This window comes from Prionailurus bengalensis, chromosome A1 (assembly GCF_016509475.1).
Source record: "Prionailurus bengalensis isolate Pbe53 chromosome A1, Fcat_Pben_1.1_paternal_pri, whole genome shotgun sequence".
Lineage (NCBI taxonomy): Eukaryota > Metazoa > Chordata > Mammalia > Carnivora > Felidae > Prionailurus > Prionailurus bengalensis.
The window spans coordinates 159,211,169-159,499,526 of record NC_057343.1 but is presented as its reverse complement, the minus strand read 5'-3'; the positions used below and the strand labels follow the sequence as shown (position 1 = coordinate 159,499,526).

At 38.8% G+C, this 288,358-nt stretch overlaps 2 protein-coding genes, 1 long non-coding RNA gene and 1 other non-coding gene across 28 annotated transcripts; 2 read left to right on the top strand and 2 right to left on the bottom strand.

The window, feature by feature from the left end:
- The first annotated feature begins 38,878 nt into the window (after positions 1 to 38,878).
- Positions 38,879 to 42,095, top strand: LOC122491497. Its single transcript, XR_006299368.1, has 2 exons — positions 38,879 to 38,961; positions 41,771 to 42,095. It is a non-coding gene; the product is annotated as an uncharacterized LOC122491497 (long non-coding RNA).
- Positions 42,096 to 90,622: 48,527 nt separating this feature from the next.
- ERAP1 (endoplasmic reticulum aminopeptidase 1) lies at positions 90,623 to 139,930 on the top strand. 4 transcript variants are annotated; one of them, XM_043594090.1, is made up of 19 exons: positions 90,623 to 90,892; positions 97,367 to 97,906; positions 99,662 to 99,800; positions 102,449 to 102,583; positions 109,663 to 109,783; positions 110,528 to 110,682; positions 111,030 to 111,143; positions 112,461 to 112,592; positions 118,807 to 118,938; positions 119,091 to 119,162; positions 120,945 to 121,099; positions 127,809 to 127,888; positions 128,485 to 128,668; positions 130,439 to 130,595; positions 131,245 to 131,429; positions 132,385 to 132,546; positions 133,025 to 133,168; positions 133,728 to 133,809; positions 138,279 to 139,930. In XM_043594090.1, exons 2-19 carry the CDS (start codon positions 97,380 to 97,382, stop codon positions 138,432 to 138,434), a joined length of 2,832 nt encoding a protein of 943 aa, XP_043450025.1. In that variant the 5' UTR covers positions 90,623 to 90,892; positions 97,367 to 97,379; the 3' UTR covers positions 138,435 to 139,930. The 4 variants fall into 4 exon arrangements, with proteins under 4 accessions (XP_043450025.1, XP_043450007.1, XP_043450016.1 ...); XM_043594072.1 differs by having other exon boundaries at positions 97,363 to 97,906; XM_043594081.1 differs by having other exon boundaries at positions 90,623 to 90,920.
- Positions 139,931 to 141,186: 1,256 nt separating this feature from the next.
- Positions 141,187 to 250,810, bottom strand: CAST (calpastatin). Of its 22 annotated transcripts, none has more exons than XM_043594098.1 (32): positions 250,370 to 250,777; positions 237,095 to 237,157; positions 217,414 to 217,485; positions 191,523 to 191,582; positions 187,410 to 187,475; positions 186,756 to 186,797; positions 185,095 to 185,151; positions 184,518 to 184,631; positions 183,413 to 183,493; positions 179,804 to 179,872; positions 178,310 to 178,408; positions 176,606 to 176,686; positions 175,496 to 175,534; positions 174,849 to 174,941; positions 174,624 to 174,713; positions 173,214 to 173,318; positions 169,268 to 169,351; positions 168,350 to 168,397; positions 167,225 to 167,320; positions 165,488 to 165,583; positions 161,647 to 161,748; positions 161,054 to 161,137; positions 159,367 to 159,417; positions 159,122 to 159,193; positions 153,306 to 153,401; positions 151,509 to 151,616; positions 150,117 to 150,209; positions 148,594 to 148,638; positions 148,077 to 148,172; positions 146,810 to 146,881; positions 142,710 to 142,775; positions 141,187 to 141,768 (listed from the first exon to the last, which is right to left on the bottom strand). In XM_043594098.1, the coding sequence occupies exons 1-31, from the start codon at positions 250,442 to 250,444 to the stop codon at positions 142,725 to 142,727; spliced, it is 2,400 nt and encodes a 799-aa protein (XP_043450033.1). In that variant the 5' UTR covers positions 250,445 to 250,777; the 3' UTR covers positions 141,187 to 141,768; positions 142,710 to 142,724. The 22 variants fall into 22 exon arrangements, with proteins under 22 accessions (XP_043450033.1, XP_043450054.1, XP_043450043.1 ...); XM_043594119.1 differs by having other exon boundaries at positions 151,509 to 151,613; positions 250,370 to 250,754; XM_043594108.1 differs by having other exon boundaries at positions 173,214 to 173,315; positions 250,370 to 250,554.
- Positions 177,258 to 177,362, bottom strand: LOC122496488. The gene has a single exon (XR_006300828.1). It is a non-coding gene; the product is annotated as a U6 spliceosomal RNA (small nuclear RNA).
- Positions 250,811 to 288,358: the final 37,548 nt, after the last annotated feature.

The window sequence follows — 288,358 nt, the reverse complement described above, 5'->3', positions numbered from 1 at the left end:
GTAAGTTAGTTAGGAAATGACTCATTTCCTGAGTCTTGCAAGGGGTCTTCAGGTATGTTGCAAGTAATGTGTACTCTAGGCAGATCAAGCAGCAAAAGAAAAAGCATAAAGGATCAACACAACCTAGCATGTTTAGGAAATGGCAGGTGGTCTGGGATGGCTAACACTTAGGGTATTGACAAGAGATGAGGCTGGAAAGGTAGAGAAGGGCTTCATCTTGGGGGCTTTATATGCCATGCTATGGACCCCTGACTCACTCAGTTGGCATTGGGAGTCTTTGTCAGAGTAAATGATCATATGGAGATCAACTGGGATACAAAATAGTCAAGACAAAAATTCCAATGCTGTCTGCTGCTTCAGCCCTAGACTCTGTGTCTCCGTGAAACAGAAGTTATTAAAGGAAGGCCTAGGGGAGCCTCAGAGATAGAGTTCTCCAACCACTCCTCTATGAACATTCAGTAGAAAAATTAGAAATCCCCAGATTCAGTCAAGTGCTTTAGAGCTACCAGTGATTACTGATCAAAACCCCTAAGATGGGCCAGTGGGGAAATTCTAAACCAGAATAAGCCACACATATGTTCTTAAAGTACAATGCTGAGCACGGCTCCTATGTAATTGGATTTTTAGTTTGCTGTTTAAATAAAATCCAACTTATCATTATAATAATGATAAAGGATAAAGTTAAAAATTAATAAGATATTACTAGCTTCTATAATAAAATGATATTTGTCTACTAGGTGAGAGAGAATTTGGGGGCCCTTAATAATTCACTGTGCTACTAGGGACTTTCAGAAATGAATAGAGTGGAAATAGTCTCTGATATCTATATAGCTAGTTTTATAGTTTCATATTTGTATCTAATACAGTGTTGATAGATGGGCCTTGGAAAGCTTAGCCTGCAAGAAATTGTAGCAGTAGCAGAGATCACTGTTGTCATCATTAATAACTAACACTGACTGATGGTCTGCTATATGGCAGGTACAGACACTTACCTGTAATTCTTAACAACAGTTCCAAGAAGGAGGAACTACTATTAATTTAATTTTATAGATGAAGACACTGAAATTTAGAGAGTTGAGTAATGTCTAGGGTAGTGTCTAGGGTCAGCACCCTATGAGTACTTGGATGTGAAGTACTTCTTTGTGGCCATACAATGACATGTTCAAACTGAGGGGGTTTGATTTTGCCCTAGATTGGAATGCCATGGTACTAAGGAGAAATATTTTTAATAGAAATTTCTATTTGTAGAGTTTCTAATTCTGTGCCCCATATATCGGCTTAGTCCCTACCTTCTTTAGTAAAAGATATTTGAAGGCTTTGTCATGAAGAGTTTTAGAGGACACAGTGGCCACTTCTCTTGTGACAACACTCCTTTGTTAGTCTCGTAGTCTAGAGATTGAGAACTCTGCTATTTGACATATATGTTTGGTTTGAGAGTCTTCAAAGTCCCCTCTAAAGGTAAAATGATATAATTTTATGTTGTTTCAGGAAGACAGCTGGTGTCTGAAACAATGCTTTTTTTGGCCTGATAGTAAAAGAATGTCATGAGTGTTAGGTACTGGTGTGCTAGTTCATGGGCTATGACTTTGGTGACCCACAGTCTATCAGAAACAGAAGAGGTCTTGGGATCAAAGAGCAGTGATGTTTTTTGATATGTGATGAGGCCCCAATTTTCCATGGCTCCAGATTCAAAGTCAGGAATGGCAACTAGATCTAAGAATAAGAACAACCATATTTGATCATTATGGCTTCTGCATCAGAAATGGAATTTGCTTCCTCCTCAAATACATTGTGATCCTTTAATGTATAAGCAGACTTTCTGAAAACTTTAAGACCATCGTAACATTGACATGGTATCTTGTACTTGCACGGAAAATAATCAGTACCCATTATTAAGCAGCATTAATTCTATCAATATGGTTTTGGTTGTAGCTGAAGTAACCTATTGACATGTACTAAATTCTGAAAATACCTTGGGTGCATTACTGCTAAGAAAATGATTTATTTAAAAACACTCGTATTTTATATTAAGACTAGTTAAAAACTTTGAAAGGTATCAAATAATTTCCAATATGTTTGAGATTCATCAAGACATATAATGAACTCATTTCTATAAAAGAGACATAGGATTGTAATTTCAGGAAAATGTGTTTTAAACGCAATCTCTATGGCCAGTATTTTAATTGGTATTTCAAGAACATATAGCCTCTATTAAGAGCAAATGTCCTTCCAAGGCAGTAGAGGAAGAAAGCTGTGGTTATCAATTATTTCTGACCTCAATTTCCTTTTCAACATTGATATTTCCTCTACTTTTTTTTTAAGTTTATTTTTTATTTATTTTAAGAGAGAGAGAGCATGCGTGCCAGCGGGGAAGGGGCAGAGAGCGAGGGAGAGACATAAGTGTAGAGCTTGAACTAACGAATTGTGAGATCATGATCTGAGCCAAAATCAAGAGTTGAACACTTAACCAACTGAGCCACCCAGGTACCCTGATGTTTCCTGTACTTCTTAACGAAGTCTTCAGGAAATAAAGTCAAATTTAATCATCTTTAAGCAACTCAGGTATAATGTATATTAATTTATATTATATCTGTGTATGTGTACATGTATATCATTTGGCATCAGTTTCATGTAGGTCAGAAAAAGTACCTTTCTGGGGCGCCTGGGTGGCGCAGTCGGTTAAGCGTCCGACTTCAGCCAGGTCACGATCTCGCGGTCCGTGAGTTCGAGCCCCGCGTCAGGCTCTGGGCTGATGGCTCAGAGCCTGGAGCCTGTTTCCGATTCTGTGTCTCCCTCTCTCTCTGCCCCTCCCCTGTTCATGCTCTGTCTCTCTCTGTCCCAAAAATAAATAAACGTTGAAAAAAAAATTAAAAAAAAAAGAAAAAGTACTGTTTGATTAAAAAGAAAGGTACTTTAAAAAAAATTTTTTTTTCAACGTTTATTTATTTTTGGGACAGAGAGAGACAGAGCATGAACAGGGGAGGGGCAGAGAGAGAGGGAGACACAGAATCGGAAACAGGCTCCAGGCTCTGAGCCATCAGCCCAGAGCCTGACGCGGGGCTCGAACTCACGGACCGCGAGATCGTGACCTGGCTGAAGTCGGACGCTTAACCGACTGCGCCACCCAGGCGCCCCAGAAAGGTACTTTTTTTAAAGTTTGAAATAAACCAAGTCACTTGGCTTGTAATTATATTGTCTGGAATTAATACAGGTTAATACTAGTGGATGGAAACAAATATTTCTAAGACAATCAAAAACAAATCAGCACCAGTAAAGATTAGTATTCATTAGCACTTCAAATGTGAAATAATTCCTTTTGTAAATTGCACTGATGATTTTATATTGGATTACTTCCCATAGTCATTAGAGATACTTATATCTAGTTTGATTTTTCCTAAACTACATGCTTCTTTTCAGTTATTTTTTAAATGCATTTCATATAATTTTCAAGGCTACATTTTTCAAGAACAGTGTAAGATTGTTGATGGTTGTTATCATATCTTTCCTTGACTTTTGATATAAGGACAGTAATAGATTACAGGTAAATTTAGTATATCTGTATATAGCACCTGCACTGTAATAATGCAGTGAGACTCAGGAACTAGAGGAATAAACTCTTGGAGGTGGCTTTTTATGGTCCTTTTACCTCCTCTAAGAAAAAACTGCACAGGGGCGCCTGGGTGGCTCAGTCAATTAAGCATCTGACTTCGGCTCAGGTCATGATCTCACAGTTCTTGAGTTCAAGCCCTGCATCAGGATCTGTGCTGACAGCTCAGAGCCTGGAGCCTGCTTTGGATTCTGTGTCTCCCTGTCTCTCTCTGCTCCTCCCCCACTCATGCTCTGTCTGTCTTCCTCTCTCTCAAAAATAAATAAACTTTAAAAAAAAAAGAAAAAAGAAAAAACTGCACAGAGTTTGGAGTAAAAGGGAGCAAAGACATAGTAAGGAGTATGCTTTAATGTCCCCAAGGGAAAAAGAAAAAGTTTTGTCACTGTCAGAAATTCTAAAAACTGATCTACATATGTTATAAAACTTAAGTCATGGTTTGATATGTTCTGCAACATTATTAAAATCATAACTTCTATTTTTTCAAGATAGAAAATTAATCCAAGATAGACTATGTGTATCTTCCTATATAAAGATCTACTACTAGCACATTCAAATTATCTATTTCCTCCAAGTGTTTTTTTTTTTTAACCTGTGTCACATTCTTATCTTCCAAACGCAAATGCACTATAAACAGCTGGAGAGACAATTTTCAGCAGTTTACATAAATCTTTGGCAACTCTGAAGAAGGTTACTGGTGGGGACGCCTGAGTGGCTCAGTCAGTTGAGCATCTGACTTCGGCTCAGGTCACGATCTCATACTCATGAGTTCGAGCTCTGCGTCGGGCTCTGTGCTGGCAGCTCAGAGTCTGAAGCCTGCTTTGGATTCTGTCTCTCTTTCTCTCTGCCCCTCTCCTACTTGTGCTCTCTCTCTCTCTCTCTCTCAAAATAAATAAACATAATAAAAAATGTTTAAAAAGGTTACTGGTGTTATACAAATATGGTACAGAAAAAAGTTTTGTGCTCTGAAAAATTCATCCAGTTATTATTTATGTTTATTTATTTGTTTGTTTGTTTACTTATTTATTTATGTATGTATGTATTTTTGAGAAAGAGAGAGAGTAAGCTGGGAGGGGCAGTGAGAGAGGGAGAGAGAAATCCCAAGCAGGCACCGTGCTGTCAGCACAGTGCCCGCCATGGGGCTCCATCTCACCAATGAACCATGAGATCATGACCTGAGACAAAACCAAGGTAGTCTGCTTAACCAGCTGAGCCACCTAGGTGCCCCTGGAAAATTCATCCAGTTAAATCTAATATGCTATGCAGCTATTTTAATTTTTTTTAATGTTTATTTATTTTTGAGAGCGAGCACAAGCAGGAGAGGGCCAGAGAGAGAGGGAGATACAGAATCCAAAGCAGGCTCCAGGCTCTGAGCTGTCACCACAGAGCCTGATGTGGGGCTCAAACTATGAACAGTGAGATCATGACTTGAGCCTAAGTTGGATGCCTAACCGAGTGAGCCCCTCAGACACCCCCAATGCAGCTATTTTAACAGGAACCTGATAAAAGAATAAAAAATGATTCACACTAGTTGAACTCATAAATACTTTATTTTCTACAGTCAAGAACCATCTTTGAGGTACAAATTATTGTTTCCTGGGCTAACCGAACCCCTTCAGTAACTCATTTAAATCATATATACAGAAAGAAATCAAAGCAAGGTCTATAAGCAAAAGTAAAGACAATGACATGGAATTTTAACCTACCCAGTTTGGGGAGTGGATAGTTGATACCAAAGTAATGTTCATAAAAATCAAGGAGCTTTAATGATGCTTCCAAGGCAAAATGTTTTTTACTCCATTTGCCTGCAGATGTGTAGACAGACACCTGGAAATGTTGATCAGAAGTAGTTTTTGAATGTCACAAATCCTTAGCACGATTCCATTCCTAACAGCCCTCACTCAAAGAAAGGTTGGCTGCATTTTTTGTTTGTTTTTATTATTCCAGTGCCTGAATATTTTTTTTTCTTTTTCTTTTTCTTTATTTAATTTATTTTTTAAATTTACATCCAAGTTAGTTAGCATATAGTGCAACAATGATTTCAGGAGTAGATTCCTTAATTCCCCTTACCCATTTAGTCCATCCTTCTTCCCTCAACCCCTCCAGCAACCCTCTGTTTGTTCTCCATATTTAAGAGTCTCTTATGTTTTGTCCCCCTCCCTGTTTTTATATTATTTTTGTTTCCCTTCCCTTATGTTCATCTGTTTTGTATCTTAAAGTCCTCATATGAGTGAAGTCATATATTTGTCTTTCTCTGACTGACTTACCGTCTAGTTCCAACCACATAGTTGCAAATGGCAAGATTTCATTCTTTTTGGTTGCCAAGTAATACTCCATTGTATAGATATACCACATCTTCTTTATTCATTCATCCATTGATTGACATTTGGGCTCTTTCCACACTTAGGCTATTGTGGATAATGCTACTATAAACATTGGGGTGCATGTGCCCCTTCGAAACAGCGTGTGTATCCCTTGGATAAATACCTAGGAGAGCAATTGCTGGGTCATAGGGTAGTTCTATTTTTAATTTTTTGAGGAACCTCCATACTGTCTTCCAGAGTGACTGCACAAGTTTGCATTCTCACCAGCATTGCAATAGAGACCCTCTTTTTCTGCATCCTGGCCAACATCTGTTGTTGCCTGAGTTGTTAATGTTAGCCATTCTGACAGGTGTGAGGTGGTATTTCATGGTGGTTTTGATTTGTATTCCCCTAATGATGAGTGACATTGAGCATTTTTTCATGTGTCGGTTGGCCATCTGGATGGTAGACTGCATTTTAAAGAAATTATTGTGATACAATTAAGCATGCTATTAATAGGCGATAAGATGTTCCAAAAAGTGTTACAGCAAAAGTCGGTCTTAAAAATAATAAAAAACCTTGTGTCTCCTGTTATAATCCATTCCCTATGTACTTATCTTTAAATTTCAAGCTTTATTAACAAATCATATCATGAGATCCCACTTTAGCTCATCACTATCACGCATTCTAGTACTTCAGTGCTAGCCTTCCAGAGTTATGACTACCAGCACAAGTCAAATAAAATATAGGTCTATAAGGTGGAAAGCCTTCAAGAAGTTACTGGATCCACCTCCCCATCTAGTTTACTTTAAACTCAAAAGTGCCCAAATATGTTCATTGACTCCCCCAAAGTAAATAGTTATTAAGTGGAAAAATTAAAATTATATTCCACTTTTATTGGGTTTCAAGTATGGCGCCACTTTCATTTCATGATCTGCTTTCACGCTCTGAATTACCTAAAGTCCGTTGGAACTTTTATAGGAAGGATGTATTTATAGTTACCATTTTTTGGTGCCTTATCAGACACAGTGCTAAATGTGTACATGTGAAATCTAATTTAATCCTCTCAGCAACCTTATGAAAAGATGGAAACACATGGAAATTAAGTAACTTGCTCCAAGTTACCCATGTAGAAAATTGTAGAGCTGGGATGTGAAACCTAGGAAGCTGAATGGAACTTGCCCTCTTGAAGTAAACTGCCATCTGAACTCTCATATATCTATATCTATGCACACCTGTATCTGTGTGCAGAGACGCTGTGTTATGTATGGAGATGCATTGCTCATAATATACATCTACACATCTGTAGTTATAATATGTGTATAAATTGAAATAGCCATTTTATAGATGTTTTTCATAGGCATATTTCATGGTTCTTTGAATGTTTTTATGTCTACATTTGGTGCCTCAAGGTAAGGAGATGATGATGATGATGATGGCAATGATGATGATGATGGTGATCATGATGGCTCTACCGATGTTTGCAAAACTCTTTTAAGATAATCGTTGGATATTATAAATTTGTGAAAATAATGAAGACTGTAAAAAGTATGAATTCTTCCTCTCATTAAGGAAAAAAGTTATAGAAAACAATTTAAAACAATGTGAATGTCTTAAAATAAGATGCTGATTAAAATTTTTTTGGTACTTCCATGCAGTATAATACTAAGTAATTATTAATGTAGTCTTATAGAAAAATATTTAATAGCTTTCAATTGTTATGGCATACTAAGGTGAAAATGGAGTTAAATAATCTTAAACATTATTTTGTAAATCATAGGTATATTCAACTACTGTATACACTCTTGTATACTGACATACATACAGAAAATATTTGGAAGGCTTACACTAATATTAACAGTAATTATATCTTGATCATGGGATTATGAGTAACTTATTTATTTTTTTCCTATCTCTATTTTGTGAAACAAGCATAATATTTTGATAATAAGGGAGAAAGCTTAAGAAAGTAAAGAAAAACTCATTGCTGTCAGGACAGTGTATAAAATTAGAACTCAGTCTTACCTTGACCCCTGACGAGGTTGTGCCACTCACAGAGTTGAAATCACAAACTATGTAGGCTATAAGATATGTCCTCATTTTTACCTTAGTTTCAAAATGATCTTTTAAGAGGCCTCCTTTAGTTCAATCATCTTAACTTACATGAACGGGGAAAAAATAGTATTTGTAAACCAGAGTATTTTACAATGTCTATGACTTAAGCCAGGTAACTTAGAGGAAGGTCCTGATGCTTTGAAGGATACTTGATGCCATTATAGGAGATCAGTGGGCCATCATACTATTCTCTGACCACTCTTCCCTTTATTTCTTTTATCGTTGGACTTCCTTGAAGACACAATGTACTACTTTTGGGATCCGAAAATAATGCCAAATCTTACTTTGTTGCTTGAAAAAATAAAAACATTTTTGATGTTTCTACTTCCTTGAAAGGCAGTAATCTCCAACACCAGCATAAATTCAAGTTCTGCACTGCTAAGCAAAAATATCAAAGAATGTCTCCTTGCCCTTTGTTTGTTGTATGATAAATAAATCACTGTTGCAGAAGGAAATGGGAAACAAAACTGAGTGACATACTTTTCATTATCTTTTAATCCTCTTATTATTTATGTGTGAGGTAGGTGTTATTTCACAGGTGAGGAAACAGAGTCTCCAAAATGTTAACCGAATTGCCCAAGATCACAACGGCTAGTTCCACAGCAAGACCAAGATGTGGATGTGACCGTGTGACTCCGAAGACATTGCTCATTCTTTCACTCGCTGTGTGACAGCTTGAGTCATAGTCTTATTTTATCTTTGCTTCATTGATTCAGCAATGAAAGCAGGCAGGCCAAGGAGGTCATTAGTAATTTAAGCTTCTGCCTATCTACAGAGGAAGTAAGAAGTTTTAAGCCTACAGACTGGTCAGCCACATCTATCAAATTCACTGAGTAATTACCAAATTCTATCTTTATTTTCTCCGGATGGCTTGTCCCAGAGATGGTCTCCACCATGGTACAATGACCCAAAATATGGAATGGATACAGGTCCAGTAATCTGAAAATTCTACTTTCTTTAAATTGGTAACAACTCTTAGACCAGCTTTCCCCTCCTAACACCCCTTTCAAGGCATCTGGCTTTTGACAGCACTAACCAGGGCTTGTTAAGCATGTTTTATCTGTTTGGATAAGATTGCAGTTTGCTTTGGTGAGACAAAATAGCTTGAAGTATTACCAGAAACTGCCTAGCCTACTTAAAAGAAAAATGTTTGTGCTATTTAATTCTACAGAATTCTATTTTAAAAAATGAGTCCTTCAGTTTTAATAAAGCATATGACATTGGCCAAGCACTCTAAAGAAGGTAGCAGTATATACAGGACTGTAATTTTTGCTTCTACCCTACAAGTTAATTTTGCAGAACAACGATCTCTTTTTTAAGGAGTCTGATTCAACCAGAATTCTATGAGCACATACTTCTAACAGAGGTTAGGATCATGGTAGGGGCCAGGGAGAGGGCATTATGACTGTAGTCTTATGACCAAACTCAGTAAAAAAAAATCATTCAGTGAAGTGTGCTAGAGCCAGGAGAGGAGAGGGAGGCAAGGCTGTAGGACTATGAGGGAGTGAAAGTCTGTGACACTAGACACTGGTGGTGCAAATGGCTAAGAGACAGATGGGCATTCCCTCTGATTTCTCCCCCCAGATGAAAATGTGGCCCATGAAGGCTGTTTTGTTCACAAACCTGGAAGAACCCATGTAGATTAACATTGCCTTAAATGGAAGTGTATGGGGTATGAGTGTAAATTCTTCCAGGACTGGTGATGTAAGTTCCAAGTACAGAACACTTGTTGCTAGACAAGAATTTAGCTGCTTTCTCAATTTTGGCAGAACTTTTCCTGCATAGCAAGTGTCACCAGCAAGTGTGTGCTCCTTTAAGGAATGAAGGGGACAAAGAAATGCCCAAAAGATATGCTGCCTCTACTAGTGCTTGGCCAGCTACGTCATTTCCCTTGAATCTTGTATTCTTAACTAAACAGATTGAGAATTTAGCATGTATTGCTTCTTCCTAGAACCCACTTAATTGCTGCAGTTATTATGCAGATAGTAAGATTGTAGCATTAATTCGGTTGTCCTTTTTTGGTCAACCATTAAAGTCTGGGTTGGACATGTAAGAGAGAAGCCGAAAGTTAAGCCAGTATTTTCTGGGAAAGTCATGATCCAGACAACTGCACAAGTCACTTGAGGCAATGCAGATATTCAAGGATTGCATAAAATATTTTCAAAACATTGACTTATGTGTCTTAAAAATGAGAAGTTGGTGGAGGTTTCTAAGGATAAAAAAAAATAATTCTAATAGAATGAAATGGCAATTATACTTGCATCGCATGTTAATTAAAAGGCTTTAATAACTATATTTTTACTTTACCCTCCATGATTATTCATATGAAAAATGACCTTAACCAAAAAGATGCCAGGAAAGAGACTGACCTGGCCTTAAATGAACATTCAGTTAGAAAACACACTTGAAGTTCAAGCAGAGGATCATTTTTAAGTGGAAATGAGTAGGCTAATTAAATTGCTGTCTGTGTGATCAGGGAAAAACTAGGATATGTGTCACGCGGAGTGTAGTCACTTGTCCTCCTCGATCTGCTCTGCCAGTATTTCAAAGCAAATACTTTTACCAGCATTAAGCAGAAATCTAGAGAATTTCAGTGTCTAGTGTTACGGAACCATTTCTCCTCTTCAGCCATGGAGGCCGGTCACTGTGGAGGACAGAGAGAAAAACAGAGTAGGGCTCCTTGCTGGCCTATGATGGCCTGGCTCCTTCTGGGCTGCTCATTTTGCTGAGCTGCTTTAGGTGATTCTGAATGTCATCATTGGCCAAGTAACACAGATTTAAAAAGAACGCTGTTTTCATATGAATACAAATAAAATATAAATCACTTTGTTTTTTTTGTTTGTTTTTCTTTTTTTAAAAAAGCTTCTGGTATAACAACATCCTAAAGAGAATGATGTTAAATTCTAGACGGATTGGGGTTATTATATAATATGTCAACGGATAAAACAAATTGATGGCTTACATCTTGAAACAAGAAATATTAAAAAAAAAAAAGGCAACAAAGACCAAGGTTCAGTTTAAGAATGATTCTCCCAAAGTTTCCGAAAGTGGCAATACCTTTGGCATATGTGTCCTCTTTCTCTTCTTGTCGTGATTGAAAAGTTGGCTTTATTTTTTTAATTTAATTTTTTAATGTAATTTATTGTCAAGTTGACTAACATACAGTATATACAGTGTGCTGTTAGTTTTGGGGGTAGATTCCTATGACTTATCACTTACATACAACACCTAGTGCTCATCCCAACATGTACCCTCCTCAGTGTCTGTCACCCATTTCCCCCTCTTCCCGCCCCTCCACTAAGAACCCTCAGTTTGTTCTCCGTATTTAAGAGTCTGTTATGGTTTGCCTCCCATCTTCTCTGTTACTATTTTTTCCCCTTCCCTTCCCGCATGGTCTTCCGTTAAATTTCTCAAGTTCCACATATGAGTGAAAACACATGATATCTGTCTTTCCCTGAACTGACTTATTTCACTTAGCTTAGTACCCTCCAGTCCCATCCATGTTCCTGCAAATGGCATGGTTTCATTCTTTCTCATTGCCAAGTGGTATTCAATTGTATGTATAAACCTTATCTTTTTTATCCATTCATCACTTGATGTACACTTAGGCTCTTTCCATAGTTTGGCTATTGTTGAAAGTGCTGCTATAAACATTGGGGTACAAGTGCCCCTATGCATCAGCCCTCCTGTATATTTTGGATAAATTCCTAACAGTGCTATTGCTGGGTCGTAGGGTAGTTCTATTTTTAATTTTTTGAGGAACCTCCACTCTATTTTCCAGAATGGCTGCCCCAGTTTGCATTCCCACCAACAGTGCAAGAGGCTTCCCATTTCTCCACATATTCACCAGCATCTGTTGTTTCCGGAGTTGTTAATTTTAGCTGACTGATGTGAGGTGGTATCTCAGTGTGGTTTTGATTTGTATTTCCCTGATGAGGAGTGATGTTGAGCATCTTTACATGTATCTGTTGGCCATCTGGATGTCTTCTTTGGAAAAGTATCTATTCATGTCTTCTGCCCATTTCTTCACTGGACTATTTGAGAAAAGTTGGCTTTAAACAGTGGTTCATCCACATAGACCAATGGAATACAATAGAGACTTCAGAATTGGACCCACAAAAGTATGGCCAACTAATCTTTGACAAAGCAGGAAAGAATATCCAATGGAAAAAAGACAGTCTCTTTAACAAATGGTGCTGGGGGAACTGGACAGCAACATGTAGAAGAATTAAACTAGACCACTTTCTTACACCATTCACAAAAATAAACTCAAAATAGATGAAGAACCTGAATGTGAGACAGGAAACCATCAAAACCCTAGAGGAGAAAGCAGGGAAAAACCTCTCTGACCTCAGCCGCAGCAATTTCTTACTTGACACATCTCCAAAGACAAGGGAATTAAAAGCAAAAATGAACTATTGGGACCTCATCAAGATAAAAAGCTTCTGCACTGAAAAGGAAATAGTCAACAAAACTGAAAGGCAACAGAGAGACTAGGAAAAGATATTTGCAAGTTACATATCGGATAAAAGGCTAGTATCCAAAATCTATAAAGAACTCACCAAACTCCACACCCAAAAAACAAATTATCCAGTGAAGAAATGAAGAAGGGAAGAGTACATGAATAGACACTTTTCTAAAGAAGATATCCAGATGGCCAACAGGCACATGAAAAGATGCTCAATGTCACTCCTCATAAGGGAAATACAAATCAAAACCACACTGAGATACCACCTCATGCCAGTTAGAGTGGCTAAAATGAACAGATCAGGAGACTATAGATGCCGGAGAAGATGTGGAGAAATGGGAACCCTCTTGCACTGTTAGTGGGAATGCAAACTGGTGCAGCCACTCTGGAAAACAGAGTGGAGGTTCCTCAAAAAATTAAATATAGATCTACCCAATGACCCAGAAATAGCACTGCTAGGAATTTACCCAAGGGATACAGGAGTGCTGATCCATAGGGGCACTTGTACCCCAATGTTTATAGCAGCACTCTCAACAATAGCCAAATTATGGAAGGAGCCTAAATGTCCATCAACTGACAAATGAATAAAGACAATGTGGTTTATATATACAATGGAATACTACTTGGCAATGAGAAATATTGAAATCTGGCTATTTGTAGCAATGTGGATGGAACTGGAGAGTATTATGCTAAGTGAAATAAGTCAGGCAGAGAAAAGACAGATACCATATGTTTTCACTCATATGTGGCTCCTGAGAAACTTAACGGAAGACCAGCGAGGGAGGGAAGGAGGAAAAAAGAGTTACAGAGAGGGAAGGAGGCACACCATAAGAGACTCTTAAATACTGAGAACAAACTGAGGGTTGACGGGCAGTGGGGGACAGGGGAAAGTGGGTGATGAGCATTGAGGAGGGCACCTGTTGGGATGAGCACTGGGTGTTGTATGGAAGCCAATTTGACAATAAATTATATATATATATATATATATATGTGTGTGTGTGTGTGTGTGTGTGTGTGTGTATATATATATGTATATGTATATGTATATATGTATGTATATATGTACATACATACAGTGGTTCATGAAAGCAAGGAAAAACCAATCCGTGAATGGGTTGGCTCAAAATCCATTACTGCAATTATTCTGTGAAATGAAGAAGCCACCAGCCAGATTATACAAGTGAAACCAAGAAAATAATAAACTATACCTTCAGAACACAGCTTATCAAACCTGGAGGTGATATATTTGACTTATAAAACTTCCCAAACTATAATCTTAGTGAATCTAGGCTGTCTTTTTAAATAAAACAGGGGTAAAATTTTGTTTAGTAGCTGCCAATCATGAATAATGAACAGTTCTGGGCATTCTACTTACATGGTCTCCTTCATACTCATAGTAGACAAGGATATTGAGGCTCAGAGAATTTGAATGACCCTACCAGGATCCTTAGTCACTAAACAATTGACATGGGCATGCCCAATCAATTTGACACCAAAACTAAGATATTAGTAGTTCAGCACTGTCTTTAAACCTAAGGGGCCCTTAATCAGAGATTTGGATCCTTGTGAATATGAGTGATGTCTTAGGTTGTGTTCTCAGAAAGCAGACCCTGATTTATTAAAAACATGCTTCCAGAAAACCAGTAAGGAGTGAAGGAAGCAGGACAGGGTAGGGGAAAAAGCCAGGTTGGGTCCAGCTTCAGCCTGATCTCTGGAGAAGCTCTGGAATGGAAACTATACCTTTTAAGTTTTCCCCTACTGAAGGCAAGGAGCTGAGTTTTCATACTTTGTACCATTTGTACCCCATGGGGGACCTAACTCCCAGAAATGTCTACCTCTCTCTGCTTGCCGGCAAAGTAGTTCCAGTTCTCAGACTATAATAGGTACATAGATATTCTGACAAATCTCTATACCTCATCACCTTGATAATACTTGAAATTGAATTATAGATTTATTCTTTGAACTTTAAACTTCCATTAAGAAACAAACTGGCAGAGCAGATTTTTATTGGAGAAGGAGGGAAGAATTAAAAAATCTCTAGGGTTAGATAAAGAGTAAGAAGGACTCGGAGGGAAAAAAGAGGGGCTGTCAGGATAATTGTGAGTCAATTTATTTTGTATCTACAATACAGATTGGAAAGATGAGGCTGGCGATCTAAACGATTTGCTTGGAACTTGGGGCCTTATTTGGATTTGGTAGCAGCTACCACGTGTAAAGGAATTCCACACGCCTAGAATAATTTTCACTATTGTGAAATTTTGTTTATAGTAAGCCTACATGGGGAAAGCAAAAAATCTAATATTTTTTCTGCTATTTGCACCATTAGTTTTAGCTCTGCATATGAAGTAGTGATTTATTGCTTCTCAAAGAATGATTGTTGACTAGATTATTTTTATATTTTAGGTTAAGTTGTACTTGTGTGTGTGAGACAGACAGTGAGAGAGAGAGGGAGAAAGGTATCCATAAGAGTCTGTTGACATTGTCCTGCAAAATCATCCTACATGTTAGACCTACCAGGGGACTGAGTATGAAGAGAACCAATTAATCATAAGAGTCAGAAATAGCCTAAAGTTAGTTATGTGAGACATGTTGAAAAGTCCTCCACCTTTACTCAAAAAAATCTCCCCTCCAGTTTCCCACATCTCCCAAAATGATATTCTTAAAAACTATTTCCTTTGGGTGGACTCTTTGTCACTAGAAAAAATGAAAAACAAAAAACAAAAAACAAAAAACAAAAAACAAAAAAACAACATTACTGGTCACATGTTACCTCAGGGAGAAGAAATTGATGATAAAGTTCCTACCCAATACTATGTTGGCCTGAGAACAGACCCATGAGAGTTGAGGCTGCAATGAAGAATCCCCAGGGGGAGGGGCAAAGACCTGGGCCTGGGGGAGGACTGTCCGAAGTGTACTGCGGGCGGGTTTGAAGTGGGGGGGGGGGGGAGGGTGGTCACAGGAGTCCTCAGAGGGTAGTGAGCACCTAAGGTGGGAAAGAAGTGATATGTAGCAGACATTGCTAAAGTCACCTACTCACTTTCCTTTTTCACTTCCAATGGAATTCTGATTTTACTCAGGAAGATAGTGAGTCCAGATAAAGGAACCACCTCTTCACATTCCCTTGCAGCTTGGTGGGGCAGTATGACTCATTCTGGCTTGGTCAGTATTTGGGTGAGAAAACTTTGTAAAAGGAATTACACTCAGTTGGAATGTTTCTTTTTGCCTTTTTCTCCCCCTTTCTTTCCCCCTTCTTCCCACCTACAATGTGGACTTGATGCCTAGAGGTGCAGAAATAATTCTGTATTAGGAGGAAGGCCACGTGCCAAGGGTGCTGAGCAGAGAGGTAGAAGAAGCTTGGGTCCTGGACAACACTGAACACTGCTGTAACATACCTGAGCTGTCCTGTTTCTGGACTTCTTGTTGCAAGAGGAAAATGATCCTCTGTGTGGTTAAGCCATTGTATCTAGGTTTTTCTAACTGGCAATTGGATGTCCCTGATAAAATGTGGGAAAGCACTGAAACTAGACTCCTCTTCCTTCCCAGATGGACCCTGGCCCTGGACAACCAAATCATCCACTATGAAGCACCACTGATTCCTTTTTTCTAATCTCACATAACTAATATATCACCAAATTCTGTCTGTTTCACCCTCTAAAACAAATGCCAAGTTCCATCACTTCACTCCAGAAGCATGGTCACTAGCCTGGCTTAAGCTACCCGTATTTCTTGGTTCTACCACTGCAATGACCTCCTAAATGATTATTGTTCTCTACGTCCCCCTCTCTATAATGTATTCTTAACATATACTTGAGCTTTATGGAGCATACATCAGATCAGAACCTCCTGATGAATCCCCATGGCACTGGAGTAAAAGTTTAAACTCCTTGCAAGAGGCCCAAAGTCTTTTATGATCTGACCCCTCTCTACTCTACTTCTATCCATTGTCACTGTCCTCAAGCCATGCTGGTCAATCAGTCAAACCTCAGACCCTTTGTACTTCTTGCTCCCTTTTCTGGGAATACTCTACCCAAAGATGTCCTCATGATTTTTTCGTTTTTTAAAAAAACACTATTCTCAGTTTAAATGCAACTCTTTGGCGGGGACTTTCCTGACCACTTAGATAAATTAGTTCCAATCCCCAGCTACCCTTTCTTTCTATTTCAGCACCTTATTTTATTTCCTTCATAGCATTTATCATTTACCTTGTCCGTTTAATTTATTTTCTTGTCCTGGTTGTCCCTTCCCACATATCTCACCACTACACATTCCATGCCTAGAACAGTGCCTGGCATATAGCATGTAGTGATCAATAACCATGAACTGATCAAATTGACTATATTTGTCAATTCTCCAGACTTGTTCCTGCCTCCTGGATTTGAGTCATGCCATTTCTTGGGCAATGTACACACACTCTCCTTCTTCTCTCTCAAGCTAAATCTCATTTGCATTTCTGTCTAGTCCCATATCAAGACTCACCTCCTTTGAGAAGCCTGCCTTATTTCACCTTTCTGTGCCATCCATCACCATCCTCCCCCCAGCACATAAACATGTTTACCTTATTACAGACACATACTGGTGTGTCCTTCTAGTGATTCTCCCTCTAGCTGTTTATGCTTCTGCACTCTGTGTTCCCATCTTTACCGAGATTTCCTTAAGAAATGATGGAGCTGCTTCTTCTTCCAAGTTTTTCACAGTTTACTGAGCTTTCCATAAATGACTGCTGAAATGTGTTTCTGGCAAAAAGATGTAACCCATTAGGAAAGTAATCACAAGAGACTAAACAGCTAGAGCAATGTCCTACCTTGTTTTACCACCACAAGATCTGTATGTGCTTTTATAAAACCCTTCAAAACCACCGGCTGACTTGGCCTAGAGGTCAATGGCCACAGGTTAACTCAAATCAGCCATGAGTTTCTCTAGAGCCAGAAGTGCAATTTGTTGATGAGCAGCAAAACTCAAAACATTCAGCTTTTTTCCTGGTTTCCTGTATCTCAAATCTTCCTCTGATCGAAGGATGATATTCATGATTTCAAGATCTTTGCTGTGCAAGATGATATATAGTGCAGCATCTCTGACCAATCTTCTCAGATGTGATAAAGCCCAGGGAGGTAATATTTGGATGGACCAATCATAGTGAAGGGTAATGACCATGCTGGGGAACCTTAGCTCATTCCAAAGAAATGGTTCCCCGTTGGTGGATACTAAACCCCAGGGCCCTTATTGAACTGATCAATAGATGGCATTGAAAATTGAGAACAAATGCATATTTTGGGTATGATGGTTGGACAGTAAAATCCCATATAAATATTAAATATTAGTTTTCTGCATGATTTGGCTGTTTCAGAAATCTATTTTCCAGAAGACAGATTAATATCCAGGCTAAATCTCACAATATTCTCCAGCACTGCACTAGCTCTAGTTACGTCACACTGATCAATGTGTGGATTTGATCTAGAAGGAAAAAAACAAAAAACAAAAACATTTATAGCATGTGAAAAAAGAATCCAATTAATAAACAAAACTTAAAAAAAAATAAAAGTGAATATGTGAATGGAGAAAACCTGCACTCTGTCAGAATCAAGCCAATAACCACACAATAAAGTAGAAATTGAGCTATCATTTGGTTATTACAAATAAAAATCATTTAGAGTTCATATGAAGGGACTCTGCCTCAAAATTGCATGTATAGAATTCACTCTATATTCCTATGCAAAGAGCATAAGGCAGGTATGCAAATTCATTGCATGTTAAATGCTTTTAACATTTGTCTACATCATTCTAAGAGTATTCTGGACACCTGAGAATAAGCTGCACAGTTGGTCTCTATTTTGTCTTAATGAGTCACAAAGAAACTCTATATTTTTTGGATGCCAGATATTATTATTAATAGCATTGAACTTTATCTCTTTCAATAAATAACATCTTCTGAACGGCCTTATTCTATAGCCATGGGTGGAAAAGTTGCTGGTCAAGTTAGGTTTTTAACTTTGGCATAATTCCAATATATCAAAAACTATAGAATAAAATTTTGAGTTCATAATATTCTTAGTGAAAATATTTAAAAAGTTGTTTTGGTGCTTGTCATCTTAGGCTACCTTTGAAAACGAAATTATATCAAACTGAATTCACTGCCTCTAAATAGAATTAAGATTATTTCTTCTTATCCAAAGGGTAAAAATATAAAATATAAAATTAGGACAAACAATACGGTTAGTTTACATGATTCAGCTCCAACTCCCATCCTGCCAGCTGCCTCTACTTACTTCCAACTCCAACTCAATCCATGAATGGTTTCCTTTCCTTTTCTTTTTTATCATTAACAAGTTCTTTAGAATTAATTATCCAGTTATTTTAATTTTCTAATTTGTAATATTAATGTAGACAAACAGATATTGTTAAAGGAACCAGAACAACAAAAACAAAAAGAAGAATAGACTAATGGTCAAATGATGACACTTCTTATTCACTAAAGCCAAGATATGGAAGCAACCTAGTGTCCATCAATGGATCAACAAGTAAAGGTGATGTGGTATGTATTTCTGCAATGGGATGTTATTCAGCCATGAGAAAGAAGGAAATACTGCCATCTGCAATAAAATGGATGGAACTTGAGGACATTGTGGTAAGTGAAATAAATCAAACAGAGAAAGGCAAATAAGTACTATACACTAAGTATGTTTGGAATCTTAAAAAGCTGAACTCAGAGAAATAGAGAGTAGCATGGTGGTTACCAGGAGTTGTGCAGTGGGGGAAATGGGTACAAACTTATAGTTAAAAGATTTAACAACTTCTAGGGATCTATTGTACAGCATGATGATTATAGGTAATAATACTGTATCTTATACTTGAATGTTGAATAGATTCTCAATGTACCTTCAAAAGAGTAGATCCGTAATGTTCTCACCACAAAAAAGAAATGGTAATTATGTAATGGGATGGAGGTGTTAGCTAATGCTATGGTGGTAATCATTTTGCAATACATTATTGTATCAAATCAACACTCTGTACACTTTAAACTTACATAATGTTATATGTTCATTATGTCTCAATAAAGCTGAGGAATTTTTTTTTATTAAAAAAAAAGACACTTTTCTCTTTTTTAGATAAGCATTGAATCATGGCTACCAAACATTAGTGTTCCAAGAACCTCTGATACACAAAACCATCATTGGTTTATTAGCTTAAATTTATGATTGCTTAAAAAATGAAACTGCTTATTTGATAGGTCATGAGCTTGGGAATCAGAGTGTTTAGACTCCAATACTAGTTCCAGCACACTTACCTGTATGATTTTTGGGCAAATTTTCTTATTTTTTTGAGCGTAAGTTTCCTCACCTTAAAAAAACAGTGTAATAATCATACCATCCTTACTTTAGGAGAATTAAATGAAATAATTCATGTGAAGAATTTGGCATAGCACTGAAATTAGCATATACAAACCACATAATGAAGGTAAAATATTAAATTATTATAACTTGGAATCTCTGGCCTAAATTTAAGATTAGTTTTTTTCCCCTACTTCTAATGGACATACTCCTGGAAAGCTGTATTTTATTGGTGAGACTGAAGAGAAAGGCATTTCTATTTACTCATATGGCCTTTAATGTTAGATCTGATAGGGACTTAGGCCAGTGAGTGTAAGTCTTTGGCATCCAGATAAAGAAGCTGAGAAGTGACTTTCCCAAAATCACATGGGGAATTTGAAGCAAAATTAGGACTAAAATACAGTCCTTTGATCTTTAGTCTAGGGAAATTTCCTTTATATTATTGACCACCTTCAGTAGCATTGCAGTGAACAAAACATCGAAGACACAGGAATTGCAGCCAGTGTTTGGGAAAGGCTAAATTTAGATCTCCAAAAAAGAGTTGAGTCGTTACAACAGAAGGATTCTTGAATCAATTCCCAACCTTAAGTTCACGTATTTTTCAAGGCAGTAATGCCAGATTCATCCCCTTTCTCCAGAGCCTCAGATTAGATTACAAGATCTCAATACAGCAGGTCATTATCGTCACTGAAAAATTCTGAGTTTTAAGAAAAATTAGAGAAATGTTGATGTGTTACTTTAATCCACACTGTTGGAGATTTGAATGAAGCAGAATTTACTTTTAATTTCACTTTCTGTTTAGACTCAGAACTTGGCGTACTTCCTAGGCCACCTAGGTGGCTCAGTTGGCTCAGGTCATGATCTTTCAGTTCGTGGGTTTGACTCCACATGGACTCTGGCTGACAGCTCAAAGCCAGGAGCTGTTTCAGATTCTTTTTCTCCCTTTCTCTCTGCCTCTCTCTCTCTCTCTCCCTCTCAAAAATAAATAAACGTTACAAAAAATTAAAAAAAAAAAGAACTTTGCATACTTCCTGATTACAGCACCAGCTGGTTCATTTTTGTATATTCGAATGGGGCTTAGGACAAGAACTTTAGTTCAGAAAGCACCAGATTTCCTCCTTGCTTCAAACCCTCCTCCATTATCAGTGATTAGACCATATAATTATTTTGATTCTGCCCCTCTCCACTATGTTACCAAGTCATTTTGATTCCTCATTTTCAATCTCTTTTTAGTCAACTTTTAAAATATTCCCACAGTCATTAAAGCAATCTAGGTCCTCAATACTCCTCACAAACAGGTTTCCCTAGTTCCTCAAGCCCTGGTCCGGAAGTTTACTAGTATGATGCCAGCTAGCAGATTCATCCTGTACACTATTGCTTGATCATGCCACCCCCTGCTTAAAACCTTTCCATGGTTTCCTCCCGTTTACACACAGATGCAGCTCTCCATATTGAGACCATGGGAGGCCAACTGACAGCCTATGTGCCACATGGATTCTTTCATGTTCTGCCTGGTTGTTTTGTTTAGATCCTAGGGCATTGAAGGGTGATAGAGCCATACAAGTGTTATTTTCAAGTGAAATATAACAAGCTTGGCTCTCATTGTCTCACAGACCTTCTACATATACTGGTATTCATGCCTTGTCCTGGTGTGCATTTGAGTTTGCAGCCTGTGCTTTGGCTCAACATTCAACCACTGCTATGAGTAGATCCTAGTTAACTCTCAAGTCTTATTTCTTTTTCTCCTACTATATTTTATCATTTCATTCTGGATAAGCAATTTGATAAAGCAGAATAAGCAAAAGTCAAGGAGGTGGCCTATACCTAGGGTTGAATGGGGTCTTTCAGAGTGAAATTTAGTGTAGTTAGGGGGGCACCATGGGGAGGCAAGGTTGGCTGGAAACAGGTGAGTGGGGGAAAGGGCACATAGAACAAGAGGCACCACTGGTCATCTCTTGGATACCTATTTATACAGCAGGGAGGGAAAGGTTGAAGGATATATAGGAAGCTGAGGGTAATTTGATGACACTCCTTGCCACAGGGTTGAGCTCAGTTGTGTGTGTTTTCTCAGAACTCTGCCCTGCCCATGAGAACAGAAGTGATGAGGGAGAATGACAAAACAAGGTTCTGGGATTAATCTGCAAAATCTTGTAAGACAAAGTTCATTAAGGTCCAGGTGACCTCAGAGCTAATTACTTAGAACTATTTCTCACCAAAAAGGGTTTCTATTTTTTTTTTTTCTGGGAAGAGAATAAGCTTGGGGATGTTTGTGACCTAGGGAATTTACATATCTCACTCTTTCACTTTGTTCTGGTCTCCTGAACTCTCTGTCACTCAGACTCTTCTTAGTGGCTCTCTCTAAAACAGGACTCCTACCTGAATGCACCCCTGTTTGCTACCACCCAGGGTCTATCACCTCAGCCTGCTTTATTTTTTCTTTCTTACCATTTATCAATTCCTGATACTTCATGATGTATTGATTTGTTTGCTTTATCTACCTCTCTGCTAGAACATAAGCTTCTTGAAGGCGGGAAGTTCGTCTACTTTGCGCACTGATGAATGCCCAGAGTGTAGAGCAGAGCCTGGCTTCTCAGTTCATATCTGCTGAATGAGTGAATGCGTTTTCAATATTTTTAGTTTTTTTCTCCTTTTTTCTTTTCAGATTGCCCTGTATTCACTCCATGCTTCAGGCAGACAAGGGAACTTTGCATTTATGGATGTGCCCAGCATTTCCTCCTCTTATTAAAGATGCACTCTATGTGCAATACATCTCTCTCAGTGTCCTCTGTGTAAGCCTACTTATCACAAGTCAAATGCCACCTTGGAAGTGACACATGCTCCCTTCCAGTCCCTAGCTAACTATAAGGACTTGTTTAGTTAGTGCTAGTCCACCTTACCTTCTGCTAACAGGTTTGTGCTTCATATTATTCCTTAAATGATCATTTCCTGAATGGTAGGGACCAAACACCACACCTCTACCTTTTTCTGGCACAGGGTGTTATTACCTCATAGGCCCTCACCAAAGTGAGAATGAATGAGTTAAAAGTAATTTTCCCAAGAGTTGAAGCATACATGTCAAAATGTTCAAAGATTTTTGCTAATTTTTAATGGAAAATTTATCAAGCATATTATCGATGTTTCCATCCCCTTCGAGTGTTCTCGACAGATTTAAACTTTAGTTACTCAAGTTTTTTTTGCTATAAACTGGACCTAGAATCAAGAGAATTGAACATGTCACCTTCTTAAACTAAGTCACTTCCTTATTTCCAAGTTAGAGACAATAATGCTTTCCATGATTGTTACAGAGGATTATTGTCATTGTCAGAATCAGTTTGAGATAACATGTGAAAAAGCTTCTAAATGTTTTATAAACTTTAAAATTGTTTACATGCATGTCATGTTTAAAGTAATAATCAGTGATTATGCTGTGTTGTGATAAAATGCTGTCCTCAAGGGGCGCCTGGGTGGTTCAGTCGGTTAAACATCCTAATTTGGCTCAGTCATGATCTCACAGTTTGTGAGTTTGAGCCCTGCTCCAGGTTCTCTGCTGTCAGCACAGAATCTGCTTCAGATTCTCTGTCCCCCTCTAGCTCTCTGCCTCTCCCCTACCCCCTGTCCAAGCATTTTCTCTCTCAAAAATAAACATTAAAAAAATGCTGCCCTCAAGGCAAAAGAGATGTAATAAATAACCCCGTGTTGCCATATCTTTTTCAATTCCTGTGAGTACTCTACAAAGTTTATTTCAGTTCCTCCATTATTATCAAATTTGTATTTACTTCCTATGGCTACCTTCAGCTATCCCCAACCTCCACCACCCCAGACCTGTGTTAAGGTTGTTCTTTGTAACATGATGCAAGCTGAAAAATGAGCAAATAAAGCCAGTTGGACATTCTTTCAGGCACTCAGATGCCTTAAAAATTATTTCCAAATGCTGCCTGTGTTGCAGGTGGTGAGATTTCAGGATAAAGAGACTGACATATAGCCTCCTGACAGAGGACATGTTACTGAAACTCCTCCCATTTGGCTAGTGTGGCTGTTGAATCTCCTCCCCTTGACATAGATAGGTACCTTTGTCTCTGCTTGATGCTATCACTCTGAACACCCAGCCAACTTACAGTTTTGAAAAGTACTTCCTCTTTTCTGCCTCGCATCTCTTTTCCAAAGGATCTCTAAAAACCCGCTGAAAGCTCTTCACAGAATTATTGTTATGTCCCTGTTTATTTTCTAATAAAGAGAAGAGTCTGTAATATGCTCTTGAGTTTTAATTAAAAAAAAAAAAAGAAAGAAAGTTTCTGATACTACAGAGACCCAGGGCCTATGCACAATATGGAAGGGGTGGGGAGAGGTGAGGGTGGGGAGATGACGTTCAGCCAATAAACACATTCTGTGGCTTCTTTAAGCTCATTCAGTTTCAGCAGAGAAGGAGAACAGCTAATGTCATAATTTTGAATCCATAACTGACAGGAAGATGGTTTTTCAAAAGCTGGTATCTTTACTATGCCTTCCACAACATTTATTAAACACAAAAACAGAAGAATGCAACACTAAAAATCTTACATTGTTAAAGCAGAACAGAATATGAAGCAAAGCTGGCAGACAACTGAAATTGTACCACATTAAAAATTTTTTATTTAATTGCCAATTGAAAAATGGTGGTGTTTCTGTTGTTTTCTAAATAAATATTGTCTAAAAAACCGATGACACATTTTCAAACAGGAAAATGGTTGCAAATAACCAGAGTGGTTCTGATATTCTTAAATACTTTATTTTAAAGGAAATTGTAATGCTTCCAAATGATAAAACCAACTGATTGAAACAAAACATATCTCTTGGCTTCCTATTATTTAAAAATTTAGCTTAAATGTCTACAAGAACTTCCACTCTGGCCAAGATAGAGTAAGGACTGGGATTTATCCTCTCACTTAAACACAGTTTGCAAGGCAAAGAGTATCCGGTAACTGGAGGCAGTGGTCAATCCCAGAAGAGAAGGAAACACATGAGGTCAGCCCTGCGATCGTCCCAGTTTACTGACCTGTGGGATTCCACACAGCAGTGCATGGAGAGAGAAACAACCCCCGCCCCAGGGCAAAGCCCAGCCAATGTTTTATCTTGAGGATATGCAGCTGAGAATATGGGAAAGCAAGGAAACTCCAGTTCATAGGAAAAATACTGAGAGGACAGAGCTACACACACATGCGAAGAGAGAGAGAGAGAAGGTGCTTCAGAGATCTGCTGAAGGTTCTCCTTGAATATTCAGCTGATCACCAATCAGCACATGCGCATGCAGAAAATACATAAGTCAGAGATGGAACCACTGGAAAGGATTAGACGTAATGGTACCCGACTCCCACACAAAGGCAGAAAACAGTGCCTGCATCCGTCAGTCTGATTGGAAAACCTCAAGATCAGCAAGCCAACAAATAGAACACCCAGAGGGGCCTTGCCTCAGTAGGAAGGAGCAATAAGCCATACATAAAGCATGGCTTCAGGCCTGTCTCACGAATCTTCAAAGATCCAAAAGGATCAAATTGTTTTCAAGTAAGTTAACTGGGTCCTAGCATAAAGCTCAAGAATATTACAGTGATAAAAATAGCCACTGCCCAACTAGGTAAAAAGGTGAGTAGTGATTTTTTAAATAAGCTGAGTTTTTACTCATTGCAGCAAGGGGGAACACCCCCATGGAGAAACATGGGCGTCTCAGAAGGAAAATGTTGGAAAGGACCTATTAAAGGATGTATCAGGTGATAGAGGAAGGCTTAATGAAGCCGGGCTCTGTTTGGCTTAGATGATCTCAAGGGTGGTGGTAATTCTGTAACTGGGTATCTTAACAAGGAGGGGAGATTAAATCAAGGATAAGGCTGTAATTTGTAAAGAAACAGCAGTCACTCCTATTGGTCAGGGTATGGAGGTGTTTGGTAATTTTTGTGGTGACAATGTTTATGTTTTGCCTGTGTTCAAACGTGATTATGAAGTTAGCCTTTTTTGGTCTTCAACCATCATAGCCATGCAGTGGGTATGTCTGATGATGGTCTGTGAAATTGTTTGTGTTTAACAGGTCAACACCCAGTCCTGGCTTTGAGTACCAGGATAGCAGGGACTGCTTTTCTCTTTCTCATTATGCTCAGCAGATCTTGGACTCAGATTTTGCCTCCCTTGGTCCTGTGAGGCTGTCAAAATCTTAACTCAGCCTCTCAGTTTCTTTTTTTCCAAACCTGTAAATGCCTCTGGTGAAAAAGAATCCTTAAATGCCTCTTGGATTTCCATACCCTCTAGAATCTTGGTTCGGTAACTCTTAGTCTTTGAGGCTTTAAAGAGGATGTTTTTGTATTTTGTCAGTGTTTACAGTTGTCTTCACTGTGAGCACTGGTCCAGTTACATTGTGTACCATTATTGCAATTAGAGGACCCTCTCATCTACCCTAGTTTCCCCCCCCACCCCCTCCCCCATTGACTTCCTTAAGCTTCAGAAAGGGTCTTACTAGAGCTTTTGCCTGGACACCTTCCTCATTTACCAGAACTGTTTCAATCCAGCTAAGATATCTGATCCCCTTACAGTAGCTGCACAAAGTTGATGGTCAGAAGTTATAACTCTGCTCATGGTTAGTCTTCTCTAACCCAATACTCACCACCCCCTTCTCCTTGAACAATCCAAAGAATCACCTGGTCATGTTCTTTATATAAAAATGTAGCTACTAACAAGCCCCACCCCCACCTCCTTCCTCCTGCTAGATTGTTGTTCCTGTGACTCTCATCTGTGGAAATCCTGGATCTACCTGTTACCCACTAATAAATCTATAAACTATGTAAAAATGGGGGGATTCATGGTTATACTTGTAAAAATGTGTTTAGTAAGCTACTTCCCAATTTTTAGAAGAAACAGAGGCTTTTCTTTCCATGGATGTCCTATGTTTGTACCTCCCTCAAGCCAACAATTGGTACAAAAGTCAGTGCGCAGCAGGCGATGATAGGTATGTTTTAAAAATAAACAGTTACCAACTAAAGAAGTCATGGATTATAGTTTTAAGGGCATTTATGAGTACTTTAACACTTAGCTCTCTGAATTTTATTGAAATTATCAAAATAGATGGGTCACCTTTTCCCCAAAGCAAGGAAACTTAGAGTAACCCTAGGATTTAAAATTCCACCTCATTGTCATCTAGTAGCCAATGATTTCTCTCAAGACAAGAGAGCAAAAGCAGTGGTAGCCTCATCTAGTGGTGACACATGTAACTGCAGAAAGTCATTTGTCCTAGCACTGACCCTTTATGCAGACATACTTCTTGTGGTAAATTAACACAAGCCAAAAAGCAATTAGACTAATGCACTAACCAGACTTAAGATAATCAGATTTATATATATATATTTGGATTTCTGATATGTTAAGTTGAGGACTAGGGGTCAACACTCATACGATTCCAATAAATCAAATTTGGATACTTGGATAACTATGCTTTGGAGGTATTTAGCCTTCATTGTATCAGTGGGAATATTAGAAATTGACTAGTTAGACTCCCGTCTAAACCCGTACTGGTTGGTGCTTTAAAGTTAATCACATTTTTATTTTTTTAATTTATTTTATTTTATTTTTTACTTTTTTTAACATTTATTCATTTTTTAAGAGATAGAGTGTCAGTGGGGGAAGGGCAGAGAGAGAGGGAGACACAGCATCTAAAGCAGGCTCCAGGCACTGAGCTGTCAGCACAGAGCCCTATGCGGAGCTTGAACCCAGGGACCTGGAGATCATGACCTGAGCCAAAGTCGGATGCTTAACTCACTGAGCCACCCAGGTGTCCCTAATCACATTTTTTAAATAGAAAGTTTTCAACGAGATGCAGACCTTGAGTGCTTTTCCTCTGTTTATAAGAATATTCAGAGGGGCACCTGGGTGGCTCAGTCAGTTAAATGTCCGACTTTGGCTCAGGACATGATCTCTCAGTTCTTCAGTTCGAGCCCCGCATCGTGCTCCATGCTGACAGTTTGGAGCCTGCCTCAGATTCTGTGTCTGTCTGTCTTTCTCTCTCTCTCTCTCTCAAAAATAAATAAACATTGAAAGAATTTTTTTTTTAAATATTCAGAAGCCTTTCCCATTATTTGGATAAGCATTCCACTCATATAGAAGATACAAGGAGGATCAAAGAGGTCACATATCAATTGAAGGGGAAAGAAGTCAGTGTCCTGTCAGGGACCAGATCCTCATAGAACCGGTAGTATTATTCACACCTGCTAATTATTGACTAAAAAACCTTAGAAATGTCTAGAAAGAGAGCACAGAAGGTAAACTAAAATAAAATACTAGCTTTAATCCAGGATTTGTTCTTTTTCTTCCCCAGAGGGATATTTTTTATTTTTAGCCCCAAAGTATTTTTTTGTCACTAAAAAAATTAGCCAAAGAAAAGATATTTCAGTTTTCTCCCCTCTTTCTTCCTTTTTTTCTTTATTGTGCAACCAGGTTTATCAAATGGACACTAGTCAATGAGGGTTGAGATACGGAACAGCTCCGTGCACCTCCCCCTCCCTCCTTCATTTTCAACCTCCTTTATTTTTTCTGGATCTTTTCTAGGATCAGTGCCGGAGGTAGGCATCTGGGAGGAATGGGGCAAAATCCTTTTGGTTCTCTGATACTGCCTATCTACCTCTGTCTTGGTCCTTGGCACTGTGTGACATGCTTATATGTTTGTCTCTTGCACATTTGTTCTTAATGTTTTTAGCTCTCTGCTCAATTCCCAAGTGTCTTTCAGATTACAAGCTTAGATTTGCATATATCTATCAAGAAGTTTCCTACTGAATACATGCAATTCTACAAATTTCTAAGAAGATAATTTTATAGTTTTAACCTATATCTAAGTCACTTAAAAAAACCTCATATTGTTCCCTTGTTCAACCTGTCAAATCTTTCCAATATTCTAAGGGAATTATGTTTGAATTTGCATCTTCAAGAAATCCAAATCCAAACTATTGGGCATAGTAGAGTTGACTGAGAGGGAGAATTCCTTTTCAAAGCATTGTATGCCTCCAAGGGTTTACACAAGTCTCATTTATAATTGATTTATCTCTAAAATTTGGTTTAAAATTTTATTTTGTGAAAAGTATTTTATGTTGTGAAAAATAACCTTAGAATCTTCTACCACAGCTGAAATATGATTTCTGTTTATTATATGATAGAATATTTCTGTGCAATTTATACCAACCTGGTGGATACAAAGAGAAGGAAAGTAAATATGAGCCTTTCCCACTATCGTTTCTTCTGTACTGAGAAAAACATCATTTTCAATGGACATTCACTTCCCTTGAAGTGGTTCATTGGAGTGGCTTTCTTGAGTGTTATGTTTAGTGAAGAAGGAAGCACCTGTTTCCTAATCTAAAGGAAAATTAGAAATAAAGACACATGGGTTTGATATATTTAGTGTAAGTTCAATAACTTTCAGCTCAGCTACTCTGCTAACAGTAAGGCAGTCTTGTTTTGGAAGGTAGCAGTGAGTGAGGCAGCATTGTTTGTTTAACAGATGTTTATCATGTATACATTTTGGCAAAGTGCCATGTTAGATGCTACCAGGGAGTGAAACAATTCTTGCCCTTGTTTGAAGCATCTTGTGTCCATGTAAATGCAAATACGCATATGGGTATGCATGTTTTATAAAACATGTCTTATAAAAGACATGTCTTTTATGCATATCTTATAAAAATCACAATAATATATGGCCAGAAAAAAATCAAATACTAGAAAAATTACAGTGAAAAGCAACAGAACCTCTTTCTACTCCTTCCTACTTCTAGTCACACTTCCCAGAAGCAATCATTTGTAAGCTTTTCTCTTTTAATTACTGATGGTTATTTCCCTAATTCCAAATAATATTTGGGGCCACTATATCTTAAAATAAGGTCTTTTGACTCCCTGGTTTGAAATTTGAAGATTTGGTTCATTTCTACTTTCCCCATTTTCCCCTCCTCCTCCAAGTTTTACTATTTTTAGTTCCTCTGTTATCTTTATATTTTTATGCAATACACATAAACCTTGGTTTCTGATTCTATCAACTTCAGACATTGTCTCTTTATGCTCAAATTTGTGAGAGCAATGACCAAAATCTACTGGATATTCACTCTGTGCCAGACACTGTTCTAAGTGTATTGCATGAATTATCTTATTTAAACCTTATAGCAGCCCTATGAGGTATCATTACTAATTTACAAATAAGAAAAGTAAAACAGAGGGGGTAGGGGATGCCTTGCTTAATGTCACAAGGCCAGTAAAGTAGCAGAGGGACTAGGCAGTCTAAATCCAAACCCATGAAGACCCATTGCCTTCCACATGAGAGTATTGCATCCCAAGTGTCCCCCCTTCTCTGCTCCCTACTTCCACTGTTTATCAACTAGATCTTCACTTTTACAGCATTAAGACATATAACATTGACAGTTTATCATATACTTATATTTAAATCTTCTGCTTTTTCCTTATAGGTCAGTTCCAAAGGGTTGAAAATCAATCAGTACACTTACATATTGTGACTCTGCAAATATTTTCAGCAGAAGTAAGAAGTATGCCAAGATTACATTTTCTTCTCTATCTGTGCAAATATTTGAAGTCCTTCCTTCCTTCATTTCAAAAAACATTGTTGAAAGTTTAGTAAGTGTTGGAATTTGGGGAGAGGAGGTGGAGATGAATACAATGAGAAATGCTGTGTTATCGAAACAATGGCCTCTGCCCTTAGGGATTTATAGTATAGAATTTACAGTATACCTGTGGTCAAGGTAGTCTTTAGGAGGAGATAGAATATAAACTGGGTCTTAAAGAATTATGAAAATTTGGAAAGGAGGTAGAGGGTACATGAAGAAGTGATATTAAATGTGCAAAGCAATAGAGAGGATTTTTTTTAAGAGGTGAGATTTCTAAGTTGCCTGCTTAGAATCAGGGGTTTGCACTAGAGAGGCATGGCAGGTGTGATGGAAGCTTAGTTATATGTGGCTTTAAGACTGGTAAGGATTTCCACATAGAAATCAGTGGGTGTTAGAAGTGTGAACAGGAATACATGAAAAATTCAGAGTTGGAAGTCATAAAAAGTGACCAAGTCAGGGCTCCTGGGCGGCTCAGTGGGTTAAGCGTCTGATTCTGATTTCAGCTCAGGTCTTGATCTCAACCTGAATTCAAGTTCTATACTGGGCTCTGAGCTGGGTGTGGAAGCTACTTAAAAAAAATGTTAAAGTCATTACAGTGGATGTGTCTGCTAAGAGAAAAATACAGATCAGGAAGAGGAAGGGACATTTGGAGGACAAGGAAAGTAAAAGAGAACTGGAGAGGTCAGGGACAAAGGAAGATCCCAAGAACATGACACAGAAGTCAAAAAAGGAGAGACACATTGGATTGCTTAGGTGACTTAGATTACACTGTTAAGAGATGGCTTGGCTTCAGGAGAAGAAGGTAAAGGCTGAAACTGTGCTACAAAGAGCAAAGAGAGTATCTATGTGGTTAATGGGGGGAAAACAGCTACTGGAGTATGTAGACCGTCCTTTAAGAGGAAAAAGAGAGACAGGGACGGGAAAGAAGTTAAAGAAGAGCTTTTGTTATAGTAGAAGACACTTGAAATGCTGTTGAACAAGGGAAAAATGAGGAAATGACAGAGGAGTGAGATGCTGAAGGAGGCATAAGGAACCTGTGGAAGTTTGGCTTTGGGGAGGAGTCCACAAAATATTCCTTATAGGGTTTTTTCTTAAGTACGTTGGAAAACCACTAGAGGGAGGGTACTGAGCAAGGACATGATATCATCCAATTCACGGTTTGAGAATATGATTCTGACTGCCATGTGGATGGATGGGAGCAGGACAAGATTTGATGCTTATCTTTAATATACACAGACAACACTGGTGTTGGAAATGTGGTGAATGAACTTTTCAGTGCATTCCACAGTGGTGAGCAGGTTGGGAGAATCGTAATTTGAATACTGAAGTTCAAGAATTCTATTCCACATTTCCTAAATTCTACAGTACTGTATGGAATTGGCTTATATAGGTGCTAAGGTAGAGTGGCACCTAATAGAGTGAACTTTGGCATCAAACAGCTTTAGAGACAAATTTTAGTCCTATCATTTATGATCTATGTGATGTGAATTACCTCTCTTGGCCTCAAATTCCTTCTCTGGAAACTGTAGATAACAACTGTCCACACCTTAAAAACAAAAAACAAACAAACAAGCAAAGAAACAAACAAACAAAAAAAACACACCAAAAAACCCTGTCCACCTTATTATATTTTTATGAGCACTAATGAAATAGGCTTAGTATCTCAACAATAATCATGCAAGGACCCTCTTTATTGTTTTTCCACATTTTTTGACTGCCTGAACTATTATTTACTTAGTATTTTTTTCATCATGCCTCACTTTTTAAAACTGAAATAGATGCATTTAAGAAAGAGACAAATTAAAAAAAAAAAAAGATAAGTGCAAAAAGTAGAGAATTCCATGACTCCAAAGAGAAAGACTCACAGAAAAAAAAGACCTTAGAAATGCAAGATCAAGACAGAGATAAGGATGTGGGGCTGGTGGGCAGGTCCCAGGAAGATGAGGACAACAGCAGAAGGACAGCACCAGAGGTGAGGCCAGAGGGGCCCTGGGTGTCTGGTGGCACAGGGCAATGAACTGTGAAGAGGCTGGTAGTGGTTGAAGGGAAAAGAGCGGGTCCTTTGAATGGGCAGTGTCTGTAGTATAGAGGATCTGGGGCTGACAAAGCATGACTGGGTGAGGATGTGTGGAGGGTGAGATCTGCCTGGGGAAACCCTGGCGACTCAGGAGAGGAGCCTGAGGAAGGCATGTAGTGAATAAGAAGGTAGAAGCAAAATTAAGGCAAAATGGTGTACTTAGAGAACAGAGACTTGTGGTCATAGTGCAGGTGGGTCTTGAAAAAAGAAATATTTATGTAAAAAAATTAAGTGAATCCCAAGGTTGCAAGGAGTGTGAGTTAATGTGGCATTTGAGCTTGACTGGATACAGGGGAGGGTAAGAGAGGCAGCTCTGAAATGTCCAAGGCAGTTTGGGACAGGAGGCAGGGAGATAGGAAGGGTCAAAATGAAACTCTTTCTTGCGCATGGGCCTAGAGAGTCGCTCAGGGACAGTCTCGTGAGGAGAATTCTTATTTAATATCTCGTTTGCTTCAGGTCCTTCTTAGAATGAGGTTGGACATGAAGTTAATATGTGGTGGCTTCAGAGAAGGTGGCCCTGTTGCCATCAGGAAAAGACTAGCTTAAAATGAAACAAAAGAATTCCTTAGAATTCATTAGCTGCTAAAAAGTCAACCATTCACCAGATTATGATGGAGTCTGTTGATGTCCCTTGTTCATATCAAGTTAAATTTCAGGAGATTTCTGTTAACAGTTCCAAATCCTATGGTTGCATGTCATACACTAAGATACTTGCTAATAGCTGCCTTTTGATTGTCTGTGTGCTTGGTTTAGCCTGATTCCCAGGGCACCTTGACTCTGACCAGCAGCCTCAATTACCTTAATTAGAAGGCAAGTTTATTTGTTTACTTATTTTAAGTGTTTACTTTTTATTGAGACACAGCATTTGTATGACAATGTCTTGTTAACTATAGAACTTCCTAGTACTGAGTACCTTTTATAAAGATTGATATAGTTCCATATTTATGGGAATAATTTTTTTGTTCAAGCCAAGAATTACACTGTATGTAAGTCTACAGATCATACAAGTTACTTTAGAACAAAAAAGATATTGGGAGGCTTTAAACTGAAAGTGTATCTTGATCACAGGAAGTACTGAGCAAAATGACTGCTGGGTACATGCGAAAGAATTTCCAAAAGGACATTTCCTCTCCACTACTATCTTAGTAGAGTGCTGAACACTTGGGCTTTGGAGTCATACAGCCTGCGTTCATATGCTGGGTCATGCACTTACTTCAGTCCATTGCTCAGTTTCTGTTGCCTCAGTTTGTAAGATGGGGATAATTAAAGTACCTCCCCTGAAGGGTTGTAGCTAGGATCAAGTGTGATGGGGCCTGGCATATAATAAGTGTTCAACATGTATGAGTCATTTCTATTAATGATAGTGACCATGTTAGTAGCAGGGTAAGAGGGAACATTGCCAAACCTGATTAAGGCTTTTGGAAACATTTTCCAGTATCTTTGGAGCTGCTTATGGACTTTAAGGATATCACCATGAATTTTTTAAATGAGAATCAGCAAGCATTAGTCAAAAGCCACTTAGATTTTTGCCTAATGTGCATTCAGATCCATTGGGGATACTACTCTCCAGAAATTCTTCCTATGAGAGTTCTTTGTTTTGCCTGAGTGTTACTTGCAGATTGCCTTGCTGAAGTGTTCATGTGTTTGTTATCTTGTGACATCAAGATGTCAGCAAAGAAAACTCACACTGATGCCACCCACTTTTGGATGCTGCAGGAGATAATTAAGACTGGTAGGTCTCATGGTCCTGGGCTCTTTCTCATACCTGTTTTGCTGTGAAATGATTAGATGCATTATTTATAGAATTTGTTAAATGATTTTTGACAGTTCAAATAATTTTTAGGAGAGCTGTAGAAATAGATTTATAAACTTTGGGGAGGACGACACCTACAATTTAACCACAGTATCACATCAGCTTCATGACCTTACAATGATTGCTCTGTTTCATAAATAGGCAGCTATCTCTGTCTACACTATTAAAAAAAAAAAAGTCTACATGAAGTCTGGTTACCTGTCCTGCTCACTTCTGAATCAAAGTCCTATATTAGTGTATTACATTAGCACAGCAACCTAGCTGTAAGGGAGGCTGGGAATTTGAGTCTGTCTTCTTTGGGGCAGTGAGGCTGAAAATGTGAGATAATTATTACAAAGACAATAAATAGCCACCAAATGACACAGGTCCCATAGACTCTTCCACCTGCCCCTATTATTCCACCTCTCCCCTTTAGTCTACCTCTCTGGATTCCATACATGGAAGCCTTCCATGAACTGACTTTTACTGGAGGAATCTCCCTTGATGCCCTAGACTAGAGTGGCTTGCCATATAGTAATGTCATCAGGGTGGGGACTGTGTCTGTTTTGCTCAGTGCTGTAGTCTCAGTATCTAACGTAATGTGCGTGGCACTCAGTAGTTACTCAATAAGTTGGTTGAGTGACTATATATCTGTTTCTTCTCTTCTGTAGATCCACCCTAATACCACTGCAACTACCAATTCAGTGTTACATTATAATTAGGACATATGAAATGTTGTCATATTTATAGATAATATATATATTTTGGAGCTGTTATATATGTCAATATGATGGCAAATCACACACATGGAATGCCATTCTTTGTCAAGGTACTGAACTGCTCAGGGAAGGCAATATGTTGGTCACACTTTTACACCATTTGGACTGTATTTCAAGGTTCACGTGTGAAAACCCTCTCAAACAATAACACAGCCCTCTTAACCTCACTGACTTTATGAGGCTGAGATCATTAGGTCAGAGTCAAAGAAACCAGCAAAAAGAAAATTGAAAATATCAAAAATACCACCAATAATACCACTTACATTTATTAGGTTTGCTTTATAGTTGAGAAATCACTTTTATATATTTTATGCCATTGATCCTCAGAACAATTCCGTGCATAAATCAGGGCATGTGTTATTTCATTTTGCAGACGGGAAGATTAAAGCTCAATGAGGTTAAGTGACTTAATGGTGACTACTGGAAAGATCATGGTGGGGATCTAGCCTTCCAGCTCTGTGTTGGGCATTTGCCATGTTGCCATGCAGCCAGAGTGACATTGAGACATAGGATGTGTCCATTCTCGAAAGATATGAGTAGGGAACACTGTACCCACAGAGGAGAAGATCCCTTTTGATTCAGCCAATTTAGTATCCCAGAACAAACAGTATGGAAGCTTGAGGCAGCAGTCTATCCAACTGAACTGTTCCCTGGACTCAACATGCACTTGCAGAAGAGCATCTTGTTGGAATGTGAAGCTGGAGCGTGGCCCACTGGTGTGCTCATGCTCTGTGTCTCTGAGGAGCTTTTAGCCCATGTGGAACAGAGTCTGAGTACAGCCTACAAGGGACAGGAAGAATGCTCCTGTGTGGCCCACAGATCCGATTCAGCAAACATCTGATGTCTAATAAGCCAGGTCCTGTGTTAATCACTGCAGGGGAAAGAGATGACTAAAACATGTCTGCTGCCCATGGTGCACATTTGTGTGGATGAGGGCAGCAGGTATGGCACTGGTCTAACATGGGTTTCACCTTTATCACTGGTTTTATTTTTTTAACGTTTATGTATTTATTTTGAGAGAGAGAGAGTGAGCAGGGGAGGGGCAGAGAAAGAGGGAGAGACTATCTGAGCAGGCTCCATACTCCAGCCTTACTGGAACCACGAGATCATGACCTGAGCCGAAATCAAGAGTTGGACGCTTAACAGAATGAGTCACCTAGGTGCCCTCACCTTTTTCATTTGTAAGTGTAGCAGCTAGTAATGTATTTTGAAGGAGCAACCTTCAGAGAGGCTTCTTAGAATTCTTTTATGATGGATTCTGTTTGATTTCTGTGTGCCTATGAACCAAGGACAAAGGGAAGTTTTAAGATGATGAGAGTATCGCTTCTCAGCCTTTTGGCTAAGATCAAGTGTAAGATGATGTGGGCATATTGCTGGCATTCCAAGTTGGCATTCTTTGTTTTCTCACTTTGATTTCCTTGCTTATCTTCTTTCTGTTCTGGGCATGAAATATTAGCTATATCGAGCATTTACTTATATACCATGACTAAATTAGGAGATTCTCCGGGCTTTTTTAAGGCAGCACATCTAATAGGTAAAATGCTGGCATGGGGGAAAATTTTCATGCAGTATGAACCTAGTTAACTCTGTCACTGAAGGCAAATACTGTCACCCAAATTTAAGCTTCAGAGATATCTGAGAAACACTCAATATTCTTTGGCATAAATCTACAAGTCAAATGACTGTCATTGATCATCAAGTTATTAGTTCAAGTTTATTAGGTGCAATTAAGCAAAGAAAAGATTTACAATTGCACAAGTGGCTCAATGTTTGTTGTAAAAAAATGATTAGATACCACTTATCTCCCAATGTGGCATAACAGCAAAAACGTGTTAGTAGAATCTAGACTTCAGTCTCTTTTCCCTTCCAACCTGCTGTTCCTTGCTCTTGCTCTCTCAGATTCCTACCCCCATCCTTGCCATCAGACCCATATTTAATACATTGTGGGGTACCTAATCTTGACTCAATGCTTTGGACATGAATTTTGTTTTTTCCCTCTGGCCCCACTTATTTTCTTTCATCCTCCCTATTCTGCTCCCTAGGGACCGGCCATCTAGGCCGGGACATGAATTACGTGTATTCAGTCAGCATTAAAATAAAGTGAGTATAAAACATATTTTCTCAATCATATGTGGCTTTTAAATTTACGGTTATTTTGTAATGATGGCAAATGATACTGTATTATTGCTGTGATTCTACCTCTCATTCAAAAGCAAGGGCATAGAGTATGCAGTCGCAATTATATAATCCCTAGAGCCAGCCTACCTTGATTTTCAAATCACATCTAATTCCTTGACTATGTAACTTTGGGAAAGTCACTTGATTTCTCTGTGCTGTTTTCTCATCTGTAAAATAGGAATGATGGGGATAAAACTGCTTTTCAGGGTTGCATTAGAAGTATTTCCCATTGGGGCACCTGAGTGGCTCAGTCAATTGAGTGTCTGACTTCAGCTCAGGTCATGATCTCATGGCTCATGGGTTCGAGCCCCACATCAGGCTCCACGCTGGCAATGTGGAGGCTGCTTGGGATTCTCTTTCTCTCTCCCTCTCTCTCTCAAAAATAAATTAATTAATTAAGTAAATAAATACAATAATAAAAAATAAACATTTTAAATCAGTATTACCTATTTTTTATTGACATATAATTAACACTCAATCTTACATTAGTTTCAGGTGTACCGCGTGGTGATTCCACATGTCTGTATATTATGCTGTGCTCACCACAAGTGTAGCTAGCATCAATCACCATATGACATTATTACAGGAAGTATTACCTATTTTTATTACGCTTGTTGTTGCAACTCATTACACTAAAATTTACTGAGAGTTTTTTATGTGCCAGGCACTGTGCTAGATGTCGAGGATAAAATGATCACAAGATGCAGTTTCTTCTCTCAAAGTACTCACTTCCAGCCAGGGAAACGGTCAAACAAAACAATGACAATACACAAAGTGATAAATTTACCAGGAGTAAGACAGGATGCTTTGAGACCACATGGGAGGCTACCCTCCTGGAATTTGCATGGGAGAAACTCGGGAGACCAGGATGGTGGTCTAGAGACTTGTGGACCCAGGGAGATTATATGGAAGTATTTCAACATTTTAATGACTGGAACAACTATAATGTGTATAGCTGTTAACTATCAGGCCTATGACCTAGAAAACTACTGAGTTCTCCCATTCTTGAACCCAGCTCTGCACTTCATGGTGGTAACAGATGTGCAGGGACAGAAAGGCAGATAGATAGTCCACATGTGATATGTTGGGTTTATACTTGAGAAGGAAAACACATATCCATCAACACATGTGTGCACATATGTGCATAGGTGTGTTTGCACTAATTATCAGAGAACTGAAAATTACCTTCTTCTGCATCTTTTTATTCCTTTCTATTCCTATAAGGACAAGAAGGGAATGTCTTGGGCCTCAAATTCACTGGACTGTAAAAACAGATCTAAGTGTGGCTCATGCAGTTGAGTAAGTGATAGAGAGGTAGAAATGATCCAAGGGCAGCCAAAGTTTGGTTGCAATATTCTTAGACTGGAGGTGAACCAAGGTTTAAAAAATGTCATCATACCTTTTTTTTTTTTGAACAGAGTGTGTGGTTGCTGTGAATTATGTCCTTACTCTGAAATCAGAAGTTACTGTGCAATTCACTAGGGAAGCCCCACCAGGGGCATTGATCTGGTCATACCCATTTGGGTTGACTTTTCCTCCAAAGCCTTCTTGATACACTATTGTTTCAAGAGTGAGAGATGCAAGGTATGCTGTGAAAGTATTTTGACATAATTACTGTTTATATTCTTGCAGTTCCACTTCATTGGATATTTATTCAACTTCCCTCATCATTGACTGAAAGTATTTTTCTACAGGCAAGAAGGAATAATGGTGAGTACCATCATTATTACATTTGTTATCATAATCATGATGATGCAAACATATAGTCTCTTCTCCTCCAGTGTGTTTTTCTTTAATACTAATTTACACGTATGTGTTAAAAGATAAACCAAGGCATATTAAATATTTTAAGCATTTATTTGAGCAACACTCAATCTGAATCAGGCAGCATCAAACTGCAAGTAGTCAGGAATGTTCCATTGACAGAATCTAGAGGAAACACTTTTAGAGAGAAGAGGTGGAAGCAAAGCAAGAAAATTATTTGGCTATATAGCTTATGCACTTACATTATTTGGGAAAGTGTAATTGGCTTGTGGTTGGCTTGTGATTGATTTGTCCTTACGTTTGTGATCGGCTTGTCATTGGTCATTAGGATTGTCCTTAGGTTTCCATTTCTTAACCTTGAGGCATTTACAGGTTTAGGTTTGGAATTGCCTACATAGGCTGCTAAGGTATTAGAATCACCTCAGTCTAATGGCCTCCTGGTTTAATTAATTTCACATACATGATATACGAATTGGAGAATGAGGTCAGTGTATTGGGGAAGTTGTGTGTAAGTTGTGTGAACTCTACTCTTGGATTGTATTTTAAATTTTGGTCAAACTGATTTCTGTGGAAGTGCCTGTCTTCAGGGACATGTATTTCAAAAGAGGAAGTAAGCATGACTCCAGGGTAAAAGGTCACAAAGGTTGGAACGACTGAGATTCTTTGGCAAATGCCCATGGAAATTTACCCATTCTAGTATAACTTCTTATTAGGATTTTATTTATTTTTTTTTTAATTTTTTTTTCAATGTTTATTTATTTTTGGGACAGAGAGAGACAGAGCATGAACGGGGGAGGGGCAGAGAGGGAGGGAGACACAGAATCGGAAACAGGCTCCAGGCTCTGAGCCATCAGCCCAGAGCCCGACGCGGGGCTCGAACTCCCGGACCGCGAGATCGTGACCTGGCTGAAGTCGGACGCTTAACCGACTGTGCCACCCAGGCGCCCCTCTTATTAGGATTTTAATTAGTTCTGTTTAGGGCATTGGTTTCAAACTTTCATTGGTTTTGAGTATTCTGCTGTTAATGCTGTTTTTCCCTACAGACCCTGTTATTTTTAGTGTACAGTTTTTGCAAAATGCAAAGTTGTTCAGGAACACATAATGGTGTTATTGTAAATGCCTCTATTTGTCGCTTGAACATAAAAGATGAAAATAAAAACCAAGAGTTCACAGTTTTGGTTTTTTTTTACAACATTGGTCATTGATTTGAGTGCATAAATCTGCTTAATCCAATTTGTTTATAGATCCAAGTAAAATTATGGGCCATAGACCACTTTATCAACATCTGTTTACATCTTTCAGTGTCAATTGAATTAAAAACATAGCACTAATATGTATCAATGACTACAATCTTTTATTGATATTTGCTACCTTCTAGATGGTCACTATGCTAAGTGTGTTGCATGATCATCTCATTTGTTCTCACAACAGATTTAGGAGGTTGATACTATTACTCCCGTTTTATAGATGGGAAAAGAAACTTTTAAGAAAATTAAGTAAGTAGGGGCAGCTGGGTGGCTCAGTTGGTTGTGTCCCACTTCTGCTCAGGTCATGATCTCGTGGTTTGTGAGTTTGAGCCCTGCACCAGGCTCTGTGCTGACAGCTCATAGCCTGGAACCTGCTTTGGATTCTGTGTCTCCCTCTCTCTCTGCCCCTCCCCTGCTCATGCTTTGTCTGTCTCTCAATAATAAATAAATGTTAATTTTTTTTTTACCGAAAAGTAAGTAGCTCAGGTAACACAGCTGTATGTGTGTGTATTCAAGACTGCTCAGGAACAAGAGAGCAGGATTATTGAACTCAAGATAGGGTAAAAATGGCAGTGACTACAGATTTTCTCCAATGAGGTAATGTCCTTCAAAAACCCATCCTTTACTGTTCTGTTTGTTTGGTTTTTGTTTTGTTTTCTGAGAGAGTGTGCAAGTGAGGAGAGGGGCACAGGAAAAGAGACTCTGAACCCCATCGGGAGGTGTGGGGCTCAATCCCACGACTCTGGGATCATGACCTGAACTGAAATCAAGAGTCAGACACTCAACTCCTCAACCAACTGAGCCATCCAGTTGCCCCTATTGTTCTTTTTTAAGTGAATACTTCCTCTCTTTGGGCACAAATGCAATTCCTACCACTATTAAGAGTCTGCACCACTTTGCTTACCTTTCTAAGGTACAGGAAAATTATCTTTTCTTAGTCCTTTTAAGTACTTTGAGGTTGATTGGACTACAAATTTGAAACACTATTTCCTGTTACCTTAGGCACTCTGCTCACAAAACAAATGTTGAAACCCTGCATGGGGAAAACAATCTTCCCAAAGCCACATTTCACTGTGAGTTCCAAATTTACATCTGTCACTGGCCTGTGTGGGAAAGGAAATTTGCCTTAACAGGTTTGTTCCCTAGTTTACAGTGTGAATGAATACAACTCAGATTATCCAATCCCTTGATGGAAGAAAATGGGTCCACTGGGCTAAACTGAGTTGATAACAGTTGCCATTCTTACCTAACGGGTGCCTTTATATCTTCCAGCTCTTGACATTTGCCTATCTGTACACACTTCTAACTAGAGATAAGAATACAAAGCATTGGTACTGACTTTTGGAATACTTTTTCTGAACTTAATAGTGTACATATTCTCAATATGTGTGAGGCTAAAGCAATTGTAGCCTTTCTGTGTTAGACTACATCGTCAAGATTTACCTGCAGCCTTCCAATCTATTTCTGCCTCAATCTAGATTCTTTTCTCCCCTACCTTCTGTCCACAGGTTGTTTCAAACCAGAGAGAGAGCAAACAATATCTCCCCTGGAATCATTGGCACCAGTCCTGTCTTTAGAGAATACAGCTTGGCCCTTCCTTCCTCAGTATCTTCTAGACTTGAAGACTGATTTTCTCTTCTTTGTTTTAGCAGCTTTCTGGCCTCAATCCTTTATCTGCTTAACTCTGTATTTGTTGAATGAATGAACAAGTGCACATACTACCAGCTCAGTCCAGTCTCCCAACTCTGCCCATAAAGTGAATCAAGGGGCATTATTTTTAGCCACGTAAGAGAAATGTTTTAATAAAATATTTCTAGACAATCAAATTTAAAGTAATCTAACATCTACTACATATTATTCTGTCTTATTGTGAGTACAGTGCATTCATATTTCAAGGTAGATGAATCATAAGATAATTTAAAGCAGTTTAGCCATGAAAATCCCTGCAGCATGTGAAGAACTAAGATTAAATTTAAGGCAATAATAATTCCTTGTCAGAAGAAAATGAATATATTCATCAAGGTACTTATTTGAAAAGTAATTGAGTTACCGTTTCTATTCACATTACCATCTGAACATTGTAAAACTAAATTTAAAACTATGGGATTGTAATATGGTTTTTTGAAAAATCTATTTTAATTGTGACTTGAATATAAGACTCTGCATCTAAAATAAGTTATTTTTTCAAAAGTAGGAGAGCACTAAATTATATTTATGGGAACATAATATCATTTTTTGGTTGTTAAATAGAGTTCCTATAACTTGTCATAAAATTTTAACTAGAAAATTCTAAGAATGAGGTTTTTTTCAATATTTACTTCAAAACAAACTTGAAAACATAAGTTTCTTGAGCCACAAATCTAGATATGCAAAAATTGTATTTTTTGTCTATATGCGATTTGAACTGACTGAACTATCTTGAGACCCAAATCCACCCAATTTAGAAATTCAGGAGTCAAATCATGGTTTTCTTAGTGAATTCTGGGATTGTGTCTTTCTCGTTCAGGGTTTTTATTTTCTACTTGGAGGTCAGGGATGGGCCTTATGGTACACACAGATTGGGGAGGTTAGAGATAGCAATCTTGTCTTCAGTCAGGATTCATCCTTACTGTCACTCCCTTTTCATAAAAATAATGTTGTTCATCTACGTTATCTGTGTCAGACATGATGCTCCTGAGTATATAAGGCCAGAAAAAGGTACTGACCCTCTCTTTGTTGTAGTAAATCAGGGAATCTAAGAGCCTTGATCCATGGTAATAGAAGTGGGAATCTGGAAAAAAGTCAAGTGAAGGATTCCCACAGAGAGAACTCACTGTTGGATGCATGAAATGAAAAAAATGAATGAATAATGAATGAACAAATAAATGCGTAAATAAGTGAATATTTTCATTGAGGCCTAGGAGGCTGTTTGCTCCTCTTTTCACATGATACAACCACTCTAAGTTGATTGCTTTTTCTCTTCTCTGCTGTCAGAGGACTTGCTGCTTGCCTTCTGTACCACGATTATTATCTGTGCTGTCCTTGCGATTGGTCTCCTTTACACTTCCTGTTTTTTTCTTCTTTGGTATTTCCTCTGGCTCTTGTCCTCTTTCCTGTGTCTCAGCTTTCCTGAGAAAAGGTTAATGCTTCATTGCCATTTTCAGCGAGAGCAATCAGGCACTGCTGGCCCCAGCATACGGTGCACTGTTGTGTTCTTTGGCTCCTCTGCTGCTTCCGTGCTAGAGAGGCCTGTCATTGTAACTGCTCCCATTCCAGGGCTCGAGAGGAGGCTTGCCAGAAAACAGATATTGTACTTATTGTCCTAGATTGAAAACATAAAGTGAAATCAGAATCTGGGTGTAGGTCTGCTTCATCATGCCTGTAGATTGCATGGACAAAAACCCACAGGACCTAGGCTGAAAAAAGAAAGAAACCAAAGAAAAGCAGCATCAAAAAAATGTTTGACATTATCGATCAATAGAGCAGTCCAGTTTAACTATGGTGGTAGCCCGTGCCAACACTGCTCTGTGTCCCGAGTATACAGAGGGCTCTAGACTTTTGTTTTTCCTTGGTGTTTTGTTTATAATCTAATTCACTTGTAGATTCTGGTATCCCTGCTCATTCTTTATCAGTAAAAGGAGACACACCATGTAAGTCACCATGCAGTCTGATGAAGTTCACCCACTTCTCAAATTCGTGCTTCAACAGAGACAGAATTATTGCTTAGAAAATTACTTTCAGATAATCAAATCTCAAAGTCATGCCTTCAGTTAGAGAAAAGTTTAATTACTATAAAGCGTTAATTAAATATAGACCATAACTTAATTATCACAGGCTTTTAATTACCTGAAAGCCTTTCTTATCAGAAATAATTTTCATGGATGCTGTTTATATATTAAAATAGATATTTTTGAGGGAGTAGAAAGCGAAAGAAACTGAACATGCCAAAATGTTTTCTGACACCCTCAGCTGTATTATCAGGTCTGTGATTCTAAAGCAGCGTTCTACAAAGTGGGCACTATAGGACACTAATGTGTGGTGCTGGGGTGGGAGCAGGTGGACCATGGGGAGGTTTCTATGGACTAATAGGTTAGGAAAGCAGTGGGAGAGTTGAGGAGTTTAATTTATTATTTTTATTTCGTACAACAAGCTTTAGTAACAGACCCTTTAGTAGCATGCCAATAATGCAGTATAAATCTCCAAGAGAAAGAAATACATGCAGCATTTCCTGGTTTTATTTCAACAGAATGGTAGAAGATCTATGTCCTGGTGTTCTATGGAGCACGTTTTGGTATATCTACACTATAAATTAATAAAAGTAATTACCAGGATACATATAAATATGGTGTTTACATATAAAGGACATATCAAAGTTAAAACTTGATAACAGAAGCATGGCATAAACAGCTATGACTGGAGCAAGTGTGCTTGGTACAATTTCACAGAATTCATTTTTACATGTATCAGTCTTGCCAGTGTTAGTAGGTTGCTAAATAAATACATGACATTGAAGTATACATTCCGCAGAAAAATCAGATGAGTTATTTTGAAAATCAGCAAGACTTAATGGAAATCAATCTTATTTAGTTGCTTATTATTGTTCAATCAAGTGAAGGTTTATTTCAATAGATTGAGGGAACTTCTATTTCAGTGTTACAATATATAGTAATCACAAAATTAAGCTTAAAGCATTCATAGGAGCCTTTGCTCCAAATTCAAGTTCTTTATTACAATATGAAGGTATCATCAGGAAAAGTTTTTCATAAGCAATATTTTAGCATCCATTTATTTCTCTCAACTCTTGTTACTTACAAATATTGGCTTTCAGATTATCTTTGTCTAGCATATTTTAAAAAAGATTTATTTCATGTCGACTTAACTTTTTTAAAAAAAAATTTAGTGTTTTTATTTATTTTTGAGAGACAGAGAGACAGAGCATGAGTGGGGAGGGGCAGAGAGAGAGGGAGACACAGCATCCGAAGGAGGCTCCAGGCTCTGAGCTGTCAGCACAGAGCCTAATGCAAGACTAGAACTCATGAACCGCAAGATCATGACCTGAGCTGAAGTCGGACGCTTAACTGACTGAGTCACCCAGGCACCCCTTGACTTAACTTTTACATGGCATTTTCCTGGACAGTCACCATGCCATTTCAATGACCATCTGATTATGGCATGCAAATAGGACCTTAAATTCATCATTTGTTCCATTTTTAAACTTATTTACATCAGCAGAAGCAGTCTCCAAGTCAACTAATTCTTTTACCATTGCTTCTCTATTTCTGAATTCTGAATTTTGATTCATTTTCTGATTGTCTGGATAGGGGAGAAGATGCAGGGGGTTGGGAAAAAGAACAAAATATAAAACTGTCATCCATGACTTTACTACTCACTGTGTGATCCCGGACTAGCAGCAGCAGCAACAGCATCTCTTGGGAGTTTGTTAGAAATGAAGAAATTCATGCCCATCCCAGACCTACTGCATCAGAATCTGCATCTTAACAAGATGCCTAGGAAATTCATATGCATATTAAAGTTTAAGAACTGGTAGAGGACATCAGTTCTCAAATTGGGCAGTATATTGCAATCACCTTGGGAGTTTAAAAAGGTACTGATGTCTAGCTTCCTGTGGAAATTCTGATTCAGTTGGTATAGAGTCTGGCCTCAGTATCAATTTTTTAAAAATTTTTAATTCCAGTATAATTAACATATAGTGTTTTGTTGGTTTCGGGTGTACAATACAGTGATTCAGCAATTCTATACATTACTTAGTGCTCATCAAGATAAGTGTACTCTTAATTCCCTTCATCTCTTTCACCTTGCCCATCTCCCCTCTGGCAACCATCAGTTCATTCTCTATAATTAAAAGTCTGTTTTTTGGTTTGTCTCTTTTTTCCTTGGTCCTTTGTTTTTTAAACTCCACATATGAGTGAAAGCACATTTGGCTTTTCCTGACTGGCTTATTGCTCTTAGCATTATACCCTCTAGTTGTTACAAATGGCAAGATTTTATTCTTTTTATGATTGAGTAATAGGTGTGTGTGTGTGTGTGTGTGTGTGTGTGTGTGTGTGTGTGTTTACCACATCTTTACCATTTTTCTGTTGATGGACCTTGGGTTGCTTCCACAATTTGGCAATTGTAAATAATGCTGCCACAAACACAGGGGTGAATACATCTTTTCAAATTAGTGTTTTTGTATTCTTGGGTAAATACCCGATAGTGGGATTAACAGATCATATGGTAATTCCATTTCTAATTTTTTGAGAAATTTCTGGACTCGTTTCCAAGGTGGCTACACCAGTTTGCATTCCTACCAACAGTGCAAGAGGGTTCCTTTTTCTCCATATCCTTGCCAACACTTGTTTCTTGTGTTTTTTATTTTAGCCATTCTGTCAGGTGTGAGGTGATCTCTTATTGTAGTTTTTGTTTGTGTTTCCCTAATAACAAGTGATCTTGAGCACCTTTTCATATGTCTCTTGACCATCTGGATGTCTTCAGAGAAATGTCTGCTAATGTCTTCTATTTTTTTTAAGTTTATTTATTTATTTTGAGAGAGACAGAGACTGTGCAAGTGGGGAGGGGCAGTGTGTGTGTGTGTGTGTGTGTGAGAGAGAGAGAGAGAGAGAGAGAGAGAGAGAGAGAGAGAGAGAGAATCCCAAGCAGGTTCCGTGCTGCCAGCACAGAGCCTCATGCAGTGCTCAAACCCATAAAACTATGAGAGCATGACCTGAGCCAAAACTAAGAGTAAGATGCTCAACTGACTGAGGTACCCAGGCGTCCATGTCTTCTGTCCATTTTTAAATTGGATCATTTGTTTTTGGGGATGGAGTTGTATAAGTTCTTTATATATTTTAAAAACTAACCCTTTATCAGATATGTCATTTGCAAATATCTACTCCCATTTCATAGGTTGCCTTTTAGTTTTCTTAAGTGTTTCCTTCCCTGTGCAGAAGTTTTTTATTTTGATGAAGTCCCAAAGTTTATTTTTGCTTTTGTTTCCCTTGCCTTAGATGACGTATCTAGTATCTAGTAAGAAGTTGCTGCAGCCAGTGTCAAAGAGGTTACTGTCTGTTTTCTGCTTTAGGATTTTAATGGTTCCAGGTCTCACAATTAGGGTCTTAATCCATTTTGAGTTTATTTCTGTGTATGGTATAACAAAGTGGTCCAGTTTCATTCTTTTGTATGTAGCTGTCCGGTTTTCCCAAAACCATTTGCTGAAGAGACTATCTTTTCCCCATTGCATATTTTTTTCCTCCTTTGTCAAAGATTAATTGACCATATAATCATGGGTTTATTTTTGGGCTTTCTATTCTTTTCTAAAGATCTATATGTCTATTTTTGTACAGTTACCATATTATTTTGATTACTATAGAGTTGTAGTATATCTTGTAATCTGGGATTGTAAGACCGTCAGTTTTTATCTTTTCAAGATTTCTTTGGCTATTCAGAGTCTTTTGTGTTTCCATACAAATTTTAGAATTATTTGGTCTAGTTCTGTGAAAAAGTGTTGTTGGCATTTTGATAGGGATTGCGTTCAATTTGTAGAGTACTTGGGAGTAGTATGGACATTTTAACAATATTTGTTCCTCTAATCCATGAGCGTGGAATTTCTTTCCATTTGTTTGTGTCATCTTCAATTTCTTTCACCAGTGTTTTTATAACTTTCAGAGTACAGGTCTTTCACCTCCTTGGTTAAATTTATTCCTGGGTATTTTATTATTTTTGGTGCAATTGTAAATGGGACTGTTTTCTTAATTTCTCTTTTTCCTACTTCATTCTTAGTGTATAGGAATGCAATGATTTCTGCACATTGATTTTGTATCCTACAACCTTCCTAAATTCATTTATCAGTTCTAGTAATTTTTGGTAGAGTTTTTGGGTTTTATATATATAGTATTATGTCATCTGCAAATAGTGAAAATTTTACTTCTTCCTCACTAATTTGGATGCCTTTATTTTTTTGTGTGTGTTGTCTGTTGTTGTGGCTAGGACTTCTAGTACTCTGTTGAATAAAACTGATGAGAGTGTGAATCTTTGTCTTTTTCCTGATCCTAGAGGGAAAGCTTTCAGTTTTTCACCATTGAGTATGTTGAGTATGTTGAGTATTATGTTAACTGTGGGTTTTTCATATCTGATTTTTTTTAAGTAGGCTTCATACCCAGTATGGAGCCCAATGTGGGGCCCAAACTCACAACCCTGAGACTAAAACCCAAGCCAAGATCAAGAGTTGGATACTCAAATGACTGAGCTACCCATGTACCCCCATATATGACCTTTGTTGAAGTATGTTCCCTCTAAACCTACTTTGTTGAGCATTTTTATCATAAATAGTTATTGTACTTTGTCAACTTATTTTTCTGCATCTATTGATACGACCATACTGTTTTTATCCTTTCTTTTGTTGATGTGATGTATCACATTGATTGATTTGCAAACATTCAATTTTGCATGCAAGCAATAAACCCCACTTGTTTGTAGTGAATCATTTTTTTAATGTATTGTTATATTCAGTTGGCTAATATTTTGTTGAAGATTTTTACACCTATGTTCATCTAAGATATTGGCCTGTAGTTCTCTTTTTTGGTAGTGTCTTTATCTGGTTTTGCTTTGGGGTAATGTTGGCGTCATAGAATAAATTTGGAAGCTTTCCTTCCTCTTCTATTTTTGGAATAGTTTGAGAAGAATAGGCATGACCTCTTCCTTAAATTTTTTTTTAATGTTTATTTATTTTTTGAGAGAGAGACAGACAGACAGACTGTGAGCAGGGAAGGGACAGAGAGAGAGGGAGACACAGAATCCGAAGCAAACTCCAGGATCTGAGCTGTCAGCATGAGAGTGATGTGGGGCTTGACCTCACGTACTATGAGATCATGACCTGAGCTGAAATTGGAAGCTTAACTGACTGAACCACCCAGGCACCCATGAACTCTTCTTTAAATGTTTGGTCGAATTCACCTGTGAAGCCATCTGGTTCTGGACTTTTGTGTGTTGGGAGTTTTTTGATTACTGATTTAATTTTGTTAGGGGTAATCAGTCTGTTAAAATTTTCTATTTCTTCCTGATTCAGTTTTGGTAGGTTATATGTTTCTAGGTTGTCCAATTTATTGGCGTATATTTTTCATAATATTCTCTTATAATTGTTTGTTTTTCTGTGGTATTTGTTGTTATTTCTCCTCTTTCATTTGTGATTTTGTTTAAATCCTCTTTTTTTTTTTTTTTAATGAATGTGGCTAAAGGTTTATCAGTTTTGTTGATCTTTTCAAAGAACTAGCTCCTGGCTTCATTGATCTGTTCTGCTGTTTTGTTTGTTGGGTCGGTTGGTTTTGTTTTTAGTTTCTATATCATTTATTTCTGTTCTAACCTTAATTATATCCTTGTTTTTGCTTTTATGGGTTTTGTTTGTTATTTTTCTGGCTCTTTTAGGTGTAAGGTTAGGTTGGTTTATTTGAGATTTTTCTTGCTTCTTGAAGTAGGCCTGTATTGCCATTAACTCCCTCTTAGAATAGCTTTTGCTGCATCCCAAAGATTAAAAAGAAATTAATATTTATTTATTTTTGAGAGAGAGAGAGAGAGACAAAGTGTGAGTGGGGGAGGGGCAGACACACACACACACACACACACACACACACACACACACAGAATCTGAATCAGGCTCCAGGCTCTGAGCTGTCAGCACAGAGCCCGATGCAAGGCTCACATGAGGTATGAGATCATGACCTGAGCCGAAGTCAGATAGATGCTTAGCTGACTGAGCCACCCAGGTGGTCCTACATCCCCCAAATTTTAAACCATTATATTTTCATTTGTCTCCATGGAGTTTTTTATTTCTTTTTTATTTCTTTATTGATCATTCATTTTTTTAGTAGCACGTTATTTAACTTCTATATATTTGTGTTCTTTCCAAATTTTTTCTTGTGGTTGATTTCTAGTTCCATGGCATTATGGTCAGAAAACAGGCATGGTATGACTTCTATCTTTCTGAATTGGTTGAGACTTATTTTGTGGTCTAATATGTGATCTACTCTGGAGAATTTTCCATGTCCTCCTGAAAATAATGTGTATTTCATTGTTTTAGGATGGAATATTCTGAATACATCTATTATATCTATCTGGTCCAATGTGTCATTCAAAGCCTCTGTTTCCTTGTTGAATTTCTGTTTGGATTATCTATCCATTGATTTAAGTGAGGTGTTAAAGTCCTCTACAATTATTTATTACTGTTACTTCCTTTATGTTTGTTATTAGCTGCTTTATGTATTTGGTTTCTCTCATGTTGAGTGCATAAATATTTATAATTGTTATATCTTCTTGTCGGATTATTCCCTTTATGATTATTATATAGTGTCCTTCTTTGGCTCCTGTTACAGTATGTTTTAAAGTCTATTTTATCCAATATAAGTATTGCTACCTCAGCTTTCATTTCACTTCCATTGGCATGAAAATGCTTTTCCATCCCCTCACTTCCATCTGTGTGTGTCTTTAGGTCTAAAATGTGTCTTTTGTAGACAGCATACAGATGAGTCTTCCTTTTTTTTCATTCTGTCACCCTATGTCTTTGATTAGAACATTTAGTCTATTTATGTTCAAAGTAATTTTTGATAGTTATGTATTTACTGCCATTTTGTTACTTGTTTTATGGTTGTTTTTGTAGTTCCTCTCTGTTACTTTCTTCTCTTGCTCTCTTCTTTCACAGTTGGCTGGTTTTCTTTAATGATTATTTGGATTCTTTCTCTTGATTTTTTGCCTATCTATTACTGGTTTTGATTTTCAGTTATTATCAGGTTTATATATATCATCTTATTCATATAGCAGTCTATGTTAAGTTGATGATCACTTAAGTTTGAACCCCTTCTAAAAGCACTAAATTTTTATCTCTCTCCCCTCCAAGTTTTAGGTATATGGTGTCATATTTTACATTTTTTTATTCAGTGAGTACTTTAACTGATTTCTTTAGGATACACTTAATTTTATTGCTTTTGTGCTTCCTACTTTTCTTACTCCTGCATATGGTCTTTCTTTTCTACTCAAGGAGTCCCCTTTAACATTTCTTTCCTTATTATTTTTTAATTTTTTCAGTGTTTGCTTATTATTGAGAGGAGAGACAGAATGAGTGGGGGAGGGGTAGAAAGAGAACGAGACACAGAATCTGAAGCAGGCTGCAGGCTTTAAGCTGTCAGCACAGAGCCTGCTCCAGGACTTGAACCCACAAACTATGAGATCATGACCTGAGCCAAAGTCGGAGGCTTAACTGACTGAGCCACCCAGGGGCCCCTCTTTTATTATTATTTTTTTAACATTTCTTATAAGGCTGGTTTAGTGGTGATGAATTCCTTTAACTTTTGTTTGGGAAAATTTTTATCTCTCCTATTCTGAATGCTAGTCTTACTGGATAGAGTACTCTTGGTTGCAGGTTTTTCCTCTTTCGGCACTTTGAATATATCATGCCACTCTCTTCTGGCCTGCAAAGTTTCTGCTGTGAAATTAGCTAGTAGCCTTATGGGGTTTCCCTTTTATGTAACTGTCTTCTTTTGCTGCTTTTAATATTCTCTCTTTATCACTAGTTTTTGTCAGTTTAATTATTATGTGTCTTGGTATGGACCTCCTTGGGTTGATTTTATTGGAGGCTCTCTATGTCTTCTGGATCTGGATTTCTATTTCTTTCTCCTGATTTGGATAGTTTTCAGCTATTATTTCTTCAAATAATTTTTCGCCTTTTCTCCCCTCCTTTTGGCATTCCTATAATGTGAATGTTATTACAGTTTGTATTGTCACTTAGTTTCCTTAATCTATTTTCATTTTTTATTTTTCTTTTCTCGCTCTCCTATTCAGCTCAATTGCTTTCCATTACTTTGTCCTCCAGGTTGCTAATTCATTCTTCTGTTTCCTCTAGTCTACTATTTATTCACCGTAATGGGTTTTTAATTTCAGTTATGGAGTTCTTCATCCTTGATTGGTTGTTTTTATGTTTTCTAACTCTTTGTTAAAGGTTTCACTGAGGTCCACCACTCTTCTCAAGTCCAGTGAGTGTCTTTATGGTCATTATTTTATTTATTTTTTTTTTAATTTTTAAATGTTTATTTATTTTTGATAAAAAGAGAGAGAGAGAGAGAGAGAGAGAGAGAGAGAGAGAAAATGAGCGGGGAAGGGGCAGAGAGAAAGGGAGACACAGAATCCAAAGCAGGTTCCAGGCTCTGTGCTGTCACACAGAACCTAATGTGGGGCTTGAACCTATGAACCATGAGATCATGACCTGAGCTGAAGTTGGATGCTCAACCTACTGAGCCACCCAGGTGTGCCCCTATAGTCATTAGTTTAAATTCTCTATCAAACATATTACTTATCTCTGTTTCATTTAGCTCTATTGCTGTAATTTTGTCCTGTTATTTCATTTGGGATATATTCCTCTGTCTTCTCATTTTGTCTAAGTCTCTGTGTCTGTTTCTATGTGTTAAGAAAGTCAGCTATGTTTCCTGGTCTTAAAACTAATGGTCTTGTGAAGAAGAGGTCTTGTAGTGCCCTACAGTGCAATATCCCCTGTTTATCAGAAACTAATGTCTCCAATGTGTATTGTGTGTGCCCTACTGTTGTGACTGAAGTGTATTTACCTTTAGTCTAGTCATCTTCATTGGCTCTCTTTGCCTGTTGTGAGCAGTGTTTGGTCCCTGTGTTATTGTTAGATGGCCAGTTCGAGGCTGCCTGGGGCTGCCTGGGGCTGCCTAGGACTTGAGTTTAGTCAAAACTTGAGTTTTAATGCCAAAACTGTAGTAGAACCAAACAGAACACTATTTCTATGTTGTCCCCTGAGAAGCTTTGTTGTTGGGTGGGTCCTGCAGTCTGACCAGATGTCAGCCCGCAGCCCACTGCTGGTGCCACTGTCTGACTGGTGTGTGTAGTTATCTTCACTTTGTGGTAGTGCTGGCCCTTGTTGGGGCTGCTTGCACACTGCTAGGCTTATGGTACTCCTTTCTATGCATTCCTGCCACAGGCTTGTTAGAGGGGGTGGGTCCATAGGAGAACGTGGTGGCAGGCTGGGTACCTGATGCATCAAGGTCTGCACAGGTTCACTGTGGGAGGGGACTTACAGCTACACAGGAGAACATCTGCTGAAATTAGGATGGAGAGGGCATTTCCACAGGAGAATGCAGGGGAAGGACATTGCTGTTAGCAGGGGAGGTAGAGAGTGTTCAGCTGCACTCATTTTTGTATATGTAGTCTGGGGGTGGGGGGACAGATGAGAAAAATGGCACCTACAGCTCTTTTGTTTTTGGAGAAGTATCTCAAAGATCCATGCCTCTGCGGCATACACTCTGAGATTAGTAAATAAATCTTCCCCAGATGTTTTCCAAACTGTTGCTTCTATGCTATATCTCAGCAGGGATGTTTGTTATGCTATCTCTTTAAGGACAGTTTCCTACTGCCCCTCTAGCTCTCCTGGAGTTGAGCCTACTGGCTTTCAAAGTTGCATGTATTAAGCTCACTGATTGTAAGAACTCGCAAAGTTAGGCCCCTCTGTTTTACAAAGCCACATGTTATGGGGATTGGTCTCCCTAGTGGGGCTCCTCTGTGCCTTGGGCGCCTCTCCCTTCTTTAAGCCTGTGGTGTCTCTCACTCCTGTGGACAGTCCTGTGGGTCACTTTGACTCCTGACTGTGTCTCTGCCCTTCCTACCCTCTTTGATATGGCCTCTTCTCTACAGTTAGCTTTGAAGAGCCTTTTCTGCCAGTTTTTGGGTCATTTTCTGGGTTGTGTACACTGATGTGAGTGTTATCTAGGTGTAGCTGTGTGATGAGGTGAGGCTAGGATCCTCCTACTTCACCACCTCCCCCAGAAGTCTAGGTGTCAGGATATTTAAAAGTGGCCCAGGTCATTTCAATGTGCAGGAAACTTTAAGAACCACTGGTCAAGGACAGTGGAAGGCCAAATAGGTCCGAGCAGTGGATCTCAACCTTTGGTGTATATCACTACCAAATCAAGTAATACAAAGGGTCAGGCTGCTAATGTAGGGCAGATCCTGAGCCTTTGTATATGCCTCTTTTCCCAGTTAACAAACACCAATATCTAAGAACCACTGCACCAGGAAAGTATAATGTAATTACAGGGCAGCTTTAAGGACCTCTTTGAAGTTCCTGGAGATCTTCCTTTGGTTCTGTTTTTTATGACCAAATTAGAACATTGATAAAAGCTTCTCTGTAAGCATCTCTGTGACCATTCTACTACCTTTCTGTTTTACATTCTAATATGTATCAAGAATGGATTCTTCCAGGGGTTAATTTATACCCTGATTGTTTGTGAGACTATTATTACCAAGAGCATTTTAAGATATGAGAACTTCGGGGCGCCTGGGTGGCGCAGTCGGTTAAGCGTCCGACTTCAGCCAGGTCACGATCTCGCGGTCCGGGAGTTCGAGCCCCGCGTCGGGCTCTGGGCTGATGGCTCAGAGCCTGGAGCCTGTTTCTGATTCTGTGTCTCCCTCTCTCTCTGCCCCTCCCCCGTTCATGCTCTGTCTCTCTCTGTCCCAAAAATAAATAAACGTTGAAAAAAAAAATTTAAATATGAGAACTTCAAGGAAAAAAATCAGAAGGTTTTCTTTTTTTTTCTTTTTCTTTTTTTTTCTTTTTCTTTTCCTTTTCTTTTCTTTTCTTTTCTTTTCTTTTCTTTTCTTTTCTTTTCTTTTCTGGTAGAATATCTCCATTGGGAGACTCCTCTCATTTCATTCTAAATATTCAGAAAATTAGAATCATTGTCTTCCCTCCTGAATGAGGAAATCAGAAGATTTTAAACGATGTAGTAACATAATTTCTTTCTCTCTGAACAATATATGAAAATTTTCATGTCCAAATATATTTAGATTCATGGACTCTTACAGCTACAGTGGGTCTTAGGCATGATCTAATGTAATTGTTATTTTCAGTTGAGGAAAAGGAAGACTGGAAGGAGTCAGTGAATACCCAAGGTCACACAGAGAATGTCAGAATATGAGCAACAGTTCTGATCATTTTTATTCTTTTATTTTTTTTGTTTTATTTTGTATTTGAGAGAGACAGAGACAGAGACAGAGACAAAGAGCAAGCAGGGGAGGGGCAGAGAGATGGAGACAGAATCTGAAGCAGGCTCCAGGCTCTGAACTGTTAGCTCAGAGCCCAACGCGGGGCTAGAACTCACGAGCAGTGAGATCATGACCTGAGCCAAAGTTGGATGCTGAACTAACTGAACCACCCAGGTGCCCCAGTTCTGATATTTTTTTTTTAAAGTTTGAGTACACAAAACTGCCACATCAGCCTGAAGTATGTGGACTAAGTATTATGAGGATAAATTAGTCAAATAAAAGAACCAAGTTTATAGGTAATATACTTACTGATGTGCATATAATTAATGCTTTGCAACATAATGAAGCCTGAATGGTAAGGAGTTTGAATAAATGACTATACTTAGTGTTACTTCACACTGACATCCTTATTTTTCTATTCCCAGTTTAATTCTCTATTCTACATTAGCAGCATTAGAGCTTTATTTTCTCCCTACTAACATGGATTGTCATAGTCAATATATATGCCATTCTGTAGACAAGTTTATAAACTTTGAGGAATAGAATGCCTTAACACCCCAGCGTATTTGGGATGAGATTCAGACATAATTGTCTTTACCCTATTTGTTATTTCTGATTTCCCTGCCTCTCTTCCCTACTCCTCAAAGCTATAAAATCTCAGCTTCTTTCGTGAGACTGAAGGTGAATACTTGTAAATAAACAACCCTAGCTTCCATAGTGCTTGAGTCAATAGCCCTTTTAAAATGTTTGATAAATTCTCTCTAAAGGAGGTAGAGAGTGCCAGAAGCCATGCTGGGCAGAATTCTGAAAATAAGCTCTGTTTTTAGCGCTCTCCCGTCTTCCACTCCACCTGTGACTCTCTCTTTTAAAAAAAAAAAAGTTTAATGTTTATTAATTTTTGAGAGAGAGGGACAGAGACAGAGTGTGAGCTGGGGAGGGTGACCCTCTTAGTGTCTCCCGACAAGCACACAGATTCTGCCTGCTACCAGCTGCTTGCTCAGCCTTCCTTCCCTGGAATCCTTCTACCATGCCTGGCCTGTTTCCGACTTCTCTCAGGAACCAGGGCATCTGATAAACCTACTCAAACTAAAGTGTTAATATCCTAAAGAGTGACCCTCATTATTTTAGGGTCTTTTTACTGCACGTAGGAAAGGCTGGTTGTAAATAGCTTAAGCCAAAAAAAAAGTGTTTACTGGAAGGAAGATGAATGGGAGGAATGTCTCCGAGAATTTCAGAGTTGCATCACTTATCTCTGGAAAATTCAGGGAACAGGGTAGGAAGTATATTTGAATCTTATCTGAGGGGCAGACATTAAAATGACAGCTCCATCGATGTGTTGGGGCTGGCTCATCACAACTGGGGAGAACCACTTGTTATATTTTCAGAAGTTTTGCAAACCAAATAGTATTACATTAATAGCTTGAAATTGACCACGATGTTTTAACACCAAGGAAATCATCAAAAGCTGCAAAAAGCATTTCTAGCATATTGTTATTCAGCTCTAACTTTGTTCCAAGATTCAAATTTGAAAGAGAGATTGTTGGAATAACACGGTTGAAGTGTCCATTTCTCACGTTTGGCCAGGGATACAGGGTTATAATATACAAACATAGCAAACATGGTGTATCAATGGTGTCCTCAGAGAAGGGAATTTTTATGAATTGGGCACTCACCCAAGACCTTTCTGCACAGTTACTATCTCTTTCTCAGATAATATATTTGCATCCCAACCAGGGTTAAGCAATTAGGAAATTAGGAAATGTGACATGGGTTCTTGATGGGAGCAAATTTATGTACCTACCCATGACCATGATGAACACTGTAGCTACTCCTGTGGGTCACAACTGACTGCACATTACAATAACCTGGGACTTTAAAAATAGACCCACGCCTGGGCTGCATCAGAGATTCTGCTTTAACTGAGTATCAGTTGGTTTAAAAGCACCCCAATGAGGTGAGTAGTTAACAATACTGTTTTTGTATGTTTGAAAGTGGCTAAGAGAGTAGATCTTAAAAATTGCTCATCACAAGAAAAAAATTGTAATTATATGTGGTGATGGAGGTTAACTAATCTTATGGTGGTAATCATTTTGCAATATGTACATGTATCAAATCATTATGTTATATAACTAATCTAATCCAATGTTATAGGTCAATTATATCTCAACTTTTAAAAAGGCACCCTATATAATTCCAGTATGCAACCAGGATTGAGAAAAACTAAGATTATGGGTTAACATCATGAAGGGTCTTACATGAATTCTTAAGTGAAATCTTTACATATTTGTCCCTTGTTGCTAAGTCAGAACTATTATCTATAGACTTTTATACTATAATATATGACAGACTTAAAATTTATATTATGTTACGGACTGTAAAGTGGACTCTGATTCATCATGGAAAAGGAAGAAAGAGTGGTAATAAAGCAGTTGATGTGTCCAGGGTCAGGGACAGCCTTGCTCTCTGGAGAATGAGAATGTAATTTGGGGCTGATAACTGAACCGAGATGGCTCCAATAACTTGGCAGTGATGTGTCAGGCACCCTGTTGGGGTTAATAAGTCAAAGTGAAAAGTTTTGAGACAGATGGTGCAGATTAGGGGGTTTTCATTACTGGAAAGAGAGGAGTTCTTAAGAATGCTTACAAGCAGCATTTACTCATTTATTGATTCCATTCTTTCTTTTGGGCAGCAATTATCTATTGAGCAAGTATTATATGTAAGGTACTGTGCTAAGTCCTGGCAACATAGTACACGGTCTTACTGAATTTTCATTTTAGCAGAGGAGACAAGAAATAAACAAATCATTACAGATTTAAGCATTTACAAGATTTAAGTTTATAAATGTAAATAGTGCTATGAAAGAGAGGCTCAGAGTTTCTGAAGCCAAACAATAGGAAGACTTGAGACCTATTCTGGGAAGTCAGGTGAGGTCGGGGGAGACTTCTGGAAGTATATTAGAATATTTGTGGGACTTATTAAAGAACGTTGAAGATAGAGATTGTTTCAGGAAGCTGAAATATCATGTGGCAAGGGCTGTTTTGCTGGAAGGTGGCAAATGTATTTGAGAAACTGAAAGAAACCCAGGGTATCTGTTGGGCAGGGAATGATGGAGAATACAAGACTGATAAAGAAGGCTGAAAAATGACCATGCAGGGCCCTCTAGACTATTGTGACATATATCCTAAAGGTAATGAAAACAATGAAAGCATTTTAAGAATAATATTGTATAATAAAGAATTTGGCCAGTCTTTGTCCCTAGTTCCTGAGAGATAACCTCTAAATCCTTGGAATTTCTTGGGGCCCCTGGGTGGCTCAGTCAGTTAAGCATCCAACTCTAAGTTTCAGCTCAGGTCATGATCTCACGGTTTTGTGAGTTCAAGCCCCACATTGGGCTCTGTGCTGACAGTGCAGAGCCTGCTTGGGATTCTCTCTCTCTCCCTCTCTCTCTCCTTCTCCCCCAGTCACTCTGTTTCTCTCAAAATAAATAAATAAACTTTGGAAAAAAAAAACAAAAAAAAATAAAATCCTCTAAATTCTTGGAATTTCTTGAGCAATAGAACTGTTTGCTTTTCATAGTGACCCCCTTGACCACACCTGAGTTAAGGCTGATGAGATGACTCAGGATAGGGGCTGCTTGCAACATAAAAAACAACCATGTCCTTAGAGACTTGGGGTGTAAAGCCATGTGGTATCAGCCTGACCTCTGAGGAGAAGAGTGAGCCTGGAGATTGACTTCTGTCACTTAGCCGGTGATTTACTGATGCCTCAGTAATAAAACTCCAGTAAAAACTCTAGATGTAGAGGAGATGGTGAACTTTCTGGTCAATGATACACATCCATGTGCCATGATAGTGAAATGTCCTGAGGACACAGATGTTTCATGTTGGGACCCTCTCAAACCTTGTCCATATGTTTCTTCATTTTGGTTGCTCCTGATTTTCATCCTTTATAGTAAAGCTATAATTTTAAGTATAAGATATGCCTGAGTTCCATGAGTTATTTTTAGCAAATTATCAAACTTAAGAATGGTGTGGGAACCCCTGAATGTATAGCCAATTGGTTAGAAGTGTGGGTGATGGGGAATCAATCCCCAAACTTGCGACTGATGTGTAAAGTGAGGGCAGTTCTGTGGGAAGCTATGCCCTTAACCTGTGAATTCTGTACAAATTCCAGATAGTTGATGTAAGAATTGCAATGCAAATAGGTGTGTGTGTGCATACATGCATGTGCATGTATGTGCCTGCACATGTGCATGCATGTGCATGAGTGTGTGTGCATGTGTGTGTGTGTCATAGCAAGTGATTTGCTCTCATGTTACAGTTTTAGGCTCAAACTTAGATCTCTCACTTCCTCTTAGAAACCTTTCTAACTCTTCAAGGCAGAGTTTGTAGCTTATTTCTTGGGTTCCCAAAGGCTTTCATTCTTTTCTCTGTTCTGATGTCTACCCAATGTATTAAAATTATTTGTTCACGTGGCTGAATCACTCACTTATATGATCACTCCTTGAGGACAAAGAGCTTGTCTGATTCTTCTTCAGATCCTCAGGCCCCCCCTAGGCCCTGAAAGAATGAATGAATGTTCAGGTGGAGGGCAAGAGAAGTGAAGCCCTGCTCACTGAACCTCAGCGGTTTTTATGGCTTCTTACATAGCTTCAAGTTGTTGTCATGGATGGCCTTTGGGAGGAAATAAATGGACAGCAGTAAGGAAGTAATACAGTAGGGCAAATCTGTCCCACAAATTCAAGAATTCAAATAGCAAGGTAGTAACTATTATATGCAAATAGAAAATCTATGTATCTAAGTCACCATGTTTCTCAAAACTGGGAAGAAAGGAAGCCTAGATCAAAGTGTCTCTTCAATGGTAATCTTTGGACTACTGGTATGAGAATATTCCCAAGGGCTCCCTAATCCATCTCAGGAATTGATCCACCTCAGACCTCCCAGCCTAAGCCTATGGCTGGGCTGGGACCTAACTTCTGCAGTTGTGGCAACCCATTTAACAATCTAGACATTTGCAGATTTGCAGATCCAAATACCTGCAGATATCTGCAGACTACTACTGGCCTACCAGTGGTCTCTGTTTTGCTGCCATGTCCTAAAAAATAATTTTTAAACACTATATATCTTCCTAACATTTAAAACATTTAAATCTAGGGGTGCCTGGGTGGTTCAGTCGGTTAAATATCTGACTCCGGCTCAGGTCATGATCTCATGGTTTGAGTTTGAGCCTGGCAGCGGGCTCTTTGCTGTCTGGGAAAAGCCTGCTTCAGATCCTCTGTTCCCCCATCTCACTCTCCCCTACTCATGCTCTTTCTCTCAAAAATAAACATTAAAAAATGTTTAACAAACATAATTCTTTGAAAAAAAATTTTAATTAAAAAATAAAAAAATTTATATCTACGTCTAAATTTTAAACATCTAAAACACTTGGATACTATTAATAGTTATAAATGATGTAAATTTTGGCATGTTGTAAGTATTGACACTTAAAACTCTTCTATTACATTTTAAAATATGTTCAGTGGAGTATGAATGCCATAAAAATTTGATATCTATCATATTTATACTAAAAAGATAAACATGTTATTTTTCAAACAGTTGTAAATTTCTCCTTCCTCAACATTTCACTTCCTCCCCAGAATTTTAACCTAATATAATATATTTTGTGATTGAAAGTCTTTATCCGATTGTGATTTCCTGAAACAAAAATATGCATATAAATGGAAATATAAATGAAAATTTAATTTCCAGTGACCATACGGCTTAAGTATTTTAAGCATCTTCTGGTTTGCACTATCATTATAATCATAATCAGTACACCATTGATCAAAACAATGTAAATATATTACAAATTCTGATGATTAAATTATTTAACATCATACATCTATTAAGGAAATGAATGAGTCTTATGTTTCAGTCAATGCATCTGTGCACAACTATTGCTAGAATGAGTCAGGATTCGGCATCAATTTTATTCCTATTTTGAATTATTTTTTATGTAAGTGCTGAGGAACTTGGTTCACATAAGTAATATTAGTTGAGAATGTAATGAGCTTTGTTCTGGTAATGTCACACAATTCTTTGAGCTCCTTGCCATTTAGATGCCAAAAAAATCACACAGCAATGTATCATTAAGAAATCTTTTTAGGGACACCTGGGTGGCTCAGTAGGTTGAGCGTCCGACTTTGGCTCAGGTCATGATCTCACAGCTCGTGAGTTTGAGCCCCACGTTGGGCTCTGTGCTGACAGCTCAGAGCCTGGACCCTGCTTTGGATTCTGTGTCACCCTCTCACTCTGCCCCTAACCCACTCACATTCTATCTCTGTCTCTCCCGAAAATAAATAAACATTAAAAATTTTTTTTAAAAAAGAAGTATTTTTAATTATCTAGCAATGAGATTTTGCTTTAATTTTATTGAGAGGAAGGATTTGAAATCATTTTGAATAAAAAAGGATTTATTGCTCAATCATTAGAGGCATTCACTTTCTCAATATCAACAAAATATTTCACCTTTCTCTTTATTTGCATCATGGAGGTTTTTCAATCTCCAGGAATTGATTTATAGTAAGATTAGCCATGGAGAAGTTGTTGGCCTTTTTTTTTTTTTTTTTTTTTGTAAAGTGAAAGCAAAGGTGGAAAGGAGATCCTGTATCCCCTCTAACCCACAGGAGTGTTTTCAGACCATGTTTAGATAGGGTGCATACGTAGTTGAAGCTCTGGAAACTGATCATTTGGGAGCCACCTGTTTTTCTGGGTGTCCATTACGTAGTCCTTGTGTGTTCCCAGAGGCCTGATTACTCCTTTTGGAGACCCTGACCTACCTAATGATGTTTGTGGTAACTAACAATTAGGATGGGCCTTCCTTACCTGTAAGCCTTGCTACTGCTGGCTTTTGAAGGGTTTGTTCATGTTACTACAACTGAATTTAACTCTCAGTGCAATTTAAAACATGGTTATATGGAAAAAACACACTTTAAAATCTTAAACTTAGACTTTAAAATCATGCATAGAGATACCAAATAACAAAATAACCACTAATCTTTAAAACATCTTGTATTCCTTTACATGATTTCATACAAATAGATTTTCTATTTCTACTAGGGATATTCTATTTTATTGTTGTTGTTAAATGATATATGATGAGAAATCCGGACCACAGGACTGGTATTTGAGACCGCCATTTCAGCTTCTATCTGGCTTTCATTTACGTTTTTCAAGATCATGATTCATGCACTTAATAGGACAGTGTCCTGTCCTCCATGTCCTCAGGGCACTTGACAGGTCCCTGAAGACTCCATCATGTGATAAGAATCACTCAGTAAGTCTCAAAGCACCTCCAAATTGGCTTTTGTTATAAGCTACTTGGCAGCTCTAATTATCCTTGAACCTTCTGGGTCAGTCAACAGAAGGGTTTTGCCTTTCTCAAGAGGCAATGTCTTAATTTTACTTCAAGCCACAGACAATGTCATAGTGATATCTTTTCCACTGATACCAAAACAAACTTCTCAACCACCATTATATTCCTAGAAGCTCTGTAGTACTCCTTATGATCTGAAAGGGTTCAACATATAGTAATTACTAAAATAAAAAGCCCTAGGGGCGTCTGGGTGACTTGGTCAGTTAAGCCTCTGACTCTTGGTTTGGACTCAGTTGTTTATCTCATAGTTTGTGAGTTCAAGCCCCACGTTGAACTCTGCATTAACAACGAGGAATCTGCTTGGAATTCTCCCTCTCTCTCTCTCTCTCTCTGCCCCTTCCCTGCTCGTACACACGCAGGCAGACACACACACACACACACACACACACACACACACACACACACTCTCTCTCTATCTCAAAATGAATAAATAAACTAAAAATAATAACAAAACAATAAACAGCCCTATATCTGGTGGTTCTAAACTGGTTTTGTGCATAAGAATTATATGGGGTGCTTCTTTAAAATGTACATTTGGGGGCGCCTAGGTGGCTCAGTCGGTTGAGCGTCAGACTTCGGCTTAGGTCACGATCTCATGGTTTGTGGGTTTGAGCCCCAAGTCGGGCTCTGTGCTGGCAGCTCAGAGCCTGGAGCCTGCTTTGGATTCTGTGTCTCCCTCTCTGTCTGCCCCTCCCCTGCTCACTCTCTATCTCTGTCTCTCAAAAATAAATAAAAATGTTAAAAAAAATTTTTAAATGTACATTTGTAGCCCCTGAATCAGATCTTGATTTAGTAGGTCTGAAATACTACCTATAACTAAGTAATTATTATCTTATATTTCTTGGGGTTGTCAACGTTTGTATCTCATAGCAAAAATTCAGATAGAAATGAATTTTCATAAGATGTTGTATACAGTATGGGTTAAGCACAACATAGCAATGTTTTAGTAATAAGAGTGAAATGAAAAAACTACTCCTTCACAACATTGAACACTTCCAGCGATCACTTCCCCAAGTCTTTTTCCATGTTCTTCATTAAAGAGTGTCAGCAAATTGTAGCTACCACTGATGTGGATTAATTTTATTTTGATTATGTTCCCAAATCTTTCTTTATTCTTCTTCTTAAGGTAATTCCTTTTACTGTTAACCAGGACAAATGTGAAAGTTCTGGCTTAGTGGAAATGTCTGTTCATCAAACCCAGGACCCCATTTACCATGCCACAATTTAGCAACTAATTGAAAGTCCCTCATACTGGATATGGTCTGATAGCCGTGTTGAAATGAAATAATGAATCAACATTAGTAACACCTTCACTATGCACAGAACTCTTTTTGGTTGGCATGATTATTTCCATTTCACAGATTAGAAAATCCAGGCTAGAAAGCTGAATGAATTCTTAAAGATACAAAATGACAGAGCTGGAAAAAGAACCCAGCCTGTTAACTGCAAATCCATGCATTAAACATGTTGACAAACTACACATATTCTAGCAAAAAGAAAATTAACTTACTAATACGTTTCTTGTGACAGTGAGGTTATTAAAAACAATTTTCTTTAATCAAATCTCACTTTAATTGTAGATGTAGTTGAATTACGGAGGAGCCAAAACTCCACTGATAGTAACAATTTAGCACAACTCTTTATTCATTCTGTGAAGCTATATCTAAGATTTCAAGTTTTAGTTTTTCATATATAATTTTTACTTGGGGCTATCTCGTTAATAACTTTACTCCAAATGACATGACTTTTTGCTACAATCAGCAAGGAATTATTATTACTACATTAATGCTGGGAGTGTCCTACTATATTTACAAATACAGAGACAAAGATGTATGGATAGGAAACACAGAAGACATATAAAAGGTTGAAAGTGGAAAAAAGAAAATCCTGTAAATGAAGTTGTATGATGTTTTCTTTTTTTTTCACTTTTTTTTCAATATATGAAATTTATTGTCAAATTGGTTTCCATACAACACCCAGTGCTCATCCCAAAAGGTGCCCTCCTCAATACCCATCACCCACCCTCCCCTCCCTCCCACCCCCATCAACCCTTAGTTTGTTCTCAGTTTTTAAGAGTCTCTTATGCTTTGGCTCTCTCCCACTCTAACCTCTTTTTTTTTTTTTTCCTTCCCCTTCTCCATGGGTTTCTGTTAAGTTTCTCAGGATCCACATAAGAGTGAAACCATATGGTATCTGTCTTTCTCTGTATGGCTTATTTCACTTAGCATCCCACTCTCCAGTTCCATCCACGTTGCTACAAAGGGCCATATTTCGTTCTTTCTCATTGCCCTGTAGTACTCCATTGTGTATATAAACCACAATTTCTTTATCCATTCATGTATGATGTTTTCTTATGCAAAGTGAGGTCGGGAGCCATGTGACTAAATTCTTTTTATTTTGATGTCTTCTCAGTCCCTGAAGTAGTGATATATGAATAGTAGTACATCAGTGAACCAACATTTTGAATTGACTTTATAATGGAGAACACATTTTTTAAAATATTTATGTATTTTACAAAATGGATGGTTTAGGGAAAGGAAAGCTCACAGTCCTTGAGAGAAAATGAGAGAATTGTAGAAGGTTAGAAATGGAAGGGCCTTAGGTATTATCTAGAAGAGTAGTTTCATGCTTTTTTTTTTTTAATCTGGGAAACTCCCTTTCCAAAATCCACCATTCTGATCTCAGTAAACAAATCTACACTTCCAAAAAAACTTATTAAGGAATATTTATGTGATCAAAACACACAGGAATGAAAACATTGTACTTTTGAAGCCTAGGGCCCCATTTTTTGGAGACGTATCATGGATCATAAAGAGAAAATCAATAGGACAAAAGCAATCGTAAAAATGTCATCATTCACAGATTGAATAATGCAATCAATACTTTTAGCTTCTGTCAAAATATTTACTGATCCAGAAGCTTATTAGCCTAAAGGGATCATGAATTCAATTCAAGCAGTATTTCAAGAGCATTTATATGGAGAAACCTAAAACCTAAGATATTTGTAGCAACATTCTTCCCTTGTATGTAGAAAGTTATCTGTTACATAGACCACATTTTTGGAGACTAAATGTATGTTATAAATCTTGTTTATTTTTGTAAAGATGACATAAATATTTTCATGTGTAAAAATCATAAAATGACACAGCTGGAAATGACCTGGAAATAATTTCCTCAGATTCTTTGATTTTTATACATTGCTCAGTTAAGAGGAAGACTGAAGAGATATTTGTGAAACAATCTAAACACAGCACCCCTGTATATTTTTACATTTCTCTCAGTCTTTTGCAGTTGTTGTATGCACACCCAATTCCATTCAACTTTATCAAGACTTTCGAAAATAATCAGCATGGACTTCACAGATGCAAAAACAACTGCTTTTTACCACCCATTTGTTCCATAACATTTCATTAACCTAAGTAACTATATTGACACAATTGGTGTCAACAGGTTGGGGACAAATACAAGTGACTCCTGGCCAGCATTTTCCTCAGGTGAGGGGACACAGTTCTCTGGCACACCAGGAGCTAAGTGTGCTGTGCTATCTATCAGTCAGCATGTTTTCCAGGGGGAATAGAGAGCTTGGGTTAATCTACTGGATCAGTTTGTGTACCCAATTACTGTGAAATTGTTATGTTAGGTTGGACTCTTGTTTAAGCAAATTTACTCTTCATCCCCTTCCCCCCATATCTGAATGCTTGGACTCTGTAGAGCTAGCTCTTCCCTATCTCTTGGATAAAATCACAGACAGTCTCCATAGTTTCCTCTGGTTATTCACAGACAAGAAAAAGTTCTAATTCCATCTCAAAATATTCTCATTGCAGTCATCATACAGGAAAGTTTACTGTAATAATAATTTTAAAAAACCTCAAACCTCATTTGAAGTGACAGCTCTCCTCAACCTCAGCTTGATCCCACTCTAGAAGACAAATCTGCAGTGGGAACAGAGGTGGGTATAGGCTAGCTTCTTCTCTTCCTCCTCTAGTCCAATTTGCCTATTCTTTCATTAACAGAAGTAGAAATTCCACACTTTCAACTGTACCAGCTAATGCCAATCCAATTTGCTGTTCAAAATGGTTTACATACTCACTAACAGGGAATAGCATTTCCACTGATGAGGGATATTGACTTTTCCCTGCATACCATTTTGTAGTCTTGGCCTTTTGTGCTCTGAGTATATATTACTTATTCAAAAAATACATATAAAATTATTAAAAATAATAATAATGAATCATCATTAATTTGGAAGGCAGATGCCCTCAAGGAAACTAAGCCACATGTTGTAATTTCTTAACCCTACTTCCTAGTGTTTTCTTTAATTCAATAGTGAGCTGATTATTATGTCAGCCAGAAAATTTTCTTATAGATGACTATGTCTATATTCACAGAATCTAAAATGATTAGTGTCACTGGATTAGAATGGATCAAAAGATCACAGTGATGAGAAGAATTCAATCAGGAAGTCTTAATGTATATCAGAGAAATGACTAGTTCATTTGTTGCTATGGGGAAAGTGATGTTTTCAATTCCTTTCCCATTAAGGGCATTCTTGGGTTTAGTAAAATCCAAAACAGGCCAGCATTCCAGGAGTACTACTAGTGCTGTAGCATGCAATGTTGTAAATAAACTCAGGTGAATTTTGGAAATCCACTGTATTTTATTTAGTGTATGAAAAAAACAAAGAATCATTTATTAGGGTAATAATAATAAGTTATTTGGGATTGGACCCAAGGGGACTTCAGAGTTTGTTTAACTTCATGGATGTGCAAAATTACAATGTCATGAAGAAGAAACTGTTAATTGTGATTGCCAGTGACTGAATGATTTCTTAAGATCTAGATTATTTTGAAACATATTGGCCTTCTCTCCCTCCCCAAGTGTCTAGAATTGCTGAACTCTAAAATATTAAAAACTAGGACAGATTCCCACTCATCTAGGATGATGTCAGGATGAGCTCTCTTCTCACACAGAAGGGTGGTTCTGAAAGTCTCTCACTCTCTCTTTACCCTGAGGATTCTGTAATCATCCAAATGCCTCCCCCAAAATGATAGGTGCATCACTAGTGGGTTGAAAGACAAAATTGCTCAATTAGAGGATCTGTCTGTAATAAACTTAAAAAAAAAAGCTACTAATGTCGTCAATTCTCATTTATTTAATTTTTTTCTCTTAATACATATTTACCTAAGTAATATTTATAACTGAGAATTTAATATTGGAAGACTGACCTAATAAGTGCTCAATATGTGTTTGCATTATTATTATTATTACTAACATATTTTTATAATGAATCTACAGCCTTTTATATTCTTAGTAATATATTTACATTCAATAATTGGATTTTTAAAATGTATTAATCTTTACTTTGTGGTCATAATTTACATGTAATGATCTATAAAAGATTTATAAATCAGGTAACCTAAGTAGATGCAGAAAAAGCATTTGACAAAATACCACATCCTTTCTTTTTTTTGAATATGAAATTTATTGTCAAATTGGTTTCCATAACAACACCCAGTTCTCATCCCAACAGGTGCCTTCCTCAATGCCCATCACCCACTTTCCCCCCCACCCCCCGCCATCAAACCTCAGTTTATTCTCAGTTTTTAAGAGTCTCTTATGGTTTGCCTCCTTCCCTGTTTGTAACTTTTTTTTTTCCCTTCCCCTCCCCCATGGGTTTCTGTTAAGTTTCTCAGGATCCACATAAGAGTGAAAACATATGGTATCTGTCTTTCTCTGTATGACTTATTTCACTTAGCATAACATTCTCCAGTTCCATCCACGTTGCTACAAAGGGCCATATTTCATTCTTTCTCATTGTCAAGTAATATTCCATTGTATATATAAACCACAACTTCTTTATCATTCATCAGTTGATGGACATTTAGGCTCTTTCCATAATTTGGCTATTGTTGACAGTGCTGCTATAAACATTGGGATACATGTGCCCCTATGCATTAGTACTCTGTATCTCTTGGGTAAATTCCTAGCCGTGCTATTGCTGGGTCATTGGGTAGATCTATTTTTAATTTTTTGAGGAATCTCCACACTGTTTTCCAGAGTGGCTACACCAGTTTGCATTCCCACAAACAGTGCAAGAGGGTTCCCGTTTCTCCACATCCTCTCCAGCATCTATAGTCTCCTGATTTGTTCATTTTAGCCACTCTGACTGGCATGAGGTGATATCTGAGTGTGGTTTTGATTTGTATTTCCCTGATGAGGAGTGACATTGAGCATCTTTTCACGTGCCTATTGGCCATCTGGATGTCTTTTTTAGAGAAGTGCCTATTCATGCTTCTGCCCATTTCTTCACTGGATTATTTGCTTTTCAGGTGTGGAGTTTGGTGATTTCTTTATAGATTTTGGATACTAGCCCTTTGTCCAATATGTCATTTGGAAATATCTTTTCCCATTCTGTTGGTTGCCTTGTAGTTTTGTTGATTGTTTTCTTTTCAGTGCAGAAGCTTTTTATCTTGATGAGGTCCCAATAGTTCATTTTTGCTTTTAATTCCCTTGTCTTTGGAGATGTGTCAAGTAAGAAATTGCTGCGGCTGAGGTCAAAGAGGTTTTTCCCGGCTTTCTCCTCTAGGGTTTTGATGGTTTCCTGTCTCACATTCAGGTTCTTCATCCATTTTGAGTTTATTTTTGTGAATGGTGTAATAAAGTGGTTTAGTTTCATTCTTCTGCATGTTGCTGTCCAGTTCTCCCAGCACCATTTTTTAAAGAGACTGTCTTTTTCCATTGGATATTCTTTCCTGCTTTGTTAAAGATTAGTTGGCCATACTTTTGAGGTTCCAATTCTGGAGCCTTTATTCTATTCCATTGGACTATGTGTCTGTTTTTGTGCCAATACCATGCTGTCTTGATGATTACAGCTTTGTAGTAGAGGCTGAAGTCTGGGATTGTGATGACTGCTGCTTTGGTCTTCTTCAATCTTACTTTGCCTATTCAGGGTCTTTTGTGGTTCCATACAAATTTTAAGATTGCTTGTTCTAGTTTCGAGAAGAATGCTGGTACAATTTTGATTGGGATTACATTGAATGTGTAGATAGCTTTGGGTAGTATTGACATTTTAACAACATTTATTCTTCCAATCCATGAGCATGGAATGTTTTTCCATTTCTTTGTATCTTCTTCAATTTCCTTCATAAGCTTTCTATAGTTTTCAGCATACAGATCTTTTACATCCTTGGTTAGGTTTATTCCTAGGTATTTTATGCTTCTTGGTACAATTGTGAATGGGATCAGTTTCTTTATTTATCTTTCTGTTGCTTCATTATTAGTGTAGAAGAATGCAACTCACTTCTGCACATTAATTTTGTATCCTGTGACTTTGCTGAATTCATGTATCAGTTCTAGCAGACTTTTGGTGGAGTCTATCAAGTATTCCATGTATAATATCATGTCATCTGCAAAAAGTGAAAGCTTAACTTCATCTTTGCCAATTTTGGTGCCTTTGATTTCCTTTTGTTGTCTGATTGCTGATGCTATAACTTCCAACTCTATGTTAAACAACAGCGGTGAGAGTGGACATCCCTGTCATGTTCCTGATCTCAGGGGGAAAGCTTTCAGTTTTTCCCCATTGAGGATGATATTAGCTGTGGGCTTTTCATAAATGGCTTTTATGACGTTTAAGTATGTTCCTTCTACCCTGACTTTCTTGAGGGTTTTTATTAATAGAGGATGCTGAATTTTGTCAAATGCTTTTTCTGCATCGATTGACAGGATCATATGGTTCTTATCTTTTCTTTTGTTAATGTGATGTATCACGTTGATTAATTTGTGAATATTGAACCAGCCCTGCAGCCCAGGAATGAATCCCACTTGATCATGGTGAACAATTCTTTTTATATGCTGTTGAATTCGATTTGCTAGTATCTTGCTGAGAATTTTTGCATCCCTATTCATCAGGGATATTGGCCTGTAGTTCTCTTTTTTTGCTGGGTCTCTGTCTGGTTTTGGAATCAAAGTCATGCTGGCTTCATAGAATGAGTCTGGAAGTGTTCCTTCCCTTTCTATTTTTTGGAATAGCTTGAGAAGGATAGGTATTATCTCTGCTTTAAATGTCTGGTAGAATTCCCCAGGGAAGCCATCTGGTCCTGGACTCTTATTTGTTGGGAGATTTTCCATAACTGATTCAATTTCTTTGCTGGTTATGGGTCTGTTGAAATTGTCTATTTCTTCCTGTTTGAGTTTTGGAAGTGTGTGGGTGCTTAGGAATTTGCCCATTTCTTCCAAGTTGTCCAGTTTGTTGGCATATAATTTTTCATAGTGTTCCCTGATAATTGCTTGTATTTCTGAGGGATTGGTTGTAATAATTCCATGTTCATTCATGATTTTATCTATTTGGGTCCTCTGCCATTTGTTTTTGAGAAGCCTGGCTAGAGGTTTATCAATTTTGTTTATTTTTTCAAAAAAACAACTCTTGGTTTCATTCATCTGCTCTACTGTGTTGTTTATATTCTATATTGTTTATTCTGCTCTGATCTTTATTATTTCTCTTCTTCTGCTGGGTTTGGGGTGTCTTGGCTGTTTTGCTTCTATTCCCTTTAGGTGTGTTGTTAGATTTCATATTTGGGATTTTTCATATTTCTTGAGATAGGCCTGGATTACAATGTATTTTCCTCTCAGGACTGCCTTTGCTGCATCCCAAAGTTTTTGGATTGTTGTGTTTTCATTTTCATTTGTTTCCATATATTTTTAAATTTCTTCTCTAATTGCCTGGTTGACCCATTCACTCCTTAGTAGGGTGTTCTTTAACCTCCATGCTTTTGGAGGTTTTCCAGACTTTTTCCTGTGGTTGATTTCAAGTTTTATAGCATTGTAGTCTGAAAGTGTGCATAGTATGATCTCAATTCTTTTATACTTATGAAGGGTTGTTTTGTGACTCAGTATGTGATCTATCTTGGAGAATGTTCCATGTGCACTAGAGAAGAGAGTATATTCTGTTGCTTTGGGATGCAGAGTTCTAAATATGTCTGTCAAGTCCATCTGATACAATGTATCACTCAGGGCCCTTGTCTTTATTGATTCTGTGTCTAGATGATCTATCCATTTTTGTAAGTGGAGTATTAAAGTCCCTTGCAATTACCACATTCTTATCAATAAGGTTACTTACTTTTGTGATTAATTGCTTTATATATTTGGGGGCTCTGGTATTCGGCACATAGACATTTATAACTTTTAGCTCTTCCTGATGGATAGATCCTGTAATTATTACATAATGCCCTTCTTCATCTCTTGTTACAGCCTTTAATTTAAAGTCTAGTTTGTCTGATATAAGTATGCCTACTCCAGCTTTCTTTTGACTTCCAGTAGCATGATAGATAGTTCTCCATCCCCTCACTTTCAATCTGAAGGTGTCCTTAGGCCTAAAATGAGTCTTTTGTAGACAGAAAATAGATGGGTCTTGTTTTTTTATCCATTCTGATACCCTATGTCTTTTGGTTGGAACATTTGGTCCATTTAAATTCAGTGTTATTATTGAAAGATACGGGTTTAGAGTCATTGTGATGTCTGTAGGTTTCGTGCTTGTGGTGATGTCTTTGGTACTTTGTGGTCCTTGCAACATTTCACTCACAGAGTTCCCCTTAGGATCTCTTGTAAGGCTGGTTTAGTGGTGATGAATTCCTTCAGTTTTTGTTTGTTTGGGAAAACCTTTATCTCTCCTTCTATTCTCAATGACAGACTTGCTGGATAAAGGATTCTTGGCTACATATTTTTTCTGTTCATCACATTCAAGATTTCCTGCCACTCCTTTCTGGCCTGCCAAGTTTCAGTAGATAGGTCTGTCACTAGTCTTATTGGTCTCCCTTTATATGTTAGAGCATGTTTATCTCTAGCTGCTTTCTGAATTCTCTCTTTATCCTTGTGTTTTGCCAGTTTCACTATGATATGTCATGCAGAAGATCAATTCAAGTTACACCTGAAGGAAGTTCTCTGTGCCTCCTGGATTTCAATGCCTATTTCCTTCCCCAGATCAGGGAAGTTCTCAGCTATGATTTGTTCAAGTACACCTTCAGCTGCTTTCTCTTTCTCTTCTTCTTCTGGAATTCCTATGATATGGATATTATTCCATCTGATTGCATCACTTAGTTCTATTAATTTTCCCCTCATACTCCTGTATTTTTTTTATCTTTTCCTCAGCTTCCTCTTTTTCCATTTTTTATCTTCTAATTCACCTATTCTCTCCTCTGCCTCTTCAATCCGTGCTATGGCTGCCTCCATTTTATTTTACACCTCATTTATAGCATTTTTTTAGTGACTCATGACTATTTTTAGTCTCTAGATCTCTGTAGCAATAGATTCTCTGCTGTCCTCTATGCTTTTTTCAAGCCCAGAAATTAATTTTATGACTATTATTCTAAATTCTTGTTCAGTTATATTGCTTAAATTGTTTTTGATCATTAGGTGTCGCTACTTCCTGGAGTTTCTTTTGAGGAGAATTCTTCCATTTCATCATTTTGGCTAGTTTTCTGTCCCTTATGTGTTTTAAAAGCTTGTGTGCTCTGTACCTGCAAACACTGCCATATTAAAGGAGGGTCATACACTTTCCAGGGCCTGGCCCTTCAGGAGCTCTTTTTCGGGGATTGTTACTTGCTCTCTGTTGTTGTGACTTTGGTTATTTTATTACCCTACTCGTAGTAATATTTTGTACCCTCCACCAGGTGTGCTTTGATTTGTTCCTTGGAGTAGCCCACGGGGGCTCAGTCACAGGTCTGAGCTTGTACAACAAGTTGCAAACCTCAGGACAGATCAACACACATCATGTTAGCAAACAGCAAGAAGTTGGTGGACTTGTCAGGTTGTCCCGCCAGCTCTGAGTGGTCCTGCCACCTCCCATCTCCTTTCATTATGAAAAACCCTCAACAAACTGGATATATAAGGATATACTTCAACATAATAAAGGGCATATATAACACACTCACATTATACTCAACAATGAAAGGTTAAAAGCTTTTCCTTTAAGATCAGAAACAATACAAAGGTGTCCTCTCTCACCACTCTTATTCAATACAGTACTGCATGTCCTAGTTAGAGCACTCAGGGAAGCTAAATATCTGAAAAAGAAATTTTTAAAAAATTCCATTTGTAATAGTATCAAAAGAAATAAAATGCTTAGGAAAAAATTTAACCAAAGTGAAAGATTTGTAAACTGAAAACTTTAAAATTTTGATGAAAGTACAAACAAACTGAAGCAGACACAAACAAATGGAAAGATACCCATTATTTTAATATTATTAGAATGTCCATACCATGCAAAACCATCTATAGTTTCAACACAATCCTTATCAAAATTTTGATATCATTTTCCCAGAAATAGAAAAAAATTTCCTAAAATTTGTATGGAACCACAAAAGATCCCAAGTAGCTGAAGCAATCCTAAAAAAGGAGAACAAAAAGAGAGCAAAAAAGGAGAATTACACTTCCTGATTTCAAACTATATTATAAAGCTATAGTAATTCAAACAGTATAGTGCTGGCACAAAAATAGACACATCAATGAAACAGAATCAAGAGCCGAGAAATAAACCTCTGCATAATCAGTCAGCTAATAATTGACAAGGAAGCCAAGAATGCTCAATGGGGAAAGGATAGTCTCTTTAATAAATCATTCTGGGAAAACTGGATGATCACATGCAGAAAAATGAATTTGGGCCCCCATCTTACACCACTCACAAAAATTAAAGAAATACATTAAATAGATTAAAGACTTAAGCATAAGCATAAGACTGGAAACCATAAAACCCCCAGAAGAAAACATAGGGAAAAAGCTCATTGATTGGGTCTTGTCAATGATTTTTTGCATATGACACCAAAAGCACAACAACAAAAGCAAAAATCGATAAGCAGGGCTACATCAAAATAAAAAGCTCCTGCAGAACAAAAGATATTACTAAAATGAAAAGGCAAGGTACAGAATGGGGAAAATATTTGCAATACATGTATATGATAAGCAGTTAATATCCAAAATATATAAAGAACTCATTCAACTCAACAACAAAAACAGCAACAACAAAACTTGATTCAAAAATGAGCAGAGGGACTGAAAGAAGGCATACAGATGGCCAACAGGTACATGAAAAGATGCTCACATCACTAATCATCAGGGAAGTGCAGATCAAAATCATGAGATATCACCTCATAGCTGTTAGAATGGCTGACATCTTAAAGCCAAGTGTTGATGAGGATATGAAAAAAAGGAACCCTTGTGCACTGTTGGTGGGAATATAAATTGGTACAGCCACTAGAGAAAACAGTATAAAATTTCCTTAAAATATTAAATATAGAACTACTATACAATCCAGCATTCCCACCTCTGGGTATATATCCAAAGAAAATGAAAACAGGATATTGGAAAGATATCTGCACTCTATGTGTATTTCAGCATTATTAACAATAGCCAAGATATGGAAACAATCTAAGTATCTGTCAATGGACGAATGGCTAAAAAAGTTGTGGCATATACACATAATGGAATATTCAGCCACGAGGAAGAAGGAAAGGCCATTTGTGATCATATGGATGGACTTCAAGGGCAGTATGTTAAATGAGATAAGTCAGAGAGAAAGACAAATACTGTATGATATCACTTATATGTGGAATCTAAAAAAAAAAAAAAAAGAACCTATAGATACAGAGAGTAGAATGGTGGTTACCAGGGGCTGGGGATGTAGAAACTGGGTACATGCTGGCCAACATACACAAATTTGTAGCTCCAAGATGAATAAGTTCTGGGGATCTGTACACAGCATAATGATTATAGTTGGCATTACCATATTAGATACTTGAAAGTTGCTAAGAGACTACTAATCTTAAATGTTCTTACCACAAAAAAAAAAAAAGAAATGATAATTACATGACATGATGGAGGTGTTAGCTAGTGGTACCATGGCAATATGCAATCTGTAAGTGTATCAAATCATCATGTTGTACATCCTAAACCTATACAAATTTATATGTTAATTATATCTCCACAGTGAAGAAGACCTATCAATTAAAGCCTTGACTCTGTAATAGAAAATAAGAAGTAACTGGGGTTAGATACTACAAAACACAGCAGAGATGGTGTCTACATTTTCAGTGGTTCTGTTCTTTTTGCGCTTAGTAGAAAATGTTTACTTTTTTTTTTGAAAATGTTTACTTTTGTATAAATGCCAGGAGAATAGCAGGTTTAAAATTTTAAATAATTTATAAGATGAGTGTGGTTCATTTCTAATAGGCCTAACCTATCACTCTAGCTTTTTTTTTAATTTTTGAAAAATGTTTATTTATTTTAGAGAGAGAGAGAGAGAGAGAGAGAGAGATCACAAGTGGGGAGAAGGACAGAGTAAAAGGAGAGAGAGCATCCCAAGCAGACTCCATGCTGTCAGCTCAGAGCCCTCTGCAGGGCTAGAACTCATGAACCATGAGGTTATGACCTGAGCTGAAATCAAGAAGCTTAACTGAGTGAGTCATTCAGGTGCCCCTAATAGCTTTAAATAGGTTAGTCTGTGAATTAAAAAGTCTTACTTGGAAAATAATTATGAAACCTAATAAATTTGACTTTAAATTGGCCCAGTAGGAAAAATAATGGTCACTGTCTCAGGACTCACTACTCTTCTATTATACTCATGGGGTTTCAGCCCATACAGGGGTCTCTGTGTTCTTCAAATCAGCATTTGGGAACTTTTTTTTTTTTTTCAGGGAGGTGAGTGGCATGCCATGGGTAGAAGTCAGGGGAAAGGTGAAGTGGAGGGGAAAAGTAAAATGGGAGCTACTATTACTACTTTAAGATTAAAAGCACCCAATTCCAGAAAACGTTTTTGTGTTTTTACTTCATAAACAGAGGGAAATATTTCAGTGTTATTTTTAACTTCTTACTCAAGTGTCTTCCACCTCCAACTGACTTAAAAAGGGAGATAGAAGGGAGATAAAAGACCATGTGTCCCTTGTGGTCATGAATTAAAGGGCTCACTGGAACTTCTCCAAGGGTCTGCACTTTTATCCGCCTCTACCCTTCTCTGCCTGTGCTGGACTAAACCCACGCCAGAACACAGGGAATATGTGTTTGGAAAGATGTGAACTGGAGCTGGGGTTACAAGGTGGGTCTCAGATCCCAGAATTGTTAATATAATACTAAATGTTAACGTTGTAGCACTATTTGTTAATTCCATCCATCCCCTCCCTTCTCAATACTGCCTCATAAATACCATGGGTATTTGAGTGTGGTAAAAAAAAAAAAGCAGGGATTATTTTTATAGCTACACTCTGCACCAATAAATATATCTAATAAACATTTCTATAACCAGTTTCTTTCATCGTCAGGGAATAGTTTTCCTTACAGTTAGAGAATCTGACCCATCTCTAATGTCCAATTAATCTTAAAATGAGGGTAAAAAATGAAGGGGACATGGTGAGGTGGGAGGTCCTTCTGGAGAAGAAAAACCCCACCTTCAAGGCAGGGGTCAAAAATTCAGATACTTTGAAGGGTCCAGTGGGTAATAGGAATACAGTATATGAATGTACCGCAGTAAAATGGTTAGGAAATGATGTGCTGGCCAACTAGAGAATGCATAGCCAATTCACACATGTTTAAAACAAACAAACAAACAAACAAAACAAAACACCAGTGTGGCTGAACCAAGAGGCTACTTTCATGCCACCAATATACCCATTGGGGTTCATTCTGTTTAAAAAGTTTTAGGGGCACCTGGGTGGCTCAGTCGATTAAGTATCCTACTCTTGATTTTGGCTCAGGTCATGATGTCATAGTTTGTGAGTTCAAGCCCTGTGTCAGGCCCTGCATGGACAGTGCAGGAGCCTGCTTGGGATTCTCTCTCCCTCTCTCTCTGTTTCCCCTCGGCTTGTCCCCTTTCTCTCAAAATAAATAAATAAGCTTAAAAAAAAAAAAGTCCTATGTAAAAGGGATTTAAAAAATAGGGTTTATTTGACTAGGTTGAAGATCCCTGAGTTTCACTTATTTCTTTTTGTTTTTCCTAACTAGATATTAAAAACAGATAAAGCTGGGGCCCCTGGGTGGCTTGGTCGGTTAAGCATCCGACTTCGGCTCAGGTCATGATCTCACGGTCCGTGAGTTCGAGCCCCGCGTGGGGCTCTGTGCTGACAGCTCAGAGCCTGGAGCCTGTTTCAGATTCTGTGTCTCCCTCTCTCTCTGCCCCTCCCCTGTTCATGCTCTGTCTGTCTCTGTCTCAAAAATAAAACATTAAAAAAAAAAATTAAAAAAAAAAAGAAAAAAATAGATAAAGCTGAGAGAAAGGCCATTCCTGTGAATAAACAGGAATAATTAACAACTTATCTGAAGCTTCCCAAAGTTCTCCCCGCCCAAATTTTCTTTTCCACTGGTTTGCCACAGAGCCTACAACTTCACTGGCAACTGTCATCAGGCTGGAAGCAAAGGCCTGGAGGGAGTGGGCAGAGCAAGGGAGGAGGTCACTTTCCCACAGTAGCTTCCAGAAGACACCTGTGAGTTCCGTAGATACTTAGCTGTCATGTAGCCAACAGCCTCCAGCAAAGTCATGAGAAAAGTGAAAAAGTGTCAGGTTTTTATGTAGACAATGCATTTCAAAAGAAATTAAAATCTCTGGTCAGCCAGGAACACTGGCAGCTTTGGAGCACAAAAGGCAGGAGGCCAGGGAATGAAGGAGAGCCAGGCGCCTGGTGACAGGGAATGAGGGACACATCAAATATCTGAACTAATGTTATTGAGTGTCTATTCGATGCCATTTACTTTGGTGCTGGGGACACAAAGAGAAACAAGCTATGGATGTCCCATCCATCAGGTAGGACAGAAATGTAGCTAGTTACAAGATTTTTATCAACTCCATGACTCAAGTTTTTTCCTATTTAAACATCTCCAAAATTAATGGCATCTCACAATTTTTTTGGCAGTAGTTTGTTTTTTGTTTTGTTTTGTTTTTTTTACCCCTTCTACAGTGGTACTTAAAATAATTGTGTTTGTTACAACAGAAGAAAGAGAGCAAACAGATTAGGACATGTTACTATTGAACGGGAAGAACACTAGAGTTAAAATGTATTGTATAGATTATAGTGAACTACTGAAAGCTTTGGATCAGGGGATTAACATGTGAAATCTCTGTATCCATTCTTCCTCTTGCTTGATCCTTCTCCTCTTATTCAGTAACCTTTTGGAGCACATTCTATGGGTCATGTTCTCTGTTACATCCCAAGGATTCAATGGTGAAAAAGGGACATAGCCATTAATCAACTGGGTCTAATTGACATTTATAGAATACTTCATCTAATGGTAGCAGGATACATATTCTCCAGCTCACATGGAACATTTGCCAAGACAGACCACAGTCTGGACCATAAAACATGGTTTACCAAATTTAAAAGAATAAATATCATATAAAGTATGCTTTCAGACTACAATGGGATTGAACTAAAAGTTGATAATAGAAAGATAGCCAGAAATCCTAAAGTATCTGAAGACCAAATAACACACTTCTAAATAACACATAGGTCAAAGAAGATACCTCAAAAGAAATTAAAATGGAGGGGAGCCTGGGTGGCTCAGTCAGTTAAGCATCTGATTTCGGCTCAGGTCATGATCTCATGGTTTGTGAGTTTGAGCCCTGTGTAGGGCTCTGTGCTGACAGCTCAGAGCCTGGAGCCTGCTTTGGATTCCGTGTCTCTGTCTCACTCTCTGCCCCTTCCCCATTCACACTCTGTCCCTCTTGGTCTCTTAAAAATGAATAAATGTTTAAAAAAAATTTTTTTTAAGAAATTAAGAAGGAGCTGCCTGGGGTGCTCAATTGGGTAAGTGTCCAACTCTTGATTTCCGCTCAAGTCGTGACCTCACGGTTCGTAAGTTTGAGTCCCACATTGGGCTCCGTGCTGGCAGTGTGGAGCCTGCTTGGGATTCTCTATCTCTCTTTCTCTCTCTGCCCCTCCCCTGCTTGCTCTTGCTCTTTTTCTAAAATAAATAAATCAACTTATAAAAAAAAAATCTTAAAAATAAAAAAAAAAATTAAAAGGTATTTTGAACTGAATGAAAATGAAAATATAACCTATCAAAATTTGTGGGATCCAGTGAAAGCTATGCTTAGGTAAAAAGGAGACATAGGTTCTGGCCTTATGGAACTTATTAGCTAGCTGAGGAGACTGACCAAAGACCAAGAAAGCAAAAAAATTTTAAAAGGAGTAGAGGCACCTGGGTGGCTCAATTGGTTAAGTGTCCGACTTCAGCTCAGGTCATGATCTCACAGCTCATGGGTTCAGGTCCAGCGTCAGGCTCTGTGTGGACAGCTTGGAGCCTGGAGCCTGCTTCAGATTCTCTGTTTCCCTCTCATCTGCCCCTCCCCTGCTCATGCTCTGTCTCTCTCTCAAAAATAAGTAAACATTAAAAAGGAGTAAAAAATTGTGATTATAGCTGTGTTAAATAATAAAGGATGTGCGACTACCTTTTGTTAAGGGAGTCAGAAAAGGTAGTGTTTAATTTGAAATCTCATGGTTGCCAGGAGGGAAAAGTTTTCCAGGGTAAGAGAATAGCATGTGTGAAGCAGAAAACTGCTCAGCATGTTTGTAGAAAGAAGATTAGCATGGTAGAAACCTAGCAAAGAGAAGAGATATAGAAGAAAATAAAAGATATTAGAGAAGAGGTATAATGATTTGGAAAGTTGGGATTTGATCACTGAGACTCTTAGACCTTCGGATGTGTCAAGAGAAGCCATTAAGGTGTTTTAAGCAGGAAAATTAGGAATCAATTTACATATGGGGACAAAACTTCTAGGTGAGTAGAAGAGATATTTGGGTCCTGGTTCAGGCCTGACCAAGAACTACAGCAGAGGCAGACACCTGGGCACCAAAACAGCCTGCCATTAGAATGTCTGAGGAATATAACTTCTGAGGTAATTTGTGTTGTCAAGTGAGTTTGACTAAATATTTGAACATCAGGCTTTGGGTATGAATGCAGCATATTAATTCTTAAATTCACTCTAGCAGGATGACAAGATTGTATCTGCAATTACATAGCCATGATGGGCAGTAGTACAGAAGATTCTGGCCCATTGATCTTTCCTATTTAGAACTTAAAACAGGTTTGGGCAGGAGAAAAATTTGGTACCACATTCTGCTTTAAGCTCAGCTTGACTGCACTCAACACCCCTCTGAATCTCCACTTCAACTGTTCAGGCAAGGGAAACCAGCCCAGATGTGTCCATTTTAGTAACTCCAGCCATGGTCCTATTTCTTCAGAAAGAAAGAGACTTAATAGGGGAACACTGATTATTTCTGAGCCATATTTTGGACTCCAGAATTGGAGAACCCTTCCATATATTCCCAAAGAGCTGGCTGTGAAGTAAAGAGTTGCTCAGCACCCACTGAATCAGTCTATTAATATACTGTAGGAGCACATGGTAAGAAACTAACTTGGATAGGATACCAAAGCCACAGGAAGACTAGATATGGTACTGCTCAGAGTTAGAAGCAAAACAAATCCAAGACAGCCAGTAACAGAAGTGCTAGGGACTTGTGGGAAAGCCAAGACAGTCAATAATAGAAGTGCCAAAGACTTGTGAGAAAAATGGAAATTTTATTGTAGATGACACTCAGAAAGAACCCTCAGTGATTGAACTATATTCACAGTGTTTGATTGCTTTAGTTGGGTGCTGGGTTAAAGATGTGTCATATATCTCTTAAATATTTCATAGCATTTTTTTTTTCTTTAAAAAGTGGGAACTCACTCCTAGCAATGACAGAGCTAAGTAATTAATTACTTGATAGGGTACAGGGTGATCTTGGGAAATCAGAGACAGACCAGACAGTGTAACTCCTCTGGTTTCTCAAAGGGTTAGATATGGTTGGCACCTATGCCCTCTTGCCCTCTCAGAGAGATAAAGCAGAGACACCTGAGAATTGGATGAATAAGAGTAGGTTAGGAGAAGCAGGGGCTAGGGAGATTCAGGTGGCTAGAATAGCATGTAGTAAGGTCGTGAGGCTGGAAGAAGAACAGTGCACTAGAAAAACTAGAAGGCTAGTGTAGCTGAAGTGCAGAGGGGAAGGTGGGAAATGAGGCTCTTGAGGTATGGGTGGAGGAAAGGACAACAGACTTTAGGGAGTCTCATCTAACAGGGGTAAAAAGAAACAGGGAAAGGCCCTAGCCACTCACAGAGCAGCCATTCTCTGGCTTTCTTCCTTAATGTGGGCTATGTCCTAGTTTGACTGGGTGAGTTAATGTGGGGTGGTTCATGAGAGAAGGGCCCCGAGAATAGGTGACATTACTGGAGATTCAAATTGGAAGGCAGACCTCTATTTGTAGTCTCACCTGGTGCAGGTAAATTTCCTCTGAGGCTTACTACCCTCAGAAAATAATGGGTCTGGGCCTAATGGCCTACATGAGATGGAGCCAATGCCAAGAAGGACTATTTCCAAGGGAATTGTCTCTAGGAAATGGGTCTGCTAGAGTGAGAAATTCACCTGTGCCTACATTCACCTGCCTGCCTTGGGAGTTCAGGACTCTTGTCCTCCACAAGCAGGTGTCAATTTTTTTTAAAGAGTGCCTGTCCAGGGCAAGATGCTTCAGAATAGAAACTTGAGTTCCATCCTCTTGGAGGAAGTTAGAAGGGGTGGGATTTTTCTCTCTGAATATGCAGATTTACTGATGGAAGATAGTAAAAGAAAAGTAATTAAAGTATTAATTTGTGTGTTTTTCTCCCCATATTGTTTAGTCCTCTATCTCAAGTAGATAACTGAGATAGTTTAATTTCCCTGTTGCAGGGTCATTTGTATACCCTAAGGCAGAACTTGCTTGAAAGCAACATCTAAGTTGATAAAATCTGAACATTTTGGTGAATCAGCTGGGGGCAGAGGGAAGGGAAAATAGCAAGAGAGATTTTTAAATTCCCAGCCTAGGTTAAGTTGAAGGTATGTACATTCCAAAGATAGAAGGAACACATGTACCACTAGCTGACAGTGTTCCTGCAGAGATCTCAAGATCTCAGAGATCTCAAGATCTCAAGATCTCAGATCCTTTAGGAAGGATAGACCCTAGGGCCGAAGCTCTCTCTGAACTGCCTGGAGGCAGCAGATCCCCTGGACTGGAAGCTGAGGGAGCATCTCCATGATAACCAGTAAGAACCTAAGACTGGGCTGCTTACGACCCTGGGATATTTTGACAGTGCTTAAGACCTTGGGACAATGGTTGTGCTCTGGGGAAGTGTGGAATGAAGGCAGTAATAATTGAGATCAGATATCCCAACAATCTGCTGGGACGGAATCTTAGAATTTGTTACCTTAAATAAAATTTTAAAATGTGTTGCTTTTTGCACACCTGAGTGAGAGGCTAAGATTCTAATCCATTTTGTCCATTTCGCCTGCTTTGTGGAATGCCTTATAAGGAGGCAAGCATGGAAATGAGGGGAATTTGGAGGCTGTTGTAGTATCTAGGCAAGAAATAGTGTGGCCCTGGATTAGGGTAATGGGATTGGACATTAGGAAAAGTGGAAAGGTAACAAGTGGTGTCAAGTTTTTTTGGTACCTGTGATGGATAGACTCCTAAGGTGGCCCCCAGACCCCTGCCTCCTGGTAGCCATGTCCCTGTGTGACCCCCGACCTGAGAGTATGAGCAAGACCTGCCACTTGCTTCTAACTAAAAGTTGATGGGATGTAAATGGTTATGTGATTGTGTTATTTAAGAGTGTAAAGCTCACTTTGACTCAGTTGCTCCCTCCTTAGCTGGCTTTGAGAAGGCAGACAGACATGCTGGGGGACCCCACACGGTAAAGAACTGCAGGTAGTCTCTGGGAGATGAGGGCAGACTTCAGTCAACAGCTCCAAGAAACTGATGTGCTCAGTCCTATAAACTAATGGAACTGAATTCTACCAACAATGAAGTGAGCTTGGAAGGGGATCCTTCCTTAGTCAAGCCTTGGATGAGACCACAGTCTTGGATATCGTCTTAATCGCTGCCTGTGAGACCCCCAGCAAAGGACTCAGATAGGTTGCACCTGTACTCCAGACCCACAGAAACAGTGAGGCAATAAATGTGTGTTGTTTCCGGGGGCTAAAGTTGTTACATAGCATAGTAGAGCATAATAGCATGTTCTTAAGGGCACCCATCTCTTCCCACTCACAGACATAATAAAGTCCTATATAAGAAATCATTATGTCTATTGGCACACTTTCTCAACTTGTTTTTCTGGCTGAATCTAGTTATAGCCTCTCTGCTTGAGAGCCAGTGTTTGGATTTCTGCTGGTTCTAGTTGAAATGGTACCTTCTTTTCACTTTATTTAGGTTTCTGACCCCAACTTTTCACTGGACAATCTTTCTGATTCTGCTTCCCTCCTCATCCACTCCCTGTACCTGTCCTCCTCCCCCCTCCCCCATCATAGTAGTTGTTCTCGTAATCCCTTCCTTGAAAACTCTGGCTTCCTGGTTTAGATTTCTGGGCCCCATGCTTGTCTAGGATAGTGGTTTATACAGATGACAGTATAGGAACCAGATTGAAGAAGAGGAAGTTAGAAGTTAAAGCACTAGTTAAGAGGATATTTACAAAAGCACAGGTGAGAGGACTGGAGGCAACAGGAATGAAGAGGAAGAGAAATATTCAAGACACCTTTTAGAAGTAATATTGACAGGCCCTGGTAAGGTTGAGGGGTAAATGGACAAAGGCCCTAGATGATAATGTATGAATGGCTCATAGGTTGGGTGACTAGACTGAGGGTAAGATCATAACCACACTTGGAAGCATCCACCCCTCACTGATCCCTTTTAAACTAAGATGTTACATAAGTAACCCTACACTAGGAGAGATTTGAAAAGCACAGAATCTGAAATAGGCTCCAGGCTCTGAGCTGTCAGCACAGAACCCGATGCAGGGCTCGAACCCATGAACGGCGAGATCATGACCTGAGCCAAAGTCGGACGCTTAACCGACTGAGCCACCCAGGTGCCCCTCACTGATCCCTTTTAAACTAAGATGTTACATAAGTAAACCTACACTAGGAGAGATGTGAAAAGCAGAAGCACGTAATCTCTAGAATTCATCCTGGGCCCACCACTAACCTGGCTCCTCTCACTTCCTAGCCATATATCCCACAAGTTACTTACCTTACAGAGCCTCAGTTTTATTGATGGGAATGAAAATGGAACATACCCTAGAGTGTTGTTGTTAGAATTAAATGACACACTTCATAGCGCTTAACACACAGGAAATGTTCAAAATATGCCAGTTTTTATTACTGAGATGTGCTCCTTTTAAACACTCATGCTTTTACCAAGTTCAGATTTCCTACTGCTTTGAGATCTCCTTTCCAAACGATGTTTCATCTCCTAGTTTTCACAGAGCTCCTAGTTTTGACTTTTTCTTGCTCTGACTTTGGTACTCATCTAGGTATAGGACATGACTGCCAGTACCTGGTGATAGATAAGGAACCCCTCTGCCCCTTTCTTCACCTTGTGTTTCAGCTGGGTCCATGGGACTAAAGGGCCAGGCCTGCTTTTCTTCTCGATCTGCCCACAGAGAAGTCTGTACAGGACTGTTGCAAGGTTTTTGCATGACTCCCAATTTTAAATACATTTGAGTACATACTTTCTCCTGGAAAATGGAGTAAAATGAATTTTAAAAATTTGTGACCCTTCAAGATCCTTAATGAAGTTTTAGAAGTGCAGCTTATTTTTTTAAATGTTTATTTATTTATTTTGAGAGTAAGAGAGGGGCAGAGAAAGAGAGACAGTGAGAGAATCCCAAGCAGGTGCTGCACTGCCAGCACAGAGCCCGACATGGGGCTCGATCCCACGAACTGTAAGATCATGACCTGAGCTGAAATCAAGAGTCAGACACTTAACTGAGTTACCCAGGTGCCCTGTTTGTTGTTTTGAGATTTTTATCACTTCAGAAATTGACTGCATCTGTGATGATGGATGGAGAACAACAGGATTGGATGGGGTATGGATTCTGCATGGTTGGATAGGTCCACTCAAGGGTCAAGTGGCTCCTTCTCTGGCATTAGTTCATTATAATTCTAATTCACACCTCAGTGAAATTACCAACTATTCAAGTTCTAGACATTCAAGTCACCCCCAAATAGTCAAAACTTTTAATATTAAATCCATAGCTAATGAAAGTCTATATGCTCAGTTTTTTGGTGATGTCATGGAAGGCAACGATATCATCACAAAATATTAGAATATTGTGCTGAATGCACACAGTGTTTATGAAAAGGTGGATGTCAATACTCAGAACTCATCCCTTATTTATTTATAATTTTTTTAAGTTTATTTATTCTTAAGAGACAGAGACAGAGAGAACAAGCAGGGGAGGGGCAGAGACAGAGGGAGAGAGAGAATCCCAAGCAGGCTCCTCACTGTCAGCACAGAGCCCAATGCTCCGTGAGACAGTGAGATAGTGACCTGAGGTGAAACCAAGAGTTGGACTCTTAACTGACTGAATCACCCAGGTGCCCCCATCCCTAATTTAAACCATTTTTGAGAGTGATTATTTCATATGCTGTATTTCTTTTTTATGTTTATTTATTTATTTTTGAGAGAGAGAGAGTACTAGCAGGGGAGGGGCAGAGAGAGAGGGAGACTCAGAATCTGAAGCAGGCTCCATGCTGTCAGCGCAGAGCCCGACATGGGGCTCGAACTCACAAACTGTGAGATCATGACCTGAGCTGAAATCAGATGCTTAACTGATTGGGCCACCCAGGTGCCCCTCATATGCCATATTTCTAAATGCTGATCTGATCTGGTCTTCTAGTATCTGAAAAGACAGATTCTGGGGCAGGTTTTCAGTCATTCAAACTTACAGTATAACCGAGCTTTGAGGAAGCTTAAAGGCAAGTAATACGTGTTAATGGTAAGAAAAGTTTTGATTCCCTTTTTTTCCCTCTCTCTGTCACATATACACACTCCAAAACTTACAAAGCCTGTGCCATGGAGCCATAGGCTCTCCTCCCTTCCTGGGGTCACAGTACTTTTCCTTTGGCTGCTTCCCATTGCCAGGGAAATTTCCGGGGCTCTCCAGAGTACACAGCAAGCAATTGTAAAGACTGGGTGATTGTGCTGTCCCAGCTTTATCAATGAGTCTTTGAAAAAATGGAGTTGTTCTTAGAGGATGCTTATCTGAAATTGAGTGACATTATCAAAATTACTTACATCAAGTTGGTTGATTAGAAATGTAGTTCAGGTTTAGGCTTCATTGGAATTTGGATTAATCAACTTCAAACAATGTATGGGAAGCAAAGAAAAAAAAAAAAAATCTCATGTTTCCCACGGGACACAAAAGACACTACGCTACCTTCCTTCAAGTGAGTAGTGGAGTTAGTGGGTTATAAAATTGAGACTATGATTTGTTTGCTGTCTTAAAATTGCATGCAGCTGATACCCAATTCAACCAACCTTAATCCAAAACGGCTGCTTTATTGGAAAGATGCGGGATGGCCCACAAAACTGAAGAACTAGCCTCAGGAAGGAGGTAGTTTCATGCCAAGAGGGTGAAAATCTGCACAACAAAGGAATCTCTCAAACTCTGCCTCTAATTTCTTCTTTCCCTCTTTTGTGTGGGTTTCATATTCATAGGCAATGCCCCACAGTGGGAATTTGGCCAGGAACTCTAAGGCCATATTCTTACAGCATTGGGCTCACAAAGAAAAAGGGAAAAAAAGAGGCTTCTCGGCTAGCATCAGCCAGAATAATGCTGGGCAAAGCCTCTGAATGCCCTGGCTTTTGTCATGTGCCAATCCTTGTGAGACAGGGAAACTGTAGGGACTCCATGAAGAACTGCTGTTTTTGCTCCTTTTCCTGCTTCTTTTCTTCCTGCGCCCCCACCTTACACATGCCTTATAGTAAGTACAGTGTATCTCCTCCTTGTAAGGGTCAAGGAGTTAATGATTTTTTTTTTTTTGGAGTCTTCCAGCACAATAGATAGCATCTAAGGAGTGACTAGGTGAGGTCATCATTTATGTTTTCCAGACACCTTGACGCCAAGACCCTTGGCTCCAGGGGGTAAATGATTCGTGTAGGACACTTGAGCACTTGCCACCTTGTTTTGACCAGTTCCTAGGTGCCTGAGAGGACACCTACACCAGACCACAATTCTCAATAAAAACCCTAGACCTCAAGCAAAGATGAGACTCACTCTTCTTTCCTTTCTGAGTCTTCAAAATGCTCTGTCTGTATCGATACCCTCTCCATATCCTCAGTAAACTCTGCTCTCACTTCCTCCTGGCTTGCATTTGATTTCTATTCTGCATGAAGACAAGGACTCTGTTGGCTCGTCCTGTGGGATGCCCTCTGGGTTCTCAGACCCAGCCAGCCTCGGTCACTTGGACCAGTCACTGTGGCCAGAGAATGGGGTTGCTATGTTCATCCTAGACTAAGACTGAGTCATGTGACTATGAATTTACCAGGAGGAGGAAAAGAATGGGTGCTGAACAGACAAAAATGGGAAAGAAAAGCCCCTAGAGACATTTCAAAGGTAGCAAAGTGTAATACTTGATGCTTGGCAAAGTGTTTGTCACAGAGACAAACATACATCACACTTCCAAGTGCTCCATGCCTCTTATAAGTTAGATTTACAATCAATTTTACAATTATTATTTTTTGTCCATAAAATATTCAAAATTACTTGAGGCTTCCTCATAATTATTTTTTTATTTGCTCAGCTTCAATACAGTTTAATATTCGTGGTGAATATTGTGATTGGCTTACTCAGTACATCTTCCAACCTTGTTTCAGAATTCCTCACTCCATTGCAGTCTGGAAAGCAAATACTTCTTTGTCCAGATCTTGCTCCAGAGCTCTGGGTGTACATTAGGCTCCGCCAAACAGAAGCACTGGCAGGAGAGTAGAATTTGAAACTGAGTTTTAATTGGAAAGAGAGGCCAGGCTTGAGAGGTTGATTTTGCTGGGCAGACTGTAACATCATGACATGATTCTGAAGCCGGCGGCTGGGCTAACAACTGCCCAGTTTAGCAGATGGCTTCTGAGTTGTGACAAGAGAACCAGTTTCAATGGTGGCCAGGTTCTACATTGTGGTTTTGGAATTTGTTCTTGGAAGCTCCTCCTAGTGTGTGTTCTTTAAGTCTTCCCACTGATTAGGTGCCTCATGTAAAAGCCTGCAACAAATCCTTTTTAAATTAAATACCTTGAATAGATTCTCTTCTCTGTGATTGAACCCTGACTGATACAACATACAAATTAGTCTTTAAAATGTCACTGGTCATTTTAGTTATTTTTCCTTTCTGCCTTTTTAATTACGTGCAGACAAAACACAAAATGAGGTTGGCATTATTTGTTGCTTTCAATGAACAGGTGAATTGGGAAGTGATCACAGTCCCTAATGAGACAAGGTTTCCTAGATTCCTAGGGAACACCTGCTATTATTCAAAATGCCTGGTGGGAGATCTTCCATTTGCCTCTCCTGATCCACAAAGCATGCATGAGTTTACTGGACAGAAGTTCTCATGTGAGCAAACTGGATCACTCACTGACATCTGGAGGCCTTGGAGGCTATAGCTATCCGCTCACATTGCCACCACAGCTGCAGATGAAAAACATCACCTGATCCCAAAGCCCATTTCTGGTTGAATTGTAATGAAAAAACTTCCCTTGATCTCACCTTGTTTGGGGCTTGGGACAGGATGTTAATTTTGTATCACAAAATACCCTTGACTGGAGACACTATGCAGAACAAAATGTATTTTGTTCTTTTTCTAAAGGAAGAAAAATTGAGAAACAAAGGTTGAGAAATTCTGTTTGAGTGTGGTACCCCAAATTCTCAAAGGGAAAGAGACTAAACCAAGAGGAGAAAGCCTGAGTATAGCAAAAAAAAAAAAAACAAACAAACAAACAAACAAAAAACAAGGTCTCAGAGGGATTGGTCCACTCACCAACTTGTAGCATTTGGTGAGCATGAAAGCTTGCGTTTTCCTGTCTTATTATTTCATTTACCCTCGATTGTTTAAAGAGGGCTTCTTTCTTTTCTTTCTTTCTTTCTTTCTTTCTTTCTTTCTTTCTTTCTTTCTTTCTTTCTTTCTTTCTTTCTTTCTTTCTTTCTTTCTTTCTTTCTTTCTTTCTTTCTTTCTTTCTTTCTTTCTTTCTTTCTTTCTTTCTTTCTTTCTTTCTTTCTTTCTTTCTTTCTTTCTTTCTTTCTTTCTTTCTTTCTTTCTTTCTTTCTTTCTTTCTTTCTTTCTTTCTTTCTTTCTTTCTTTCTTTCTTTCTTTCTTTCTTTCTTTCTTTCTTTCTTTCTTTCTTTCTTTCTTTCTTTCTTTCTTTCTTTCTTTCTTTCTTTCTTTCTTTCTTTCTTTCTTTCTTTCTTTCTTTCTTTCTTTCTTTCTTTCTTTCTTTCTTTCTTTCTTTCTTTCTTTCTTTCTTTCTTTCTTTCTTTCTTTCTTTCTTTCTTTCTTTCTTTCTTTCTTTCTTTCTTTCTTTCTTTCTTTCTTTCTTTTCTTTCTTTCGACATTTCATCCAGTCTTAATATTCTAAGGGGAGCGTAGAAAATGGTCATTTGATTGAAAACGCAGAGGAAGCGTTTTAATATGGGGAGCAGCAAATGGGGGGGGTCCGAGTAGCCCCCTTGGTAGTGGTGGGGAAGTTCCAGGGAGGTATCTAACCCCTTCTTCCTCTGAGGCATCTCCTAGCATAACTCCTGTCCATTAAAAGCCCAGAAGTTTCAGCATTTCACACAACAAAGAATTGTTCTGGGTTCATTTTTCTTTCGGAGGCGGGCCAAGAGCTCCCAGTCCATTTGCAGAGACGAGATGATGGACACCAGTTGAGTCCAACCGGCGTCGAGCCCGGCCAGGCTCCGTAGAGAAGCAAGCTCGAGGCCCGCCCGGGTCACCTACGGCCGCACCAACCCTTTTTTAATGCGCTCAACCCTGGGAGCGCCAAAGGCTAACCACTGTTGGGGGACGGGTGGGGGAGGTTTCAAAGACACACTCAGAAAAAATGATCTTCATTCATAAAGGGGTGCTCCTTCCCGCCCGATCTGCCCTGCGTTGCACCTCCTCTGTTTCCCTTACGTGCAGCACTCTTGCGAATTCCCTGCGGGGTTACGGCGGTCCCTCCGCACAGGTTTTCCTCGTCGCAACTCCCGCCTCAGCTAAGGGCTCTCCCGCGCCTGCCGGAGAGCGCAGGCAGCTGCGCACCTCGCGCCCGCCTGCCTCTGCCCCGGCCCCGCTTTCACTTTCTGTTCCGGGGTAGGCGAGGCAGGCGGCAGCGACGCCAGGGTGAGTCGGCTCGGTTGCGGACCACCAGGTACAGCGCGCCCGTCCCCAGGACACCCCTCGGGAGCGGGCTGCGGGGCTACAGAAGAGCAACCTCCGCGCGCCCGCCGGGGAGGCCCGAGGGCGCGGGGCGGAGGGCAGCGAGGCGCGTGGGAACGCGGGGCCGGGGGTTGTTGCGGGGCCCGGGCCCGAGTCCGCGGGGAGGGCGGCGGGCTCCGCGGCCTGCGGGTCCCGCTCGGGTCCTTCTGGGCCAGGAGAAGGCAGGGGGCGCAGGGCCGGTACTCCTACTCCGCGCGCTCTCGGCCCCCCTCTTCCTGGAAGGCGGGAGCCTCGTCGGGCTCCGCCTCGCGGCTGGGTTCCTGCCAAACTCCAAGTCCACCCGGCTCCCAAGTAGGGCCAAGTGGAGGGGAGGGGCAGGGTGGATGCGGGTTTGGCCGAGAGGGGTCCCCTGGGGATAGTTACCGGAGAAAAGAACGTGGCTTTGGGTTAACTGCTGGGTTGGGTGTGTTGAAGGATCAGAGTGCATAAATGTCAAGAACAGTTTTTTCCCTGCTTGTCTTGTACTGGCTCCCAGCCACTGTCTTCCCTTCACTCTGGCTCTAGCCGAGTTGTATTCAGATAAAGCTGTCCTGTTTGAGCAAATTAAAGTTGCCTGTTTGGGTGCCTCACTCGCCAGGTGGGCCTGCACGTTAATTTCACGGAAGGAGAAGAAAAGACACTTCCTTAGCGTTTTCTGGAAGGTTCTTTGTGTAGGCCAGGTTCAGAAGGAAATGCTCAGTTTTCTGGTGAATGCCCAGAGAATTTGCTCTCAACTCAGGATGTGGTCAACAATCAAAAACAAGAACAAAAACGTTAAAAAAAAAAAAAAAAGGCCAGTGTTGTTTCTTTTCCCAAAGATTTGGAATTGTACGGATACACAGCACATTTTCAGGTGGGCCTAAACAGAAAAATTTTAATTGGTTAAAAAAAAAAATCAAGTTAATTCAGCATTTTTATTGTTACCAGCAGTGACCAACTGTTATCAATGCTTGTTAATTTAATTGTTCAGGACATTTTGGAAGAAAGTCCCATTGCCTCTTGATGATAGATTTCACATTGAGTGGTGTTCAATAAAGGGAAGGGTGTAGTCACCCAGGATCAGTTGTCCCTGACTTCTTTGTGAGTGGGAAAGGTCCTGATCAGCAAAGGGAACCTAAATAAGGTTTCTTTCTTTTTTCTTTTCTTTTCTTTTCTTCCCTCTAAATAAGGTTTCTTTTTTTTTTTTTTAATTTTTTTTCAACGTTTATTTATTTTGGGGACAGAGAGAGACAGAGCATGAACGGAGGAGGGGCAGAGACAGAGGGAGACACAGAATCGGAAACAGGCTCCAGGCTCTGAGCCATCAGCCCAGAGCCTGACGCGGGGCTCGAACTCACGGACCGCGAGATCGTGACCTGGCTGAAGTCGGACGCTTAACCGACTGCACCACCCAGGCGCCCCTAAATAAGGTTTCTAAAGTAACTTCCTGGCAGTGAAGTAATGTTAGGTACTCTGTTACTGTTGCACTTTCATCTACAGCATTGGCTGTTGAAACATGCTTTATTTAGTAAGATCAGATGCCAAAGGAAGATACTTTTTAAAACTTTAAAGAAATGCAGTAAAGTACAGGAAAGTCCTTGAAAACTTTTATCTCTGGGCTCTAAACCTGTGTGTTCATCTACCTGCTTGATATTTTCCCTTGGATGTCTCAGAGACATCACAAATTAAACATTAAAAAGCGAACCCTTCATTCCCTCTCCTCCTTTGAAAACTGTTGCACCTCTGGTCTTCTCCATCTCAGTAAATGGCATGTATGACTAACCAGATGTTCATTATAGAAACCTGGCACCATTCTGATGTGTTCTTTATGTCACCCCCCCACTTCTGGTTCACCCCAAGTGTAGATGTTGAGTACATCCATCTCTCTGTCTCTCCCCTCCCTTCTGTCACTCCTTCCCCTTTTTCTGGTGACACCACTAGAGTACAAGCCACTAGCTTATTTTATTGAGACTACTTTCTTTTCTTTTTTTTAAAGTTGATTTATTTTGAGAGAGGGAGCACAAGCCAGGGGAGGAACAAAGAGAGAGAGAGAGAGAGAGAGAGAGAGAGATGGAGAGAGAGAGAGAATCCCAAGCAGGTTCTGCACTGTCAGTGCAGAGCCCCATGTGGGACTTGAACTCACAAACCTTGGGATCATGACCTGAGCTGAAATCAAGAGCTGGAACCTTAACTGACTGAGCCACCCAGCCACCCCTGTTGAGACTACTATCTAACTGGTTCCTTGGCCTTTACTCATGCTCCTTTCTTGTTCCACGCAGCTTTTAAAAATGTGAACTGGATCCTAAGACCTTCTAGCTCAAAACCCAGTGGCTTCTTAACGTACTTAGGATAGGATCCCAAATCTTTAACATGTCTACAGTCCACATGGTGGTCTGGTCCCATGTGGCCCTTTTCAGGTTCACTAGCCTTTATAACCAGCACTCTCTACTGTCTGAGAGCCTGCAAATATGCTTGCTGTTTCCTCTCTGGAAAACTCTCCTTCTCCCTCTTTTCTTAGCTAGTTTGAATTTGTCTTTGAAATCTCAGCTAAAATATCCTCAGAGAGCCCCAATATAAATCAGTCTGCCCTGCTATTCTGTTTTTCATATGTGTGGGTTTTTCCTACATAGCCCTAATCATGGGGAAAAATTCCTCCCATCCCAGTTCCATAAGCTCTTTGAGGAAGAGGATGCGTGCTATCTTACATTGCCAGTGTCCAGCAAAATCCTTGGCATATAATAAGCCCTCAATAAATATTTGTCAAATGAACGATTGAAAATATCTTAACACAGTCTAGGGGAGCCAGGGTGATTCAGTGGGTTAAGTGTCCGACTTCAGCTCAGGTCATGATCTTACAGTTGGTGAGTTCAAGCCCCACATCGGGTTCTGTGCTGATAGCTCAGAGCCTGGAGACTGTTTTGGAGTCTGTCTGTCTGTCTCTCTCTGCCCCTCCCCTGCTTGTGCTCTCTCTCTCTCTCAAAAATAAATAAACATTAAAAAAAAAGATATTTTAACTCAGTCTTTACAATGCTAATACCAATGCTATGAGCGAGGTATTATCTCAACTTACACACAAACAAAACAAAACTGGGATTAAATAACCTGTCCAAGGTCATACAGTAAGTATGTGGCAGAGGAGGAACTCAAAGTCAGGCTTTCTTTTTCTTTACTGTAAGTGTAATATATATCATTATCTTACTGTAAGTGTAATATATATTATCTGACAGTAAGCATTATATATTATTGATATAGCAATAGAGATATGTCCATCTGTATTCTCACATTTATGCTGTCTACATTACATGTTCCATTTTGGTTTCCTGGCATTACATCCCCCTTTGAGACACAGCCATATTCTCTTTGACCCCCTCCCCTCATCGACTCAACCTTGCAAAGCCTGTGATAGGAAGTCTCCCTGCCAATTCCTTCAGCAGCCTGTAGACCTTGCTGTCAGCTCAGAACCAGTTGGAAATTTTAGATTTCCTCCTCGACTTTTAGAGACCACTTGGGGACTTTTGGAGTCCTCCCGTGCCCAAACCTGACACCTTCAATGCACTCTCTACCATCTTGGGGTACAGGTAACATCCACAAAGCTACTGCCATCAGAAATTCAAAATGGAAGCATCACACAAATTCCCTTTATTTCTGCTCTCCCAACTTCAAAAGGAATCCATCATTTTGCCCCTGCGCTGGAATTCTGCCTGAGGAAGTAGAAGTGGGCACTCTTTACCGCTTTGGTGTTAAACTTTACTCTTCTCGGGGCGCCTGGGTGGCGCAGTCGGTTAAGCGTCCGACTTCAGCCAGGTCACGATCTCGCAGTCCGGGAGTTCGAGCCCCGCGTCGGGCTCTGGGCTGATGGCTCAGAGCCTGGAGCCTGTTTCAGATTCTGTGTCTCCCTCTCTGTCTGCTCCTCCCCCGTTCATGCTCTGTCTCTCTCTCTCCCAAAAATAAATAAACGTTGAAAAAAAAAACCAAAACTTTTCTCCTTCAAATTGCTTCACTTCTCAATGGCTGGAAGCATCCTGTAGCTGGCTCCTACATGCACACACACACACACACACACACACACACACACACACAACAAGAAACACGTGAACAAACAAACAAAAAAACCTGTTCTTAGAATGGGCGTGAACCTTTGATTCTGTCTTCTCTTGTGCCTCTGTGAGTGATTGTCTCTGCTGTGTTGGTACACTTTCTGTGGGGAAGGCAGATTTAGGCACCTTTAAGTGTGTGTTTGGGAGGGGAGCAGGATGGACAATGAGGGCCTGGGGACAGTGCATCAGTTATTACCTTGAAGTTATATCCCTCTGTGTGGGGTTCAAGGGGTGAGACCAGGGTTTGCCAAGGATTATCTAGGAGGTTCTCAACTTGGCTCTCCAGGAGAATCTCTAGATGAAGGTTTTTAAAAATTCTGATGCCCTGACCTCATCACCATAGATTTCAGTTTAATTATTCTAGACAGGGATCCAGGCACCCGTCATTTTAAAAGCCTCCTAGGTGATGTTAATATGCAGCCGGAGTTGAGAACCGCTGATACAGAGGTAGAATCCCATGTACCACATTGTAGCATTACTACTTTTCTTATGTGATCTGTATATTCAGGAGCCAGAGGAGTTTGGGGGAATCAGGATCACTTACCTGGACTCATCTGGCAGGGATCCTTTCCTGGCAAACACCCATTAGAGAGGCGTCTCTGTCTAAGAGAAATATGCTCAGTTCTCAGGCATGCTTGCCTACTCTATTAAAATTCACATTCCTTTTGTGTCCTATGACCTTTGAAATAAAGTACAAAATACAGTCTGCAGAATGACTCCCAGCGTGCTTTGAGCGTCATTTGAAGTCACTTCCCTCCTTGCCTTGTGAATAATCATTGTGCATGTAGTTCTCCTAGGGTTTCTTCTGTCCACATTGATTGCCCAGCCAGCCCTCCACTTTCTCCCTTTGTGCTTTAACTCCCGCCCTGGTTTCCTCTTCCTTCAGTGCCTTTAATGCCCTCCCTTCATTTTCAAATCCAACCCTTCCTTCCAAACCATGCTCCAATGCTGGTCTTGCAGGAAGGAATCCCAGAGTCACTGTGCAGCCAAAGTCACTCTCTCCCTTCTCCCCCAGCACTGTTTTTTATTATTATTCCTAAAATGCTCCACACTTTCTCTGTTGCATTTCATTGTGTATGAATGTTTCCTGCCTTTCCAGATTTTGAAGTCCTTGATTGTGGGATTTGTGTTGTGTATTATTTTATCCCACACAGTACTCAGCACATGGCCTTGTATGTAGCAGGCATTCAACATATATTTGTTAAATAATTGCAAGAGAGAATCCTGGGGATTGCTATGTTTATCACAGACTATTGGTGTGAACTCTTTAAGTCATTCCTGGCTAAATTTATATTAGATTAACTTTTGGTGGGACAATTTGACAAAGATGCCGGCTGCTGTTATTGAAGGTTACTGTTAGGGATACTTGCCTCCCCACAGTCCTGGCCACTCAGCATCTGTGTCTCCTTCCTTTGCTTCCTCTATGTTAGTAATTCTCTACTTTGTAAGCTTGGTGGGGAGCCAGACCTGTCCCTTCCTGCAGAAGCTGTGAAATCCAGATTTTTGCTCTTTCCGCCTCCCTGACGGGCGGGCGGTGTGGATACCTGACCTCAGCTGAAAGAAGTATTGCCAAATTGCAGGGGCAGCAGAGACCTCACATTGGCAGTGGCTGCAGCAGTGGCCAGCGTCTGATCCCTAGGCAGAAGGGTGGCTTCCTCCAGTGTGGGTCCAGTGTGGGTGGGAGTGGTCACCTGGCCAGTTTCTCTGATACGGTTCTGGTGTCCATCTTTGCCTGTTGTATATATTTTTTTAAACATTGTTTCATTTTTGAGAGAGAGACAGTGTGAGTGGGGAAGCGGCAGAGAGGAGACAGAATCTGAAGCAGGCTCCAGACTTCGAGCTGTCAGCACAGAGCCTGATGCAGGGCTTGAACCCACTGACCACGAGATCATGACCTGAGATGAAGTCAGATGTTCACCCGACTGAGCCACCCAGGCGCCCCAATCTTTGCTGTTTTATGGGGCTGGTTTCCCAAATGTCCTGACAATTCTGTGACACATTTGATGAACTACTTAGTGAGCTTGTTCTTCAACCAAGAACCCTGAATGATAGAGTTCATTTAAATTTGTAAAGCTAAATGATACTTTTTAAATAGATATTAAGATTGGTGCTAACCATAAACTTCTTTCTTCTATGAATCAGTAACATAGGGAAGGTAATTTTACTTTCGGGAAAAGACCTAAACCTTTTGAAAGTTTGTATCTGTATCTGTTAATCCTGGGTAGATACAATGTGAAATTATGCAATCTTGATAATATTTTAGTGACTCAATTTTTTTTTCCTTGGGGTGGGGGGCCTTTTATACATTTGTGCCACTAGGTAGTGTGAGCAAGAAGATGATATCTCTGTCCGTCAAATGGCCACTTGGAACCATGCCGCTTCTACTGTCCTCACTGTTGATTCTCTTAACTGTGTCAACTCCTTCCTGGTGTCAGAGCAGTGACACCTCGTCTCCAAAAGCTAGTAATGGGTCACCATTCCCTTGGGATAAAATTCGACTTCCTGAGCACATCAGCCCGGTTCATTATGATCTCATGATCCATGCAAATCTCACCACTCTGACTTTCGAGGGAACCACTCAAATAGAAATCACAGCCAGCCAGCCTACCACTACCATCATCCTGCATAGTCACCACCTGCAAATATCTAAGGCCACCCTCAGGAAGAGAGTTGGAGAGAGACTGACTGCAGAACCGTTGAGAGTCCTGGAATACCCGCTTCATGAGCAAATCGCACTTCTGGCTCCCGAGCCTCTGGTTGTTGGGCTCCTGTACACAGTTGTCATTGACTATGCTGGCACCCTTTCTGAGCATTTAAATGGATTTTATAAAAGCACCTACAGAACCAAGGAAGGGGAAGTAAGGTACTTTTTTTCTATTTTTTTTAAAAACTTCAAGTGCTGCCCCCATACTAAATTTATGATTTCATATGGATTATCTCTTAAAACTCCCTTGATCATTGAATGCTTTTCCTTGTTTTGATTTTGCGTTTCATTTATACAGCTAAACATGGCCAGTAGATTCTCTTTTGTGTTTTTGGATGTCACGTTTCATTCTGTTTTAACCAGTTTTCTTTCCTTCAGCTCTGTCAAAGTACCTGTTTGTTTAGTTAGATTTCTGGCATATAATAAATGTTTTTAATTCTCTCAGTCTATGTATTAGTTTTCTACAGCTGCTGTAACAATGTATCATAAACTGAGTGCCTTAACACAACAAAAATTTATTCTCTCACAGTTCTGGAGGCCAGAAATTCAAAATCCAGGGCTACACTCTCTACATCTCTGAGAAGAATCCTTCCCTCCCTCTCTCTAGTCTGTGGTGGCCCTCCTTTGTTGGCATTTCTTGGCTTGCAGCTACATCAGTCTGGACTTGGCCTCTGCTGTCACATAGCCATTCCCCCAGCTTCCCTCTTCTTGTAAGGACACTGGTCTTATTAGGGCCCAATCTGATGGCCTCATCTTAATTTGGTTACATCTGCAAAGACCCTATTTCCAAATGAAATCACATTCACAGATACTAGGGATTAAGACTTCAACATATTTTTGGAGGACGTAATTCATCCCATACAGCCTATAAGAAAAGTTTTTTTTTTCTCAGTTAAAACTCTTTTTAGAGATCCTCACCTGCCTTTCTATTGTTCTGTTTTTAAGAAGGTATAATCTATTTTGGGAGATCTTATGCTGAATTTTAAAATCAAATTTTATTTGCTAGTAGATTATAGTCACTTATTCCTCTGATTCCATATTATTCTTTTGAGGTTAAAAAAAGGTCAGATGCTACCAAAAAGAATGTTTTGAAAAGTCAATTTTATCCCTATTATGGCCCCTAGTGATAACCACTACTTTTATTTTGGGGATCATCCTTCTAGACTTCTTTTTGGATATGGTTATACATTATGTAAGTGGAGCTATGTTATATTTTCTGTTGTATAAGGAATTTTATTTTAATATGTTGAGGAGATGTTTCATATGAATGACTATTCCTATACATCATTTTAATGACTTTATTAAAATGTATGTTTTGCATTGATTTAACTAATCCACCATGATGGATGTTTCCACCTTTTCAGCAATAGCAGTATCTTTGAAAATCATTTCCTTGGAATAAATGCCTATAAACAAAATTGCTAAGTTAAAGGGTCTACAATCTTTTGATATTCCTTGCCACAATCCTCATCCCTAACCAATAATGTATCTGGGCAATCCTTTTAGAACCAAAAAGCCAACAGGTATGTCTCTTTAATTTACATTTCATTGGTTATTGAGGAAGCTGGGCAGTTTTTGATATGTTTATTGACTATTTATAGGGCCTTTCTCAGTGAATTGCCTGTTTGTGACCTGCCTGCTATTCCACATGGTTGTTGCGTATACTCTTACTCATTTTTAAGTGTTCATTGTCTGTCAAGGCTATTAACCCTTTGTCAGATAACTTGCAGTTAATTTTCCCAGATTTTTACTTGTCTTTTTACTTAGTTCATGATAACTTTTGTTGAAACATTTGTTTTAGTAGTGAAATCAATAATTGTGTGGTATCTTTAGGAATTAAAAACCAAACATACATCTATTTTGGAGTCCCTGGTGCTTTATATTATATTTTTATTTCACTTGCCATAATTTTAGAGTACTTGCATCAACGCATTTTGAACCTACTGCAGCCAGAATGGCCTTTCCCTGCTTTGATGAACCTTCCTTCAAAGCAAATTTTTCAGTCAAGATCAGAAGGGAGCCAAGGCACCTGTCCATCTCCAATATGCCACTGGTGAGTCTGAACTCCTGTATATCTACTCACAGGAAACGTCTATTGATAGGCTGTGCCTTGCATTTCCCCAGTGACAGTTATTAACATTCAGGTCACCTGTGTTATTTGGTTTATTGCATGACTTTTCTTATTTCATTCCCAAGCTATCCTTTTGTTTCAAGCAACAATTTATTTGTAGCCAAAGAAGAAACTGTCCCTAAAACTAGGAAGATTTCAACACAAGTCTCATTCCAGGTCATTGATATTGACAGGAGGGAAACTGTGTAAGGAATCAGGGCAGGTTTAAACGAGAGTGCCCTTCCCAAAGTGCTTTTGCCTTCATTTTGTCTTACGACCTTTTGAAAGGATTTTAAAGGGAACACTTTGTCAAATAAGGCCATATTTCTAGTATATAGTTATTTTCTATAATTTCTCTATATGATAAACTAATACTAGCTATATAATTTGTAACTATATGCATAAAATTGGGCTGACAGAAAAAAAAAGTAATCTTTTTGGAATATCATGGTATAAAAGGTAAGTAGTGATAGATAGCTCAGTTCCCTTTAAGGAAACCATTATCCTTCAATACCAAAGCAAATATGGAGAGTGTTCCATCTGATTTTCAAAAGTGGTGAGAAAATGCCATGCCAAATGAATAAAGCTACTCAGTAAGTGCCCCTAACTCTACGCTGATTCTGGCAGCTCAGAAAAACTCATCTGCAGGGCTATCATTCTGCAACTGGTGCACATCAGCTCCTAAAGCACACGCAGGCTTTGTTCAGAGAGCTCACTGTGGATGACACTCAGGTGGAACTGACTTGGCCCAGAGTCTTCAAGGGTATACCAGCTCCTTCCTGTGCTGACCAAGGAGGCAAAATCTTAGCACATAGGGACTCTGAGAGCCACAGCCAGCATCTAGGACAGTACCTTGCAACTCTAAAAACTCTGTAGAGCCCCTCCCCCACTGAATACCATAAAAATCCCTTCCTCAAACAAGATTCTGACAGCCCCCCTCAGAGGGCTGTGCTCTGTTCTGTGAAGAGGACTCTTCTGCAAATTTCTGCCAGCTAAGAACTTCTGTCTACTCCACCCACATTTGTATATGAAAACACAGGAAACAATTGTGCTGTTTTTCTGATATAAATTTGAGATAGAGAACATGGTGGTTCCAATTAACATTCCATCCCTGGGATGGAAATGTGTTCTCTAATTACAGAATCACAGCTTTAAGAGAATAAAGCACAGAGATAAGATGGAATCAGGGGGAATACTGATGACCAAAAAAGATTGGTGGAAAAACTTGTAGGTTTTCAGGAGGTAGGCTAGGAGCTCCAGAGGCTTCACAAGGATGGTGGAGCTAAATCCATAGGTATCTAAGACCTCTAGGAGAGGAAAATCTCTAATGTAATCTTGCCTCTTGGACAGGAAAGCCCTCCCATTGGCAGAAATCTTATAGGATCAGCCTGAACTCAGGCTGCGGACCTGGAGTTTGGGGGAAGGACAATGGGGTCTCAAAGGATCATTTCAGTGGCTGGAAAAGCAAATAGACCATTGGAATATTGAATTGTTTGGGCAGTGGGCAAGATTTAATCACACTTAAAGGTTAATTAATTACCTTTAATTAATTAATTATTAAAATTTCCTCTGCAATTTCCTAGTAAATAGCACAACTTCAGGAATGAGAATTTTGACTAGGGCAGAAGGCATTTAAAAAGAAGAGGTAATTTGGAGTTTTTTCCAGAGTAAACCTGGGTCGACTATCAGAGTCAGGACTTAAGTGAGCAAAGAGTGGCCATCACACACACATAACTGGTGGTTGGTTGGTATTAAAAAGAAGCACAAGGGCACTGAAATAGAGGTAGAAATAAGATTTCAGGAAAAATGCATGTGCTAACATGGAATTTCCCAGGCTGGTTCTCCTCTTGTTCTTGTTCTCCAAGCTCACACCCCAGTGCTGTATGTTGCCTGAGGTATTACACTTCCCTTTTTGGAAGCAGACCTCTTAGACTATACCGCCATCACCCCCACCCCACTGCAAGGCTTCTCCCTGATTGCACTTAAAGCTGATTCCAATGAAGCAAATCAGAGTTTGGAGGAAGCTTTGCCATGTCAGGCCCAAGCATGGGTTACTTTCAGTTTTTTAGGAAAATAGAGGCTCTATTTAAGCTGTACATGGTTACATGTTTTCCCACAGGAAAAAAAAAAAAATTAGACATTGTATTTCTAGATAATTCTCAAACCTGTATTTATGGTCAGGTGGACTACCTCTTAGTGAAACCACCAATCTCAGGTTTGCTTTGTCCCATTCATATTATTAATCCTCATGTACCAGATATGAGTTAGTTTGCAACCATCTGGGGTATTGAAAAGAAATTTAGTGATGATAGTTGCACAACTGTAAATATAATAAAAAAAAAAACACTGAACTATATACTTCAAAATGGTAAATTTTATGATATATGAATTATATCCCATTTAAAAAAATTGAGTAGAATGGTCTTAATATCTAAATTATAGTCAGGTATTAGAGAAATTTTAAAATAATTATATAAATATTGTCCTATGTACTTTCAATATTATATCTGGTGGTAGGGAGATTTCTGTTTATAAACTGTTTTCAATGCATTGGATAATTGGAGTATTTGCTGATTTTATTCTGATTTTAGGTTAAATCTGTGACTATTGCTGAAGGACTCATAGAAGACCATTTTGATGTCACTGTGAAGATGAGCACCTACCTGGTGGCTTTCATTATTTCAGATTTTAAGTCTGTTAGCAAGATGACCAAGAGTGGAATCAAGGTGAACCTGTGATTGTCACATAGGGTGGCCAGCTTGTCCTGATCTGACACTGTCCTGGTTTTAAAACTAGAAGCCCCACACTTTGGGCACATTCCTGAGTCTTGGCCCAACCAGGAAGGTTGGCATCCTATTGTTACAGATGCTCGTATTTATAATGAAGTTCTAACACAAAAACATGCAGAGAGGCTTGGCCTGGCCTAGATCATAGTCCTGGCTCCACCTTTAGCAGGCATTCTGACCTTGACTCTGCTCCCTTTGGAACTTAGTTTATATTTCTTTGAAATGTGTAAGTTGGACCAGATCCTGCAGTGTTTTCTGAGGTTGCCTCTGGCTGTCACTTACTGCAGTTTAGAAGTAAATGTTACTGACGACCTGAGCAGAGGATTTCTGCCTTATGTAGGAAGTAAAATAGAGCAGTCTGCTTGGAGTATTAAATGACTCTGGGGAGAGCATTTATGCCAGCTAATACTGGAATACTGGAGAAAAGATCTTGTTTCAAGGAGTACTTGCCCCTTTTCTGGGTACCATTGCATAAGGAGCAACCTATTCAACTATATGTTGTTGGGCTCTGAATGCAAATAGGTTTTTTTTTTTTTTTTTTTGGAGAAGAGGAGCTTTAATTTGAAGATGCCTAATTTATTTATGCTGGTTTTCGCTGAGGCCTGAGTAGATAGGACTTCTGGGTTGGTGAAAGTGTGAAGATTTCAGCGAGAGTGGCTTGCCTGGAGATGGTATGGAAACTCTGTGCCTTTTCCCGTACCTTGCCCTGCACATCTCTTTCTCAGTTACATCCTTTTATAATAAGTAAAATATTTCTCTGAGTTTTGTGAGCTGCCCTAGCAAATTAATCGAACCTAAGGGGGAGGTCTTTGCAACCTCTAGTCTGTAGCCTGTGGGTCAGAAGCACAGATGGTAACCTGGACTTGTGAATATCATCTGAAGTGGGGGTGGGGACAGTTTTGTAAGACTGAACCTTTATGTTGTGGAATCTGGTGTATCTCTGGGTAGTGTCAGAATCAAGTTGGCACTGTGGGACACTCAGGTGGTGTTGGAAAACTGCTTGGAGGTGTGGGCATAACACCCCCCAACACACACACACACACACACACACACACATTGGAATTAGGTCCAAGAATTCTTTTTACCTATTAGTATTTTTAGGCCTTTTATTTCTTTAAACACATTAAACGTTTTATATTCTAGTTAACTGTCCTATCTGAAGTCTTTATGTGTCTCATTCTGTGATTTGTTGTTTCTGCTGGTTATTGTTTTGTTCCTGTGTGTATATTGAACTTACACTACCTGAGTTGACAGTGGGTTCTTCCACAGAGAATTTGTTTGCTCCTGGCAGATGCCTGGGAGCCCTTACCAGCCCATGAACCGCTTTAAATCAAATTATTAGCTTCAGGTTTTTGAGCCACCTGGTTATTGTGAGTCCAGTTGCTAACCAGCATGAAGATTAACTTGATGATTCACTCAGGACTTCCCACAACCTTCCCCATATGGTACCAAGACTTGAAAAAGGCATTTTTTCCCCCTTGCAGTCTCCTTGAGGAAGGGGATGGCTATTTTTAGTTTATCTTTACAGAAAGGGTATGGTCCTATAGGGTTCAACTTTATGCATGGTGCATATTCTGTTGGGGTTTCCCCCCTTGGACGGGCTCTGGACTTTGTCTTCTATCCCCTGAGACCTTCAATGCTGTGAAAACCAAAGCTCAAGTCCATCTGTGTTAGGTTAGTGTCCTCAGGACAAAAGCTGGCTGCAGGGCTCTTCTGTCTAGGAGGGTCCTACTGTTACTCATTTTTGGCATTTAAGTTTTCTTTACTTTTCCATTATTCCATAAGAACATTTTTAAAAAGACCTTTTTGTTTACATTATCCAGCATGTTGTAGTTTTCAGAAGGGGACTTGGTCAGAAATAGGTGGCATTAATACAAGAAATTGAACTTCCAATTTTCTTCCTAAGTGGCAACCATATTCCACAAAATGAAACTGTTGATGTCCATCTTCCATACAATTGTGGAGATGTCATAGACTCTGGATCTGGAGTTCTCTCTTGTCCATCAAGAGAGCGGACACAGGATTAAAATGAGACAGAGGCTAATATCCGGGAGGAGACCAGAACCCTGAGTAAGGGTCCTTGCTTCGTTTTTATTAGGATCAGAAGGCTTACAAGTGTGATGGCTGTGCACAAAGAGACAGTGAAACTGTGAACATTAACTCATGTGTTGGTGAGAAAAGGTGATCTTGAAGATATGCAGTGTTAGGGGTTTGGGTCAATACAAAACAAAGTCCTGGCATTGGGCAGATGGTTGTTTATGGCAGGCATGAGGCCCAAGTTATGTTAATATGTTGACTTACATAAATTTCACCATGGCTAACAGTATAAGTGAAGAAAGGCCTAGCTTCCAAAGATTAACAAGCCAGGGTCCTTTTAATTTCCCTTTATGTGCAGAAATTATAGGGCCAGACAAGCCTCTGTCCTTCCAAAAAATGTTCTGTCTACTAGATTGGTCAAAGGATATGGTCTTATTTGAATATTTTGTTTCAAGATGTCCTCTAGAACCCCTGTCAATAACGGTCCAGTTGCCCCAGTGAAGATTATGCTCAGTCTCTCCATAACAGGTTGTCCAAGGAATATTATTCCAGGGGTGGTCTGAATACTTGAGACTAGAGCAAGCTAGAACATTAGGAGTGTGAGATATGTTTTTTTGTTTTTGTTTTTTTAAATTTTTTTTTTTTTTAACGTTTTTATTTATTTTTGGGACAGAGAGAGACAGAGCATGAACGGGGTAGGGGCACAGAGAGAGGGAGACACAGAATCGGAAACAGGCTCCAGGCTCCGAGCCATCAGCCCAGAACCTGACGCGGGGCTCGAACTCACGGACCGCGAGATCGTGACCTGGCTGAAGTCGGACGCTCAACCGACTGCGCCACCCAGGCGCCCCAGAGATATGTTTGTTTTTTGAGGTAAATCAAAGCTTGTGGCTGAGAAAAAGGTAAAATTGGCCTTTTAGAGATTTTGGTCTGTACACGTAAAAGCCAGTTGATTCTTACTTTGAGACAAGCAGATTGCTAAGTTTGGTAACACACATAGGAGGTGCTGGGATAAGCCACCATTGAGGTCTTGGCATATAAAGCCAATGCTCTTGTTCAGTTTGGAAGGGCAGGTTAAGATTGGCTCCTCCCATGAATTCAGTGTCATCATTGCTACCAGGAATATCCAGGTCTAGGAGTGTTAAGCTGTCAAATATAGGTGGGTTAAGGAGATGAGCCCAATATGAATATTGAGCTTGGCCCGGACAAATGAGGACAAGGAGAAGAATCAGGGTTACCTGTATCGAATTCCTGTCAATGATTGAGATCATGGCCATCAGATGCGAGTCAGGGGTATATGCAATACCATTGTGTTGTAAGAGGATGCCGGCCTGGTTAGACAGGAGATTAAGGCTTCCCCATGTTATGTTGTGTTTGTGGAGTGGCTTCAGGATGAGGAGTCAATGAAGAGGCTTCTTCCATCTTGAAAAAGGGGGGCTGGTGGCTGCTCATTAAGAGTCATTCTCTGGAAGTACTGGTTCATTGGAAGATATCCAGGAGTCTCCATGGTATGGCTTCACCAACCAACAGAGAGGGGATCCATAGAGGTCCAGAATCTGAAAGAACACAAACATATCCTCCTCAACCCCAGGTGAGAAGTTTAGTGGGCCCAGTCCATGTGGGCCCCCTTTCAGGGGTTTGGTATAGCACCATAGGATGAGAGGGTTTATCTGATTTTGAAGAATGTCACTCAGCTGCTGTTAGTCTTTGAGGATTAAGATTTAAAAAGTTAAGAGTAATCATAGCATGATCAAGAAGGAGCTGAGGTTGTAATGTAGATAGCCATGGGTATCTCTCCCTTTTTTGTTTTTTTAACATGTTTTTGAGCATACTATGTGCTCCTTTTACAATTTCTTGGCCTTGTGGATTATAAGGAATGGGTAATTCCAACCAAGGCTTAAGTAAAACAACTTAAAAAGGGCATGCTGTCCTGTCATTTTACCCTTTTTGTTAAAATTTTATTTATTACCTTTAACAAAAATGTATGCTCATTTTTTATATCTTTCTTACATATCTCTTACTTATCTCTTACTTTTTTATATATGGAGTTACTTTCCTTATTTCCATTAGCCTTAATTATATTTAGCAGAATTTTAACTCTTAGAAACCTTAGTCTCCATTGAAAACAAAGTAGTAACCAATTGTAAACCATCTGTTACATCAGAAATTTTTTAGGTGTCAGACTTACTTATGGATCCATTAAGCATAAAGCATGCTTTTTAATAGATTTAAATGTCCTCAGTTTTTTTGTCATAGAAACCAGAAGCACAAACCTACGGTTAGTAAGCAATGCTTTACCATTCCATTTGATTTGGAAGAGGCCTAAATGTTCAATAGATTTAATTTATCATTTAAGCAAAATGTTAAAGTTTCAGGTTACCAAAGACCCTGAAAGCTATTTTAACAATTACCCATGAAAACTATGAGACAAAGTTAACCATTACTTTAAGTCATCCTTTGGCTGACAAATTGGAAAAGAGATAACATGAACTTATTTGACCTTCAGTGAACCTTAGTAGAATAAAGTTTTATTATTTAATTTTGATAATTTAAAAGACATGCCTGTCTTAATTACATTTTATCTGTGTCCTCTTAAAAGTTTACCATTGTCAATTTTTTCCTGTGGAACCAGTGAGGAATTCTGAAGTGGGTGGCCCTAGTCTAAGGGGGTATTTTTTGCTCTTAGGAGGAAGAGTTGATGCTGCCTGAGGCATTGAAGAGCCAGATATGCAGGTTGTATCCCAGTTGGTGCAGGACCCTGAGGAGTGGGAAGGGAAGGCCTAAAGGGTGAGGTGCCCACAGTTGGCCTGAAGGCAGATAAAGGCATAGAGGGCAGAGAAAGAGTTCTCATGGTCCTAAAGCCTGTTAGCTCAGATAGATGAGCAGATACAGATTTTTGTATTGTTTTGTTTTCCACTTGTGGAATTAGGCAGTCTTGTGTCAGGCCAGAGAAGACAGAGAAGTTCCCCAAGTGAAAAGGAGTTTTGGCAGCTGCTTGGGAATATTCCTTAAAACCTCCATCCTGAGGTAGACTAACCAGAGACAGTTGGCTCTAATTATCGTAGTCATTGACCAAGGAAATGAATGAGGGAGAAACCCCCACGTGTAGTTAGAGTAGCCAGAGTATATTGGGAGTAACAGTGAGAGAGAGAGAGTCCCCTTTAAAAGAGATGGCCTGTGTAAAATAAGTCATACTATTTTAGTGCATTGTTTTGCTGACAATGATTGGAAGCTGAGCTTGTTGCCTTAGTTGGGAACATTGTCCTGTACTGGACAGTTGTTCAAAAGACGCTGGAATAGCAGCGTCAAAGTTTTGCATAGCACGAGTTACACAAGCGTCATGAAACTCTTGGGCATAGACAGCATACTGGGCTGGAGTCAAAATGATTTTTATAAGAGAGCCCCAGTCCTAGGCACACATGGAATAGTGCCACAAATAGTTTCTAAAATGCAGATCGTAAAAGGGCTGTGGAGCCATACAGCTGAACTGATTTCTGCAATTCCTTTAGTATTTGAAAGAGCAGGCCTTCACGGATGTATTGCCCGTTTTGCCCGACAACGGGAAACACCTGGAATTCACCGGCCTTCTGGGCTTCTTAATGCACTTTTGCACTGGGGTGAGGACTTTATCAGAACCAGTCGGTGAGGTTTCTTGAGGCTCGATATCGTCCCACCCTTTGGAGAGAGGGTGTGTATCTTCTGGCTGTAAAGGCAGTGAAGGCACAGGCTGACTATAAAAAAGCCTAGGGTTTTCCTCTTTTTTGGGTAATTCTATATCTTTATATGCATTGTCTGAACTCAATGGGAGAAGGGCAGTATGGACAATGGACCAAGTAAGGATTACCTCAGGGGAGGACATTAGCCACCTCGGAATGCTGAGATTTTAATGTTTTCCCTACTCGCTCCCAAATATCAAGATCATAAGTTCCTTGTGATCTGATATCTGAGGCAGTGTTGCTGGGTAATCATAATTCAAGGAGTGCTTTCTGAGTGAAGATAGTGCCAGCCACCTTTCCCAATGATTGTAAAATATGAATGTACTCTTTCTGCTCTGGGGATAGGGAGTCTCCCATAATAAATCTCTCCAAAGTTCCGCGGCAGCAAATCCTAATATAGTTTCGCTTTTCTCTTAGTTCATCAGGAAGAGATTGTAATCTGGTGTGTTTTTCTTGGAGCTCTTTAGTCGGTCCATGGCATCCCGCAGTCCTTGAGTTGCACCACCTTCTGGCCATGTCAGGCCTGGGTCACCATCTGTTGTAGACTTAGGGTCTGGAGTTCTCTCCTCTCCAGCAAGAAATCGGGACGCAGGATTAAAATGTGAGAGAGGCTAACGTTTGGGAGGAGACAAGAGCCCTGAGTAAGGGTCCTTGCTGTGTTTTTATTAGAATCAGAAGGCTTAAAAGCGTGATGGATGTGCACAAAGAGACAGTGAAACCATGAACATTAACTCACAGGTGTGAGGAAAAGGGGGTTTTGCAGATATGCAGTGTTAGGGGTTTTGGTCAACACAAAGCAAAGTCCTGGTGCTGGGCAGCTGGTTGTTTATGGCAGGCATGAGGAGCATTGTCTGTTTATCCTAGCTTGCATAGGGGACAAGAGAGTGAGAGCATGCTACCTCAGGGACATCAAGGTACCTTTCTTTGCTAATAAGCTCCCCTCTGGGCAACTTTGCCCTGTTGCGGTTGGGCAGCAGCCCTATATACCTGTTACCTAGGGCTGGGCAACAGCCCTATTTACCTGTTTACCTATTCTGGACCTTCCCTCCCATGAAAGCAGCTTTCTGATTCTGTACTAAATTGGGGCGCTTCGGCCCTGAATATCTAATCTTGGTTACCAAATCTTGGGTGCTTTCATCCTGTGGCTTCCTATTTCTTTATGCCTTGTTAACCCATGGGTACAAGCTCAGAGAATTCCCAAGTTTATTCCCCACGTGGAGAGAAGCCACTATGGCATTTGAGTAACTAACTGTGCTTTCTCTTCAGGTTTCCATATATGCTGTGCCAGACAAGATACATCAGGCAGATTATGCACTGGATGCTGCAGTGACTCTTCTAGAGTTTTATGAGGATTATTTCAGCATTCCATATCCCTTACCCAAACAAGGTAGAAATTTTGCAAGATTATTTCAAGTTGTGGCATTTAATGTCCTCAGCTATGTATTATATCCCCGTAATTGGCATTCCCATGGTATCTCAGCAGCCCTTCAAGTCTAGACCTCTGGCAGAAGAAGGTTGCTCCTTCTCACCCCTAATCTATACAGTAAATTTCTAATAATAGCAGGAGAAGATCTTGATAAGATTTCTGAGGCACATGTCATGGTGATAATTTTACCTTCTGACCTTAAAGATAAACTCAGTTGTATTAGTGGGCAGACAGCAAAGGGCAGAAGCTGCATCTTTTTCATTATTTGCACATATTTGGTAGAAATAGAGAGGGTGCTCAATAAATTTTTCTTAATGAACACATTTACACAGTGTAAGGAAAATCTGCAGTTTCCTTCTTAAATGGGCTTTTAAAACTATTATTTGTTTGAGATTTTAGGTGTATGGGAGTCGAGGGCATCCAAAGTCAAGTGTATAATTGAGGAAATTATTATTAAGAGTATCCAATCCCTGAATTCCTTGTCATAAAGTTGGAAGAGGAGTCAGAAGGCCCAAGGCCCCAATCTGACTTTGTCATGCAATAGCAGAGCAACCCTGAATCACTGAGCAGAGCAACCCTGAATCTTTTTCTAGGTTGTGATAAATTCTTTTCTTTTGATCCCTACACCCATCCATTCTGAAAGTTAGTGTGTTTGGGCAATGTCTAGTTTAGGGACTGTTAATACATTTTTGTGTCCTTTCCAAGATCTTGCTGCTATTCCTGACTTTGAGAGTGGCGCTATGGAAAACTGGGGACTGACCACATACAGAGAATCTGTTCTATTGTTTGATTCTGAAAAGTCTTCTGCATCAAATAAGCTTGGCATTACTTTGACTGTGTCCCATGAACTCGCCCACCAGGTACACAAGATAAATGATACTTTTAAAAATTGTGGTGAAACTACATCTATTTTGCTTTTATGGGACTTGAAAGACTATTCATATTGATACATGAAGTGTATCGATTCATCTTTACTTTGTCTTTTTTTCGACAGGAAAAATGATTTCTTTTAAAGCATAAGGTCCCATGTTTTAAAATGAATGTCGAAAGGTTTTTCTTCTTATTTTGATAAAAAATTCTGTAAATGTTACTTATATGCTGACATTGCACATATGAAATCTTTCCTTCTGAATGCCTTATGTCTGTAACTGTGTAGATAATCCAGTCTCTGTAGAAATGTATGAATAATCTAGTACTTTCCTTTTAGTGGTTTGGGAATCTCGTGACTATGGAATGGTGGAATGATCTTTGGCTAAATGAGGGATTTGCGAAGTTTATGGAGTTTGTGTCTGTCACTGTGACTCATCCAGAACTGAAAGTTGTAAGAAGTATTTACTTATTTTTAACAAGTTGATACTGCTGTTTTGTTCAGTGTTGCTGGTCTTTGATTATAGAATTCATGGAAATATTAATAACTCCCTGATAGCTTAGATAAGAATCTGGTTTCTAAAATGCTAGTGAACTTGAAAGGTAACACAAATGCTTATTTCCTAACTGGATTGCTTATTTCCAAATATGTGATTGTTAGGAAATTATGTTAAATCTTATCCTCCCTTATTGTAAAAAAGCTAGAAGTAATGACAGCCTGTCTGTTGCATATCATTTCCTCAACCATTAGGTTCCTCTCTGAAAGATTATGTACAGATTGCTTTTATTTCAATAGCATCCTGCTTGTCAAATCAAATACGATTCTACTTGTTTTAGGTAACTGCACACTTGTTTACTTATGAGCCTATACTTGGGAGTCCCAAACTTAATGCTTTGGAACCTTTACATGTTTATTTTAAAAATCAGGTGTTTAACTTGTGAAAATCGCATTTAGTAAAGCTAAAAAAGAAACTTACTTTAAAAACAAACAAAATCCCCCAACCAATCCTTTACCCCACTATAATTTTGACCTAGGCATATATTAACTTCTCATTTTCATCTTCCTGTACACATAATTTATAGTTGTAATGTCTATATAACTATTGTACTACAATGGATCATAAATATTTTCCCATTTCCACATATGCCTTAATAATAAAAATGATGATGTGTGTATGTTATTCTGTTGAGTAATATGCCCTAAGAAATTAGATTATATTTGGAATTTGTCCTCCATTTTTTTTTTGACTACATAGTTTTAAATTTAAATTTCTATGGGGCGTCTGGGTGGCTTAGTCGGTTGAGCGTCCAGCTTCAGCTCAGGTCATGATCTCACGGTCTGTGAGTTTGAGCCCTGTGTCAGGCTTTGTGCTGACAGCTCAGAGCCTGGAGCCTGCTTCGGATTCTGTGTCTCCCTCTCTCTCTGCCTCTCCCCTGCTCATGCTCTGTGTCTCTCTCTGTCAAAAATAAATACACATTAACAAAAATTTTAATTTCTTTGCCTTAAAATAAGATGATTGGAGATGTTGGAATCACTACACAGTTTGTTGTTTTGGCACTGTTTGACTATAGGAATGATAGTACTATTTTTAAGTTAAGAGAAAATTGTCTTCTAAAGTGATAGGCATTTAAGATGAACAAAATCTAAAATGTTCACCTAAAATTGTTTCTAGGATGCTCTTTAGAAAACTGCAATTCTATCTAGCCCAGATAAAACATTTGTTCTTTCATATTTTTTATCTAAAAATAAATCAAGTCTTTGTCTCAATAGGAAGATTATTTCTTTGGCAAGTGTTTTGATGTGATGGAGGTAGACGCATTAAATTCTTCACACCCTGTGTCGACAGCTGTAGAGAATCCTGCTCAGATTCGGGAAATGTTTGATGAAGTTTCTTATGAAAAGGTAAAAATGGATTATAAGGGTACATTTTAGACATCAAACTTATAAAGACTTTGGTGGAGAGATGACAGAGGGTTGTGGGGTGGCTTTCCATAAGGAACAACCCAGATGGAATGCCTTTTATGCTGTCCCATGCTGGCAGGGGCTTAACTTTAAGTAAAACTTAAATTTGACCCTTTAAGGCTTAACTTGAAGTTTGGTTTGTAATCCTAAAGATTATATTATAGTCAGTTTGTCATTTACTCTGTCATAAAGTGAAAATCCATGGTCTACAATAACTTTGTCTTTTATTTATCATTCAACAAATAGGCCTTGATTGAGCATAACTGTTGTACCAGGCAAAAATCCGTGCCCCATGTAGCTTGCCTTTCACTGCCTTCAAAAATGGTTTATATTGTTGAACTGAAAAATACTGTCCTATACAGTGTGTTTAATACAGAATTGGAAATGGTTGCTAACATCTAGTGGGAAATTTTACATAAAAATCTTGATATCTGGCTTCTCTGGACAAGAAAAAAAAAAAAGATTCTTATGACACTGGTTACATGGAACCTGGGTAATTTCCCTTGGCAATGCAACCTGGAGATAAAGTCATAGTTCCTTCTTCATGAGATCAAGGATGCTTTTCCAATTCTCTTTCCATTCCCAACTGTTTCCTTGTTTTTAACGGGCAGAGAAGGTCATTATCATTGTACTAGGCTGTTTTATTTGTAGTAAACAGAACGGTATTTCTTCGATGTTTCCATAAGTAGTTCAGGGGAGATAAAAACAACACACAAGTACATAACTTGGTGGAACAAATTAGAAAACCCAAAAACAAACCCACACATACGGTTATTTTTTTTTTTAATCTGTGAAAAAAGAGCCAAGAATATACAATGGGAAAAGGAGAGTCTCTTCAATTAATGGCTGTCCCACGGTTGTGGGACTGAGCCCTGTGTCTAGCTCTATGCTGGATGTGGTGTCTGCTTAAGATTCTATTTCTCTGCCTCCTCTCCTGCTCCTGCACTCTCTGCCTCTAAAAGAAAAACACACACACACACACACACATTATATATTTATAATAGAACTACACGCGTAGGGCAGCTCCATTGCTCTTTGTGCAGAATTAAAAAATAGAACTACCGTGTGATTCAGCAATTCTGAGTGTTTAAAGAAAACAAAAACATGAATTCAAAGATAATACACACCTTCATACTCATTATAGCATTATTTACAATAATGAAGATAAGGAAGCAACCTAGGTGTCCATCAATGAATGAATGGATGAAAAATATGATATGTATATACAACAGAATATTATTCACCCACAAGAAAGAATGACATTTTACCCTTTGGACAGTGTGGATGGACCTTGAGAGCATTATGCTAAGTGAAATAAGTCAAAGACAAATACCATATGATTTTGCTTATATGTGGTATTCTTAAAAAACAAAAAACTTCGCCTTTCACAGAACAGATTGGTGGTTGTCAGTGGGTGAAGGGGGTTAAAAGGGTACATATTTTTAGTTAGAAAACCTTTAAGTCACTGGGATGTAATTTACAGCATGTACTATATAGTTAATAATACTGTATTGCATATTGGGAAGTTGCTAAGAGTACATCTTAAAAGTCCACATCAAAAGAAAAATTGTAACTCTATGTGGTAACAGATGTTAACTAGACTTATTGTAGTAGTCACTTCACAGTATATACAAATATTTAATCACTACACACCTGAAACTGTTACGTGTAAATTATACCTCCATAAAAACTTCAAATATTTGTGTTTTTTAAAAGTTTATTTAGTTATTTTGGGAGAATGAGCAAGTGTGAGTGGGGAAGGGGCAGAGAAAGAGGGAGAGAGATAATCCCAAGCAGGCTCTGTACTGATAGCCCCAACATGGGGCTCGAACTCAACAACTGTAAGATCATGATCTGAGCAGAAACCAAGAGTCAGCAGCTTATTAACTGATCTACCCAGGCACCCCATCAATAAAAACTTTAAAAAGTATCCATTCTTTTGGCAGAGATATGCACTCCATGTCGATGTTCAGGGATCCTGACTTTGCCTGTTATCCCCACCGTCCCCTAGAGCCACAGAAAAAGGGACAGTCTATGTCTTGAGAAGATATAAGAAATTCTCTCAGAAAAGGAGGTTTTGTACTTCTTAAAAGGTGATTTCTTTCTAGGAAGAAAAGGAAGTAGGAAGGGCTTTCAGGGTCAATGGAATCATTATTGCTTAGAAAAAAGATTTAAGAGAAGATAGTATATACAGGAAGTGAATAGAGGGATCTGAGGGGAGAAGAAGGATGTTCTTGGGAATTAGAAAGTTACATTGAAAAAAAAGGTGGAAGAAGACCAAAGCAGGAGACATCACAATCCCAGACTTTAGCCTCTACTACAAAGCTGTCATCATCAAGACAGCATGGTATTGGCACAAAAACAGACACAGAGACCAATGGAATAGAATAGAAACCCCAGAACTAGACCCACAAACGTATGGCCAACTAATCTTTGACAAAGCAGGAAAGAACATCCAATGGAAAAAAGACAGTCTCTTTTTTTTTTTTTTTTTTTTTCTGAAATTTATTGACAAATTGGTTTCCATACAACACCCAGTGCTCATCCCAAAAGGTGCCCTCCTCAATACCCATCACCCACCCTCTCCTCCCTCCCACCCCCCATCAACCCTCAGTTTGTTCTCAGTTTTTAACAGTCTCTTATGCTTTGGCTCTCTCCCATTCTAACCTCTTTTTTTTTTTTTTTTCTTTCCCCTCCCCCATGGGTTCCTGTTAAGTTTCTCAGGATCCACATAAGAGTGAGACCATATGGTATCTGTCTTTCTCTGTATGGCTTATTTCACTTAGCATCACACTCTCCAGTTCCATCCACGTTGCTACAAAAGGCCATATTTCATTTTTTCTCATTGCCATGTAATATTCCATTGTGTATATAAACCACAATTTCTTTATCCATTCATCAGTTGATGGACATTTAGGCTCTTTCCATAATTTGGCTATTGTTGAGAGTGCTGCTAAAAACATTGGGGTACAAGTGGCCCTATGCATCAGTGCTCCTGTATCCCTTGGATAAATTCCTAGCAGTGCTATTGCTGGGTCATAGGGTAGGTCTATTTTTAATTTTCTGAGGAACCTCCACACTGCTTTCCAGAGCGGCTGCACCAATTTGCATTCCCACCAACAGTGCAAGAGGGTTCCCGTTTCTCCACATCCTCTCCAGCATCTATAGTCTCCTGATTTGTTCATTTTGGCCACTCTGACTGGCGTGAGGTGATATCTGAGTGTGGTTTTGATTTGTATTTCCCTGATAAGGAGCGACGCTGAACATCTTTTCATGTGCCTGTTGGCCATCCGGATGTCTTCTTTAGAGAAGTGTCTATTCATGTTTTCTGCCCATTTCTTCGCTGGGTTATTTGTTTTTCGGGTGTGGAGTTTGGTGAGCTCTTTATAGATTTTGGATACTAGCCCTTTGTCCGATATGTCATTTGCGAATATCTTTTCCCATTCCGTTGGTTGCCTTTTAGTTTTGTTGGTTGTTTCCTTTGCTGTGCAGAAGCTTTTTATCTTCATAAGGTCCCAGTAATTCACTTTTGCTTTTAATTCCCTTGCCTTTGGGGATGTGTCGAGGAAGAGATTGCTACGGCTGAGGTCAGAGAGGTCTTTTCCTGCTTTCTCCTCTAAGGTTTTGATGGTTTCCTGTCTCACATTTAGGTCCTTTATCCATTTGGAGTTTATTTTTGTGAATGGTGTGAGAAAGTGGTCTAGTTTCAACCTTCTGCATGTTGCTGTCCAGTTCTCCCAGCACCATTTGTTAAAGAGGCTGTCTTTTTTCCATTGGATGTTCTTTCCTGCTTTGTCAAAGATGAGTTGGCCATACGTTTGTGGGTCTAGTTCTGGGGTTTCTATTCTATTCCATTGGTCTATGTGTCTGTTTTGGTGCCAATACCATGCTGTCTTGATGATGACAGCTTTGTAGTAGAGGCTAAGGTCTGGGATTGTGATGCCTCCTGCTTTGGTCTTCTTCTTCAAAATTCCTTTGGCTATTCGAGGCCTTTTGTGGTTCCATATGAATTTTAGGATTGCTTGTTCTAGTTTCGAGAAGAATGCTGGTGCAATTTTGATTGGGATTGCATTGAATGTGTAGATAGCTTTGGGTAGTATTGACATTTTGACAATATTTATTTTTCCAATCCATGAGCAGGGAATGTCTTTCCATTTCTTTAAATCTTCTTCAATTTCCTTCAGAAGCTTTCTATAGTTTTCAGCATACAGATCCTTTACATCTTTGGTTAGATTTATTCCTAGGTATTTTATGCTTCTTGGTGCAATTGTGAATGGGATCAGTTTCTTTATTTGTCAAGACAGTCTCTTTAACAAATGGTGCTGGGAGAACTGGACAGCAGCATGCAGAAGGTTGAAACTAGACCACTTTCTCACACGATTCACAAAAATAAACTCAAAATGGATAAAGGACCTGAATGTGAGACAGGAAACCATCAAAACCCTAGAGGAGAAAGCAGGAAAAGACCTCTCTGACCTCAGCCGTAGCAATCTCTTACTCGACACATCCCCAAAGGCAAGGGAATTAAAAGCAAAAGTGAATTACTGGGACCTTATGAAGATAAAAAGCTTCTGCACAGCCAAGGAAACAACCAACAAAACTAAAAGGCAACCAACGGAATGGGAAAAGATATTTGCAAATGACATATTGGACAAAGGGCTAGTATCCAAAATCTATAAAGAGCTCACCAAACTCCACACCCGAAAAACCAATAACCCAGTGAAGAAATGGGCAGAAAACATGAATAGACACTTCTCTAAAGAAGACATCCGGATGGCCAACAGGCACATGAAAAGATGCTCAACGTCGCTCCTCATCAGGGAAATACAAATCAAAACCACACTCAGATATCACCTCACGCCAGTCAGAGTGGCCAAAATGAACAAATCAGGAGACTATAGATGCTGGAGAGGATGTGGAGAAACGGGAACCCTCTTGCACTGTTGGTGGGAATGCAAATTGGTGCAGCCACTCTGGAAAACAGTGTGGAGGTTCCTCAGAAAATTAAAAATAGACCTACCCTATGACCCAGCAGTAGCACTGCTAGGAATTTACCCAAGGGATACAGGAGTACTGAGGCATAGGGGCACTTGTACCCCAATGTTTATAGCAGCACTGTCAACAATAGCCAAATTGTGGAAAGAGCCTAAATATCCATCAACTGATGAATGGATAAAGAAATTGTGGTTTATATACACAATGGAGTACTACATGGCAATGAGAAAGAATGAAATATGGCCCTTTGTAGCAACGTGGATGGAACTGGAGAGTGTGATGCTAAGTGAAATAAGCCATACAGAGAAAGACACATACCATATGTTTTCACTCACACGTGGATTCTGAGAAACTTTACAGAAACCCATGGGGGAGGGGAAGGAAAAAAAAAAAAAGAGGTTAGAGTGGGAGAGAGAGCCAAAGCATAAGAGACTCTTAAAAACTGAGAACAAACTGAGGGTTGATGGGGGGTGGGAGGGAGGGGAGGGTGGGTGATGGGTATTGAGGAGGGCACCTTTTGGGATGAGCACTGGGTGTTGTATGGAAACCAATTTGACAATAAATTTCATATATTGAAAAAAAAAAAGAAAAAAAAAGTGGAGGGGAAGAAACAACCTAAACAGAAATTTTTTTTTTTACCCTTGAACGAATTCCCTCATTTATGTCCCTTATCCATTAGAGACATTTGAGTTTGTGATCTACAATCCACATGAATGGGGGTGGAGGGGAAAAGAGCTCTTAACCCAGGAACACAGGGTATGTAGGAATTCTCTTTTCTCATTGTTACTCTTGCCTTCTATGCTCCAGCTGTCTGTGCTCCCCTCCTTTCCTTAACCAGTACCTCTGTTTCTACCTCTTGGACCTTCTGCCCCCACTGCTGCACTAGAGTGGCAGTGGGGAAGGCAGGTGGTGGTCCAGGGTTCAGTGTTGATGCTGCACCGTTTGCTGACCTGTGAGTAATGGGAATGGGCCATGATGTTAGTTTGTCCTGTGGGAGACTTGGCTGCTTAGTGGACTGAGAAAGAACAAAAACAGTCCTGTTCAATTCCCTCCCTAGACAGGTTTAGGTTTAACCTACTTTCTTTAAAAAAATTTTTTTTAAAGTGTGATGGTGGGTTAGATGATTAAACTATAACCATGCTTGACATTGTCTTTTCAGGGAGCTTGTATTCTGAATATGCTAAGGGATTATCTCAGTGCTGATGCATTTAAAAGTGGTATTGTACAGTATCTCCAGAAGTATAGCTATAAAAACACAAAAAATGAGGACCTGTGGAATAGTATGGCAAGTGTGAGTATGGTTTTATTTATATCTATTTTCGGAATCCACAGGCTTATTATCATGTTTTGTTTTGTTTTTCCTATGCCATATTAATCCATCTGAGCAGAATCGTGAGTGTTTTCTACAGAACTGAGAATAATATGTTTATTTTTGGTTTTTAGATTTGTCCTGCCGATGACACACAAAGAATGGATGGCTTTTGCTCCAGGGGTGCACATTCATCCTCATCCTCAGTAAGTTGTTAGATCTCTACATGCTACCCGTAAGCACATATTTTGAGTCCGCATTCTTTGAAGGAAACCTCTGTGCCAAACTCTTTGAGGCCCTTCATTCTGTCATTCTTCTCTACAAAAGATTGTGTTTAAACTATACCAGACCGACAGTCTTTTATAATTTCTTTTGAGAACTATCTACACAAGGGAGTTGAATAGCATTCTTGGGTAACACATATCACTGGTACTGATTTGTTGAGCTTCATTCTCTGTAAAGCAGTGAATGTATGGCATGTTTCTATGGTAGACGGGGTCTGTATCAGTCAGGCTATATGGATCATTTCCATAGGTCTTCATTTGTGAAACAACAAATAAGGGCAGTGAACATTCTGGAGAGCTTACTATGTGTCAGGCAAGTGCTAATAAGCACTTAGGTACATTACCTCCTTTACTTTGCAGAATAAGACCATGAGTGGGGTACTTTTACTTCTATTTTAACAGATTGGGAGTATGGAATCCAAAAGCCTATGCTTAGTAAATTACAGACTGGGGATCTGAATTTAGATTTAATTCATGTGTTTAACTGTTAAGCTGTAAAGAATTCATAATATTTGAGTCACAAAACAATGTGAGTCTGTTTATCTGGACTTGTGGAATATTTTCCTAGGTGGTGGAGGTTAAATCCACAGATTCAACTAAATTTTATTCACCATATTTTAATTTTTTGGCTTTTGGTTTTTAGAGATCGCTTTATTCAGTAATTTCTAGATTGTTATGTAGCATGTTTTGTCTTTTTTTTACTAGCTCTTAAATATCTTTAGAAGCTTTTTTATTTTTTTTATTTTTGAGTGTTATCTTTCTTTTTTTTAATATAATTTATTGTCAAATTGGCTTACATACAACACCCAGTGCTCATCCCAACAAGTGCCCTTCTCATTGCCTATCACCCACTTTCCCCTCTCCCCAACCCCCCCATCCACCCTCAGTTTGTTCTCTGTATTTAAGAGTCTGTTGTGGTTTGCCTCCCTGCCTCTCTGTTTGTAACTATTTTTTTCCCTTCCCTTCCCCTATGGTCTTCTGTTAAGTTTCTCAAGTTCCACATGAGTGAAAGCAGATGATATCTGTCCTTCTTTGGCTGACTTATTTCACTCAGCATAATACCTTCCATTTCCATCCATGTTGCTGCAAATGGCATGATTTCATTTTTTCTCATTGCTAAGTACTATTCCATTGTATATATAAACCACATATTTATTCATTCATCAATTGATGGGCATTTAGGCTCTTTCCAGAAGCTTTTTTAGTATCAAAAATGTATTCTCCTTTGAGTTTATGACTGTTGAGTGTGGACTATCTTGATGTTACCACTTAGGAAGTACAGGCTGTTGACTGATGATTTCTGCCCCCTCCCGCCCCACCTTGCTTCTCTGGGAGCCGGTAATGATATATAGTGTTGAATGGCCATTTTGTCTCCCTTCTCTGCCTTCATTCCCATGCCTGCTTTGTGCGGTGTGCCAAGCCCAAGGTATGCCTGGTAGAACCAGATACATGCTCTCAAGACATGACCTACACATGTAGATAGAGGAAGAGAATGAAAAGAAGTAATCAGTGCTCTAGTGGGAATGCTATGGCAGAAGACAGTGTGGGGAAGGGAGGAGGACAGGGTCTGATGAGCCAAGGAAGGGATGAGGAAAAGCCTCACAGAGGTTGTCAACAGGAAGTAACCCTGTGAGCGCAAGCTTGGGTTCTCTATTAGAGTTGGGCGAGTGGTCACATGTTGGTTTTTTTCTGTGTATAAATCAGCACTGGCGTCAGGAAGGCCTTGATGTGAAAACCATGATGAACACGTGGACGCTGCAAAAAGGCTTTCCCCTGATAACCATCACGGTGAGAGGGAGGAATGTACACATGAAGCAAGAGCACTACAGGAAAGGACCTGATGACGCCTCAGAAACTGGGTAACATTCATAGAGAAAAGCTCATTTTGTTGCCTAGGTACCACCTGCCTTGTACGATGAAATCTTGTTTTTCAGAGTGCTCTTAATAGATACTGAAATATTTCAATGAAAGCTATGTATCCTATAAAGGTGATTACACAACACTGTCTTCCCAAAAGGATAACAGTGGCTTTAAACCTTGGTTCATCTCACTAAAGCTGATTATATGTAATTATTTTGACATTCTCACATTGTGTAGTTTGATAGGATGGTAATTTCCAGTTACTGACTTGAAGCGACCACTGCTAAATTACAATAGTGCTTGGCATTTGGGTTTTCACTGAGGGCATAAACATTTAGGTGACTTCTGGAGATTATGAGAGAGACAGATCTCTTGGAAGTCCAAGTTAGATCCTGGGACCTGTTCTTCAGCTTTAACACTTCAGAGAGACATCAGTGGAAAGGAGATGTGGCAACTTGATTGACTTGATAGGCCGTATGTAAAAAAATTTATTTTGAAATAATTTCACACTTACAGAGAAGTTGCAAGAAGAACACAAAGATTCTTTACCCAGGATAACATGTATGTTAACTCTTAACCACATTTGCTTTATCATTCTTGTTCTCCTCCTCCCTCCCCTTTTCTCCTCTGTGTCTTTACAGTTATAACCCAAAGTATGTGTATACAACCTAAGATAAAACCTTTCCATGTGTAATCCAAAATACCCAACAGTTAAAAAAAATATACTCTCTATATCTATATCTTTTATATGGTCTCTAAATAACATGTATTGTTGAAGTATAATTAATATCCTAGTAGTTTAGGTGTAAATCCTTCTGATTCAATGTATTTTATGCATTACAAAATGATAACAATGATAAGTCCTGTTACCATCTGTCACTAAATAAAGGTATTACATTATTGACAATATGCTTTATGCTGTAAATTACATCCCATGACTTACTTATTTTATAACTGGAAGTTTTTATCTTTTAATCTTCTTTACCTATTTCATCCCCTGTCTCCACCCCCTGTTTCCTTATTTATGAGTCTTTCTGTTTTGTTTGTTTTGTTTTTCAGATTACACATATAGGTGAAATCTAGTTGTATCTGTCTTTATCTGTATGACTTACTTCACTTGACATAATATGTTCTAGGTCTATGTCTGTTAATTGCATATGGGAAGAGTTCATTCTTTTTTATGGTTAATACTCCACTGTGTGTGTGTATGTATATTTGTGTATGTGTATACTATTGTATATGTATAGACATACACACACCACATCTTCTTCATCCATTTATCAATAGACATTTAGGTTGCTTCTGTATCTTGCTATGATTAAACAATACTGCAATGAACAATACAGGCGCATGTATCTCTTCAGATGTATGTTTTCATTTTCTTTGAATAAATACCCAGAAGTGGAATTGCTGGATCCATATTGGAGTTCTATTTTTAATTTTGTGAGCAATCTACATACTATTCATGATAGTGACTGCACCAATTTACGTTCTCACCAATAGGAAAATGGAGCCTTCCATTTTCTCAACATTCTTGCCTACTCTTGTTCTTTTCTCTTCTTTTCTTTTCTTTTCTTTTCTTTTCTTTTCTTTTCTTTTCTTTTCTCTTCTCTTTTCTTTTCTTTTCTTTTCTTTTTATCATGGTAAGTGTACTCTTGATTCCCCATCACCTATTTCACCCATCCCCCCACCCATCTTCCATCTGGTAAACATCAGTTTATTCTCTATAGCTAAGAGGCTACTTTGTGGTTTGTTTCTATCTTTTTCCTTTTCCTCATTTTTTGTTGTTGTTTCTTAAATTCCACATATGAGTGAAATCATATGGTATTTGTGTTTCTCTGACTGACTTACTTCACTTAGCATTATACTCCCTAGCTCCATCCACATCTTTGGAAATGGCACGATTTCATTCCTTTTTATGGCTGAGTAATGTTCATACACACACACACACACACACACACACACACCCCACATCTGTATCCATTCATCTCTTGATGGATACTTGGGCTATTTCCCTAATTTGGCTATTGTAAATAATGCTGCTATAAACATTACGATTCATGTGTCCCTTCAAATTAGTGTCTTCATATTCCTTCGGTAGATACCCACTACTGTGATTACTGGATCATAGGGTAGTTCTATTTTTAAGTTTTTGAGGAATCTCCATACTGCGATCCACAGTGGCTGCACAAGTTTGCATTTTCACCAATAGTGCACAAAGGTTCCTTTTTCTCCACATCTTTGCCAACACTTGTTTCTTGGGTTTTTAATGCTAGCCCTTCTGACAGGTGTAAGGTGAAATCTCATTGTAGTTTTGAATTGCAATTCCCTGATATGTGATGTTGAGCATCTTTTCATGTGTCTGTTAGCCATCTGTATGTCTTGTTTGGAGAAATGTCTGTTCATGTCTTCTCATTTTTTAATTGGATCATTTTTTGGGTGTTGAGTTATAAGTTCTTTATATATTTTGGATACTAACCCTTTATTGGATATGTCATTGGCAAATATTTCCCATTCTGTAGGTTGCGCTTTAGTTTTGTTGGTTGTTTCCTTCACCGTGAAGAACCTTTTTATTTTTATGTAGTCCCAATCATTTATTTTTGGTTTTATTTCCCTTGCCTCAGGAGACATCTAGAAAAATGTTGTTGTGGGCAACTGCCTGCGCTCTCTTCTAGGATTTTTATCATTTCAGGTCTCACATTTTCGTCTTTAATCCATTTTGAGTTTATTATTGTGTATGGTGAAAGAAAGTGGCCCAGGTCATTCTTTTGCATGTAGCTGTCCAGTTTTCCCAATACTGTTTTATACCAGTACCATACTGCTTTAATTACTCCCATTTTGTAATATAACCTGAAATCTGGCATTGTGACACCTCCAGTTCTGTTTTTCTTTTTCAAGATTTTTTTTCAAGAGGTCTTGTGTTTCATACAAATTTTAGGATTGTTTGTTCTAACTCTATGAAAAATGCAATTGGTATTTTAATTGGAATTGCATTAAATCCGTAGATTGCTTTGGGTGCTGTAGACATTTTAACAGTATTCTTCCATTCCATGAGCATGGAATGTCTTTCCATTTCTTTCCATTGTCTTGCATTTCTTTCATCAGTGTTTTATATTTTCAGAGTCCAGCTCTTTCACCTGTTTGTTTAAGTTTATTCCTAGATATTTTATTGTTTCTGGTGCAATTGTAAATAGATTGTTTTCTTAATTTCACTTTCTCCTGTTTCATTATTAGTGTATAGAGGTGTAACAGATCTCTGTCCATTGATTTATATCCTGTGACTTCACTGGATTCATTTATCACTTCTAGTAAGTAGTTTTTTTTTTTTAGTCGAGTCTTCAGGGTTTTCTATGTATGGTATCATGTCATCTGAAAATAATGAGAGTTTTGTTTCCTCCTTATCAATTTGGATGCCTTTTATTTCTTTATGTTTAATTGCTGTGGCTAGGACTTCCAGTACTATGTTGAATAAAACTGGTGAGAGTGGACATCCTTATCTTTTTCCTGACCTTAGAGAAAAAGCTCTCAGTTTTTTACCATTGAGTATGATGTTGGTTGTGGGTTTTGCACATAAGGCCTTTACTATATTGAGGCATGTTCCCTCTAGACCTACTTTGCAGATGGTTTTTATCATGGATTGATGTACTTTGCTCAGTGTTTTTTTCCGTATCTATTGAAATGATCATAGGGTTTTTTATCTTTTCTCTTATTAATGTGACATATGTTAATTTTTGTGTGAGTGTGTGAATATTGAACCACCTTTGCATCCTGGGAATAAATCTGGCTTGATGGTGGTATATGATTTTTTTTAATGTATTGTTGGATTAGGTTTGCTAATATTTTATTGAGGATATTTGCATTTATATTCATTAGAGAGATTGGCTTGTAGTTCTCGTTTTCTTATTTCTAATTATGGCCTTTTGTTTTTTTCTTATAGAAGATTCCTTAACATTTCTTATAATGTTGGATAGTCGTCATGAACTCCTTTATCTTTTGCTTGTGCTAGAAACTCTTGCTCTTTCTTTTCTGAATATTAACCTTGCTTGGTGGGTTATTTTGGCTTTAAGTTTTTCCCTTTCAGCACTTTAAATATATTCTGTCACTCCCTTCTGGTCTGCAAAGTTTGTGCTGAAAAATCAGCTGATAGTCTTATGGGTTTCCCTTCTTTGTGACATTTTGTTTTTATATTGCTGCCTTTAATATTTTCTCTTTAACTGTTAACATTGTAATTATAGTATGTCTTGGTGTGAATCTCTTTGGATTCATCTTGTTTGGCAGTTTCTGTGCTTTTTGGACCTGGATGTTTATTTCCTTCCTCAGCATTGTGAAGTTTTAACCATTATTTGTTTAAATACGTTTTCTGCCCCTTTCTTTCCCTCTTCTCCTTCTGGAACCACTATAATGTGAATGTTTGTCAGTTGATGTTGCACCACAGGTCCCTTATATCCTATCCTCATTTTTAATTATTTTTTCTTTTTGCTATTCTGATTGGGTGATTTCCACTATTCTATTTTCCAGATTATTGATCTGCTCTGTATCGTCCAATCTGCTGCTGATTGTTTCTATTGTATTTTTCATTTAAGTTGTTATTCAGCTCTGTGACTTCTATCTGGTACTTTCTTACATTTTCTGAATATTTATTGAAGTTCTCACTGTGTTCTTCCATTCTTCTCCTTAGTTCAGTGAACCTCTCTATGACCATTACTTTGAACTCTTTATCAGGTAAATTATTTACCTGTATTTCATTAGAGTTTTTTTCTGGAATTTTCTCATTTTCTTTGGTTGGAATTATAATCCTCTGTTTCTTTAGTTTGTTTCATTTCATACGTATATTTCTGTGAGTTAGGTGGAAGAGCTACTTCTCCTGGTCTTTAATGGACTGGCCTTACACGGGAGCATCCCCTGTGTAGATTGTGTGTGCCTAGTGGTTTTGGCTGTCCAGCGGAAGCTGAAGTGGGATGGCGGGGAGTGTCCTGGGGCAAATTGCACCAAGGTTGTCTTGGTGGGATGGCTGGAGCTGGATTGGGAATGGGCCCACAGTTCCCAAACATTCTGTGCTGTGGCTGCCCTGGTGGAATAGGTGGAGCTGGAGTGTGCATGGGCTTGAGGTTCTGGAGCATTCTTTCCCTGGGCCACCCTAGAAACAGCTGGAGTTGGAGGGGATGCAGCCCTGGTGGAATGTCTAGACCTGGAGTGGGAACAGGTGCAGTCCATGGGGTCCTAGGCTACCCTGCCCTAAGGCTGCCAATGGCAAGATGGCTGGGGCTAGAGTGGGCATAAGCCAGGAGGGTCCCAGGGTACCGTTCTGGGGCCACCCTAGCAGGACATCTGGAGCTGGTGTGGGCTAGGGTCCTTAGACTTGCTGGGGTGTCTCTAGCCAGCTGGCTATAGTGACTGAACCCAGCTCCTGTCCACAATATCATGGTTTAGGGGGAATATAAACAGTGATGCTCACCAGAGCCTATGACTGCAGAGAGTTCTAGAAATTTCCCCACTCTTTGGTAGATTCTCTAGAATTAGTCACTGGATTTTCTTCACTTATAATCTAGTTGTCCTTTAGATTTCTATTTGTCATTTCTAAGGGCAGGCAAGTCTGCCTGTGGAGCCTCTGGTAATATCCTTCCCTCACTGTGTTAGGTTGGGGTTCCTTTTATTATCTTGTCTCTGTCTCTGCCTTCTTTGTGTGGTCCCTCTGTCATTTGTTGTGCAGAAGCTATTCAGGCAGCCCTCCGTTCTTTTTCAGGAGGAGTTGTTCTATATGTAGGCATAGTTTTTTTTTTTTTAATATGAAATTTATTGTCAAATTGGTTTCCATACAACATCAGTGCTCATCCCAACAGGTGCCCTCCATATGTAGGTATAGATTTGGTGTATTCACAGGAGGAGGTGAGTTTGGTGTCTTCCTATGCTGCCCTCTTGGATCCAGAGGAGCTTGTATTTTTTCTTAGCTGAAGGTAGTTGTACCCTGAAATAGTTCAGTGTGATATTTTCATAAAAACAAGAATGTTGACTTGTGTAAGCACAGTATAATTATCAAACTTATGAAATGAAATTGATATAATCCTTTTATCTGTAAAGTTGATTTCAGTTTTCCAGTTGTCGTAATACTATATAGAAAAGAAAAAAAATCTCATTCAGGATTTAATATAGGATCACATTGTATTGTCACCCATGTTCAGTTTTGTGTTTTTTTTTCTTTGCTTCCTTAAACAGTTCCTCAACTTTTTTCTTTCTTGACCTTGGCATTTTTGAAGAGTACAGGCCACTTTTCTTAATAGAATGTCCTCCATTTTTTATTTTCTGCTGTTTTTCATGATGAGATTCAGGTTGTGCTTCATTGGCAGGAATTTTACAGAAGTGATGTTGTATTCTTAACAGATTATTTAGGGGCCACATGATGGCAATTTATTCCATTAATAGTGGTCAGGGTTTTTAAGGTAGGACCTCTGAGTTCCAATCAGCCAACCACTGCAAAGGATGTCAGGGCTCCCTGGAGCTCAAATTCCTAGCTCTACTGAGAAGTCCAAGAAGAATGAACATTGCCTGAGCTGGCACCCCTTGCAAGGCAGGAAAACAGGCTGGTGTTGTTTTGACCTCTTGGCTGTAATAGTTTTGGTACCATCTTTTAAACTAGCCAGTGTCTGGCATATGATAGATGATTTAATAACTGTTGAAGTAAGTCAACAAATAATGCATCCTTTCTTGAAGGTACCTGTGGCATGTTCCATTGACATTCATTACAAGCAAATCAGACTCAGTCCAAAGATTTTTGATGAAGACAAAAACAGGTAACTTCTTGTAGAAATAACCAGGATAAGTTAAGAAACTGGAAATGTGTAAGACTTAGGTACTCAGTTTGTTGTACTATTTATCTTGGTTAAAACCTAAAGACCAGGTCAACCTTTATTCAATATATTCAATATATTCAATAACCTTTATTGAAAGCAAATCTTTGGCTTTCAATTTTAGTGAAGATAGAAGGTTCAAAATATTCTCTTGTGTCAAAAAGCCAGTAATCTTGCCAGACCACGATTAAAGCAGTTGAATTATATAATGCTAATTAGGAGGGCTTACTAGTGAAAATTCCCTATTATTTTGTTAACATTGCTGGATTATTTTGTATGTATGACCTGAAATGTGGCTGTATTCTTCCCCTAGATCTGTAAATCTGAAAAAATTGGTGTCTCAAGCTAGTATTGGCTTTTACCTATTGGAATGGGCTTTTATGGTTTCTAAAATAAATGTGTTCAATATGAAACTCATTTCAGTATTAAAATTGTTCAATATTAAACTTCCCTTTAGTTTCTTTGTCCAGTCTCTGATCAGAAAAGCTTTCATCAGTGAAGAGAGAAAATGGAACTATGATTTATTTTATTTGCTCTAGATGTGCTCATTCTCCCAGAAGAGGTAGAATGGATCAAATTTAATGTTGGAATGAATGGCTATTACATTGTGCATTATGAGGATGATGGATGGAATTCTTTGAGTGGTCTTTTAAGAGGAGCACATACAACAATCAGCAGCAATGATCGGGCCAGTCTCATTAACAATGCATTTCAGCTTGTCAGGTATTACAAACTCCTCAGGGTCTTGGTTTATTTCTGAAAGCAGCTGTTAGCATTTGAATGCTTGATTTCTGAAGATGAAAATGATTACTTGCTAATTAGAAGTTGAAAGGTGTCTTCCCCTAAGTTCTTCTTACAATCCAAGGTTGCTTTTAGTCTCATGGTTAGCCGTGTGTCTGTGTTTGCAGAGTAAGGTAAAGGAAGTGACCTGTATTTTAATCTTTTTTTTTAATGTTTTTATTTTATTTTTGAGAGACCATGAGAGAGGCAGAATGTGAGCAGGGGAAGGGGAAGGGCACAGAGAGGGAGACACCGAATCCGAAGCAGACTCCAGGCTCCGAGGTGTCAGCACAGAGCCCGACACGGGGCTTGAACTCATGAACTGCGAGATCGTGACCTGAGCTGAAGTCAGACACTTAGCTGACAGAGCCACCCAGGCGCCCCTGATGTTTTTCATTAACAACTCAGACTGATGCAAAAGGGTGTAGAAAATCAGGAGATCAACATTCTGGAGAAGCCCTTTGTCCTGCAGCTTTTCTGGCCCTGCTATAATACGGGAGGTTTCTGCCCTGCTGGGTCCTTCACATTCTAGAAACCTTCTTAGAAGACCAAGTGGCTCAGTACCAAGTTTTTGCATTGTGACTCTTTTATTAAAAATTTTCTCCCCCCCCAACTGCTCAAACTGGATACCTGAACTTCACAGCAGCTGTATGGAACATGCTCATAAAATGTGGACTAACCAAATGATCTTTGAGTTGTTAAGGACAGTGTTCACTCTAATTTTTTGCCTTAGGACAATGGCTTTTAAGGAAATGGTTCCTAGGCACTTAGTTAAGTGCCCAACTCTTGGATTTTGGCTCAGGTCATGATCTCATGGTTCATTTTGTGAGATTGAGTCCTTTGTTGGGCTCTGTGCTGACAGCAAGGAGCCTCCTTAGGATTCCCTCTCTCCCTCTCTCCCTCTCCCTATCTCAAAATAAATACTTAAAAATAAATAAACTTAAAAAAAAAAAAAGGAAATGATTCCTAAACCTGAAACTCAAACTTCTCCAATATTTAGGCAGAACTGAAGTCCTAAGGGGAGTCACCCATGTGGGAAGGAATGATTCTGTTGTTCTCATTTCCCATGTACCTTTGCTCTAAATGTTGAGTTCTTCATTTCTGACTTCTCAAGGTGGCAAAAAGCAATGACGATAAGGACAGAAGTTGTTTATCTAGCTGTTTCTGTGTTACTGAGACCATTTCCCTCTATAACATTATTGCTTAATTCTTAGAGGGTTTTGTGTTTACTTACCTAAGCATATACCCTGCCACTGAGACTTTTAACCCCTGGCCTCCATAATGAAGGGTTTACATCTATATTCAGTTTCTTTTTGAAATGGAGATAAGAATGTGTTCAATCCAGACACTCAGACTTTTGACTGAGTGGCAATCTCTGCAACCAAGATTACTGATTTTGATGAAAACTGCCATCTTACTCTGGAAGTTGAACACACAATCCACTGTTTCACAGAGGGAGAGTTGCTGACCTGTCTCCATTTTTTCTTAACCACAAGTTAGCCCTGGCCCTGTTATTCGAGAAACTTCCTCCACAATGGTAAATAAGCTAGTGTTATATGTGAAAGAAAAGATACTTATATAAAGGTCACTATTATTAAGGGGGCATTAATATCTGACTAATGTTTGGCTGGGAGATGAAAATATCTTTTGAAACAAAAAATTGATTTCCTGCATTTTTTTTTTAAACTGCTAACCATGGTGTCTCTTGACCAGCAATGGAAAGCTGTCAATTGAAAAAGCCTTGGATTTAACCCTATACTTGAAGCATGAAACTGAAATTATGCCCGTGTTCCAAGGTTTGAATGAGCTGATACCTATGTATAAACTGATGGAGAAAAGAGATATGAAGGAAGTGGAAAATCAGTTCAAGGTAGAAGCCTTAAATAAATTGAATAGTTACATAACTGATTTGCTTTTGTGTGGGTGTAGGAAAGCATCCTTAGCATTGTTCATATATGTATGTCCTCACATATATTAAGGAAAAGTAAATCAAAATTAACTCAGTGTTTAGACTAACTAGCAAAGATTTGGGTCTTACTGGCACAGACGGTGGTAAGAATCTGTACTCAATTTTTATGGATTTGTTACTCCTTTCTTTTTGCAAATACTTATTTCATTTTACTACTGCATTTTGATGGTTACGATTAAGATATGCTGAGTCCGGTACTTGAGGAAGAGGCACAAAAGCATTATTTTTGGCAAAATGTCATGAAGTCCTTTTGTATAATTTGCTCTCAAAATTTAGTGCTATCAACTCTCTTAGTTTGTTTCAAAAATGGCAGTTCATCCTGATTTTTAAATAGATGAAGGTATACTTACAAATGTTATGGAAATAGTAAAATCATTTTTTCTTGTTTTTGACCCTTTTATAATTATATATAAACAGAATTACATGATTTTAAAAATAAGAGTTGGATTAAGCTTTAAAAATTAATCCCCATATCCCGAGGGTGTGTTGGTTTGTATAAAACATGAGATGGCCTGGGACCATTGTGGTGACACATGTGGCTTTCTCGCAGGCCTTTCTCATCAGGCTGCTGAGGGACCTCATTGATAATCAGACGTGGACAGATGAGGGCTCAGTCTCACAGCGAATGCTGCGGAGCAAGCTCCTCCTCCTTGCCTGCATGTGCAAGTATCAGCCCTGTGTACAGAGGGCAGAAGCCTATTTCAGAGAGTGGAAGGAAGCTGGTGGAAATTTGAGGTCTGTGTTTACAGAACAACCCATTTGTTCATATGAAGGGTATCTTTTCTGTTTTTCATCATTGGTGCTAAATGTTGGGAGGAAAAAAAAAGTACAGATAAGTCTCCTCTGCTGTACTTTTTGAGAAAATAAATTATTTTTTAAGATTTATCTATGTATCTCTCAACTTTCTCTTTTAAGAAATACTAGGAATTTATATAAATATAAATACATATATCAAATATTTGCAGATTATATATATATATATATATATATATATATATATATATATATTTGCAGAGTTAAAATAGGATTAGAATAATTCCACTTTAATAGAGGCAAGGGTCAGAACGAAAACAGCTATCCTGGATAGGAACAGAGGCAGTGCCTGCCATAGAGGTAGCTCCTTTGGGCCTCCAAAGTCCCTGATGGGGTGTGTATAAATACCTGCTGACACTGTCTAAGCAAAGTAGGATCTTCCTGTATTTGGAATTGATTCTTGCTGTACTTAAGGACTGTTATATTTGGGGCTTAAATCTCTCCAGGAAATATTAAGCAAACAAAAAGTATACATGCTTCCATTTAAAGAAATGCTTCCAAACAGTGCTCCCGTTGGATTCCTGACCTTTGTTCATGGATTACTTCTTGAGTCTAGTTTGCATTTCTTTCTTTTGGTTTAAAAAGTGACCACCTGTTGAGTTACCAGCATCATTAACGTATGTTAGATATGTTGGTATTTATCAAAGTGGAATTTCACGTAATGTTTTTGAGAACGGGACTTAAAACTGAATTTTAGATGCTTTCTTGTACTTCTTTCTTAAAATCTAACTGCAGGAAAGAGGTTATTTTTGTTGACATTTCCAGGCACATTTCTCTCACTACCAGGCCAGTTTATCAGCTTGTAATTGGTCACCATTATACATTCAAACACACTTCCTACATCTCAGACTCTCACTAGGTATGTTCTTTTCTGCAGCCTGCCCAGTGATGTAACCTTGGCGGTGTTCGCTGTGGGGGTCCAGAACCCTGAAGGATGGGATTTTATTTATAGTAAATATCAGTCATCTTTGTCCAGTACTGAGAAAAACGAAATTGAATTTGCCCTCAGTATTAGCCAAAATGAGGGAAAGCTTCAGTGGTGAGTAATTCATTCGTGTTTACATGGCCATGAGGAATTAAATGACATCAGATGCTTCTGACGTTGTTTTTGTTCTCTTGGCCAGGAATTGCCTATTCTGCTGGGAACAGTTAAGTGGGCACACATCTAATGAGTATGGTAGTTAATTAGTGAGAAGCAGGTATTAGGAAAAATATTTAAAGGAATATATATTTGTATGTTTTTAAAAGAACATGTTTAGAAATACATACCTTTAGGTATACCTTTCTTATTTATTTTCTCTTATGAACAAATGTGATTATATGAGAATGGGTGTTGTGAACACTATATAAGTGTGAATTTTTATTATGTACATCTAGCAGGTTTATTAGCACTCTAGTTACCTATTTGGTCTTTATTATTGACGGATTGGCTTTTTTTCTTTCACGCATTATTTTATTGAAATGACTTACAACTTTTCCAAGGACTATTCGTTGTTACCATTTCTTATTCATTTCAGGCTACTAGATGAAAGCTTTAAGGGAGATAAAATAAAAATTCAAGAGTTTCCACATATCCTTAGAGCTGTTGGCAGGAACCCGGTGGGATATCCATTGGCCTGGCAGTTTCTGAGGGAAAATTGGGATAAACTTATACAAAGTAAGTAGTGCCAAAAATTGTGCCGTGACTAGAAAAGTCCATTAACCTGCCTGTGTTTTAGCTTTGTTTGTAAAACAACAGTGATGGTCTAAAGGGATTTTGTTTGTTTGTTTGTTTTTTATTGCAGATAGCACATAGAGATACTTTAAAAATATTCTTAGAAAATATAAAACTCAGAATTTAGTGCTAACTAATGAATCTGGGTAGTCCAGTTTTCCATTCCAATCCCTTTCTGCATCTGCTGACCAATTAGCCTTCCTCTGCACAGTTCAACCCACGTCTTGCTTTAACACTTCTGCTTGTTTGCACCTGCACTTGCCTAGCTCTCATAGCACTTACTAAGCCTCTAGCACTTTCTTTAGGGTACTGCATCTTTTATTCAGCTGCTGGTGTATTTATATTTTACAATGGTATGTTAACACATTGGAGGATGCGGATCATGTCATAGATTTTTTTCCTGCCTAACCAGTTTTTAGTTAATTCCTGTAAAATCTATACGGCACTTAAAAACATGTTAAGTGAATAAATACTTTATGATACATCTTGACAACTTCAATTTGCAGGTTTGAACTTGGCTCATCTTCTTTAACAAATATGGTAATAGGAACAACAAATCAGTTCTCCACAAGAGCACGGCTTGAGGAGGTAAACAAAACTTTTAAATTTAAGTGACAATTAGCTAATAAATACGGGTAGACAAAAGGGTATGAGGAGTTAGGAATGGATTTTGTCACTTAGGTCACTTAGTAGATGTTCTTTTCAGATGCTGTGGTGTTTTGGACACCAACCAAAATCAGTTACAATAAATTATTGAAAACTATGCCTCTTTGTCAACATGTTAAGAAGTCTTAGCTCTGCCATTAAAATTTTTAGGGCTTAAAAATTACTGGAAGCATTTAATCTCTGTTTATTCAGATGTTAAAAGTGATCATTAGAGATATAAATGCCCTATGTGATCATCTAGCTGTTAGGAAATCTGGAATCTTGGTTCTCCACTATCTAGATTCATGATTTTCTTGTTACTTATTTATATGCCATGTACTTGCAGAAAGAATTTTAGGCAACTTGTAATGTCCATATATAACAGAAATGTTAAATACCAGAAAGCTGCATGATTGACAGAAAGAGGTAACTGTATGAGGGATTTATGCTGAGGATAATTTATTGCAACTGTAAATGTATCACCACTTCGTAGCAGTCAAGACAAAAAATGAGAAAACCATAGGAGTTATTCCTATTGTCTGGTAAGAGAGAACCTGAAATGTAAAAGTTTTCCACCAAAGCAAACTTTTCTTCTGGCCTTAAACTTTGAGGAAGTGGATGTCTAGGTCATTGTTGTGTGGTGTTCCTTCTCTAATAATGTTTTCTAAAGGTGTAGAACAAATTTTACATGGCTTTAAAAATATGTTGCCTTTAGATAAAGTCTGAGAGCCTAATACTATTTTTTTTTAGGAATACTTCCATTGTATAGTCTGGTTACACCATGATACAGCTTGATACAGGGAGAATGCTTTGAAAATCAAAAGAACTGTTGCATCCCTGATTTTCTATAGTTTTCAGTAGTTTCATGCAGGCTTGTAAAATTGCACACAATTCAGGATTGAACTCTAGTGAGGTCTACAGCAGAGCTACTCTGTGTGATGACTGAAGACCAGTCAGGGGCTGTTAGTAGCAAGACAGCTGTCCACAGACCAGATCTATAGCAACAAAACATTTCATTCATTCACTTGCTTATTCAAGTCTTTTCTCATTATTTCTTTAAAGACATTACATTTTTATTATAAGGCAAACATGATTTTAGTTTCTGGGGCTATGATGACAAACAGAGTAGACAAAGTCTTGGCCCTCATAGAGCTTAAATTCTAGGGAATCAGTTACGGACAGATCAACCTACGTCAGGTGGTTACATGCTCTTAAGATGAATAAGGCAAGGTAAGGAGAAAGTGGGTACGGGATGGAGCTTTGTTCTATGGAATAATTAGGAGACCTTTGAGCAGAAACCGAAGGAAATGCAGTTGTTGTGTGCAAAAGAAACAGGTGCAAAGGCCCTGAGGTAGAGCATGGAAATGACATCTTGGATGTCATCAGAAGGGAGAGTGTCTTACTGACAGGTAAAATGTGGGAGTTAGTTTGAGCCCTTCTCGGTCCTGACCTCCAACTCTTCCCTGAGTCTTGTTGGCTCGGCTTTCAGCATATACATTGTATCTGTGCACTTGTCTGCTTTTACTCCACCCCAAGCCTTTCTCATCTCTGGCCTGGCCTATGGCTATAGCCTCCTGCGTGTCTTCCCAATTTACCAATACCAAGTCATTTTCCACATTTAATACTGAAAATCAACCCATGACTGACTCCTCCATGAACTCTTACCTATTCAGCTTGGAATAAATCCCAAGACTTTCCTTTGCATGTGCACAAGACCATGATGACTGGGCTCTTGCCCACCTCTCCAGCCCATTTTCACATGCTTTTCTGTGTCACCCTCATACAACAACACTTGAGTCACTCAGCCACTTCCTGTTCCAGGGCTACCAGGTGTTTATTTTGTCTCTAAGCCTTTAAACTTCTTTCTTTTTCAATGTTTATTTAATTTTGAGAGAAAGCAAGAGAGCAGGGGAGGGGCAGAGAGAGGGAGACAGAGAATCTGAAGCCCAAATGGGGCTTGAACTCATGAGCCATGAGATCAAGACCTGAGCGGAAGTTGGACACTTAACTGAGCCACCCAGGTGCCCCAAGCCTCTAAACTTATTACCTCTGCCTGGCTTGCTCTTTCCCTAACTTGGATAAAGGAGCCAGTGGAAAGGCTCATTTTATCCTGTAGAGGTCTCAGATCACATGTCACCTTCCCAGACTACTGTGTCTAAAGCAGGCCACCCCCTTCCCCAGTTACTATCGTAGCCTCAGTGTGTTTTGTCCACGGTAGTATATTTAAAGTAATCATAGTTTACCGCTTGTTGTTTTCCCAGCCAGAGTTTAAGCTCCCAGAGGACAGGCTGCTTGCCTGGTTCATTACCTCCTCCTCAGTGTCTAACACAGTAATTCAGCCAGAGGGATGAATAAGTGCCAAACAGTCATGAAAGGGATGAGGTTGAGTCCCTGATACAAGCTGGGTTTTAGGGTCTGCACTTTACTCACATTATATAACTACATCCTCACCCGTGCTTTGCAAGGCAAAGAGCATCCTCTTGCTACCAAAGTGAAAACTGAGTCCCAGACAAGTTAAGTTGTTTACTAAGGATCAAACAAGTTAGTAGGATAAAACTGTTTCTTTCTGTCTCTGTATCACACCACTTATTGCACAGAACATGTTCTCAAGGAGGCAGGTTTGAATCAAATGCTCAGTTGAGAGGATGCATTTCTCAAGGTAGATGAAGATAGGAGAGAGAATCTTGGGTCAAAAGAGTTGAAGGGCAAGGGTTAGCAGCTGGCTTCGTTTACAGGTCTTACAGTTTTTTGTTTTGTTTTTCTTAGTGGTACTATCATGAAGGGCTCCTTCAGGATTATTTTAAATAATTTGAAAATAGTTAAATAACTTATATTAAATAATTAGTAAAATTAATGATGTGATAGGACTGTTGTAAAGTGCCTGGAGTCATTCTTTTAACTGAGTATGAATCTTGAGTTCTGAAAGATGTAACAGTAGGCTGAGCTCCAACTGAATGCAGGCCCATGAGGCATGCTGAGTGTTTTCTAGGTTGCTACAGCAGAGGGCAGGCCTTCAGCTCGTTGAAAAGTTGTATTGAGGTACCAATTTTAAAACAAACCTGAATCATTTAATATTGGAATTTGATCTTTCAAAAGCCTATTCTTTTTTTTTTTTGGGACGGAGAGAGACAGAGCATGAACGGGGGAGGGGCAGAGAGAGAGGGAGACACAGAATCGGAAACAGGCTCCAGGCTCTGAGCCATCAGCCCAGAGCCCGACGCGGGGCTCGAACTCACGGACCACGAGATCGTGACCTGGCTGAAGTCGGACGCTTAACCGACTGCGCCACCCAGGCGCCCCTCAAAAGCCTATTCTTATTCCCAAATTTATAATACGATATTACAACACAGATTTTTTTTAAATGTTTATTTTTGAGAGACACATCTCAGTCAGAGAGAGCGTGAGCAGAGGAGGGGCAGAGAAAGGGGGCCAGAGGATCTGAAGCAGGCTCTGCACTGACAGCAGCAAGTCCCATATGGGACTCAAACCCAGGAACCATAAAATCATGACCTGAGAGGAAGTTGGATACTCAACCAACTGCCACCCAGACGCCCCTACAACATGGATTTTTAAGAAAATAACTGTCTGGAATCCATGCTTAATAAATACTGCATCTTGACCTAGACTTACCTCCTGTCTACAGAGTCAAAAACTTACGGATTAATGCTGTGAAAACATAAAGGACAAGGTTAAGAACCTTTTAAAGGTGAAAGAGAGTACTGCAATAGTCAATGCTGTTGCAAAGCCAGACTGTTCCTCATGTGAGCTTAAAGGAGTCGATACCCAGCCATGAAACAGGGAAGGTATTTTTGAGGAGACAGCGGTGTCTTATCTGTTTGAAACCATGGACAACTTTGTGTGGATTTTATCTTGGAGGAACAATACATGAATTGCGGATTAGTGTAAAAAATTTGGCGGTTTGGGAGATTTCCACCATAACCTTCTTGTTTCTGTAATGACCTACAAGGCCAGGCCCAAGGAGAAAGACTGCACTTGTGGGGTTCAAATTGTTTTCCTTGGCAAAGAAGATACTCTGCACATTTAGCTTTTTAGATATGTTAAAAAAACCAAAAAACAAAAACTAAGCTTGCATTGGTGTGTATATAACAATATATATTAAATAAACACACTCAAACCTTAATTATAAAACGGTATACAGTGAAGTCTTTTAGAATCTGGCAACTGGGAATAAATAAAACTGCAGAGAAAAATGCAGAATTTGACATCATGATGCATGAGCTCATTTCGTAGAGCTTAAATTTCTGTGTACACAATTCTACCCAGACACGGGGCGCTGCCTTCTATGTATAATTTGGGCAAATGCTGCAATTTTGGCTTGTTTTAACTAGCCTGAAAGTTTATTTGTGTAATACAATAAAACAGATTTTTAAAATTTGATTTTTCCTTACAAGGTAAAAGGATTCTTCAGCTCCTTGAAAGAAAACAGTTCTCAGCTCCGTTGTGTCCAGCAAACGATTGAAACCATTGAGGAAAACATTCGTTGGATGGATAAGAATTTTGATAAAATCAGAGTGTGGCTCCAAAGCGAGAAGCTTGCACTGCTCTAACAGTTTGTTCCTTGGTGGTTCCTGTGGTAACATTATGCTAAAATTTTGTCAGATGTGATTATTTTCAAACCAGAGATGGCTCTTTTGGCTTCTGAAGATATTTTTCCATTTCCTTCTTACTCATTTGACTATTCCTGTGACAAGACGGGCTACTAAATTGTTCATCAATGGGTTACTGCTACAATGTATTTTATTGACAGGTGTCACCCTGCAATCTAAACCCAAGCGGTGGGTTCCTTACTGTAGAGGAGTAGCTTATTTCTACCGTTTTATGTCCTACACTTAAGCCTTGTGCTTTCCAAACCCCTGCTCCCCATGTGTGTGTCATCCATAAGCTGTTTTGTCACTCTCCTTTAAAGACCTGTGCATAGTGAGGACTGCTGAACAGTGAATCCCTGGATCAGTGACTAAGCATGTTCCACCTTTCCCTTCCCTGCCACATGTCCAGGGGCTGACATGTAGGCACATGTCATCAGGCTTGTTTGCTGACTTCTGTCAGTCTCCCAGGAGGGCAGATGGGAGCTGGGGTAGGGGAGAATAGATGGGGGTGTTGTATTGCCCTGGTGCCCTTGCAGGTTGCCTCGGGTGGCCTCCACCAAAGCTTGGCTCCTGAGAAGCGGCCCTCTTTTTACCCAGCCTTCTCCACCTCTGCCTTCTAGTAACCATTCCTCCTCTCATCCCTCCAGGATGAGGGGAGGGTGAAGTGGGAGTCTGGCTTTTCGTAGTCCTAGCAGTACTTGTGGGTTCCTTACATCCATCCCCATACCTTTGTTTAAAAAACAAACCTTTTTAGAGAACTCTTCTCAATCCTAATTTGAGTGTGTGGTCTATTTCCTCAAGGACCCTGAGTGATACAGTGTCCCTCTGAAAAAAGCAGAGTACATTCAGGTCTAGAGGAGAAAGCTTTCATTTGAAGTTGAACCTGGGAGCTGTTGATACTTAGGTAGGACTTCTCTCTCTGCTCCATATTTGGCCTAGTTTATGATTCCCCAAAACCTTGTTACTGGCACTGCCACTAAGTCATGGCAGAGTCTCCAATAAATAATGTGAAACTGAAATTATTTATATTAGCTTAAGTGTGGCAGTGAGTTGTCTTTGAAGGCCTTTATGAGTTTAACATACTATAAAATTTAAAAGAATATATGAAAAATGTCAATGTGTTCTAATATATTGTGGAATAGAGTGACATGAATGTGTTTACAATTCTCTTTTTACATGTATTGCATAGTCTAATGGTTTGAGAAATAAAACCAGGAATCACTGGTAATGTCCACCCCCAGGTATTAACCTTCTAAAAGACATACAAAGCCAAGATTTTAATGTAAAATACTTTTAATTGTTTTGTATTTTGACTTAAACACGGAAATAGTGGTTTTCATTTTGGTCACCTGAGGAGCCTATGTTAATTTGCTTCTGGAGAAGTCCATTTTCTAAATAATATTGCTACAACAATGTGCAAATACCTTTTTGGGAATAAAAATTCTATTTACTTCTAAGCAGACATTTGCAATCATTTCCTCCTAATTAGGTAGAAGAAGACTCAGACTCTGTAGCTTAGTCTCATCATTAATTACCAGTAAACGTCCAAGTCTTGAAGACATTGCTAATGAACAAAAAGGCATATTCAAGGTACCTTTAATGTTTACTTTTACAAGCATTTCTTAAATCTCTGGATTTAAAAATATTTCTGTATATGCAGGGAAATTAGTAATACTGCAGCCATTTCCCTGCAAACACATCTGTCAATGTCAAAGATTTCATTTTGAAAAAAAAAAGAAAAACTTTATACTACCTAATTAGAAGACTTAGAAATACAGTTGAAATCCCACAGGAGCAGTGTTCATTATTTTCTTGTCAGTGCTTTGAAAAGGTCTGTTTACTCTCCCCAGCACTGGCTTATATTTCCCAGATTTAGAGTAATAGAATAATGCCCGCATCTCTCATGGGATAGATACGCAGCATTTAAAGGGGGCTAAGCATGATATCCTATATGTATGTGCATGACTTTTCATGAGAATTTTGGAAGAGTTAGCAATATAATTTTATGCCCCATTATAGGTACTGTTGTTGTTTTTCCTCCCCCCCACTTTCTGGACAATATTGGTGATATTTCTCATTTTTAGAGAAGTCGGCTAAGTTCTAATAAGAACTTAAAACATATGCTAAGGAAGGCTGTGCTTTCTGAAATGAAGAATTCCAAATCAGTTTTATGACATGTACCTGATATCTTTTCCTGCATCCAGTACCAAGAAATAAAGATGAAATTATTTATCAAAAATCCCCTCAAGGATATCAGTGCTATGTTCATAAACAATTCATCCAAAAGATGTGAGAAACCATTCAAAGTTGTATGACATCAGAACCTAGTTCTTGAATTGCTGTGGGAGAAAAGCAGGCTTTTAAATTTCAGATAGCTTTTTTTTTTTTAAGTACATGTTTTTATCTTTGGTAAACCTACCTTCCTTAAAGCCAGATGGTATACAGTGCATAGACTAAAGTGGCAATGGTCTAAGCAGATAATTGCTGCTCTGCTTATATGTAGCAAAATGGAAAGCATAGCTTAACACAGTAACCAAAGTGAGTTCAAGGCATATGAATATTCTAAGGATCATATTTTCTTATTTTTGGAGCTTGCTATGTGGTGACATATAGTCTGCATTTTGCTTTTCTGACTTGATTCTAGTCTTACTATGTTTTGTGCTGGCTCTAAGGTGTAGAAGTCCTAACCTCTGGCAAAAAAAAGAGTACTGGGTGCAGCATGTCCTGGTCTGTCCAGGTTAATTTATTAGCAGCCCAAGAGGAGATATGTGCCCACTGTACAATATTTTATGTTTGACTTATAAACATTAACCCAAAGAAACATCAAATACAGTTCTAAAGCCCAAGAGGAGATGGGTAATGAGAAATCAGAACATTAAACATGTTCAAAGCATTGTTTTCCAAATGCTAACAATAAAAGAAGTAAGTGCAAATGGAAAATACTAATGAGATTTACAGGCACTGTGTGTAGAATGTGCAAAAGTCTGCAAAGGTTTTTCCTTTTATATGTTGTTTTAAGAAACTATCAAATATATCTCTTAGAAATATAGAGTTCCCGTCTCTCCCAACTGAAGGCAATTTTTAAAAATTCAAAGTTTATCAATACTCAGTACAGTTACACAGATGAACCAGACAAATTCATTTTCTTTCTGGGAAAAGAATAACCAATGTTTAGGATGTCAAGAGTCAACAAATAACACTGTCTAGAAACCACCCAGAAAAATTTTCTGTTGTTCAAAGCCTTTTGTCCTTCAAAAGTCACCATTCACCAGCTGAAGATTGTATAGGCAGATACCTTGAAAAATTCAAAGAAAAGAAATCCAGTGAACAATACATAATTTTCTTGTTATAGGCATAGTAAATGTAACATTTACTAATAATGCTATGTAACAGATAGCCACAAGGAATCTCCTATGAGTAAACATGAAAATGATTTTAGAAAATTCTAGAATTTAGAAAATAGAAAACTTTAACTTGGGGAAAAATCTTTGTAACAGTTCTAATGAGTATACCTCCCTTGTTATCCGAAACAAAAGTAGACCGTGGTGAGAGAGAGTAACCCAATCTAACCTACATTTTTATTTTCTTTAGGATTTGGTCAGCCAGTGGTCATAAGCTTTAATGGCTTAGATTAACACCTATTCTTATACATAGGAAACATATAAGAAATATAAGGGCTCTCAAGGTACATCTCCTGATTGCCTTATCCAAACAAGTTCTTCAGTCACCATCAGAATTAAATAAAGTACTTGACTTTCGCAAAACTAAGATGAACAAAAGTGGTCCATCATTTCCTTTGCTTTTGTTTCAAAAAAAACCCTGTAGTTTCCTCTAGACATAAGAGGTACTTGTGTTCCCCTCACCATGTGTTGGTATTTTGGTAATATCAGTATCATAAGGACATTTCACTGTATGATGTAACAGGCTAACTGGGTAACCTGCAGTCACAAGCATCTGGGTTTCAAAGAGTCGACTAGACTTAGGTGGTCATTTTTAAGAGCCCAGTCTGATATATTAAAGAGCTTTTAATTATAAGATTACTGTTTTTAAACATTCCAGGAGCATATTATTCCATTTATTGCTTTTCGTTGAATTAACCTATTGACAATGCTATGTGCATTTTATGCCAATAGTATGAAAAGAACATGAATAAGAAGTGGGTTTAGTTTCCCTTGCCTATAAACAGGTCTGTAACAAGGTCCAGTTGTCTTCATTTACAACAAACCCTGAACTTACCAAATAGTGTGAACTTTAACTTGTATTTTTTTCATCAGCTTTTAGCTTGGAAGTTTCATCCTTTGCCTAAAAGGAAAGCAGAACCATTACTGAACCCCTCCTTTCCTGGATTAAGTATCAAAAAGCAGATCAATCGTAAGATTCTTATGAGTAGATGGGCTTTTCAAAATTAAAGGGTCAAAAGATGACAAAGTGGAGGGAAATTAAATGGGCCTTTCTAAGGATTTTTCATTTAGCCCAAACTATGAACTGTTGACCTTCAAGTTTGTAAACTAAAAATAACCTTAGGTGATTTTAAATTTTTTACTCTTTTTTTTTTTGAAGGCTAGGGTTAATTGAAGAAGAACACAGGTATTATTGGATGGTATTCATTCATTTTACAGTGATTGATTCTCTCTTAATTGGGGGCACTACTAAATATGGAGTTATTAAACTTCGTTTTGACCATGTACTTTGTATAACTGAAATTAAATATGTGTTTGCTTATTTAACCTATTTAAGATGTAAGTTCATGAGCAGCTAATCATCAATCTGGTTTCCTATATCTTTTATGGGTTTCACTTTTTTTTGAGGTTATAAATTGACATATAAGCTGAATTTACACTTTAACATTATTCTAAATTTTACTATATATTTGCCTTTCCAGTGAGATTTGTACTTTCGTAAGTTTCCTGTTACTAATTAGCAACCTTTATTTTCAGCTTGAAGAAGTTGCTTTCACATTTCTTGTAAGCTGGTTTAGTGCTCATGAACTCCTTTAGCTTTTCCTCATCTGGAAAACTTGCTCTCCTTTTATTCTGAATGACAGCTTTGTTAGGTAGAGCATTCTTCACTGAAGTTTTTTTTTATTTCAGCACTTTGAACAGGTCCTGCTACTTCCTCAGGCCTGCAAAGTTTCTGCTGAAAATCTGCTGATAGAGACCACTGGTTTTCTTTTGCTGTGTTGAAGATTCTTTCGTCTTTAACTTGGGATTTTTAAATTACAATGTTACTTGGTGTAGGTGTCTTTAGATTCATCTTTTTGGGGGATCTTATGGGCTTCCTGGATCTGAATTTCTGTTTCCTTTCCCAGGTTAGGGAAGGTTTCAGCCATCATTTCAAGTAAGTCTGCTGCCCCTTTCTTTACCTCTTCTTCACCTCGGACCCCTACACTGTTAATGTTTGCCCATATGATGTTGTCCTAGAAGTCCTTCAACCTATCTTCACTTTTTTTTTCCATTCTTTTTTCTTTTTACTGTTATGATTGGATGAGTTCCACTGCTATGTCTTTATGTTCACTAATCCTTTCTTATGCTTCACCGACTGTTCAGTTTTTCAGTTCACATATTGTATTCTTTGGCTCTGTGACTTCTCTTTGGTACTTTGTCATTACTCTCATCTCTTAAGTTTTCACTGTGTTCATCCACTCCTCTCCCAAATTTTGTGACCATCTTTGTAATAACTATTATGTTGACTGCTTCATCAGGTAAATCATTTAGCTCCATTCTGTTAAGGGTGTTTTTTTGTTTGTTTTTCCTGAGGTTTGATCTTTTATTTGGAACCTATTCATCTATGCTTCATTTTCCTTAACTCTGTATTGGTTTCTATGCCTTAAATAGACACCTCTCCTAGTCTCGCAGGAATGTCCCCATGTAGGAGATAAACCCTTTTGTTCAACCCTGCTGTAGCTCTTGGCTGTCTCTCAAACCTCTGTGATAGGCTGCTTGGACAATTTTATTTTTAGTGGCTCCTAGTATTTGAGGGTGTGCCAAGATCTGTCAAGGTCACAAAAGGGAGTATCTCTGTCAGCACCTAGATTGAAGCTGATTAGAAGCCAATTCCTTACACAGACTCTTTAAACAATGCACACATATACAGGCTGGTGAAACCACAAACTAAGTCCTGCTGACTGCCAGAGCCCAGTCATCTAGAGGGGTCCCTTGGGTGACAGTCACAAAAACCAGGTTTTCAGATGAGTGTATTAAACTACTTTCCAGGAGATGCTGATGACCTGAAGCGAGGAAGAGGGAGACGGGAAAGATGGTGTCCACCAGCCTCTGTCCTAGAAAGTATTTAAGCAGGCCCCTAGGGGAGTGTTAAATAAGATGCCTGATCCTCAGAGGCCAATGCATAACATAAGCCATTACACCTTTCACAGAAATTCTGGGTGCTTTTCAATTGGTTGGACTCTGGAGCAGGTGTGTCTGTGGTCTCAAGCCCTTTAAGAATAGTTCTCAGATCACTAAAGCCTGTGGGTTTTGTGGACACAAGCCCTATTGGTTTTCAAAGCTAGATATTTGTGGGATTCTCTCTGATGCAGGTCTTAAAAGGTAGGATGCCAAATATGGGGTTTAAACTCTTTGCTCCTCAGGAAGAAGCTGTGGGTTTTGAGTTCCCTTTTGATTATGGGTCATGGTGCCTACAGTTGGGTTTACAGTGAGATTGTGTTCCTGTCCCCTCATTGCTTCCATTTGGGCTGCTCTCATCTGCTAGGTAAGTAAGATTCACCCAGCTAGTTTTGGGTTTTTGTTTTGTTTTTTTCTCTCCACAGGGCATTGTTCCATATGCAGCTGTAGATTTGGTGTGTCTGTGGGAGAAGGTGAGCTCAGGATCTTCCAAGGTCACCATCTTGATTCTTTGAGTTTTGCTATGGCTAGAGTATTATTTTTAAAGCCGTATCTTCAGTTTCTCATTACAGTCTGGGTATCACAGTAATAACCCTTAAATCATTATGTTCTTGGAATGGGAAACATTCTAGAAATTGTCTAATCCAACTTGCATTCCTTCTGAGCACAATATGAATAATTTTGATAATAAAATCTCAATCATTTGTCTCCATTAATGCCCAGCTCTAAGAAGTGGGACCCTGTAACTTTTTTAAGATTTTATTTTTAAGTAATCATTACATCCAAGGTGGAGCTCAAACTCACAAACCCAAGATCAAGAGTCACATGCTTCACTGACTGAGGCAGCCAGGTGCCTCTGGACACTGTAACTTCTCTTCATTAGTCTTACTACATAATTTTTCAAGTTGCTCTAGAAAGTAGAACTAATAGTTCTCCCTCCAGGTGGCATCTAATGAAAATTCTGGATATAAAAACCCTAAGGTCTTCTCCAATTTTGTATACTGCTTCTGTGTTCTAAAATTTATACAAACCACATTCCCTGGTATTACCCTCCCCTCCCCCACCATGAATTTGCTATGACTTTTATAGTGAATCATATATCATAAGTTGTTGACTTTTTTTCTTAATGGTATATAAAGTAATCGTTTAGTTTATAACTGGCCATTTAGATTTGGTGAAATACAGTATATGAATCTGTCTTGCCAATGTGTTATCCACAAGTAGAAAATGTGCAGTAGGCAATTTCAAGTAGTGGTATGAGTCTTTGGAGAGGAGAAGGTGTAAAAAAAATTCACCCTTCCCAATATTTGCTATAGGTGTTTGAAGGTTGGTGAAGGGATGGAAGGAATGGGACTATAGGCAGAAGGGCTTCTAAGTTTGAGAATTGCTTTTAAAATGGCCAAAGAACTGGAATGTGTTTACAATACAAAGGAAAAGTAGATTAAAAGGTTGAAGATACTAGAGAGAGGTGATTATTGACCCCTCAGAAAGAAGGGCCAAATCAGGGCAAGCGGGAGAGAGGATTTGTCTTTGGGTAGGTGGAAAGGGACCTTAGGGATTTTGTGCAAGGTGGCTTCATTTTTCTCTCTAAAGTTGAAGGCAAGGCTATTTGCAGACAGTGGTGGGAAGTGGCTGAAAGAGGGTTTTGGGAGGTAAGGGATCCTACCCTGATTATCGGCTAGCACAGATGGCTGGTATCACAAACTGTACAATTATGGTGGGGTCTTCCATACTTTGTGTGATAAAGCGGGAAATGCAAGAAACTTGAATTGTGTTAAGAATGATCATTTAGATTTCTAAAGTCCCACATACTTTTATAAAGTAAGTTCCTATTTTAATATCAACTTCTTTACCAAGATATGCTACAGGATAGATAGTGCTTAAACTATTATTTTATTCTAAATAGATTCCAGTTAGAAACTAAATTGACTAAAAGGATAAATCCCACTCCATGTAATTTCTAAGCTAATATATAGTATATTTAGTGCTTTTTACCTTTGCAGAATCCTTTGCTTTACCCCCATTCTTGGGTGCTTTGGAGCTGGGAGCAGTTGTCTTGACTTTGTCCTAAAGCAAAGGAAATGTCATAAGGTTATTGTTATCATCAGTCCCTCTAACAGTTAACTCTGGGCTGCAGTCAAATCAAGTGTAATTAAAAAATGGAAAACTTTGAATATACATAGAAGTGTTTAAGTTGGGAAGTAAAAAGGCTTAAAAATACAGTGGAAAATGTGGGTCACTGTGATGTTCTGCCAATTTCCATGAGGAATTTTGGTCATCAAAACAGAGCTTGCTTCTATCAGGACTGAGTTTTATGTGCCAATAGAGCAAGAATGAGATACTGTTTTCAGTGTTATGGAAAACAACTTTAACAATGAAATCATCAGAGAAAGTCCCATTCACCAAAAGGCATTATTTATCCAGGAATGAGAAATAGGATGCTGAGGTGGTCTAGAAATTAAATTACCCAATATGGGGAGGACTGACAATTCAGTGATTGGGAGAGGTTTTTAGTAAGAGCAAAACAACAGCAAACAGATCTGTAGTTATCAATTCTTCTGAAAATAACAAGGAAGGGCATTAATTCACTTTTCCTTCTATTTGACTTAGATATGCCACACACCTGTTGTACTACATATTTTTCTCATTCATCTTTAATCACATGTTTTGAGTACCTGCTGTGTCCCAGGAATTTTGCTAATGCTGACCACGGCTGCTTTGTAAAGTGCACAGCTCATGGTTACAAATACACAGGCAAAGACCTTCCCCCTCAGGTGCAGGAGAGCATGGAAGAGAGGCCCCTGACCTTGGCCTGGGAAGGGAGAAGCACTAAGAGCTGATGCTTGAACTGGGTCCAGAGGGAGGGAGTCAGCCAGCTGGGCAGTGTAGAAAGGAGAGGGAATCCCAGAGGGCAACAGCCATGAGAAGGTACAGTGCAGGGAGGGACTGCTCTCATTTTAAATGAACACAGACAAACAAAAATAAATAAATAAACGAACACAGACAAAGCATTAGTGTCAAACTCATTAGTGTGGAAATCAAACATGGTGGCTATAGAGATTATAGAGCAACATAGAAAACATTTACGAAATAATATTGAGAATGTTTTACATATGCACTTGAATTACTACTATATTAAACAGATACATATGGAAAAAGATGGCATCATTGCCATTGATGCTATGGCATCATTGAATTCATTATGTAGCCTACAACTCTATGTATTCACACAAAGAAAGGCCATATTAAAGTAGCACTGTACCTTCTCTGCTGTCTTCTCTGAGGTTTCTGTGGGTGTAGGACAGCTGTCAAAATCACCTGAGAGGGCATCGATGGGGTCTTTGTCAGCTGCAGATTTCTGAGATATTAACAGAAATAACCATCAGTGAAGGAGCACAAGGCAAAAATACCATAAGGGACATTTTTCCACATCACTAAAAATATTAAAAGAAAAAGGAAACCTTGCTGGCATTCTTTTCCTAAGAAACTAATGTACAATAAAGGAGATATTAAAACATGAAAATCCTTACACATTTATTCTCCTCTTTTATACATGTTTGCTTAGTATTCTGAGCCTCAATTTTTCTATCTGAAACATGGAACTGTGAGGGCTAACCAAGAGAAATTACACACACCCGTTCATACATGTATGTCTTCACATCATTCCAAGCACAGGGTAGCCATTCAATAAATTTCAGATTTCTAAAATGTAAACTAAAGTTCAGCTAGAATGAAAAAAAAACCCTTTCCTTATGGGAATATGCTGCTATGATATTTACCTTTGAGTCCTTGGGTTGCTGTGTAGGTGGCTTTACGGGTTTGCCCTTAAAAATAAGGCAGGTTATTGGTTAAACATAGATCTTAGTAAAAGTTTACTTAGGTGCAGCCAGTAATTGTAAAATCTATTGTCTAGTCATCTGAGATACAACAGAGTATTGGTTTGCAGTAACTGATAAACCTCAAGAAAGAGTCTGGTTGTGGAAGAGAAGGGAAGGAAACAATTATTAAGGAACTTTCTGCCATCATATGTTAAAATGCTACTTAGAATATTATTAAAAATAACCTGTGTTTTTCTTTCTTATTTATAAAAGATTACACTTTGGAATGATTTGAGGGGCTGCAATGGCATATAGATTTTTTTTTTTTTTCCAGGATTACAAGTACAACTCAGCAGGGACTTTACCCATCTACAAAGGCAAGGGTTTTAAACAATACCTTTCCCACAGAATACAAGCAGGGTAAGGCAGTATTAGCAAGGCAGGGAGGCTTCTAGCACGATGCAGAATTGCTATCTTCGGGAATACTGAATGCAAGCAAGGAGAATGGATTTCTGTAATAAGAGACACTGAAGCTAACACTCTTCAAACCAGGGCATCCTCAAACCCACCAAATGAATCAGTATAGAAAGAGAAGGATGTAACCTGGGCTTCCTTGTTTCTCTTTGAACAGGCCTGGAAACGTTCTTCTTCATATAACTGATTTGCAATGAGGAGCCAAAAGGGAAGGATACAGGCCCAGCTGACCTAAGAAAATCTGGCTTTATGTTAGAAACAGAAGGCCAACGGCTTCTTTTTTTTCTTTTTTGATTTTTTTTTAAAAATATCTATTTATTATTTTGAGAGAGACTGAATGTAAGCAGGGGAGGGGCAGAGAGAGAGGGAGACACAGAATCCGAAGCAGGCTCCAGGCTCTAAGCTGTCAGCACAGAGCCCGATACGGGGCTGGAACCCATGGACCAAGAGATCATGACCTGAGCCACCCAGGCACCCCAAAAACTTGATAGAGCATATCTAGATATTGAAATAGGACTTGTGGTGGGGAATATAGTGTTGCCTGTCCTTACTCTGAATAGTGCTGGTGGTAGTGTAGAGGAAGACCCCAAGTCATGGAAGGGCCTTATTTACCTGCCCTATTAAATCAGTCCAGTACCAGCTGAAGTCAGACACTCAACCGACTGAGCCACCCAGGCACCCCACAACTATCATTTTTATAGCCTTTTCTTGCAAAGAGAATTCATCTGTGTACTGCCCTGGAATCACTGTTCAGCACTGGTGAGTGACTGAACATTATTCATCTCTATGCCACAGCACCCAGCACAGTGAACATCATATGGTATTGGTTCAGATGAATATTCAACAGAATTCTAGACAACCTGTTCATCAGAAACACATTAAAAGCACTCAGTCGTGTCACAATTTTATGCTATTGTTAAAGTGCACCTCCTATTCATTTCAACTGATATCTGAATTTAAGAAGCATTGTGATATATATCCAACCTAGACATTTGCCTTCATTTATTTACCTCATCATCATTATCCAGGAGGTGTCTATATTCAGGGGGGATGGTGTCATCTCTTTCTCCCAGCTTGTCTCTATGTTCAGCTTTAGCTTTTTCCTGCAAACATGGAATAGATACAATATTTTCTCCTTCACTTACACAACACTTGTAGCACTCAGTGTTTATTGTACTTTACTGAGGCAAAACAGAATTTTTATTTTCCAAGTAACAACAAAACGGATGACTTCAAGAGACTTCAACAATAGTTGATGGAAAACAAAGTAAACTCAGGTGCTTCTCTAGGTCAATCCACACCTAGATTGTGTGAGTTTCTACCTTGTATTTTAAAATAAATGATGAAATATTTATCCTTAGAAACGATGAAAAGAGATAAAGCCCAATGGTATAAACTATCTTTTGTCTTTATGTGAATTTCACTTTTTAAATAAAAAGATCAAGTCTTCGGACCTTGATATTTAGAGGTAAAATACTTACAACTTGGACATGCATGAGCAAACCTTGAGGGGCCAGCACAAGCAGCAAATGGCATAGCAGGGAGTACCTTTAACCCTCCCCGAATCCTCACCTGACTGGGGCATGTCTGGAACTGGTTCAGTGACATTCACTCCCCACCCCCCACCACCTCCCAGCCACCAGTAGGAGAGAACAGGCTTTATTTTTCTGCATCATTATCATTTCATTTTTCAAATACAGGTGAAGTTCACATCAATATTCCTGTAACACTGGTGGAATTAAGACTTCAGGATCCTTTGAAATGCCCTGGGACATTCTGGGACATGGATTTGGGTGGCTAGTTACTTCCAGGTTTCAAGGTGAAGGGGTCATTTAGTACTGTATATTGTTAGGCAGGAATAAGCATTTACTCTTGTTCTAGAAGGTGGGTGGGGCTAACAGTGTGTGCCTTGCTGACATGCCTCTCCACAGTGCTTACTCCTGGCTTAGCGCTTCATTTGGGGGTTTGCATGCAGTGTTAATGGTGGCTCAGGAGGCTGATAGGGAAAACTCTGGCAATTAGGGGACCTCTGCCCTTACATGGACCAAATAGGTCATCCTAAAAATGCCATACACCTGATATATGCTTATTACCAGATAAAACTAAGAAAAGTTAATGTGGGAAGAGAATGAAATTAAAGTACAGCAGCACTTCTCCATCATAACTAAGTGTGGTCTCGCTAATAGGACATGTGCCTGAACCTGTGCACTCGCATAGTCCTCACTGAGGAAATAAATACAACAGACTATAGAGAAGGAAAAAATGAGACTTAAGTCATTCAACTGTTCACTGAAATGCCAGATTTTTGTTTGTTTGTTTGTTTTTCCTTTTATGTGCAGTGTAGGATATTCTATGCTTTAAACTTTAAATTTCACTTATTAGTATATACATATTTTTTTTACCTTGACCTTATCCTCTATTGGTTTGTTCTCATCTGGATCAGGCTGCCTTTGTCCTAGACTGTCAGAAAGTTGATCCAAGGCATCGTCCAGTTCCTTGTTGTCGCCCTGCTAAAAAGTCAATCTGAATTAGTCGCTGGCTAGCAAAATCAGGTCACCTACTGGAATGTGGGCCTGCCACGGCCAATAAGACCTCCATCAACTCATGAGACTTTGACCAAGGAGATGGGTAGAGTCGTGGAAGGTGGCCCTTGGGTAGAGCTCCTTCTCCCTAATCTCTCCTTCTCCACACTTCCACTTGAATCCCAGATGCCTTTCTTTTCTTTAAAAAAAAAAAAAATAGGCTCCTCCAAAAAATAGGGGGTTCCCGGTCTGATTTGTTGGAAAATGTGCCTTATGATGCGTTCAGTGTATGCAACACAAATGGTGACAGTCTAATGTCCCTAGGAAAAAAAAAAATACATGAATTACGGTAGCTTTTTTTATTCATTATTCACCTGTATTCATTTAAGTAAAGATAAAGATGTACACCTAGTTTGAGTGATATCTTTAGGTAAAACATGAACTGAAATTAGACTTTCCAATGGGAAAAGTGATGGGAAAGGTGTTCTAAAACATACTTGCGAAAGGCATACAGGCTTTGGATTGCAGATGTTGACCAATCGCCTCACCCAAGGCAGAACCCCTCACCTCAGGATTAGGAGCTGAAGCATAACTGGCAGCCTGAATTAATAATGATTCTTCCTTTCTGTGCACAGGCACATTCATCATTGTGAACACACACACACACACACACACACACACATACACATACACACACACACACACACACACACACAGCATTTTACTGGTTTTAAGTGTTTCGTTGGAGCTCAGGATTATAGCTCTTAATGGAGGAGCTACCCATGGCTGAGTCTGGGCTTTGTCATTTGGGCCTCTGGATATTTTCAGATGATCCTGAGACTGACCCAACGGGATGAAAATTCATTCAGAATCTAAGACTACAGCACTAAGTAAGCTTTGATGCTACATCAAAAGGAAAGTAAGCGTAGCTGACTTCACTAAAGCTACTTCCTCTCCATCTAGCAAATGAGGCACTTGTTCTCAACCAAAGGAGATGGGGATCTGGTTTAGGGCGATCTCTTTGATGTGCTGCGGTCTCCTCGCCTCGATAGTGTATAATTTGGTACTGCACAGAAAATTAATCAAGGAAGTCTGGGAAAGCTTTGGTCCCACAGCCTTGCCTCAGGACATGTAAATAATTAAAACAATATTGATGCTGAGGTTTTCGTATTGCTAACATGAAAAGGACAACGTTTTACTGGTGTGAATGAATGGGAGGAAAACTGCTCTTCCATGACATGCTTGAATTTTGGGGAGAAGCGGCTCGAACACTGAGCAATTCCATAGAATAAACTTGAGGTTAAATAATAGGTAGTATTTATAGCATGTGTCAGGAAAAATCTAAAGGAGGAGAAAATAATCAGGAAAGCTAAAGGATTTTTTTAAATCTAATAATTCAAATAAATGTGCAATGCACACTACTGCTCTTTCAATTCTAATAAAGTAGCAATAATATTAAGTTCCAGGGAAGTGTGTGAAATATTTCATAAACACTCTTTCATTTAATTATTTCAGATATACTGTCATCTCTCCAAATGGCTAGTCTTACACCTCTTCTAAAACAGAAAGTGCTTTATCTTCTCAACAATTTTATTTTCATTTACTCTAAGGCAAGGGTCCTATTTTCTTCCTTATTTTGTTGTTGCTGCTGCAAAAATATATTTCTATGTTGCTTACCACATGAGGGGGCGGGCCAGCAGAGTATGTGGTTGGAGCTGGGGTTTGGGAAACCACTTCAGAGATGGCAGCAGAAAGGTTAGCTTCTTCAAATTTCTTTAAAAAGAAAAAGAAAAAAAAATTATTAAATACAGTATATTACACAAAACTATGCCCGCAATGCCATTGCTTAAATACAGTTTTTAATATTTTATTATTGTTTATTCTCTTCTTCCAAATGGATGCAAAGTAACACATAATCTTTTGGGGGGAAGAGACAGAATCTCAAGCAGGCTCCACATCCAGCACAGAGCCCATGATGAGATCATGACCTAAGCCAGAAATCAAGAGTCGGAAGCTTAACCCACTGAGCCACCCAGGTGCTCCTCAAAGTAACAAGTAATCTTAATTTTTGTTCTATTTCCTCCTCCATAGTTGCAGTTTACACAATCTCCTGATTTCTATTCCTATTTATTATTCCAAATGTTCAAAAATCTCCTAACGACTTAAGAGTTTCATGGTTTATTTACATGTTCTTTGGTGTACATTTAGGTTGTTTGCAATTTCTCAGCTTTCTTCTTTGTTAATTACTCTGTAGGAGTTCTACCAGTGGTTCTTTTTCTGGTGCTGCCTACATTCCACCAGACTGCCCCCTCCACAGTTGCTAGAAAGTCATAAAGCTAAAAGCAATGAATTAAGCATGCTTGTTTTCCATGGCCTTCCTTGCCTCAATTAGATATTTGTTACATATTTTTAATTTTGATATGAGATGGATAATGATGTACAAATGTTGCTTTATACTTGTTAATATGGTGTGAGATTTGTTTTATTATTTTTTCTTAATGTTAAATAGCATATTATTCCAGAATCTTTCTGAGATTATGATTCATTCTCCTTTTAAAAATATACTAAATCTTTTATGTTCATTTCTTGATTTTTCCCATTAAATTACAGCTTTGTTTTCTGATGCAGAATTGAATTGATCATTATCATGTAAATCAATCCCTGCATTTAGTTGGGTTAATCTTTCCTAGAAATATTGAAAAACGGTTTTCAGTATTTTTTCATGTTTTTATGTCTTTGCTTTTCAAACATATTTTAGAATAATTTTACTGGGCTATACAAAGTACCTTACTATTTTAATTTAAAAAATAACTTATAAGTTGACTAGAAAGAATTGTCATGACTCTTTTCAGACACTGAGTCAGACTGTCTTAGATATTTTAATTTTTTCATATTCTAACTTTTCTGTTCATTTCTTGTATTGCTCTTTTCTTTACATGTCTGACATCTCATTTTAATCGTATTTTCTAATCTGTTACTGATGTACACAGCATACACAATGTTAACTACATATGTGCTCTCTACAACTAGGAATATCTGCAAATACACAAATGTTCCTTTTTAATACTTGTCATTTCTTTTTCATGTGTTGTTAATGATTGTTCATACAACATTAAGCAGAAAAGATAATAGAATTTTTTATACTGTGTTTTTAAAGGAAATGCTTCTAGCTTAACTCCAAATATTTGATTCTTGAAATTAAATAGATACTCTTTAATACATTAAGGGATTGTCTACTTTTGAAAGGTGACATTTGAAATACATCTTCTGTATGGATGTAATTGATTATTCTTATTTGATACACTACTATGCTATATAAATTCTAATATTAAATAAATATTTAATTTCTGACTGATAAATAATTATTCCTTTAATAATTGTATATTATCTTTGTTAAACATTATACATCTACAGATTTAAGTGACTTTAGTTAACAATGCTATATTGATCAAGTTTTAAGATTAGGACCATCATTATTTGTAGAAGCAACTATGTAAGCCATATTTTTGAAGATATGGTTATGTCACATGAGACCAACTGCTGTTAAACACTTAAGAGTCAATTTTAAACTTCTCTTGGAAGCAAAGTTTGAAAACAGTTCTATTGTCTTCAGTTTTTCTTTTGCTTAGATTCTATGAATTGTGTTTTACATTTTGTTTTAAAAAACTATTGTACATATTGGTTTTTGATCATTTAAATTTAAAATTTTAATTTTACTGGTAACTTTTCTCTTATTTCTGCCAATGTTTTATAAAATGTTAGTCATTCATAAAAACCAACTTGGCTATAAATGATTAATTTGATTCTTACATTGATTTATGCTATTTTAATAAGATTTTTTTTCTCTTTTACATTTGTTGGTATCTTAAAAAATTTTAGTTATTTCAAATCAAGCAACTATGAGCCATTTTAGTCTCAGGCTGCTATTTTCTTTTTTTTCTTTTTTCTTTTATTTAATTTTAAATTTATTTATTTAAATTCAAGTTAGTTAACATACACTTAACTGGTTTCAGGACTACAACCCAGTGACTCATCAGTTACATATGTGCTCATCCCAACAATGGCCCTCCTTAATGCCCATCACCCATTTAGCCCATCCCCCCCTCCCCCAACCTCCCCTCCAACAACCCTCAGTTTGTTCTCTGTGTTTAAGAATCACATATAGTTTGCCTACCTCTTTGTTTTTATCTTATTTTACTTTTCCTTCCCTTCCCCAATGTTCATCTGTTTTGTTTCTTAAATTCCACATACGAGTGAAATCATGTGATTTGTCTTTCTCTAATTTTGCTTAGCATAATACACTCTAGTTCCATCCATGTTGTTGCAAACAGCAAGATTTCATTCTTTCTGATGACTGAGTTACATTCCATTGAATACATACACTACCTCTTCTTTATCCATTCATTAGTCAGTGGACATTTGTGCTCATTCCATAATTTGGCTATTGTTGATTGTCTTGCTATAAACACTGGGGTGCATGTGCCTCTCCAAATCATCATTTTTGTATCCTTTAAGTAAATACCTAGTAGTGGAACTCCTGGATTGTAGGGTAATTCTATTTTTAATTTTTTGAGGAACCTCCATGCTGTCTTCCAGAGTGGCTGCACCAGTTTGCATTCCCACCAACAGTGCAAGAGGGTTCCCCTTTCTCCACATCCTTGCCAACATCTGTTGTTTCTGGAGTTAATTTTAGCCATTCTGACAGGTGTGAAATGGTATCTCACTGTGGCTTTGATTTGTATTTCTCTGTTGATGAGTGATGTTGGGTATCTTTTCATGTGTCTGTTAGCCATCTGGATGTTTTCTTTGGAAAAGTGTCTATTCATGTCTTCTGCGCATTTCTTTACTGGATTGTTTGGGGGGGGTGATAAGTTTGATAAGTTCTTTATAGACTTTCCATACTAACCCTTATCTGATATGTCATTTGCAAATATCTTCTCCCATTCCATCAGTTGCCTTTTAGTTTTGCTGATTGTTTCCTTCGCTGTGCAGAAGCTTTTTATCTTGATGAGATCCCAATAGTTCATTTTTGCTTTTGTTTTCCTTGCCTCTGTAGACATGTCTAGTAAGAAGCTGCTGCAGCTGAGGTCAAAGTGGTTGCTGTCTGTTTTCTCCTATAGAATTTTGGTGGTTTCCTGTCTCACATTTAGGTCTTTTATCCATTTGGAATTTATTTTTGTGAGTGGTGTAAGAAAGTGGTCCACTTTCATTATTCTGCATGTCACTGTCCAGTTTTCCCAGCACCATTTGCTGAAGAGACATTTTTCCATTGGATACTCTTTCCTCTTTGTCAAAGACCAGTTGGCTATACCTGTGTGGGTCCATTTCTGGGTTCTCTATTCTGTTCCATTGATATATGTGTCTATTTTTGTGCTAGTCCCATAATGTCTTGATGATTACAGCTTTGTAATCAGGCTGCTATTTTCATCTCCTACTTAACCTGCTTGCTACTTTCTTTTGGGTGGTTAGTTTATAATATATTATTTAAATGTAAAATAATAGCTTATTTATAATAATAGTTTTATAATAGCTTAAATTTGAAATTTAAAATCCAATAAACATTTGGTTAGTCAGATTTCTCTTCCTCTATTATTAAGACATTTATGATAATAAATGTATCTCATGAATACTGCTTTGGTTGCTTATCAAATTTTTTTAAATATATTTATTTTAAATGTTGTATTCTATTATGTGTATGAGAGTGGGAGAAGGGCAGAGAGAGGGAGAGAGAGAATTTTAAGCAGGCTCCTTGTTGTCAGCACAAAGCCTGATGGGGGGTGGGTAGACTCGATCTCACGAATCATGAGATCATGACGTGAGCAGAAAATCAAGAGTTGGATGCTTAAAAATTGAGCTATCCAGGTGCCCTGCTTATCAAAGATTTTGATTTGCAAATGTCTTATCCTTGATTTTTCAAATAGTCTATTCTGAATTTACTCCTTGATCTCACTGATAGTGGAATGTTTTTAAAATTCTCTTTTTAAGTAGAATTTCTACTTTATTGTGATAAAAGAACATGGTATGTACAGCAGGCACACCTTTATATTTGAAGATTAATTATGAGTCAGAATATGATGACTTTTCCTCCAAAGTTCTTGGGACTTTCCCCCAAATAATTTTCTACTTTGGCCATTTGACTTACTGTAATTGGTTATTTCTACTTTATTAACTACAGACACTAACAATTTTTCCCTTTGCGAGATTAATTTTCTAAGCTAGAATTTTTTTTAAAAAAATGGTTGTTTTGGGGCACCTGATGGCTCAGTCGGCTAAGCATCCGACTTTGGCTCTGGTAATGATCTTGCAGTTTGTGGGTTCGAGCCCCAAGTCGGGCTCGGTGCTAAAAGCTTAGAGCCGGGAGCCTGCTTTAGATTCTGTGTCTCCCTCTCTCTCTCTCTCTCAAAAAAAAAATAAACATAAAAAATGTTTATCTCTAGTCATTTCACTGCTATGCATCTTCTTGGATGGGGATATAAAGGATATAAAGTCACTGTTACATTTTCTTTGAATTTCTAAAAGAAAAATACCCTATAATAATAATAATACAGATGGTATAAGGAAGGGAATTAAGGCATTGGATCCCTCTAATTTGTTCTTATGTTTTGCATCACTGTAATGATAAGATTCCATATTCTGAGGATACTGCTCACTTTATATTCTTCCCTAAATTAGGACTCAAGAGCCTCTCTGTAATATAAGATGTTTGTATGGAGGAGGAAGAGTGGAAGGTCATGGAATGGGGTGACTCAACTGCGTGGGCATGGTGTTTTCATAGGGGTATTATGAGGACTCTATTACTAACTGGTTAGTAATACCTTCTTTGATGGGCTTATTGCTTCAGAGTCCAAAAACTTTGAGCAACTCCAACGAATCATTATTTCTTCTAGTTGCTACTCATTCTGCTTCTCAACTAATGTATGTTCCGTGACACTGTCCACCTAAGAACCTTGTAAACAGATAACCCCAATCCCACACACACAAAAAAGGTCTGGAGTTATTTAAGTGTGGGCACTCCAACAGACTTACATTTGCATATAAATAAGCCATAAAAATCCTGTAGTAGAGAAACCTGCTTACCATTACCCAACATTTCCTAAAATTTCTAGTAATAGAATTCTCTTTGAGGAATTATCTATTCTACCCAGAGCTAAGTTTTCCTATGAGGTAATTATGGAAAATGATAAATTGTAAAAATATTAACAAGTAAAGTTATTTGAGACATACCTTTGGATAAACTCAAATTTTAAATTCTCTTTTCATAGGTATACTTGATAGAGTATGTGCTCATTGGTTCAATTAGTTACAATGTTGCAAATGTCCACTGTGCTGGTACACTTTGAGGACACAACACATTTCTAATGGCTACAATGGGTTGAAAGCCTTTAATTTTATGATTATTTCCTCACCTCCAAAGTCAGATTCTAAGTCACTAGTTTCCGTTTCTTTCTGCCACCCTAAAAGCAAGGAAATAAAATCAGGAGTTTCAGACTTACAAGAGATGAAGAGTTTGGGGAACCAGCAAAGTCCTTAGACAAAGCATCAAGAAGGAAGTCGTCAGTCACGGGCTGCAAGAACCAAAAAATATATCAACAAACACCACCTCAACTGTTTCCTCATTATTCAAATGATGTCACTATTTACTGCCAATTGACTTATTAAAAAGAAAGCTATCCCGTTCCAGAATTAACAATCAGGGCCAGATGAGAAAGATCTACTCAGAGAAAAGTGGCTTGCTTACTGGAAGTGATTCCTTGGGCTCTTTTGGCAGGAGGGGTTTTCCATCTTTATCCTATTCAGAAGAGAAAACCATGGCATTAAATCATTTCCCGTGATTTATCCTGTGGGATCTATCACAAATATGAACGCTTTTAAACACTGTAAGGGGTCTACAGGTCATACCTGACATTGTACATTATAAATTAGATTCATCGTTTCAGGAAAAACATTCTCTCATCAGAGAATATGTTCTAATTAGTTCATTCCAACCAACAGCTCAGGCATTCCCTAGGCGTGGGAGCTAAAAAATGAAGTAGGCAAGGCTTGTGACCTCAGAAGCCTATGAACTAGTGCAGCAGAGAAACATGCAAATAGTTGAAGTAGTGTGGCACAAGGTTCTGTGACAGGGCACTTACAGGACACGAAGGGAGCAAAGGGATGCACCCCTCACCTGTGTGGGGGATGGGCTTTGCAAATGTTGCCTGAAAAAAGCTGGCTAAACTTTACAGCCAATATATTCAACATTATCCATTGAGGAATACTACTTGGCAATGAGAAAGAACGAAATCTGGCCATCTGTAGCAACGTGGATGGAACTGGAGAGTGTTATGCTAAGTGAAATAAGTCAGGCAGAGAAGGACAGATACCATATATTTTCACTCATATGTGGATCCTGAGAAACTTAACAGAAGACCAGCAGGGAGTGGAAGGGGGTGAAAGTTACAGACATGGAAGAAGGCAAACCATAAGAGACTCTTAAATACTGAAAACAAACTGAGGGTTGATGGGAGGTGGGAGGGAGGGAAAGTGGGTGATGGGCATTTGAGGAGGGCACCTGTTGGGATGAACACTAGGTGTTGTATGGAAACCAATTTGACAATAAATTATATAAAAAAAACCAAACAAAACAAACAAACAAAACATTATCCATTGATTCGGTGCCACACCCCGCAGTAAGCACTTAGGAATAGCACAGAAAGTAGGACAGACAAAATTCCTGCCCCGGGAAGCTCATCCTTGTGGCTCAGACGATGCCAAGTTTCAGATGACTCTAAGTGCCACTTCTGAGAAACAGGACAGAATCATTAAAGCATCTTTTAGTAAAGAAAAATTTATAAATGAATGGTAAATCCCATTAATCCACATATACAAAAATAGGCGCAAGGCTACATATGTATGTAGCTGTATATAAATGCATATAAATGTATATACGTTTAGGTGAATATTCTCTTGAGCAGTGGTATCTCATGAAGATGACTGACATTGGTTCTACTGTCCACGTGTGCCCCTGTTCAAGTGGTTGTACTTCAATGACTCCCCTCCGTGTCACTAGCTGTGTACAATCTCTACTTTCAAAATAAAGGAAACAGAACAACTATCCTTCTACTCAATGTTAAACAGGCTTTCTTTTTCAATGTGTATCTAAGAGTTGGAAATTTTTCTTCACAGGAAATAGTTATTCCTCATTTTGGTTTTTCCTAGTTATATAAAGGCTTTCTAAGTTTTTCTTTGCTTCTGGTATTGTAACAAAGCAGGTATTACATGGCAAAAAATTAGGTAGCTTAGGCATTAGGTTTTTTTCACTTAAGTTTTAAGGGAAAAACTATCACTTAAAAACAAAATCTTTATATTCTGGCCTGTTTCCATGTCCCTTCTTTAGTTTATAAAATTCAGTAGTAACTAAAATAAAACAGAAAAACACTGTTCACCTTGACGTCTTCTAATCTGTAATCAGGAGGAATTGTTTCTTCTTTTTCACCAAGTTTTTCACGATCCTCTTCTTTGGCTTTCTCCTGAATAAAAATTATACCATTCTCATTATTAATATATCTCCGCAAAGTGGATGTCTAAGTGCCTACATTTGAGGGAAATAACTCCAGTGTTAGATTAGAACATATGTATGGCCTTATGTGTAGAGTTCCTACAGCAACTCTACACATCTTTCACACCCTCCCCTACTTGAGCCGGCTCAGACAGCACCACTATGCCGGCTGGGCTAAAAAGCAATGAAAAGGAGGGTGGACAGCTGCCTCTTCTCTCAGGACTCCTCGGCAGTGGAAATGCACATGGCCAAGGTGAGATTCAGAGATTATGTGCATGTTCTCCATCCACTGCTGTAGCAAAACACTGATGCTTTACTCAGGTTTAGATTGTCAAACAGGATATGCTCCATAAATAGATAAAGCCAGCTCGTCACGTGTTGTAGGCAATTAAAAAAAAAAAAAAAAAGATGACTAACTTGCTTGGGGAGTGAGGAACATCAATCACAGCTACTTTCAGGAAGTGACTGAGCTGCTATTACCTTGACTTTATCTTCCACAGGCTTTCCATCTTCTGGATCTGCTTCCTTTTTCCCCAGGCTACCAGCCAAGGCTTCTACAGCATCATCTGGCACCATGCCTTTCTAAAAGCATATTTGTGGATATACTAAGAAGGCAGTTAATCACTCCTTTTAAAAAAGACTACAACAAACAATTCAGAAGGGCATATCCTTATTTCAGGCTTGGATAAGAAGCACAGTCATCTTTTAGTAATTTGAATTACCAACTGAATTGGAATCTATGTTTAGGGACGCCTGGGTAGCTCCGTCGGTTAAGCTCCAACTGTTGATTTCAGCTTAGGTCATGATCTCACAGTTTGTGAGCTCGAGCCCCTCGTCAGGCTTCGTGCTGACGGCGAGGAACCTGCTTGGGATTCTCTCTCTCCTCCTTTCTTTCTGCCCCTCCCCCGTGCTTGCTCTCTCTCAAATTAAGTACACTTAAAAAACATCTTTAGAATATATGTTTGAAAAACCTAAAATGTTAAAAACTAGACCAAATTTCTTACATTAAGTGGGTACAACATATATTGACATGGAGAAACTTACATAATCTAACCCAGTTCTTGGTTTGGAAATAAGGAAGACAATGGGATGAATATACCTCAAACAAGTGGAAAGCCAGCAAAGAAGTGACCTGTACGGTAATCATTCTAGAGATGGTGCAGGAAAGATTTTCAGGCCTATCAGAGGACATTCCTCTCAAAGCTCTGTGAAATAAGCCTGGCCCATCCCAGAGGTGGTGGCTCGGGCAGAGCCTCGGCCAAGATACAGAAGTTTGTGTTCTTTACCAGGCTTCTACTGGCCAAAGTGGATTCATGATGATTCAGGTGACTGTGGCTGGCTAACCTGAGTGGCACGATGGGAACTGTCTACCTGGGGTCCCAGTGTTCAAAAGGAAATGTGCTCCCTTGTGATACAGTGAGCACTAGCTATGCTGGTTATTAAAATGAAACTGAGTGAAGAAAACATAAATGATATAAAGGGAAAATAAAGGAGAAACTATGTTTGGGCTAAAAGATAGGACTCGATTTGACTTTTTCCAAATCACAGGTCAAGATCCACACATTAGTGGTTCATAAAATCAACAGTTCACGGGCAGGACTTTTTTTTTTCTTAATTTTTAAAGTTTATTTATTTTGAGAGAGACAGATACAGTGTGGGCGGGGGAGAGGCAGAGAGAGAAGGAGACAGAGAATCCCAAGCAGCATCTACACCATCAGTGTAGAGGAGCCCGACATGGGTCTTGAACCCACGAAACCATGAGATCATGACCTTAGCTGAAATCAAGAGTCAGATGCTTAACCAACTAAACAACCCAGGTGCCCCAAGACCTTTTTTTAATGAAAGAATAGAAAATAGAATGCATCATACATAACAAGAATAATTACTTCTAATTAAGCTGTTTTTTTCTATTATATAGATACTGCGTTGAAATATGAATGAATTTCTTATTGCTGTTCTTGGTTAAAGTGTGAAAGCTTCTGAATTAAAAAGTCTCAAAGTTTATTCTTATAAAATTCTATGACCTCACATAGAATACATATCTGAATATTAGAGTAAAAATGTCTTTCTGTTTTATATGGCTTAACCAACAATGTAAGTAAGAAAAGTTTTTCTGCTAAGTTGCACTGCAAAAAGATCAATGAGGAAATGGAACCTGAGTGGAAGGTGATTTATCACCATCTGGTGGTTGGACACTGCATAGATTTTATTCCCAGGAGCTGCAAAACTCCCTGATGTATATCTAATTTGTTTGGGATTCTATCTAAAGTGCAAGAGTTGCAGTGACCAAAGTCTTAACCAAGCAATCAGAATTGCTAGCTGATCTAAGACATGTCCTCTTACTTCACTTCTGTTTTCTCCTACTCTCTGCTGTAGAATCTATGGAAACTACTACTTCCTGTTAAGCCTGTTTCCCTTGGTTTAAGAATTAAACCAAACAGAGCAAAGCTAGGATACACAGCATTTTTAAGAGCAAAGGAATCAGGAAATAGAACTAGGGCCTGCAACTTCTATTTCTGTAGTATTTTATGTTGTCAAATTCACAACTAGTATTCAGGTTTCTGGATGTCCTTAACAAGCTTTATATGAGCAAGAACTGTGCAGGGCACACATTAGGCTCCTTTTTCTGCTTGGTTTTCTTTTGCTCACTAATCTTCAAGCCCTTCTTGGGCCCTCTGACCTTTGTCACACTCCACAGCTATTCTTGTGGCTCTCACGGGTATCCCAATTACAGAAATGTCAACTAACTTCAGTGATGGTAATCTCAGCAACCATGGTCAGCGGAGCTGACAGAACAGAAGTGCAGAAAAGATCATCAGAGAATGGGAAACGCAGAGCCCTTTTCTGTGCACTAAACATCCAGTGCTCGACTCGCTATAGTCAGGGTAAAGTTGGAAAGGAACGAACCCTCAAAGGCCCTGGCAATCACCTGGAGCACAAGAGGCAGAGGATACATACATGTTTAGGTCACAGAGTTCTTCTCTGGAATGTTGGCTATTGTCTTTTTGATTCCACTCACTGCCTCTGTTCTTCCTTCCTTCACTGTCTTGCCCCACATACTCTCCTCTTCTCCAATTCTTTATCACCGTGCCTGTGACTTAATTCCCACAATGTGAAAGTTCTAGAGTGTACCCAGAGACCTCAAAAAGAGGTTGAGTCCTGTGTAAGGCAGGAGGGAGACCCCGGACTTTGAGGGGATTTTCACTTGGCACCAAAAATGTCCCTGGCAGGAAGCAGCCATATCAGGGCACCCAGGACACACGTCCTACAACTTCTCCACCCTTTTTTTTCAAACAACTAAATGCACTAAATCCAAGCACACCAAGTCCTCTGGGCTGGCCTGTCCTTGGTTCACTGTTCTCCCCAGGAAAACAGTGCTGTTCCCACTTCCCGGTGTGATCTTGCCTTCCCTCTGTGAATATTTCCTAATTCCTCCTGGGGGCGGGTCCCTTCGCCCATGTTCCCCCTGCCCTTTTTCCATATGAGAATGATCAAATTCTACTGTAAAGCTTGAGATCTGGCCATCTATCCATGCTAGATGCTAAAGTGGCTAAGAGCAGAAGCCTTATCACTTATCTCACCCAGGCTCTGAAAAGTTAAATGGATTGCTCAAGGTCAACTCAAAGCTTCATTTCCCTCATCTATAATAGAGAGATGATCAGAACAGGGTTCATAATGGCCTTGTGAAACTTTAATAAGATATTGCAAAGCATCCAGAACAACTTAGCTATTCACTAGGTCTGTAGTAATAAAGCACAGTCCCATCAGCTGTTACTCTGAGTCAGATTCTACCTGCTAACAGAAACAAAGCCCACTGAACTCAAAAAGATTCAACTACTTAATTACCATACTTCATACAAAAGTTAGAGAGAGAGAGCTAAGAAGAAAAGGAAAACGAACTGAGTTAACTTTCCTTCAGTTGGGAGTGGGGAGAAGTCATGATGATATTGGTGTAGATTATTCCTTTAGGAGAGCCAACAAAAGGTACCATCAGGCTATCTGTGGAACTCCCAATAGGCTCAAAAGATATGGGAAAGTGAAAGAGCAAGATTATCCACCACAGCTGAAGAACCAGTAAGAATTTCAGAAGGTGAAAAAAAAAAAAAAAAACACAGCCTGTAGAAGTTTAATGAAAAACTTAAATCTAGCTTAAATTTGGAGGATACCCTGAAGCCAAAAGAACAGTAGACCCCATAGCTCTAAAAGATTTTCTTTTTATCTTAACAGAATAAAGTGATGCGTTGGCAACACACAGTGGCAAGTGCATGGGAAAAAGAACTACCTTCCCAGGACACTGCTCAATGTCCAAGGGAACACTCACCAAGGGAGCTGGCTTGGTCGGTGTGGACAGTATAGTACACATGGAAGCTCGAGGCACAGCCTCACTGACAGGAGTCAAGGCAGCAGCCTGAGATGCCTGCAGAGAGAGGCAAGTACAAGGAAGAGTTTTTAGAAATATCTAGTTGGTAAGACTGAACAATAAGGGACCAACGACACACTCTGCTATATTATATGCTGTAAGCATGACTTTCTCAAATGCCTAAGGATTGCTAAATAGTGAATAAATCGCAGGTTCAAACTCTTCTACCATGATTTCAACTTGGTTTTACCTCTTACCTTAGGTAGGTTACTTAAACTCTGAGACTCAGTTTCACATCTGGAAAATGAGAACAATGACAGTACCTACATCTCAAGGGTCAACGTGAGGCTTTCAGTAAAATAAAACATGTCCAGTGCTCTGCATACTACCTAGGAACACAGCTCAATAATATCAGCAACTATTATTATTTATATTATTTTCAGAAAATATATAACAATGATACACCAATTATAGAATGTAATGTTTTAATATAAATCCATCATTTTTATATATTTAATATTATCTTATCAATTGTAAATAGGTATGTTTACAAATGCAAGGTAGTAATACTATCCCAGAGGTTCCCCAAGTATGGTCCCTGGACCAGCAGCATCAGCCTTACCAGCCTTACCATTTGTTACAAATGCAAATTCTTAGGGCTCCACCCCAAATACTATAGAAATTCTGGAGGTGGAGCCCAGCAATCTGTTTTAACAAACCCTCAGGCAATCCTGGTACTAAAATCTGAGGACCACTGTGCTATCTTATCACAAGAGTAAAATTTCAAACAAACTAGTTTTAATCCAGACATTTACGAAAAGTTATCCTACATGTAAGGTGCTCAGTAGATGGTCATTAGCAGGGCACTATCTCTTCCTTCAAGGAACTTAGTATTTACTGAAAACTATGTATACACATCAGAGGTGGAGATGAAGACAGCTAAAAGCTTCCTTGTAATAAAGATCTTAACAGATATACAAAGAACAATAGAGCCCCTGACACATTGTATTCTGCTTAGGTAGGTTTGGAAGGGTGGTAAGATTTGGGGAGGGAAAAGCAGGAGACAAAGGCCATACTTTAGCAAAACTTTAAAGGCCTGGCTAACATTTTAGATGATCTCGAATTAGGAGGGAAGTTTATTCTACATGGCAGGACCACATGGGAAAAGCCAAGGACACATACACTCAAGCCCTTATTGTCATGGTTTAGTAATGGGAGGACACACCTTGGTAGGGAAGGAAGCCAGGGCCAGAACACGTTAGCAGGGACTTTATTTTGTGGGGAACAGGGAGCTCCTGAGGGTTGGAGCACGGGAATGATGTGACTACCACCACGCTTGAGAAACAGTAACTCTGGCGGACATGTGGGAAGGACGGCAGTAAGACTGAAGACAGAGGCCACTGCCACCATAAGCTGAGTGATGATGACAACTTTAGGTTACAGTAGGAGGAAGAGAAAGGAAAGCATGGATGTGAAGGAATGATTATAGGACTTAAATTACAAGAACATCTGGGCCAGTGTGGGAGAAGAAAGCCCATCTAGAAAAAGTCCAGATCAAAACTGCATGTAAAAAAAGATGGCATAAAGGGTCTCCATCAACTGCATCATGCTAAAATAATTGGGGCTCAGATTTTTAAGATTATAGAAAAATATCTTTAAAAGCCCACAAAATAGAGACTTCTATTTTTAGAAACATACTTCTGTTTTTTTGGTTGTCTTAGATCGTTTTCCTTTACTTTTGGGCGGGTCAAAATCTTCTGAAAGTTCATCAATGAGTTCTGATTCACTCAGGGCCTGGAATATAAGAAAAACACTATATTACAAAGTGACTCTTTTTGGTTACAAGAAAGTTCTACATAGAGAATTTCCTGTTAACACGTATTAAGCCATATTTTAGGATCTAAATCCAAAATTTAATGTTTGGGGTATTTTTTTAATTTATCAATGTAAGATAAATGTCATGCAACAAGTAAGGAATACTAAACACCGGGGTACCACAAAAATGTTCATGATTTAGTCCAAAACTTTCCTGTTAATTCAGTTTCAGAAGAATTCTGTTCACATAAAACCACCTTTTCTTTCTAATGAAGATCTGTATAGTTTTTTCGTATGTGACTGTTTTTCACTATTTCCTAATGAGTGCCTTCTGAATAGCTCAGGAAACACAGATCATATACTCCTTCCCTAAGACTCTGAGGGATTTTGGCAACAAAGTTCTCCCGTCCCTAGTTCCTTCAGATGAAATGGTATTATTCATTTGGAGCATGTGGAAATTTTGAGCAATACCAGTCATCTACAACAGAACGGCATGTCATCTAGAAGCTGTGCCTCTGTTGGTAGTCTGAGTTTTGAGTCCTGGTCTTGCTAGTTTTTAGCTGTAAGATCTTGGGCTATTTACATGTCTCTGCCTCTGTTTCATCACATGTAAAATGGGAAAAATCACAGCACCCCCTTCATTCAGTGAGGACCTGACTGCTTTAGACCAAGTTAAGGCAGTGTAGAATCATTAAAATATCTGATGTCATGATTATAATCAAATTCTGAAGTGCCAACAATATAATTTGAGGCATTCTTGACATCAGCTCCTAATGTGCAATGATTGCCACCTACAAACTCCCAATATTCTAGTAATAATTCATGAAGAAAATAATCATAAAAGATACGAAAAGGAGTCAGAGGTATGAGCGGTGTTGCTACCACAAGTTCCCCTCTCTTTATAACTAGGTTGGCATTCAAAGTCTCCACAGAGAAATCCTGTCAAAATGATCTTCAATTTATACTTTACAGTTCTTTTGCTCTTTATCAGAAAGATCATTTCCTAACCTTGGATTTTTCTTCAGGCTCTGGCAAAAGTGGCTTTCCATCTTTATCCTGTAAACAAAATTGAAAATTCATTGAAAATTAAATAGAACATTTTCTTTTCATGGCTTGTTAAGTTTCTTCTAGGGAATTCCAGGATAGGAGGAGATTTTTTTTTCCCCTTATATTTTAATGATCTGTTTTTGAGTGAATTTCTTATATTTCAGTGAATAAATTTTCAGTATTTTTTAAATCAAGTATCAGAATAAACAGCTAAGCTCTAAAATAAATAAACTTAAAAAGTCTCTGTTCTCCAATCCAGGGTAAAGAGGTAGATTTCATTCCTGTAATCCTTTTTTTGTTTTTTGGAGATGACGTTTCACAATTTAGAATATTTCTAAACTGAGGAACTTTCTATATTAGCACCTGTAAGGACAGTTTCCATATATAAACACATAGAAGAATCAAAACATTTTCTATCATGTGTTTACGTTTAATTTTTGAAAGATAAATTACAGATATAATTACAGAAGTCCACCATCCTCACATTAAACCCAAACCACCACCAACAAACCACCCTAAGGATACTGGCAAATAGCTACATATTTATGTCTACCCCTTCAAAGATCTATGGTGCTTTTATCCATACAATGGTTACAGAAAAATTTATTCCCATATTGTTTCTTACGCTTCAAGGTTAAGGATCTATATCACGCATTGTTAATATCTGGAACACTTGGATTTGTGGGAATTTTAATGACCACACGGTTACTACTTAGGAAACAATCAACTAACTTTAAAGAACAGGAAAGAAAGGGTTCAGGGGGTTCAGTTAGTATAAGAACTGGGATAGTCATGTTCTTGAGCATCATGGAAACAGTCCCAACAGAACATGATATGAAGAAGAGCATATTCTGTTAGGTGCCATGGCTAACAGCATACCGTGGTTGGCTTTAATCTATACTCCGAAGGCACAGTTTCATCATCTTCACCACACTTTTTTAGTTTCTCTTCTTTAGCTTTTGCCTGATTAAAGTGGAGAGGGAAATAAAACACAAAACATGTGGGTAATGTGGGTAAAACAAGAGGATATCACTTTATGTACTTCATAAGTGTTGTAGAGAAAACCATATCAGATTCAAGTGTGTGTCTGTGCTTTGTAAACTACAGAGCACAAGACCATGGTAACTGGTTGGCTGTGAGGAAGACAGAAAAAAACAACAGGGCGAGGAATCCTGGAGAGGTGTCCCCGCCCTGCTCTCAGCTGCTCTATCACCTTGGGGAGCCACTTAGTCTTTCTTAAGCAGTAAAATGGGGCTACCAATAATTTTTACCTAGTCCACTGACTTGTAAGGATCACTAGAGAAAAGGAAATAAAATATCGAGACCATTAAGCACAGTGCATAAGTTAGTTGTAATTATTTCAATAGCCTTCATCTCTTACTCAGTTATCTAGGGGGGAAAAAACCAACCAGTTCCCATGGTTAAATACAGTTCAGAAATGGGAGAAGCAGCTCATCACAAATCTTGGCTGATCCATGGATAATTGGTTTTACCTCTTTTAGAAGGACTCTTTTTTAAATTTTTTTTTTTTTAATTTCAGTATCGTTAACATACCAGGTTACGTAAGTTTCAGGCGTACACTATAGTGATTTAACAATTCTATATGTTACTCAGTGCTCATCATGGTAAATGTACTCTTAATCCCCTTTACCTATCTCATCCAACACCCCACCCACCTCCTCTCTGGTAACCATCAGTTTCTTCTCTAGAGTTAAAAGTCTGTTTCTTGGTTTGTGTCTCTTTCTACCTCTTTTTTTTTGTTTGCTTGTTTGTTTGTTTTGTTATAGTCCACATATGAGTGAAATCATATGGTGTTTGTCTTTCTCTGACTGGACTTATATCGTTTAGGTTTATATTTTCTAGCTCCATTTGTGTTATTGCAACTGACAAGATTTCATTCTTTTTTATGGCTGAATAGTATTTCATTGTATGTATATACCACATCCTTATCCATTCATCTACTGATGAACACTTGGGATGCTTCCATAATTTGGCTATTGTAGATTGCTGCAATAAAAAAGGTACTCCCTTCACTAAGAACTGGGACTTTATTGGATTACTGAACCATGAATAACCAACTGCATTCGAGATAAAAGTGCAGTTCTATAGTAGATCACTGGCTTCTAGGATATAGCATTTGCATTTTAAACTACTGGTGACTTATGGGAAGTTCATGATATGTAATAATTGGCACCTGTACCAAGGCATGGATTTAGATCACAAAACAAGGAGCTCCTGGGCACAAAGAGGAATATCACTTAGCAAATTCCAGCTCAACCTACTGCTCCATCTGTATTTCAACCTAAAATAGTAGTTCTCCATTGAATGAATGATTGATTTTAAAAATATTAAGCACTTTTAATGAGCCAAGCACTCTTCTAGGCTTTAGAATTACAGTTTTATTGTCCTGTAAATTAACAATTATCATTAAGGGATTAAAGTTGTGGTTTTTTTAAAAAAAATATTTCCAGTTATATTCTACTGCAACACGTGGAGGAAGTCCTATTACGTAGTGGCACTCCCCCATTCAGAAATTCGTGAGGTTTCTACCTATAAAACAGCCTTCGTGAAAGTCAGAAGTCACCTGTAGAAGACTGTCCTCTCCAAGCTTATGGACGGTGAGAATCATGTGCACCGTTAAATCCTTTCTATTCCTGTTTGATCTTTACATTCTTTTTATTTTTTTTTTTTTTTTAGTTTTTTTACTTATTTTGAGAGAAAGAGAGGGAGTTTGAGAGTTTGAGCAGGAAAGGTGCAGAGAGAAAGAATCCCAAGCAGTGACAGTGTGGAGCCCAATGGAGGGCTTCATCCCACAAACCGTGAGATCATGACCTGAGCTGAAATCAAGAGTCGGTTGTTTAATTGGCTGAGCCACCCAGGCACCCCTGATCTTTATATTCTTTAAATGCCTGCACTGTAGGCACTGAAGACAAATGTCTACTCAACTGAAATAGCACCAGACCAGGTCACTACACACAGAAATGGGGAGGATTAATGAGGTATCATTGTAGAATACTTATGTCATGATACATTATAAGAATAAGTAGGCATGGATGTCTTCTCTGAAGCATGATGCAATTTCTCCATAGAGAGCTCTCTAGTATGGAATAAACTGAAGTGGTTTGGGACTCCTATAGAATATTAACCTTCATAAGGCTTATCAAAACATCAGAGTATCCAGAAAGTAATAAATTCACCATTAGGCACTAAAATTCAGCTTAAGAATCCAGAGGATTGGAAGATCTTAGGAAATATTTATACTTTGAATATAATTAAAAAGAAAACTACTTGGATGTAAGTAAGTAAATAAATAAATAAATAAAAGGAAAACTAGTGGAAAATAGTGGAAGATAAAGTAGAAACTAATAGAAAGAATAGAAAGAACAGTCATTTTAGTTTTAGTTAGAATTTTAGAAGTTCACTGCTGTGGAGGTTTTCTAGAGGAAACATAAATACATTTATACATGTATCCCAAAACTAGTTACCCCAACTGCTTAAGAACTTATTTTTATGCAACACTTTTTACAACTACTGACCTGATTTTAGTCACCCTAAGACACTTTGCCCTGAGATTTATGTTTATACGTTTCCTCCCCAAATTACTGTCTTATTAAATCACACCATTCTCTGTAAAAAGTCTGAAATAAAGTGCAGTTGGTCCCCTGCCCTGCAGCTGTCTGGTGGTGGGACTGTAACTCAACTTGGTCTGCTCCCCCACCAAGACACACACACCCGCAGGGTCTTGCCAGGACCATCCTCTCCCTCAGACATTTGTCTATGTGGCTGCTTTAAATAACGTGTGCCTCGCACTGTCTTTATGACAATTTCCTTTCTTCTCAATACATTACTTGGTCTTGGAGGACGAGCACTGCTTCCCCTGCTCCCTTGTGTTCGCCTTCATAAAGCTTGTCATGCCACACTGCGCCTGGTAAGCCCTCAAAGAAAGCTGAAGATAGAAACTGGCCCATTTTGGACCAGAGCAATCCCAGACTCAGGCCAGGAGCCTGTGAGACTCACTTTCCTCAGTGATTCAGAACAGGAAGTGACAGCGGAGGCAGCGGCATTATGACAGTGACAGGCACATGCCAGCTCCCCTCCCTGAGCTGATAGGCTGATGCTTCTGAGGGTGCCCAGGCTGTATTTCCATGTCCCCCAACTACACTGCCTTGTCAACAATGCCCACAGGCCACCTCCCTCTTTTATCCCAGATAACTCAGCTGAAAAATTCTTTAAAAACTGTAATGTCATGGTAAAACTCTCCTCCACCAAATATAAGCTTGTTATGGCTCAGAAGGCTTGCTAAGATGTTGAAGTGTAGTAGGCATGCAGGAACTGCAGTTACAGAGTTAATCCTTGCTTGATATTATTCTAATTTGAGACAAGATTTTCAACATTTTTCTCCACAGTTATAAAAAGAAGGATCTTCCCACCCCATCTACCACATTCCCCCTCTCTGCTTATAAAAAGAAGCACCTGGAATCCTTTTGAAAACACAAATTTCCAATGTCCACAAGAGCAGACAAACCTCTCGCCAAGCCATTGCCTCCAGGTTATCTTGTTAGTCAGGTGTCAGTTAAGCATTGGCAGAAGAGATTAGCATTCACTTTACATATTAAAACTCTAGATGGTTTAAAAGACAATACTCAACTATCCTTCTTGGTTGCTAACTATGCAAGAATGAAAATCTAAGTTAACTAGACTCTGAAAGTAAGGCAGAATGAAGAGTAGTTAATTTTTAATCTCCAAAAAAGAAAAGTTGTGTAAGAACATTTAGTTTCATAATCCGCCGAACAACATGCTTTGTATATGAATCCAAGGTCAGTACCTCATCAACTTCTTTAATGGAGCTGAGGTCGAGCTCAGGTTCTGGCTTCCGAGTGCCCAGCGAAGCAGAAAGAGCCTCCAGTGCTTGATCACTCATTGTGTCCTTCTAAAAAAGGAAAAAATCTGTACATTAAAAAAGGGAACATCTCTTCAGCCTGAACAACCTATCCACTTCTTTGTGAAATCCCAATTTTAAAATTCTAAAATGAGTTGCAGATTAGGGAAGGACTTTAGGAAGGCAATTTTATTGGAAACCTAGCAGAAAAGAGAAAGGAAAAAAAAAGAACTTACCAGTGAATGAAAATTGGGGCTAAGACACTTCCACAGTGTCTTATGCTGTTTATATCCTCGGGGGCACACTTCACCCCTTATTTCTCAAGCTATAATTATTACACAACACTCGTATCAAAATAAAAGCTTGAAGAAGTAAACTTTTACTTTTCTGTTGTTGTTTTTTTTTAATGTGTCTTTAGAAATAATTTCTGACAACCCTGGTCTTAGCAAACTAGCAAAGTCCAGGAAGCTGGGGAGCTTGAAGTGGCCCCACAGGCTTCATGTCTGAATGCACAACGGCTGATGGCTGATGGCTGTGAGGACTCCTACTTTCAGGGTGTGGCTCTCACTGCTCCCCAGCCAGCCAGATAAAAATAAACTGTCCCCTCCAGGAAGGGAGAGGCAGAGCAGACCCGACACTACCCGCTCCTTGCATTATCTGAACTATCTGCAGATGGAGAATGTCTTCTCAACCAGAAGATGAGCTGCAAGACCACCGTTCAGGATTGGGGACAATTGATTATGGTTAATAGAAAGTACAGAAGCAGCTACAACCACATCCCACTAGTGATTTACAGGTCAAACTCCATTAGAAAATCATGGTGAATGGGGCACCTGGATAGCTCAGTTGGTTAAGTGTCTGAATGTTGGTTTTGGCCCAGGTTATGATCTCTCAGCTTTTCAGGTTACACTGGGCTCTGTGCTGGCAACGTGGAGCCTGCTTGGGATTCTCTTTCCCTCTCTGTATCCCTCCCTGACTCGCACTGTCTCGGTCTCTCTCAAAAATAAATAAATAAACTTAAAAAAAAAAAGAATCAAGGTGAAGATTTATGTTCTAAGAGTGCAACTCTTTTGGTGTCTTGTCTTTCTGTGTGTTGTAATGATGAGATACTCTTGTTTCACAACCAAGAAGGCTGTGTTCAAATCATGATTAATATTTGCAGAAACATAGAAGGCCTGTCTGGAGATAATGGATAGAACCCTGATTGGATTTACTAGTCCACACAGACCCCCGAGGGAAAAAAGATGCCCCTCATCATGCTGTACTGGGATTATCCTGAATCAACTAGATCGGGCTCAGGAAAGCAAGTGCTATCAGGTGGACCATGTTTATTTCCAAAGAAGTAATTATTTATACCTCCTCCACCTTTCTTTTTTTCTCTTGGGGTGAAGCAGCACTTTTGACTACCCTGGCTGGCTGAGCTTTAAGAACCTCTTCTGTAGATTTCTGAAAGACAAAATGCAAAAGATTAGACTTATAGTTAGAATAAATGTAACTTTAATAATCAGAACTAAAAAGAAATTGTTTTCAAATTTTATATAGTTTCTAACAAGCTCCCCCTAATTATCTGGAAAACAGTACCTCTTCCTTAGGTTTCTTTCCACCAGCGGTAGGAGAACTGCAGGTGAAGTCAGATGACAAAGCATCTATGGCATCACTTGGCCCCATGGGTTTCTAAAGAAACAGGCACCACGATGGGTAACACGTGAGAGTCATTCAAGTTACAGATCACAATACAAACTCAGCAAATGAAGAATGATTTGACATTCCTTTACTACCAAATCAAGTATGTTATCACATAACTCAGATAAATTCTTTGTTTGGAAGGAAATGAGTGCTCACTAATACTATTTTCCTGTTTCCCTCCTTTAAATGGATTACATATTAGGATATTCTCATTCTGTTTTTATTAATATTTATTTTGCCCTAATACCTTCTTGGCTCCATTCTGCTTCCCCTCAAAAAAAAGAAAAAATATATATGTATACGTATACGTGTGTGTGTGTGTGTGTGTGTGTGTGTGTGTGTATATATATATATATATATATATATAAAGCCATGAGCACTGAAGCAACCCCATACCCATCTCCTTCCTCTGAATAGATGGAAACTTGATCTGATTTAGTGATTATTCATAGACACAATATACAGAATTGATGCCCTATCCCCCAACTAAAGATTTAAAAAAAGGTTAACTTGTATCTTAGAAGACATTTATGTAAACTCACCGAAGAGTCTGGAGGAGGCCCTGTGATACCTTCTTTTTTCTGAAAAAAATATTAATTTGATCATGTTGAAAGTCCAAAATTAACTTTTACAGTTGGCAAAATGTACTGTTCAGTGAGTGTTATGGGTTAAATTGTGCCTTCCCACAACCTTTCAAGAGTTCCTAGTATTCCAGTGTGTGACTATATTTGGAGGTAGGGCCTTTCAAGAGGTAATTAAGGTCAAGTGATGATATTAGGATGTGCCCTAACCCCATAAGACTGCTGTTCTTTTTTTTTTTTTTTAATTTTTTTTATGTTTATTTATTTATTTTTTTTTTAATTTTTTTTTAACGTTTATTTATTTTTGAGACAGAGAGAGAGAGAGCATGAACGGGGGAGGGTCAGAGAGAGGGAGACACAGAATCTGAAACAGGCTCCAGGCTCTGAGCTGTCAGCACAGAGCCCGACGTGGGGCTCGAACTCACGGACCGCGAGATCATGACCTGAGCCGAAGTCGGACGCTTAACCGACCGAGCCACCCAGGCGCCCCTATGTTTATTATTTTTGAGAGAGAGACAGAGAGCAAGTGGCGGAGGGGCAGAGAGAGGGAGAGACAGAGGGAGACATAGAATCTGAAGCAGGCTCCAGGCTCTGAGCTGCCAGCACAGAGCCCAACGTGGGGCTCAACCTCGTGAACCACAAGATCATGACCTGAGCTGAAGTTGGGTGCTTAACCGACTGAGCCACCCAGGCACCCCAAGACTGCTGCTCTTAGAGAAGTGGGGAATGTAGACCAAAAGATGTACACACAAAGGGGAGATGGCCACGTACAAACCAAGCAGAGAGGCCTCAGATCCATGCTTCACAACCCTCAGAAGGAACCCACGCTACCCACACCCAGATTCGTTTTCTGACCTCTAGACCTATGATACAAAATATTTCTGTTGTTCAAGCCACGCAGTCTATGGTACTTCATTATGGCAGCCCTCGCAAATTGATACAGTGAGAGTCTTCATAACGACAACTTCACATGCCTCATTATATTTTCTAATTTTAAAAAATGTGAATATATTAATGGGATAAGATTATGTTCCAAAAAGTAAAATAAAAGTAAATGATTATTTAACTTACTGCCAAAAGTTCCCTGTATTTTGGAGGAATGGTGACTTCTCTTTTACCTAATTCCTCTATGTAGATGGAAGTCATTGGATCCTGGAATAAAGATCACACAGAGGGATATTATATAATTAATTAGCTGATAATGTTATATGCTATTATGCAACCAAAGTACTGTTGCCATTAGTAATTTATGGAGCTACTGAAATGAAATGCACTTAAAAAGCCAATACTTTATACAACTCTGAAATTGTAAGTTTACACAATACTTGCCCTTATTTAATTAGCTTAATTCATATGTAATACTAGAAAATATTCAACCTACTCTATTTTTTATTCTTATACTAAAGCACATTTTAAAACATTTTTCATGGTCTCTTTCCAATACATATAAAAGTACAGTTAATAATAAATTTCTCTATAAGCTAACACTCAAGTCTTCCAGACCTAATTTCTAAGAAAAAAAGATCAGCTAGAGTCACATCTCCTGTCTAACCCTCTACTATCCCATTCCTTTTCCTTGTTAGCCAGCAATAGCCACCATCCTGAACTTTATTGTATCTACCCACTTAAAATCGAGCAAATTTTAAAACAATTATTCCATATGTAGGTATCCACAAACAACATGCAGCATTACTTTGCATATTTTTTCTTTTTTTTTTATTGAAAAGGTACAGAACGCGTTACGAATTGGTGTGTCATCCCTGCAGGGGCCACACTGATCTTCTCTGTATCCTTCCAATGTTAGCATATGTGCTGCCAAACTGAGCACTACTTTTACATATTTTCAAATGTTGTATTAATGGTATCATATTCTAGGTATCAAACTGTATTATTCTTATTCAAAATTATGTTTTTATAATGTATCCCTGTTGGCACATGAATAATTCATTTTAACCACAATAAAGTGTTCCCTTATATTAGCTTGTCTGCTGTTGACCAAAATCATGTCCAAATGTTTCACCTGTGCTTGTAACTCCTGGTGCACATGGGTAAGGCTTCCTCCAGGGAATCTCTCTACAGGTGGAATTGATAGTTGAAGGACAAGTACATCTTCAACATCCACAAGCTCCATGTCAATTGTCAGACTTTTACACTTTTGCCACTCTGAGGAGTGTGTTCTCTCCATATTTTAGTATCATTTCTATAAATACTAGAAAGACTTTCATTTTTATTTATTTATTAGCCAAACAAGTTTTCTCCTATTTTTCTATTGGGCTGTCTTTTAAAAATTCTTCATAAATCCTAGAAACAGATCCTTTGTCATGTCTGCTTCAAGTATTTTCTTCCAGTCTTTTGCATGTCTTTCTATTTATCTTTTTAATATCAAGGAACATATAATTTTCTTGCTATTTATGGGTAAGGAATAGGGATGAGCTGAGGGTGGTAAATTTCTAGAAATCATAATAAGTTCAAGCCTAGTGGACTTAAATCTCAAGGACAGAAAAATGTTTGTGACCCAACAGGCTGTATTCCAGCACCAGTCACAACACAGACAATCAAAAAATGTTTGCTGAATCACTGTAATAGGATAGCTACCATAGGACAAACCATTTCCATTTATAACACTAATGTTTAGTTGCCATTATTGATAGCGACACCATCCTGCTTCTCTCCAAGCAACACAACACTAGGTATTCTTTTGTGCCTCATGACCATGACCTTATTTCCTTTCCTACCCATTAAGTATAAATCTTTACAGATACCAAGATCACATACTGAAACTTCAGGTCCAGTATATGTTGTGGTATCTTCTTCAGTTTCTTCAGGTCCTCCTAAAGTGTCTACTAAGTCATCCAAAGCGGCATCCAGGTCTGACTAGAAAAGAAAGAGAGCAGGTATTTAAATGCTACTTGTAATACATATTTCACTTCTGATTTTTAACTACAACAAAAACAAAAATTCTGTGCAGAAAAACACCAAACATCAAAAGTTCTTCAAACATTACAATAGTTAAAATCTAGTCTCTAATAGACTTTATTATGTAAGGCCCCAGAGTACACATTTCAGGTTACAAAAACAGAAAGCCATGTTCAGATAAGAATCACAACAACTTCAGTAAGTCTAATGGCAGTAACTACAGAACAAACGAATGGCTCATTAAAGTTCCCATTCCAATGTCCTCAGTTAAAAAACAAAAACAAAGAATAAGATCATATAATTGTATGCAACAGGAGAAATTCTTTGTATTCATTCCTTATCAATAGTTTCCTAGAGTTACATATTTACAAAGAACTCCAACAAAATGTCTATATAGTACCTCTCCCAAATAGAATCTATTTCAAAGATAGATTGCCTGTGTTCCTTCATTCATTTGTGGTTTTTTGTTTACTTGCTGGCCTAAAGAAGTCTACAAAACAAATTACTTGAAAGGGATGTTAAGCTTATAAGACGTGACAATCTATTCTGTCAATATGGACTTTAATTAGTATAATGAAGGAGTGCCTCCATCCTATCTCTGAGGTTTAAAAAGACTCATTGTGAAGAATATGCTGAATTTAAAAGGGAAAAAAAGAATTTGGGAAAAGACCCTTTATTTACTTAACTCAAGTTAAAAATGATTATTTAACTTTTTTTTTTTTTTCAACAACCTTATTCCCACTACAATTTTAGGAATTCACCTGATCATGTAATACAACTTGGGACCTGTTAGCTTTAGACCGATTCATTTGGGAATTTCAGAATGAAGAAGTGTCTTAAATTCTTTAGTCATACCTCTGGTTAAAGAAGGTATATTTGCAAGAGAGAAACTGTAATGTAAACTCCACCAGATGTAACTAGAGTTTTCAGAACAGAAGGTTAGAATATAAAATGTTACAGAGGTGCCTGGATGGCTCAGCTGGTTAAGCGTCTGACTCTTGGTTTTGAGTCTAGTCGTGGTCTTGTGGTTTCGTGAGTTCCAGCCCTGTGTCGGGCTCTGAGCTGACAGTCAGTCTGCCTGGGATTCTCTCTCTCTCAGTCTATCATACCCCTCCCCTGCTCATGCTGTCTCTATCTCCCAAAACAAATAAATAAACTTAAAAAAAAATATTTTGAATGTTACAAACATACCTGAAAAAATTTCACAATTTTAGCTTATAGCAATAATTCATGAGAAGGGTCTTTAAGTTATCCTACCTCATATAGTTTGCCCTTAAAAAATCAGATCCGAATAAATTCAGAGGCTATGAATAAATAAATATCTCATGTAGAAATGCACTGCTATCTTCATACCTTTCCAGATGGTTTACCCGGTTTGGATTCAACTGGTACAGCAGACGTTAATGATTTCTTTTCTTTTTTCTGGTGGATTTTAGAAAGAAATAAAAACTTTTTCACATATTTTTCTTCAATAATCTAACAAATTCAAATTACTAAGTAATTCAACAAGTTCAATGATATTACATATTTAAAAATGAGTCTACTATTACCAGCATAGATCATATATTGAACATCTGCCTCTGTGCCAGACAACATGTTGTATATGTCATATCCTTTTCCAGAACAGCATAATTTATTTCATTTAGTGATGTGGAGAGCAAGACTCAGAGATGTGACGTAATTTTTCCTAGGTCACACAGTAAAGGAAAAACCAAGAATTGAATCCGGAGCTACCATCTCTTTCTTCTTTGCTCTTGGTTGCCTCTCCAAGGGCCCACAGTCAGCCCACAGCACCCAAGAATTTTTTCTCTAAGTGGCCACTTCTCACTGTTGCTCTTTCAACCTTTGCCTGCACACATTAAGACCTCTCACCCCCTGACTTAGCATTTGACCATCCACTCCTTTCTTAATCTCCCTAAAATGTTTCAGTTGCTCTTTCAAACACTGCCGATAAGTCTCCAATCTGCAATCTCCATGCTTGACCCACACATAATCGTTTCTGAAGTGTGATCTCAGTAAGCACCCCTAACCCAACACATCTCTCACAGCAGCCATGACTGAGCACCACCCTAGGGCTCCTCTGACATTTGTGCCATCATTCTCAGCCACTCCTGCTGCGTTGCCCCCAGCCCTACACATTCCACGTTTCTGCCTCGCACTGGTGGCCGGAAGCAAAACCATTCTCTAGAGCCAGGGCCAAACACTTGCAGGGACTGAGAGGAAGTAGACAGGTGAAGATGCCAGGTTTAAGACAACAGAAAAGCATCCCATGTGGAGGCCTCTGAAATGTGGGTGGCAGAGCATGGGGGGTGGAGAGCACACCAGCTCCTATGCACTGCCCACATGAGTCTTCAGGCAGGCCACCTCTTCTGTAGCTCAGTAATGTCATGTGTGACACGGGGACAGTAACTGCACCTCCCTCAGGGGGTTATGAGAATTAGATAAATTCATCTATCAAAGTGTGTTTGGTCTATCAAAGTGTGTTTGGTACATACTAAACACTATGTAGGTACTCGTTGGATGATTAAGTGCTAAATAAGTGACCACCGCTATTGTTAAAAACACCACGGGGGTCACCAGGGTGAGAGTGTGTATCTGGGCAACCAAATCCACTCTGAGGATTCAACCACAACCTTATGCAGGTATGCATTCATATTTGTTATCCCCTCCTTCCTTCCTCCTCCTCTCTGCCCCCCCTCTTCATTCTCCTGTCCTTCAGAACAACATTCCAATTGCCTTGCTACACATCTCTCTCCAACATTTCAATTCAGCCTATTGAAAATCAGGCCACTTTTGACCTCAACCAGTTCTCCTTCTGACCTGTCCACCCATCAGTCATAACCAAGGACCAGGTCACAATTTAGGGAGGCACTCTCTCTCATCAGAGCCGGCCCTGCACTTGCAGGAACCAGACAGTGCCCCCCTGGACTCACTTTAGGGTTACCAACCTAGCTCGTTCAGATCTGAAGCCCATGGTTATCTCAGAGTTTATGATACCTTTGCCCACTGCAGCCAATTCTTCTAAAACCTCAAGATTTCACTTCTGCAGTGCCTCTGGCATTTCTCCCCACTATCTCATTCTATCCCAGCTCTCTAATTTAGGCTCACTTAGGACTGTGGTCACTCAATCCCACAACTCGGTGCACTGCCACCACTCTGTGTGTTCTCTAACCTCCAGTGTGTATCCTCTACTGGTTAAATAGCTGCCACTCATCTCAGCACTATCTACAGCAGTGCCTGGACCTGTCTTTCTGGTCTTACAGTCCCACTGCTCATGCCCGTGTGCCCCACCCTCAATGGAATTCACTTTGTACCCAGAACACATCTCACACTTTTCCACTCTGATGCATCTGCAAGCCTGCAATCCTAGCTACCTACCCTTCATGCCAAACTCAAACTGGATCTACTCAAAGTGTGCGTAATCCTGCAAACAGACAGAAGCCCTCCATTCCCCACCAAAGAGCTTCTAGTGGGAGCTTGTCTTAATCTGCCTTGGAATGCAGTCCCAGGGATTCTGTCTTCTTCCCGCCCCTGGATGCGCTAGCCTGCTGCTAGGGTGTCCTGCAGTCACACGACAGTGCTTTAAACATGCTAAGTACCCCAGCCCCAATTGAAGATCTGATCAATCTCACTTCAGGGAGATGGATCAGAGACAAACAAAGTGAAATGCTTTGCCACAAGTTCAAGCACACCAGACTTCTACATATGCCTCTCATGTTACTGGTTAGCTTTCACTTTTTCCCTGGCTACTTTATATCTAGCATAAAATTTCAAATTGATGACATTTTTAAATCTTTTTGAACAAATCTAATCTTCTGTCTTAAATCTAACCATTTTTCAAACGTTTTCATCTAAGTACCCCTCATCAACAACAGACAGTAACATTTATCCTTAGAGTGGGGAGGGGGTGGGAGTCTCAAGAAAATATACAAGAAAACACATTTTTTTAAAATATGAGTATTTTCATTTAAAGGTTTATGTAAATTTTGCCATCACTCCATAGAATATCTGCATTAGTTTGCATACAAACTAATGTGTCTCTTCCTTTTCAAAATCTGAGAAAAACTGGTGTTTCAAGATGTGCCATACTTTTATCCTATGACCTTCCTTACCATCTAGCCTGAAGGGGGATACTTTTCCTATTTTGAAAATCAGGAAAACAGATAAATCAATACTACTTTTTAAAAAATTCATTTCTATCTTCTTACTTTTGCTGCAATTAGTTAATTGGGGCTTCCAGAGAAGTAAGGAGCATTTCTAGGGACACATGGCCTGTAAACTGATTAGTAACTCTGCCTTGCTATGGGTAGAAACAGTAGACTACTTCTCATCTTACATTTCCAGGCTAGTATTTGAAATAGCTCTTCAAATGATCTAAAGAAGACTTGCCCATCATTAGTCAGAGGGGCATACATACTCTCTCCTGAGAGGGCTGGGATGTCTCCTTTGAAAACTTCCCCTATCAACTCATGTATATGTTATGACTGCTTGTTATTTACTCATATCAAGATAGATGCTCTCCAGGTTGAAAGCTGAGAGAAATGCTTATTCACATATGGCAATTTTATTTGCTTAATTTCAAAGCTATTAATATTGTTGAAAGCAGGGTCTGAGTCAACTCACATTTTAATTTTCTTGGTACTCATACCAGGCCTTACACATGGCAGGTGCTCAGTAAATATTTACCGAACACATGAATTCTCAAATCAGTTTTGTTATCTTGCTCACTCTGTATCTTTTAGATGCATCCTCTTCTTCACTAAATTTCACATAAAGAACAGTGCTCGGTTGTACCAAATACAGGTTATTTGAGCATGGTAGCACCAGATCCCTAAATGCTTACTGAGAACCAAACGAAAACCCAGGTTGTAATGGGTCTTCACCGAGCACGCATTTTTCATAAGAGAGACCCGACAGGCAGTGAGGCCCACATACACTTCATGTCTGCTTAGGTGTGCTTACCTTGTTATCTGGTTTGGCAGATGCTGCAGCTATATCAGCAACACCTTCTCTGCCAGCAGAAACTGCATCCTGTGATTTAGTCTAAAGGGGATAAAAAGATTAACAGAACTAAGTATCTGAATGACTGTTTTCAAGATCAAGCATTTCAAGTATCACTACTGAGCCAGTTGTAACTATCATGGACACAGTGCTGAGGAAAAGGTTACTAGCTTCTACTACACATAGTACAACAGTGGGGAGCACATAAGGCTGGACTCAAGAGCTACAGAGTGCACGCAGGTGCACAAATTTTGAAGGGGGCCAGGTAGGGACTGTGATAAATTGTTATAAAGTTGTAGCCAATTGTTGCCACATAATCTGATGTTTCAAGAGAAGCTAGAAATTTGAATTTTATGTGAAACATTATGACTTGAATTGTTGGCAACGCATTAAAAAAATTTTAGTAATACTGCAAGCCAAACAAAATAGAATCGAACAAAACACATAATGGCTGCCTTTAAGTGATGAGCCACATTTGTATAACTACCTTCTATCAAGTCCCTTGTCAAGCAGGTCTACTAGATGTCTTCTAAGAGCTCTCAATGGAAAAGTTCTTCTCATAAGTGTTTATTCTTCAAAAAGTTGACTTCCATTAGCTGTGCATGGAATCTATTTCTGATTTTTTGGCTCTATAAATTCATCTCTTCTACAACGAAATTCTAAACACCTCTTTCAGAGTTCCATGTAAAGAGCAGATCATGCAGAGCATCTGTGCTCCTAACTCTGAGAAGAGGGGCCCAGGTAGCAACTAGTACCCCAAGCTTCCTGTCCATGAGACACCAGAGTCTGCTGCCTTGTAGTCATGACTGGGCACTGCTGGGCAGTGGAAGAAGGCTGGACTGAACTTGCCCTCAACCAATCTGATGTATTTCTTGAGCTTTCCAGAGGCCCAAGTTTCCACAAGGTTATTTGCAAAACCAGTAAAATGATAGCACCAAATCCTTACAATACAAGGTATGTTCAGCATAGCTCCACAGATTCAACTACACATGTCCATATAGATAGAGGACGTGCATCTTATTCTCTAGTTGATGGTAGTGTTTTCCTATCAATCTGAGAGGTATACCTTTGGTTTTGTTGATTTCTCAGATGTCGACTGCTCACTTGACCTGGAAACTGCTTTTTCATTATGAACATGCTTGCTTTCTGTATCTGATGCATGCTTGGGTAGGCTTTTTGGCTGAAACACACACACCACACTGTTAACAACACAACAAATATTGATGCTTTCCTCTATGAAGTGCGAGTGCTCATAGGACATTAATAAATTGCAAATCCTGCTACTGCCACATGGTGGTGCCATTTTAGCCAGAAAAACAAATAAATGAGAGTTCAGAATTTTATCCCTCACACACAAAAAAGGCTTCACCTACCTATTGATAACAAGTCTTTTTTTTTTTTAATTTTTTTTTAACGTTTATTTATTTTTGAGACAGAGAGAGACTGAGCATGAATGGCGGAGGGTCAGAGAGAGGGAGACACAGAATCTGAAACAGGCTCCAGGCTCTGAGCTGTCAGCACAGAGTCCGACGCGGGGCTTGAACTCATGGACCGAGAGATCATGACCTGAGCCGAAGTCGGCTACTTAACCGACTAAGCCACCCAGGCACCCCTGATAACAAGTCTTAATGATGGTCACTTACCTCTTTGTGTTCCTTTGGCTTTATTTCTTGGGTTTTTTTCTCAGGAACCACAGATGGCTGTTAATTTCAAAAGATAAAATCTCAGTTACATTGGAGTCCTTTCTTTTATTACTTCCAAACAGGCTTAAGAACAGAACTCCAAATTAGACCCTTCTGCCTCACTTGGGAAAGGCTCACTTAGAGGAATACACATGTTCTGCTTGTCAATAGTTATTCTACCAACAGCATGATAATGACACTCATAAGAGTAATAAAAAATTAGCATTTCACTTAGAATGATTTTTCAAATAGGTATGTATCCCTAACTTATTGGCTGTTTTTCACAATTCATACAGATCATTTAGTAAACGCAAGTCCATTCACAGAGATGTCACATGATCACTGTGACCTCTGAGTTTGTTGATTGGGAATCCTACTCCAGATTCTTTCTTTTAAAAATCTCCCTTTGGGGGCGCCTGGGTGGCTCAGTCGGTTAAGCATCTGACTTCGGCTCAGGTCATGATCTCGTGGTCCATGAGTTTAAGCCCCGCATCAGGCTCTGTGCTGACAGCTCAGAGCCTGGAGCCTGCTACAGATACTGTGTCTCCCTCTCTCTCTGACCCTCCCCCATTCATGCTCTGTCTTTCTCTGTCTCAAAAATAAATAAACATTAAAAAATTTTTTTAAAAAATAAAATAAAATAAAATAAAATAAAAAATCTCCCTTTGTAGGGAATGAACATGGTATTTCTGCAATTTAATGATTTACATAGTCTTTTCTGTGTTACAAGTCGAGAAGGAGATATCACCAGAAACCCAATTCTCTTGAGATTGTGTAAACAACCAAATGGAACAGCAGATGATTTCCACCTTGCAGCTCAATTCTTCCTCTATAGTGGACTATAAGATTATCATTCTGAGCGGTAAACCCAAAGGAGCTACAATCAGATAAGTTCACCTTCCACCCAGATGACCTCCCCTTGCCTGCATTTAAAGGACATCTCTGTGCTTTCCCACAGGAAGCCTTGCAGTCTTATCTGAGTATTTGCTTAAGCATGCTTGAAAGAAGTAATGTGCACCATCATATGTAGGATAAACATTTGCCTGCAGACACCCTGGGGTTCATCTCCACATGGATACAGATTGGCTTTCAGTCTAGACAGCCATGAGTCAGGGAAGCCACTCCCAAGGGAAAGTCAGAGTTGTCTCCTGAGAAACTGGAACTCATTCCACAAACTGAGATAAAACTGTTAAGATAAACCTAGGATCCTCTTAGCAAAGACTCTCATCTGTAAGTCATCTAGGTGCTGGGTTCAAAAGACATTTACTCTTGATGTCCCATTTTTAAAGTAACTGGATACTCATTACCCTTTGTCCTTTCTCCTTGGTTCCTACTGCTTTTTTTAACAATGACTTCAACTATAACAAAAATCTAGACCTGAACAAAATGCCTTCTGAAATATATTGTTTTCATTTACAAAATAAATTCATTTTAATCTATGGACTTAATGTTATAATTATTCACTTATGCTCTATAAAATGTTTAAAAGGGTAATCCAAAATTAATTAAATTAGCTGACAAAAAAATCCTTTTACCATTCAGTAGCACCAATGGAGTAAATTGGTTATTCATTATTACTGCTAAGAATCCAAACAACTCACTAGTTGACTTAAATTACTTACCTTAGTTGATTGTGACTTGTTTTCAGGTTCTGTTTTTGCAGCCTAAACTCAGAAAAATAAAGAAAAGAGGGAACAAATTACAGAAGAAAGGAAAAAAAAGACATAGTTTACAAAGTTTAACATAGATTTTCTTCAACTAAGAAAGCTTTCCAAAGGAGATGATTTTGATCTAAATATAAGCTTTCTGAGTTAAGTTTATTATACTTTTCTTGGAATTTTAACTGTTTAGATAAACACGTTAAGTACACTAACACTCTGCTCTTACTTTTAGATAGCAATTTACATCTTACTTTTGTTATGTGTACCAAAGATATGTAAAAATTTATTGCTACAAACATTGTAGCTAATAAAAAAGCAAAACAAAAAAAAAATCTTCATCCTTCAAAGCCAATGATATGACTGATCTTTGTGTGAAATACCACAGGTTTTGGCTGTCAGTGTGAAACAATGGGATGGTGACAGAGCCAAGGAGAACAGAAAGCAGTGACATTTAGTTTTAGTGCCAGAATATGAGCGATGGGTCACCAAGCCTACCACAAAGTCCGTGATGAGTGAGTTACTGAAGATCTCGAACTGTAATTATTAGTGCATGCTGAGCAGGTGAGGCGACCATTAGCAAACAGACATGTCCCCTAGTACAATGAACCACATCACCTGTTTTTTGGGTCTTTTCTTGCTGGGGGAATGCTGTCCTTCCATCTGTTTGCTGATTGGAATAGCCTAATACAAGAGCACAGCCCCAAGTGTGATTTTATTTAATCTGACAGTCAAATAAGTATCATGTATCATTGGGCTAAATGTTTATATCGAGACTCGTTCTACTCCTCTACTGCATCTACTCCATGCGTATGTATGTAACTCCAAGAAGTGGTAGGCACTAAAATTCTAAAGCCTCAAGCAAATATTGCAATTTGGATTTACTTTTTTTTCCATGATAAAAATCTATAAAATCGCCATTAGAAAAACTAACTTCTGACCCCTTTCCTTCAATTTCTCTGTGTACAGGCTGATTGGGCCATTTTCTTCCACCTATATTTCTAATGCTTGGTTATGACCAAATCAATAGCCATAAGTACTGTCAAATTTTTTTCTGAAATTTTATAACAATCCTGTAAACAGTACATAGATTTTTTATGCACAATATAATCTAAAGTTCTAAGAATGCTTCAGAAGGTCTCATTGTGACTTAAGCCCTTTACTGGAGTGTTTTACTCGGTTTTACCCAACCAAAGGTCATTTGTGTCGAAAAATACAATCCCTTAAGTACATACATGCATTCTTGCATTCTTGGTATAGGCAAGATGTGAAAACTGGAATAAAACTAGATTAAACATTTTTGAACTTTTCAAAATAAAAGATGAAAAATTAGGCCTAATATTTCCTGTCATTTCTTTCCTTTTTATCTATTTGGTAGTGTTAACATAAACTCCTACTTTTTATTCTATTTGAAAAAGCCAATACCAAATACCCTCTTGATGTATCATGCCTTGTGCTTCAGCCATGAAAATACAAACATTCCTCCTACAACGAACAGACCCTCATTATACCAACATACATATTGTTTGAGAAGGAAACCAAGTTCATAACCACACAAATCTTTTTAAAGGAATTTTAATTTGGGATCCTTTCAATTAGGATCTTTGTTAATTAGTTTCTGTATTTGCTACTATGCTTTTTGAATTTATGCAAATAAAATTTATTAATGATTATTAAGGAAAACAAGCAGCTGGTATTGTAGTGGTTTAGATCTATGAACAGCTTCTACTTTGTAATTTGTTAATCAAGATGTTGCAAGGAAGAACTCTATAAAACAATTAAGAATTTATGCTCACACATGTAAGTAGTTTATAATGGAATATTCTTATTAGTAGTTGCTAATACATTTCCCAAATTTATTTTTGGTGAAGGTGGTGGTGCTTAACATAATAGTGATGACAATAATAACTAATGCTTATTCATTACCTCTTAGTATCAAGGACTGCTCCAAACTTTACATATGCCAACTCAGTCCTCATAATAATTCTATGAGGCAAGTATCATCATCATCCTATCATCATCATCTCCACTTCAGGGATGAGAAATTTAGGTACAAAGAAGTTAAATAACTTCCCAAGGATACCCATGGTAGAGCTGGGGTTTTGTGTTCTCAATCACTACACTGTACAACATTGTCTCTCCAGTGTTAGACAGCTCCTACTGGGCATCTGCTGTAGGACAGGCACTAATACCCTTAATGTCTGTTTTCTTACATAGGTTTGTGAAACATGTACTATTATCCAAACTGTACAGATAAGGAAACAAAAGCAAAGATGTGTTTCCGAATACCATGGCTGATATGAAATGAGATTCCACACCAGGCCATCTGGTTCCATTGTTCATGCTACCTAGTCTTTCAGGGATTTTATCCTGATTAGAAATCTGACCTTCCATCTTAACTACAGCAGTATGACCACTGATTCTAATGCACCAGGCGCAAGAGAGAAAGAACTTAGATCTAGACATATCCTTCCTCTTCAGAGGTATATGGACTTTTATTTGAAAGGTATGGAACACAGGATTCAGTATAGGTATTATCTTGAATTAACATCTTTTTTCTAAAAGCTCAAAATATTTGAAAAAATACACTCAAGTTCACATTCACAAAAATCTTCAAGAGAAGGCTAGTATAAATGTTATGACACAAACATCACAAAAACATTGTAACTGAAATCCACCAAGAAAGGGAGTTGATGCCAAAAGTGGTCCTGAGTCAGCCATTGGTGATATTTCATCACCAAGACACTTATTTTGGTCTCTCCCACTTTTTCCCTACTTTCCTCTCTCTCTCCTCCCCTCCTCTAGTTCTGTAGGACTTCCAGGAATTCTCGTGATTAATCCTTAGCAATGGTTGAAGGATTTGTGGACACTTGAAATAAGCACTGGTCCTCAAAACAAAAGTCAGGGGCAATGGATTAGAGTCAGGCAATGGGTCAAATGAGAACCAAAATAATAAAAAAGAAATCCTAGATTTGTGGCTCTCCTTTCTTTAACTTTTCATGGACTCTGAACTCAATGATAATTTGTTATTGGTTGATGCTTCTCCAGTAGTCTAAGTTTTTTTTTAATATTCTAAGATTAAGCTTGGTCTTCATAAATAGTGACAACCAATAGATGAATAGATCAGGTAATGTATATTTTGAAAACAATTTAAAAATTCATGTAAAATACTAAATAAAAACAATTTTAGATTAAAATTTTTTAAGTTAAAAGAAATGCTAGATGACATTTATAAGAGATTTGAATAGTATACTTCAAGATACTTACAATGTCCTTCAAAAATAGCTGAACATGAGGAGCACCTGGGAGGCTTAGTTGGTTAAGCATGAAACTTCAACTCAGGTCACGATCTCATGGTTCATGAGTCTGAGCCCCATATAAGACTCTACAATGACAGCTCGAATCCTGCAGCCTGCTTAGATTCTCCGTCTTCCTCTCTGCCCCTCCCCTGCTTGCATGCTATCTCTCAACAATATTTGAATTAAATATTTAAACATTTTAAATACTTAAAATCTAAATATTTAAAATAAATATTTAAAACAAACAAATAAACAAACAGCTCAACAAGACACTATAGGATCTCCCAACAGCACTAAATTACAGTGCCAGTACTAAGTTTTGATATAGGATCCTACTGGGATAGCAAAGTAACATGGAAGACAGAAAGCAAAAAACATGTCAGTGATTTTAAACAAGAGCAACTTAATAATAATGGAGCTGGGTTAGCTTTTAAGGGCACTAAAGGATACTGGCTCATAAAAATTAGTTAAGAGCTTCTTGAAAATGTGCCCGCTTTAATTCTCCACCCCAATTGTCCAAGAAACACAGCTTGAGATACGGTAACTAAGGGAGAGGGTTAAGGCAGCTTTAGCCAACTCTTCAGAACTAGGCTTACTCTATGTGATAACTCCACTGTACAGCATTCTTTTTCTACTGAAATTCCAAGAAATAATTATTAGAATAAATCCCAAATAGAGCTCAAATGTTTATCAATAAGATGTTGTCCCATAGGACTAAAATTTCACAAACTTAAGAAAGTATCTAAAGTAACCAGTATTATGTCACTTGTTTCATGTTCACTTAGTATAAATTTTCTCATTTGTACACTAAGTTTTATTTATTTTTTTAAATTTTTTTAATGTTTATTTATTTTTGAGAGAGAGACAGAGTATGAGTGGGGGAGGAAGAGAGAGAAATGGAGACACAGAATCCAAAGCAGGCTCCAGGTTCTGAGCTCTCAGCACAGAGCCCAACATAGGGCTTGAGCTCCCTAACCATGATCATGACCTGAGCTGAAGCTGGATGCTTAACCAACTGAGCCACCCAGGCGCCCCTGTACATTGAGTTTTAAATGGCTAGAATATTATAAAATAAGAATATTATTTTAATAAGAAGCATTCATATTCTTCACTATATCCAGAAAAATGTACTTAGATCATTTTATAATTTAAAAACTCCATCAAGCCTAGAACAACAACAAAAAATCTCTGGATTACCTCTCTTGTCTAGATATTCTAAAACAACGTAGAAGTGCACAGATGATACTTGAGGTAAATATTAAAAGGAAAGGTGAGTTTCCAAAGATCTCTATAAATTAGGAAGAAAATGTTTACTTCCATAACTTAAGCTTGTTAGGACATATAACACATTTGTCAGTCTACATTTGTTTTGCTTTATAAAATAATCACTTAAAGGCGTTCACCCAAGTACACCCTTAAAGACTATTCATACCTTGGTGTCTGTGGGATTCATACTGGAAGACTTGCTGGTGGAAGCAGAAGAAGCTGACACCTAGAAAGTAAAGAAAGAGAAAGTCTGATTCTGGTTAACCTGCAAACACTTTGTCTTTCAATTCCTCTTAATCATACTTGTTCTAAACTCTACCTTGGTTTTGCCTCTTCTAGAGTACAACTCCCACAAAAGTCCAGTAGGTGGTCTTGCTCAGTGGGCAAAGCCTTTACAACCAGATCAAATGGGTGCAAATTTGGGGTGTACTACTTACTAAATAACCTTGGGCAATTTTCTGATTTTTAGTTTCCTCTTTCTCAATTTTTCTTTAGTAGATAACTATCTTATAAGTTTATTACTACCTGGTGCATAAGTGCTCAGTAAATATTTTAATTGTCTGCCTTACTTTTAGGAAGAACACAGACTTTAAAACTTGACAGAATTTTGTTCAAATGTGAGCTCTGCCAATTACTAGCAGTCTTAGTTTCCTAGGTATATAAAATGAGGTCAATGTTGGCTCTTTTGCAGGGTTTTAGGTATTTGAGGTAACTAAATGTCTGGCATATTGTAGGTGCTTATTAAATTACTAATGCATCAGTCCCAAGATATTATAAAAGACAGAAAGAGCAGGATGTAGGACTAGAAAAGACTCAGGAAGATCAGAATTGTCCTTTCAGTGTCACATAAGCAAGAGAAGGTGGGAATGGTGTTGCAAAGGTAATACTGCTGTATTTTATGTCTCATCCAGGCTCCTCCCTGCAGGGCAAGAGGTGATGATGATAATTGAAGTTTCAAGATACACCATTCCTAGGGATGCAAGGGGATGGTGGAATTAGTCCCAGCAATCTAATCACCCAAGTAGCGGGGAGTGCATATGGATACTTGCATGGTACTATTATGATAGCACTTAACTTGCATTACCCTGGTGAATATTAAATCAATCCTAGTTTATTTGGGAATTCCAACCTAGGCTCATTTAAACCTCCATAACATTTGAGTCTGTTAGGTTTTAAAGCTTAGGGATTCCATCTGGCACTTCTTAAGTAACTTACTTCTTAAGTAACAGGCTGTCAGTAAACAGCTGCTGCCCTGCCAAGAATACCCAGAGCCTGTCTCTGATGTCTGGCTCTGAGCCATTTCTGAGGCTAAGTCCCAGGGCAGGAGGAGCCCATGCTTGTTGGTTTCTTCACTCTTGCCACCCCCACACACTACCACTCAAGGTGACTGTATGAACCTACTATAACCCATGGACCATGAACAAAATCACCTTCCCCACAGACCTCACTTACTGTAGAGTATGTTGGTGCTAATAGTAAATTACCACAATTTTCAGATAAAAGCCCAAAGTTTTAGTATACTGATTTTTCAAACAAACCATATGAACTTTATTCCTGAGCACTATTAGGCACCAATAAGGCACTCCCTCACCCCAAAATATACCACACTTGGTCACTGTAGCAGGCATGGAGTAGTGTCTCTCACATTCTCTTCGGGATAAAGAGCTAGAAAATGTACCAAGGTAGATTTTCCCATCAAATTAAAGGACAAATACATAAATGTTCATTTTTCCTTGAGATTTTCTTAATCTGTGAGAATTAATGTATCCATTTGCCACACCGCATTCCTTCAATGATTTCCCTCAATCATATAAAATCAAAGACCAAACACTCTACATGAAAGTGCTTTTTAAGCTGCAAATCCTTAGGTAAACATTATTTCTAAACCTCTATGTTTATTAAAACGTTCCTGAAATCACACAGCCTTGGAATATCCAATCTGCCTTACTCCTTTATTAAGCAATAGCTGGATGTGATCCTCAAATCCTATAAAGAAGACTTTCAAAGCCCCCCCACCCCCACCCCAGAACAGTAAAATCTACATGGATAGCTATAGATATGCATGGAGCAGGTTATCACAGGAATTTAGCTGAAGGCCTTGGCCACACCTGTTCTCAGTACAGATCCCTCCATGAAAGTTCTATCCCATCACAAAGGCACTAAACATTTTGAAAGTGAAATAGGACAGCTACTTCATGGGATCAGAAAATAAGGAAAATAATCCCACCCCACTGTGAGTCCATTCAACTCCAGTGAACTGTGGTTTGTTTTATTTTCTTCTATTTGTGAAAACAATGAACTTTTATTTATTTATTAATTTTTTTTTAACGTTTTATTTATTTTTGAGACAGAGAAAGACAGAGCATGAACGGGGGAGGGGCAGAGAGAGAGGGAGACACAGAATCGGAAGCAGGCTCCAGGCTCTGAGCCATCAGCCCAGAGCCCGACGCGGGGCTCGAACTCACGGACCGTGAGATCGTGACCTGAGCTGAAGTCGGCCGCTTAACCGACTGAGCCACCCAGGTGCCCCAAAACAATGAACTTTTAATATTTGTTATCTCTGGTGAGGGATTGAATACAGTTTCATTTTAATTCTGTACCATTTAAATTTCTGATCATGTATGTGAATAACTGATTGTTATTGAAGAGTTTATCCATAAAGCTCTGACTTGAAGAACTTTAAAGATAAACCTTAATATGTGGTTTTAAACAGGTGAAGAAAAAGATATCTCACAGAGGGTAAGTGCCTTGTCAAATCTACCCCAGTTCACTGGCTCCATATGTATTTACCCAGAGTAAGTTTGTGCCAGGTACTCTGTCAGGAGACAGGAACACGGTGGTGCAATTGCTAGACATGTTCCTGTCACTGCGGAACTTTCAGCCTCATCAGACAGGACATTAATAGAATAATCACTGCAATAATTACTTGTGATAAGTGCTATAAAGGAAAATCACAGGTTCCCATAAAAACATAGACTTGGCAACCAGAATTAGTTCAGAAGATGGTCAGGACAGGTGATGCTAAGGAAGTGACATCGTCATTAAAATATAAGGGGCATCACCCAGGCAAAGGTGGGGATTGTTGGGGGGGTGGTGGCTAGAGGGGCCCTTTGAGCTGTGTGTGCCAGGGTTGGGACCTAGGCCACCTGACTTCCAAGCCAATGACTTCCTGCTGCAGGACCACCACAGCACAGTCCTGTTAACATCTAGGGACAGCCAATTTTAAAGCACAACCATCAGGGGCATAGTCAGTTAAGTGTTCAATTCTTGGTTTCAGCTCAGGTCATGATCTCACAGTTCGTGGGTTCCAGCCCCACACTAGGCTCAGTGCAGAGCCTGCTTGGGATTCTCTCTCTCTCTCCCCCTCCCTCTCTCTTTCAAAATAAATAAATAAGCTTAAAAAAAGCACAATCATCAGCACTCATACATACCAAAATATCACTGTGGGATCAGTGCTGTCAGTCAGAGTAAAATATAGCGACTACAGTACTCTCCATCCCAAATGACTGACACAAATCTCTTTACATCCAGAGTATTAGTGGCCATTTATAAACTTAAAGAATAAATCAGAGTAACAAAGAACAGAGAAAAACTATCTTTTTATAATCATTCTCCATCTACCCATTCAACAATTGCTATTTGAAAAGGAATGAGCTAGGGGCTGAGTACATACAATGAGGAAGACACCATCTCAGCCTTCAGAGTCTAGAGTCCAGAAAGACAGACAGCAGGTTTTTGTTACAACTGAAGTGCTCTAACGGAGGCAGGAAAAGAACCCTATGTGGTAAAACAAATGTTTGAGTTCTACATCAGCTTCAGACCCGCCTCAATAATCTTGCTGTATCATCAAGTTGCATTAAAACAAACCAACGCTGGTTAAGAGTAAATGCAACCTGGAAAAAAAAATTAATTCTGTACTTAATCAATATGGCAGGTGTTTTCTAGCATTATTCAACAAAACCTCTTCAAATCGGTTACTTGCTACAGTAATAAATTTGGAAGTTTACTGCAGTAAACAATTACAGATAGGAAGGGAAGATGGTATGCTTTTAAGACCCTTGGATAATAAAAACTTTCCTTTTTCACATATATTTTGCAAAGGTCTCCCAGAGTCCAGATTTTTAGCTCTCTTACCCACTCTGGACAGATTAATCTTCCTACATAGCATTCTCACCTCTAAGTTTCCATCCGAAGTAAATCAGTGGTGACTCCTGTTGTCCACTACCTCACACTGAAATCCATTCTCTTGCCTTCAAAGACCACCATGCTCCAATCCCTCCCCATCTCCCAAAGCAGAAAAGCAGCTTCAGGCAGCCAGCCTATCCCTTCCTTCCTCAGTGCACAACTCACTCAATGCTCCCTTTATGTTTTATTCACACAAATGCTACTGGTTGGCATGCTTCTCTTCCTAAAATATCCAAACCCTACATGCCCTTCCTTTCAGGTGCATCTCACTAACTCTGAGCCCCAGCATTATAACCTCCAGCATTACAACCACCACGAGCAGTCCTGATGGGCATCTTCCTTGTCTACTTCCAGAACTTTATATAATCAGGTAACCACATAACTGCCTCAGGAATGGTCTCCTCCACTAGATGGGGTCTCTTTGTAAGAGCTGTCTGTTGGGTGCACGCACCTGCTGACCCCACTCGTAATCATGGCAGGTTTCTGGCCATACCTTTTCCTGGATTCTGCAGGGTTTCTGGTAAGTACCAACTTCAACCATCATGTGGCGCCTGAGTGACTGCCAAGCATTGTGAGCTCACCCAGACCCCGCTGAATGGCTGGTACTGGGCAAGTTAAGGGCTCCCTTAGGAGGGTGAGGTCCTAGAGGATTTGCTCATCCGTTCTGCTGCCATTAAATCTGGCTGATGAAAAATATTACTTCCTCAGCTCCTTAGTTCTCTATTACAAAACAGAGTCCCCTCCCTTGCTTGGGGGTGCCTGAAGACTTATAGTTCTTGGCAGGTGCTGCTAGCTGGCCTCCCCAGTTCCCCTCAGGTCATCTGGCCTCACCTTACTCTCTCCCCAGCCCCGGCTGGCAGACAGCAGGCCAGCAGATGAGTCAACAGGTGCTCCTGAACTTGACCCATCTTCCTGTTCCCACCCCTCCTGGCAAGAATCCCCCTTCCCACATCTACCTGCCTCTGCTGTGGAGTTACTAGAACACATGCCATACATATGCACATGCCTCTTCTACCTGCTGACACACCTGCAGATCCAGTCTGAATCCCTGACCATCCTCTCCTTCATGGCTGCTCTGCCAGAGCAATTCCACAGTCTCTCATCCCCACTATAATGTTTCCTTCTGGAAGCCTCTTCCACTTGCTCCACTCTTCTCTTTGTTTTCATCTTCAGTCACAAGCCCTCTGCCTTCTCTCTTACATTGTTGCTCCCTTGGAATGCTGATTTCTCCCTTGACTTTACCATTTATTACGTGAACAATTCTCTATACCTTTTCAGCAACCCTACTTTATCACCCAACTATCTTATTTTACCTTAAAATGAGGACACTGAGACAGATGAAGGCTCAGCTCCCTGTTCCAGCACTTACTAATCCACATTAACCTCCTGTAATCCCCATTCCCACAGCCTTAGAAATGGTAGTAATACCACCTGCCTGTGGAGTTGCTGTAAGTGCCAAATGATGTAATACAGGGAACCTCATTTGGCCCTGAATCACCTGGGTTCAGGCCCAGTGCTGGTTCCAGTCCTTGTCATTTCTATTTCCACCCACACTCCCAGTCTAATCATGTACCTCCCACACCTGGATTACATCACGGCCCTTCTAATAGCTCCATACCTTGTTCTCCCACCCTCTGTTCTACCCCATTCTCTAGCTCCCAATTCTTTGTCTATGGCTCCCTAGTTTACCTGGAAGAAAAAAAAAAAAGTGTACCATGTTCTCATTGTGATGAAATCATAAGCTCTCAATGGTTTGCCACTGTGTCCTAGATAAAGTCTAATGTCTTCTGCCTAAACTTTAGACTCTCCATTCGGCCTAACCTACTTATTCCACTATTTCTCTCACCATGACTCCATCCACATCTCCCCTCCATCAAGAATGGTGTCTTTCCTGTCTCACAGGCACCTCAGCGGGCAGCATAATTCAGTGACTAAGAGTGTAAGAGGGGGCTCTGGGCTCAAGAATGTCCGGTGGAATTTCAGCTGGCATTGAATTCATGTGCAACCTCAAACAAGTTACTGTGCCTCAGTGTCCTCATCTGTGAAATGGCAATGGTACCAATATTCACTCCATTCAGGTTAGTAATAAGTGAGTTAATGTACATGAACTAGTTATAACATTGCTTTGGCCAAGTGGTAAGCAATGGACAAACGCTAGTTAGTATTATCACCATCATCACCATCATGCTCCTTTCCTCCTCCGGGAAGAGCAAGATGAGATTCCCAGATGCCTAGGAAGACTTTTACCTGCTCAGGCCCCTATCCTTGAAGATTTAGCCCAAGGTACAACACCTGAATCAGCTTTAGCTCATACTATCTCCTCAACCCCTATATCCGTTTGTACTTCTCACTTGGACACTCAATCACATGCTGTGTTAGAGGGTTACTGAGCTCGTTTCTAAGTGTATGTCACGTCTTATCAATGAAGCTATAAATTGATCATTTCTGCTCCCCACAGTGTCTACCATAGTGCTAAGTATATGGTATCAGACAAAATATAAAAAATAACTGTTGATTCCAATCTTTGTTTCCATCTTCTAATTAGCCATTAAAGTTTCATTCTAACACACACAGTTTTAATACCTCTTGTTTTTAAGCTTGAATCAAGAACATAATAAATTAGAAAAATTAAGTTTCAGTCCGTTGGCTTCTCAGTGGCCATGACTCCACAAACAAGCACATTAAACCTGCTAAGCATCTAGCTTCCCACAACTGGAACACCATGCACCCTACAGAGTAATTGTGAGGGTCAAGTTAGATACCAAATATTAGGGCAATTTGGGTAAAACACAAAACAAATATTAAGCATTTTCTAAATTAAATAAGTAACCAATTTTTAACTTTTAATACTAGTTCTGTTAGATGCACAAGAGAAAACCAAATCATTTGTTACCAAACCACAATAAGATTATTTAATAACACATTTCAAATAATGAAAGAAAGAAAATCATGGATTTCTTATAAACAAGGTCTTTCCTCACAAAACTTATAAGACAGACCTGAACTTGAACTCCACAAGGTCAGGGGCCATGCCTGTCTCAGTTGCTGCACATCCCCAGAGCCTGGCAACAATAGTTGCCTAACAAGTATTTGTTAAATTATGAATTTGTGCATGAACAGACACAAGAGTATTATCTGATGGCTCAAATGCAATATTACATAAGTTTTTACTCAATCATCAGAAATTTTATTCAAAGCACAAGCCAGAAAACTGGTTAGAGAAAACAAAATTTAAATATCTAGTCATTTCTAGCACGAATGTCTTCAACCAGGAGTTGTAAGACTTTAAAAAGCACATAAACACACAAAACCCTGAGCCGCTTCCTGTAAAACACCTGGAACAAACAAAAGGCAGCTGAAGAGGAGCTTTCTAAGGAAAGCACTGATATTCTTCAGAAGTCTCATTTATGGACCCAGGTTTACATTTTTCTTTCTGTAATGACACATTATTCACTTCAGGAAATGAATATTCAGAGGTTTAAATTAGTCTATTGTTTGCCATGCTGTCACATCATGACACACATTCTTGCAAAGTCTTTAATTATTTAGCATAATAATGGTGCTTTTAAGGAGGACTTCAAAACAGTCACCTAACAATAGTGTTTAATCAGGACACAAAACATGAATCCAATGAAACACAAACAATGGATTATCTATGAATGAAGTAGAGACTTCTCTTTGGGCAAGAACATGCAGATCTCCTTATGACACTAACTTATACTCCAGCATTTATGCAATACAAGATAAGATCCATTGTGATAGGATCTTAAGTACAACATGATGTAACAAGAGATCAGAAGAGGGAGACTATTTCTGAGATGTGCGTTTGGAAGACGGTTAGGAAAGGCTTCACACAAGAGACTGAAACTATTATTTATTGTAGTGTGATCAACCAGCCAGGTGGGGACCACAGAATCTTCCATGTGTTAGGAAATGTGCCAGGAACTGTGACAGGTGCTTGTGTATCTGATTTCAGTATATTTTCATAAAATCCTAGGAAGTAACCATTATTATCCCCATTTTATAAATGAGAAAACTAAGGCTCAGAGAAGTTAGGTAACTTACCTAAGATTACACAGTTAAGTGGCAGGGCTTGGATTTGAGCACAAATATAATAGTAATGCCAATCAACTTTGCAATAATAAGTGGACTCTTTCTTCAAAAATTAAAATACTGTATTTGAATTTTCAACAACAACAACAACAACAACAACAACAAAATGGAGATGGGGGCTGAGCCAGCACAGTCATTCCAAGTGAGCAAAACGGCTTGAGCAAGACTCAGAGGTGGGAAGAGCTATTCAGTCCAGAATGTAATAGGCTAGATGAAGTAGAGTACTGAGAAATGAGGCAATGTGAACACTATCTGGGGAAAATGAAATGATCCCATCTCAACTAAGTACACAGCACATTCACGAAATATATTAAAATGGACACACAGATTTAAGATAAAAATAGAAGCCTGAGCACTTCTTGCTCTGGGAAGTGAAGAGCCTCATGAAGTTTTGGCCTCTGATGCAACATGTGGGTAGATCTCAAAATAAACAGCCAAACGTTGCCTGGCAGCCAGGACAATAGCCACAGCTGATCTGTGAGCTAAATCCACACCAGAGTTTATAGAAGTTTTGGCCACACCCTGGAAGCATCTGATTATAAGCCTTGACACTGGATCACCCCAAACACTCAAAAATAATCCACAAAAGGTATGAAGTTGAACTCCTGGTCCAAAGCAACTTTCACTGTTTTTGCAAACTCCAACTTTCCCTTGTTTTTTGTTTTCTTTTTTTCTGGAGTGATAATTATTTTGTGGGCAAAGGAAATGGGCATGCCACACAGCCTAGTTTAGTCATCAAAGAGTAGAAAAGGCAGCATTTTTTCCTGAATTTGGGTTCAGACTGACTGCCCTTGACAAGCCGTGTGACCCTGAGCCTTAGCCTCCCTGGAACACAGTTTCCTCATCAGTAAAATGTCAGGCTTGAATGTTCTATAGTTCAGCAACTCTGATATTCTAGCTACAATGATGTGAAACTTATTGAGTAATATACCCAATGACAGATGTGCAAATGGGAAATACTGGTGGTTAGCCCCTGGAGTCCCATAGACCTGGGGTCTAATTCCAGCTGTGTAATTCAAGCAAGCTGCTCAACTTTTAATTTGTTTAAATGGGTATAAAAACAGTGAGGATTAAATGATGGCATGTTTATAAAGTGCTTGGCTCAGTGCCTGGCACATAGTAAGGAATTCAAATCAGTGATTTTTAAAAATTTTATGAACACCAGCAGCCTCAAAAGTTTCTCTTTCTTCACTCTCACAATGGTAGAGCAGTTCTGTGGTGACCACTGCTTGGAGAAGTTACACACAAATGTTATTTGCCTTAGGATAAAAAGAGTAATATTATTTTACATTATTGTATTTTCTTTGGATTCAAATGTATAGCCTGTTTAGATCTAAGTTCCAATCAGTCAAGGAAGAGGAATCTTGGTACCAGGAACACAGATTTGTACAAATCCTAAAAGATTATGAGCTCATTAATGCATATATGGTTAGTGAGGATATGATTTGTACAAAAAACAATTCTGAGCTCTGCTGAACAGCTGTCTCAGGGCCATTTAGCCTGGCTTCCATCGGGCTATCAAATTCATTCCTTAGGCATGGACCTAATGGAGAGTGAGAGAACTTGAGAACTTTTTTGAGTCCCTGTGTTACAAAAGCAAGTACAAAACTCAGTATCTACAAGGATGACAGACTCTAACAGAAAACGAGAGGAAGTTTGTGAAGAAATACTGAGACCAAACCACTCATGGGGGAACTGAAATACAGGCCTGTCACATGACCATCCAGCTTCCCAGTGAAGCATGTTCTTAATTAGGCTTAAATAACAGGAGCATCTGAGAGGCTCAGTCCGTTAAGTGTGCACTTCGGCTCAGGTCATGATCTCATGGTTCTTGAGTTCAAACCCTGCTTCTGGCTCTCTGCTGTCAGTGAAGAGTCCGCCCCGATCGTCTGTCCACCTCTCGCTGCCATTCCCCACTCAGGTGCACTCATGCTCGCGCTCTCAAAAATAAATAAACAATTATTAAAAGGCTTAAATAGTAGGGATTATAACAAGGTTCCCTTGTCCAAGCTGATTTTCAAATAATCAAAATGAAAATGTGAAATGAAATCAAATGTCATTCTGGAAACCATACAAGCAAAACAATTTCACAGATGTCTGACAGCAACTTCAAACTTTTCAAATATTAAAGAGGTAGTGTTGTTTAGTGGTTAGGATAATGGCTCTGTAGCCAGACACCTGAGTATGAATTCTAGCTCTGCTACCAGTTGTGTGAAATGAGCAAATTCCTTAATTGCTCTTCACCTCAGTTTCCTTGTCTGTAAAATGGGAAAAATAACAACTGCATTTCACTGCATTTCATCCCACTTTCCCCTAAGGAAGAAAAAAAAAATCAATGGACAGAAGCCATGAATAAACACTTTTCCCAAGAAGACATCCAGATGGCTTAACAGACACATGAAAAAATGCTCAACATCACTCATCATCAGGGAAATACAAATCAAAACAACAATGAGACACCACCTCACACCTGTCAGAGTGGCTAAAATGAACAACTCAGGAAACGAGATGTTGGCAAGGATGTGGAGAAAGGGGAACCCTCTTGTACTGTTGGTGGGAATGCACACTGGTGCAGCCGCGCTGGAAAACAGTGTGGAGGTTCCTCAAAAAGTTAAAAATAGAACTACCCTATGACCCAGCAATTGCACTACTAGAAATTTATCCAAAGTATACAAAAATGCTGATTCAAAGAGGGCACATGTACCCCAATGTTTACAGCAGCACTTTCAACAGTAGCCAAATTATGGAAAGAGCCCAAATGTCCATCAACTGATGAATGGATAAAGAAGATGTGGTGTATATATATACAATGGGATATTACTCAGAAATGAAAAAGAATGAAATCTTGCTATTTGCAACAACGTGGATGGAACTAGAGAGTATTATGCTAAGTAAGTCAGAGGAAGACAAATATCATATGATTTCACTCATATGTGGAATTTGAGAAACTCAACAGATTAACATAGGGGAAGGGATAGAAAAATAAGATAAAAACAGAGAGGAGGCAAACCATTAGAGACTTTTTTTTTAATTTTTTTTTTTTCAACGTTTATTTATTTTTGGGAGAGAGACAGAGCATGAACGGGGGAGGGGCAGAGAGAGAGGGAGACACAGAATCGGAAGCAGGCTCCAGGCTCTGAGCCATCAGCCCAGAGCCTGACGCGGGGCTCAAACTCACGGACCGCGAGATCGTGACCTGGCTGAAGTCGGACGCTTAACCGACTGCACCACCCAGGCGCCCCTGAGAGACTTTTAAATTTAGACAACAAACTAAGGGTTGCTGGAGAGGGGTGGGGGCGTTAGGTTAAGTGGGTGATGGGAGTTAAGGAAGGCACTTTTCGGGATGAGCACTGGATGTCACGTGTAAAAGATGAATCACTGGGTTCTACTCCTGGAGACAAGACTACACTGTACATTAACTAACTTGAATTCAAAAAAAAGTTCATAAAAAAATCAACGGAATAGAAGAATAGATTTTAAAGTAAGCTTCATTTGAAACTGATGTAAAAATATGAACACTGCAGCTTATCTAAGTAAAAAGTTCTATATTTCTTAGATAAGGGACTTCTCAGTTATGTACTACTTAATCCTGTAATTTAATTTTAACCATTTTCAAAGATGGCTAATTTATCTCTTCTCTACTGCCCATTAGAAAGTCTCAAGAAACTCTGTCAACAGAACCATTATTTGCTAATTCCAGTCAGTGTACAATACTCTTTCACACAAACAGGAAACCTCATCCATCAGAGAATTTCAACTGTATTAAGATATGGAGCCTAACAATAAAGAACACAATATTGATTTCTAGTGCTTCTTTGTATTTAGATACACATTCCTCTCTGTTATTTAAACTGTTTTTTAGTAATCTCTGCAATCAATGTGGGGCCTGAACTCATAACCCTGAAATCAAGAGTCATGTGGTCTTCCCCAGGTGCCCCACAAAATATGCAACTCTTAATTAAGAGGATTAAATGAAACCCTATGTAAATCACTTAGCAAAGTAGTTGTTCAATAAATTAATCAATGGGTGGTTCCTTTCTCTTCCCCTTTATTTTTAAATATCTAGATCCTAGAAAGCTTCCCCAAACTACATACATGCTACTGGACCTAACCCCTCCCCCAGAGCATTCTAGAATTATTTTCAGATTATCAGCACTAGCTTGAATGTTCTTTGTTAAGCTTTTATTTCCTATTGACTGTCTCTCCATTTTGAATGGCAAACAAACTTTCGGTTCACCGGCTCATAGAAAACTGTAGAGAATGTAGTTATACATACACAGAGAAGATGTGCTTTACCACCAGTTCAACTGGAAATCACCTGGGGTATTTTGCAAATATTTTAGTTGCAAATAAGTACATCACTGTTCATCACATTCAACGTTTGGAAATATTTGAAGGGGTGTAAGAATATGATTGTCAGAAGGACTAGAGAAGGAAACAATTTTAATTTCTAAGACTTGGAATCCTGTCTCACCACAAGAACATTATTTGAGAATAATTCAGCACCAATCACTGCAACCATTAAAAGATTCTTGAGAGGAAGGGAAGGCTCAAACTGAATGGCCAAAAGAAGGTAATCTTTCCTTTTTGATCTATGAATATTGAGCACGAGGGTACATCATTTCTTAGTGATGTAGACACTTTTTGGCTAAAATCCCAAACAATGGTTAATTACTCGATGTTTAAAACTCAAGGTTAGAGTAAACTAGACTATGGAAAATAATTTAGTTTTATAATACTGCCAGGGGAAAAAGGATCAGTAATTCAAACCACTGAAACTTTATGCAAAATATACCAGAAGTCATAATTATTTAAACATTTTGTACCAGAAATGTGCATGTTTGTTGACAATCAATGTTATGTAAAACCACTGGGCAATATAACTGGCCAAGCTTTAACACCTTAGGTCACTGGTTCTTGGCCCAGGAAAGGTCGCTCAAAGACAGTATGGACAGTGGGAGTCAATGAACACCCAGAAACTTATGAAAGGGAAAGGGCAGGAAGAAGAGGGAGTAGAGATTGTACACTGAAAAGCTGTGATTCAGGTGATTCTGAACCTTCTTGACATTGAAAATCACTGCTTTAGATAGCTTAAAACAAGATGGCTTGATAGTGGGTTAATGAAATAACCACTGTTTTCTACCATCTATTATCAATTGGCACTTTCTTCCTGGTGACAAACTTAGTCTCTTCATACTTTCATTAGGTTAAAAGGAAGGAATCAGACTACATAAGATACTAGGATAGTTTTACAGAATTGTTTTGCAAAAGTACTTTCCAGCCAGTTTTTAAAGGAAGATTTTTGGTGCTGATATTGCCAGCTCAGGTTAATGAAGAGCCTAGATGTTCCCTAAAAAGACAGCCTTGCCATACCTCAAGAATATTTGTCCTCTCCAATCTATGGTTTTAAAACCCAGGGACACTCGATACTTGTGATTATACCTCTAACACCTTTCCTATGCTCTAAGTCAAGAGTATGCGATAGACATCACTAATCCCAATACTGCTGTCATTTTAAAGGCAAATATTTTTGACCTATAGAGAAACTCCTAATGAAATACACATTCAGTATACAGTTCAGCTGTTAAGTATGTGCGTGTGCGCACACACACACACATATATGTATACATGTAGATAATACAAGGATGCAATTTTCAAATAACTAATTGAATTTTCAGAAAATAATATTTGTCTTACTTTGTAGACTGGGGTCTAAAATTCAAAGGAAAATATGTGCCAGGTGTTGTGAATAAGTCTATCAGGTCAGCAGGAAGAGAGGGTAATGGGCTTTGTGACAAAGTAGAGCATGCATTCCCCATCTTTCAAACATTTGAAGGCTTTCAAACATTTAAAATACATTGTGCATGCCTAAAAAATTAGTCTGAATATTGAAGGAAGAAGCCCTTTCTATTCCAAATTGATAGACATAATGGATACATTTTAACATAAATTAAATAAAGACAGGGATAAATAGACGGTGAATATAAAAAGAGAAGAATCCTGGAAGATTAAAATTCTGGCTTCTCATTTCAATTTGCTGCTGTAGACCAAGCTCTCTGATACATCTCTGTAAATACAATATTATGAAAAGATGGATGTGTCAAAGCATTCAAGGTATATATTTTAGCAGGAAAATATTTATATTCCAGGATTCTAATGATGACTAGCCATACTAATGGAGTTATATAAAAATATTTACCATGTTGATATTAAGACAATTTTCTATTTTCATAAGGAGGACATATAAAAAGCACATAACTGAAACGTGTACAAATTGTCTGACTTTCTACTTTCTCTGCCCACCCTGTTAGTATAGATGATAAAGGAACACTACACAGTAGACTGAGCCCCTGGTTTCTCTGTGGGAACAGTTCTCTGCCCCTCTACTAACAACTCTGTTCAGAGCAACTCCAGAGGCTCCAAGGTCTAACCTAGGTCTTTATACTTATGTCACTTGTGCAGAGGACCTCAACCCATTACAGAATCCAGAGTTTATGGAGTCCAAAGGGTACACTCGCATACTAAGCTGGCCTCCATCTCTTGGGGCAATTTTGAGTGAAATGGAATTGGTCTAGGCCCTTGCTTGTGCACCACAAATGTTAACCAGTTCAGTTCAGAGCCTCAGTATGATTCAGAAGTTGGAGCTCCTATGGATAGCTACAATTTTTAGTAAATTCACTGAGATTTTACTGTACTGCTAAGGCCAGAAGAAGACAACTTATATAAAGGCTCTGTATAGTCCAACTTACTTCCTAGAATAGTGGTTATCAAACTTTACAGGTGTACAAATTTATCTAGAGAGCTCATTAAGCCATAGATTTCTCATTGATTCTGACTAGGTACATCTGAGATAGAGCCTGGGAAATTTCCATTTTTAACTAAGCATCCCAGGTGACTTTGATGCAAATGCTCTCCAGACTACACAGCATGAAACACTGTCTTAGAGAATTCAAAGGGGGTGCAGCACATCCCAGACAAGGATTGGGAGACCCCTACCGCTATGGATTAGTCTGGATTTACCCTATTGCCCTGCATTCTCTGTCTGAAAACCAATAACCTTCTCTTTAAAGTGCTTTAACAAATATCTGCAATTAGATTTCATCTAATTACTTAGATGGCAGTTACATTCTTCATTCCTTAGGAATCCATCGACAATAAATGTTTAAGGTATCATTACTACTTAGTGGAACTACTTACTTTTTCCCAAATGTGAACTAATTGGTTGGTCTGGTTTAAATAAAAAACCCACAACCTATGCTCTTCTGTATACATATATATCTTTGTATCTTCTTTTACATTATAACTTGCGATACTCTCATCTGGAAGACTATATAAACCTGGAATATGTGTTTTTGCACCAACGTGTCTGACCTTGTAAGAGAAATCCTATAGTTTTTCTGATATATTGAATTAATAATCCGCATACTGGGAAAGTACAATGGTTGTCATCAACAACTGCATTGCATGTTTTCTATTTGAATAACTTTTCAAAATTTTTTTAACTTTTTATTTTTGAGAGATAGTGTGTGAGTGGGGGAGGGGCACGGAGAGAGGGAGACACAGAATCTGAATCAGAACCCAGGCTCTGAGCCATCAGTACTGAGCCCGACACAGGGCTCGAACCCACGGAACCATGAGATCATAACCTGAGTCGAAGTGGGATGCTTAACTGACTGAGCCACCCAGGTGCCCCTATGTGAATAGCTTTTAACTTAAAAATGTCAGCTACCCAATGTTTCTCAACAGGGTACTATTGGCATTTGGGCTGACAATTCTATTTTTGGGGGGCTGACAATTCTTAAGTGAGCAGGACTGTCTTGCTCCCAGTGAATGCTAAAGCATCACCAAAAGCACTTTTACGCATTTTAAAATACCCTTTCATTGGTTGCTAACTCCCCTGGTTAAGAACAAATGAGACACCCTATTTTTATGGAAAGCTGTAATTGCTCAGTCCCATTATTTCCAATTTCTAATGGTACTTTGCAGTATCTCGTAGGACATATGGACTTCTGAGCTAGTCCATATACATGGACATTGGAGATCTGGACAGAGGCCATGCACAATCCTACTGTTCACAAGGTGATGTTGTTGGACTAGTGCTCTCCTGCCTACACTAGGCAATAATAAATTATTAGAAAGCGTCCATAATAGGTTTCAGAACAAGAACAGATCAGTAAATCTGTGTAAGAACAGAATAGTAATAGTTACTGCTACATTTAGTGAAAATTACCATGTTCTAGACATGAGCTGAGCACCACATAATGTGATGATAATGTAGCAACGAGGTCGATCCTCATTTATTATGCCCATTTTACAGATTAAAAAAGTAAGAGCCTGACCTCTTAACTACCATGCTTTATAGTTTCTCAGGACATATTTAACATGTCTCTATAAAATATTTTCCAAAAAAATGAGTTTCAGGCATGAAAAGTTATCACACAGTAAAGTCTCAATTGGTTACACTGTCTCATTTAAGTATATATATATTTTTTGTTCTTAGAATGCTAGCTCGTTCCTATATTGTGAGCCACTTAAAGACAGGATCCACCTATCTGGACCCCCATAGCATCTACCACAGTTACTTCTACATAGTAAGTGCTCAATAAATATTTATTGAATTGAAAAATAAGATTGATTTTATCAAATAGAAAAGATCAACAGGAACCCTTCTTTGGCCAATTCAGAGAACAATCAAGGAACCAAATTAACCACTCATACTATAATCAACTCTTCTTGTGCACTAGGAATCTTTTTTTAAAGCATGTGAACTGAACCACAGCTAACATTTATACTTAGATGTGCTGCTTCATAAACACTGCCAGTGTAGTTTGCAAAACTCACTTGTTTATAATAGACATCAAGGGTCTTTGCTACACATGGATTCCCACTCCACCCTCATTGCTATTGGACGCTTACCCTTTGCTCCATCAGTCAGCAGATGCAGCCTTTCCGACTTCAGCATGATTTTGCTAAATGTCACTACTTCATTTTAATTCTATACTGTCTCCCGGAACCCCAATTATCACTCCCTCCCCACCACATTCCCAGTAACAATCATCCTTTTAAATACTAAAAACTCAGTGTGCAAAAGTTGAAGTCAGTGCCCACAAACATCAGGAAGAGGCACTTGATATTTATTTACTAGAAAATAGTTTCCGCCTTTGGACAGCCGATGCCACTCCTTATTGACCTTCCCTGCAATGCAGAGGCTTTTGCTCCACAAAACATCTCAGCAGAAACTTTCCAGAGCTGCTGATGGAGCATTCTCGTTCTTCTGCTGTATAGGTGGGCTCCTAGAAGACTAGTCAGAGAACCCAAGGTCTTGCCCCTTAAGCAAGTTTCCTAAACCCTCTGCCTCGTTTTCTCAAGCTGTAAAATAGGAATAAAGAATTAGCTTCTCCCCATTTCTGAGGAACACTAGGACCCTAACAGTACATAAGAGATTGTTAAATCTCTGTGAAAACACCTTGCATTCTTGAAAGACAGACACAAAGTACCCCTCAGTGATGTTATCTGACCACAGTCTCAGGTTGTGTTCAAGGAAATAGAGAACTAAAACATGTTACAACACATGCCACACCACACCCAGAATGTATCAGGTACATGGAAAGGTTATACAGAGTGAGCTCATTCTCTAAAACGGAGGTCAGCACAGTAAGTGAGGGCAGGGCTGAGGGGGGAGGGGGGAATGGGGACCTAACCATAGAAATAAAAATGCCAAACTAAATTAACATAGCTGCTGCTTTTCTTCTTTGCATTTTTTTTCCCCCGGGTCACACAAATCCCTGGTTTTGTAACCCAACCGCGCGTCCGGTCACCAGACACATTCCCGGCTGAAGAGACAGCAACAGTGTTACCTACAGGGAGGGAGGGGTGGCCAAATAACACAATTTAACTTAGAGCCCATGTGGAAAGAAACGCATCTTTAGGGTCAAAAGACGGTAGGAGCGCGGGTCCAAACCAGGGGAGCCAGCGGCAGGGTGCGAGTGTGGGGTCGCGCAGGGCCGGGTGCTCGCCTGGGAAGCAGACGCGCGGCCTTGGAGGCCAGCGGCCGAAATCAGTACTCACTCGGCGTCCGACCCCCCCGGGCCCAGAGACTTCAGCTGGGTTTTCAGGACGTTTGCATTCCAGGCTGGGCTCGGCCCCCGCGGTTTCTGCTGTGAGCCTCGGCCCACAGGCAGGCACGGGGGGGGCGGGGCGAGGCGAGGCGGGGCGAGGCGGGGCGGGCCCGGGACGCGACGCACGCTGCTCCCCGCCCTCCTCCCCCGGTGGCACCGCCCCGGAGCTCCGGGCAGCTCAGCGGAGGAACGCGCCCGCCCCGCCCACCTGTCTTGAGTAGACATCCGGGAAGCCGGCTGCGTTAATAACGCCAAGGGTGATGCAGGCCACGCGCGGGGTGCACAGTCCCTGCTGATGGCAGAGATCTACCGCTCCCAGGCGTCACCCTGTGACTCCACCAAAATAAGCGAGCGAGCGAAGTGGGATGCTCTCGCAAATACACGCTCCAAATACCTCTTTTTAAACTAGAAAGCAAATTACTGATGACCATCACCAGGGATTCGTAATACATTTCAAATAGTATAATGGATATTTTAAAAAGCAGTGTAACAGAATCAGAATTCTACTAAATTATCGTCCATTATTATACTTAAAAATATCAAAATAAGTAATAAGAAAAATGGATTTTAAGCCAATGAATAAAATAAGTCATGGGTCCATATTACTATGAATGGAATGAATGAATGAATGGAAAGGAAATGCTCTTTATTATAAAAGAATGGCAAGTAATAAATACAGAACGAATGATGGTGTTAATAGAAGAGTTACGAAATTTTAAAAGAAATACGGAAAGCCAACTTTTCTCAAAGTCACAAATCAGTCACAATAAAGGCTCTGGACACTGAACCTGGGGTGTGACTGGAAGAGGAGAGGGTGGCCAGTGGTTGGAGAACAGAAACCTCAGGCCTGGATACTGACAGCTGAGCAGTGACTCAACGGTGCATCCAGCCAAGGCAGAGGTGACTGCCAGCTGGCATGAAAAAGGCAGAGAGGTCATCTGCACAGCTTTATACCCACACCAAGAAGCCAGAGCAGGTGAGGTTCCTGACTTCCTCTGCAAGGTGTCCCTCACAGCCACCTTATTGATTTTCATTTTTCACTTACTTCTGTTAACTAAAGCTGGTGAAGTAAGCACGCTTCCAACTCTATTTTTTTTTAATTTTATTTATTTATTTTGAGAGAAAGAGAGAGAACAAGTGGGGGAGGAGCAGAGAGGGAGGGAGAGAGAGAATCCTGAGCAGCCAGGCTCTGCACTGTCATCACTAAAACTGACATGGGGCTAAGACTCACAAACCGTGAGATCATGACCTGAGCCAAAATCAAGAGTCAGTCACTTAACCGACTGAGCCACCCAAGGTGCCCCCAACTCTTTTATAATTCCCTCAACAGAAGACCCTGTCCGTAAAATTATTCCCAATGAAAATACAGCTTAAAAATTCCTTTTTTTTACTATTAGTAATTTCTTTCCTTTAAAAAATTTTTAAACAAAACCTCAGCTCATCTAGGTTTCACTAACATTCATTTCCTTCTATGACAAAAACAGCACAGGATGGCTTATTTGGGCCACACCCCAAAAGGAATGCATCCTGGGTAACATAGCCCCAGGGTTAGCACATCTCCCTCAACGGAGGTGAGCGATCCTGTATGACTGAAGAGTGCAGATGAGTAATTACATGTTATGAGAAAAATTTTTCAGAGAGTCTTATACTACAGTACGTACAGAAAGAGGCTCCTTTTCTTAGAAATGAAGAGGGACATTATTTCCTGATGTGCTTTGGCTGCCTCAATCCCTGAGATTCATCCTTTCTCCCAGTGTGGTCCTCAGATCCTTTGCATCTGAAACATCTGGGGGTAAGTATTACCTAAATAAAATCCTGGGCCTCACTCTACCCCTTTGAATCAGAATTCTTGACTGGGAACCTGAGAATCTGTATTTAAACCAGATTCTCCAAGCAATGTTTATTTTTTTTTAAATTTTTTTTTTAACATTTATTTATTTTTGAGACAGAGAGAGACAGAGCATGAACGGGGGAGGGGCAGAGAGAGAGGGAGACACAGAATCGGAAACAGGCTCCAGGCTCCGAGCCATCAGCCCAGAGCCTGACGCGGGGCTCGAACTCACGGACTGCGAGATCGTGACCTGGCTGAAGTCGGACGCTTAACCGACTGCGCCACCCAGGCGCCCCCAAGCAATGTTTATTTAATCTAAGGTACAGGCAGCCTAAACTGCCCACAATCAGAACAATTCAGCGTCCTCGCTACTCAAAGTGTGGTTGCCAGACCAGCAGCAGCAGCAACTAGGAGCTTGTTAGAAAAACAGAATTTCAGCCTCACTGCAGAGTTCTTGAATCAGAATCTCATTTCAATAAAAAACCCACTGATTCAATATGAATATTACAATATGACAATTACTCCTCTGAATCTTGTTTTCCAAATGGTTACTTGTGCATTGCCTATAATATTTGTAATTGGCTATATTATATTTACTTAATATTAAAAAAAATAGATTTACTTTTTTAACCTTTAGCCTGTCTTAATCAAAACTATCCTTGGGATCATGAGTTTGAAGTGCTAGTTTATCTTGAAGCACATTAAAATACATGCATAACTATTAAAATAAACATGTTTGCCTACTTATTAACACACAGAGTCATCTCCCAAACTACATATGGTCCAAGGGTACTGTGGGGTGAGGCTGACACTGAATGCCAGAATACACATAGTTTTTCCAGCCTCTCACTAATCTTATGGATGAGAAAATTAGCAGCTGAGAAGAGGGCTATTTAATGCCAACACAGCTATTTATGGCAAAATCACAAAAGAATGCTTTGTGGGTGCTTATTCCTTTACAAATCTCTCCTGTAGCTGGAGGAAATGTTGTTTGTATCGTCATTTGACTGTTTGTTTTAGAGAGAGAGAGACAGAGAGCAGGGGAGAGGGGCAGAGAGAGAGAATATCCCAAGCAGGCTCCATGCACAGTTGTAGAGCTGGATGCAGGGCTCGATCCCACAACCTTGGGATTGTGATGTGAGCCAAAAACAAGAGTCGGGTGCTGAACTGACTGAGCCACCCAGGAGCCCCTTTTATGTTTTTTTTTTCTCCCTCTAATATAGCTGAGCAACATATCATGGTTCAGTTAGTTCTCCTGTTTTCCTTTCTGTACTAGATGTTTGTCAGTTGGCAGCTGGCCACACCTTTGAAAACCCTCACTACGTATTTATAAATTTCCCACCTACCTACTCAATATGCACCTTCCCAAAGCAGAATCCAGAGCACTCACATCCCCAGGGTCCCTTGTAGCAGAGTTGAGGCACATGACTTACGCTGGTCAATTACATATGCCATAAAAGAATGAGGCTAGAAGTGAACAATGTGAAGAGACCACTGCCTACCAAGAAATCTGTGTATGACAAGGCCTATTAGTCTTCAATATTGGCAGTGGCAGAGTTTCTGGCATCTGGCCCTAAATGCAATAGGTGCTGAGCTGTGGTGGTGGCACAGGAAGCACCCAAGATGAGCCTGGGCATGGTTCTTGGCTGTGAAGATTTAGATTCCTTCTGCTGGAGTCCTTAGGATCTCTACGAGCTACCCGCCAATCCTTAAGAAATCCCTTTTTTGGTTTGAAATAGAGTGGAGTCCAGTTGGAACTAATAACCTCAGCCAATATATCTTCTTAATAGCTGTAGTCTACTACAGACACATTCCTTTTTTTTTTTTTTAATTTTTAATGTTTATTTATTTTTGAGAGAGAGAGAGTGTGTGAGCAGGGGAGGGGCAGAGAGAGAAGGAGAGAGACACACACAGAATCCAAAGCAGGCTCCAGGCTCTGAGCTGTCAGCACAGAGCTGGATCGGGACTCATACTCATGAACCACGAGATCATGACCTGAGTGGAAGTCAGACACTTAACCGACTGAGCCACCCAGGTATCCTACTGCAGACACATTCCTAAAGCAAATTTCTTCACCTGAACAAGGACATGGTTACTATCCATGCTGCCTGAGAACTCGTCCAGCAATAGTTGCATGACTGATTACAAATCACAACTATTTTCATACTGGCGTTACTAAGAGCATAAATAATTTCTGCAACTTCATTAGTCCTCATTATTAATTTACCAAAAATCGAATTTTAAGTGCTAAACTTCTTACAGTAATTATTTGGAGTTAGAAAGGTCTATGTCAGTTAAGTGCTTTGGATCTTCCAAGCCCAGAACTGCATGGCAGTGATATTATTTGTGTACATAATTACTCATTTTGTAAGAACCCTCGTAAAATAGTTCTGCAATACATGGTATCCATTCTAGATCACACAGCTTATGATTAGTTTCAGATTAAATATTTAACTTTTAAGATGGGCTATAAAGTTTTCTTTATAATGGTGAAATTATCACTTATTTTAACTTTCAAGTTCAGTATATCAAGAATCAAGAAAACCAAAACTAATTCTCCCTGCCAATTATATCTACTATTTTGTCATCTCATCTGTCAGGGTAATACTATGTTGCCTGTGCGTGTTATTATAATTAATTTATAATAAAAGGCTTCAAGTGATCACAAATGCTATTATGCCAGCTTTTCTAAATGATACATGGGAATGACCTTTTTTTTAAAAAAGTGATGATGTGGCTGAGTTAAAGCCCTTTCAATTGGGCATCAAAGCAGAAGTGATTTATATATATATATATATATATATATATATATATATATATATAATCTTCCAATAACCTATAAATGTTAAAGATATGAGAAAGAAAGGAGTGAAGAATAAAACTCTGGGGAAAACTAATATTCAGGAAACTGCTGAAGCAAAGCAAGTCAGGAAAGTGCAACAGGAGAGAGGACAAAGAGAACAATGTCTTAGAAGGTAAGGAAAGAATGTCAAGTTTGACATTAAATAAACACTAAATATGTGGCTAAAATGCCTCCACCTCCCAGCCACACTCCCTCCCTCAACTTTCTGAGACACAGCAGGGTTTGGGGAAGATGCCAAAATTCTTTACAGAATTCTGAATGAGTGACTAGGTGTGAATTTCCACAATCTACTAAACACCTCCCCACCAAGAGTTTAGATAATCCCAAATTTTAGAAACCATCTCCACTTGATCCACCAAATCTCATAGGGATGGGGTTTTCTACCGAGGCTTCTCATGTGTAGAGGCATAATTTAAGCAGAAGTTAAATAAAGGTTGCAATTCTATAAAAGACAGGACATATATGGCAAATCTTTATATATATATATAATCTTATATAATCTTATATATATATAAAGATACTTATATATAAATATATATAGATATATCTATAGATATAGATATAGATATATAAACATATATAGATATAGATATATAAATATCTATATCTATATCTATATCTATATCTATATCTATAGATATATCTATATATATTTATATATATATAAGTATCTTTATATATATTTATATATATAAGTATCTTTATATATATTTATATATATAAATATCTTTATATATATTTATATATATAAATATCTTTATATATATATAAATCTTTATATATATATATTTTTAATATATATATATATTTAAGTGTTTGTTTATTTTGAGAGAGAGAGTGAGAGCAAGCAGGGGAGGGGCAGAGACCGAGGGAGAGAGAATCCCAAACAGAGAGAGAGGGACAATCTGCACACTCACAACTCGCAGCCAAACAAGGTGGTTGATCTCACCGAGGGTGAGATCATGACTTGAGCCAAAATCGAGAGTCAGACGCTTAACGTACCAAGCTTCCCAGGTGCCAGTGGCACATCTTTTTTAGTTTTACACATTCAAACAAGAGTGTGAGGCTAACAGTAGTCACAGCTGACATACATTTTCCCCAGTACCTACCAAATGCCAGGCTGAGGGCTATGTGTTTTAAATATTTTATTACATTGAAGCCTCTTGGCAGATCTGTCCAAAGAAGTCCTATCCCCATTTTTACATGAAGAAACTGAAGCTCACTGGAGATAGGTAAACTTGCTAAGAGTAAGTGGTAAAGAGGCAACTTGGGTTTGTTTTGCTGTGCAGAAGTCCTCTTACCCATAGTTAGCACTGAGGCTGTACTCCTGAATCTGTTCAACTCTGTGGCCAGCTTCTTCTCATTTCTCAGCTGGATTTTGTTTTGGACACCTTTTAAGGGCCTGGAGAGCAGCTGGGGCTCCAAAAAGCATTTAAAACATTAATTCTTAACCAAGCCAAGTAACCTATATGAGAAAGTATGCAGACCTCCATAGAAAAGAGACTAGTTTTAAAGGAAAAATGCTTATTTAAAATAGTTGTGTAGGGGCACCTGGGTGGCTCAGGAGGTTGAGTGTTGACTTTTTTTTTTTAATTTTTTTTTTTTCAACGTTAATTTATTTTTGGGACAGAGAGAGACAGAGCATGAACGGGGGAGGGGCAGAGAGAGAGGGAGACACAGAATCGGAAACTGGCTCCAGGCTCTGAGCCATCAGCCCAGAGCCTGACGCGGGGCTCGAACTCCCGGACCGCAAGATCATGACCTGGCTGAAGTCGGACGCTTAACCGACTGCGCCACCCAGGCGCCCCTTGAGTGTTGACTTTTGATTTAGGCTTTAGGTCATGATCTCATGGTCATGGGATGGAGCCCTGTGTGAGGCTCCATCCTGAGCATGGAGCCTGCTTGGGTTTCTCCCTCTCCCTCTCCCACTGCCCCTCCCTCTCAAAATAAATATATAAACATTTAAAAATAAATAAATAAATAGTGGCGGCTGGGTGGCTCAGTTGGTTAAGCGTCCAACTTTGGCCTAGGTCATGATCTCGCAGTTTGTGGGTTCAAGCCCTGCCATCGGGCTCTGTGCTGACAGTTCAGAGCCTGGAGCCTGCTTCTGATTCTGTGTCCCCTCTCTGTCTCTCAAAAATAAACATTCAAAATATTTTTTTAAAAAAATAAGTAGTTGTATAGATAGCCCTGAAATAATGTTTTTGATGATCTCAGACATACTGGAAGATCACAAGTTGAAATGGGCTGAACAAAACTATTTAAATGTTGAAAACTACTAACTAAAATTGTAGTTTTTTGTCTTGAAATGTGTTGTTTCAGTGATTTTTATAAGTTGCAAAGCTCTCAAGTGCTATATTACCAAAGAATCCTCCATTAGAGCTTCTGACGTCCAGCGGTGTCAAGGACCTTGTCTGAACAGGAAGCCTGGGTTTGAACCCTTGTTCTATCCTACTGGCTTTGCAATCTTATCAAGGATGCTTAACCTCTCTGGGCCCTGACTCCCTCAGGTATAAAGGAATAATAATTACAACATTAATAAAAGAATACATGAGGTATTTACACAGAACATTTAGCAGAGAGCCTAGTGTGGCTAATGCTCATCAAGAGAATCTGAATTATTTTCTGAAGAAGTGAAAGTGCTAAATTTATACTTACATTATGTGTAAAAGTACAATATTATCTATAGATATTATGATAAGAATATTTACTGAACACTTATTATATGCCAAGAAAAATTGTAGAATCAATGATTTTACTAGGTTTTAAATTGTTCAAACCATTATTAAGAAATTACATTCTCCTCCCCACCCCCAGCATAGAAACAATACTTTGTTCAAAACTTACCATGATATACAAGTACTATTTGCCTTCTCTACAGACTCCACCCACTAATGATAGACCTGTTGTAGAGCAGGAGTCTTTTCATGCTCAGGAAATGACTGACCTTGGTGGCCGGGGCTGTTCCACCAGCATGGGTTCTGGAAGGCTGACTGCTCCCAAGGCTTGTCGCTTTTTTCTTAAAAATAAGAAAGTATATATTTTAGTTTCACTGGGGTAAACCATCCTAACAATGTAGACAAGTTAAATTTTCATATCGATACAAATATCTTCTGAAGCAAACTTCAGACTAATATACTAAGCACACAAAAATTAAACATGTTTAAGGTTTTTAAATTGTTCATCTTCATCTGAAGACTATATAAACACTGAAAAGGAAGAGGAAGCTGAATAAATCCCAATTATTCAATGGTCAATGATTCTGGAGAACTACAAAGATCCTCATGGGAAGTTGCCATTTCCACCACGAAGCACTTCTGGAAACAACATCACTCGCTGTGGAGTGGGTGGCTTTCTCTCTTACAGCACTATAGACAGGGCATGCTAGCACAACCTCTACAGAGGGTGATTTAGCAATAAGTTGCAAAGACAGAATTCTACTTCTAAAAGTTTATCTTAGGGAAGTAAGAAGAGAAAGCAAAAGCCTTTTTTTTTCTTCAAAGATATTCACAGTATTATTGGATCAAAAAGCTGAAAGCAATATAGGTAATAATAATGAATATTTATTGAGTACTTACCATGTGCCAGGCAATTATTCTATTAGAATAATAGAATTATAGATAAAAATAGAGTAATAATACTTCAGTAAGAGTATCTATTTAGAGCATTACTGTAAGTGCTCTAAGTGTTTTAAGTACCATGTGTCATAACCTACTTAATTTTCAAAGGAAACGGTATAATGCTGGTCCTATTTTTATCCTCATTTTGTGGGTAAGGAGACTGAGGAATGGGATGAACACATAACTCAGCGATGGTCACAGCTAGTCAGAAATAGGACGTCTGCTTCAGACCCTGTTCTCTTACCTATCTGTACTGCCTCCCACAATAGAAGTCTGTTATAGACAGCTACAGGATGAAATATCATGCAGTTATTAAAAATCATGTTTAGAAGAACATTTCATTAAATGAAAACGTTATTCATATTTTATATAAAGAAAAGTCAGCTTATAAAATAGTATGTACAGTATGATCACTGAAGTTCCTATGAGGTTATTTTCTGATGGTGCAGTTAAGAGCAATTTTTTAAAATATTCTTCTTCGTGCTTTTTTGTATTTTCTTACAAAACTATACTATTTTAACTGAAAAAGAACATTAAATGGAGGGGAGAAAAAAGGAAAGGTAAAATACACAGCTTCTTTCTCAACAAGGCCTTGATATATCTCTTACGAATATCCGTATTTCAAAGAGGCAAGCTTATAAACTATCCAGTTTTATAATGTCAAATCGATTATCCTCCAACATCTATAAAATGTGAATAATGTACTATAAGCATTGACTATAGGAAGGGCAATAATGCTGATACATCATATATTAAAAAGTTGTATGTCTATATGGTAAAAATTTTAAAAACATATAATTGAGGGGAGCCTGGGTGGCTCAGTTGGTTAAACATGCAACTCTTGATTTTGCTCAGGTCACTGTCTCATGGTTGGTGAGTTCAAGCCCCACATCAGGCTCTGTGCTGGCAGCATGAAGCCTGCTTGGGATTCTCTCTCCCTCTCTCTGCCCTTCCCCCGCTCTCTCTCCCTCTCTCTCAAAATAAATAAGTAAATACATACATACATAATTGAAAGCAATGTGGTTTAACTTGTTAACATTTAGCAAGAGTCATACTGCTTACTTTTTTTTTTTAAATGCCTGTCACGGACTCTTGAGCTGAAGCCGCTTCTTCCTGCAGGTTAAATATTACCTTAGGAAGCAGAAAAGTCAAAACCTAGCTTGTTGTCCTCAAAGTATCATGTTTCTGAATCCACTGGCTGACCACACTCAAGCACTTCAGGAAGGTCACTGAGGCAACAGGGTGGACTTGTGTTCATGAAATGGTATCTGAGGGGCCTCACAGGCATTTGCAGGAGTCCCAGGCTCCCAGGCATGGCCTGCGGACTAAATAGTCTCTCCCAAGCACACATGCAGTACCATCGGCCAAGGGAAGAAAAGAATCTTAGATAAACAGGACAGAAATAAAAGAGGCTGCTAAAGAGCTAGTGTTGTGAGTGTGGTATGGGAGATGGTGAAAAGAGGGGATGGCCTCAATTTTATCCAGGTTGCAAGTCTCTTCAAATATAAAGTGTATTAACAAATAGCTTCTGATGGCCATAGTGTATTCATGGATTCAGTGTAAGGTACCAGACCTAAGAAATAAAGACAAGAATACAGCAATGGGGTATTGGTTTTAATCCCATTACTCATTTCAACCTCCTCACTTCCCAGTGAGGAGACTGAAGCCCAGAAAGATGAGGCCACTGTCCTGTGGGCCATAGCTGCCCCGCACTCCAGTTATTAGCCTTTGGTCTCAACTATAATCAAGGAAGGTCATGTTCTAATCCTGCCCTAGCAACAGCTCCTATCCACTAAGTCAAAGCCCCCATCCATGCATGCCAGACCCTGCCTCATCTGTAAATGAATTCCACTTTAATGCGTCAGTGAGAATTTGCCCAAGAGAATTTAAAAAAACTTGGTTTTTTGGCTGAGTTATAAAACTATTAAGTTAAAAAAAATAACTATTTAAACTTGATATATTTGCTGATTTTTGCTTTCCCTTCATATGAACTCAAGATTTACTTTTTATTTTCATTTCTTAAATTCAATAACTTTTAACTCAAATGAGGATCTCTTGGCTTTCCTGTGGGTAGGACCTGTCACTCCAAAGCTTGCCTTACCTTCTGACCCTATATAACCTAATCTACAAAGGACTAAATCTAATATTTATTAAGCCCTTATATTAGTTTCTTAAAACACAATACAAAAGCTTAGAAATGTACACATAAACCAGATCAGACTCCTCATTCTCAGGTTAGTAACCAACATTTAATTACAGATGTTTTGGGCTGTATGTAAGTCTTGGCAGTCTTTGTTCAATTGTGTCTGACTTCATGCATCCCTTCATTCATTCACTCATTGGACAGGCATTTACTGAACCCTGGCTATGAACCTGGTCCTATTCTAAGCAGTGGGGATGTAATGACCAATTAAGCAGAAAAAAAACTCCTGCTCTCATAGTGCTTACATTCCAGTAGGAGCAATCAGACTCTAAATAAGTCAACAAAAAACAAAATTTCAGTGAGTGATGCCTGCTATAAACACAGTAAAATAGGGTAACGTAACAGCAAATGACTGGCTGAGAATTGTTCCAAATGGGATACACAAAGAAATGACATTTGATTGAGATCTGACTACAAATAACCCAATCATGGAAATAAGGGATGTGGGAGAGGAGGCATTCTAGGTAGACAGAGTAGCATGTGCAAAGGCCCTAAGATAGGAATGGGCTTGGCAAGTTGGAGAAACTGAAAGAAGTTAGAGCAAATGAAGAATGGCAGGCACAGGCATATTTGGTATGAGATGAAATAGGATGTTGGATGAAGATACTTAAACTGAAGTGATAGAGATTTAGGATGACCCTAGAGTCAGGTATGTTTGAGATCATCGGTTTCTTCCAGCTTCAGCCTGCTTCCTGATCTTCTCTGGTAACCATCTAGCCCTCTTGAGTCCTCCCTTATCTCCAGCTGAAAAGTTCTCAAAGTCCTCTGGCTTCACCTCACCTTGTGCTTAGTTTTGCAGGTATCTTCTTTACCCTCACTTTCCCATTACCTTACCATCAGCACTGGTCCTTAGAAATCACACTCTGGCCTGAACACCTCTCCCACCTGGTTAGGTCTGCATATTCACTAACTGGTGATAGGGCAGGATCTACCCTCAGACAGAACAGAATCCATCCACTCACGCAAAGCAGAAACTCTCTAAACAAGCTCACTTGGCTATGACTCTGCATTTGTCCTAACATACAGAAATGCTCTAGTCTTTAAAAGATTAAGACATTAAGTGAGGATGCCAATACTATAGGAATTCAGATTTTGAGTTAATTTTTTTTTTCATTTCTATAAACCCATAGACTAAAAGCCATCAGGCAGATTTCTCCTTGCCAACCAATCACACCCTTTGTAATAATTATGAGCACTTCTTTGTTTAACTTAAGTTTTATAGAAAGGAAACTGGCAGGAAGAGACTGCCCCTCATCCCTAACGTCAGGTCACAGGCCTGGCTGAGTCACTGGCCCCTTGTAGTCGAGCATGCCAGGCCCTCAGTCCTAATGATCAACAGGGACAGAAGTACGATACTCCGTGCCTTATTTTCCTCCACTAGACTCAAACTCCAGGACACCAAGTCTGGGGAATTTACAGAGAAAAGTGTGTGATCTCTCCTGCAGTCATGAACGCAGTCATGAGGCCCTGTTTCCATGGACTATGAATCCACACGGACTTTAAGCAGCCTCTCCTACCTCCAAAAGTCTGCCAGCCAGCCATGAGACCCATAAAAGAGGCATCCCATGCTTGAGCAGAGAAGTTCAGTGAAGAATACACAGATGAGAGCAATTCTATCTGCAGCTGCAGAAAGGTATGAAAAGAATGAATTACATACCTTTTTTTTGTACGTCTGTGGTAATTCCCAATAAAAAAATTTATTGAATGAATCAGAACTCAAGTCTTAAAAACTGTTTTCAAAGTAACAATGAAGTTCTAAGAGCCAAGCAAAGAGCTGTTATGTCACAATCTCCTAAAATCTCAGGGAAGGCCCTGAGTGAAGCCTCATGTTGCCCTGAGACTTTAGTGACCACAAAGAAAGGTGCCACGTTCCCTAGAATAAAGGCTCTATCTTTTGATATGTATGGCAAGAATCCTGGCTCCACCAAATGCCCGTTGAGACTGTGGACAAATTCGTGAACATTTCTAAGCACTATTTTTCTCATCTGAAAAAAAGAATAACCATACCCATATCTAAGATGGAGATTGTGAGAATCAAAGGAGATGAAGAATGGTCTGAGGAGTGGCCCACAGGTTGCAAATCCCTGCTCTAGAGAGACTCAAAGTTCTTGATCAAGTCGCAGTGGAATAGGCTGATCTCCTCAAGGCAATGCCACTGGACCTGGTTTTAACTCAGTGGCTGCTGCGAATTTTCTGTCAGCTTTTATTACTTATACAATCAGAAAAAAAACATTTTTTTTCATTGGTTAAAAAGTGGTTTTTTCTTAGGTCTAGCCATGATTCTAATAATGGACACGATTAAGTTATTTGGAAACACTTTGATCCTTTTCAGGTTTGCTTTTAAGCTTTTTAGGTTGGACAAAAGCAGCCTTCAAAGTAGGACTAATTTTTCTTTTTTTCCAAACAGAGATGACACCCTTCTGAGAGCTCTACCCAGTGACTGACTGGTGGGAACACATTGTATTCCCAGGCCTGGGTGAGCTCTGGGGATTACATGGAAGTATAAATGTGATGCATCTAGCCCCCAGGCAGGCATATCAAGATTACTCAGTAAATGCTGGCTAAGAGGAGCCCAGGACTACTTAACGGGGCTAATGCTAAAAAGCCTCCTTCTTAAAAACAAAACAAACAAGGGGTGCCTGGGTGGCGCAGTCGGTTAAGCGTCCGACTTCAGCCGGGTCACGATCTCGCGGTCTGCGAGTTCGAGCCCCGCGCCAGGCTCTGGGCTAATGGCTCAGAGCCTGGAGCCTGTTTCTGATTCTGTGTCTCCCTCTCTCTCTGCCCCTCCCCCATTCATGCTCTGTCTCTCTCTGTCCCAAAAATAAATAAACGTTGAAAAAAAAATTAAAAAAAACAAAAACAAAAACAAAACAAACACACCTTTCCAGTAAATGAAGGAATTTCAGTTTGTAAGTTGGGCCACATCTCCTTTCAAGTATAAGTTTGTCTCCCTTTTATATTTATGAAGTTTGTACATAAGGAAATTTAGATTAAAAAATGTAAGGAAATTTAGATTCCAAGGTGAGGAGTGTTCCTACTTTGAACAACTAAAAAACTGCCAGAGAATTAAATGAAACAGTGGTCCTCAGACTCTGGACACCAGGCAGCATGATGTTCCCTGTATGGGAAACAAGAGAGGTGAGCCCTAGGGCTGTTCCAGCTTTCTGTCTGGAGAGTTCCCAGGCTGCCTGAACGTGGAACGTGGAATGTGGAATGTGGAAAAGGAACCTAGGCAGAAACCATCAGTCTCTATGGATTCAGGAGATAGAACTGGGAGCTCCACAGACCAAGGGGGCTCAAGAGGTTCACAGGGAGAGCACCAGAAAGAGAGCTGCAAGAGAGAGCCCCAGAGATCTGCATGCACGTGCATGCCATTTGGAAACCTGAAGTCTGGGTACATGTAATAAAGTGGTATAGAACTTACATACACATGTTCCAATGTCAATTTCCTACTTTTGATATTATACTATAATTACGTAAGATGTAACCACTGGGAAAACTGTATGAAGGGTACAGGGGACCTCTCATACTATCATCTTCACAACTTCCTGAGAATCTATTTCAAAATAAAAAGCTTTTTAAAAGTAACTTAAGGAGAGACATGAAAAGTATTTTCTTAAAAGCCGCCCAAATCAAACTTCTAAAGATATAAAATACAATGTCTGAAATGAAAAATATACCGGGATTAAGAACTGATGAGATCACAAAAGAAACAATTAGTGAACATGGACACATAGCAATAGAAACTACCCAAAACGAAACAGTGAGTGAAGACTAGAGGCTAGGGAAGAGAGGATCAGTGAGCTGTGGGACAACTTCAAGCAGCTAATATGTGTATAACTGCAGCCTCCAAAGAAGAGAAGAGAGATGGAGACAAACCAAAATATATGAAGAGATAATGACCAAATCATTTCCAAATGTGATGAACCCACCAATCCATGAAGCTTAACAAATCCAAGTAAGAATGATGAATAAATAGGGTATGAACAAAGGGGCAAGTTGGTTTTTAGATGCCCATTCCTCAAACACTTCCAGTGATGACAAAATCTACATGTGGGGCAAGAGTTCTGTCCCAGCTGACATGATGTCTTTCTCTTCCAGGGAGTTGGTTAGAGTTCCTGCAGCCACAAAACCAGTGATTTTCTTCTCCATCCAAAGAGCAAGAAAATGGAGATAGCCTACCTTTCTACCAAACTAATAGCAAATATTCTTTGGGGAGCCCTTAAGAGTACAGCCTTTAAGAGTCAGACATTATAGGTCACAAAATTTTTGAGCACACAGATATACAAGAACTTTTGCATTAAACGAGTATTGAAATCCTCAAAGGTTCAATGTGGCTGCTGGCATGCTCAAATAATTTCTCAAGATATTTGTGAAACTCTTTGTTGAACTTCTTTCAGAAACTGCAACACATTATTTGATTATCCTTGGATGCAAAACAAATTTATGCTCTCAAAGGAGATTTAAGTTTTTGAACCTACCAAAAACTAATCAGATTCATATACGGTAAATATGAGAAAGCTACTGAACTGGATTAACAAATGATTTTAGTGAAAAAAAATATTGATGGAAAGATGAAATGCTTTTGTGTTCTGAATGTAAAAGTAGAATTAATATCAATATTATTTGAACAATGGAAAGTAGCTTAACTATATAAATTTTCAGGTTACCACTGGATTTCATTTTATTGATAGGAAGTCACCATTTTCTTTCCTTTTCCATACCTCTTACATACAGATGCTTCTTTTTTTTAATAAGTTTTTTAATGTTCATTTATTTTTAAGAGAGAGAGAGAGAGACAGACCATGAGCAGGGGAGGGGCAGAGAGGGAGGTACGAATCTGAAGCAGGCTTCAGGCTCCTAGCTGTCAGCACAGAGCCCAATGCGGGGCTCAAACTCATGATACGTGAGATCATGACCTGAGCTGAAGTCAGATACGTAACCAACTGAGCCACCCAGGTGCCCCCAGATGCTTCTTAAAAATAGTATAAGAGGGGAGGTGGGTGGGGGCATGGGTGACATAGATAAAGGGATTAAGAGTACACTTATTGTGACGATCAATGAATAATGTATAAAATTACTGAATCATATTGTACACCTGAAACATAAAACACTGTACATTAATTATACTTCAATAAAAAAATAAGTACAGAAAATCTATGGTCAGAGATTAATTTATAGTTTTTCTTTTCTTAGCATTTTTCAATCAGTGCATTTTTAGGTCAATGGTTTCTTAAGACTTTATGAAATGTAGTAGTTTTCAGGATAAAAACTCTCATTAAAATATATGTTTTGACATATTTGTTAACAAATCAGTTCCATTACTTAATAGTTACTCTATAAAATGACAAGAAATATTGTGTTTCCACATGAAAACACATGCTTTTTTTTTAACGTTTATTTCTGAGACAGAGAGGCAGAGCATGAGTGGGGGAGGGGCAGAGAGAGAGGGGGGACACAGAGTCCAAGGCAGGCTCCAGGCTCTGAGCTGTCAGCACAGAGCTGGACGTGGGGTTCGAACTCATAGACCGTGAGATCATGACCTGAGCCGAAGTCGGATGCTCAACTGACTGAGCCACCCAGGCGCCCCAAAAACACATGCTTTACCAGAAAGTAGTATCTAGAAAATAATTGTCTTTCAAAAGGGTAGGCCTATCCCCCAACAGTACCAATTATAAAGCTTGACTCTTATCTACAAATGATCCTTTATACCATGGTTGTAAATAGTCTACAAATAAATACAAGTTGCCTTTATTACCAAAAGAAGTATAAATGTATGCTACCACAAATGCAATGTAATACATAGGATATATTAGCCCCTGGGAAACAGTGATAAATAAGTCATAATGAATAAATCTTACCATTAACTCATTGCATAGAAATTCACTTACTGAGGGAAATGCCTCATGCACAATGGTCTTAATAACACAGACTATGGTAGCTGCACTTCATTGAGTGTGTTTATTTTCTAACCACTCAGTACCTACTCATCATCACCACGCCAACTCAAGTCTTTCTAGTCGTGGGTGGCTGTCTTGCTAAGCAGCCCCAATGCTAGCCTTTTCCTGACTCTGTCTGCTGTGACCCAGCTTTCCTCCATGTTGCATTTCTGACCCCATGGAGAGAGAATGCACTTTCTTCATTTCAGGTTCAAGGAAATAGGAATGATTTAATCTTCCTTTTTTAATTCATTTTTTTAGTAAAGTATAGTTGACACACAACGTTACATTAGTTTCACGTGTGCAACATAGTGATTCAACAACTCCAAGTGTTATGTTGTGCTCATCACAAGTGCAACTACCATCTGTCATACACGCTATTACAATATCATTGGCTATATTCCCTATGCTGTGCCTTTTATTCCTGTGGAATGATTTAATCTTACTTTATAAACTTCTTGAATGAAAAGAGGGTACAACACAAGGAGGAAAGAAGGAAAGATTTATAAAAATTGACAACAGTAGTAAGAAAGTCTATGGTGTTAGCCTTAGATAGAATTCTTCTTCTTTTTATTTTTTAAAAACTTTTTATTAAGTTTTGAGAGACAGAGCGTGTACGGGGGAGGGACAGAGAGAAAGGGAGACACAGAATCTGAAGCAGGCTCCAGGCTCCGAGCTGTCAGCTCAGAGCCCGATGTGGGGCTCCAGCTCACAAACGGTGAGATCATGACCTGAGCCAAAGTTGGGTGCTTAAATGACTGAGCCATCCAGTTTCCCCAAATAGACAGAATTCTTAAAATAGGTAATTTTATGAATATTATCAAGATAGTAGTTAAAAGCCCTGACTCTGTAAACTGAGTCAATTCTGGACTTCACTACCAAATACCTGTATAACCTTGGACAAGTTATTTAATCAAGCTTTCCCTCAATTTCCTCACCAGGAGAATGAGATTATTATAAGAGGGGTGCATGTATGTGGGTGTGTACAATGCCTATATTTGTGTTAGCTATTATTATCAAATGCTCTCTAGTTCTCAACTACCCTTACCAATCTTCTCTTGTCAAAATACTTCTCACTAAGGTGTTAATAATTGATATATTATCTCTCCTAGGAATACTCAGAATTTAAAAGAGGATCCAGGAGAAAGCAATGTTTAACTCAAAGGTTAAGTAAGTTGCTAATGGTGGAATTACAGACAACAAGCTAACTGGGAATTATTATTGGATGGTACCTCCTAAATATATCTACTCAACAAAATTGCCCCTTCAGGGCTGGGGATGGCGTGTACCTCTAAATGTCCTTAAATTGTATGTCACATTTTGGGAGTATGTTTTGTACACACATATGTATGTACTTTTCAGAGGAAAAGATCAGTTTTCATCAGATTCCATAGGGACTATGAACTGAAAATAATTATGAATCCTTGCCCTCTAAGCTACCTAATTCTCTGTCCATATGTAAGAGACACATTTCTAGTCAAACATGCACATTTGCTTGTCCCTGTACATAAACACACACACACACACACACACACACACACACACAGAGGAGTAGCAGCTGCTGGATCTCTAAGGGGTTCTAAAGAAAAAAGGCTCACATCTAAAATACTTCTCTCTTTAATGTGTAAGCAGACATATGCACAGATTTAGTTCCGATCACTGTTAAAAACACTTTCATTATTTTTTTATAACCTGATGATCTTTATTCTTTTCCTTCTGATTAAAAAAATACATTTAGAATAAAAAGTAGAAAAAAGAAATGTAAATTACTCAAATTCCTGTCAATCGAGACAGCTACTTTCAGTTATTTTTCTAATCTTGTGTAAATAAAAAAATATTCACAATGTTATAAATACAGTATATAAGTGAAATTGTAATTCCTTCATCTTTTTTTTTTAACCTAATATAAACACTTTTCTTCACTAAATGTTCTTTGAAGCATGGTGTTCAAGATACCTCAGTTACTACATCTGTGTGGTAACTTCACCAATTCATTACTGCTGTATGTTTGTTTCTCTCCCAGTTTGTCATTATTATAAATACAGTGATGAAGATCCTTGTGCCATCATGTACACCTCTGATTATGCACTTGAAACAAATTCTCAGACTGGGAATTTCTAGATAAAAAAGGATGAATTGTTTTTCTTATTCAAGGCTCTCAGTTATTTTCCATTTTAAAACACCATTTATGTTTTTGTTAAAGGAAGAGTTTAATCATATAGATTTACAATTTCATAATTTTGAAGTTTTCAAATATTTGAAGAAAATTTATATAAGAGGTCAAAATCAAGCCTCCTTCTTAAAATACACACACAGACACCCCTAACATATGCTAATTTAGAAAGACAAAATAGGGGCGCCTGGGTGGCGCAGTCGGTTAAGCGTCCGACTTCAGCCAGGTCACGATCTCGCGGTCCGCGAGTTCGAGCCCCGCGTCAGGCTCTGGGCTGATGGCTCAGAGCCTGGAGCCTGTTTCCGATTCTGTGTCTCCCTCTCTCTCTGCCCCTCCCCCGTTCATGCTCTGTCTCTCTCTGTCCCAAAAATAAATAAGCTTTGAAAAAAAAAATAGACAAAATCAACAATGTATCATCATTGCTAAAGCTAGAAATATTTTATTCCATCACTTTTTGAACATTACCATAGCAAAGAATTTCCTCCTTTTAACCACTGGGTGTCCCCTGAACTATGTTTTTAGCATTCAGGCCGATACCACCACACCTAACATGTATCTCTGCAAACTCTTGTCCCTATAGCTGGTCCTAAGAACCTTCATTATCTTCTAAATGCACTATTTTAAAATCCATTAGTCATTCAGCTTCCTATTTAGCTTTCATTATTCAGTGGAATAGATGCTTGGTTTCAGATTTTCCAGAGTCTACCCATCTTTTAAGAAAGCACAAAAAAAGCCAGTCACAAAATTACATTCAATGAAGCAATGGTTAACCCAAGTACTAAGTGAAACCAAAATTCGAATGTGAATATAAAAGTACTTGATCAATTTCCTATAAAAGAAGTGTTTTTCTTCAAAGTTGCATCTGCAGATTTCAGAGTGCTATATCTCTGGAATGTACTTAAGTCTAAAAATTCTGCTCTTGAGCTCCAATTAGACTATGTAGGAATGGACTGACTTGATTTACAAAAGAAAAAAATCCAGGGATGCTAACCTTAATGTAAATAACCAACCAAAAAGCCTGATGTCCTAATGATTAAGATAAACATATGTTTAGAATTCACTCCTGAGTTCTTTCCAAATATTGTCTTTCTTACTTGATACTACTCAATTAACAAGTGAATCTATTTACCTATAAACAACTGGCAAACAATCCAAGAAATCTGTAACATGTGATGCATCTAGGCCACACTTAACTCTTTTTTGTATAAGTGAACACTGATTTCAACTTTTTTTGCTTTACTGATGTTCATTACATAAATCCATGTACATTGAAGAGTCATCAGTGCAGAATCTCCACTTACTCAGCACCCTCCCAAGCATAAAAGAGACAGCTCCAAAGAGCACCAACAATATCCCCATCTCCAATCCAGGGTCTTTCCACAGCCCCCATAATTCTGCAATTACCAGCCTAGACCCTTTTTCCAGTCTTCCCATTAATGACACTGCAACACCCAGGTCCCCCTACCTATTAATTGCTTTTTCTTTGACCTGTTCACTGATTTCTCCTTCCTACCCCCCCCCCCCCCCCACACACACACACAGGCATTTATCAACATCTGCTTTTGGTTTCTCCTCTTTCTCTGGACACTCTTTTCTTCAATGATTTCAAACAAGAATTTTGGCACTGAGGGTTAGAAAGGAAGATAAAATGGGAGCTTGAGCAATTTCAAAGGATATATTTTGAAACAGTTTATGATGAAGAAGACTGAACTAATATGCAATCTAAAGGAATCATTAAACAAAGAGGAAAAGAAAGAAGGAATAGCTCCCTAGACAAGGTCCTACGAAAATTAGAGAAAAACACAGTTAGTACTTGCTCCAACCAAAGGCACCCATGTGATTCAATGACTCTTAGAAACTTCAGCACTCTTAATGTGCTTCAGTCACGCTATCGCCAGAACATGACAGAGAACAGTAGGTACAAGGGCCAGGGTGGAAAGATTATCTACAAAGAAAGAAAGAAAGAAAGAAAGAAAGAGAGGGAGGGAGGAAAGAAGGAAGGAAGGAAGGAAGGAAGGAAGGAAGGAAGGAAGGAAGGAAGGAAAGAAGAAAGAGAGAAAGAGAACAAAAAACAAGAAACAAATGCTGATGTGTGCCAAGCACTGTGCTATGCACTCTGTAAGAATTATCTTGGGGCACCTGGGTGGCTCAGTTGGTTAAGCTCCTAACTCTTGATTTTGGCTCAGATTATGATCTCACAGGAGTGAGACTGAGCCCTGTGGTGGGCTCCACACTAGGCGCGGAGCCTGCTTGGGATCCTCTCTCTCTCTTTCTCCCTCTGCCCCTCCCCTGCTTATACTCTATCTCTCTCTTAAAAAAAAATAAAATAAAATAAATAATAATAATAATAATTAAAAAAAAAGAATTATTTCAGTGTAACTCAAAATGTACTCAGAAGACCAGTGACATAAGAGTCACCTGAAGTAATTGGTAAAAACAAAACAAAAATTAGGAATAGAGTCTTTAAAAATTTTTTATGATACTAACACACTGCTCTATACATTTACTTAGCATTCTGTAATAATGCTGACTGAAACATAAAAGATTTGATGGCATCAACTTTCCTTTAGGTTTTGCTTTCACAAATGAACTGTTTTTAAAATAATAAAATAAATATAAAATAAAATATAAAATAATATATATAAAATATAACATATAATATATATTATTATATATAATATATACATTATAAAATATAATATATAAAATTTTAAATAAAAATAAGCTATGATGCACATTTTTGTATGATAAAATGTTGCTGACTTTATGACAAGAATCATACATTTGCAGCCCTCAGATGAAACTGGTTATTTTGCTATGAGCATGATTTCAGGTTATTGTCCCTTTTCAATCAGTCATGCCATTATCTTTGAGAAGCTAATAAAATCTAAAGAGAAGAATGAAAACAAATATATAATTTAAAAGAGTATATTTCAGGAATAATATTTAATCAATTGTCCATCAGGTTTCCAGGACTTATGATTTACTCTGAAGCCAGTAAATTTACCTTCCATTCAATTCCTTTGATATTTTGTTAACATTTGATTGCAATTCCATATGCCATAAGGTACAACTTTTCAGAGACAATTTTGGTGAGATCTAAGGTCTTCGATAATTAGGCTCATAAATTCAAAGCACAATAATGAAAGGCATACTATCACTATATGATACAATGTTGATACATTTATGTGCTCACTTATAAAGGCAAAGTACTTACTGTTTTTTACTAGCCTTTCCCTATCCAATGACATAACAATTTGTATATCACAGATGCTTGATTTAAAAGCACATTATTTTCATATTATTTATTAAAAGTGTATCCTTAGCTTCTGATAAAACAATTCATTGAATGATGATGCCTAAGGTCTCTACTTTATAGCTATTGGCATATGTTCTGGGTGCTACATGTAGTATGGTGTTGTTTTTTAAACAAAACAGCTACTAAGCTTAATTAACTACCAAACTTTCTTCTTTTTTTAATGGGAAAGGCTCTGCAATATATAATAGACAAAAGATTTTGCATCCTGTCCCATCCCATAGTTAGAAATCAATAAGATAATGATTTTTATTGCCATGAGGGCTAAACCAAAATAAAAGCAATAATTCAATAAGACATTCTCAGGAAAACAATTAATAAAGAGAAACAGATAAATACGTACCTCCTGGCAATTTTTTTTAAATTGTAAGGACAACAACAAAATTGTATATGCACTAAGACAGGAAAAACAGAATTTCTAAAAATAAATTAAAATTAGGCTTCCCCACACATCTCTACAGCACAGAAAGCCAGACAATCTTGGAGCAACATGTATAGAATTTTGAGGGAACAGAATTGCTCACCAAGGATGTTGTACAATTTTGTATTTATTTCTTGTGTGAAGCCAGCACAAAAGCATGTTCAGAAAATCACCATTCGTGCTCCCTCCCTGAAAAAATTATGTTTAAAAATATTCCAGTCAATGAAGACATGAGTTGAAATTTAGAACTAAAAACGAAAATGAGGAAACTGCAGTCCAAAAGAATTTCTGGAGCTTCCCTTAGAGAGTTTTTAACCTGCCAAATCAGCCACGCAGTTGGATTCTGGGCTAGCTACTGGAGTATGGCTCTCCCACTGAGCCAGGTAGGATTGAGCTCGGGCACTTTGACTTTGCCTCTTTCTTGGCACTGGGACGTGAGCTTGTGCAGCCACAGTCAACTCCCCACAATTATCATGGACTTTTTTGTCATGACCGATAATCCCTTAAAACAATATATGCTGTACTACTCTTCCAGAATTTGCTAACAACAGCTAAATCACTTGCTTGTGAGAACACTGTCCCCGAAGAGTTTTTAAAGGTGTTTCTCCCTCAAAAACATAGCACTACATAAAGACTAGATTAAATGCCCTAATAAAATGCCAAGATACCTGAATAATGATTTTCTTAAAACCTACATGATGATGACTCTTTTTAACTAGAAAAAATTGATCTCTCACAAAGCACATTATTTATCCTTTTCTAGGCCCTACTAATGATTTTTGTTGTTATCTCTGCTTAAACATAATATATACACAGAGAAAAATCATGTAGGGATATACGCCAAGATGGAAGTAGTGGCCATGTCTGTAGGTGCTAGAATGGTAGATGATGGTATTTTTTCTTTAAAGTCTTCACCATTTTCTTGGAGCATCTGGGTGGATTAGTCAGTTAAGTGTCTGCTCTAGATCTCGGCTCAGGTCATAACCTCATGATTTGTGAGTTTAAGCTCCACATTGGGGTCCATGCTCAAAGCGGGGAGGCTGTTTGGGGTTCTCTCTCTCCCTCCCTCTCTCTCTGTTCCTCCCCTGCTCATGTGCTCTTTCTCTTGGAATAAATAAACTTAAAAAAAATCCTCTTCAGTACTTTCTCAATTTTCTTCAATGATTATGTTTTAGCTGTATTAAAAAGTTGCTAAAATCAGCAAATCATATATTAAGTATGAACATGCAACATTATCACAGTAATTTAAGAATACACAGAAAATTTTATACCAATAGTTATAAATAAGTGGTAGACTACGTAACACTGTTTTTCACAAGTACACATTGTCTTTGTGATTAAAAAAAAGACTAATTTCATTAAGAGGAAAAGTGTAAAAAATGCTGGGAGTCATTTAATACTTTATGCATTTTAGAAGGAGGAAAGGTAAATACTGAGAAAAGAATCCCACATATCTTTTCCTCTAAGGCACGATTTCTATCCTGTTTATAGCTCCCTTTGTACCCACAAAAATATATCTATTATTAAATTTGGGTTCTTATAATTGGCTCTAAAAGACTGTGCCCATCTTATGCTTTAAATTCCATTCCTCAGGCCTTCACTGACATATGTTGTGCAAATGATCATACTCCCCCAGTGTGGCCAGATATGTTAGTCAAATACTATACATAGATTTGACTGCAGGTTTGGAAAGGCTTCTTTGTTCCAGTGTTTTTAAAGGGGCTGATGTTAAGTTTTCCCATTTTTCCTTTTCCTGCTCTAGTCCTTTTACCTTTGGTTAATTAATCCATGCAACTTTTAGTTTTGTAACTCCTTTACATCTGAGGAGGTCTTAGCCAATTCATAATGACTGGTATAAAGAAGTAAGTGAAATGGGGCGCCTGGGTGGCACAGTCGGTTAAGCGTCCGACTTCAGCCAGGTCACGATCTTGCGGTCCGTGAGTTCAAGCCCCGTGTCGGGCTCTGGGCTGATGGCTCAGAGCCTGGAGCCTGTTTCCGATTCTGTGTCTCCCTCTCTCTCTGCCCTTCCCCCGTTCATGCTCTGTCTCTCTCTGTCCCAAAAATAAATAAACGTTGAAAAAAAAAAATTAAAAAAAAAAAAAAAAAAGAAGTAAGTGAATATGTTCTAGACACTTACTCTAGTCCAGCCTCAAGCATCTGTATTGGAAACGCAACACGACAAATGATATTTTGGTTGTAAGATTCTGTTAAAATTGCTGCCAACTTCTTAGGATAACTTCGTGGCTATGTAGGGGCCAAATTCCAACCAAGTAAAAACCATTTATGATTGCAGGAGAGAAAGAGCTCTAAAATTCACACAGAGCATTCATCCCTAGGTATTTTTACATATGACAATATAATAGTGGTTCTTACCTAACCCTAATCATTTTGCTCCTGGTTATATCTTCCCAAAGTCCTCCTATGTACCCTTTTTCTTGCACCTCCAAATAAAATGCAGCAAAGTAATAAAGGGAGAAAGAAAACAAATGCAGAGAAGTATCCCTAAGCATAGAAAGCACACTTTCAAACTGACTTTGTTTCAAAGGTCTGGGTTTGTCTGTAGAAGCCTAGCCTACATGTTTGCATATGCTTAGGGACATGTTGTTTAACCTTTGGAAGTATATACTAGTCTGAAAATGGATTACCAAAACCCGAACTAAGCTTCTGGATTTCACTTCTTGTTCAAAAGAGCAGTGGTAAGAAAATATTTGGGATAAAGGATTAGTTTGAGGAAATCTTTCTCTGGTAATTTTGAGAAGGAAAGAGAATGGTAACCAATCATGGATGGTAGGCAGGATAGATAACATATCCAAATTGCACATGGTGTTATAACTGTGAATACAAAGGCTAAAATAATGCCTGATACTAGATAGTTTCCTTGAATTGTCTCCAGGCCCACAATATCTCACCAATGACTTATCTGTATGTAACATAAAGAATTAGAGATTCCCTGGAGACATATCCTATTGGAAATATATCTTGACTACCAAGTCATCCCAACTCACAGGTCTGTCTACCCTATCAAACAGATATGGACTGAATTTGGTGGGATAACAATCTTCAGTCTCAGACCATATGAATTACTACAGTGATTTATGCCAAAGGAGCAAGGAAAAGCCTCCGTCCTCTCTTCAGTTCTGCTGGCGGGGACAGAACACAACAGATCAGTATGTCCAGGCTCAGCACAAGAAGAACTATAAACCTGAATTTCTCAGAAGTGTTTTGGAACAATGTCAGAATTCCTTGAATTGCTGATAAAGAGAAGAAAAATCCCTTCTTCCTTTTCTTGAGATAGAAGTTCAGCCTTTTGGTTTCGAATTTAAAGTATAGTCTGCCTCTACTAACACAGAAATCACAAATTGTCCCCTGGCTACATTTTAAGAGGGCTCCTTATTAGTTTTCTCAAGCCCCTTATAAATATGGGAATAAGGTACTTTATAGTCAGGGTGTTACATATAAAACAACCCTAATACTGTGCTATCAGATGTTGTCTAAACCAACAATGCCTGTACATTCAAGATGTAATATTTAAGCTCTCAAGTAATAACATATTTAGTGAGAATACTCCTATAAGACCTAGTCTATTATTCACTTGACCACATTAGAAAAGATTTCCCTTTTCAAGTACATAGGTTACTCTTAATTAATATTAATAGAGAATAACATCCAAAATCATTATTTCCTAGTATGGAGAATAAAGATGCACTACTGTTTTCAGATAGGAAGTCATTTAATAGATATCTTACCTGGGAAGATACTTAAAAGGTAGGGTAGATAAGGGAACTTAATGACACTCTGTAGTAATTTTCATGCTAGTAAAGGGAGAAAATGTGATTTTTCATATGGGAATTTATTTTTTAATAATTTAACAAAGAAACAGGATAAAATATAAATAAATGTTTACTCTTATTTTTTAATTTTAAAGAAACAGTTGCCCTCCATGGCAAACTTCATTACAAATCTGCTCATTAATAATCTAAATTATATTTTCAAGGATATTAGTAAGAAAATGACAGTAGAAAGTAGAGCGAACCTTAGTGCAGAATCCATAGCAGCTTCTATTCATAACAATCTCTTCCTATATTGAATATATTGAAACATATTAAATATTTCAAAACTGCAGGAAGAAGAGGAGCAAAATTTTTGAAACCATGTTGATAACAAAGAAAAAATATAATGATCACTGTATGCTTTCTGGTTTTCCATGTATCATTTAGGACTTGGCTGTTTTACCAAATGGAAATGACAGTGATAATTCCTATCAAATGAAGATGAGCATATCTGTTGAGATCTAAAATGTAAAAAGTAGCAAAAGGGAGGCACATCCAGTGCCCTTTGGAAGGACAGCACATTCACAGGTCCCTTCTCCATGGAGAAGTTGACCAGTGTTGAAAGGCCACATAATGGTGTGTCATTTGGTGGAAGGAGAAATTCACAAGCTCAAAAACAACCATCTCAAAGTGGAAAGATTTGGTGTTACTAGTGTTTCCATACAATTGAGCCAAATAAAATAGACTTTCTCTTTTCCTTTTGTTTATGAACCTGAATAACGGATTAATCTAGGCTATCACTGTTCTTCTTTCATAGTGTATTCTCATGAAAAAAAGATTTCCTTTTCCACTAGAGCATTTGGTTTCCTCCTCTAAATCTGCCATGTTCACCAACAAAACATTTAAGGTTCAGCAATTCCTATAGGGAAAATACCTTCAATAACTGGGTTCTAGTTCTAAATAGAAACAATTTCTAAAGATTCTTTTCCCAGGAAAAGAATTCTTATTAATTCTTAATTCTTATTAATTTGTAATGATTTTCACTTACATTCTTGAATCAAATCTTAATTCAGATTAAATCTGCCAAAATTCCATTAGGAACTCTTTGCAACCTCATTATCTGTGTCAAGATAGAATTCACAATTAAAAGCAAGAGAAAAGCAAAGCCCAGTACTGCAGAAATTACCTCATCTGATCCTTTCTTTTCTCCTGACTTTGAAGGTGATCCACTGGTTTTTTCACTGGCATGCTATAAAAACATAAAAAGGAAGAAAGATAATGTTTAAAATAAGGAGGTGTTACAAGATAATGTAATAGTGACTTTACTCCTGAAGGGCTAAATATGTATACTGTACAAACAAGGACCCCTTTAATCTTCCTTCTGAAAATGTTGATAATTCCACACTGACATGGGTGGCTTTCAAAAATCAAGAGAAGCTACAGACATTCATTTGGGATGTAGAAAGTCAGTCTATAATTAACCAGACATAGATCTGATGGTGATTCTAAGGCGGCATCTCGTCTCCTACAAAATGCCTCACTTAATTTTAAAGCCCAAATTGCCAGTGTGGGAGACATGTGGTTCCTCACAGAGATGTGATGTCTAAGGACCATGTTGAGTCTAAAACCATACTTAAGCCTCAGTTCAGCATGGGCTCGACGGACGACCATAGCTTCCAAATCTACCATCACTTCTGATGGTTCTTGGGAATTACCCAGAGTTCTTCTGTCTGAGTACTCACAAATGCAGGAAGATAAACCCTGAAGGGTAAAGACCATACCTGCAACTTCTATTTATTATGGCTTTGGAATTTCATTATGTCCAGACACAGAATTATTTTTCTCACCAGGACAAATGAATGAAATGAATGAAATGAATTTCATTTTTCTCACCAGAACAAATGAATGAAAATAAATATTTTTATGTGTTACATAAAACTTTCAAGTAGCTTACAGCCTCATTTGTTTTGATAATAAGATAAAATAAGCCATAAAATTTATTGAATTTTTTTGAGAAATAAAAAAACAAACAAACAAACATATGTTCCTGAAAAGGGTTACAAAGAATTGTTTCACTTTTTGTACATTGTGGGATATGCAAGAAAGTGGGGGAAAAGAACCTCACTAAATATAAGAAAATAAAAGCTTACCATTGGGTTCAATCCTGACCACCTTCAGTTAAACCAAAATATAAAACCCCATGACAGTCCCTAGAGCAGAATCATAACCTGAATATGTAAGTCAATGAAATTATTTGAAGAAGAGTGGCAGCAACAGTAATATTAATGTTAATAACTTATATTATATTATGTATAATAATTAATAATTTATATATTTTTTATTTTTTTTTAATTTTTTTAACGTTTATTTATTTTTGAGACAGAAAGAGACAAAGCATGAACGGGGGAGGGTCAGAGAGAGAGGGAGACACAGCATCCGAAACAGGCTCCAGCTCTGAGCTGTCAGCACAGAGCCCGACGCGAGGCTCGAACTCACGAACCACGAGATCATGACCTGAGCTGAAGTCGGCTGCTTAACCGACTGAGCCACCCAGGTGCCCCTATATTTTTTATTATCTACTTTCATACACACTCTTATTTCATACAAAATAGAAGCTCATGTGATTTTTGGTATACGAAAAACTAAGAATAAGAAGAATTCAGTGAGCTTTTCACAAGGACCCATAACCAGTAAATGGGAAAAGTTTGCAAAGCAGCTTTTCTGACTTATAATATATTGCTTGTCACTATACCATGCTAAATAGAATAAGGTAATATTTCCTTTAGTCATATCAACATATATTTTAATGTTTTAAAAAGCCCAAGAAATATCAGACACATGGAAGAAATCTTGCATTAAGTATTCTCTGTACACAGGGCACCTGGGTGGCTCAGTCAGTTAAGCGCCCAACATCAGTTCAGGTCACTATCTCACAGTCTGTGATTTCAAGCCCTGTGTTGGGCTCTGTGCTGACAGCTTAGAGCCTGGAGCCTGCTTTGGATTCTGTGTCTCCCTCTCTCTTTGTCCTTCCCCCACTTGTTCTCTCTCTCTCTCTTCTCTCAAAAATAAACAAACATTAAAGAAAAGAGTTTTTGTATGAAAAACTAGGAGTAAATCACTTTCTTGTGTGGAAAATTCTCCCCAAAATGTAGCACCATCATGGATCAGGGGATGGAATCCACTGAAAAGCAGCCAGCCTGCAAGAGCTTGGTGAATGAAGCCCTGTTTCACCATGATGTCCTAGTCTAGTGTTTGTCTATCTACAGTTGAGGGCAATCAGTACTGAGTAGTTCATGAATCTTGGGAGAAAAAACATCCAAAAGCCCACATATATATCAATGCTAAATGGTAAATGACAAATTTTAGAAGATTCCTGAAGGCCTGACTAGAGGGAAGAATCATTCACCATTTGCAGATAGAATTTAAGAGGGATAGATCTATAATGACAGATTTACCCAATTTGTCTCCTTCCAGAATTGGTAAATCCAGTGTTTTACTGAACGTGCTGCATGCGTCATTTACTCTTCAAGAGGTATTAGTATTCTACTTTACAAACAAAAAAACTTAAAGAGTCAGTTGCTTTTGTCTGGTAGAAGTCTCCATGCTCTCCTCAAGGACCCCCTCTGCTTCCTGCTCATGTGGCAAATATATATTATGATACGTTACCCTACAGTAAATGTTCAGATAGCCCTTTGTCTCTAAATTTTAGGTATATAGATGTTTTTCCTTAAATTTTTTTTAAAGGGCCCCTGGCTGGCTCAGTCCATAGAGCATGTGATTCTTGATCTCAGGGTTATGAGTTCATTGGGCATAGAAATTACTTTAAAAAAAACAAAAAACAAACAAAAAAAAAAGGGAATGCAAATAAATATAAGAAAAAGTTTTAAAAAGTCATTTTCTGGGGGTGTTTCAAAATTTCATTCTTCTGGATTAATCAACACTATCAGTCACTTGTTTCCATTTAAACACTCAAAATTGCACAAATTATGTAGGCTCCAAATAGTTTGGGAGTGGTATATGTTATGAATACTTTTTCAAATGCTCAGTTATAAGGACAACTTACAAAAATTATGTTCTATAAGAACTGGTATTTCATGACTTCAAAAGAAGTATTTGCTGTCAGTAGGAAGCCTTTTTTTTTTTTTTTTTTTTTTTTTTTACAATACACAGAAGTATACTGACATAAAAAACACAATCAAATGGCAATATTTTTAAGGAACTTTATGGATTATATTTTCCCAGTTTCTTTGTTTTCTTTTTAACCCCACTTTTTAGTATATATTTTTTCTTTTTTTTAAGTTGATTCATTTATTTTGAAAGAGACAGAGACAACATCAGTGTTTAGGGGCGAAGAGAGAGAAGGAGAGAAAGAATCCCAAGCAGGCTCCGTGCTGTCAGCATAAAGCATGACATGGGGCTTGAACCCACGAAACTGGGAGATCATGACACTAGCCAAAACCAAGAGACAGATGCTTAATGGACTGAGCCACCCAGGCACCCCTATCGTAAATTTTTTCTAACACAAAGAAAAGTTAAAAGAATAATACAATGAGTGCCAATATTCTTACTACTAGATCTATCACGATTAACATTGTTCCTATATTTTGCCATATTTGCATATATTACAAACAGATCTACCTGGATTTGTATATGTACCTGTATTTGAGAGTAAATTGTGGATATCCTGAAACTTTATCCGTAAGCATTTCACTAAGCATCTCCTTAAACTGAAGAATTTTCCCCAAGTAACTCCAATATCATTGTTACTCCAAGAGAATTAACAAAAATTACCTAACATCATTTAATTTCTAGTAAATAGCAACCTTATGAATGAACCATTTCTCTGATCATTCCTTGGGGCTTATTGAATATTCATCAGTCTATTAATGATGTAAAATCAGTTATATCTTTGCACTGTGAGATATTCAAAGTGCCTGATTTTTTATGTTTATTTTATTTTTTTTAATTTTAGAGAGGAAAGCAAAAGTGGCACAAAGAGATAGAGGAAGAGAGAGAGAAAATCTCAAGCAGTTTGCATGTTCAATGAAGACCCAATACAGGGGCGGATCCCAAGACCCTGGGATCATGGCCTAAGCCTGAACTCAAGAGTTGGACACTCAACAGACTGAGCCACCCAGGTGCCCCTAATTTTTTTTTTTTAACATGAACATAGTTAACACACAAAGTGCCTCATTATTTAATCCATAGCATAACTGAGCACTTCCTACACAACTGAGCTGGTAGAATGAAATATGTCAGAGTCAATCCAGATAGGAACCTACCTGCAGCAAGGTCTTTCTAAGAGGGAAGAGAGAAGGTTTTGTCCACTACCTCACACAGTGGGTGGGGTGGGGAGAGGTGAGAGAAGCACAGAGAAGGGAAGTACTGACAGGTCTGGAATGAGAACTGAACCACAAAACTGATAAATCCAGGGAGGACTTTTCTATATGAGGGGAAGGAAAAGAACATGTTCTAAGCACCTACTTACTCTGTGGCTAGCCCATTGCTAGCCATTTCCCCTAAGCGATCCCCTACACTCCCCTCAGCAACTCCAGAGGTATACACTGTCACCTCATTTTATGGATAAAGAAATACAGGATCTGAAAGGTGAAGTCCTCCTCCATCATATCACATATCCAGATTATAGTCTATCGCCCAGAGATGGGCTTCGCTGGATCTAGTGAAAAGCTAGGTGAGATCTTAAGATCCACATCAAGAAAGTCTCAATCCAATGCTCTGAAATGAAAACAACAAACCAAAACAGAACTTCCCTATCCTGAAAGTGGTTTGCTTTATAAAATGGACCAAACAGGCCAGTATGTAAATTCAGTCCTGTATTAGGAGCTGGAAGCCAAAGACAGGAAGAGCAGGATGCCAACTCTCATGCAGTAGAAATTCACTGGGAGAACAAAGCTGCAGAAGATAGGACACTCAGGGAGTTAGGACGAAAGAGGTGGTATGTGCAGCAGGAGTTGAGAAGCAGGGAGAAAGCAGATAAGGGACTTCACTGTCTTCCCCCCAAAAGGAATAATTTTCCAAACTGTTTTCACCCCCATGGATCACTGCGTATTTGGCAAGTACAGCGGTCCTCTGTCCTCATTGGAGGGTACAGCATTTATAGGCCTAAAATCTTCAGCCATAGCAAAGCCAAAAACCTGTCCAGAAATCAACAATATCCAGGAGCAGTAAGGCTGGCAGCCTGTGGGCTCACCCCAGTGAGGATGTGTGCTAGTGAGCATCTGGGCACCCTCCCTATGCTGCCCACATACACTCTGACAGACACACAGTCAAGGGCATACATAATGGAGAAGAAAATAAGGGCAAACTTATACACATATATAAAGGAAGAAAGAAGATAGAAAAAAATCGGAGCTTCTGCAAATGCAAACCCAGGTGAGAGTGCCCAATGCTAGTGGGCTTCTGAAATGTTTTTGCTTTAATTTAAAAAACAAAAACAAAACAAAAAAAGACAAAGTTTTCTTTTAGGGTGACAAAAACATTCTAAAATTAAATTGAAGTGATTCTTGTACCACTCTGTGAATATACTTAAAAATACTGAGTTGTAGGTTTTAACGGATGAATTTATGGTTTGTGAATTATACCTGAATAAAACTGTTTTAAAAAACAGTAAAGGTTATTTGAAAACAACTGGAAAGTTTGTCTTTTTCTACTTGGAGGCAAGGCCATACAGATCAATATTTGCAGGTCCAGTGATAGCTGTAGACAAATCATGAAGCAATAAGAGGTTATCTTGATGCCCTCTGGACTTCCTCCTACTCAGAGCTCAGCTCTCTCACTGCACTACCATTGCATATGGTAAGAAAAGCTTGTTTTCAGGCCCTTCAGAGGATCAGAAAGCCTTCATTTAGTAGTGGGTCTCATCCTTCAGTGTGGGTCACAAGCACCTGGGACACTTGGAAACATTCATGCCAGAGTGCAGGAAATTAATCTGTCTATAGTGGGGCCAGAGCACAGATATATTTCTCTAAAATTTCCTAGCTGATCTGAATATGCAGCTAGGATTCAAGACCACTGGTTTTGAGAGGAGATTTGTGGACACCATGACAGGAAGCAGACGGTTCTGCTCTTCAAATCACCCCACTGAGTTGGCACCCATGGGGAGCTTCCCCTGGTCACGAATGTTGGGGCAGCTCTGGGGCTCTGATTGGTCAACGAAGGAGTGCAGTGCCCTGTGTTCACACCAGCCTTCCTAATTCTGAGCCTTGCCCTATTTATGGTACATTGTACCTTCGTATCTGCACATTAGTCTCTATTTTGTTAGTAAAACAAATTAGCCCCTTATTTGATACTCTCTTGCTTACTGATTCCTTCATAAATGTCTATTTTGCCTTCCCAACCAGATGGTAAACTATATTCTTATTTTTCTGGTCCTGTGGTAGGGGTGTGACAAATAATTCTTGATTGAATGAATGTATTTCCACAGAGCTCTAAATATTCCCTGAGAAGTACTTTTGCTCTGTTCAGGTTAATAAACTAGACAAAAGAGAAAGAAGCCTCACCCTACCCCCAAATAGCTTGAAAAATTAACAATGTATAAATTGATATTTCTTGCAAAATCCCTTAAAATCCATTCTTTTTTTTTTTTTTTTTTTTTTTTAAATTTTTTTTTTTTCAACGTTTATTTATTTTTGGGACAGAGAGAGACAGAGCATGAACAGGGGAGGGGCAGAGAGAGAGGGAGACACAGAATCGGAAACAGGCTCCAGGCTCTGAGCCATCAGCCCAGAGCCTGACGCGGGGCTCGAACTCACGGACCGCGAGATCGTGACCTGGCTGAAGTCGGACGCTCAACCGACTGCGCCACCCAGGCGCCCCTTAAAATCCATTCTTGTATGTATTCTGCTTGCTAAAACAAGCAGAAGGACCAAGATGTAAGGCTGGTTTTGCTTTAAAACCATCTCCCTGGAGCAATGCTAGACTTGTTTGCCCTTAGGTGAATTCCTTGCCCAGAATTCCTTGCTCCCCCTGCTCCTGCTCTCCCTGTTACCTCTACCAGGGATATTTGGGATGAAAGGCCTCAGGCTTGGGAGGCAGGGGTAGGAGACTGGAGGTGGTAAATGGTATTTCCTCCTCCTTTCTGCCTCTGGGAGCCTCTGTAGTAGTGTTTCCTGCAGAATCAGCCAGCTGCGGTTCCAGTTTGCCCAGGGCAATCCAGCTCCCCCCCAGTCCGCCCTGCCTAGAAATGATAGCAGCTTCCTGAAATTTCTAATCTCCGGGTGGCTTCACCCTCCCCAGTTGGCTTCCCAGACTCTTCTGTTACCTGGGTAACCAGTTCCCTGCATTCCATTCTCTGACAAACTCTGATGGGACAGAAGAAGTGTGAATGTGAAAGGCTCTGTGATCCTGGGCAAAATAATTTAACCTTTTTGTTTTCTACTTATAAAATGAAGCTAATAGTACTTGGCCCACGGGCTGACATATTTCTCAAACAAGTTGATGTTGATGAGGAGCCTGGCCCATTGCCTAGTTCCTTTTAGAATACAGTAACAGTTATTCCACTCCCTTGTTTTTCTCTGTCAACAACCTGATTGTACTGAATTATGAAATAGTAAAATGAATAAGAGACATAAGCAAAGGTTTAAAGGTTTCATTTTCTAAGGCTGTAAATGTTAGAGCAGAGAATTTAGCCTTCTATTTTTCATAAGTATAAAGTAACCAGGTTCATCTGATATATTTATATTTAGTATTTTGTCTCTTATGGTTGTATATTAATCTCACATTTCTATATTATATCTATGGAAACAAAGTACACAGGGAATAGAGAATTCATTTTCCAAATAATCTACACCAAGTCAGTCACAGTCATGATACTTAAATGTGCAATTCCCCATGTTTTAAAATAGTTTGGAAGGAAGAGGTGTGTGTGTGTGTGTGTGTGTTTGGTGTGCTGGTGGGGCTGGGAGCTAAATAAAGGAAGAGTAGCACAATATTACAATTTTGATAATTACTGAAGATGAAGGGGTATATAAACAGTTGATTATATTATCCTCTCTTAACGTGATAAAAAGTTTTGAAGAAGTTAGAATCCTCTTATCTAAAGCATATGTATCTCCCTAGAGTCACCCAAAGGCATTTCACTGGGTTTTCATACTGAAAACTCCAAACTCAAAGAGTAATAGAGTTTATTTATTGAAAAAGAATCAGTGAGTAGCCACCATGTGCTAAGTGCTATAGGGAGAATAATTACTTAAGAAATATAAGTAAGTAAAATGTCTGGCTTTTCATACATATATTCCTGCTCCTCTAAAAACATGTGCTATTAGCTTAATCTTCTTTGGGATTATCATATAAAAGACACATATCAAGGACACATATTAAGTATGGCTAGAATTCTGAAATCTCAATGTTTCACTTAAACTCCATGTATGCTTTCCCCTACCATTTTAACATTATCATGGATATGCCAAGATGACACTGTTATGGCCACAGCTCTTTCTGTCGGGTTTTCAGAGGTAGCATGAATTTTGAATTTTCTCTAAATCAAAGAAGATGTCATGAAAATTTCAATAGTTACTTTGTTGCTTGTGTAGTAGTCATTAGGATGCACTTGTAATTTTTATTTACAAGAAATGCAAGAGAATTGAACTGAATACATACAATGCTATATATTCAAGTGGACATACTTAAGTTGAATGGGGATTTATTTATTTACTTACTTTTTTAAAGTTTATTTATTTATTTTGATAGAGAGAGCACACAAGCTGGGGAGGGGCAGAGAAAGAGGAAGAGAGAGTATTCCAAGCAGGCTCCATGTTGTCAGCACAGAGTCTGACACGGGGCTTGAACTAACCAACTGTGAGAGCATGACCTGAGCCCAAATCAAGAGCCAACGCTTAACCAAATGAGCCACCTGGGCACCCAGAATGGGGATTTATTTTTAATGGTGCTAGAGTTTTCCTTTTTCAAGATAAAAAGAGTTCTGGTGATGATGGTTGCACAAGAATATAAGTGTACATGGGATGCCTGGCTGGCTCATTTGGGGGAGCATGCTACCTTACATCTCAGAGTTTGAATGCCATGTTGGACACAGAGATTAGTTAAATAAATAAAACCTTAAAAAAACATGAGTGCACTTAATTCCACTTAACTTTACACTTACAAATGGTTAAGATGGTAAATTTTATGCTGTGTATGTTTCACCTTCAAAAAAATTAAAAACACTCACAAAGAAAATAAACCTCAAGAAAAAGAATAGAATAAAGATGGGCTTGGGGTACCTGAGTGGCTCAGCCAGTTAAGTGTCCGACTCTTGATTTTGGTTCAGGTCATGATCTCATGGTTCATGAGATCAAGCCCTGCGTTGGTCTCTGCACTGACAGCACAGAGCTTGCTTGTGATTCTCTCTCTCTCTTTCTGCTCCTCCCCCACTCATGCACACACACATATGCACACACACACACACACACACACACACACACACTCTCTCTCTCTCTCTCTCTCTCTCTCTCAAAATAAATAAATAAACTTAAAAAAAAAAAAGAGTAAGGATGGGCTGCTCTGAGAAGTCTTGTATTACACCAGACAACCTACTCAGAAGTAAATGCCTACCTATTCACCCTAGAATCTCAAATGGCCACCCATATTTCCACCCTCAACAAGCCATAGTACCATTCTTTAAAAAGCACTTGGGGGATATAATTAACTTTCTGGGAAGTGCCAAAACTGATTAAAGAACAATATCATCAGATGTTAGTCCTAATTTAAAAGTCCTATCTGCAATGGGAAGCAAACTAATTTAGAAACTGTCAACCAAAAGAGCAAAGTTGTGTCTGATCTCCATTCTCCCCAATACTCTAAAGCCTGTGGACTTTTTTCAGACTCTGTAATTTGCATTCCTTACACCTAAAAGTTATTGCAGTTATGTGGTCTGTCCTGCCATAGAAGGCTTGTGACAGTGTTCCCAGACTGGCCACAATGATGGGGCCTCCCAAATGACTGGGCTCCTTGATCATGCTTCCTTCCACTGGGCTCATGGGTCTAATTAGACTAAGAAACACCTTTAATTAGCATGGCCAAATTGAGTCAACTTATGACACAGAATGTGATTAGTGTCAACCAAATTTATTCTCCATGCTTCATCATTATGATGCTCATCAGATATTCTTCAGCTCTAGCTTTTTAAAGTTTTTTGTTGTTATTGTTTTTGTTTTTTTATTACAACCACATAAGTCTTCAGAAAATAAGATCAATGATTTTGTTGGTATTTGGTGTGGAAATATACATTGTAATGTGTCACTGACTAGCTTAAAGGTGATACTCCCTTAAACAAACATCATAGATACATCTTTTAATTATTTTATCTTATTCTGCCTAAATTTTTAAAGTTAGATCATTCATGGGGTGCTTGGATGGCTCAGTCAGTTGAGCATCTGACTCCTGATTTCAGTTCAGGTCATGATCCAGGGTCGTGGGATCAAGCCATGCATCAGGCTCCTTGCTGAGTGTGGAGCCTGCTTAAGATAGTCCCTCTCTCTGTCTTTCTGTCTCTCTCTCCCTCTGCCCTCTTCCCCACTTTCACCCTGTCTCTAAAATTAAAAAAAAAAAAAAGGTCACTCACAATCTTTTGAGTATTTAAAGGATTCTAGTAAAGATATTATTTATAGGATATTTATAGATATTATAGGATTTACCAGGAGCATGATATATATATATATATATATATACACACACACACACACACACACACACACATATGACATACCTGATAAAAGTACATATATACTATCATATAAAATATATAGTTATATAATATATAATTATTATATAATTATAATAGTATAATATAATATAACATATTATATTATATAGTATATAATACTATATAATTATGTTACATATTATATTATTATATATTATAATTTTTATTGTATATATGTGAAATATATATATATACATTATAAATTGGATCTGTGGACCTTTAGAGGATTTATGGTAAGCTTTTGTGTATTTGTGTGTGTATTTTGCTGAGGGAAAATGGTCTATAGCTTTTCTTTAATTCTCAAAATGGTCTCTGATCACTCCCTTTGTAACCATCAGACAAAATTGGTTAGGAAGCCATGTGTACAGCTATATAGTCCAATACAGTAGCCCTTAGCCACTCATGCCTATTGAGTACCTGAAAAAGTAGCAAGTATGAATTGAGATGTGCTATAAGTATAAAATGCACCCTAGATTTTGAAGAATTAATATAAAAAAGATCTAAAATATCTCAATGATTTGTACATTGATTATATGTTGAAATAATGTTTGCAACACAGTGGGTTAAATAAAGTATATTATTAGCATTAATTTCACCTGTTTTTGCTTTTGCTAATGTAGTTACTTGGAAATTCTTAAATTACATATGTGGCTCACACAACATTTCTATTAGATGTCACACTGGTTTGGTAAGAATCAAAGCTGATCACAGACAGTTTGCTTATTCTAAGAGACAAAAAAAAATGTAAAGTAGTTCCAAAATTGGATTATAAGAGATTTTAGCAAAATGTCAGACTATGTCTAAACATAACAGGGTTAAAAGTACTGACTTAAACTATGTCAAATGTTCCAGTATAATTTCTTTTAGAGAACCATTAATTTGGAAAGAAAAGTCTGATGTTAACTCTGGAATACTGCCATCCATATTTGCAGATAATACACGTGCATTTTGGTAAGAACCTTAGGACCATGACGGAAGAGAGGATCCTGCAGTCCAGTTAAACCACCCCACCCATTCTAGGGGTCTCGAGTGAACATTTTCCCCCTTTCATCCTTATCCTCATTTCACCCACCTCTCACCATCCAACTTAGGACAATAATGACTCAAAATAAACTTTTGCTTTCAGCACATAAATAAGATGTTACATTTTAAGAGCCCAGAAAATTTAATGGGAAACATTTACAATGAAATATCTTCAGGGAAACTGTAATTCCCTACCATTAAAAGTAAATGTGTCTGGTACTTTGATCCATGAATCTAATTAGTCCTCACCAACCCTTATTTGGTGCCTATTATAGCCCTTATTTTATAGATGTGGAAAGATGTGCATTGGCACATAAATGCTCAATGAATTGCCATTTGGCTGATCAGTGACAGTTTACTGATTCCAATATAAGGTTTCTCTCTAAAGAGTGTCTGATTACAACCTTGCTTTTCCTAATAATACCACATGCTGAGAGGTGTACTAAATTTTTCAAATTTTCACATAAATTAATGGAATATAAATATTTCGATTCTCACCTATCAACACAACTTTTGTGTACTTTTTTGGGAATAAAGTACAGAACACCTATAGCTCTGTCTCATTCTCCACAAGGGCCTTGATCTCCGTTGCTTTTGCTTCTTGGAGTTTGGGGTTTTCTCCTTGACCCCATCCTGGCTGCCTCTCCTCCTTTGTGTTGGAAAATGTATGTCCAAGAACGTTTCTCTAAAAGTTTTGAGCTTTGCTTACAGGTTAGAAACACTAGATCTAAGCTCTTGAGAGCTGAGTTCATCCAGGAATCCGCATCCAGGGGAGAAATTCTTGCAGCAACAATTCCTGTCCCATTCAGCTTGTGAGCCGAGTTGAGCCTCGCGCAACTGCTCACATCCATTCGCACGCCCCGACGCGCTCGCGCATACCACAGTAGGGTGAGTCTCGGCCTCTCCCGGAGCCTAACCTAAGTCCTGAGAGGAGGTCCCACCTGGTCCCCACCCCTTCCCCAACAATACTTCGTCCGCAATCCCGGAAAGGCAAAGCAAACACAGTCCCTTCCCGTTCCTGCCCAGGCACGATCGCTCCTATTTACCGTCTTGTACCACCAGCTTGCGAACGCCATGGCGATAACCGGTTTGCTCAGAGCCGTGCGGCGGAGGGCCCGGCGGAGGCGCGGTGTGCGGTACAGAAGGTGAAGGGTTCTCACTTCGCCTGCTTGGAGCGGACGGGCTCTGAGCTCGGCGAGCCCCGCAGCTGTCAGGGGGAAGGGCAACGGGGCGGTGCCCGATGCAGGCCCCGCCCCGGCGGGCTGGCCCCGCCCCGCCCGATTTGGCTCGAGGCTAGTTAGGGAAGATGTGTTATTTCTCCAGGCAGCCACGCCCTGCAGCCTGGGCTTTAGACGGAAGAGAGGATCCCGCGGTCCAGTTAAACCACCCCACCCACTCTAGGGGTCCCGAGTGAACTTTTTCCTCCTTTCATCCCTATCCTCATTTCACCCACCTCTTACCATCCAACTTTTCCCGGCGCGGGCCAGCCCCTGTTGAGTTCGTGCCACGCCCAGTGCACTTGGCCCCAGTCCGGGAATAACCTGCCACCACCAGCCACCTGCCCAGAGGCGGGCACTGAGCCCCGCGCCCTATTCCGGCCTGGGAGGGGGCGCACGGTGCTGGAGGCCAGACAGGTTACGCCCAGAAGAGGTGTCCCGCGGCTACGGGCCCTGGTCTCCCAGCGCCCAACCCTGTGGTTCCCGCAGGAGCGCCACTCACCTCCTGGGTTTGGCGGGCCGCTGCAGCGCGCCGGGGCCGCGGGGAGGCCGCGGGCTTCTGGCCCGGCTGAGACATAGCAAGGCCGCTGCAAACGCTGCCTCCGCGAGGGCGCAGCGGAGACTAGAAGGGAGGGCCAGGCGGGGAGCTCTGGGAGGGAGGAACGGAGCAGAGGGCCGGCGGGCGCGCCCGTGAGGCAGCTTTTCCGACCCAGCCCTGAGCCCGCGCGGGGGCTCCCCCTCGCACGGCTGGGTCCTCCCCTTCCTGCCCGCAGCTGGCGGCAGCCCCCGCTGTAGCGGTAGAAGGCTCCGGGGCTGAAATTTAACACCCTCGGCCCCGTTGTCCTCACCCAGGGATCCTCCCCTCCTCCCAGGATTTTGCTGCTCCCGTGGGTTGAAGGAAGGAGGGGCTGGAGGTCTCAGGGTTCCTCCTGGGACTTGCCCAGACTTAGCTTGCAGTTGTGCAACGGGAGAGCGGGACCCGGGCGTGGCCAGTCTACGCCTCGACCCATCTTAAAAATCTCCAGAATTAGACCCCTTTTCTGCTATCTGCCCTGGTTTAGTTTGGAGAAGAACTTACCGACTTAAATCCTGGACCGCCTACACAAGGAAGCGGATCACAAAAACAAATTGGTCTGTGCGTGTGTTTGTGTAGATGTGTGTGTTTGTGTAGGTTGTGTGCGCGCTCCTGTGTATGTTTTATGTCGTCTCTCTTTGGTGGCTTTTTTGGGCAGGGGGGCGCGATTTGAAAGTTTAGAAACGTTTAAGGGTAGGAAGCCCGAGGTTCCAATCCAAGCCGAATAGTCCCCAATTTAAACCTTCTATAGGCTTTCAAGATCCTGGCTGGGTTTTGTTACCGAGGCTGAAGTGTTTTTTGTCTTTGGCTCATCTTAAACCGCACTTCCTGGTTTGGGCCTGTAAGTGAAATTAACAAGCCCGTCTAGAAAATGCTCATCTGCGGAGACTTTGGCCATCGGTTGCTGCGGATTTGTGCTCAGACCTGACAGAAAAAAACCTGTTTCCCAGCAGTGACAATGACACTTTGGGCCTGGGGGTGGCCTCTGTCTGCAGTGTTGTGTTTTAGACAGTTGGAGAGAGAGAAGCCAGATTGTAGGAAAAGATTTGTCATGCTACATTGAGCTTGGCAGGATGAATTCTTGTTTCCCTCTCCTCTCTCATTTTTAGGGATTTTGACTTCTTTTACTGGCTAGCAGCTTTCTTGATGCGGGGAGAAGAGAGGGGTGATTTAAATGGATTTCCTTTTAAACAGTTGTTTACTTATTACCATTCATACCTAGTAGTTCCAACACACAGGCTACCAGCTTAGAATTTATACCTAAAAATGTAACAACTTCGACAAGGGGTCTATGATTGTCCATTCAAGGAAAATCAATTGATAGTATGAATTACATTCATAATTGGGGAAATATGTCATAAGCCTGAAAAAATGACTTGCAACTAAACACCTAAATTTAAAAAAAAAAAAAAAACAAAAAACACACCAAAACTAATAGGAGCCAGGTATAGGCAGCCCCACCTGTGGGCCTAGGAACTGAAACATTTCCTTACTTCAGAGCCTAGAGAACCTAGGTTCAGGTTTTAAAATTTATTTATTTACTTTGAGAGAGAGGGAGAGAGGGAGAATCCCAAGCAGGCTCCATGCTGTCAGCACACAACCAGACAAGGGGCTCAATCTCACAAACTGTGAGGTCATGACCTGAGCTGAAACCAAGAGCTGGGATCTTAACTGACTGAGCCACCCAGGTGCTCCAAGGTTCAGGTTTTAGATCCGGATGAATAATGGTTGGTTGATTAAAATTTGAGGTATTTTTCTGACAGAGTATTTAAAATTGAACTTATACCAGTTAGTTTTACACCTCTTAAAAGTCTTCCTTGTAAAGAACTGTGAAAGAAATTGTAGAAGGAATGATATAAAGATGAAAATACGCATTCCCTGCCCTCCAGGTACTTAGAGTTTTGCTGAAGTCATATGGCATTTGTAATGCATGATCATTTAGGTGACATTGAGAGACATACAGGTATGAATAAGTACAAATCTATTTTGGGAGTTTGGGGTTCTGTGGGTTTTGGTGATTATAGGAAGAGAAAGGAGGCTTGAGTGGACTGGCTGCCTGGTGGGATGTGGACAGAAGAGGGATGGGGCAGTTCAGGAAATATAAAAGAGCCTACCTGCCTGGCTGGAGCTGCTGGTCCAAGTTTAGGAGTAATAAATCCATTTATCAACTTACTATTTACTGAGCAGCCACTGTAGTAGGTAGTATAATTGATATGAAAATCTATAAGAGATAATGACATTAGCCTTCAGGCTTTGCTTGAGAGTTGGAACTCACATAAGCAGAAACAATTTTGAGCTAAACTGTGCATTAATGACTATGAGTAAAGAAGAATTACAAATAAGTTGAAGGATGGTGTTTTCACTTTCTTTATGGTCCGTGAGAAATTTGAACTTTGATACCACGCCCAGCATTTGAGCATCTTAGGGAAGCTCATTTTAAGTATATATGGCAACTTGTGCTACATTTTTATTTGTATATATTTTAAGTACCTCATTCCTTTACTCAGTAACAGGATGACTGCAATGTGTCAGACTGTGGAGGTACCAAGGACCTCACGGTCTGGGGGGAAAGACAAATAAATCCACCACTACATGACCGTGGGATAAGGGTAAGGGCTGGCAAAGATATTCCGGCAGCACTATGGGACTTCTGGCTCTGATGCAAGGGTGGGCTGGCTGGGGAGGAAGGGAGCTCAGGGGCTGCTTCCTCTCCTGATGTTTGACTTGAGTGAGTTGGAAACCTCCTCCAATCAGCCTTCACGTTGTATGTCCTCTTTATCCCCACTGCTGCTGGAGCTGTTGAGGACCCCATCACTTCTCATCCGGAAGCATGTAAAATGAGAAAAACAAAGACGTGATGGAGTCCAGAGAAGAAGCCAGTGGAACCTGAGAAGGAGCTAGAGTGAGGCAGAAGGAATCCAGTAAAGAAGCAAGCACCAGAGGCCAAGGAATGAGGGGTTTCTAAAAGGAAGGGCTGGTCCACAGTATGAAATTTCACTCAGGGGCACCTGGGTGGCTCAGTTGGTTAAGCCTCCGACTCTTGATTTCAGCTCAGGTAGTGATCTCACAGTTCCTGAGTTCCAGCCCTGTGTCAGGCTCTGCCCTGACAGCAGGGAGCCTGTTGGGGGTTCTCTCTCTCCTTCTCTCTCTCTGCCCTCCCCTACTTGTACTCTCTCTCTTTCTCTCTCTCTCCTCAAATAAATAAACACTTAAAAATTCACTCAAAAGTTGCATCAGACAATGTATGAAGAGTGTCTATTAGATCTGACAACTGAGAGGGTTTTGGTAACCCAGCCAGGGGGTGAGATTGAGGAGGACTCAGAGTAGTTTTCTGAGGTACTCACAGTTTGAATAGTCCCCTTCCTTTGGTTGATATTTCTTTCTACAACACCACATATTTCTGGAATGGAGGTTACCTCCAGAAAGCCTGTACCTTCTGGCTGATGTCCAAGTGCCTGCCAGTGCCACCAAAACTTACCTGTCCTGTATGCCATCTTGAGACTCTCAGCCAGGTTTGCTTCACTTTGTAGTGACATTTTCCTGAGTAAACCAGAGAAAAAAAAGAAAAAGAAAAAAAGAAGCATCCTTGCAAATAACCAAAGATGTAGGAATAATATGCAAAGTTTCAGACCCTCTTTTCCCTTATAACATGTGTGTATCTGAGTAGGAACTTCATGATTCTGACTGTTGAATTATCCAGAAGAATGGCTTCAGTGGTGAAGTTCTGTGATAAAGGGGATGAAGAGGTGCTAGTCAGTAAGAGAATGCGTTTAGATCACAGGAGTTTGGCCATGTGCTATGGTCTGAATGTTGTGCCCCCCAAATTCCCATAATAAAATCCTAATGCCCAATGTGGTGGCATTAGGAGGTGGGGCCTTTAAGAGATGATTAATTCATGAGGGCGGAGCTCTCATGGAGATTAATGCCCTTATAAAAGATGTCCCAGGAGAGCTCCTTTGCCCTCCTGCCATGTGAGAATACAATGAAAAGTGTGCAGCTAGGAAAAGTCCCCTCGCTCAAACTTACTGGCACCCTGATCACAGACTTCCAGCCTCCAGAGCTGCGAGAAGAACATTTCTGTTATGTTGTGTAAGCTCTCCAGCCTGTAGTACTTTTTTTTTTTACAGTTTTTTTAATTTATTTTGAAAGAGAATGAGAGAATGCTGAAGGGGCAGAGAGAGAGGGCGAGAGAGAGAATCCCAAGCAGGATCTGCACCATCAGTGCAGAGCCAGATGCAGGGCTTGAACTTATGAACCGTGAGATCATGATCAGAGCCAAGTTGGACGCTTAACCAACTGAGCCACCCAGGCATCCCTTTTGTTATAGCAGCCTGAATGGATGAAGACACCTTGCTTCTCACATCATGTTCGGCTTGTGTATGGGTGGCTGATGGGGTGGCAGGAGGGAGAAAGAATGGAGATGGAAGGATGGAGGGACAGAGGATGAAGAAAGCAAAGAGAATAAGCAGCAGATGAAGTCATTTTTAAAGTTTTCACTGTTGCCAAACAGGAACTTGCATCACACACATACCCATAGCTAGTCCCTCATGTTTTATTTCTCATCCTTTAGTGCCTGCAGATAGTAAAACACCTGCAAAATACCTTCAGGTCTTGTTCTTCAGCCTATTTGTTGTCAGTGTGGACCAAAGAGGACTGAGATCATACCTCCTTTTCAGGGCTTTATTAGGGAGTACTCAAGGGATCAACATCTGTGGGAGGGAGGGAAGGATGGGTCAACAGAGAAGTTGAGCTGGGGTGCAGATCCAGTAGAATCCTCCCATAACAACCCTGCAGGGAATGACCACCAGGACAGAAAGCCCTTCAGAACGATTGGGGGCTGGTGAGAGAGGGCTGAGTCCTTTCAAGCCTGCATCACTGTTCTTGGGTATGGCCAGGAGTGAGGGAGCATGGCTTCCAGGGAGGGAAGTGACTCCCTTAAGCTGTATAACCCCCAAAAGAGCTGAGAGATGAGGGCTGTCTGCTGGGGCACTCCTAGGAGCTGGAATAAGGGCTTTTGTATTCCTGAAGGGGATTTGGATAGCTTATCACACACATTACAGTCCTCAGTGCAATAGAACACCGTAAAACTTGGCAAATAGTATTGAGGAAGGAATTGATATTACCAAAGTACGCTGTCACGTTGCTATGCAACTAAACATTAGTTCTGATGATATTACCCATTTAATTAAATTTCTCCCCCTTTTACGATGACATTTGCCTTCCAGAGGGGTCACTGAAGAACAATTTATTTCACAGAGCAGCCATGCCGTGAATACTGCCATCTAGATACATGGAAATGACAATTTTAAAATTTGACTGCAAAGAATGGTTAGAAATAAAGGGAAAATAAAATTTTTATTTTCTAGTTTTGTTTAGTTTTTTTAAAGCAAAAAGCAAAAAAAAAAAAAAAAAGATTGCTCTATAGGTCTGGCAGCAGACAAGGAAGTAGGTATAAGACACCCCTATTTGCTAGTAAGCTATAAGCCTTCAGCTGTCTTCCACCTTCCTTACTAATTCCCTTAGGTTTGTGTCTCTGCATCCTCGAGGGTATGGGTCCCTGAAAACAGTTCAGTTCTGAGTCAGATACTCGTGGGGCCAACAACTAACTAGTGCTGTATGAATCATCTCTCTTCCTTGTTTACAGTCCTTGATGGTTCCTTATTGCCAACAGAATGAAGTTCAGATCCCTTAACATGGCCTCCCAGGGCCTGCAGGGTCTGGCTTGTGCCTTCATGGGGCTGTGCTCCAGGCATGCCCTTCTGCTTTCAGATCCTGGAACATTCTTGGCTCTTCCCAGTTCTGCCTTTGCTCATTTCCCACCCCCCTGGAGCACTCCTCCCTTCCCTTTTCCAAAGCACTAACTTTTGGCAACCGTGCATTACATTGTAGCTGTCTATTGTCCATATCAAGTCAAAGATTCTGACAGCCTAATCCTAAATGCAGCTTATATTTAAATAAACAGTGGTCCAGTGGTCCAAAAGTAACTAAAAGCATTTTCATCTTTACTGCAATCCTTTTACTGCAATAGAAAATTCCTGAGTGGGCCCACAATCTGAACACTCAGCAAAACATCTTTAAAAATCCTTTTCCTTTTTTATTTTTATTTTTTAATTTATTTTAATTTTTAAAATATTTTTTTTTAGAGAGAGAGAGAGAGAGAGAGAGAGAGAACATGCATGTGCATACATGCAAGCAAGCAGAAGAGCAGAGAGAATCTTAAGCAGGCTCCACACCCAGCCAGAACCTGATGCATGGCTTGATCTCAAGACCACACGACCATGATCTGAGCCAAAATCAAGGGTCAGATGCTTAATCAACTGAGCCACTCAGATGTCCCCCCAAATCCTTTCTCTTTCCATCTTAGTTCCATTATTTCCTCCATGCTCCAAAACTTTTTCTATAAACCCTCCAAATCGAACCAGAAGATGTTCTTTCCTTGTTTCCTTCTGTGATGATATAATTCTTCCTAGAAGGCCCAATGGAGGTGAAATCATTGTGCATATTAATATGTTCTTTGATCCCAGTCATACTGTGTATTTGTACCCACTACTAGACCTTGTGATGAAAAGGGTCATTTCACATAGGCGCATAGCCAGGTTACCTTTAATTTTTCTCTCCCTTTTTTCTCTTTCTCCTTAGGGAGCAGACCCTACCACACTAGACTTTGTGATGAAAAGGGTCATTTCAGTCTTATTCCTAGAACTTGAGGCTATGCCTGGCACATAATATATCCTCCCTAAACACTTATGGAATGAGTAAGAACATATTGTTGTTTTTTTTTCCCCCCCAGGCTAAACTTCTTTCTTCAAAAGATAAAAGACATAGACTGGGGAATTTAGGAAGATACTTGAAGTAGAAAATCTGATCATATAAGATTAGAAGGTCAAGAGAACTGTCTAAACACTCGGTGGTACTAATGGTACTGAATGGCTCTCACAGTTGATACAGTAAATACGTAGAAAACATATAGTATTTACTATATATTAGAAACTTTTTAAAAAATTTAAATACAAGTTGGTTAACATATAGTATAATAATGATTTCAGGACTAGAATTTAGTGATTCATCACTTACATATAACACCCAGTGCTCCTCTCAACAAGTGCCCTCCCTAATGCCCATCACCCATTTACCCCATCCCCTACCCACCTCCCCTCCAGCAACCCTCAGTTTGTTCTCTGTATATAAGAGTCTCTTATGGTTTGTCTCCCTCTCTGTTTTTCTTATCTTTGCTTCCCTTCCTCTAGGTTCATCTGTTTTGTTTCTTAAATTCCACATATAAGTGACATCATATGATATTTGTCTTTCTCTGACTGACTTACTTCACTTAGCATGATACACTCTAGTTCCATCCACGTAGTTGCAAATGGCAAGATTTTATTCAAGTTTTTAAGGACTTTGCATAAATTTGCATATATTCATTCATTGCACCCTTATGAAGTAGGAAACACGCTATAGAAGAGGAAACTAAGGCCCAGAGAGGTTGAATTTGCCCTGGGTTACACAGCTGCTAAGTGACTCTGTTAGCATTTGAATCAAGTGGTCTAGCTCTCTAGCTGGTGCTCCTCATCACTTCTCTGTATTTATTCTTTGCTATATATACAAAATAAAACTTGTCATGGAATTTGAAATGGAATGTTTGTATATGGATGGGATGTATAATGCCTTGGGATGGGGATTATATTTTTTAAAAAATTATATTAAAAAAATTTTTTTAATGTTTATTTATTTTTGAGACAGAGACACAGCATGAACAGGGGAGGGAAGAGAGAGAGGGAGACACAGAATCTGAAACAGGCTCCAGGCTCTGAGCGGTCAGCACAGAGCCCGATGTGGGGCTTGAACCCACCAACTGTGAGATCATGACCTGAGCCGAAGTCAGACGCTCAACCAACTGGGCCACCCAGGCACCCGAGATTATATTTTTAAATGAGTGGTTTAATACCTGGAGTGATAAAAGTTAATTTTTCTAAGGTACTTTAGCTATCTGTTCTTCAGAGTGTATCTGGAGAATATAAAAATAATACTAGCCAGTTACAAAAGGTTATATATCATTCATTTATATGAAATGTCAGAATAGGCCAATCTATAGAGACAGAAAGTAGATTAGTAGTTGTTTAGGGTTGGGGGGCACTGGTTGTGAGGACAGGAGGGTGATAGCTAAAGGGTTTGGGGTTTCTTTTTGAGGTAATGAAAATGTCCCAAAATTGACTGCTGATTTACATGTCTATTAAGATACTAAAAACCACTGAAATTTATAGTTAAAACAGGTGAATTGTATAGTATATAAATCATATTTCAATTAAGCTGTTATTAAAAAAAAAACAAACTCTTTCTTATAAACCTTGTCCTTAACATGAGGACTATGTGTGAATTTCAAAAGGACACTTTAAGATCCTCCTACAAGGATGGTCACTTACTCTTCTCCATACTCACTGACATTTGCAATTTCTCCAAGACATTTTAAAAAGGTACTCATAGCAAAAGTAATTTTGTTACTTGGCAGATTCACATTTCATGTTGATCAGCCACTTCAGGCAGGAATGAACTGTAGGAAAATTATCTTTAGGACTTAAAAATGGTCATTTCAAATGAAATTTTATTTCAAATATTTTAGGGGTGTTTATTCTCAGAATATTCTTGTTAAATATCAAATTAATTTTATTTTTTTTTAACATTTACCTTTGAGAGAGACAGAGCACAAGTTGGGGAGGGGCAGAGAGAGAGAGAGAGGGAGACACAGAATCTGAAGCAGGCTCTAGGCTCCAAGCTGTCAGCACAGAGCTTGATGTAGGGCTCAACTCACAAACCAAATCAGACGCTTAACTGAGTGAGCCACCCAGGCACCTCTGAAATTAATTTTCTAATAAAATTTTGTTTTGGAATAATTTGGGGCAAGGGAGAGAGAGAGAGAGGCAGAGAGGGAGAGAGAGAGAGAGAGAGAGAGAGAGAGAGAGAGAGAGAAAGAAAGAATCCCAAGCAGACTCCATACTCAGCACAAAGCCTGACACAGTGCTTGATTTCATGACCCTAGGATCATGACCTGAGCTTAAGAGTGGGACGCTTAACCAACTGAGCCACCCAGGTGCCCCTGGAGTAATTTTAGATATACAAGCAAGTTGCAAAGATTATCTTTCCAAAGTAGAGCATTCCCAGTTTCTGTTTCCCCTAATGTCACCATCTTATATCAACATGATACATTTGTCAAAATTATGAAACCAACACTGGTACATTGCTATTAACTAAACTGCAGACTTCATGTGGATTTCACCATTATTTCATTAAGGTTCTTGTTCTGCTTGAGATTCTGGTCTAGGATATCACACTGCAGTCATGTCTCCTTAGTCTCCTCTGTGGTCTGTGACAGTTTTTCAGGCTTTCCTTGTTTTACACAACCTTGGCAATTTTGAGGAATAGTGGTCAGATGTTTTGTAGAATTTTCCTCAATTTGAAAACAAATCTGATGTTTCTCTCATGATTAGGCTAAGACTTGCAGTTTGGAGGAATACTATACTAGTAACTGGCCTTCTTATCACATTGTATGGAGGATCCATGATATCCATGTGATTTATCAGTGATGATGTCAACCTCCATCACTGGGGTAAGGTCATGTTTGCCAGGTTTCTCCACTGGGAAGTTAACATCTCTCCCTTTCCATACTCTGTTCTTTGGAAGCAAGTCACTAAGTACACCCTACCTACCCAAATTATTCTTTTTTTATTTTAATTTTTTTAACGTTTATTTTTGAGAGACAGAGAAAGACAGAGCACACGTGGGGGAGGAACAGGGGGAGACACAGAGTCTGAAGCAGGATCCAGGCTCCGAGCTGTCAGCACACAGCCTGATGTGGGGCTTGAACCCACAAACCGTGAGATCATGACCTGAGCCAAAGTCAGATGCTTAACTAACTGAGCCACCCAGAAGCCCCCCAAATTATTCTTAAATGTAAAAATTATTCCTATTTTATATGTTTCAAATGTAATTCCACTTGTAAGATTTTCAAAGATTATTACAATTGACAAGGATTCTCTTTTTCTTAATCTCTCAATCTAAAGTTTAAATTTTTAAGGTTCTAGTGCTTTGGAAAGGTAGATATTCTAAATTAAATGTATAAGATAGTGTGACTGCTGCTTTCCAAGAGGTGAAATGTGAGTTTGTATAGTTCTTTCTAAATAATTATCTTTTTAAAGATGTCAGTGAGCGAGAAAACACTGTAAAAGCATCTCAAATTTTGTGTCAGAGGACAATATTTTTTACAATCTTACATTAGAAAGCTCTTTCTAAAATATGACACAGGGGCTCCTGTGTGGCTCAGTCAGTTAAGTGTCTGAACCTTGATTTCAGCTCAGATCATGATCTCACCATTAGTGAGCTCGAGCCCCACATCAGGCTCTGCACTGACAGATACTGCTTGGGATTCTCTCTCTCTCTCCCTCTCTCTCTCTCTCTCTCTCTCTCTCAAAAATAAATGAAAAAATTAGGAAACAAAATAAAATAGGACACAAAACCTAGAAGCCTTAAAGGAAAAGATTAAGAAAAGATTAAAAGATTAACAAAAAGGTAAAGAAAAGATTATGTTAAAATTTTAAAATTCCTCATAGAAAATAAATGTGTAAATAAAGACAATCTACACATGACTATAAGCCAATAGTAGAATCAACAATTCAATAGAAACACTGCAAAGGATACAAATAGAGAATTCAGAGATAAAGGGATATAAATGTCTTATTACCATGTGGAAAGATGCTCCAATCTGATTCAAAATAAAACAAATACATATTAAAACCACAATCTGATCCCATTCTTATCCTATTATATTGGGAAAAGCACAAAAGATTAATAATACATGGCACTGGTAATGTGATAGAGAAATAGGTCCCATCTCACATTGTTAATGGGAATATAAATTGATCCAACAATTTTTGGTTGGCAATTTGGCAAACATCTGTCAAAAATGTAAATGTGTATATCTTTTCACTAGTGATTCCATTTTTAGGAGTTTCTCTAACAAATATACTTGTATATACATATGTACAAAGACACACAAAAAACTGTTCTTTACAGCATTGTTCATAATAGTGAGAAACTAGAAACCAGCTAAATGTTTACCCGTAGGGAACAGCTAAATATAGTATAAAACAACTACATAATAGGAGATTATGCAGCCATTTAAAAAAGAGATTTCTGTGAGTTGATATGGACTCTTTTTATAAGATGTATTAGATGTATTAATAACTGAAAGAGGCAGTGTGAAGAATGGCATATATGGTATTCATAGTATATAAAATAACAAAAAAGAGGTATATATTTTATGAACTTTCTATATAACCACATATGTATTCCTTGTGCTGGAATGTATTCCTTATGTATCTGGAATGATACATAATAAACTATAAATAATAGTTGCCTTTGGGGAGGAAATTGGGAGATTAGGGAGGTGAAGTGGGAAGGAGAGTTACCTTTCACTGTCTTTTTTAAATTATTCAACTTATTTTTTAAAAATGTTTAATGTTCATTTTTGAGAGAGAGAGACAGAGCATGAATGGGGGAGGGGCAGAGAGAGAGGGAGACACACAATACTAAGCAGGCTCCAGGCTTGGAGCTGTCAGCACAGAGCTCTACATGGGGCTCAAACCCACAGACCCATGAGATCATGACCTGAGCCGAAGTTGGGTGCTTAACCAACTGAGCCACCCAGGTGCCCCTCAACATATTTTTTTTACACATATACAGTATTTTTCTTTGTCATTTGAAGTTCTAGATAACCAATAAATAAATATTACATATTAAGTGTATGTATAACATAGATTAAACTTTATCACTTAGAATTTCCAAAATTTTTAACTTTGATTTCTTGAAATAAACTATGCTTCTGGAAATCACTTTCCAGAACTACCGGAGGGGATGGGAAAGCTTAACTGATGCCCAAATTCTCTGTTGTGAACTAGCAAAGGAAAAGTTGTAATAAATATACTAACCCCTCTGCTACCATTTTCTGGAACAATTCTGAGCCCTGGATTATTTTTGTTTCTGTAAGTTGCTTGGCTTTTCCACTAGGGGCAACAGTTATGTTTGTGATGGGTTAGGTGGAGGGGACACTTGGGTGGTTTGCTGTCTTAATGACAAATACAGAAGGAAAATCAACAACTCTCTTAACAGCTCAGTTCTCCATACTGCAAGCTCAACAGTACCCTTCTGGTTTCATTATACTGTGTTTGCTAATTAGATCCAGTTTAGCTCCAAAGGCATTGGTTGTTATTCAAATCCATATAACACTTCTGTGGTGAAAAACAGCCTCCTTGCAAAGAGGCTTCTTGGCTTTGTAAAACTGTTTTGCTTTAGTAGGATTTTCACTTATATGAATTTTGGATTATTTCCTAAGAGGTATCACTTTGTGCTATACTGGCCAAAATCACTTTTTATGATTAGGCCAGTTTCCTTTTTCTCAGTGTAATGGGGTGAATTGTGTCCCTCCAAAAAAGATATTAACCCCATAGTTCAGAATACAGCTTTATATGAACATAAGACTTTCCAGAAATAATCAAGTTAAGGTGAGGTTGCCTCAAACAGATCCTCCCCCAGCACCTTCAGAAGGGGCCTGGCGCTGCTGACACACTGCATTTAGACGGCTAGGCTCCAGAAATGTGACACAATAAGTTTCTGTTGTTCTAAGCCAGCTATAACTCAGTTTATGGCTGTCCTGGCAAACCAATACACTCAGAATGGGGACTATTAGGACACAAGTAAAAAAGCCCCAGTTCAAAATGGGTTGAGGCCTTCTCCAGTTTTTTCCTATACTAGGAAACGCCCCCGGTGAATGTGAATTCTGATTGTAGCATTTAGTCTGAAAAGAGTAAACTACATTTTCAATTCAGGTTGTGTTTCCACAACATTCCTAGGAAGAAAGGCTAAAAATATCACTTTTCTCTGGGAAGACTAATCTACCTTTTAGTTACATTTCCCAGGAGGTTTTGAACCTTCTTATGCAAGTAGGTGCTTCTTCCCCTCTTTCAAAACTCACTTTCAGAACTTGTCTGAAGACTCACTTCCGCATCGGTCCTTCCAGTATAACTCTTTCAGAATACAGTCACTTGGCAACACTCATGAATGCTCTACATTGTCAAGTTTAGCCTCCTGACCTAACAAACCTATTTCTCACTGGGCATTGAAGCATTAGCACTTAAATTAGAATATTTGTATATTATTTTTCTTTAAATGGTAAAGTCTTTGAAGGAGGGATCTTTCAGTAAGTGCTCATAAACATAATGGTTAAAGTGTATAGAGTACTTACTCTGCCTGTGAATCTGGGAAAGGATACACACACACACACACACACACACACACTTATTCATTAAGAACACAGAGCCAGGAATTCATCACAGGTTGTACTGACTGTATAGTCCCAGCTCTGGGAATCATACTCAATAAAGATGGCCTGTTAAGCCACATCTGACTAATCCAGCAGTGAGTTCATCTGTCTTGCTCACTGATTTATCCCCAGAGTCTAGAAGAGTGTCAGCACACGGCAGGTACACTATTCATACTTTTGTTGCAGGAGTTGGTGGTACCTCCATACAAGTATAGCTATGCTATAGAAATAGAGGCAATCGTACGGGAAGAAACCTCTCTACTCCTATTAGTAGGCTGAACTGTCTAAAATTGCCTATATTCAGAATTTTCAACCTACAGAGGTGGCAGTTTCATACAGTTTAATATCATACAATTGCTAAAAGGACTTAAAGTTGATAAAAGGCTCAGCTTTTTGCTGCTTGATTTGTTTTTAAAAAAGTTTTGTTTGCTTCATGTCAGAAAGCCTCAGATTCCTGCTGTAGCCCTTTGTTTCTGCCCAGGACGGTGCATTACTGTGTTTCTTTCACTATGTATTCCTGGCCTGAGTGGCTGTCTGATGTTGCAACACTTCGTTTCAGTAGGCATGATTAAAGTTCTTTTTCCATGAAAGGCCACTGATGCTTGGGACTGGAGGTGTAGCTTCTCCCAGAATCCATTATTTACCATGTCTCACAAATTTGAAGTCCAGGAACCAGATTTCTAAGTCCTTTTCCCTCAGTGATCTGCTTTGTGGCCTAGATCAAGCCACCTTTGCAATCTCGGTTTCTGTCTTGATAAAGTACGTCTGAGGCAGTGCACATGTCTGTCCAAAGAGTCCTGAGAGCCATATTATTTGATCCTATCTCCACTGTGTGGCATATCCTGAATTGATCCTCTAATTTTCTTATCCTCTCTTCAGTGTCCTCTTTCTGAATTTCCCAACTCATTTGAGCTCGGAAAGGTATAGTTACCTTGCTGTGTGAGGTGGAAGAAAGGGCCTGAGTCACTAACTGCCATCTATGGTTTTCACCCATCTCCCTCTGTTCAGCCATGTCCTACCTTTAAACCCTCAACCTGCAAAGTGACATTCCACCTCACTTGCTTGTCAGTAGATTCTCTGCAGGCTCGCAGGATGTCACTCTCCAATCTGTAAAAGTCACTTTCCACCATTGCACTTCCACTTGCCTTTTTCTACTAATGTGTTGGTCTCATATCTGTTCCATTGTCTCCTGTTCCATTCTCTTCAGCCTCGTGAGTTTATAATTTGCCTATTTGTTTTAAATTCATTTACTCTCCTTTTAGTGGGGCTTCAGGAGAGAGAAGAAATAAAGACGTGTTCAATCTGTGCATAGATCAAAAGTCATTGAAACATATTTTTTAAAATAATAGCCCTGCAAGGTATGGATTAGTAGGCTTGTTTTACAGATAAAGACACCAAGTCTCAGACAGATTCAGTAAATTGCCTGAGAACTCACAGCTAAGTACCAGAGCTGTGATTCATACCTATGTTTAATTGAGTCTAAAGCCCGTGCGTGCCCTTTAGCAGTACAGAATCCTACCTGCCATAGTTACCTGAAGAGAAGTCAGATGACCACTATTAGGGCCAGTCCTAAGAAGACACATGATTCAAGTCATGCAAGATCTAGACCACCCTGAAGTGCCTTCCAACTCTGGTTGTATTGTTTCCTTTTGCTTTGATAATCAAAGCAAATGGGTGACAGAGATATTTTTAAGCAAAGATAATTGACTTAATATCATTTTAGCTGGAACATTAAATAGTGCTCAATTAAAATCCTGGGAGAGAGACATAAGGAAGAAAATTGAACTGAGTAATGCATAGTACCTAATTATAAATCTGTCTACAGATACAATTAGCCCATGGTCATATACAAGGAAGAAAATGTATGTTTAGATGACTCCATGGTGAAGCCTTTACTTAAGTGCCCTGTGTCATAAAGCATGCTGATAGCATTCAGCCAAAACCACTGAAGGAATGAATTATATACCATTTGTTTATATTTTAAGATTCACAGTTGGAAAGCATTATTGCACATGTGATCATCTTGCTTATATTAAAATGATGCAATGGAAAATATAAGATGTAATACTTGAAGTGTTCCAGAGGAAAAAAAGCTGGGGGCAGAAATGGTGGTCACAGGGACTCCAATAATGAAAAGCTGAATGCTGTATCTTTCAGGAGTACACATACTTATACATTATATAAGCTCTTATATGACTTTACTCAGATGTTAATAAGAATAAGTTAATCAGTTAACAACTTATTGTTATATCACAATTAAGGGACAAGAAAAATGAAGAGTAAGAAAAAACAAGAAAGTATGATATGAATCTTCAAGTATATTGCAATATGTTTGAGGCTAACCAAAAAAGAGGCTAATCTCAGTAAATGAGAAGAGAACAATTCAAGAGTCTATAGGTTTGTTCTAACTTTTGGGAAGACTCAAATTTATACAAGTCCTTAAAAGTCAGATCCAGGAACTTAGACTTTTCCTCTAATTAATTTTATTATACATTTTTTTATTGTAAAAATAATTAAGAAAATATAAACCAGGGGGTTCTTGGGTGGCTCAGTTAAGTGTTTGACTCTTGCTTTTGGCTCAGGTCATGATCTCACGGTTCATGGCTTCGAGTTCCTTGACAGCCTCTGCCCTGGCAGCAAGGAGCCTGCTTAGATTTTCTCTCTCCCTCTCTCTCTGCCCCTCCCCCACTCATGCTGCCTCTGTCTCTCTCAAAATAAATAAATAAACTTTAAAAATTAAAAAAAAGCATAAACAAAGAAAATAAAACTGAGATAAAATTACCCCCAAATCCCAACACAGTTAATTTAGTGATATATAGCTTTATCGATAGCTCTGTAATGTACATGTGATTTTGTAAACACATTTTCCATATAACGTAGGATCTTGAGCATTTTTCTGTGTCAGTATGTATGTAGTGGAAATCTTTAAAAGAGATAAGAAAAGGAAGATAAAAATGTGGGGAAGTGATTGGCTAGGTCTCACAGTATGTGGGGTTATTCTGGGCCTGAAGAGTGTGCAGGATTTAGACAGAGGATGACACTTTCCAGAGAGAACACCAATGTGAAAAACTTCAGGGAAGGGAATGGAACATGGCTCATGCATGGCCCAGTGGGGAGACCTGCCCTGGGAGATAGCTGGCGTCCTCTGTAGAAGGGTGGGTGAGGCTAGAAGAAGGCAGGCTGGCAAAGGGAAGTTTTAGGACAACTTTGCTTCCTCCTCTCTGAGCATCAAACAGGGAGGAATAGGTTTGAATCAGCCAAATGGGAATACCTTTCCTAAAAAAGAGAATTGTTGAAAGTGATGTGCAGTGGTGAGAGGAGGGGTTTTCTAGTTAATCTATGACATTCTCAAGACTCTTCCGTTGTTCGGCAACAGAAAAAACCCAGGGCACTAGCTAAAACAAAAAGATGGGCAGGTCAGTTCCCAAGATACAAGAGACCTTCCAGGACTACAGCTGGAATGCAGCTGGACCTCACTTGAGCTGGCAACTCATAGCTAGAGGGCTACAGGCAAGCTGACCCTCCTTTATCTCCATCTCACCTCCCTGCTTTCCTTGTGGATCTGCCAGATTTTCCTCTGCAGGTTGGACTGCTGGAATGTCAGTTGCCACAGTGAATCCTAGGTCTATAAGCTCCATGTCCCAGTTATACTACTTAGAATTTTTTTTTTTTTTTTTTTTTTTTTTTTTTTTTTTTTTTTTTTTTTTTTGCTGTCTCCTTCTTAATTTCTTTCTCTGGTCCCACCTCCCAATGAGGAAAGCAAACCTGTTTGGGTCAGTTCAGGTCAGGTCTACCCTTGATCCAGTCAACTGTGAGAGGGAGGAAGGGACTGAGTAATGGGGCCCTTTTAGCCCCTGGGATGCTATTCCAGAGGAGGAAGAACTGGAACAGGCTGATAGGATTCTCCAAATGTCCTTGGTATGTACTCTCAGCTCTCTCCTCTCCAGAAATTAGTGGATCTCTCTGTCTCTCTCTCTTTTTTAATTTAATATTTATTGATCTATTTATTTACTTACAGAGAGAGAGAAAGCATACACATGTACTCTTAGGGGAGGGGCAGAGAGAGAGAGAGAGGGATAGAGAGAATCCCAAGCAGCCTCTACATTGTCAGCAGAAATCTTGAGATCATGACCTGAGCCCAAATCAAGAGTCTACTGCTTAACCAATTGAGTCATCCAGGTGCCCCTTGAAATTAGTGGATCTCTTATGTTTTGGGTTTTTAATAATCAAGATTATGCAAGTGCCCAAAATGACTTTGAGTGTTAAAACCAAAGACATAATGTTCCTCAACCAAAGGAAAGGAAATATGGACATATGATGAGCTCACAGGCCATTGAAGAGCTTCTTAGAAAGAGCACATTGTCCTCATATGACAATCGGAGTCTGAAACAACAGAAATATAGAGAAAAAAAAAATAAAACTAAATCCAACACCATTAACTATGTAATGTGAAGTGATTTGCACCAAGTAGATCACAAAAGATGACTAAAGAGAGATGGTTTTAGGTATATGTTGTCACACAAAATCTTGCTCGGCACGATGGTTTTACTTGCTTGGTTAAATCTTACCCAAGTATTTGTCCTATGGTGTGGTTTGGGTGTGGTGGTAAAAGTCTGGGTGAGTCATGCTGATGACCAATTGTGACTTTTTTTCCCACTACAGTGAAGAAATATGGCCTGCTCAGTGTATCAGCCCAATCTAAATACCTTCAGATATGCTATCGGAGAGTTATTAATGGGTAAAAGACATGCTGAGAGAAGAAATGAGGGCAAGGCCCAAGGAAAATTCAGATGACTACTTTTTGAGTAGGAGGGGTAGATTGGGATATACAGATAGAATAAGATCATTTGAAAATCTTCTATATCATAAGAATGTAATAACTCTTATAAATAAAATTTGATTCCTATTAACCACTTGGTAAATCAGAAAGAAACAACACATTAAAGGATTGGTCTAGCTTTGCTAAGCATTTGAAGTGAGCTGTTTGCTGTGCAGAGAACTGGGCTGGTAAAATTTCTATGTAGATATGTAGATATTTCTATGTAGGTATGTAGATATTTCTATGTAGATATGTAGGTAAATTTCTATGTAGATAATTAACTCAGTAAAGTGGTATTTATGAGTAGGAGAAGAATGGAAGAGAAAAGCAGATTTTAAGGTATAACTTGATTTTCAGAGACACACTTGCCAGGCAGAATATGAAATTGTATGACTCAGTTTCCTGTGTGGCATACAGGTCTCAGGGGCCATAAAAAAAAAAAAGTCACTATCCTAGGATGAGAACAGCTATAGGACTATGGGTCTGGTATATTTATTATCATGAATACATCATCCCAAACTCATTTTCTTTGTTGCCTAGCAAAAGCTGGAATTATTTCAAATAACCTGCCTTTCTTTCAGAACAAATGCAAATGAAACAAGTACTTCAATTAGATTCATATCCTAAGGAAATAATGAAAGAACCCATTCTTGGGAATGAAAACATTAGGGTGAATTCTGGCTTCCCACTAAGTCAAAGTTGTGGGTCTGGATCAGGCCTTTCCTAGAGGACTGCTCAGCTATGAATGACACTATGGTCTGGTGAATGTCTAGAATGCTGGCTAAATGGGAATAGACCTAAAACATTCATCAAATGGATAGGACTGAGATTCAGCCAAAAATGATTTTTGCCTTCCAGAGGATACTCTGGGGTTAATTTTTTTTTAAATTTTTTAAAAGTAATCTCAACAACCACCATGGGGCTCAAACTCACAACCTCAAGATCAAGAGTCACATACTCCACTAACTGAACCAGCCAAGAGCCCTTGGGATTTAAAGTTATTAAATTAATAACAACAAAAATGCAACATAATAATTGCAACCAACACAATCATCATACAGGAAGCACCATGCTACATGCTTTAATACGTCACTATATTCAGCCTCCAGAATAATCCTAGGAAGTACATAGTCAGTTTTATTATCCACAGGTAACAGATAAGGGAACTGAGTTTCAGGGTAATTGAACAACTTGCTCAAGTTACAGAGTCAGTAAGTGGCAGAGTTGGGATTTGAACCCAGCTGTGTGGATCTAAAGCTTGAATGCTTACCCATTATGCTGTATTGCCAAAATATAATGGCCTCCAGAAAATGGAAGTGACATTCACTTTGGTGTTTACTTGGTTCTGTTCCTTACTGCTCTATAGGAATTCTGATTCAAGTATATATTTATAAAAAAAAATCTACTTCTAATTCTTTTCTTAAATGAATTTTAAATTTTAGAATAGTTTTAAATTTATTGCAAAGATACTATAGATATTTAAATTTATTGCAAAGATACTATAGAGTTCTCATTAGTCTGCTCTAGTTTCTCCTGTTGTTAACATTGTATATTGCCTTGGTACATCTGTCAAACCTAATGAACCAATGCTGGTGTGTTACTATTGACTACACTCCATACTTTATTGAACTTAGTTTTCCTTTGATGTCTCTTTTCTGTTGCAGGATCCCATCCAGGACACCTTATTGCATATGGTCATCATGTCTCATTAGGCTCCTCTGTGCTGTGACAGCTTCTCAAACTTTTCTCATTTCTGATGACCTTGATGCTTTTATTTATTTATTTATTTATTTATTTAATTTATTTTGAGAGAGACATTGACAGCATGAATGGGGGAGGGGGAGAGAGAAAATCCCAAGTAGGCTCCACACTGTTTTTTTTTTTTTATTAACTTGTTTTATTTTTTATTTTTTTAAATGTATGTCCAAATTAGTTAGCATATAGGGAAACAATGATTTCAGGAGTAGATTCCTTAGTGCCCCTTACCCATTTAGCCCATCCCCCCTCCCACAACCCCTCCAGCAACCCTCAGTTTGTTCTCCATATTTATGAGTCTCCTCTGTTTTGTCCCCCTCCCTGTTTTTTTATTATTTTTGTTTCCCTTCCCTTATGTTCATCTGTTTTGTGTCTTAAAGTCCTCATATGAGTGAAGTCATATGATTTTTGTCTTTCTCTGAATGACTAATTTCACTTAGTATAATACCCTCCAGTTTCATCCACATAGTTGCAGATGGCAAGATTTCATTCTTTTTGATTGCCGAGTAATACTCCATTGTCTATATATAAACCACATCTTCTTTATCCATTCATCCATCGGTGGACATTTGGGCTCTTTCCATACTTTGGCTATTGTTGATAGTGTTGCTGTAAACACGGGGGTTCACGGGTCCCTTCGAAACAGCACACCTATATCCCTTGGATAAATGCCTAGTAGTGCAATTGGTGGGTCGTAGGGTAGTTCTATTTTTAGTTTTTTGAGGAACCTCCATACTGTTTTCTAGAGTGGCTGCACCAGCTTGCAGTGCCACCAACAATGCAAAAGAGATCCTCTTTCTCTGCATCCTCGCCAACATCTGTTGTTGCCTGCGTTGTTAATGTTAGCCATTCCGACCTTGATGCTTTTAAAGAATATTGCTCAGATTTTGTAGAATGTCATTCATTTTGGGTTTGTCTGATGATGTTTTTTCCAGTTGGAGGTTATGGATTTGGGAGGAAGGGCCGTAAAGGTAAAGGATCATTCTTATAACATCATATCAAGGGTATATATTATCAACAAGATTTATCACAGATAATGTTAATCTTGTTCATTCAGCGATTGTAGTATTAGTTTCCTCCACTGTAAAGTTACTTTTTTATACTTTTCCATGTTCTTTGGAAGCAAGACACTAGATAAGCCCACACTCAAAGGGGTAAAGAGTTCAGCTCCACCTCCTTGAGGAGGGATTATATATAAATTAGTTGGAGTTCTTTTGTATGGGCTGTTTGCCTTTTCCCTCTTATTTACTTATTCAATCAGATATTTATATCAGTATGGAATTGTAGATTTTTATGTTATACTTTTTGTTATAATCTAATACTGCGTTATTTATTTTGTTCCTCTAATTTTTCCAGCTTTGGCCATTGGGAAGTCCTTCAGGTCAGCTCCTGTTTCCCTTTGACTTGCTTTTGTTTTTGAACATTCCCTTACTTTCTGGCACTACAAAATGCTCCAGGCTCAGCTTGTGTATACCTTGCCCCTATGGTAGAGTTAGCCATTTCTTCAAGGAATTCTGATTCCTTGGAAATTCTGATTATTGGAAAATGGCATTAGAAGCCAAGATCTGGGTGCTGGGTGTGATCATCACTATGGGAATATCAGTGCTTCTGGGACAGAGATCAAAGGATAGAGCTGGGAAATATATGTATGTAAATAAACCCATGTTTACACACATGTCTATAATCATTACTGTATCTATCCATCTGTATTTTAAGTTTAATATGAGTTCATACTGATGTCTCCAACTCTAATACATACCACAGATTCATTCTAGACTTCTCCTTTGCTCATTTGTAATTTTCTACTCCAAAAGTGAGAAAACTGGACCCAATCAAATGCTACTATTTATTTATTTGTTCAAGCCCAGCTGATACATACAGTAGTTTCAGAATTCTTAATTTTTACTACTGTCTTTACCACCAAAACAACTTTATCAACAGTACAAAGTTTACGTAAAGTACCCTTTCTGTCTTTAGTCTTATAGTCTCTAGTCAAAATGCTGTTCTCCAAAGTTACTTAATTCTTTTTAAAAATTATTTTTTGTTATGAAAACAATATAGTTTTATTGTTGAATATTTGGAAAATAGAACAAAATTTAAAGAATCTTCCATAATCCTATATTAACCACTGTTAAATTTTTGGTTCATCTTTCTCCTCTTTCACTGTGGATATGTATATATGGACATCAATACGATTATATATCTATAATAATAATTATATATAAAATAATATAAAATAATTACATATATATATAAATCTACCTACTTGTAGTGCTTTCTATATAAATGTATATCTTTATAAGTATCAGAGGAGCAATGTAGTGACTATACAGCAGATTTAGAGATGATTCTATCACCAATTCTTAAGCTGAAACTTGGTGAATAGAAAATAATTCTAGTATATTTCAGGGGAGCTAAAATATTTCTAACATATTTCTGTCTGGTGATATAATTTTCTTTGATAATAGAACTGATGTTCTTTAAGTTGTCTAGACATCGGACTAAACTCATGTATCTTTGATAGGGCCTGGATATCAATCATATCAAGACTAATCTGTCTAGAGAATGCTTCAAGGGCAACTATCCTGCTTTTATTGACCAAAAAGGATCTCTGAGCTGGAGATACCCAAGTGTCAGGCACTTGGGTCTCCTGGTATGTGCTTGCTTATAGGTGAAGACAATTCACTAACCCAAAAAGGTGAATGGCAGAGGAAACTCCAAGAAAAGTTAACTTTTTTTTCCCTCAAATGTGGTTTCATATGTCCTTAGAAACATGGATGAATGTTTGGTTGAGATTTTACATCTCTATTACATAGAGTACAGAAGTCACTGTGTCCTCTATAATTTTAGGGATGGATCCTAGTGCTTAACCACTTTGGTCACAAGTGTGGGTCCAGAAACTTCATGCTAAATCCTTCACTTTTCATATGACCTCATTGACTTAGAGTGATTTTCATTTTTCTCAGATGAATAGGATGAACAGGTCTAGAAATAGAAGCTGTATAATGTTAGCATTGATCTATTGATGCTGGACATGAAGCAGGACCAAGAGCCAAGACATGGATTGAAAATAAAAAGGTGAAAAAGCTGTCAAGAAGGCATGAGCCACCTCCCTGGCCCAGCATGTCTAGTGGACGGCGGTTGATTTTTGGTAATAATTTCAGTAGGTGCTATAGTAGAGAGAAAGATATGAAGGGGAAAAGGGATTTAAAAATGCTGTAGTCGTAAAAGGCTTGTCTTCACCTTATGTATGGTTTATTTGGAAAGAAACTCTTGGAATTAGATGGAGCTGGTATGAAATATTGAGACCCATGAGCACAAGAGGCCCATGGAAGGTAACAGACTCCTTAGCATTGTTGATAATGGCCATAAATAGTTCCTGTTGGCAGGTATAAGTGTCCTTATTGTGTTCTTATTGGGTATACCAGAATAGAGTGGTTTGAGCTCGTTGATCAAAAGATAAAGGAAGGAGGAAACTTAAGCTGCCTTGCATAACCCCAACCTGATATACTCTGACACAAAATACCTAAGGCATTTAGGAAGATCTCCAGGGTCTTCTGAAGGGTGTCAAAAGTTTTTCTAAAAAAAGAGAAGTAGTTGAGGTGAATGGCCCAGGAAGGCCACTGCTTACAGTTGTCCATTTTGTACAGTGCATAAAAATACCCAAATGAGGAGCCCTACCTCTTCCTTCAAATCGTTTTTCAACTTAGTCTCAAGAGAATTTTTCCTGTAAGAAAATTACCCAAAGAAAATGAATAAACGCATTGAAATCCTGTTAAAAAAAAATAAGAAAGAAAAAAATTTAAAGCTTATTTATTTATTTACAGAGAGTAAGTGTGAGCGAGGGACAGGGAGAGAGAAAGGGAGAGAAAGAGAATCATAAGCAGGCTCCATGCACTGTCAGTACAGAGCCCTATGTAGGGCTTGATCCATGAACTGTGAGATCATGACCTGAGCTCTTAAATCAAGGGTCTGCAGCTTAACTGACTAAGCCCCTCAGGCACCTTTAAAGATTTTTTTAAAAGTAATCTCTACATGCAACGTGGGGCTCAAACCCAGAACCCTGAGATCAAGAGTCACATGCTCCACTGACTAAGCCAGCCAGGTGCCCCTATTGGGTTTATTTTTAAAGTTATTCTTCTGGGGAGATACCTTTGCCCTAACTCTCAAAGGTTCATAAAGCCAGGCCAGTCTTCATCCGCTTAAGGTTACTTTAGGGTCCTGAATTCCTCTGGTTACTAATCCTACAACAGTTCACCGGGAGAAGTTATTTGCAAATGTCTCAAGAAGCTGAATTCATTGACTCAGGGACCAGGATTATTTAAATGCAACACTGGAATGCTGGAAAGCCACATTCCAGAAAGGTAATATAAATTTGTGGTTATATAGGACACTGTGGAGTTAAAAAATTCCCCAAATAGCTGTGTGAATGTACCAGCTGAGTCAACTTGGGCAAACTATCCAGCCTCCCTGTGCCTCAGTTTCTCATTTGTGAAATGGAACTTACCTTATATGATTGCTACAAAAATTAACTGAGAAAAGAAATATAAAATATTTAGGCTTGCACCCAGCACACAGGAAACATAATAAAACTACATTAATCTTAGCACAACTTATGTTGGGCTGACTTAAGACATAATTGACCAAGCATTCAGCTTTATTTATTTAAGTTTTTATTTATTTATTTTGAGAGAGAGGGGCACCTGGGTGGCTCAGTTGGTTAAGTGTCCAAAACTTGATTTTGGCTCAGGTCATGCTCTTGTGGTTTCATGGGTTCAAGTCCTACATCAAGCTCTGCACTGACTCTGTGGAGCCTGCTTGAGATTCTCTCTCTCTCTGTCCCTCTCCAACTTGCATTCTCTGTATCCTCTCAAAATAAATAAATTAAAAAATTATATTTTGAGAGAGAGAAAGAGAGGGCAGGAGTAGGGGAGGGGCAGATAGAGATGGAGAGAATCCCAAGCAGGCTCCGTGCTCAGCACCAAGCCCCATGCAGAGCTCTCATGACTGAGATCATGACCTGAGACAAATGAAGAGTCAGACACTCAATTGGTTGAGCCACCCAGGCACCCCACATTCATCTTCTTCTAAAGATTACTTTGTTCACTTCTGTAAAACTGCATCATTTGCATAAAGAAAGATGCTCATCTTTATATCGGGGAAAAAGGGCATTAATTTACTTTATTAAACTGTAATATAATTTCGTGGGTTTTTTTGTGACTTTGCATTTTGATTCTCATTAACTGAAAGTTTATAAAAAACATAGTATGAACAATTCCTAACATATGAAAAGATGGCTCATTTTCTTTTATAATAAGAGAAATGCAAATTGAAATTACACTTCATTACTATTTTTCTACCTCTCAGAACTGGTAAAGGTTAAAAAATATGAATCCTACATAATTCATGAGGTGAAAAAACAGACATTCAAATTATTATCAATATCTATCAAAATTGCTAATGTACCTACCCTTTAACCCAGCAAAAACTCCAAACATGTATATGACAGACATATTTGCACATATACAAAATGGTCCATGAGCAAGGCCATTGTTTTTCACTGAAGTATTGTTTTTAATAAGAACATTTGGAAACAACCTAAATTTCTATTAATAGGGTATTCATCAAATGAATTTTGGTACATACAATCAGAAAATAAGAATAAGAATGCTCTTTCTATATTACTATGTGATGTTCTTCGTGGTATATTCAGTAAAAAAGCTAAGTGCAGAGCAACATGGAAAAAAAAGCTATTTGGCTAAAAAGGGATGAAAAAGAAATGTATATGCTTGAATATGTATCAAATTCCTATGGAAGATGCACAGGAAATCACTCACAGTAGTTGTCTTTTAGAAGAGGAACAGGTGGCTGGAGGACAGGATGAGAGGAAATTTTGCTATATTTACCTTTTAAAAATCTTTACTATGTAAATGAATTACATATTTAAAAATTAAACAATTTAAAATATACCTCATTGGTCAAGAGAAGATCCTTACTCACCCCCAATTTTGGTGGTAGCTTTAAACTTAGGCTTTGATGTAATAATTAAAAAAAATCTGTTTCCTAAGGTTTAAGATTTTAGATAGAAATTATTGCACAATGAACTTTTTCAGTGTGACATGAAACTAAAATTTTCTTACTATTTAAAACATTCTTCATGATTATTGTCATTGGCATTTGAGCAGGCTTTCCACATTGAAAAGGAAAAATAAATAAGTGTATTCCATATACATCATGTTTAAAAATAGTAGGAGTCAAAGACTATTCATGAAATTGATGCCAGTAATTGCAAATTTCTCTACCCACCAAGAATCAGGTATCCTCTAGGGTTCAGGATGGAGAGTGATACCACTCCCTCTGAAATGCTATTTTCTGTCCTAATCTGAGCCTGCAACACTTTTATATTCATAGTTCCAGCCTTGCACACACAGAGAGGCAACAGACTGGAAAAACCCCAGGAGGATTCTGATCTATTCCAGTACTGCTCCCTCCCAAGATGCAGCTGAAGCTGAGCTTTCCTAGAGTGACCTGTTGTTGGGTATGGTGGCTCCAGAGTGGAGAACTTGTCATCCTCCACGCTTGTGCAAATATCTTATGGGGATGCCAGCAGTCATATTTGACCCCTTCTTCCCACTGGTCACAACCACCACTGATTCAAAGTGGTACATAAAACTCTTCCTTATAAATTTACATTTGAAAGTATTTCCAAATTTTGTCCAGTAAACTTTCATTCATTCAGCATTTCTCTTCCATATTTTCCTTTCTTCATAGTTTTATGTTTTCATTTCTTTCATTTCAAATCCAACAAATCATTTTAATATTAGATCAGCAGCAATAATCTAAATATATCTGAAGAATTCTATTTTATTTTTTAACTTTTGCCAAACAAAAACAAACTGCTGGGCATATTGAGGAATTAGAGAAAGCTTAAGAGAAAAATGGGAAATGCCTATATTTCAATAGGTTTTTAAGCCTAAATTCAGAATCATATCCTTCAATACAATGTCAGAATGGACAAGCCTTTGTGAACACTCAATTTTTTCCTGTTATTAACAATGTCATTCACTGAGTGGCACTATGTGCCAAGAGCTTAACATGGTTTACTGTATTCAACTTTACACCAACCTGTAAGATACATCTTCTACTCATTATCAGATGAGGAAAGAGGCTCAGAAAGGTTAAGTAACAGAGCTTACTTATGATGGGTTGAGACTTTAAATAGTGAATAATAACTATCATAGAGTGCTTACTAAACATCAGTCTCTGGGGAGAGTACTTTCCATAATTTGTATATAGCAAACCTAACAAGGTTGGTACTATTATTATCCTTTTGCAGATAAGGAGACTTGAGTCATAAAGAGATCAAGTTAGAAATCGAAGCCTGTTTGACTCTCAAATTCCTGCTCCTTCCAGACAGCTATATACCTGAACCAAATAGAAATTAACATTTCTAAGATTAAAGATTAGTTATTGAGAGAAACTACAGTTTTAGGAGACAGTAGTGAGATGAGATGGAATTGATGATAGGGAAAAGTAGAAGAAATTAAGCCATCTAAATTGATCTATTATGTGCCAAGTTGAAGAATCTTTAAAATTACCTGAAGCAGAAGCAATTTCTAACTAAGCACACAAGAGAGTCCTTTAATGTTTGAAAGAGGCTTCTGAATGGCAATAGCCTAGTCTTGGAGTAGCTGGAGAAATTGGTGGTGAGCATCTGTTCCTGATTTCCACTAGGTCAGAACAAATGCATGGAACTTAAGTCACAATGAGAGATACTTCAGTGCACTATAGGAAAGATTTTCTGATGTGAAGGTTGCTTTGGGATTGAAAGTTATTAAGGAGATTATAAACTCTGTATCTAGAAACTTTAAAATATAGCTTTAAATCAGTCTAGGATGGCTTGCACCTTATCCTGCCTCAGCCTCGAGAGCTGGGTTCTAACCAGTCAAAATCCTGTCCGACCTCCTAATTCTATATATAGTCTCCAAATCCCATTCAATTCTGAGAGTGACTGTATCTAAGCTTTTCTTCAATATGTGCATGGCAACATCTACTCCTTCCAGGCTTTCTCATCTCTCCACCTCAAACTTTGGAATTGGAAACAAAGAGAAAAGCAAAGTCCATGTAATTTGCTCCTACCTCCTATTATTTCTCTTTATACATATATTTCCCCATAACATCTCGACACAATGCTTCCCTCAGGTCAAGAAGTTTTAAACATCCTCTCCCTGTAGAATATCAAGACTCCTTTCTAAGTACGTTGTCGGCTCACATGGCTCTTCCTTGACTGGGATACTCTCTGTCTTAGGAATTCCTCCATCTATGGTATCAGAGCCTACTCAAATTACAAGGTGTTGCTCTAGTCATAAAGCCTCTGAAGGTCATCCTCTGTTCAGAATTTCTATGGTACTCAAAGTCTGAATCACAAAGTTCAGTGCTGAGTCACACTGTGATTCTCTGGCATTATGCAATATCTACCCTTCCAACTAGATTATGAGTTCTTTAAGAAACCTTGCCTAATGCTTTGTTGAATCCTCAATTTTGCTGAACAGTCCGAATGCAAATATTTGTTTTTAATCACCCATAATTTTGTGGGCTTATTTTCACCCTTGTGGTCTATTGAGCTTAGAAATATCAAATAGATTAAAAAATGTTGGCCCAGTAGTGTATATCAGACATTGGTCAAAAAATGTAAACTATGTTGGGCACAAAATATTTCATTTCAGAGGGAGCACTACTCAATGTTTTTACTGATGGGATTTGGAATAGAGGCGCCATTGACACTCAGGAAATGAGGCCACCTACATTCTCTCCAACTCCAGATCTCTGGGCCCCTATTTCAATATAAGAATCTATTGTGCTTGACTCCATTTATCTGAAATTTATGTTGGAAAGTGTGCCAAATACTGAAGAAGAAGGAAGAGAAGGAGAACTAACATGTTGAACAACTGTTTGTCAGGGACTTTAAGTTCACAATTTCACATAATCTTCACAATAGCTCTTATTGTAGATACTGAATTTCATGGAAATTAGATAATGTGCACAGGTAAATGAATAAAACAACAAAAAATTAAACCTCTCCTGTCTCTGATCCCTATGATAAAGGTTAAACTGATCTTAAAGCACAGTAAAGAGCAAAATGGATTATGCACACTTTGCTAAAGAAATTTGCACATTCTTATAACATCAAAATATTTCTTTGTGCCCTTATAAAAGATTATAAAGTACATAATGTAGTCAGTTAACACAACCATAGTATACACAGTATAAAATTTGATTTGCTCAAGGAATTTATACTACCAGGCTAGCCTGAACTCAGAAACATATTAAGAAAATAAAGAAATAATTTCTCCCCATTTGCAAAGCTGTTTGGGGGAATTAGGGGCAGTCATAAGTTGTTCTAAATGGTTGGAAAATGAGACAAGAGATGTACACTGGCTGTGATTAAAAGGAAATGAATAGATTTTAAGAGAGGGAAAACTGAGATGCTCTCTCCCAGGATGACCAGTGGAGAGTGTGCTTCTGAGTGAAGTTGAGCTTTTCCCTAAGATTTCCAAGAAGACATCAAACATTCATCTCCAGCTCCATTCCTAGACTTTGCTACTTCCATCCATGTTCTTGGGCTCAAAAAACTGAAACATTATCACCATGGAATTTTTCTCCTTCTTCAAATTTAACCAGCCACTATATCCCAAGAGTTTTGAATTTCTAACACCTCTCACATCGTTTCCTTCTTTCCCATTTCCACATCTATGAACCTACATTGGATTCATTTCCTCACAACCATACTGCAGCAAGTTCCTGTCTTGGCCTACACCTCCCCAATCCAAATCAGTTATCGATCTTCTTCCAACATTGGTGGAACCATCCTCATGGTGACACTCCTCTTTGTGTGGGGAGTGAAATACCAGCTCCAGTCTCTGCTCCACCTGTATCTTCAGCCTCATTCCCCACTCCTCCCTCTCCCTAGAATTCCTAAATGGTATTTTCAGTCTTACTGAAAACCCTCAGTGGTGGCAATTATTTCTTCCTTTCTCTGTTCTGTAAACATTTACTGGGTCTCAATTCTCTTCCATTGGCGTATATTTCTATGTGTATGTCAGTGCCCCTAAGTAAGTCTTAGGGACCAAAAAAGGTAAACAGAACACAGTCTCTGTCCACATGTAAGGGAAATTGACATTATACAAATTTGGGCCTTCTGGTATATTGTAGTGGGTATTAATAATACAAGTCTATGCCCAGCAGAGAGAAAACATTGAGCGAAGAATTATCAATTCTCACTAGGGGGAAGTGAAGTTCAGGGAAAGTTTTACATAGGAGAAAATGCTTACTCCGAAAATCAAGAAAACAATTCCATTTACAATAGCATCAAAAGAAAAAGAAACACTTAAGAAAAAATTTAAGGAATTACAAAGGGGCACCTGGGTGGCTCAGCTAGTTGAGTGTCCAACTTCAGCTCAGGTCATGATCTGACGAGTTTGCACCCTGTGTCAGGCTCTGTACTGACAGCTCAGAGCCTGGAGCCTGCTTCGGGTTCTGTGTCTCCTTTCTCTCTGCTCCTCCCTCACTTCGGCTCTGTCTCTCTGTCTCTCAAAAATAAATAAACATTAAAAAAATTAAAAAAAGAACTACAAAGCTCATATACTGAAAACTACAAAATAGTCTTAAAAGAAATTAAAGATCTAAAAGAATGAAAAGATATCCTGTGCTCATATATTGGAAGATTTACTATTATTTTTTTGGAAGATCTGCTAGCATTGATAGGGCAATACTACTGAAACTGATCTACAGGTTCAAAGAAATCCCGCTTAAATTTCCAATTGCAAGGGACAATAGTCAAAACAATCTTGAAAAATAAGACCACAATGGAGGACTCACATTTTCCAATTTCAAAACTTTAAGTTCACAGTAATCAAGAAAATGTGGCACTGGCATACAGATAGAAATATACACCAATGGAAGAGAATTAAGAGTCCAGAAATAAGCCCATACATTTATGATCAACTGCATTTTGATGAGAACGCCAAGGAGATTCAATGGGGGAAAGAATAGTCTTTTTTACAAATGGTCAGGAACATAAATGCATATGTACTTCTTTCTCACACTATAGACCAAAGCTAATACCACATGGATCAAAGACCTAATATAAGAGTTAAAACTATAAAACTCTTAGAAGAAAAAACAACTAAGTAAAACTCTTAGAAGAAACACAAGTTAATACCTACAAGACCTGATGTTAGTCAGTGGGTTTTTAGATAGCAGTAAAATGGGGTTTTAGATAGCAATAACAAAAATAGAGGCGTCTGGGTGGCTCAGTCGGTTAAGTGTCTGACTTTGGCTCAGCTCATGATGTCATGCTCTGTGAATCTGAGCCCCACATCGGGCTCTGCGCTGACAGCTCAGAGCCTGGAGCCTGGTTCAAATTCTGTGTGTCCCTCTCTCTCTGACCCTCCCCTGTTTGCCCTCTGTGTCTCTGCCTCTCAAAAATAAATAAATACTTTAAAAAATAGGTGAATTTTTACTTCCAACCCACTAGAATGTCTATAATAATACTTAAAAAAGAAAAGGGCACTAGCAAGTATTGGCAAGGATGTGGGGACATTGAAATACTCATATGTTGCTAGTGGGGATGTAAAATGGTGAAGCTTCTGTGGAAAACATCTTGGTAGTTCCTCAAAACTGTAAATATAGAATTATCATATGACACAGCAATTCTGCTCCTAAATATATACCTGAGGGAATGAAAACAGGTGTTTACAGAAAAACTTGCATACAAATGTTCATAGCAGCATTATTCACAATAGTCAAAAAGTAGAAACAATCCAAATGTCTATCAGCCGATGAATAGATAAACAAAATTTGGTATATATACACAGTGGAATATTATTTGGCCACAAGGAAAAGTAAAGTATGGATCCATGCTACAACATACGTGAACTTTGAAAACCTTATGTTAAATGAAAGAAGCCAGACACAAAAAGCCACAGACTGTATGATTCTAGTCATTGCATGATTCTAATACGCAGTGTCCAGAATAGGCAAATCCATGGAGATAGAGGTAGACGAGTGGTCACCAGGGCATGGGAGTAGAGGAAAATTGAAACTAAGTAGTAACAGTTACTAGAGTTCTTTTTGAGGTAGTGAAAATGTTCCGGAATTAGATCATGGCAATGTTTAGTATATTCAAAACATAGCGAATAAACTAAAAATCACTAAAGTACACAGCTTAAAATGGTGAATTTTATGTCATCTAAAGTTAATCTCATTTTTTAAAATGCTATTTAAAAAAGAGTAGTTGCTTAAAGTGAATCTTGAAGAATAAGCAAGGAAAGGCCCTAAGAGTGGACAGTGGAGAAATAAATCCCAGGAAGAGGATATCAAATGCACAACAGCAGAAGCAATATATTAAGTTCAGGACTCCACAAATGATTACAAAAACAAACAAACAAACAAACAAACCCAACCCATAAGAATCAGTTGTAGGCTAAAACAAACAAAACTTTTAAAGCATTTCTTTGTAAGTCAATACAATACTTCATTTCTTGTGTGATTAGAAGATGATTTTCTTCCCTACTGCATTTTTGCCCCACTTTAATTTTTTTTTTTACATTTTATTTATTTTTGAGAGAGAGAGAGAGAGAGAGAGAGAGAGGCAGAGCACAAGTGGGGGAGGGGCAGAGAGAGAGGGAGCCACAGAATCTGAAGCAGGCTGCAGGCTCTGAGCTGTCAGCACAGGGCCCGACGCGGGGCTTGAACTCACAAACCATGAGTTCATGACCTGAGCCAAAGTCAGACACTTAACCAACTGAGCTACCCAGGTGCCCCATTTCCCCACCCCCTCACCCCCAACTTTAGAAGTAACTTCATTGATCAATAAATAAAGGATGATTGGGTATCATCCCTCTGCCTGGAATGCTTTTCCACTGACTCTCCAGGCCTTTCTTATTTTCATATTTCTTATCCTTCAGGCCCAACCTAAGTGTCTTTTTCTGGAGAGGACTTTCCTAACCCCACCATTTAAGTGGATCCTACTTCTCACTTTTATTTTCCATCACTGCATTTTCTTAGTATCCTGCACAGGCAATTACGTTTACTTGCAGGTTTATTGATTTTAAATTTTTATTTCCCTCCCTAGACAGTAAGCTCTGAGGAAGGGAACATGACTGTTTTATTCAGTGATATGTCCCCAGTGCTAGGACATTGCTCCATAAATATGAGTCAAAGGCAGGAAGCCTTGATAAGTAGATCAAACCCACCAGGTTACAGGCTTAGAGTCATCTGGCATTGCCTTGTTCTGGAGCTGGACACTGTTGAGCCCAGTCCACAATATCCCAGGGTTAGCTGGTCTAGGGCTTGGTTGTGGTTTAACTCTGTCTTTGCAAAATTTATAGTAATTGATAGCAAAGAAATTCACCCCTGCCAGAGTCAATACCAATAAATGCTGTGACTCATGGCTCAGCTGCATTAGTCAAGGTTGGGCAGAATGAGACTGGGAGGACATTTCTCTAAGGCAGCAGAGGATTGGGTTTTGAAGATGAGAAGCGAGCAAACCCACGCTGCTTGAGTGAAAGCCTTGTGGGAGAGGAGTTGGGGGATGAGGTTGGAGTGCAAGGCTGAAGTATAAGAGCGTGAAATCAAACTCTTGTAACAGCCCTCTGATTTAACTCTGTGTGAACTGCCTGACAGAAAGTGTGCAAAGTGTCAACCTACCCTTCTTAGGAAAGTATGATACGTTTAGTTGCAGGTCTGGTTCTCTGAATGAGATGCTGAGACAGAGTTTGTGGTACACGTTATTTATAAGGAGTGACACTTGGGGACGGAAGACAGATTGACCACTGGTAGAAACCGGACTGCAGTGGAGGTTTGGCAAAGCCTTAGCTGACCCAGGGCGAACTCTTGGAAGAGAAATGTCAGGCAGGGTTGCCACACATCTTGCCAAATGGTAGGCCCTTTTTACACCCCTTATCCCCATTCAGTGGCCATATGTAAGCTGCTAAAATAGGGCATGACTTCAGTTAATGCAGTTCTCTGCACCTGAGTCCCCCTGAGTGGAGCTGACAGCTGGAGACTGTTTGCTGACCACATTCTCTGCAGGTGGGACCAAGTCCTTGCTTGAAGGGATCCACTCAACATACCACTGCCTCTACCATACAAGCCCACCTCAGTGTTAGTAGACATGTGGAACAGGGCTTCTTTCTTTCTTTGCTTTCTTTCACTGTAGACATTGTCCATAGGCTAGTTTTCCCTCATATCTTAGCCCTAAGAAATATTATCAAATTTCTTCCTCATGAAACAATAAGTAGCCAGAAGCAGGACTACTTTATCTTAACTCATGCTAAGGGTGTCACACCAGAGATTACATTTTGCTACCCTGAACTTTGGCTTGATATTTGATATTTTTGATTATTGGTTTTTTGGTTTTTGGTTTTTGATTATTAAAATCACTTAGCCTTTCAAAACCATCAACTGATAAAGAGAGGCTAATGTTTCTCCATGTGGCTGGAAGCTGTTTAATTCTACCTTTCATGTTATTATCTTCAAGGAAAGAGAAATAAAAAAGGAAGGGGGAAATGAACTTCATTGAAGCCCCATGCCCAGCTATTTGAGGTGACTTTTCCATTTTATACGTCATTCAATTAGAAGGAACTGCCTTTCAAAGATCGGTGCTTTCAAGGGATCAATGGCATTGTCTATCTCTTATGCCTAGGGACTAGGCATTAGTTGTGTAGATGTTAAATTCTTCTAGATACTTCAGTAGAAGGTATGCAGTACAGAATTCAAGTTCATCAGGAACCTCCTTCCTCAGTGATACCCTGGGCATCCTAGGGCTAAGAAGGGCCAGCACATATAAAAAGCAGTTGCGTAATCATCTGACAGTTTCATTCAGTGACAAAGTCTTTGTTAATTGCTTATGTTCTGAATGTGCTAGAAACAGTATCCATACTTACTTCTAACTTGGGCTCTGAAGGTTAAACTAATTTGGCAACTTTGAGAACAGAACTTCGCAGGTCTCTGTGACTTATATTATCTCAGAATATTATTATTCTCACTTTACAAATAAAGAAGCAGAGTGCTGAGCGAAGAATGATATCCTAAGGTTTCAAAAATGGTAGGTTCAACCTTGGGGCAGATCTGTATGCCTGGCTCTAAACCTATACACTTATAATAACATCATCCAATTTCCTACAAAGTGGTTGGGTGTATGATTTCTTTAAAAAAAAAATGTTTATTTATCTATTTTGAGAGAGAGAAAGAGGGAGAGAGAGAATCCCAAGCAGGCCCTGTGCTGTCAACACAGAGCCTTATGTGGGGTTCGATCTCAGGAACCATGAGATCACAACTTAAGCTGAAATCAGGAGTCAGACACTTAACTGACTGAGCTACCCAGGTGTTCCTGATTTCTATATTTCTTTTCATTTTTACTGTTTCATGTGCATACTTATCAAACATGCTTATCCAGGGCATCCTTATCAAACAGAAATAGAAGTCTTATTCAGTTTATATACACAGTATTAATGTTGTGTCTTTATAGAAAGGTTAAAACTGATTCTTGCCATCTTTGAAGATATTTCCAATGAGCAGCAAGATATTGGGTGACACCCTCTGAATTTCAAACATTTTAGCCATGGGAGACTGTTAGATCTGCTAAAGCAATTTATTAACTTCCTTCTTTACAGAACATTTTTTAAAACAAGGTAAACTGCCACAACTATTTAGTGCATCCTATTACAAATGGGGCCTTTGTTTGGTGAAGGATAAAAGGATAATTAAGTGGAGAGAAGTTTTTATTCACTGAAATGGTCACTTTGAAAGGATGATTTAAAAAATCAACATTGCTTAAAAGGATTTATTTCCTTTCTAAATGTTTGGATGAGAAAGGGTAACATTATTTCTACTTTCAACTGGGATTCTGCTCCCACAACAGTCTTGAATGGCAATCAACCGAGCAACTGATCTTTCCTGTTCACCTTGTAAGAGAAGCCACACTCCAAGCGAAATGAAAATGAAAGTATGGCAAAAAGGTAAGTCTCAACTTCATCTTTTACTTTATGAACAGGAAACTTGGGCGTCTGAGGCATAGGACTTGAAGAGGATCCAAACACCTCCTAGTGGTATCAAGGGGCAAATCATCTAGTTGAGTCCCTGGCTTCCTCTCCTCTTCTTCCCAGGAACCACAAGATCCAGGAGACAGTGAGGACATTTACATTTTTGGGCACTGAGCAGAACCTACCCTTCAGACAGTTTCCTCAGTCGGTTAAGCGTTGGACTTCAGCGCAGGTCCTGATCTCGCAGTTCATGAGTTCCAGTTCCAGCTCTATGCTTACAGCTTGGAGCCTGGAGCCTGATTCAGATTCTATGTCTCTCTGTGTGTGTGTCTCTCTCTCTGTCCCTGCCCTGCTCATACTCTGTCTTTCTCTCTCTCAAGAATAAATAAACATTAAAAAAAAAAAAAGAAAACAGTAACACCTCATATTTTTTTTACACTTCTGTAGCTTTCCAAGCATTTTCACGTAGTGGATCACAAATTTTGGGGTTTCACAGACTAGTAAAATTACCACCCCCCAAGTTAACACCCCTCCAGTCTAATAACAACATAGATCTTCCAACTTTGTATTTTTTTCAAATAGTGATATCTGAGAGAAAAAAAAAAACTTGCAAATTCCATCACCACCACTGATGAAAGAAAGAACATGATCTTAGCAAAAGAGCAAGGAAGTCATTATATATATATATATATATATATATATATAAGGTCCTTTAAATAGCCTAAAATGGAGTTTTTGGAAAACTCACTATACCATCTTGAAGTTTCTCCTTCTTCTACAGGGCAGTAAAAACTTTGCCTCAGATTTTCACAACCAATTTCTGAAGGAGGTGAAGCAGGTATTATGCTCCTCTTACCTGTCGAGAAATGTGTGTTAAGAGATGTGAAGTCAGAAGGTCTGGTGATGCTTACATGGCTTGTCTCTAAACCTTACTTGGGGCATCAAGGCCCTAGACCTGGGCTAGAATCTTGGTTTAGACACTTAGCAGCTAGGAAATCTTGGGACATTTTAGTAACACCTGAAGGCCCTGGAAATAGATTGAAATCAGCTTGCCCTGAGGGCCTGCTTTTAATACAGAGCCAAAGGGTAGATGAGGTTTGGTTGGTTCAGTTACCCTTTCTTGGCTCACCTGCAGATTAGAGTGGACTCCTCAAGGCCAAGGCTGCTCAGTGCTTTTCCTGGATTTCCCAGATAACAACCATGGACTGGGTTGCTCAGCCAGCAGAATCCAATTTGTATCTCTTACTTTCCCTGTGGCTTTGTGGTTGCTGAGAAACACTTAGAATGTGAGTAGGTATTGCTCTTCAGAGACTGGCCCTCTTGGAAAGTCTATGAGCTCCCTAGTTATTTCTTTAATGACTTCTTTTTCTTCTTAAAAAAAATACTAGGGAGAATAAAAAAGAATAGACAGGGATGTTCTTTCTTCTGAAAATCTAAAACTGCATCCCTGTATGTCTGGGTAGATTTGGGATACAAATTTAATGGGCATTAGGTAAGCCAGCTTCTACCTTCCCCAACTGTGTGGATTTTTTTTTTTTTTTTTTTTTGGCTGGGAATACATTGCTTGAACCTAATGTAAACAATAACCTGAAAATTCTTGGGAGGTTCATACGTGTGCTTGGCCAAAAAGAACGTAATCTCTTTCATTCTTTCTTTACTTTTATGACCACTGATTGTATGGAGGAAAAACGAGCAGAGGTTGTAGTAGAGTGGGGATAGTGACAACACTAATTTTCTCTTCTCAGTTTTTCCCTCTTCTCTCAAACTGGTTTTCCTTCCTTTTATTAGTTTAGATGATTTTACTGATGAGAAACTGGATGCACAGAGAGATTAGGGAAATTGTCCAAGATTACAGAGATTATGGTAAAATGTGATCTTAATTCTGGCTTCTAGCTTTCTATACAATTTTGTTGCCAGTTTTAAGGATT

What these genes read in the sequence shown, in the direction of transcription:
- ERAP1 (XM_043594090.1), top strand. Translation starts at nt 97,380, where the DNA reads ATGATATCTCTGTCCGTCAAATGGCCACTTGGAACCATGCCGCTTCTA. An exon ending in ACCAAGGAAGGGGAAGTAAG is followed by an intron (nt 97,907 to 99,661) that starts GTACTTTTTTTC and finishes CCATAATTTTAG; the next exon opens with AGTACTTGCATCAACGCATT. An exon ending in GAAGCTGGTGGAAATTTGAG is followed by an intron (nt 131,430 to 132,384) that starts GTCTGTGTTTAC and finishes TCTTTTCTGCAG; the next exon opens with CCTGCCCAGTGATGTAACCT.
- CAST (XM_043594098.1), bottom strand. Translation starts at nt 250,444, where the DNA reads ATGTCTCAGCCGGGCCAGAAGCCCGCGGCCTCCCCGCGGCCCCGGCGC. An exon ending in ATAGATTAAAGCCAACCACG is followed by an intron (nt 168,398 to 169,267) that starts GTATGCTGTTAG and finishes TTTTGTTTACAG; the next exon opens with GATAAAGATGGAAAGCCACT. An exon ending in TCCTGGATAATGATGATGAG is followed by an intron (nt 148,639 to 150,116) that starts GTAAATAAATGA and finishes CTTATTTTTAAG; the next exon opens with GGCAAACCCGTAAAGCCACC.